We start from the raw sequence: 288,358 nt of genomic DNA, 5'->3' as shown, positions 1-288,358 counted from the left end.
TCAGAGTCTAAAACTCGACAGGTCCGATATGTTACATCCGCCCAGGACCAATTTTCTCACCCTGCAGACAGGATTATTTCACATTGGCATCTCAAACTCTAAAGGATGGATGTATGTCTTACTGCCAGGAACAATTTTCTCACCAAGCGGACTGGATTGTTTAACCTCTGAGTCTAAAACTAGACAGGCCAGATATGCAACATCCTCCCAGGACCAATTTTCTCACCCCACGGACTGAATTATTTAAACTCAGAGTCTGAAAACTCAACAGGCCGGATATGCGACATAGGTCTAGGACCAATTTTCTCACCCTGCAGAATGGATTGTTTAACTTCACTATCTAAAACTCGACATGCCAGATATGCGACATCCACTTAGGACCAATTTTCTCAACCCCTGGACTGGATTGTTTAACCTCAGGGTCTAAAAATTGACAGGCCGTATATATGCGACATCTAACCAGGACCAATTTTCTCACCCCACGGACTGGATTGTTTGACCTCAGAGTCTAAAACTTGAAAGTCGGTATCTTAAACTCTTATGGTTGGATCTATGTCTTCCAGCCAGGAACAATTTTCACACCCCGCAGACTGGATTGTTTAACCTCTGAGTCTAAAACTAGACAGGCCAGATATGCAACATCCTCCCAGGACCAATTTTCTCACCCCACGGACTGAATTATTTAAACTCAGAGGCTGAAAACTCAACAGGCCGGAAATGCGACATAGGTCTAGGACCAATTTTCTCACCCTGCAGAATGGATTGTTTAACTTCACTGTCTAAAACTCGACATGCCAGATATGCGACATCCACCTAGGACCAATTTTCTCAACCCCTGGACTGGATTGTTTAACCTAAGGGTCTAAAATTTGACAGGCCGTATATATGCGACATCTAACCAGGACCAATTTTCTCACCCCACGGACTGGATTGTTTGACCTCAGAGTCTAAAACTTGAAAGTCGGTATCTTAAACTCTTATGGTTGGATCTATGTCTTCCAGCCAGGACCAATTTTCACACCATGCAGACTGGATTGTTTAACATCAGAGTCTAAAATTCAACAGGCCGAATATATGCGACATCCACCCAGGACCAATTTTCTCAACCTTCGGACTCTATTGTCTAAATTCAGAGTTTAAAACTGGACAGGCCGGATATGTGACATCCACCAAGGACCAATTTTATTGCCCCACGGACTGGATTATTTAACTTTGGCATCTCAAACTCAAAAGGATGGATGTACATCCAGGACCAATTTTCTCTCCCCGCGGACTAGATTGTTTAACTTCGGAGTCTAAAACTAGACAGGACGGATATGTGACATCCACCCAAGACTAATTTTCTCACCTGCGGACTGGATTTTTTAACGTCTCCTTCTCAAACTCAAAAGGATGGTTGCATGTCTTATGGCCAGGAATAATTTTCTAACCTCGCGGACTAGATTGTTTAACCTCAGAGTCTAAAACTCGGCAGGCTGGACATGTGACTGGATTATTTAACTTCAGAATCTCAGACTCTAAAAGATGGATATACAGTATGTTTTACAGCCAAGACCAATTATCTCACACAAGAAACTGGATTGTTTAACCTCAGAGTGTAAAACTCGACAGGCCGGATATGCGACATCCGCCCAGGACTAATTTTCTCACCCTGCGAACTTGATTATTTAACGTCTGCATCCTAAACTCTAAAGTTTGGATGTATATCTTCCGGCCAGGACCAATTTTCTCACCCCACGGATTGTATTGTTTAACCTCAGAGTCTAAAACTCGAAAGGCCGCATATGCGCCATTCACCCAGGACCAATTTTTTCACACCCCAGACTAAACTGTTTAACCTCAGAGTGTAAAGTTTGACAGGCCAGATAACTTACACCTGCCCAAAACCAATTTTCTCACCCTGCGTTCTGGATTAAATAACGTCGGCACCGTAAACTGTAAAGGATCGATGTATGTCTACTGTCCAGGACCAATTTTCTCCCCCCCCCCATGGATTGGATTGTTTAACCTATGTGTGCCATTCGCCTAAAACTAATTTCCTCACCCCACAAACTGGATTATTTAACGTCTGCATTTTAAACTCGTACACACATATCTGGTATGTGTGGTGGTGACACCATAACACATCGGAAAGAAGAAAATTCCCTTGTTTGGAGCACTCTTTTAAAGAATATTGAAATGTTTGTTTTCAATTAAAAATTAATTTGTATTTAACAAAATTACCTATAAAATAAGTGGGAAGTAAAATTTAAGTGTGATTAGCAAGCTAATTCCCTTAGCGTTCTACTATTAGACGTGGTATTCGTCCTAGTGGTGAGAATATTGGGCAAGATTAGTCCATAATAACTGGATATTTCATCTCACGCATCGAAAAGGACAGTAATCTGTCCTGATTGCAGCAGGTAGTGGTTGTTCTTCTTTATACAAGAGCTAACAATAATCGATGTAGTGCAAGATACTGAAATAATATAGAGATCAGTGTAGCCAAGCATATAGATATCCTAATATGTTCTGTATTCTTTCTCAGACAATAGATGGTGTTTCCATTTGGCTCTAATCCTCCTTAGTCAGAACTGCAGATGTTATGTTTGCTAATGAACCATTGGACACTGCAGTTCGATACAAGGTCTCAAAAAAATATAATAAAAAATGAATGTTTCCTAATGAAACAATTCCTCTCTGATCACGGCACAGATATATACACAAGCAGAGTGATTTGTATCAGCTGTCAAAGTATCCGGTACAGGTGCCTCAGTAGAGTTAGTAACAGCTGATTTTAAACTCTAAAGGTTGGATTTATGTCTTCCAGCCAGGACCAATATTCTCACCCCACAGACTGGATTGCTTAACCTCAGAGTCTAAAACTCGACATTCCAGATATGCAACATCCACCCTGGACAATTTTTCTCACCCCACGGACTGGATTGTTTAACCTTAGTGTCTCAAACTTGACAGGTCGCATATACGACATCCACCCAGAACCAATTTTCTCACCTCATGGACTGGATTATTTAACTTTGGCATCTCATACTCAAAATGATGGTTGTATGTTTTACGGCCAGGACCAATTTTCTCACCCTGCGGTCAAGACTGTTTAATGTCGGCATTTTACCCTCCAAAGGTAGTATGTACAGTATGTCTTCCAGCCAGGACCAATTTTCTCACCCCACGGACTGGATTGTTTCATTTTAGAGTCTAAAACTCAACAAGGCCGTATATGCAACATCCACCCAGGACTAATTTTCTAACCCCACTGACTGAATTATTTAACCACCGAGTTGAAAACTCAACAGGCCATATATGCAACATTTATGATTATTATTATTGATTACCAGTTATTTATATAGCGCACACATATTCCGCAGAGCTTTACAGAGAATATTTGCTCATTCACATTAGTCCCTACCCCAGTGGAGCTTATAATCTATATTCCCTATCACACGTACACGCACACACATTCATGCCTAGGGTAATTTTGTTGGGAGACAATTGACCTACCAGTATATTTTTGGATTGTGGGAGGAAACTGGAGTACCCGGAGTAAACCCACGCAACTAAGGGGAGAATATACAAACTCCGCACAGTTAGGGCCATGGTGGGAATCCACCCAGGACCAATTTTTTCAACCCCTGGACTGGATTGTTTAACCTCAGAGTCTAAAACTTGAATGGCCGGATATGTTACATCTGCCCAGTACCAAGTTTCTCACCCTGCGTACTGGATTATTTAATGTCGGCATTTTAAACTCTAAACGTTGGATGTACTGTATGTCTTCTGGCCAGGACCAATTTTCTCAACCTGCGGAATGGATTGTTTAACCTCAGAGTCTAAAACTCGTCAAGACGGATATGCAATATTCAACCAGGTAAAATTTTCTCACCTCACCAGACTGGATTGTTAACCTCAGAGTCTAAAACTTGACATGACGGATATGGGACATCCACCGAGGACTTTTTTTCTCACCCCGTGGACTGGATTATATAATTTTGGCATTTCAAACTCTAAAAGATGGATGTATTTCTTACGGCCAGGACCAATTTTCTCACCCCGCGGACTGGATTGTTTAACCTCAGTGTCTACATTTGAAAGGCCGGATATGTTACATCTGCCCAGGACCAAATTTCTCACCCTGTGGACTGGATTATTTAATGTCGGCATTTTAAACTCTAAAGGTTGGATGTATGTCTTTTGGCCAGGACCAATTTTCTCACCCCGCAGAATGGATTGTTTAAACTCAGAGTCTAAAACTCGACAGGCCGGATAAGCGACATTCAACCAGGTCATATTTTCTCACCCCCCAGACTGGATTGTTAACCTCAGAGTCTAAAACTTGACAGGCCGGATATGGGACATCCACCGAGGACTAATTTTCTCACCCCGCGGGCTGGATTATATATATCTTTGGCATCTCAAACTTCAAAGGATGGATGTATTTCTTACAGCCAAGAACAATTTTCTCACCCCACGGACTGGATTGATTAACTTAAAAATCTAAAGCTTGACAGGACGGATATGTGACATCCACCCAGGACTAATTTTCTCACCCCGCGGACTGGATTTTTTAATGTATGCATATTAAATTCTAACTATTTATCCTCAAAGTCGAAAACTAAACAGGCCGGATATGCGACATCCACCCAGGACTAATTTTCTCACCCCGCAGACTGGATTATTTAATTTTGGCATCTCAAACTCAAAAGGATTGATTTATGTTTTAAGGCCAGGACCAATTTTCTAACCTCGCGGACTGGATTGTTTAAACTCAGAATCTAAAACTCGACAAGATGGATATGTGACATCCGACCAGGACTAATTTTCTCACCATGAGGACTGGATTGTTTAACTTTGGCATGTCAATCTCTAAAGGATGGATGTATGAGTTACGGCCAGGACCAATTTTCTCAGCCTGCGGACTGTATTATTTAACGTCTGCATCTTTAACTCTAATGGTTGGATTTACTGTATGTCTTCCAGCCAGGACCAATTTTTTTACCTCACAAACTGGATTGTTTAACCTCAGAGTCTAAAACTCGACTGGATGGATGTGTGACATACAACCAGGACTAATTTTCTCACCCTGCGAACTGGATTATTTAACGTCTGCATCTTAAACTCTAATGGTTGGATTTATGTCTTCCAGCCAGGACCAATTTTCTTACCTCACAAACTGGATTGTTTAACCTCAGAGTCTAAAACTTGACTGGATGGATGTGTGACATACAACCAGGGCTAATTTTCTCACCCTGCGAACTGGATTATTTAACGTCAGCATCTTAAACTCTAAAGATTAGATGTATGTCTTCCGGCCAGGTCTATTTTTCTCACCCCGCAGACTGGATTATTTAAATTTAAAGTCTAAAACTTGACAGTCCATATATATGCGACATCCACCCATGACCAATTTTATCACCCCCGGACTGGATTGTTAAACCTCAGAGTCTAAAACTTGACATGCCAGATATGTTACTTCTGCCCAGGACCAATTTTCTCACCCTGCGGACTGGATTATTTAACCTCAGAGTCGAAAATCTCGATAGACCGGATATATCACATCTGGCCAGGCTATACAGGCCGGCTATGTTACATCTGCCCAGGACCAATTTTCACACCCCGCGGACTGGATTACTTAATGTTGGCATCTTAATCTGTAAAGGTTGGATGTATGTTTTCCGGTCAGGACCAATTTTCTCAACCCACGGACTGGATTGTTTAACCTCAGAGTCTAAAAACCGACATGCTGGATATGCAACATCCACCCTGGACCAATATTCTCATCCCACGGACTGGATTGTTTAACTTCAGAGTCTAAAACTCGACAGGCCAGATATGGTACTTCTACCCAGGACCAAATTTCTCACCCTGTGCACTGGATTATTTAACGTCGCCATCTCAAACTCTAAATTATGAATGTGTGTTTTACGGCCAGCACCAATTTTCTCATCCCGCGCACTGGACTGTTTAACCTCAGAGTCTAAAACTCAACAGGACGGATATGTGACATCTGCCCAGGACTAATTTTCTCAACCTGCGGACTGGATTATTTAACGTCTGCATCTTAAAATCTAAAGGTTGGATGTATGTGTTCTGGCCAGGACCAATTTTCTCTCACCGCAGACTGGATTTAACCTCAGAGTCTAAAACTCGACATTCCCAGATATGCAGCATCCGCTCTGGACCAGTTTTCTCACCCCACGGACTGGATTGTTTAACCTCAGAGTCTAAAACTCAACATGCCAGATATGCAACATCCACCCTTTACCAATTTTCTCAACCCACAGACTGAATTGTTTAACTTCATAGTCTAAAACTCGACAGGATGGATATGCGGCATCTGCCTAGGACCATTTTTCTCACCCCCCTGAATGGATTGTTTTACCTCATAGTCTAAAACTTGACAGGCTGGATTAGATTTTTTAACCTTGCCATTTTAAATTCTAAAGGATGGATGTGTCTTCCTCCCAGGACCAATTTTCTCACCCCGCGGACTAGATTATTTAACATTGGCATCTTAAATTCTACTTATTGGATGTATGTCTTCCAGCCAGGACCAATTTTTCTCATCCCATGGACTGGATTGATTAACCTCAGAGACTAAATCATCCAGCTACCTCGGTGCAACCTTTTGGCCTTAACTGGATGTAAACAATATTGTGAGCTGTGAGGTGTTCAGAATTGACTGGAAATGAGTGGAAGTGAATGTTATTGATGTTAATAATATGGTAGGAACAAAAACACCCCCAAATTCTGTGATTTTACCTGTTTTTATGATTAAAAACAAAACCCACAAGGGTGGTTTTGGCAAAACCAATACAGATCCAAACACACAAAGGAGATACAGATCCAAAAGCAAAACACACCCCTATTAAAGACACCGCTGAATGTTGGGTCTTGGAATTGAACCAAGTCCAGGCTCTGGTCACTTTGGGTTATGAGCAGCGGTGACTCCTACCTTGTTTGGGTAGGGGGGCTGCCACTATCCATGACAGAGAGGAGAGAGCCAGCCCTGGACAGCCGTATCCCGGTTTCTGCGTGTGGATCTGCAGGTGCCAGAACCGACTCTTGCACACAAGTGGAGGCTTGATTGTGCATATGCAAAAACCTGGCTTCTATGGACTGCATTGGCTGCAGTTCATAGAAGATGGATTGGGCTGATGATCAGGAAACCAGCTATCGGGTAATCGCAGCCTGGTCTGGCAGTAAGAAAGCAACTTCCAATGGGACTGCCTGTCCTACAGGTGACTGGCTGGTAGGACTTCCAATAGGAAGTCACTTCTAGTCACAGTGAAGCCACTAAGCCAGTGCAGTCAAACAGACTGCAACTGGCTCAGCTGAGCTCAATGAAATGGCAGATTATACTTGCGTAGATAAAAAAAAATAATATATAAAATTACTCCATTAGAGAGCGCTTGATAAATTTTTATTATTCAACATTAATAAAATATATTTTGTCCAGCCAGGACACACCAATAAAATGCAGTATCAAACAACTGTTTAGTAAAAAACAGCAAATTCTCTTTATCCCACTCCAGCTAATACTGGGCTCCGATTCTTTGTAACATGGGCCCTCATTCCGAGTTGTTCGCTCGCTAGCTGCTTTTAGCAGCATTGCACACGCTAAGCCGCCGCCTACTGGGAGTGAATCTTAGCTTTGCAGAATTGCGAACGAAAGATTTGCATAATTGCGAATAGAAATTTCTTTGCAGTTTCTGAGTAGCTCGGGACTTACTCTGCCACTGCGATCAGTTCAGTCAGTTTCGTTCCTGGTTTGACGTCACAAACACACCCAGCGTTCGCCCAGACACTCCCCCGTTTCTCCAGCCACTCCCACGTTTTTCCCAGAAACGGCAGCGTTTTTCCGCACACACCCATAAAATGGCCAGTTTCCGCCCAGAAACACCTACTTCCTGTCAATCACACTCCGATCACCAGAACGATGAAAAATCCTCGTTATGCCGTGAGTAAAATACCTAACTTTTGTGTAAAATAACTAAGCGCATGCGCTCTGCGAACCTTGCGCATGCGCAGTAAGCGACTAATCGCAATATAGCGAAACTCGGCAACGAGCGAACAACTCGGAATGAGGGCCATGGATCAATATCCTAACAGACTTTTAAAGTGTGTTGGTCACAGAGTCCTGCAGCCTGCGATATGCTACTACCCTTCTGCTTTCAGCAAGTTTTAATCTCACCAGTTCCATTCACAGCCATCCCAAAAGTGCAGTCTAATGTCTAATGCACAGTGCCAGAGTCTTTGCTTTCAATGTGCGGCAGCCATCTTCCCGATGTTGTCACTGGCAAGATGGCACCACCCAGCACCACCAGGAGTAAGTATATTTAGGAAGGGGAAGGCAGACTTCCCTGTTGGGATCCTCCAGCAGCCTGAGACCGAGTAAATAATACCCGATCCCCAACCTCTCGTCACTACTAAATGTGGCTAAATACTAGTTTTAATTATATAAATTTCTCATACGTCCTAGAGGATGCTGGGGTCACCATTAGAACCATGGGGTATAGACGGGATCCGCAGGAGACATGGGCACTTTAAGACTTTCAAAGGGTGTGAACTGGCTCCTCCCTCTATGCCCCTCCTCCAGACTCCAGTTTTAGAATTGTGCCCAGGCAGACTGGAGGCACTACAGGGGAGCTCTACAGAGTTTCTCTGAAAAAAACTTTTGTTAGGTTTTTTATTTTCAGGGAGACTGCTGGCAACAGTCTCCCTGCTTCGTGGGACTTAGGGGAGAGAAGTATGACCAACTTCTAGTGAGTTTAATGGCTCTGCGTCTGGCTACAGGACACCATTAGCTCCTGAGGGTTTGATCGCTGGGTACGCCCAGATGCTCGCTCCCACAGCCGGCCGTCACCCCGCTTACAGAACCAGAAGTCAGAAGACAGGTGAGTAGCTGAAGAAAAGAAGACTTCAGTGAGGGCATTTATGAGGTACCGCACAGCGAACGGACTCTGCGCGCCATGCTCCCACACAACACAGCACTACAGGGTGCAGGACGTGGGGGGGGGCGCCCTGGGCAGCAAATAAAGCCTCAATGTACCACTGTCCTAACCCCCACCAGTATAAATACTTATTGAAAATTGCGGGAGAAGCGTGCCATTACGGGGCGGAGCTTCTTCCTCACAGCTCAACACAGGCTGTAGAAACACTGGCCTTCCTCACACTGCCGACAGGGGCAGGGTGCAGGGCACGGGGGGGGGGGTGCCCTGGGCAGCATACAATTCTCATTTCAACCTGGAAAAAAAGGGACATTAGTGCATGGCCACTGTCCTACCCCCGCCATTATAATTCATTATTTATTTAAGAGCGGGAGAAGCTCGCCATTACGGGGGCGGGGCTTCTTCCTCACTAAGCCAGCACACTACTCAGCGCCATTTACTCAAGAAAAACGCTGGTCCTCCCTTCACTACTGACGTATCAGGGTGCTAAAACGGGGGGGGGGGGGGGGCGTTGTATATGGTGCTAGTATTATATTATAAAGCGCTGCAGGTCTGTTTTCAATGTTATAGTTCACGGGCTTTGTGTCTTTTTTGCGCTGGGGAGTGAGCTGGCAAAATCCTATCTGTGTCCCTCTGACAGGTCTGTCTCCTGTAAGCCCGTGTGTCTGTGGGTGTTGTGGTACACGTGTGTGGACATGTTTGAGGCTAAAGGCTCGTACAGAGCACACTATATTAGGGACGCAACCGTGTGATGGGGCCCTGTCGGCACCATCCATACCTGACTGGGTGAAAAAAGTTTGGATAAGCCTGAGTCTCAGACTCAGAAGTGAATGTAATGTTTTAAATTATCTCTTATTCCTTAGCAGACCCATTGAGGTCACAGAAGCGTTATTTTGCCCAGTTGCTACAGGATACCGACATGGACACTGATTCCAGTGTCGACTATAATGATTCCAACATAGATCCAAATGTGGCAAAGAGTATTCAGTACATGATTGGGGCTACTATGGACGTCTTAAATGTCACGGGCGACCCTACTGTTCCTGACAAGAGGATATACCTATATAAAGAAAGTTGAGGTACTTTTGTTCCCCCTCTCATGAACTGAACACTCTATTTGAAAAAGTCTGGGAAAGCCCTGACAGAAAGTTTCAGATTCCCAAAAGGATTTGGTGGCTTATCTGTTTCCCTCTGAGGATAGGGAAAAGTGGGAGTCACCCCCATTGTAGACAGACCGGTCATTGCCTCAGCGGGCGTGAGTAGTGCTATCAAAAAGTGGGCAGATAACTTGTCATCTGATATAGATACCCTAGATAGGGATAGCATCCTCTTGACTCTGGGTTATATCAAGGATGCTGCAGCTTACCTAAAGGGAACTGCGAGAGATATTGGCCTTTTGGGATCAAAGGCCAATGCCATGGCGGTCTCAGCTAGGCGAGCATTGTGGATTCACCAATGGAATGCTGATGCTGACTCCAAGAAAAATATGGAATCTCTGCCATATAAAGGTGGTGCCTTGTTTGGTGACGGCCTCGCTGTTTTGGTATCTACGGCTACCGCGGGTAAGTCATCCTTTTGGCCTTATGTTCCTCCACAACAAAAGAAAACACACCACTATCAAATGCAGTCCTTTCGGCCCAATAAATACAGAAAAGGGCGAGGTTCTTCCTTCCTTGCTACTAGAGGAGGGGGAAAAGGTAAAATATCACCAGCCTTGTCGGGTCCCCAGGAGCAGAAGTCCTCCCCTACTCCTGCCTAATCCACCGCATGACACTGGGACTTCTCTGCGGGAGTCCGCACCGGTGGGGGCACGTCTCAAAACTCTTCAGTCAGTTCTGGTTTCGTTCGGATCTGGACCCATGGGTTTTACAAATAGTATCCCAAGGGTACAACCTGGAGTTTCAAGACGTTTCCCCTCGCCGATTTTTAAATCGGCCTTACCAGCTTCTCTTCCGGACAGGGAGGTAGTATGCGACGCAATCCAAAAGTTGTGTCTAAATCAGGTCATTGTCATGGTTCCCCCATCACAACAGGGAGAAGGCTTTTATTCAAGCCTGTTTGTGGTCCCGAAGCCGGACGGCTCGGTCAGACCAATTCTAAACCTGAAATCCCTGAATTTCGACCTAAAAAAAAATAAAATCAAAACTCAACATTGCCGTTTGGTCGGTCTACGGCTCCAAGGATTTTCACCAAGGTGATGGTGGAAATTATGGTTCTCCTTCGCAAGCAACGAGTCACGATTATCCCGTACTTGGACGATCTCCTGATAAAGGCGAGATCCAGGGACCAGTTGGTGCAAAACATTGCACTCTCCCTGACAGTTCTTCAACAACATGGTTGGCTCCTAAACTTGCCAAAATCACAGTTGATTCCGACGACGTGGTTGTCGTTTTTGGGAATGATACTGGACACAGAACTACAGAGAGTTTTTCTTCCAGTGGTAAAGGCTCTGGAACTTCAGAGTCTGGTCAGACAAATTCTGAAACCAGCAAAAGTGTCAATCCATCAATGCACTCGGTTGATGGGGAAGATGGTTGCGGCCTACGGGGCCATTAAGTTTGGCAGATTCCATGCCAGAGTGTTTTAGTGGGACCTGTTGGACAATGGATCCAGATCCCACCTGCAGATGCACCGAGGGTTAATCCTGTCTTCCAAGACCAGAATCTCACTCCTGTGGTGGCTGCACAGCTCTCACCTCCTAGAACGCAGGTTCGGGATCCAGGACTGGATCCTACTAACCACGAATGCAAGTCTCCGAGGCTGGGGAGCAGTCACACAGGGGGAAAACTTCCAAGGAAACTTGTCTCCTCATAAACGTTCTGGAGTTAAGGGCCATTTACAACGGCCTTCTACAAGCGGAACATCTTCGCAATCTGCCCGTACTGATCCAGTCAGACAATGAAACAGCAGTAGCGTACATAAACCGCCAGGGCCGAACAAAAAGCAGAGCGGCAATGGCAGAAACCACAAAGGTTCCCCGCGGGGCGGAAAAGCATACAAGCGCTCTGTCAGCGATCTTCATTCCAGGAGTGGACAACTGGGAAGCAGACTTCCTCAGCAGACACGATCTCCATCAGGAGAGGGGGGCCTTCATCAAGAGGTCTTCACAGAAGTGACAAGTCATTGGGGAATTCTTCAAATAGACATGATGGCATCTCGTCTCAACAAGAAGCTTCAGAGATATTGTTCCAGGTCGAGGGACCCTCAAGCAATAGCAGTGGATGCACTGGTGACACCATGGGTGTTTCAGTCGGTATATGTATTCCCTCCATTTCCTCTCATTCCAAAAGTTCTAAATATCATAAGAAGAACAAAGGTTCAAGCGATCCTCATTGTTCCAGACTGGCCAAGGAGGGCTTGGTATCCAGAGCTTCAGTAATTACTCACTGGAGATCCCTGGCCTCTTCCTCTACGCGAGGACCTGTTACAGCAGGGGCCGTGCGTGTATCAAGACTTACCATGGCTACGTTTGATGGCATGGCGGTTGAACACCAGATGCTAGCCCGAAAGGGTATTCCCAGTGCAGTCATTCCCACACTTCTTCAGGCCAGGAAAGGAATAACGTCTAAACATTACAACCGTATTTGGAGAAAATATGTTTCTTGGTGTGAATCCAAGAAGGCTCCTACGGTAGAATTTCAGCTAGGACGTTTTCTCAATTTTTCTTCAAGCAGGTGTGGATGTGGGCCTAACGTTGGGCTCCATTAAGGTACAGATTTCAGCCTTATCGGTTTTCTTTCAAAAACAATTGGTCTCCCTTCCAGAAGTTCAGACTTTCGTGAAAGGTGTGTTGCACATCCAACCTCCATTTGTGCCCCAGTGGCACCATGGGATCTTAAGTGGTGTTGCAGTTCATTCAATCACATTGGTTTGAACCTTTACAGAAGGTGGAGTTGAAATACATCACTTTGAAAGTGGTTATTCTGTTGGCCTTGGCATACCGCTAGGCAGGTGTCTGATTTAGAGGCCTGGTCTCGCAATAGCCCTTATTTGATCTTCCATGCAGATGGAGCAGAGTTGAGGACTAGTCAGCAACTTCTGCCGAAGGTGGCTTCATCTTTCCGCATGAACCAACCTATTGTGGTGCCAATGGTTACTGACGCCTTAGTGGAGTCTAAGTCTCTGGGTGTGGTTAGAGCTTTGAAAATGTATGTCGCCAGAACGACTCAGGTTAGGAAAACGGAGGCTCTGTTTGTCCTGTATGCTCCCAACAAGATTGGGTGTCCTGCTTCCAAGCAGATCATTGCATGCTGGATCTGTAATTCGATTCAGCATGCTCATTCCATGGCTGGATTGCTGTTACCGAAATCGGCGAAGGCCCATTCTACTAGAAAGGTGGGCTCGTCCTGGGCGGCTGCCCGGGGGGTCTCGGCATTGCAGCTTTGCCGAGTATCTACTTGGTTGGGTTCAAACACTTTTGCAAAGTGTTACTAGTTTGCTACCCTGGCCGATGATGGCCTCAAATTTGATCAATTGGTGCTGCAGAGTCATCCGCACTCTTCCGCCCGTTCTAGAGCTTTGGTATAACCCCGTGGTTCTAATGGTGACCCCAGCATCCTCTAGGACGTATGAGAAAATAGGATTTTAATACCTACTGGTAAATCCTTTTCTCTTAGTCCATAGAGGATGCTGGGGCGCCCGTCCCAGTGCGTACTGTATCTGCAGTATTAGTTGTGGTTACGCACATGTTGTGTAACGTTTATAGTCAGTCTGTTGCTGAAATTGTTCATGCTGTTGGCTTGTGTTCTGTTGAATGCCAAGTTGTGCGGCATGCTTGAGGTGTGAGCTGGTTTGAATCTCACCTTAGTTAACAATAAATCCTTTCCTCGAAATGTCCGTCTCCCTGGGCACAGTTCCTATAACTGGAGTCTGGAGGAGGGGCATAGAGGGAGGAGCCAGTTCACACCCTTTGAAAGTCTTAAAGTGCCCATGTCTGCTGCGGATCCCGTCTATACCCCATGGTTCTAATGGTGACCCCAGCATCCTCTAAGGACTAATCTCCCAACAAAAACAATGGGCAAGGGGTCATTAGTATTTATTTATTTATTTATACTGCATATAGATGAGCTGCAGCACCAGCACCTATCTCCGTGCTCCCCCCTCCCTTCCTCTGCCCGGGGCTAACATCAGCGGGGTAGGTACAGGGGCAGATTGGGAACTAAAAGTGGCCCTGAAAAAATTTCATGAAGTGGCCTCATGTGGGTGGCATCAAATCAATGATAGGCGAACCAACACCAAAGTAGGCAGGATTAGTACACATGGCCATAACTAGAGGGGTGTGATACGTGCCGTCGTGAAGGGTCCTGTGACAATGATATGCACCATGCATATCACTGTCACCTGCCATTAATCCAACCCTGAAATGGTCAGCATTACGGTCGTGGGTGCAGTGAATGGGGAGGGGGTTGTGAGGGGAGAGAATGCAGGAGACGGTAGCATGTGTGTGCAGTGCTGTCATCAGAAATTGTGGGGCCCGGGACTGAAAACATAGACAAGGCCCCCCTGTAGTCAGCCCATCTGATTATGAATACTGTCTCAATACAAAGCTTTTTCAGTGAATACATGATAACTAACTAGGAATAATAGCAAGTCACGCTGTGATATTAAACACTGGGCTCAATGTCAGAACATGGGAGCCCTGGCCTGGGCTAGCAGTTTTACTATCCACGTGGACATCTATGGGGAATAGTAACCTGTGGTGAGCAGAGCAAGCCCGCGAGGGTACATGTTGTAATGTTCTGGACAAGTTTAATGATGTTTTGAAGCAACTTAGTTGTGCTAATCTAGGGAGTCCCATGTTCTGTACCTGAACCCAAACACTGTCCTACCACACAGTGTATTCAGTGACTGCACACTACTGTGATGTCAACCAGTGACAAGCAGAGCCCAGAGTGAAAATTTCCTTGGCATCGCCTCTACAAAAAATCTAACATACAGTATATCCATGTAAGCATAATGATACGTGGCGCAACACATGGCACATATCGAATCTCTAACCTTTTGCTTTTTTTACCCAGATTGTGTACTTAATTCAATAACAGTGTGATAAATACTTGGGATTAGTATTTTTACTGACCCCTCTACACCCTAGACTACATAAATGACCCTTCTATACCCTCCACCGCTACATTACTGACCCTTCTACACCCTATACTGTTAGCACTGGGAGGCGTGTGTCCCAGCCATTGTCTAGGAACCGGAAAGCCGTGCCTCCCGCTGACCCCTGCCCAGCGCCTAGCAACAGGCAGACGCTGGGTGCATGGTCTCCTGGTCCCCACCCGGCGCCTAGTGACAGGCTGACGCTGGGCGCTGGTAGCCGCCGGACTCCTAGCAACAGGGACGCTGCAGGCAGATGGCATTCTCCGTTGCATAGGAGATAGATACAAGCAGCAGGCCAGCTGCACTTACTTAGTCATTAGGATCCTGATTGGGGGTAGCCTGTATTTATGCACTTCCTGCTGACTCCCAAATTGCTGATGATAGTTCCTGCTCTTGTGAGAACCTGTCTAGCCTGTGATTCTCAGACCTGCCCTGACTGACTTCCTGATCTTATCTAGTGAGCCTTGCATTCACGTTTTGGTGTGGAGTTTCCACACAGGCCCAGACTTGCCTGCATTTCTTTATAATATTCATCTTGTGCATTGTTGCATATATTTACAGTCTTTTTGCTTATAACATCTTTGGGCATTGTTGCTTTAATATTTAGTAAATTGCTTATTACATCTTATGCATTGTTGCATGTGTATAGTGATTTATATTGTTTATATTCCAACCTATGTATTGTTGCACGTACGTGCAATTCTCATATATCCCTCAGTCTGTGTCTTAGTACAGTAGTAAGGTTGTGTCAGTTGACATCTCACCGTACTGCATTAACCCCTGCCCAGCCTCCGATAGTCACCTTGTATATACATAAAACCTGGGAGCATCTGAGTATGGGGAGGACCTAATCCACCCTGGAAAGGCGGCTGCTATAGGTAAAGCCTTTGGCTGCAGGAGACTAACAGACTGCTGGGCAGTAGGTAATTGCGTAAGTGTCATAAGGCATCACCTGTAAACCTACCGAACTGAGTGTCAACATAACAGTATCAACAACCCGAAACTGTAACTCTGGGTCGGTTGTTTCCAGATGGACCCAGCACAAAATCCAGCCCAGATTCTGGTGGGCCAGATCCAGGGTTTGACCCAGCAGCCACGGGACCTTACCCTTCATGTGGACACTCAGGAGGAAAATTGTATGACCCAGATCGTCTCGTCACCTGCTCCGAGAGAACCTAAACTAAACCTCCCAGATCTCTGGGGACCATAAACAGTTTGTGAACTTCCTGGAAAGTTGTAAGCTGTATTTCAAGCTCAGGCCTTACTCTTCAGGTTCTAAAACCGAGCGAGTGGGAATCATAATTTCCCTGTTGCAAGGTGACCCACAATCTTGGGCCTTTGGCCTTTCACCAGATCACCCCAGCCTGCATTCCGTGGATTCCTTCTTTAAAGCCTTGGGAGTCCCCTATTATGACCCAGATCGGGCAGCATCCGCGGAGGCCCATCTTCGTTTCCTTAAGCAAGGGAGAAATTTTGCAGCGGTTTATTGTACCAAATTTCGCCGATGGGCCAATGACTGTGGTTGGAATGACCCGGCACTTTGGAGTCAGTTCCAGGTTAGGACTTACAGAGCAAATTAAGGATTTTCTTATCCAATATCCTTCCCAGCCACTCTGGATGCACTTATGGAGTTAGGCGTCAAAGTAGATAGGCGGATCCGGGAACGGAGAATGGAGAAAGAGGTTCCCATACCTACATCTCGAACCAATGCAAATCGGGCTTTTTCGCTTAACGCCTCAAGAAAAGGAGAGACATTGCAGTTTGGGACTGTGTGTTTATTGCAAGACGAAGGGGCATCAGGTGAACACTTGTCCACAGAAGGCGGAAAACTAGTAGACCCAAGAAATTTAGGGAGAGTTTTTTCAGGTCTCTGTCCAAATAATTCTTTATTATTACCTATTAGGTTAACTACCCCTTCTGGTCCAAGTGAGGTAACTGCTTTTGTTGACTCCGGTGGTTCCTGGAAAGTTTATGGATTTGGAATTTGCTCGTGCCTGAGGAATTCCTATGGAGACTCTTTGCCCACCAATTTCTGTCTGTGGATTAGATGGCAATCCTCTTCAAAACGGTTGGGTGAGCACCCGGACTTCAGCCCTCTAGTTTTGTGTCGGAATATTCCATAATGAAGAGTTGTCTTTTTTTCCTTGTACATTGTCCTCTAACTCCAGTAGTTCTGGGCCTGCCCTGGCTAAAAGCTCATAGCCCGGTATTCAACTGGAGTACAAGAGATCTTATTTCCTGCTGCACGGAATGTGCAGCCAAATGCCTGACCATGCCAGTCTGCTCAGCACTTCCAGTCCCTGAAGGGTTGCCAACCCAGTACATGTCTTTCATGGATGTTTTTTCCAAACAACAAGCTGAATCTTTGCCTCCTCACCATCCTTATGATTGTGCAATCAATATTATAACTGGAGCTAGATTCCCTAAAGGCCGCCTCTACGCTCTGGAGGAATACATCCGGGAACAGGCTTTTTCAGGCCTTCTAAGTCACCGGCGGGAGCTGGGTTTTTCTTTGTGGGGAAAAAGGACAGCTCATTATGGCCATGTATCGATTACAGGGGACTGAATAAAATTACGATCAAAAATTCATATCCATTACCTCTGATCTCCATCTTATTTGATCTGCTCAGAAATGCTACAGTTTTTTCTAAGATTGATTTGCGAGGAGCATACAATCTCATTTGGATCCAGCAGGGGGGCGAGTGGAAAACCGCATTCAATACCCACTCAGGCCACTACGAGTATTTGGTAATGCCTTTTGGACTCTCCAACGCCCCTGCCGTCTTTCAAGATCTTATAAATGTCGTTATTCAAGAAGTCCTTTGAAGATTCATGGTCGTCTATCTTGATGATATTTTGATCTACTCCGCCTCACTCAAAGAACACAGAGCTCATGTAAAAGCAGTCCTCACCAAGCTCCGGGAGAATCATCTCTATGCAAAATTAGAAAACAGTGAATTTGAGGTTGAGAAGGTGGCCTTCCTAGGATACATCATCACCTCTAAAGGATTTTCTATGGATCCTAAGGAACTTCAGGCAATTGTGGAATGGGTTCGTTCCTCAAATCTAAAAGCTACACAATGTTTCCTTGGTTTTGCAAACTACTACAGAAGATTTATCGATTCATTTTTTTTAAATTGTAGCTCTAATTGTGAGTCTAACCAAGAAAGGTGCGGATCCTGTTCATGGGTCACCACAGGCGCTAAAGGCCTTTGAGGACCTAAAGAAAGCATTTATCTCTGCTCCTGTTCTCTGGCATCCTGATCCAGATCTGCCTTTTATTGTAGAAGTGGATGCCTCCAAAGTAGGTGTTGGAGCTATTCTTTCACAAGAGGGTCCAGTCAGTCATAACCTCCACCCCTGTGCCTTTTTCTCTCTGAAATTTTCCCCTACTGAAGTCAACTATGACGTAGGAAATCGTGAGCTCCTAGCAGTCAAATGCTCTTTAGAGGAATGGAGGCACTGGCTGGAGGGAGTAAGGCATACAGTAACCGTATTCACAGACCACAAAAATCTAGTCTATCTTGAATCTGCTAAAAGATTGAACTCCCGACAAGCCAGATGGGCATTGTTTATTGCTAGGTTCAATTTTGTAATTACCTATAGGCCCAGCTCCAAAAACCTCAAAGCTGACGCTTTATCCCGCAGTTTTCTGTCTAACCATGACGACCCTTAGCTTCCGGAGCTGATTCTTACCCCAGGATGCAGTCTTGCTGGTCTAACCATAAATCTTGCCTCTCAAGTCCAGTCGGCACAGACACAGGCCCCATCTGAGACTCCTGCAGGACTTCTATACATTCCAGAGAAACTCAGATCAGCTGTGTTATCCGAATTCCATGACAACAAGACCTCAGGACATCCAGGGGTTAATAAAACTTTACACCTTCTCTCTCGCTCAGTATGGTGGCCAACTATCACATCAAATGTTCAGGAGTTTGTTAAAGCCTGTCATGTCTGTGCTAAAAACAAGTCTTCTCGTGTTCTTCCTTCTAGACAACTACATCCTCTGCCTGTACCCTCCAAGCCATGGACTCATTTGTCAGTGGCCGAAGGCCGTTGTACCCTAGCTTTTGCCTCTGCATGATTGACAGGCAGAGGCGGTCGCTGGGTGGGAGGGGGCTGGACGGCGGCGTTAAGCCGCCATTTAGGGGGCGTGGTCTGGCCAACGCAGGCATGGCCGGACCGTTGGGGGGGCAGGCCGTGGTGGCTGCGTGATGTCACACGCAGCCACTGCAACCCAGGCAGCAAGGAGGTTCTCCCAGCCAGCCACAGGAGCTGCGCTGGCCGGAATCTACTCCTCACATGCAAAAGCGTCGCTGCTGTGCAATGCTTTTGCATTTCTGCGGGGGGAGGTGGCCAGCACTGACATGCGGGGCAGACTAGCCCTGTGCTGGGCGTCCCCCCGCATGTCTGAGTGCCTGATCGTAGCTGTGCTAAATTTAGCACAGCTACGATCAACTCGGAATGACCCCCATTGTTCCTTATTTAAGCCGGCATTTGTTTCTAAGAAATTTAAAGTAAGAGGTTTCAGGAGACCATCTCCAGTCATGATTCGGGTACGTCAAGAATTTGTTGTTGAGAGAATCCTGGATTCCAAGTTTGTGCGGGGTCAAATATATTATTTAGTTCATTGGAAAGGCTATGGTCCTGAGGCGAGAGCCTGGGTGCCTGGGAAGTTCCTCCATGCTCCCAAATTAATGAAAGAATTCTTCAAGAAATATTCCCAGAAACTTGGTTCTAGGGGTTTCTTAACCCCTCTTCAGGGGTACTGTTAGCGCCAGGAAGCACGTGTCCCAGCCGTTGCCTAGGAGCCGGGATGCTACACCTCTCGCTGACCCCCGCTCGGTGCCTAGCAACAGACAGATGCTGGGCGCAAGGTCCCCTGGTCCCGCCCAGCACCTAGCAACAGGTTAACACTGGGATCCCCCGGACTCCTAACAACGGAGACACCGCTGGTAATAGTCCCTGCTCTTGTGAGAACCTGTCAGCTCCTGTGAGAACCTGTATAGCCTGTGATTCCAAGACCCTCCCTGACTGACTTCCTGATCTTATCTAGCGAGCCTTGCATTCAGGTTTTGGTGTGGAGTTTCCACATAGGCCCAGACTTGCCTGCATTTCTTTAGAATATCCATATTGTGCATTGTTGCATGTATTTACAGTCTTGTTGCTTATAACATCTTTGGGCATTGTTGCTTTAATATTTAGTAAGTTGCTTATTACATCTTATGCATTGTTGCATGTGTATAGTAATTTATATTGTTTATATTCCAACCTGTGCATTGTTACACGTACATGCATTTCTCATATATCCCTCAGTCTGTGTCTTATCACAGTAGTAAGGTTGTGTCAGGTGACATCTCACCATACTGCATTTACCCCTGCCCAGGCTCCGATAGTCACCTTGTATATACATAAAACCTGGGGGCATCTGAGTACAGGGAGGACCTAATCCACCCTGGAAAGGTGGCTGCTATAGGTGAAGTCTTTGGCTGCAGGAGACTAAAAGAATGCTTGGCAGTAGGTAATTGCTTGAGCATCATAAGGCACCACCTGTAAACCTATGGAACTGAGTGTCAACATAACATTTACTGACTCTTCTATACTACATCACTGACCCCTCTGTACCCTACACTACATCACTGACTCTTCTACACCCTATACTACATTAATGTCCCCTCTACACCCTACACTACATTACTGAGCCCTCTACAACCTACACTACATTACTGACTCTTCTACACTACATCACTGACCCCTCTACACTTTACACTACATTACCGACCCCTCTACACCCTACACTACTGACCCCTATATACCCTACACTACTGATCCCTCTGTACCCTACACTACTGACCCGTCTATACCCTACTGACCCATCTATACCCTACATTACTGACCCTTCTATACCATACTGACCCCTCTATACCCTACAGTACTGATCCCTCTATACCGTACATTAATGACCCCTCTATACCCTACACTACTGACCCTTCTATATTCTATTGACCCCTCTATACCCTACAATACTGACACCTCTATTCCCTACACTACTGACCTCACTATACCCTACAATACTAACCCTTCTATATTCTACTGACCCCTCTATACCCTACACTACTGACCCCTCTATACCGTACTGACCCCTCTATACCCTACACTACTGACCCTTCTATACCATACACTACTGACCCTTCTACAGGCTACACTACATCACTGACCCCTCTACACTACATTACTGACTCTCCTACACCCTACACTACATTACTGACCCTCTACACCCTACACTACATTACTGACCCCTCTACACCTTACACTACGTTACTGACCCCTCTACACCCTACACTTCTGACCCTTCTATGCCCTACACTACTGACCCCTCTATACCATACACTACTGACCCCTCTATACCCTACACTACTGACCCCTCTATACCCTAAACTACTGACCCTTCCATACCCTACTGACCCCTCTATACCCTACACTACTGATGCTTCTATAACTTACTGACTCCTATATACCCTACAGTGCTGACCCTTCTATACCCTACTGACCCCTATATACCCTACACTACTTACCCTTCTATACCCTACTGACCCCTCTATACCCTACACTACTGAACCTTCTATACCCTACTGACCCCTCTGTACCCTACACTACTGACCCCTCTATACCCTACATTACTGACCCCTCTATACCCTTCTGACTCCTCTATACCCTAAACTACTGACTCCTTTATACCCTACACTACTAACCCTTCTATACCCTACTGAACTTTCTATACCCTACACTACTGATCCCTATATACCGTACAATACTGACCCCTCTATACTATACTGACCCACCTATACCTTACACTATTGAGCCTTCTACACCCTACACTACATCACTGAACCCTCTACACTACATTACTGACTCTACTACACCCTACACTACATTACTGACCCTTCTACCCCCTACACTACATTACTGACCACTCTAAACTACATCACTGACCCCTCTACACCTTACACTAAGTTACTGACCCCTCTACACCCTACACTACTGACCCTCCATACCCTACACTACTGACCCTTCTATACCCTACTGACCCCTCTATACCCTACACTACTGACCCTTCTATACCATACACATTCATGTTCATCTTATCATCTACAGGTAATCGAACTACTGCTCCCAGCAGACACTGATACATTTGGCTTAGTTAATATTACTGCATTCTCAGGTAATTTGAAATAATTTTAAAAATAGTCTGATCTGTTAGTGTTTTGTGCTTCTGTGATGGCATCTCTTCCCCCTCAGCATCTGTTTGTTTGAAATGTATTACTCTCACTACCCCTGTTAGGTTCCTGGTGCTCAGAACAAGGGAGATGTTGCGTAGTGAGTCCTGAGCACCAGAACGTGACGCTGAAACAAGGTGTGGTGTGGAAATAGCCCCTAGCACCCTACCTCCGTTGTTTTACCCGTGTGGTCAGTTCACTCCTGCATGACTATGGTTTCTTGGGCCCATGGCAGCCGCGTTTGAAGGGCGGATTAGGTCTGCCCAACTCCAATGCCCCCGCAGGTCTTAAAGGGAGACAAAGCGTGAACTGAGACAGGGTAATAACAAGGGAACCTCTAACTGAAACAACCAAAGCCAGGGGCTACTGACTAAATGTATGTGCGGCTTGCCGCCAAAGGAAAAGAACAACCAAAGGAAATGCTGTCCACACGCCGACACAATACTTTTGTGTACCGGCGGTGACAGCATAAGCAGAACCCTCTGCAAAACACCAGTAACTAAATATAACAAAGGAATACAGCGGCCTAGGCCGACGGACGCGGCAAAGCCGCTACTCACAGAACCGGTACAAATACTGGCAAACGGACAGGAACCTCCAATGCTGCCGACACAGACTCTCAGAACTGGAGGACAGGCAGAATCCCAAACGACAGACCGGTGGACACCAAGAAGCCAGAAACTCGACCAGGCACAGGCAAAGCCACAGGACTTCTGGACAGGAATGCTTCACGGCAGGACACGGAATCAGACACAGGAACTGACACAAGAATCGACACAGGAACCGACACCGGAAGCAGCTAGACAGACACTGCTAGACAGGAGCTCAGGCACTGGCAGGGACTAGCTCAGAACGCAAGAACTCTGGAACCCAGGAAATATCACCAGCGTCTGTGAATTGCACTGAGCCAGCATATAACAGAGAGGCCTAATTAATTATGTCGTGCAGCTGCCCTGTTGCATGACTCCAAACTGACAAGATGCAATTAGCAGACAGGTGAGGCCAACCACATGGAAACAGGCTGCAATTACACAGACTCACCACTGACAGAAAACAATAATCTACTAAACCAGAGCAAAGGGAAATCCTGGCCTGCAAGAGAACTAAAAACATAAAATAGGAATGAACCACTACCTGTGGTTCATAACAGTATCCTCTCCTTAAGGGTGAGCTCCGAGCACCCCATGACACCCACGGGGAATATAACAGAAGTATAACATAAAATACATAACCAAAATGCAAAACAGGAATGAGCCACAGCCGTGGCTCATAACACTCCTCTGTGTGTGATGGGTAGTGAGGTGTGGCCTTAATCAGGGAAAATTCAAACACTTGGTATCTGGTCTACATATAAAGGGATGCAAGGCTGACATAGCCTGGATGACATTGGCAGGGTGTAGAAATCAAAGTGTAGAATGTAAGTGTTTTTCAGCCTGTACTTACGAAAACTGAAAGGAAACATTTGTAGTTGTTTTAGGAAGCACCTAAAACAACTACAAATTAACTTCTTTGCAACTTCAAATGTATCTATATATTACTTGGCAACCCTCACTTTGTGATCACTATGCAAACAATCTATGCTTAGCAACTTTTTCTCTATCATAATTTGAATGCACTTATAATACTTGTACTTCTAATTTTACTTAGTAATCCATACTTAATGAAGGTCTATATGGCTTTTGTTTGCCTAGTCCAATACAGTGTAATCTATCGTCTTTCGTCAACATCCCATTTTTCTCTTTGGTAGCCTGTATCAATCAGCCATAGTATTCATTAAATGCAATCTAGGGGCAGCTGTGCTGGTCAACATGCATTCACATTCATAAGGTGTTTGTAAATGAACAGCTGAACAACACCAGTAATCAAGTATTTGAATTTTCAGCTTAAAAACTTGCACATACATTCATGCTTTAGCCTAAATACACATCTTGCACCTTAAAATTGTTGTACTTCATTACACTCCATGGTATTCTCTTCAAAGCACATCATTGTCTACTCTCCCTGCAACTCACCCTTCTGTATACATTGCCGACTCAATTATCCACACACCTCTTATTAACACTCATGAGCTTTACTCATCTTTGTACTTTAAAAATAACATCCACAACTGGACACCATAAAAAACATTCACAAACCTCATACAACTATATTTACTTCTGTCTCTTACTGCTATTAGCTGGTGACATTTCACCTAATGCAGGCCCCAAACACCTGCCCCACTCACATTCACCTGATTCACAGCAATATAGAAATACAGCTAACCTCATAAACATCACATGTCTCCCATCACCCTCCAAATCACTAAAATGTGGCTTATGGAATGCACACTCTGTTTGTAACAAACTAACATCTGTTCACAACCTCTTCATATCTAACAACTTCAACCTGCTGGCTATTACAGAAACATGGCTCACACAACCAGATACAGCCTCCCTGCGGGACTGTCACATGGTGGTTTCCACTTCACACACACACCCCCAGGCCTGGTAACTGTAAAGGTGGTAGGGTTGGATTATTACTATCCCAATGTTTCGCACACACAGTTCTACAACAGGTTCCATCACTCACACTTACATCATTTGAAGTACATTCTATCAGAATTTACACTCCTTTTTATCTGCATGTTGCAGCTATCTATAGCCCACCTGGGCCTCCCAAACAATTTCTAGATGATTTTTCTGCCTGGCTCCCTCACTTCTTATCCTCTGACATCTCCACCATTATCATGGGAGATTTCAATATTGTTATTGATAGTCCAAAATCCGCTGCTCATAGCTCCAATCTACTCTCTCTAACCTTCTCTCTCGGCTTATCACAATGGACTGACTCTAATCATCAGGAGGGCCACTGTCTTGATATAGTATTCACCAGATTATGCTGAGTTTCTGAATTCACTAACATGCCTTTCCCTCTCTCAGATCACAACCTTATCACCTGTATGCTCTCCTCTAATACTTCAAACTCAGTGTCACTGACATCCTCCAATCCTCCGCAAACCCACAGAAATGTAAAGCAATTAATCTTCAAGAATTTTCCACCTCACTGCAACAACTGCTTTCACCTATTTCTGCATTCACTTCTCCTGAGATGGCTGTATCACACCTAAACCAGACTCTAGAGATAGCCCTTGACGAAGTGGCTCCTGCTACCCATCACACTCCACGTAGGCCTAGATGTCAACCGAGGCACTCTAAAGTAACAAGACACTTACAAAAACTGTCACGTAAAGGTGAACACCAGTGGTGTACATCTCGTATTCCAAGTGACTTCCTCACATATAAGACTGTCTAAGACTCTTATCGTAATGTCCTGGACACTGCCAAACAAACATATTTCCAAACTCTCATCTCTGCTCAAGCCTCTAAGCCCAAACAACTTTTTAATACATTTCAATCACTTCTCAACCCTCCTTCACCCAACCCGCCAGCCACTATCAAGGCGCAAGATATTGCTTCCTACTTCAAGGACAAGATTGACAAGATCCAAGATGAAATGGTATGCTCTTCCTCAACCAGTGACCTACTCAATTCCCTACCTTAACCCTCTGGCACTTTCTCTTCATTTGATCCCACAAATGTAGATAAAGTATCAACACTCTTCTCCTCCTACTACTCTACCTCTCCTCTTGATCCTATACCCTCACAAATAAGTAAAGCTATGTCTCCTGTGCTCATCCCAACCTTAACTAACATATGTAATCTCTCTCTACTGGTATCTTTCCTTCACTGTTCAAGCATGCAATGATTACTCCCATTCTGAAAAAACAAAATCCTGACCCTAACTCTCTCTCAAACTACCGTCCCACCTCTCAGCTCCCATGTCTCTCCAAGCTAATTGAGAAACTAGCCTACACTTGCCTCACACACTTACTTAACTCATACAACTTATTGGACCCACAGCAATAAGGCTTTTGCTCCCAACACTCCACAGAGACAGCACTGACTAAAGTAGTGAATGATCTGGTCACTGCGAAGTCTAAAGGCCACTACTCACTACTTATTCTTCTAGATCTCTCTGCTGCTTTTGACACTGTTGACCACTGTCTTCTCATACAAACACTGCAATCCCTAGGTCTTCAGTACACGGCCCTCTCTTGGTTCCTATCCTACCTATCTAATCGCTCTTTCAGTGTCCGATTCTCATAATCTTCCTCCTTTTCGTTACCTCTTTCAGTTGGAGTACCGCATCGCTCAGTCTTAGGTCCTCTGCTTTTCTCAATCTATACCTTATCTCTTGGGAAACTAATCAGCTATTTTGGATTTTATTATCACCTGTAAGCAGATGATACTCAAATCTACCTATCCTCCCCTGATTTGAATCTATCTGTATTGGGCCGGGTCACTGAATGCCTTTCTGCTGTTTCATCTTGGATGTCATCTCACCTCAAACTTAATATTTCTAACACATAGTTAATTATATTTCCACCGGCCAATAGCAGTTACCAACCTGATATTTCTATCACTGTTGAGAACTCTACAATCAACCCTACACCACAAGATCGATGCCTAGGTGTCATACTTGACTCAGAACTGTCCTTTGCTACCCACATTCAATCTGTCTCAAAATCATGTTACATGCATCTAAGAAACATATCCAAAATATGATCATACCTTACACAAGACACTGCTAAAACTCTAATCCAAGCTCTCATTATTTCCTGCATTGATAATTGCAATAATCTTCTTACTGTTCTTACTAAGAAGAGACTCTCACCATTACAAACCATTCTGAATGCAGCTACGAGGCTAATATTCCTCGTTAGAAGTTCATTGTCTGCAGACCCACTATGGCAGTCCCTCCATTAGCTACCTGTATTCTACCGTATTCAATATAAAATTCTGTTACTTAAACATAAGGCTATTAACCATACTACACCAACATACATCTCTTCGCTTATCTCAAAATATCTCCCAACCTGGCCCCTTCGCTCTTCACAAGATCTATGTCTCTCATCCACACTCATTACTTACTCCCATGTACGATTACAGGACTTTCTTCCGGCTGTACCCACTCTGTGGAATGCCCTAGCATGAACAGTAAGACTCTCCTCTAGTATTTAAACCTTAAAGCGTTCCCTGAAAACTCACCTATTCAGACAAGCTTATCAAATTCCAGAACCGCTCACATAACCTTCATAGCTTTCCTATACAATTACATCCCCACAGCACAGTCCACACATGTCCCCCACATATTTAATTCATCACTCTCCCTTCCTCCTGACCCTGATTCATCACTGTTGTAATGTGATATCATGCAGCCCACCAATAACCTCTGCAATCTAGTGGACAACTATGCAATAGATAGCACCTATCCTTGTGTATCAATGCCTATTTCCCCATAGACTGTAAGCTTGCGAGCAGGACCCTCCTACCTCTATGACTGTTTTTACCCAGTTTTGTTTTCTAATTGTGTCCAATTGTAAAGCGCAATGGAATGCACTATATAAGAAACTGTTAATAATAAATAAATAATAATATACCCTACACTACTGACCCCTCTACCGTACACTACTGACCCCTCTATACCCTACACTACTGACCCTCTGTACCCTACACTACTGACCCCTCTATACCCTACGCTACTGACCCTTCTATACCCTACTGACCTCTCTATACCCTACGCTACTGACCCTTTTATACTCTACTGGCCCCTCTGTACCCTACACTACTGACCCCTCTATACCCTATGCTTCTGACCCCTCTATTCCCTACACTACTGACCCCTCTAGTCTATACCCTACACTACTGACCCCTCTATACCCTACACTACTGACCCCTCTATACCCTACTGATCCCTCTATACCCTACGCTACTGACCCTTCTCTACCCTACTGACCCCTCTACACCCTACACTATAGCTGCCACTAGTACTGCCAGGGCTGTTTCTAGCCAATTTGGCTCCCAGTGCGAGATTTAAAAATGCACGCATCCCCCCCAAACACACAGACACATTGACATTAATAAAAATGCGCTCCCCAGATATAAAAAACCTATGACGCGCACGCTCCCGAAAAGGAGCATGGCCTCATTAAAATGGCTGTGGCCCCATTAAAATGGGCGTGGCCTCATCTGAAAAGACTACCTTACACCCCATTTTTTGACTCTGCACCAACAGATCATGGCCACTACAGGAAAAAAAAATCTACCATATTAAGCCCCACATCGTAATGCCCCCTGCACCATATTATGCCCTTGATACATTAAATCCCCATTTTACACATTACGGCAGGCAGGTGTCCTCATTTTACACATTATAGCAGGCAGGTGTCCCCATTTTACACATTACGGCAGGCAAGTGTCCCTATTTTACACATTAGGCAAGTGTCCCCATGTTACACATTACGACAGGCAAGTGTCCCCATTTTACACATTACGGCAGGCAAGAGTCCCCATTTTACACATTACGGCAGGCAGGTGTCCCCATTTTACAAATTACAGCAGGCAGGAGTCTCCATTTTACACATTACGGCAGGCAAGATTCCCCATTCTACACATTACGGCAGGCAAGAGTCCCCATTTTACAAATTACAGCAGGCAAGAGTCTCCATTTTACACATTACGGCAGGCAAGAGTCCCCATTTTACACATTATAGCAGGCAGAGACCCTTCAACTAAAAGAGACAGAGAGAAAATTAAAAAAACTATACTTACATTTGCACTGCAGCGGCATCTGCCGGCCAGAGATCTTCTTCCATCCCACTTCACGCTCTTTGTTCATCCCCCGTCATTGGTACTGCGCTCGGGGACGGAGTTTTGTGCAATGACGCGCTTGTGTTGTGACGGCACGACTCAAACGTGTCATTGCACAAAACCGCAGCCCCTAGGTGGAATATAATGATGTGGAGGAGGATGAGCCAAAGAGAGCAACTTAGAGCACTGGCGAGCGCCCCATGCGAATGCACACCTCACCTGCCGCAAGAAACGGTACTGCCCATCAAAAACATTGATAAATTATTGCCATTGTGTGCTCCAAAGCAGGTATTATAGTAAGGTACCACCTCTGTTGGGGATCATTGCATCCATCATGTAACCCCACCACCAACACCTATCCCCATTATATCCCAGACCACACATAACCATTCAGGCATGGTGGAATTTGTGGCTGTAAAGCAGAGGCACAACAAGCTCCAGCATTCTGTACTTGTGTGGTGCCACTATGTTAATATCACAATGCTTACATAGGACAAGGGCTCATTGCAACAGTACACCTGCAATAGGCTTGTCACTATATGCACCCAATACTACAGATATAAAAAAAAAAGCCCCCATTGTCTCTGTACCCCCATACATGGCAGCGGGGACTCACCCTGCTCCTGCTGCTGCTGTACAGATGATGGAAGTTGTACGTAAGCCTGTTGCATGTAAGTAGAGAGAGAATCGTTTTTCATCAAACTTTGACAGGTAACACGCCTCCTTTAATAGCCTCGCCTACTTTTAATTGTGTTTGATATTAAACTGATATCATATGATATAAAACTGATATCAAAAGATCATTGATTTGCTATTGAGAAAAAAATTCAGCCCTTAGACAATCAGCGCATAAATTAAATGGCTAACCAAAAAAAGCTGCTGAAAAAAGCATATTACGCGGTGTTAAACCCCGGAAGTTATTGCGGCGTTGATAAAAATTATAAGGCGAATAAATATGTGTTTAAAAGAAGCGATGTTAAAAAATGGTTACAACAAGAAGATGTTTATATGCTGCATAAGCCGGCGCGAAAAACCTATAAAAGGAACATGATAGGCGTATCGGATATAAATCAGCAGTGGCAATGCGATTTGGTCTCGCTCATAGACCTCGCGAAGTACAATGACGGCTTTAAATATATATTAACCATTATTGATATTTTCAGTAAGAGAGCATTGGTTTAACAGCCAAGAATACTACAACAGTCGCTAGCGCTTTTGAAAAAATATTCCAACAGGGTTGCGTACCAAAGAAGTTGCAAACTGATCGCAGTAAAGAGTTTCTAAACAAAATCCTAAAAAAAGTGTTTGAAAAATACAACATACAACATTTCACAACCAATAACGATGTGAAAGCGGCTGTTATAGAACGCTTCAATAGGACTTTAAAAACACGAATGTGGCGCTATTTCTAGAGATGAGCGGATTCGGTTTTACTCGGATTTACTCGGTTCTCAAAACGGCATCTGATTGGCTTTTCAAAACACGTGACATCCGTGAGCCAATAAGATGCCGTTTTGAGAACCGAGTAAATCCGAGTAAAACCGAATCCGCTCATCTCTAGCTATTTCACAGCACAGAACACTTACAGATATATAGATGTTTTACAAGATTTCATATACAGCTATAATAACACATACCATAGAATGATTAAGTGCTCTCCGTGCGAAGTGAACCTCTCTAACGCTTTGAGAATCTTCAAGACGATGTATGGAGAATACTTTAAGACTAAAAAAAACCACATCACATATACTCTCTTACAGCATTACCGTGTTCAAAGTCCGGTTGAAATGGTTTTGCAGGGTGCGGCGTACCATCCAGATAAAGGGATGCAAAGCTTACATTTTTATGTTCAAAACAAAGGGAGTTCCGATTAAGGGTTCCTGAAAATGCTTTGTTGTCCACAAAGCCGGCTATGACCGTTCTCGACACTTGACCTAAAAATTGATTTTCTAGATGAAATACTCTACTGCCTGCGGGTACACTGTAGATTTTCATCCCAACGCGGTCAATCGCATATTTTGCCATGCCATTTAGCAGGTCCTGCGTGTGCCCAATCCGCACGGCCAGTGATACCTGTACTCTTTTCACAAACAGGGACGCGGCGGTGATCTGTATTTTAAAGGCATCCGCTTCAGCTGACATTAAGCAGAATGAGTCTTTGTTTCTGGTGAGCTTAATCTTCAGGTCAACTGCATTTAAAATTAGTTTATGTTGGTGGAAAAGTGAAGCGGTCCTAGCAATTCAACCGTGCAACTCTGCGCTGTTGCTCCTGCTCGTTTTATGAACCCCGTATTCGGGCCGTCCAGCGCCCTGTTATGTTCTCCAGCCACATCTTTGTAAAATAATCCTGTGGTCTGTTTTGTTGACAAAGCGTCCGAGCTATAATTCAATATAGTCTCAATGTACGTACGGTAAGCGTAAAGGTTGTTGGATTGTGATATGAGCCTGTCGCTCAAAGTTACATCAACTTGGCTGAATAAAGTCGCTATGGGGTAATTAATAAGGTTGACCCGAGCCCCTTGGCCCATCTGTGTGTTATCGGTTTGAACGATCTTGCATGTCATGTACAGCAGAGTGTTGTTCAGATCATAGTAGTGTTCGCCGCTGGCCGCTATATAAAATTCAAACGGCGCTGTGTCGGATAATGCCGCTAAAGGTTAAACTTCGATGTATAGACTTTTTTTTACGCTAGTTTGTGTCGGTGGCACGTCAAAAAGATCCAGCTCTGTTTTTGCGTATTCAACGGACTCGGCGTGTATGAGACATGTTGATTAAAAAATATCACCAACGGTGCGCTTTGGTTTTCTCTTCTTCTTTAAGTTGCGTCATCTCTGGTTTTTATTTAAAAAGATTATGTCCCAAGGCGGAAGCGTATCATACGCTTCTGCAGAGCCGGCCATTATCAATATGATGCCCTAGGCAAGATTTTGGCTGGTGCCCCCTAGCACCGCCGCTAGTTCTGCAGGAGATGCCTGGCATGAGTCAGCTGACAGATCTGCTAACGTCGGGTGCCTTTTGTTTATGAAAATGCATCATAATATTTGCATTACTATGTGGCTAGGATGCACAAGCAGCTTCGGCTGATTAAAATGATATGCGGCATGCCTATATTCTGTGTGTGACTGCGGCTGTATATGCATACGAAATGCTACATTACAGTGATTTCCAGGAATACACTGCAACGTAGCATTTCGTATGCAGATACGGCCGCAGTCACACACAGAATATAGGCATGCTGCATATCATTTTAATCAGCAGAAGCTGCTGGTGCCCCTAAGCATACCAAATGCCCTAGGCATTTGCCTAGTTTGCCTATGCCTAAGGCCGGCTCTGCGCTTCTGTTTTCTTTTAGACACGCCTTTTATTGTATATATTATGCCTGAACCAGCTTGTTTTGGTTAGTTCGCCTCGTGTATTTTATTCACCATGGTCATTGTGGCTTGTCCAATAACGTCTTTCGCGATATTACACGCCGCGGTCTTCATGTGCGGTTTACCTAGCTCTAAACCTCTCTGGAAAAGAGGGACAGCTTTTCTGAACATTCTTCGAAATATACCGCCTAAACCACATCCGTACATGTACGCGCTGCCGTGAAAACCGGTTAATCCATTACCGGCTTGCAATTTATAATATTGCGCGTAGAGAGCCGGATCGCCATCATTTTTAACAGCAACCATTCTGTTTAGTTAATTAAAATCAATTTTGCGACGTCTAAAGTGTGTTTTCACGATCACTTTCCCAAACTTAAATGCGATGTTCTCATTCTGGTCGTTCTTTATCTCTATGGATATGGTGTCAAAATGGTCTTTGCACAAAGGTACGTAATCAGGCTTCTCATACCATATTGTGATCACCTCATTGTTATAGCCCTTAATTTCAACAGTGCGAAGTAGCGGTACATAACTATCCCCAACCCTCTGGTGTTCGATAATGTCTGTGTACACATACAGCGTATATTGGTGTCGGCGCATGGTTTAGAAATCTTAGTTTTAGGTTGTAAACCAAGGATCCTTGTCAGTTTATCACCGGCTGTAAGTTGATACATCTGCTTACTGGCGCAAGTTACAACGCGTTCAAGCGGATCGTACGTTAGTCTTAATCCACCAACCAGTTTATGCCGCCCAATTTCTGCGTTGATTACGTCCAGTAGCACATCGATTGTTTTATAAAAACCGGGTTTAACGCACCCGGTTGTGAAATCCACAACTAGCTTGGAAAGCATGCCATCCTGTGTTATTTGTAACCTACAATCTTGTATATCCAAAGTATTCCAAGTGTGCGGGTATTGTATCTCTGTAAAAGCGACTTCCTACCCACCGTTTAAGTCTACCTCCTTTGCAAGTTTTGTTGTGTAGTTAGAAATCTTATTTAGCGGAAATGTTTTCGCTGCGGCGTTACTCGGCAAGGTTATGTAGAACGATTTGTCAGCCATCGCTCACCTTTGTTTAGAGCACATCGCGTTTTATATATCTTTTATCTCGGATGCGTCTACCAAACTGTTAAATTTTACAGGGTACCCGTGCCACTTGACTAACGCGTATTTTCGAGCTCTGACCATTTTAATTTTTAAAATGTTTTCCACTTTGTAAATTCTATTATAGTTTTTGGGGATGCTTTGAAGTTCTTTGGGGTAAAAACGACCTGTAATGGTTTCACCGTAGATATCCACCAACGTGTAGAGCGGCTTAAGCCCTTTAGTGTACATGTCCTGTATTGCAAATGTTTCCTCAGAAAAATTCTGTTCATACCCTCTCTGAAATATATCCTTATATTTGGAAATGCGTAAATATTCACCAATGGCCAAACGCGGTGTGTTTTTTATAGTCTTAAAGTATTTTCCGTACGTTGTCTTGAAGATTCTCAAAGCGTTAGAGAGGTTCACTTCGCATGGAGAGCACTTATTCGTTCTATGGTATGTGTTATTATAGCTGTATATGAAATCTTGTAATACATCTATATATCTGTAAGTGTTCTGTGCTGTGAAATAGCGCCACATCTGTGTTTTTAAAGTCCTATTGAAGCATTCTATAATAGCCGCTTTCACATTGTTATTGGTTGTGAAATGTTGTATGTCATATTTTTCTAACACTTTTCTTAGGATTTTGTTTAGAAACTCTTTACCACGATCAGTTTGCAACTTCTTTGGTACGCAACCCTGTTGGAATATTTTTCCAAAGGCGTTGGCGACTGTTGTAGCATTCTTGGTTGATAGACCGACAGCCCACGCTCTCTTACTGAAAATATCGACAATGGTTAATATATATTTTAAAACCTTTGTTGTACTTCACGAGGTCTATGAGCGAGACCAGATCGCATTGCCACTACGCATATCATGTTCCTGTTATAGGTTTTTCGCGCTGGCTTATGCAGCGTATAAACATCTTCTTGTTGTAACCATTTTTTAACATTGCTTCTTTTAAACACGTCTTTATTCATCTTATAATATTTATCAGTGCCGCAATAACTTCCGGGGTTTTAACACCGCGTAATATGCTTTTTTCAGCAGCTTTTTTCGCGCCGGCTTATGCAGCGTATAAACATCTTCTTGTTGTAACCATTTTTTAACATCGCTTCTTTTAAACACGTCTTTATTCACCTTATAATATTTATCAGTGCCGCAATAACTTCCGGGGTTTAACACCGCGTAATATGCTTTTTTCAGCAGCTTTTTTCGGTTAGCCATTTAATTTATGTGCTGATTGTCTAAGGGCTGAAATTTTTTCTCAATAGCAAATCAATGATCTTTTGATATCAGTTTTATATCATATGATATCAGTTTAATATCAAACACAATTAAAAGGGGGCGAGGCTATAAAAGGAGGCGTGGTACCTGTCAAAATTTGATGAAAAGCGGTTCTCTCTCTACTCATGTAGCAGCAGTGAGTTCCTCCTATACAGCGTTCTCTCAGTGCTGCTCCAATTCAGGGTGGAAGCAGCCAGCAGGAACGAGGCTCTCCCGCCGAACCACTTTCAACTTACATTGAAGTCAGAATGCAGCGGTGGTTGATGGAAACACGTTGGACGCCAAGGTGAGGGGAGAGATACCGGAGAGGGTAGCCAGTGGGGGGAGGGGAGGTTGCGGGTGTCATGAATGGGGAGAGGGTTTGGAGCTGCGAGGAGAACCTGTGGGAAGGGGCGTCGCGGAACGTTTGGTGCAGTGGGAGGTAGGGAAGAGAGCAGAGCAAGAAAGAAGAATTAAGGGTGGAGAGGAGAGGAAACAAGAGGACCTGGACGAGAGTGACAGGAAGGAGAGAGGGCGGCCACTCACTGCATGGCCATGTGTCAGTCTTTGCTGCACTGTTCTGTCTGGGCGGGTGCCGGCTGGGGACTGGAGGAGGTCTGTCTCCAGTGTCTTACGGCTGCAGAATCACAGAGCTCCTCCAAGCTGCTGTCTCTGACATGTCCCAACAGGCTGCCTGCCTATGACTGTCGGGAATTATAGCGAGTGTAGTTCACGATCCACTGGGGGCAGGGCCACATGCTGCATTCGGCCCCACGCTCCAGCCGGCATCTCGGGAAACTTCCCTGTGGCTTTATGGGCCAATCCGGCCCCACCCTGACCCCTCTCTTCTTCTCACCATGTGTGCCTATATAGTGCCTGCCTTCTCTCTCCTCTCCCCCTGTGTGCCCATATAGTACATGACCTCTTTCCAATGTCAACCTGTGTGCCCATGTATTGCCTGACCCCTCTCCCTTTTCATTGAGTATCCATATAGTATCTAAATCCTCTCTCCTATCAACCTTTGTGCCGATAAAGTATCTGACCCCTCTCTCCTGTCACATTGCACCTATATATTGTAGTACCTGAGCCCTCTACCCTATCACTCTATACGCCCATATAGTACGTGATCCCTCTCCCCTGTCACCCTGGAAACCCACCATTGGCATTTCTATAATGGGTACAATGGGTGTGGTGTATACAGGCCCCTGGGTCCAGGGGTGGCCCACACCGCACCCATTGCACCAATGTTAATACTTACCTTTCCGGAGTCCAGCACCGGGAGCTGTGATCGCAATGGAAATCATAGCCAAAATGGCCACTGCGCATGTGCAGTAGCCAAATTGGTCTCCGAATCATGGCCAGCGCCATGTTTTCGGAGATCTGCGCATGCACAGTAGACTCCGGCACAATGCCAGAGTCTACAGTGCTGTGCAGAGGAGGGGGCCCACCCGGAGGTGCACACGGGGCCCCCTCCTCTGTAGAAACGCCCCTGGCACCCACGTAGTAACTTACCTCTCTACAATACAATGCAATGCAACAAAGCAATGAGAAAGGCAAGTCAGATGCTTGGTTGCATAGGGAGAGGAATCAGTAGCAGGAAAAAAGAAGTGATAATGCCACTGTATAGGTCATTGGTACGGCCCCATCTGGAATACTGTGTCTAGTTCTGGAGACCCTATCTCCAGAAGGATATAAATACATTAGAGAGTGTACAAAGAAGGGCAACTAAAATGGTGCATGGCCTACATCACAAAACTTACCCGGAAAGGCTAAAAGATCTTAACATGTATAGTTTGGAGGAGAGAAGGGAAAGGGGGGACATGATAGAAACTTTCAAATATATCAAGAGTCTTAACAAAGTTCAGGAGGGAAACATTCTTCAAAGGAAAAGAAGTATTAGAACTCGAGGGCATACATTGAGACTGGAGGGGGGGAGGTTCAGGAGAAATTTAAGGAAAAATTACTTCACAGAAAGGGTAGTGGATAAGTGGAATAGCCTCCCATCAGAGGTGGTAGAGGCTAAGACTGTAGGGCAATTTAAACATGCTTGGGACAGGCATATGAATATCCTTACAAAGAATTAAGGTTAAAAAAGGGTTGAGATTGCCTAAAGGATAAAATAAAAAAGGGGCAGACTAGATGGGCCAAGTGGTTCTTATCTGCCGTCAAATTCTATGTTTCTATGTTTCTATGTTACCCTGTCACCTTATGTGCCCATATAGTACATGACACTACATGAAGTCACCTATGTGTCCATATAGCACCTTACATTCTGTAAGCACATGTAGTGTTTGACACCCTGTATCAGGGCTGTAACTAGGTGTGTGCGGAGGGTGTGCAGAGTAGATGGCACTGTTGGCGGCACTTGTCAATTATCTGTTATTAATTACTTTCACTTGGAGCTTCCCCCTTTTTGAAGACCAGCAACTCCTGAGCAACCCTGTCTTCTACCCCAACCCCTTCTTTTGCTAATAACTATACAAAATTCATGAACTTTACTTGAGAGCTCATTGTTATTCAGTCACACTGTCCTTTATTACATTTCAAGATGCTGACATACCCGGGATTCCAACCCATTGCATGTGGCATTGCAGTCAGACAATGTATTCATTGAGATAACTGCCCTTGCATAGAAATGTAGATAAATCTAAGCTAGAGAATACTAACTATTTGAAGCTAACCTTGTACTTTGTGAAAAAATGATCAGCGTTGCGGCTGAACAGATCTATGTAGTGTGCGGCTGCAAGAGATTGGATGTGTGCCTGCACACTTAATAGATCTGCTCAATTGCAATGCTGATTATTATTTTTTTTACAAAGTACCAGTAGCTTCATATAGTGTTCATAGTTTTTATGCAGGATCAAATAGCTCAATGAGTAGGGTGTTTGATTAATGTTGTTGTAACTAAATAACAACAAGCTTTCAAGTTAAGTGCAGGAATCTGGTATAAAGAAGATTTGTGTCAATATCTATTATCTTGCAGTGGTCTATAAATGTGTGTATTATATATAAATATATATATATATATATATATATATATATATATATACAGTTGTGCTCATAAGTTTACATGCCCTAGCAGAATTTGTGATTTTCTGGCCATTTGTAAGATAATATGAATGATAACTCACAAACTTTTCTTTCACTCATGGTTAGTGGTTAGGTGATGCCATTTATTGTCAAACAACTGTGTTTACTCTTTTTAAATCATAATGACAAAAGAAACTATCCAAATGACCCTGATCAAAAGTTTACATACCCTGGAGATTTTGGCCTGATAACATGCACACAAGTTGACACAAACGGGTTTGAATGGCTACTAAAGTTAATCATCCTCACCTGTGATCTGTTTGCTTGTAATCAGTGTGTGTGTATAAAAGGTCAGTGAGTTTCTGGACTCCTGAAAGACCCTTGCATCTTTCATCCAGTGCTGCACTGACGTGTCTGGATTCTGAGTCACGGGGAAAGCAAAAGAATTGTCAAAGGATCTGCGGGAAAAGGTAATTGAACTGTATAAAACAGGAAAGGTATATAAAAAGATATCCAAGCAATTGAGAATGCCAATCAGCAGTGTTCAAACTCTAATTAAGAAGTGGAAAATGAGGGATTCTGTGGAAACCAAGTCACGGTCAGGTAGACCAACAAAAATTTCAGCCACAACTGCCAGGAAAATTATTCGGGATGCAAAGAAAAATCCACAAATAACTTCAGGTGAAACACAGGACTCTCTGAAAAAAAGTGGTGTGGTTGTTTCAAGATGCACAATAAGGAGGCATTTGAAGAAAAATGGGCTGCATGGCCGAGTCGCCAGAAGAAAGCCATTACTACGCAAATGCCACAAAGCATCCCGCTTACAATGCTCCAAACAGCACAGAGACTCAAAACTTCTGGAACAAAGTCATTTGGAGTGATGAGACCAAAATTTAACTTTTGTGGCCACAGCCATAAACGTTACATTTGGAGAGGAGTCAACAAGGCCTATGATGAAAGGTACACCATTCCTACTGTGAAACACGGAGGTGGATCGATGATGTTTTGGGGATGTGTGAGATACAAAGGCACTAGAAACATGGTCAAAATTGATGGCAAGATGAATGCAGCATGTTATCAGAAAATACTGGAGGAAAATTTGCACTCATCAGCCCGGAAGCTGCGCATAGGACGTACTTGGACATTCCAACATGACAATGATCCGAAACACAAGGCCCAGTCGACCTGTCATTGGCTACAGCAGAATAAAGTGAAGGTTCTGGAGTGGCCATCTCAGTCTCCTGACCTCAATATCATTGAGCCACTCTGGGGAGATCTCAAACGTGCAGTTCATGCAAAACAGCTTAAGAATTAAAAGGAACTGGAGGCTTTTTGCCAAGAAGAATGGGCAGCTTTACCATCTGAGAAAATAAAGAGCCTCATCCACAACTACCACAAAAGACTTCAAGCTGTCATTGATGTTAAAGGGGGCAACACACGGTATTAAGAACTGGGGTATGTAAACTTTTGATCAGGATCATTTGGGTAGTTTCTGTTGTCATTATGATTTAAAAAGAGTAAACACAGTTGTTTGACAATAAATGGCTTCACCCAACCACTAACCATGAGTGAAAGAAAAGTTTGTGAGTTATCGTTCATATTCTCTGACAAATGGCCAGAAAATCACAAATTCTGCTAGGGTATGTAAACTTATGAGCACACTATATGCTGACGGTCTGAATAAATTGCCTTGATCTATTTGAAGACTGGTGAGTGCTCCCTTAATTTGGAAATATATATATATATATATATAGAAAAAAAGTGAAATCAGCGCCTGCTGGTATAGTATATAAGGATCCTTTAGATGAAAACTTTCACCAATTTAGTAACACCCTTGTAATGCACAAGTATTATCACAAGTGGACAAATCCACTTTTTTAAATCGCACACAATCCAAATGGGATTCACAGTCTGAATGGGTTTCACATTCAATTCCAAAACCTCATAGATCTTCTAGTACTCGGTGATCCCATATAAAAATAGGAAAGAAGTTAGCCAAAATAGTGATATAGTTTAACACAAATTTAATGGTTTACAAACATATCAAATGCCCGTACATTAAAATGATATAAAGGTAGCTTATCTGGTATGTAGTGGATAAGGTCTGGTCAATAGTCCTCAACGCGTTTTGTCCTTCTGGCATCTCAGGCCTGGACTTCATCAGGAGTACTCCGTTCAGACTGTGAATCCCATCTAGATTGTGTGCGATTTAAATAAGTGGATTTGTCCACTTGTGATGGTACTTGTGCATTACAAGGGTGTTACTAAATTGGTGAAGGTTTTCATATAATGGATCCTTATATACTACACTAGTAGTCGCTGTTTTCACTTTTTTTCTAGATCCAATAAGACAGACCAACTGAACACTGGTCACCTGAATTACGGCTGCCACCCTTTAATAGGGAGTGTGGATTGGAGACATAGAGTTGGACACTACCGTTTTCTCTGGACTAAGACTCTTCTCAATTTACTTAGATGGTGTAGCGCTGAGTACCACCTGTTTACCGATATATACACTGCTCAAAAAATAAAGGGAACACTTAAACAACACATCATAGATCTGAATGAATGAAATATTCTTATTAAATACTTTGTTCTTTACATAGTTGAATGTGCTGACAACAAAATCACACTGTCACTGGCCTAGACTGAGGGTGTTGTGAACTCGGGGATTCTTCCGATGGTTGGGAAGAGGAACCACAACTGAGCTGGAAAAGGGGAGGCCTAATATAGGATTTCCTCATACAGGACGCTGACAGTGGAGTTTGATGAAATATTAAAGAGCTTTATTGCAGAGGAAAACAACTACAAAAGTCAAATGCCAAAAAGGAATAAATGAGGGAAATGTCCAGACCCACTGAAGGGTTTTGTGAGCAGTATTAGAGATGCTGGTAATTGAAGAAACTGTGGGTGATGTTTAAAAGTCACTGATAACTTGTGGAACTTATAAATGATGATTAATAGCTCAGATGGTTGAAGAACTTGTTAGCGGTGACAGAGACGCTGGTGATGTGAGGAACTGAAGTGCAGGGGTTTTTGACGCTGTTGATTTGTAGAACTTGAGAACGGAGACTGAGACGCTGATGATATGAGGAATTGAAGTGCAGGGGTTTAAGACGCTGTTGATTCGCAGAACTTGAGAACGGTGATTTAGGCCCGTAGCCACGCTGATTCCTAGGAGCACTGGTGACTGGAACGCAGAGAGATATACCGGCCGCTGAATACACTGGAACCGGTGCAGCGAACTGGCAGCTGGAAATGCCGGAGACACTGGAGTACAACTGCAGAGATCCTTGCCGGGAACAAGAGCGCTGGCATCTACGTCAGGGAAAGACGATACTCAGGCACTGAAGCTCTGTCCGGCGTCTGACTTTGAATCTCCTGCCAGCGCTGGATTGGTGGAGCAGTCTGATGACGTCACCTGCCCCCCGTCCACGTGATGCCGGGTGTCATGGCGGCACCCATGCGCCGGAGAACCGCCGGGAGCCGCGCCAGCCAGATGCCGGAGCCCGTGGCCCACCGAAGGCAAAAGGCCGCAACACTGACCAGCAGACACGCAGGGGTAAGCGTGGTGAACGCCGCCTCTGATGTGTGACACACACAAAAATTATCAATGGAAATCAAATTTATTAACCCATGGAGGTCTGGATTTGGAGTCACACTCAAAATTAAAGTGGAAAAACACACTACAGGCTGATCCAACTTTGATGTAATGTCCTTAAAACAAGTCAAAATGAGGCTCAGTTGTTAGGTGCCGCGGTCCGCGGCGCCGCTCGGTCTGCTTCCGAGCGACGCTCACGGCCACCGCACCTCCCTCCCTGCCCGCCCGGCGCCTAGCAATGCCAGGACGCCATGCGTACTGTAGCTGCCGGGTCCCTGGCAACGCTAGGACGCCGGGCGTCCTCAGCCGCTGGGTCCATAGCAACGGGGACGCCATTGGCGGACCGCGTTCCCTGTTGCCAGATAGGATTGATTAGTTGCTCGTGCAGCAGGGCAGCTGCACGGCAACTAGTAATTAGGGTCTGGGGGCTGGTCTTGCTGGCCCTCCTGTCATTGGCCAGCAGGGTCTTTTTATGGGAGCCAGCACACTGCAGCCTCGCCAGTGATAGCTTCCTGTATGCTGTTCCTGCCTTGCAACGTCTGTTCCTGGTCAGCTGTATCTGGTCGATCCTGCTCCCTGTGATCCTGAGTTCTGGAATTCTGAAGCCGGTCCTGGGAATCCTTCCTGTCCAAGTGAACCTATTGCGGTCATCTGGGGGTTCTCGCTTGTTGGGGTTCTCTCCCGGTTTCGTGAGTAGCGGCATCTGCCGCGTGTTGCGGCCTAGGCCGCTTAGTCCTTGTTTTACTTTTGTATTGGTGGTTTTTGCGGAGGTTTCCGCTTTTCACTGTCCTCCCCGGAACTCGGCGGTGCCGTGTGGTGGAGTGGACAGTGGTATCTTTTGTTGTTCTTTTCCTTTGGCGGCGTGCCGCACATATATTTAGTTTTAGGGTAGTTAGTAGCCCCTAGCTTCTGTTTGCTTTAGTTAGAGGTCCCCTTGTTATTATCCTGTCTCGGTTCACGCCTTGTCTCACTGTAAGACCTGGGGGCATCGGAGTTGGGCAGACCTAATCCGCCCTTCAAACGCGGCTGCCGTGGGCCCAAGAAACCATAGTCACTCAGGCGTGAACTGACCACACGGGTAAAACAACGGAGGTAGGGTGCTAGGGGCTATTCCCGTACCATCCCTTATTTCAGCGTCACGTCCTGGTGCTCTGGACTCTCTACACAACATCTCTCTAGTTCTGAGCATCAGGAACGTAACATTATCACCGGCCCAAAAACAAAACAAAAAAAAAGAATAATATTAAGAGTTATTTGTTTTTGGTGGGCCTTGAAATTCGGCCTCATGAATCCGGCAGTATTAGGACCGAATCCCAGCCAGCTTTTGGCCAACCAGATTCAGGAACTAACTCAGATGGTTCAGGATCTTACTCTTCGGGTGAGATCGCAGGAAGATCTTTTGCGAGCCTCCCCGAGTATGATTTCAGAACCAAAGATGCACCTTCCTGACCGTTTTTTAGGTAACCAAAAGGATTTTTTTAATTTCAAGGAAGCTTGTAAGCTTTATTTTCGTTTAAGGCCCCGATCCTCTGGTACTGAGTCTCAACGGGTCGGGATTGTGATGTCTTTACTAAAAGGCGATCCGCAAACCTGGGCTTTTGGGTTAAAAGCTGATGATGCTGCCTTGCTATCTGTAGATGCCTTTTTTAAGTCTCTAGGCCTTTTGTACGATGACCCTGATAGAGAAGCGTCGGCTGAGAGCCACCTGCGTGCACTTAAGCAAGGGAAAAATCCAGCAGAGGCGTATTGTACCGAGTTTCGCCGTTGGTCGAACGACTGTGGCTGGAATGACCCGGCCCTGCGCAGTCAGTTTCGCCTCGGTTTGTCTGAAGTTATTAAAGACAGTCTCCTGCAGTACCCTGCTCCAGAGACTTTAGACAAACTCATGGAGCTTGCTATTAAAATTTATCGTCGTCTTCGGGAGCGGAGGACTGAAAGAGGAGCTAGTTTCAGGCCTAGTCCATGTGTGTATACTTTCCCTGAGGACGTCGAGGAGCCCATGCAAATGGGTCTCTCCCGGCTGTCCCCAGAGGAAAGAACCAGAAGGCTAAATTCTGGTCTTTGCTTGTATTGTGGTGGCAAGGGACATATCGCACGTAATTGCCCGAATAAGCAGGGAAACGCTCTGACCCAGTGAATTGTGAGGGGGTTCACTTGGGTCTGCAGTTGATCTCCTCTAATGATTCCTTATTAGTTCCTGTAAAAATTTCCTTTGGCAGCCTCAGTTCGTTGGTGTCGGCCTTCGTCGACAGTGGAGCTGCGGGAAATTTCATGGATCTTGGTTGGGCTCAGGCTTTGGGCGTTCCACAGATACCTTTGGAAAAACGTATCACCATGTACGGCTTGGATGGTGGTCCGCTTTCTAATGGGGTAATCACTCACCGCACACCTCCAGTACAACTGACAGTGGGGGCCCTACATTCGGAGAAAATCGAATTTTACCTTACCCATTGTCCGGCTGTCCCCGTAGTTTTGGGTCACCCCTGGCTTGCCTTTCATAATCCCACCATAGATTTGCGGTCTGGGGAGATTTCCCGATGGGGTCCCTTTTGTGTTAAGGAATGTATTTCCCATCCAGTCCGGGTTGCGGAAGTCACCCCAGAACTTATTCCTTTGGAATATCAGGACTTTGCCGACGTTTTCTCCAAGGGTGATGCGGATATTCTGCCTCCTCATCGGTCCTATCACTGCGCTATAGACTTAGTTCCCGGTGCCTCTTTGCCTAAGGGGAGACTATATGCCCTGTCTGGGCCGGAAACTACGGCAATGAATGATTATGTACAGGAGAGCCTAAAAAAAGGCTTCATTAGGCCCTCGAAATCTCCATTGAGTGCAGGGTTCTTTTTTGTTGAGAAAAAAGATGGGTCGCTCAGACCATGTATTGATTATCGGGCTCTGAATAAAATTTCTGTTAAAAACACCTACCCCTTGCCACTGATTTCAGTACTGTTTGATCAGCTCCGGACTGCCGTTATCTTTTCCAAGATCGATCTTAGAGGGGCTTACAATCTCATCCCAATAAAATCTGGGGATGAGTGGAAGATGGCTTTCAGCACACAGTCGGGACATTATGAATACCTGGTGATGCCGTTTGGGCTGTCTAATGCTCCTGCTGTATTTCAAGATCTCATTAACGACGTCCTTCGCGACTTTCTAGGAAAGTTCGTAGTCGTTTATTTAGACGACATTTTGATTTATTCTGAGTCTTTTGAACAACATATTACCCATGTGCGACTGGTCCTTCAGAAGTTACGGGAAAATCATTTATACGCCAAACTGGAGAAATGTGATTTCCACATCACAGAAGTGTCCTTCCTGGGGTATATTATTTCTCCTAAGGGGTTTTTCATGGAACCAAAAAAACTCCAGGCCATCCTAAATTGGGCACAACCCACGAACTTAAAAGCAATTCAGCGCTTTTTAGGGTTTGCAAATTACTACAGGTTGAGTCTCCCTTATCCAAAATGCCTGGGACAAGACGTATTTTGGATATCGGATTTTTCCGTATTTTGGAATAATTGCATACCATAATGAGATATCATGGCGATGGGACCCAAGTCTAAGCACAGAATGCATTTATGTTTCATATGCACCTTATACACAAAGCCTGTAGGTAATTTTAGCCAATATTTTTAATAAATTTGTGTATTAAACAAAGTGTGTCTACATTCACACAATTCATTTATGTTTCATATACACCTTATGCACACAGCCTGAAGGTCATTTAATACAATATTTGTAATAACTTTGTGTATTAAACAAAGTTTGTGTACATTGAGCCATCAGAAAACAAAGTTTTCATTATCTCAGTCTCACTCCAAAAATTCCGTATTTCGGAATATTTGGATATGGGATACTCAACCTGTATAGGCGTTTTATTCATACCTTCTCAGATTTGGTTGCTCCTATTGTGGCATTGACTAAAAAAGGAGCGGACCCTTCCAATTGGTCGCTTGAAGCCAAGTCTGCCTTTCTGGCCTTAAAGCAGGCCTTTGTCTCAGCTCCAGTACTCAGACACCCTAACCCGGATCTCCCCTTTATTGTCGAGGTAGATGCCTCAGAGGTTGGAGTGGGGGCTATCCTTTCTCAGGAAGACCCGGAGTCTCAGGAATTACACCCATGTGCCTTCATGTCCAGAAAATTCTCCTCCGCAGAATCCAACTATGATGTTGGTAATCGAGAATTGTTGGCAGTTAAATGGGCTTTCGAGGAGTGGAGGCACTGGCTGGAAGGAGCAAGGCATACCATTACGGTGTTTACTGACCACAAGAACCTGCAGTATATTGAGTCAGCTAAACGGCTTAATGCTCGACAGGCACGTTGGGCGCTGTTTTTTACTCGTTTCAGGTTTATTATCACCTTCAGGCCCGGTTCCAAGAATACAAAAGCCGATGCCCTGTCACGTTGTTTTCTTCCGGTTCACAATAACCACCCGGCTACTACCCCCATAGTCCCATCGTCTGTCATCCGGGCAGGCCTCACACAGAATTTATTTACACAGCTAGTCCAGCTTCAGCAGCAGGCTCCCAAAGTCACTCCTGCAGATCGTCTCTTCGTCCCTGAATTTCTGAGAGGCACTGTTCTAGCTGAGTTTCATGATAATAAGGTTTCTGGTCATCCGGGTATCACTAAGACCTTGGAGTTAATCTCTCGCTCAGTGTGGTGGCCTAATCTTTCTAAAGATGTAAGGGAATTTGTCCGTTCCTGTCAGGTTTGTGCTCAGTACAAGGTATCTCGATCGTTGCCGGTCGGGCAACTCATGCCTTTAGCCGTTCCTCTCAGGCCATGGTCACATATATCCATGGATTTCGTGGTGGACCTTCCTCTTTCAGCTGGATTTCTAGTCATTTGGGTGGTAGTAGACCGTTTTAGTAAGATGGCCCACTTCATTGCTCTCCCCCGATTACCCTCTGCTCAAGGGTTGGCAGTTTTATTTCTCCGCCATATGTTCAGGCTCCATGGTTTACCCAGGGATATTGTCTCTGATCGGGGACCGCAATTCATCGCCCATTTCTGGAAACGTTTTTGTGCCTCATTAAATATGAAACTCTCTTTAACATCTTGGTACCATCCACAGTCTAACGGACAAACTGAACGTGTTAATCAGTCGTTAAAACAGTATTTACGGCTATATTCGGCCAAACTTCAGAATGATTGGTCTGAATTTCTTCCTTTGGCCGAGTTTGCCTATAATAACTCTTGTCATTCTTCCACCAAGGAGTCCACATTCTTTTCGGTCTTGGGCTTTCATCCTAGAGCCAATTCTTTTTACCCTCATTTTCCAGTCTCCTCCTTGACCTTAACTTCCCGTCTCAGAATGATTTGGGAAAAAGGTGCACATTGCCCTTAAGAAGGCTGCCTTCCGAGAAAAAAACATTTCTGATAGGTTCCGACGCCCATGCACTTTTAAGGTGGGAGATAAGGTGTGGTTGTCAACCCGCAACATCAAGCTCCGACAACCCTCAGCTAGATTGGGACCCAAATTTATTGGACCGTTCCTTATCGTTAAGAAGGTCAACCCAGTTGCTTTTCGGCTACACTTGCCTAAATCACTCAAAATTGGCAATACTTTTCACTGTTCCCTTCTGAAGCAGTATTTTTCTTCCAGGAGATTCCCTCGGAAGACTTCCCAGGGTAGACCTCCGGTGGATGTTCAGGGGCAACAAGAGTTCTTGGTGGAGAAGGTTTTAGATTCCAAAGTTTCTCGGGGCCGGCTTTATTTTTTGGTTCACTGGTAAAGGCTATGGCCCGGAAGAAAGGTCTTGGGTCCTGGATAACGATTTACATGCCCCTAAACTTAAGAGATTATTCTTTCAGGAATTTCCTCAGAAACCCGGCTTTAGGGGTTTTTTAACCCCTCCTCAAGGGGAAGGTACTGTTAGGTGCCGCGGTCCGCGGCGCCGCTCGGTCTGCTTCCGAGCGACTCTCACGGCCGCCGCACCTCCCTCCCTGTCCGCCCAGCGCCTAGCAACGCCAGGACACCATGCGTACTGTAGCCGCCGGGTCCCTGTCAACGCTAGGACGCCGGGCGTCCTCATCCGCTGGGTCCATAGCAACGGGGACGCCATTGGCGGACCGCATTCCCCGTTGCCAGATAGGATTGATTAGTTGCTCGTGCAGCAGGGAAGCTGCACGGCAACTAGTAATTAGGGTCTGGGGGCTGGTCTTGCTGGCCTTCCTGTCATTGGCCAGCAGGGTCTTTTTATGGGAGCCAGCACACTGCAGCCTCGCCGGTGATAGCTTCCTGTATGCTGTTCCTGCCTTGCAACGTCTGTTCCTGGTCAGCTGTATCTGGTCGATCCTGCTCCCTGTGCTCCTGAGTTCTGGAGTTCTGAAGCCGGTCCTGGGAATCCTTCCTGTCCAAGTGAACCTGTTGCGGTCATCTGGGGGTTCTCGCTTGTTGGGGTTCTCTCCCGGTTTCGTGAGTAGCGGCTTCTGCCGCGTGTTGCGGCCTAGGCCGCTTAGTCCTTGTTTTACTTTTGTATTGGTGGTTTTTGCGGAGGTTTCCGCTTTTCACTGTCCTCCCCGGAACTCGGCGGTGCCGTGTGGGGGAGTGGACAGTGGTATCTTTTGTTGTTCTTTTCCTTTGGCGGCGTGCCGCACATATATTTAGTTTTAGGGTAGTTAGTAGCCCCTAGCTTCTGTTTGCTTTAGTTAGAGGTCCCCTTGTTATTATCCTGTCTTGGTTCACGCCTTGTCTCACTGTAAGACCTGGGGGCATCGAGTTGGGCAGACCTAATCCGCCCTTCAAACGCGGCTGCCGTGGGCCCAAGAAACCATAGTCACTCAGGCGTGAACTGACCACACGGGTAAAACAACGGAGGTAGGGTGCTAGGGGCTATTCCCGTACCATCCCTTATTTCAGCGTCACGTCCTGGTGCTCTGGACTCTCTACACAACATCTCTCTAGTTCTGAGCATCAGGAACGTAACATCAGTAGTGTGTCTGGCCTCCACGTGTCTGTATGACCTCCCTACAATGCCTGGGCATGCTCCTGATGAGGTTGCGGATGGTCTCCTGAGGGATCTCCTCCCAGACCTAGATTAAAGCATCCGCCAACTCCTGGACAGTCTGTGGTGCAACGTGGGGTTGGTGGATGGAGCGAGACATGATGTCCCAGATGTGCTCAATTAGATTCAGGTCTGGGGAACGGGCGGGCCACTCCATAGCATCAATGCCTTCGTCTTGCAGGAACTGCTGACACACTCCAGCCACATGAGGTCTAGCATTGTCTTGCATTAGGAGGAACCCAGGGCCAATCGCACCAGCATATGGTCTCACAAGGGGTCTGAAGATCTCATCTCGGTACCTAATGGCAGTCAGGCTACCTCTGGTGAGCACATGGAGGGCTGTGCGGCCCCCCATAGAAATGCCACCCCACACCATTACTGACCCACTGCCAAACTGGTCATGCTGGAGGATGTTGCAGGCAGCAGAATGTTCTCCTTGGCGTCTCCAGACTCTGTCACGTCTGTCACATGTGCTCAGTGAGAACCTGCTTTCATCTGTGAAGAGCACAGGACGCCAGTGGCGAATTTGCCAATCTTGGTGTTCTCTGGCAAATGCCAAACGTCCTGCACGGTGTTGGGCTTTAAGCACAACCCCCACCTGTGGACGTCGGGCCCTCATACCACCCTCATGGAGTCTGTTTCTGATCATTTGAGTAGACACATGCACATTTGTGGCTTGCTGGAGGTCATTTTGCAGGGCTCTGGCAGTGCTCCTCCTGTTCCTCCTTGCACAAAGGCGGAGGTAGCGGTCCTGCTGCTGGGTTGTTGCCCTCCTACGGCCTCCTCCACATCTGCTGATGTACTGGCCTGTCTCCTGGTAGTGCCTCCATGCTCTGGACACTACGCTGACAGACACAGCAAACCTTCTTGCCACAGCTCGCATTGATGTGCCATCCTGGATGAGCTGCACTACCTGAGCCACTTGTGTGGGTTGTAGACCCCGTCTCATGCTACCACTAGAGTGAAAGCACCGCCAGCTTTCAAAAGTGACCAAAACATCAGCCAGAAAGCATAGGAGCTGAGAAGTGGTCTGTGGTCATCACCTGCAGAACAACTCCTTTATTGGGGGTGTCGTGCTAATTGCCTATAATTTCCACCTGTTGTCTATTCCATTTGCACAACAGCATGTGAAATTGATTGTCAATCAGTGTTGCTTACTAAGTGGACGGTTTGATTTCACAGAAGTGTGATTGACTTGGAGTTACATTGTGTTGTTTAAGTGTTCCCTTTATTTTTTTGAGCAGTGTATATATACAGTTGTGCTCATAAGTTTATATAACCTAGCAGAATTTGTGATTTTCTGGCCATTTGTCAGAGAATATGAATGATAACTCACAAACTTTTCTTTCACTCATGGTTAGTGGTTGGGTGAAGCCATTTATTGTCAAACAACTGTGGTTACTCTTTTTAATTCATAATGACAACAGAAACTACCCAAATGACCCTGATCAAAAGTTTCCATACCTCAGTTAATACCGTGTATTGCCCCCTTTAACATCAATGACAGAATGAAGTCTTTTGTGGTAGTTGTGGATGAGGCTCTTTATTTTCTCAGATGGTAAAGCTGCCCATTCTTCTTGGCAAAAAGCCTCCAGTTCCTGTAAATTCTTGGGCTGTCTTGCATGAACTGCACATTTGAGATCTCCCCAGAGTGGCTCAATGATATTGAGGTCAGGAGACTGAGATGGCCACTCCAGAACCTTCACTTTATTCTGCTGTAGCCAATGACAGGTCAACTTGGCCTTGTGTTTTGGATCATTGTCATGTTGGAACGTCCAAGTACGTCCCAAGCGCAGCTTCCGGGCTGATGAGTGCAAATTTTCCTCCAGTATTTTCTGATAACATGCTGCATTCATCTTACCATCAGTTTTGACCAAGTTTCCAGTGCCTTTGTAGCTCACACATCCCCAAAACATCAGCGATCCACCTCCTTGTTTCACAGTAGGAATGGTGTACCTTTCATCATAGGCCTTGTTGACTCCTCTCCAAATGTAACGTTTATGGTTGTGGCCAAAAAGTTCAATTTTGGTCTCATCACTCCAAATGACTTTGTTCCAGAAGTTTTGAGGCTTGTCTCTGTGCTGTTTGGAGTATTGTAAGCGGGATGCTTTGTGGCATTTGCGTAGTAATGGCTTTCTTCTGGCGACTCGACCATGCAGGCCATTTTTCTTCAAATGCCTCCTTATTGCGCATCTTGAAACAACTACACCACTTTTTTTCAGAGAGTCCTGTATTTCAGCTGAAGTTATTTGTGGATTTTTCTTTGCATCCCGGACAATTTTCCTGGCAATTGTGGCTGAAATTTTTGTTGGTCTACCTGACCGTGATTTGGTTTCCACAGAATCCCTAATTTTCCACTTCTTAATTAGAGTTTGAACACTGCTGATTGGAATTCTCAATTGCTTGGATATCTTTTTATATCCCTTTCCTGTTTTATACAGTTCAATTACCTTTCCTGCAGATCCTTTGACAATTCTTTTGCTTTCCCCATGACTCAGAATCCAGACACGTCAGTGCAGCACTGGATGAAAGATGCAAGGGTATTTCAGGAGTCCAGAAACTCACTGACCTTTTATACACACACACTGATTACAAGCAAACAGATCACAGGTGAGGATGGTTACCTTTAGTAGCCATTCAAACCCGTTTGTGTCAACTTGTGTGCATGTTATCAGGCCAAAATCTCCAGGGTATGTAATCTTTTGATCAGGGTCATTTGGGTAGTTTCTGTTCACATTATGATTTAAAAAGAGTAAACACATTTGTTTGACAATAAATGGCTTCACCCAACCACTAACCATGAGTGAAAGAAAAGTTTGTGAGTTATCATTCATAATCTTTGACAAACGGACAGAAAATCACAAATTCTGCTAGGGTATGTAAACTTATGAGCACAAGTGTGTGTGTGTGTGTGTGTGTGTGTGTGTGTGTGTGTGTGTGTGTGTGTGTGTGTGTGTGTATATATATATATATATACACAGTCACACACACACACACACACACACACACACACACAGGTTGAGTATCCCATATCCAAATATTCCGAAATACGGAATATTCCAAAATACAGAATTTTTTGAGTGAGACTGAGATAGTGAAACCTTTGTTTTCTGATGGCTCAATGTACATAAACTTTGTTTAATACAAAAAATTATTACAAATATTGTATTAAATGACCTTCAGGCTGTGTGTATAAGGTGTGTATGAAACATAAATGAATTGTGTGTATGTACACAAACTTTGTTTAATGCACAAAGTTATTAAAACTATTGTCTAGAATGACCTTCAGGCTGTGTGTATAAGGTGTATATGAAACATAAATGCATTCTGTGCTTAGACTTAGGTCCCATAGCCATGATATCTCATTATGGGATGCAATTATTCCAAAATACGGAAAAATCCGATATCCAAAAAACTTCTGGTCCCAAGCATATTGGATAATGGATACTCAACCTGTATATATTCTATCCTCACCACATACGCCAATATACCTGACACCACCTCATGTCACCTGGGAACACATGACATCCCCTCTCCTGTTACCCTGTGCATCCATATAACACATTACATTCTGTAAGTGTTTGACACTCTATATAGTCATATATTCCCTCACAGTGCTCTGCTGTCAACATGTGTTTTATTATATTTTATACAGTTTAAAAATAAGTTTATGATGTGTGTATATTATAGTGACGCCTTAGGTGTGTTCTGTGTATCTCTATGGTGGGTCCCGATACTGTTTTACAGTGTGTTGGGGGGAGTAAGAGAGAGTGGAGACAGTGCCCCTCTTCACAGCTTATTAGTGGCAGTGGCTCCAGCGAATCCTCTGTGACCTGAGAGACTCAGCAGAGTAATGTACCTGAAAACCATAGTAACATTATTTTTAACTGTATGGGGTATATTCATCATGAAATAATTGTGCAATGAGAATTTTTAGTTTTCAATTCTCATTGTATTATCTCACAATTTTTTCAGTAATCGTTATGCTCCCATGAGAAAATTATCACTTCCGAAAAACTGGTTTTTTTGAGACGTCAGTTTTTCGGATAGTGATAATTTTCCCATCTTCAGCACACTTATCTGCCCTGTGGTCTTCACCCCTCTTTGCTGCACAAACTGCCGTGTAAACGGCAACTCTTGTAGAGATTCAGGGGCTGTTGATCATCTCAGGATGGCGAACAAATTCTCAATCAAACTCTGAAAAAAATGCTTTTTCTGAGTTTGATAAATGTCACAGTTTCTACATCCCATTGGAAGTGTAGAAATTGTGACATTTTAAGGATGATGACTATGTCCCTATAAAACTACTTTTTCCGCTGCGGGGTACACTGGGCTCCACAAGTCTGGACAATGTGGTGTAGAGTAGGATCTTGATCCGAGGCACCAACAGACTCAAAGCTTTGACTGTTCACCGGAATGCACAGCGCCGCCTCCTATATCACCCCGCCTCCCAGCAGAGGAGCTCAGTTTTTTTAGTTGGTGCTGCAGTAAGCAGGCACTTAACAGAGGGGCTGCTCCAGGCAGCCCTAAGAAAGGCTTTTTTTCTGAAGAAAAAGTGAAGACTTCATGGCAGCAGCAGTGGTAAATGTCTTCTGACATTCTCTGCTGCGGCTCCAGCTCTCCCCAGCGGCGCTGTACACTCCCGAGCCCTGGTTGCCGGGTACCTACAGCGGAGGCTCCTGTTTACTTCACGTTAGGCACACACGGCTGGGGCTCTCCAGGATCGCGTGGCCGCACTTTGGGAGGTGGTAAGTGGGTCCTGCTCACGGGACCCGGTCTTTATCGCGATACGGCGCGGTCAGTGGAAGGCGGACCGCACGCGCTGGTGGTGGATACTGTGGATACAGGCGATCCCACTAGATCACCAGGGCATGGGCGCAGGTCAGGTTTTCTCTCAAAACCGAATTTAATATCGCCCACAGTACCCGGTGATTTTACCAGCAAGGGGGATAAGGCTTAGACCTGTAGCCCCTCCCCCAGCCCCAGGGCGCCATTTCCAGCAAGTGTTCCCGCCCTGGAGCTGCATCTCTGTCTTTTCCCCACTCCCTGTCAGTGTCTGCGGTGCCATTACTCCTCAGTTCACTGTTCCTGGGACTGCTTGGGCAAATCCTCCTAAGCCACCTGGTTGTCAGCGCTGTGCCTTTACATGACACTTAAGTATTCTGCCTGCCTTTTTAGTCAGTGCTAGTTAAGAAAGAGTGCATTTAGTCAGGGGTTTATAGTACAATTACCCTGTGATATACATCCAGTTCTTACTGTGTAGTGTTATATCTATTGACTATGGGAGTAATTCTGAGTTGATCGCAGCAGGATTTTTGTTAGCAGTTGGGCAAAACCATGTGCACTGCAGGGGAGGCAGAAATAACATGTGCAGAGAGAGTTAGATTTGGGTGTGGTGTGTTCAATCTGCAATCTAAATTGCAGTGTAAAAATAAAACAGCCAGTATTTACCCTGCACAGAAACAAAATAACCCACCCAAATCTAACTCTCTCTGCACATGTTATATCTGCCTCTCCTGCAGTGCACATGGTTTTGCCCAACTGCTAAAAAAATTTCTGCTGCGATCAACTCAGAATTACCCCCTATATAGCTGTGTAAGCTAGTCCAGTGCAGTATTATTGTCTGTAATAACCTCTGCATTGTACAAACTGTGACTATTTGTGTGTGCATTTGATAGCTGAGTGGTGTCCATTTCGTGTCTTTCACTCAACTTGCTAATCCCTATATTCTATAACCTGAGGGGGCTTGGTGCGTCAGGTGTTATTTGATATAGGATTTTCACAAAGATATACTGTATTACGTATTTTTCTCTGTGATTTAGTCACCATATCTCTCCTTTATCTCTGCTGGTGCTGACTACACTGCGCAGGGGTTTGGGTTTAGGGATATAGTGCTGCTAATAATTGTACTGTGTTACCTCATACTGCAAGTTATATCATGTCTGCTTCTGAGGGTAATGGTTCTGGGGCTGAACACACTGCCGGTGTTGCTGCAGTCACAGACCCATATGAGGAGAATATAGCAGCTGTGGGCTCTGGTTCTGGGGGCTCTTTGCCCCCCAGTGGTACTGTTGCAATGGAGGCACATACTGACCCTCCGTGGGCCGCTTTTTCCACGCTTCTACATACGCTAGTTCACAAACTAACACCCCCTATGGGACCCCCAATGCCGGTACAACCGTATGTGGTCCCTGCAGCTAACCCGCCATGGGCGGATGATTTATCTGCTCAATTAAAGAAGTTGAACCAGTCCCTGACTACTAAAAAGTCTGACCAACGCTCGCCTAAATCCAAGAGGTCCTCTAAGCGAGCGCTCGTCTCCTCACAATCCACTGCTGTCACTGACACCTCGTCTGATGAAGACAGCACATACACTGACCCCACAGGTTCTGACTCAGATACGGCTGATGGGGAGGGTAGTTCACATGTGGATGTTCCTGATCTTTTGGAGGCTATTAAGTTAATCCTGCAGATTACGGATGATCCCGAGCCATCCGTTCCTCCTAAGAAACCAGATAGGTTCAAGCGTCAGAAGATGGTTAAGCAGGTTTTACCTCACTCTGACCACCTAGTGGATAACATCAGGAACCCTGGGAAAGCCCAGGTACGAAGTTTGTGCCTCAAAAGAAGATGCTGGCTCGCTATCCCCTCGCGCCAGAGCTGTCTAAGAATTGGGAAACGCCTGTAGGCTCACATGTGGCTAGGATGGTGGTTTCCTCAGCTCTACCTGTCACTACCGTCACGTCTCTAAAAGAGCCTACGGATAAACGTGTCGAGGGTTGTCTGAAAGTGATTCACACCCTCACGGGTGCTGCACAAAGGCCCACCATTGCAGCTACATGGGCTGCAGAGGCTATTGAAGCATGGGCCTTGGAGTTAGAAGCTGAAATCTCCTCTGACCATGCTAGACAATGCTTGTCATATATTGTCACAGCTTCTCACTATATTAAAGAGGCGGCTTCTGATGCCGGTATCCTAGCAGCCAAGGACTCTACTACGTCAGTCCTGGCTCGCAGGATATTGTGGCTGAGATCCTGGTCTGTGGATCTGGACTCTAGAGAAACCCTGGAGGTACTCCCTTTCAAGGGGGATATTCTGTTTGGGGAGGACTTAAATAAGATAGTGGCTGACTTGGCTACTGCCAAAACTGTCTGTCTGCCTAATACAGCTACTTCTGTGTCGAAGGCCAAAGGCACGTCCTTTCGCCCCTTTCGTCCTTCAGGTAAAGCAAAAGGTCAGGCGTACCATAAGCAGGCCCGCCCTTCCAAACCTGGTAAGCCGAAGCCCAAAAGAGCCTGGGCTGCCCGTCAGCAAGCTGCCAATACTGATAAGCCGGCCGCATGACGGGGGCGGGCCTCCCCCTGGGGGATCCCAGGGTGGGGGGCCGGCTTCTAGGGTATACCCAGGAATGGTTGAAGACCACTTCAGATGCCTGGGTACGGGAAGTCGTCACTCGAGGTCTCCCTGGACATACAGGATGCTTACCTGCATATTCCTATAGCAGTGTCACATCAACAATACCTGAGGTTCGCTATTGGCAACCTACATTACCAGTTTCGGGTGTTACCTTTTGGTTTAACAACGGCTCCGCGAGTCTTCACCAAAGTTATGGCGGTGATGACGGTGGTACTCCGCCGTCAAGGGGTCAGGATACTGCCGTATCTGGATGACTTGTTAATCCTGGCAAATTCCCCAGATCTTCTCCTGCGTCATCTGGACATGACGGTCCAGTTTCTACAAGCCCACGGGTGGCTCATCAACTGGAAGAAATCCTCCCTGGTCCCTGCTCAGATCATGGTGCACCTGCGAGCGCTGTTGGACACTCACAACCAGAGGTTATTCTTGTCTCAGGAGAAAGTCCTGAAGCTTCAGGACAGGATTCGTTGCTTCCTTTCTCGTCCACAAGTGTCGATACATTCGGCAATGCAGGTGCTGGGCCTCATGGTCTCGGCATTCGACATGGTGGAGTATGCTCAATTCCATTCTCGCCCCCTCCAGAGGCTGATCTTAGCCAAGTGGGACGGCCTGCCTCACCGGATCAGGTCTCATATGATCTCTTTGACTCCGGAGGTCCATCTGTCGCTGCTTTGGTGGCTTCAGGACCAACAATTGTGCAGGGGTCGTCCCTTCTGGATATCCAACTGGGTACTGTTGACGACAGATGCCAGTCTAAGAGGTTGGGGCGCGGTGCTGGAGCGGCACTCCTTGCAGGGTTGGTGGACCAAGGAGGAATCTCTCCTCTCGATCAACATTCTGGAATTGCGGGCGGTCTTCAATGCAATGAACCTAGCCCAGCATTTGTTTCAGAACCGTCCTGTTCAAGTACAGTCGAACAACGCCACCACAGTGGCTTACATAAATAATCAAGGCGGCACTCAAAGCCGCCTGGCAATGAAGGAAGTCTCATGGATTCTACGTTGAGCAGAACGCCATCTACCGGCAATATCGGCAATATTCATTCCGGGAGTCCTGAATTGGGAAGCGGACTTTCTCAGTCGACAGGACGTACATCCCGGCGTCCAAAGGAAGCATCCTGGGAAGCGGCAGTATCGAAGGCATAGAACCTTATGAACGTGTTCCCGGAGGACCACGTAGCCGCCTTGCACAATTGATCAAGGGTCGCACCACGTTCGGCTGCCCAAGAAGGTCCAACAGACCAAGTAGAATGGGCCGTAATATGAACAGGAGCTGACAGACCAGCCTTCACATAAGCATGCGCAATCACCATTCTAATCCACCTGGCCAGGGTCTGCTTGTGAGCAGGCCAGCCACGTTTGTGAAATCCAAACAAAACAAAGAGAATCAGACTTTCGAATGGAAGCAGTTCTCTTCACATAGATACGGAGAGCCCGTACCACATCCAAAGACCGCTCTTTGGGAGACAAATCAGGAGAGACAGAAGCTGGAACCACAATCTCCTGATTAAGGTGGAACGAAGAAACCACCTTTAGGTAAATATTCGGGACGAGTCCTAAGAACCGCCCGGTCACGGTGAAAAATCAGATATGGGGAACTACAAGACAAGGTACCCAGATCCGACACCCTTCTAGCAGAGGCAATAGCCAGCAAGAACACCACCTTAAGGGAAAGCCACTTAAGGTCAGCTGAACCAAGAGGTTCGAATGGAGGCTCCTGCAACGCCTCCAAAACCACCGACAAGTCCCAAGGAGCCACAGGCGGGACATAGGGAGGTTGGATACGCAACACACCCTGCGTGAAAGTATGCACATCAGGTAAAGTCACAATTTTTCTCTGAAACCACACCGACAAGGCAGAAATATGAACCTTGAGGGAGGTCAGACGCAGGCCTAAATCTAGGCCCTGCTGTAGAAAAGCCAAAAGTTTGGCTGTACTAAACTTGGAAGCGTCATAATGGTTAGATGCGCACCAAACAAAGTAGGAATGCCAGACCCGATGGTAAATCCGAGCAGAGGCCGGTTTCCGGGCCCGCAACATAGTTTTAATGACCTCTTCAGAAAAACCCTTAGCTCTTAAGACGGAAGCTTCAAGAGCCACGCCTTCAAAGACAGCCGGGATAGGTCCTGGTAGACACAGGGGCCCTGAACGAGGAGGTCTGGGCGTTGTGGAAGTAGAAGTGGACGCTCTGATGATAGGCCTTGTAGGTCTGAGAACCAGTGCCGTCTGGGCCGGAGCTATGAGAAGCAGATTTCCTTTTTCTTGCTTGAACTTCCGAATTACCCTGGGCAGGAGTGACACCGGAGGGAACACATACGGCAGCCGAAACCTCCACGGCACTGCCAGCGCATCCACGAATTCTGCTTGAGGATCCCTTGTCCTTGGTCTGAAGACCGGAACCTTGTGATTGTGTCGAGACGCCATCAGATCCACATCTGGAAGACCCCACCTTTCCACGAGGAGTTGAAACACTTCTGGATGGAGGCCCCACTCGCCGGCATGCACGTCCTGACGACTGAGAAAGTCTGCTTCCCAATTCAGGACTCCCGGAATGAATATTGCCGATATTGCCGGTAGATGGCGTTCTGCCCAACGTAGAATCCGTGAGGCTTCCTTCATTGCCAAACGGCTTCGAGTGCTGCCTTGCTGATTTATGTAAGCCACTGTGGTGGCTTTGTCCGACTGTACTTGAACAGGACGGTTCTGAATCAAATGCTGGGCTAGGTTCAACGCATTGAAGACCGCCCGCAATTCCAGAATGTTGATCGAGAGGAGATATTCCTCCTTGGTCCACCGACTCTGCAAGGAGTGCTGCTCCAGCACCGCGCCCCAACCTCTTAGACTGGCATCTGTCATCAACAGGACCCTGTTGGAGATCCAGAAGGGACGGCCTCTGCACAATTGTTGGTCCTGGAGCCACCAGAGCAGCGACAGATGGACCTCCGGAGTCAAAGAGATCATAGGAGACCTGATCCGGTGAGGTAGGCCGTCCCACTTGGCTAGAATCAGCTTCTGGAGGGGGCGAGAATGGAATTGAGCATACTCCACCATGTCGAATGCTGATACCATGAGGCCCAGCACCTGCATTGCCGAATGTATCGACACTTGCGGACGAGAAAGGAAGCAACGAATCCTGTCCTGAAGTTTCAGGACTTTCTCCTGAGACAAGAACAACCTCTGGTTGTGAGTGTCCAACAGCGCTCCCAGATGCACCATGGTCTGAGCAGGGACAAGGGAGGATTTCTTCCAGTTGATGAGCCACCCATGGGCTTGTAGAAACCGGACCGTCATATCCAGATGATGCAGGAGAAGATCTGGGGAATTTGCCAGGATTAACAAGTCGTCCAGATACGGCAGTATCCTGACCCCTTGACGGCGGAGTACCACCGTCATCACGACCATAACTTCGGTGAAGACTCGCGGAGCTGTTGTTAAACCAAAAGGTAATGCCCGAAACTGGTAATGGAGGTTGCCAATAGCGAACCTCAGGTATTGTTGATGTGACACTGCTATAGGAATATGCAGGTAAGCATCCTGTATGTCCAGGGAGACCATGTAGTCCCCAGGTTCCAAGGCCAGAACTATAGAGCGAAGGGTTTCCATACGGAACTTGGAAACCTTCACAAACTTGTTCAGTGCCTTGAGGTTGAGAATGGGCCGGGAGGACCCATTCGGTTTCGGAACTAGAAACAGCGGAGAATAGTACCCCCGGCCCCTCTGAGCAAGAGGCACCTGTACTACGACACCTGTATCCAGGAGGGTCTGTACCACCGAATGCAGAGTGTTTGCCTTTGTCTGGTCCGACGGGACGTCTGTCTGGCAAAATCGATGAGGGGGTCGGTTTTTGAAGGCTATGGCGTAACCTCGAGTGACGACTTCCCGTACCCAGGCATCTGAAGTGGTCTTCAACCATTCCTGGGTATACCCTAGAAGCCGGCCCCCCACCCTGGGATCCCGCCCCGTCATGCAGCAGGCTTATCGGTCTTGGCTGCTGGCTGACGGGCAGCCCAGGCTCTTTTGGGCTTCGGCTTACCAGGTTTGGAAGAGCGGGCCTGCTTATGGTACGCCTGACCTTTTGCTTTACCTGAAGGACGAAAGGGGCGAAAGGACGTGCCTTTGGCCTTCGACACAGAAGGAGCTGTATTAGGCAGACAGGCAGTTTTGGCAGTAGCAAAGTCAGCCACTATCTTATTTAACTCCTCCCCAAACAGAATATCCCCCTTGAAAGGGAGTACCTCCAGGGTTTTTCTAGAGTCCAGATCCACAGACCAGGATCTCAGCCACAATATCCTGCGAGCCAGGACTGACGTAGTAGAGTCCTTGGCTGCTAGGATACCGGCATCAGAAGCCGCCTCTTTAATATAGTGAGAAGCTGTGACAATATATGACAAGTATTGTCTAGCATGGTCAGAGGAGATTTCAGCTTCTAACTCCAAGGCCCATGCTTCAATAGCCTCTGCCGCCCATGTAGCTGCAATAGTGGGCCTTTGTGCAGCACCCGTGAGGGTGTAAATTAGAGATGAGCGCCTGAAATTTTTCGGGTTTTGTGTTTTGGTTTTGGGTTCGGTTCCGCGGCCGTGTTTTGGGTTCGAACGCGTTTTGGCAAAACCTCACCGAATTTTTTTTGTCGGATTCGGGTGTGTTTTGGATTCGGGTGTTTTTTTCAAAAAACACTAAAAAACAGCTTAAATCATAGAATTTGGGGGTCATTTTGATCCCAAAGTATTATTAACCTCAAAAACCATAATTTACACTCATTTTCAGTCTATTCTGAATACCTCACACCTCACAATATTATTTTTAGTCCTAAAATTTGCACCGAGGTCGCTGTGTGAGTAAGATAAGCGACCCTAGTGGCCGACACAAACACCGGGCCCATCTAGGAGTGGCACTGCAGTGTCACGCAGGATGTCCCTTCCAAAAAACCCTCCCCAAACAGCACATGACGCAAAGAAAAAAAGAGGCGCAATGAGGTAGCTGTGTGAGTAAGATTAGCGACCCTAGTGGCCGACACAAACACCGGGCCCATCTAGGAGTGGCACTGCAGTGTCACGCAGGATGGCCCTTCCAAAAAACCCTCCCCAAACAGCACATGACGCAAAGAAAAAAAGAGGCGCAATGAGGTAGCTGTGTGAGTAAGATTAGCGACCCTAGTGGCCGACACAAACACCGGGCCCATCTAGGAGTGGCACTGCAGTGTCACGCAGGATGTCCCTTCCAAAAAACCCTCCCCAAACAGCACATGACGCAAAGAAAAAAAGAGGCGCAATGAGGTAGCTGTGTAAGTAAGATTAGCGACCCTAGTGGCCGACACAAACACCGGGCCCATCTAGGAGTGGCACTGCAGTGTCACGCAGGATGTCCCTTCCAAAAAACCCTCCCCAAACAGCACATGACGCAAAGAAAAAAAGAGGCGCAATGAGGTAGCTGACTGTGTGAGTAAGATTAGCGACCCTAGTGGCCGACACAAACACCGGGCCCATTTAGGAGTGGCACTGCAGTGTCACGCAGGATGTCCCTTCCAAAAAACCCTCCCCAATCAGCACATGATGCAAAGAAAAAGAAAAGAAAAAAGAGGTGCAAGATGGAATTGTCCTTGGGCCCTCCCACCCACCCTTATGTTGTATAAACAAAACAGGACATGCACACTTTAACCAACCCATCATTTCAGTGACAGGGTCTGCCACACGACTGTGACTGATATGACGGGTTGGTTTGGACCCCCCCCAAAAAAGAAGCAATTAATCTCTCCTTGCACAAACTGGCTCTACAGAGGCAAGATGTCCACCTCATCTTCACCCTCCGATATATCACCGTGTACATCCCCCTCCTCACAGATTATCAATTCGTCCCCACTGGAATCCACCATCTCAGCTCCCTGTGTACTTTGTGGAGGCAATTGCTGCTGGTCAATGTCTCCGCGGAGGAATTGATTATAATTCATTTTAATGAACATCATCTTCTCCACATTTTCTGGATGTAACCTCGTACGCCGATTGCTGACAAGGTGAGCGGCGGCACTAAACACTCTTTCGGAGTACACACTTGTGGGAGGGCAACTTAGGTAGAATAAAGCCAGTTTGTGCAAGGGCCTCCAAATTGCCTCTTTTTCCTGCCAGTATAAGTACGGACTGTGTGACGTGCCTACTTGGATGCGGTCACTCATATAATCCTCCACCATTCTATCAATGTTGAGAGAATCATATGCAGTGACAGTAGACGACATGTCCGTAATCGTTGTCAGGTCCTTCAGTCCGGACCAGATGTCAGCATCAGCAGTCGCTCCAGACTGCCCTGCATCACCGCCAGCGGGTGGGCTCGGAATTCTGAGCCTTTTCCTCGCACCCCCAGTTGCGGGAGAATGTGAAGGAGGAGATGTTGACAGGTCGCGTTCCGCTTGACTTGACAATTTTGTCACCAGCAGGTCTTTCAACCCCAGCAGACCTGTGTCTGCCGGAAAGAGAGATCCAAGGTAGGCTTTAAATCTAGGATCGAGCACGGTGGCCAAAATGTAGTGCTCTGATTTCAACAGATTGACCACCCGTGAATCCTTGTTAAGCGAATTAAGGGCTCCATCCACAAGTCCCACATGCCTAGCGGAATCGCTCCGTGTTAGCTCCTCCTTCAATGTCTCCAGCTTCTTCTGCAAAAGCCTGATGAGGGGAATGACCTGACTCAGGCTGGCAGTGTCTGAACTGACTTCACGTGTGGCAAGTTCAAAGGGCATCAGAACCTTGCACAACGTTGAAATCATTCTCCACTGCGCTTGAGACAGGTGCATTCCACCTACTATATCGTGCTCAATTGTATAGGCTTGAATGGCCTTTTGCTGCTCCTCCAACCTCTGAAGCATATAGAGGGTTGAATTCCACCTCGTTACCACTTCTTGCTTCAGATGATGGCAGGGCAGGTTCAGTAGTTTTTGGTGGTGCTCCAGTCTTCTGTACGTGGTGCCTGTACGCCGAAAGTGTCCCGCAATTCTTCTGGCCACCGACAGCATCTCTTGCACGCCCCTGTCGTTTTTTAAAAAATTCTGCACCACCAAATTCAAGGTATGTGCAAAACATGGGACGTGCTGGAATTTGCCCATATTTAATGCACACACAATATTGCTGGCGTTGTCCGATGACACAAATCCACAGGAGAGTCCAATTGGGGTAAGCCATTCCGCGATGATCTTCCTCAGTTGCCGTAAGAGGTTTTCAGCTGTGTGCGTATTCTGGAAACCGGTGATACAAAGCGTAGCCTGCCTAGGAAAGAGTTGGCGTTTGCGAGATGCTGCTACTGGTGCCGCCGCTGCTGTTCTTGCGGCGGGAGTCCATACATCTACCCAGTGGGCTGTCACAGTCATATAGTCCTGACCCTGCCCTGCTCCACTTGTCCACATGTCCGTGGTTAAGTGGACATTGGGTACAGCTGCATTTTTTAGGACACTGGTGACTCTTTTTCTGAGGTCTGTGTACATTTTCGGTATCGCCTGCCTAGAGAAATGGAACCTAGATGGTATTTGGTACCGGGGACACAGTACCTCCAACAAGTCTCTAGTTGGCTCTGCAGTAATGATGGATACCGGAACCACGTTTCTCACCACCCAGGATGCCAAGGCCTCAGTTATCCGCTTTGCAGTAGGATGACTGCTGTGATATTTCATCTTCCTCGCAAAGGACTGTTGAACAGTCAATTGCTTACTGGAAGTAGTACAAGTGGGCTTACGACTTCCCCTCTGGGATGACCATCGACTCCCAGCGGCAACAACAGCAGCGCCAGCAGCAGTAGGCGTTACACGCAAGGATGCATCGGAGGAATCCCAGGCAGGAGAGGACTCGTCAGAATTGCCAGTGACATGGCCTGCAGGACTATTGGCATTCCTGGGGAAGGAGGAAATTGACACTGAGGGAGTTGGTGGGGTGGTTTGCGTGAGCTTGGTTACAAGAGGAAGGGATTTACTGGTCAGTGGACTGCTTCCGCTGTCACCCAAAGTTTTTGAACTTGTCACTGACTTATTATGAATGCGCTGCAGGTGACGTATAAGGGAGGATGTTCCGAGGTGGTTAACGTCCTTACCCCTACTTATTACAGCTTGACAAAGGGAACACACGGCTTGACACCTGTTGTCCGCATTTCTGGTGAAATACCTCCACACCAAAGAGCTGATTTTTTTGGTATTTTCACCTGGCATGTCAACGGCCATATTCCTCCCACGGACAACAGGTGTCTCCCCGGGTGCCTGACTTAAACAAACCACCTCACCATCAGAATCCTCCTGGTCAATTTCCTCCCCAGCGCCAGCAACACCCATATCCTCCTCATCCTGGTGTACTTCAACACTGACATCTTCAATCTGACTATCAGGAACTGGACTGCGGGTGCTCCTTCCAGCACTTGCAGGGGGCGTGCAAATGGTGGAAGGCGCATGCTCTTCACGTCCAGTGTTGGGAAGGTTAGGCATCGCAACCGACACAATTGGACTCTCCTTGTGGATTTGGGATTTCGAAGAATGCACAGTTCTTTGCTGTGCTGCTTTTGCCAGCTTGAGTCTTTTCATTTTTCTAGCGAGAGGCTGAGTGCTTCCATCCTCATGTGAAGCTGAACCACTAGCCATGAACATAGGCCAGGGCCTCAGCCGTTCCTTGCCACTCCGTGTCGTAAATGGCATATTGGCAAGTTTACGCTTCTCCTCCGACAATTTTATTTTAGGTTTTGGAGTCCTTTTTTTTCTGATATTTGGTGTTTTGGATTTGACATGCTCTGTACTATGACATTGGGCATCGGCCTTGGCAGACGACGTTGCTGGCATTTCATCGTCTCGGCCATGACTAGTGGCAGCAGCTTCAGCACGAGGTGGAAGTGGATCTTGATCTTTCCCTAATTTTGGAACCTCAACATTTTTGTTCTCCATATTTTAATAGGCACAACTAAAAGGCACCTCAGGTAAACAATGGAGATGGATACTAGTATACAATTATGGACTGCCTGCCGAGTGCAGACACAGAGGTAGCCACAGCCGTGAACTACCGTACTGTACTGTGTCTGCTGCTAATATAGACTGGTTGATAAAGAGATGTCTATGTAACTATGTATGTATAAAGAAGAAAGAAAAAAAAACCACGGTTAGGTGGTATACAATTATGGACGGACTGCCTGCCGAGTGCAGACACAGAGGTAGCCACAGCCGTGAACTACCGTACTGTACTGTGTCTGCTGCTAATATAGACTGGTTGATAAAGAGATGTCTATGTAACTATGTATGTATAAAGAAGAAAGAAAAAAAAACCACGGTTAGGTGGTATACAATTATGGACGGACTGCCTGCCGAGTGCAGACACAGAGGTAGCCACAGCCGTGAACTACTGTACTGTACTGTGTCTGCTGCTAATATAGACTGGTTGATAAAGAGATGTCTATGTAACTATGTATGTATAAAGAAGAAAGAAAAAAAAACCACGGTTAGGTGGTATACAATTATGGACGGACTGCCTGCCGAGTGCAGACACAGAGGTAGCCACAGCCGTGAACTACCGTACTGTACTGTGTCTGCTGCTAATATAGACTGGTTGATAAAGAGATGTCTATGTAACTATGTATGTATAAAGAAGAAAGAAAAAAAAACCACGGTTAGGTGGTATACAATTATGGACGGACTGCCTGCCGAGTGCAGACACAGAGGTAGCCACAGCCGTGAACTACCGTACTGTACTGTGTCTGCTGCTAATATAGACTGGTTGATAAAGAGATGTCTATGTAACTATGTATGTATAAAGAAGAAAGAAAAAAAAACCACGGTTAGGTGGTATACAATTATGGACGGACTTCCTGCCGAGTGCAGACACAGAGGTAGCCACAGCCGTGAACTACCGTACTGTACTGTGTCTGCTGCTAATATAGACTGGTTGATAAAGAGATGTCTATGTAACTATGTATGTATAAAGAAGAAAGAAAAAAAAACCACGGTTAGGTGGTATACAATTATGGACGGACTGCCTGCCGAGTGCAGACACAGAGGTAGCCACAGCCGTGAACTACCGTACTGTGTCTGCTGCGACTGGATAAATGATATAAAAAATATATATATATCACTACTGCAGCCGGACAGGTATATATTATATATTATATAATGACGGACCTGCTGGACACTGTCTGTCAGCAGAATGAGTTTTATTTTTATAGAATAAAAAAAACAACAACACACAAGTGAAGTCACACGACGAGTGTTTAACTTTTTCAGGCAATCACAATATAAGTATACTACTAACTATACTGGTGGTCAGTGTGGTCAGGTCACTGGTCAGTCACACTGGCAGTGGCACTCCTGCAGCAAAAGTGTGCACTGTTTAATTTTAATATAATATTATGTACTCCTGGCTCCTGCTATAACCTATAACTGGCACTGCAGTGCTCCCCAGTCTCCCCCACAATTATAAGCTGTGTGAGCTGAGCAGTCAGACAGATATATAATATATATAGATGATGCAGCACACTGGGCTGAGCCTGAGCAGTGCACACAGATATGGTATGTGACTGAGTCACTGTGTGTATCGCTTTTTTCAGGCAGAGAACGGATATATTAAATAAACTGCACTGTCTGGTGGTCACTCACTATATAATATTATGTACTCCTGGCTCCTGCTATAACCTATAACTGGCACTGCAGTGCTCCCCAGTCTCCCCCACAATTATAAGCTGTGTGAGCTGAGCAGTCAGACAGATATATAATATATATAGATGATGCAGCACACTGGGCTGAGCCTGAGCAGTGCACACAGATATGGTATGTGACTGAGTCACTGTGTGTATCGCTTTTTTCAGGCAGAGAACGGATATATTAAATAAACTGCACTGTCTGGTGGTCACTCACTATATAATATTATGTACTCCTGGCTCCTGCTATAACCTATAACTGGCACTGCAGTGCTCCCCAGTCTCCCCCACAATTATAAGCTGTGTGAGCTGAGCAGTCAGACAGATATATAATATATATAGATGATGCAGCACACTGGGCTGAGCCTGAGCAGTGCACACAGATATGGTATGTGACTGAGTCACTGTGTGTATCGCTTTTTTCAGGCAGAGAACGGATATATTAAATAAACTGCACTGTCTGGTGGTCACTCACTAGTAAACTCTCTGCACTCTCTACACTTCTACAGTACTCCTCCTAGTCCTAAGCTCCAGTAAATCTCTCTCTCTTATAATCTAAATGGAGAGGACGCCAGCCACGTCCTCTCCCTATCAATCTCAATGCACGTGTGAAAATGGCGGCGACGCGCGGCTCCTTATATAGAATCCGAGTCTCGCGATAGAATCCGAGCCTCGCGAGAATCCGACAGCGTCATGATGACGTTCGGGCGCGCTCGGGTTAACCGAGCAAGGCGGGAAGATCCGAGTCGCTCGGACCCGTGAAAAAAAACATGAAGTTCGTGCGGGTTCGGATTCAGAGAAACCGAACCCGCTCATCTCTAGTGTAAATCGCTTTTAGACAACTCTCGACACGTTTATCCGTAGGCTCTTCTAGAGACGTGACGGTAGTGACAGGTAGAGCTGAGGAAACCACCATCCTAGCCACATGTGAGTCTACTGGAGGAGGCGTTTCCCAATTAATAGACAGCTCTGGCGCGAGGGGATAGCGAGCCAGCATCTTCTTTTGAGGCACAAACTTCGTACCTGGGCTTTCCCAGGGTTCCTGATGTATATCCACTAGGTGGTCAGAGTGAGGTAAAACCTGCTTAACCACCTTCTGACGCTTGAACCAGAGCCCACAGCTGCTATATTCTCCTCATATGGGTCTGTGACTGCAGCAACACCGGCAGTGTGTTCAGCCCCAGAACCGTTACCCTCAGAAGCAGACTTGATATAACTTGCAGTATGAGGTAACACAGTACAATTATTAGCAGCACTATATCCCTAAACCCAAACCCCTGCGCAGTGCAGTCAGCACCAGCAGAGATAAAGGAGAGATATGGTGACTAAATCACAGAGAAAAATACGTAATACAGTATATCTTTGTGAAAATCCTATATTAAATAACACCTGACGCACCAAGCCCCCTCAGGTTATAAAATATAGGGATAGCAAGTTGAGTGAAAGACACGAGATGGACACCACTCAGCTATCAATGCACACACAAATAGTCACAGTTTGTACAATGCAGAGGTTATTACAGACAATAATACTGCACTGAATAGCTTACACAATCATATAGTCAATAGATATAACACTACACAGTAAGAAACTGGATGTATATCACAGGGTAATTGTACTATAAACCCCTGACTAAATGCACTCTTTCTTACTAACACTGACTAAAAAGGCAAGTAGAATACTTAAGTGTCATGTAAAGGCACAGCGCTGACAACCAGGCGGCTTTACATAGGAGGATTTGCCCAAGCAGTCCCAGGAACAGTGAGCTGAGGAGTAATGGCGCCGCAGACACTGACAGGGAGTGAGGAAAAGACAGAGATGCAGCTCCAGGGCGGGAACACTTGCTGGAAATGGTGCCCTGGGGCTGGGGGAGGGGCTTCAGGTCTAAGCCTTATACCCCCCTTGCTGGCAAAACCACCGGGTACTGTGGGCGATATTAAAATCGCTTTTAAGAGAAAACCTGACCTGCGTCCATGCCCTGGTGATCTAGTGGGATCGCCTGTATCCACAGTGTCCACCGCCAGCGCGCGCGGCCCGCCTCCCACTGACCACGCCGGATCGCGATAAAGACCGGGTCCCGCGAGCGGGACCCACTTACCACCTCCCGAAGCGCGGCCACACAATCCTGGAGAGCCCCAGCCGTGTGTGTCTAACATGAAGAAAACCGGAGCCTCCGCTGTAGGTACCCGGCAACCAGGGCTCGGGAGTGTACAGCGCCGCTGGGGAGAGCTGGAGCTGCAGCAGTGAATGTCACAAGACATTTAACACTGCAGCTGCCCTTGAAGTCTTCACTTTTTACCTCATAAAAAGCTTTTCTCAGGGCTGCTTGGAGCAGCCCCTCTGTTAAGTGCCTGCTTACTGCAGCACCAACTGACAAACTGAGCTCCTGTGCTGGGAGGCGGGGTGATATAGGAGGCGGCGCTGTGCATTCTGGGAACAGTCAAAGCTTTGAGCCTGTTGGTGCCTTGGATCAAGATCCTACTCTACACCCCATTGTCCAGACTTGTGGAGCCCAGTGTACCCCGCAGCAGAAATAAGAAATTCCTGTGCGAAGAACACGTAAAACAGCTACTTCAATAAAATGTATTAACTAATCTGCAGATTTATTAGGAAAATTATCTTGAATCGGGCCCAAATAGTAACTATTTACATAATCTGATCTGAGAAATTAACAATTTGAGGGGCATTTTTTGGAAAAATGTTAGCCAGTTATGTGCTTAATAGTGCAATCAGTTTAAAAGGACACATTTACTGCACAAACAAATATTTATTTAAAACATGAAGTAGGCAGACATGGGGGGGGCATTGAATTTCTTTACTCCCGTAAATACAATGATTGTTCCGTTTGTGCTCACACATTTCAGCTCGCATCCTCCTGAGGTGCCCATATAGTACCTGACCCCTGCCACCCCTTTCCATGGTTTGGGCACTGAAAGGGAAGCTTGAGCACTCTAATCAGGATTTTAGATGGGTTTTACCACTACTGTGGCTAAACTCCATCTATTTGAGTGCATTTAAAGTGATGGGCGCCCAATTGGGGCCACGACCAGATTCAGAGGGGGGGGGGGGGAACAGGGCAATCGCCCCCCATAACACAGGCCTGATCATGGTTAAAACCAGCAGCAGTGGAGCCCACCGCGGGTCTGCAGCCGTCTGCCCGAAAATTGCCCGCCCAGCATACTATTCTCAGGCATCGCTGCTGCAAGCCCATTTGTTGGGTGCCTGCTGCGATGTCCCTGGCCTAGCTCCTGTTCTTGCACTCTGTAATATCTCCTTGTGCGAGCACAGCAGAGAGTACAGGGGTCAACGTCAGAAGAAGAAGCCGAGCCGGGGGCACTGCAGCGGGTGCCCGGCAAATGTGCTTGAAGCAGGAATACCTAAGAATAGTGTGCTGCCATTATACCATTATACTTTTATACTTTTCTTGTATGACTAGAATGCTGCACCACTTTGGATCTTTAACGAGTGCGGGCATCTAGCTTGATGTATTATATATATATATATATATATACCAGCAATTTTGACCGGCACTCCATAAAACAGTAACAGATAGTACCTGGGTGCCCCCTCCGAACCTCTAGGGCGCAATGTACAGCAACACAATTTTTGAGAGGCACTCCTCGGCTTTGTAAATAATTTCCACAGCTACAACTGCATGCTTTCAACGTTTCAGGTGCACTTTATTAGCACCTTTTTATTAGCACCCTTCGTCGTGACAAAAGGTGCTAATAAAGTGCACCTGAAACGTTGAAAGCATGCAGTTGTAGCTGTGGAAATTATTTACAAAGCCGAGGAGTGCCTCTCAAAAATTGTTTTGCTATATATATATATATATATATATATATATATATATAATGGGAGAAGTCAGGACTAGAAGGGGGGGAGAAATAAATAGGGAGGGGAGGAGTCAAGATTCATTTTGAAACCGCCATCCCCCTATAAGAAAAACTGAATTGATCCAACAAACAGCCATTACTTTGGGTACCCATTAAAACATTTGTATTGCCCCCTGTGCGCCTACTTCTGTGACATCACAAGTTGGAGGTAAGCTGGCTGGTTGAATGGTCTGATAAAAATGTTGGTTAGGTGTGTAGACAGACAAGTTGGAAAGTTTGTGAGTTAGATGGTTGGAGGAATGTTGGTCTGGTAGTATATGACTGCACACAAAGGAAAATGTATCAAAACTTCTAAAGAGGACAAGTGGCACCTACAACCAACCAGCTCCTGACTGACATTTTTCAAATACAGCCTGTAACATGGCATCTAAGAGCTGATTGGCTGGTACTTTATCTCTGTCTACTTTATCTCTCCCCAGGGCTCAGTAAATAGACACCTAATGCCAGAGTCTGAGCATCCTTGAGCAGCAAGCTGGGCACCCACTTATTTATCACCAACTGAGCTTCAGCTACTCGTCCATGACACTCCCATGATATAGATCTGTTGCGTGTTGCCAACCAGTTTCCACCCATTTCATGCAAAGCGTGATCCGCCAGAGATCCGTCCGACTTGAATCGATCATAAGTATGCAGAAATGCGTAACTCGCTGCTGCGCAATCACTGTATTTTAGCGATTGCTATTTCCATCCATGAGGGGAGTCCCTCTGACTCAGAATCAGGTCCTGTATGTGCTGCTTCTGCACCTGAGCTGTATGAGATGCCATGGATCCAGGAATTGGGAATGTTTTGCTACTCACAGTAAGATTGGTACATATAAGCCCCTATTTACATCCAGGGCATACTTGCCTACTTTCGAAAAAGCATTTCAGGGAGATTGTGAAAGTAACACCTATCAGCGCAGACGTGTACTGCTACATCTGAGAGGCGTGTCATGAAAATGACATCCAAATGTAAATGAGCTCCAAAGTTAGTAAGATCTACTTGTTAAAAAAAAAGACACTGATATTTTTCAGGATTTGTTCGTGTATTCTGTTTTACAAGAGGTTCCATATATTGTAGGTGGCCACGAGAAACCTTATTTCAAATGCAGGGATCATTGTGCCTAATAACCAATGCAGGGAAATGGCACTGATGATCCCATTTGAATGTATGTATGTCCGATTTCTCTTTTTTCCCCAAGAATGTAACAGCTACATAGTAGGGATAAGGGCCCTCATTCCGAGTTGATCACTCGCTAGCTACTTTTTGCAGCCGTGCAAACATATAGTCGCCGCCCTCGGGGGAGTGTGTTTTCGCTTTGCAAGTGTGCAATCGCATGTGCAGCCGAGCGGGACAAAAACGTTTTTTTGCAGTTTCTGAACTTACTCAGCCCTTGCAATAACTTCAGCCTGTCCGGTCCCGGAATAGACGTCAGACACCCGCCCTGCAAACGCTTGGACACGCCTGCATTTTCCCTACCACCCCCAGAAAATGGTCAGTTGACACCCATAGACGCCCTCTTTCTGTCAATCTCCTTGCGAACAGCTGTGCAAATGGAATTGTCGCTAGTAGCATTGCACAGCAACAATGCTGTTTGTACCCGTACGACGCGGTGCATACGCATGCGCAGTAGTAACCTGATCGCTGCGCTGCGAAAATTGGCAGCGTGCGATCAACTCAGAATGACCCCCAAGGTGCAATCAGGGAGATTGATGGACTATTCAGGGAGTCAGGGAGATTGTTACTATTTCAGGGAGTCTCCTGCAGAATGAGGGAGGGTGGGCAACTATGATCCAGGGCCAGATTAACAATGGGGCGGATAGACCTACAGCTCCAGGCACCAGATAAAAATAGGCCCATCACCATGACAGCATGACGATGATTAACTGCACAGCTGGTCCTATGGCTGCAATAAATTATAAGAATTACAATAATATTCTAATTTCCTCAAAAAGTTATGCAATTTTTCTACTTTTATCTATTTTGGGAGACATTGGGGCTTATAGTGTAGGGAGTGTACATGCCCATATGTCAATGGCCACACCTACACAACATTAGCCACACCTCCTCAACTTCTCACAATAGGCCCTTGATAATTTTCAGCCCTAGACCCATGTGGACCTTAATCCGGCCCTGTTCACGTCTCATCTGGTACACAGCAATTTATTACCCCATTTCACTGTGCATCGTAATAGCAGGTCGATACTGGGTTATTTGTGCAGTGTGAACAGGGTATTTATGGTCCGCAGTTAGGGCAAGCTTTACATGTAAATTAATCCAGCTAATGGATGAATAGTTACATTTGAACAAACCAAATTGCAGTGCTAAGGGCGCAGATGCAATTTATTTGTTTTGCCTGTAGGAGAAAAAAGACAGAAGAAAATGAAATCTCACGAATCACCTTGAAGCTTGCTGCTGATATATTGTATATTCACTATTGTTTTTTATTTATTAACCACTAATTTATGCATATTTTTAATTAGACCCAAGGATATTGCATTTTCTTGCAGTAGACAAACGGCGTGCTTTTGCATGCAGCAATCAAATATGGGGCAGATTTATATTTAACATTACAATTTAGAGTTGAACTATAATGCGCTTCCCTTCATAATTATAATTATTATGTTTACTGATATCGGATAAAACTAGAAAGTTCTCTGACTGGTTAGGCCAATACTTTTTAATGCTATCACAATGTCTGCATGTGGCCTTGTTTCTTTCTCCTGCCTGCACATTGCGTCAGCAAGAGGCAATGTGCAATTTCCTCCCATGTTATTGTGGTTGGTTCACTCCATAACAGTTTTATTAATAATAAAAAAAAGCTGTCAAAAAATACTTTTTTTTTTATTTACTGTCAGTATAACTTCTGTGTTTCTGTCATTGTGCATGCTACAAATGACTGCACTGTACTGTATGCAGGCACTTTGTTTATTACTGAGCCATCAGGTGGCCTTTCTTGTGCTCTACTAAAGAGAAAGATCACACTACCATCATGGCCAAGGTACAGGATGGATCCTTTAATGTTTGCAAGCCTATAGATTACTTCTTTAAGATACTAGTGATTGGAGAGACAGGGGTTGGCAAAACATGTATCATCAAACGTTATGTGCAACAGCTGTTTACTGAGCACTACAGAGCTACAATAGGCATGGATTACGCTCTCAAAATGATTCACTGGAACAGTGGTACAGTGATCAGACTGCAACTCTGGGACATTGCAGGTAAGACTTGTATTAAGTGTGCTGTCTTATTTCATATGAAATTTGGTGCAAACCTTTGCCCACATGTCAATATATACCTGTATTTTACTTGGCATGGGGACTCCAACAGCAGGGTGTACCTTGTCAAAGAGGATGTGAGCATCATGAGATCTCACATACTACATCGGCAAGGTACAACCCATTGATGTCCCCTCCTCAATGTATTAATGTTTATACTCGTGTGCTTCTCTACTGATTAAATATAGAAAAAACAATAATTTCATATTGATATACAATATATATATATATATATATATAATATGATAGTAGAAAATCCGGCACTCTGGAGTAAGTCTATAAATCGCCCGGGTGCCCTCCCGAAAAACGCCTTGCAGCGAATTCAATGTAGTCTCTGTAGAGGGCGGCACTCCTGGGTCTTGCATACAATCGGTACAAGCAGGCGACCAGCACCATATACAGGTTAACGTTTCATTTTATTTTCAAAACTTTCGTCAGAACAAAGAAACAAAGCAAATGTTCTTACCTTTAAAGGAAGCACCCTGTGACCAAGTGAGGTGTCAGATCCATGCTAGACGCCGGGCTGGTGACGTCACAAGGCTGCGGCGTGCACCTCACAGCGCTACTTCCGGTCGCGGCATTGCCTAGCAACCAACAAAACAATAATAAAGAAAAAAGTACCATCACTACAATAGCAGCCAACACAGACTGCGTGCATCAGGTTATCAGTGGCAGCTAATCATAAAAACAGCTAATGTAAATATAAAGCCAGGAAGTGTGTACATAACACAAAAGGCTGGACACCATGTGACTAAATGAGCCAGTGCAGGGCCGTAACTAGGGGGGGGCTAAGGGGGCATGCGCCCCGGGTGCAGGATTTGAGGGGGTGCCAAGGAGTTACAGAGGAGCAGGTGTTTTTTGTTTGTTTTTTAACCAGCAGTGCTGTGCTGCTCCAGTGAGACAGCAGACAGCTCCCAGGGCAATGTTTCTGACCCACCTGTCTGCCCGCAGCTGGCTCCAGTGCTGTGCGGGTGAGCTCCAGTTCCTGGGATCTCTGCTATGCCGGTTACTGTCTTAAACTCTCTTCTTTGCCATGCAGTGCTGCGACTAGCGTGCGGTGCTCTGTACAAGCTATAGAAGCGCACTGTGCTCCCAGTTAGCAGTATCAAGCTCCGCTTTGTCTCCCAGATGGGGAGGATTTGGGGTAGCTTATAGGGTATGTAGTGTAGTAATGTATTGCAGTATATAGGGGCATGTAGTGCACTGATGTGGTGTAGCGTATAAGGGGATGTAGTGTAGTGATGTAGTGTAGCATATAGGGTATGTAGTGTAGTAATGTATTGCAGTATATAGGGGCATGTAGTGCACTGATGTGGTGTAGCATATAAGGGGATGTAGTATAGTGACGTAGTGCAGTGGATAGGGGAATGTAGTGTAGTGATGTAGTTCAGCGTGTAGGGGATGTAGTATAGTGATGTAGTTCAGCGTGTAGGGGATGTAGTATAGTGATGTAGTGCAGTGGATAGGGGAATGTAGTGTAGTGATGTAGTTCAGCGTGTAGGGGATGTAGTATAGTGATGTAGTTCAGCGTGTAGGGGATGTAGTATAGTGATGTAGTGCAGTGGATAGGGGAATGTAATGATGTAGTTCAGCGTGTAGGGGATGTAGTATAGTGATGTAGTTCAGCGTGTAGGGGATGTAGTATAGTGATGTAGTGCAGTGGATAGGGGAATGTAGTGTAGTGATGTAGTTCAGCGTGTAGGGGATATAGTATAGTGATGTAGTTCAGCGTGTAGGGGATGTAGTATAGTGATGTAGTGCAGTGGATAGGGGAATGTAGTGTAGTGATGTAGTTCAGCGTGTAGGGGATGTAGTATAGTGATGTAGTGCAGTGGATAGGGGAATGTAGTGTAGTGATGTAGTTCAGCGTGTAGGGGATGTAGTATAGTGATGTAGTTCAGCGTGTAGGGGATGTAGTATAGTGATGTAGTGCAGTGGATAGGGGAATGTAGTGTAGTGATGTAGTTCAGCGTGTAGGGGATGTAGTATAGTGATGTAGTTGAGCGTGTAGGGGATGTAGTATAGTGATGTAGTGCAGTGGATAGGGGAATGTAGTGTAGTGATGTAGTTCAGTGTGTAGGGGATGTAGTATAGTGATGTAGTTCAGCGTGTAGGGGATGTAGTATAGTGATGTAGTGCAGTGGATAGAGGAATGTAGTGTAGTGATGTAGTTCAGCGTGTAGGGGATGTAGTATAGGGATGTAGTTCAGCGTGTAGGGGATGTAGTATAGTGATGTAGTGCAGTGGATAGGGGAGTGTAGTGATGTAGTTCAGCGTGTAGGGGATGTAGTATAGTGATGTAGTGCAGTGGATAGGGGAGTGTAGTGATGTAGTTCAGCGTGTAGGGGGTGTAGTATAGTAATGTAGTGCAGTGGATAGGGGAGTGTAGTGATGTAGTTCAGCGTGTAGGGGATGTAGTATAGTGATGTAGTGCAGTGGATAGGGGAGTGTAGTGATGTAGTTCAGCGTGTAGGGGATGTAGTATAGTGATGTAGTGCAGTGGAGACGGGAATGTAGTGTAGTGATGTAGTGCAGTGTGTAGGGGAATGCAGTGCAGTGATGTAATGCAGTGTGTAGGGGAATGCAGTGCAGTGATGAAGTGTTATGATATATTGCAATGTATGGGGACACACAAAGGAGCATGTAGTTGAACACACTGGCAGGGCATGTGACGCTTAGGGTATTTGAGGCACATAGGGGAATATTGTCCAATAGCATTCTCTTTTTTTTCGCATTTTTTGATAATATGATTATTTTAATCTGACAGAGTTTGTTTTTTTTTGGGAGGGGGGGCGCCAATTTTCTGCCTTGCCCCAGGTGATGAAAATCCTAGTTTCGGCCCTGGCCAGTGGCTAGATAAGGTAGCTGGAAAGAAAGACCTACTGCTTTCCATCACACAAAGGTTACATGGAAATTGCATAGTTAAAACTGCTACATAAGTAAATGTTTCAAGAAACATAGGGGGCAGATTTATTAAGCCTGGTGAAATGATAAAGTGGAAGGTGATAAGGTACCAGCCAATCAGATCCTAACTTCCATGTTACAGGCTGGGTTTGAAAAATGACAGTTAGGAGCTGACTGGCTGGTCCTTTATCACCTTCCACTTTATCACTTCACCAGGATTAATAAATCTGCCCCAGAATTAGTACAAATATGGTAACTAAATGTAAACTGCAGCAAGGAATCAGAGGAAACAGTTCCAATTCAATTGCTCATTCAGTCCCATCGGGACTAAAGAGAAATATCACACTATCATCATGGCCAAGGTACAGGATGGATCCTTTAATGTTTGCAAGCATACAGATTACTTCTTTAAGATAATGGTGATTGGAAAGACAGGGCTTGGCAAAACATGTATCATCAAACGTTATTGAGCGGGTTCGGATCCCTGGGATCCGATCACTACCGAATCTCCCTACCCGAGTCCTGATCCGAGTCAGGCTCGGGTTTTCCCGCCTGACTCAAAAACCAGAACGAGGCAAAACGTCATCATCCCGCTGTCGTATTCTCGCGAGATTTGGATTCCATATAAGGAGCCACGCGTCCCTGACATTTTCACTCCGGCATTGGAGAGTGTACAGAGAGGACATGTCTCCGTTCTCTCAGTGTCCTCAGTGTCCGTGTCTTGTGCTGCATCTGTCCAGTCACAGTGGTTGTGTCCTCTTGCTGCCATATGTCCACTGCTGCTGTATAGGGTGCTGTGTTGTGCTGCATCAGTTCAGTGGTGGTGTATTGTGCTGCATCAGTCCAGTCACAGTGGTGGTGTCCTTTGCTGCCATATGTCCAGTGCTGTTGTATAGGGTGCTGTGTTGTGCTGCATCAGTTCAGTGGTGGTGTATTGTGCTGCATCAGTCCAGTGGTAGTGTCCTGTGCATCAGCCATCAGTCATTCCAGTGACCAGTCACAGTGGTGTCCTCTGCTGCCATGTGTCCAGTGCTGCTGTATAATAATAACAAGTCCCTTACAGTGTTGCTGTGTTGTCCTGCATCAGACCAGTGGTAGTGTCCTGTGCATCAGTCAGTCCAGTGACCAGTCACAGTGGTGTCCTCTGCTGCCATATGTCTAGTGGTACTGTCGTATAAATCCAGTGATCCTGCCATATAATTCCAGTGATCCTGCCGTATAATCCCAGTGATCCTGCCGTATATGTCCAGTGATCCTGCCGTATATGTCCATTGATCCTGCCGTATATGTCCAGTGATCCTGCCGTATATGTGTCAGGAACTGGTGCAGAATCCGGAATTCGGGATCAGGTACCAAGTGGTTGACGTTACCCAGAACAGAGGCGCGGAGTCTAACACGCCGGAAGGTTTTCACCAGGGAACCCCGCAAGGGGATATGGGCTTCGCGGCTTCCGACGTGCAGGTCGCGGCCCCCTGTCTGGGTCACTTGATACCTGAACTGGACTGGAGTTATGGTAGAGGTGTTGTATATGACCAACCGCAGGGATACACAGGAGCAAACAGGAACTGGAGAAGGTGGCAGGGTGCACACGGCCAGATGGTACGCTGGGGCCGTGGAGATGGAACAGCAGCAGGCACTCCAGGGGTGACACAGGAGGTAGCGGCAGTCGGCAGACTAAAGTCGTCAGCAAGATGTTGAAGCTGGAATTCAATACTGGAACTAGGCAATACCCACTGGACAGATGAACTGAGACCAGAGAGGAACCAGGAAGCAGAACACCACATGGAGTAGTTATAACTGGCAAAGCCTCTTGGGATTGAGAGGCTTAAAAGAACAGGCTGGACCAATCAGTTGTGAGCACCAGACAGGCCCCCAGTAATTGATATAACATGCAGCTGCAGTGCAGACTGAGCAGGCTGACAAGCTGAATAGTAGTTTCCAGGTAACGAGCTGTAATTACAGAATCCAGACACCTGTGAAGTCAGTTGCTGAGTGCAGGAGCAAAGGCACTGGGAGACAACTATGCAGGAGCTAGCTGTGACCTGTAGTTCCACAAACTGAAGCAAAGGTAATTTATAACAAAAACAAAACATGAGTGCTCAGGATTGTAACAGTACCCCCCCCCCCCCCCCATCCCCTTGAAGAGGGGTTAAGAACCCCTAGAACCAGGCTTATCCGGAAATTCACAGAAGAAAGACCTCTTAAGTCTGGGTGCATGAAGAAACCGCTCTGGTACCCAGGTTCTCTCTTCCGGACCGTAACCCTTCCAATGCACGAGGAAATGAACTTGACCCCTCCTGAACTTGGAATCCAGAATCTTCTCCACAACAAACTCCTTGTGACCTTGAACTAACACAGCGGCAGGCCTTCTGGAAGGAGATCTTCTAAATCTCTGGGACACAAATGCTGGTTTCAACAAGGAACAGTGGAAAGTGTTATTGATCTTAAGTGATTTTGGTAAAAGGAGTCGAAAGGCTACTGGATTAATCTGTCTAATAATCCGGAATGGACCAATGAACCTAGGCCCAAATTTTTGAGAGGGCTGGCGTAACTTGATATTTCGAGTGGACAGCCACACCATGTCACCCACTTTAAGAGTACAAGGTCTTCGTCGTCTGTCAGCAAATTGTTTGGAACGAACAGAGACTTGGTTGAGTGCCAGACGTACTCTCCTCCAAATTTTCCTCAGACGAGCTACAGGATCAAGGGAAGAAATCTGTTGCTGCAGGATGTCAAAAGCGTTAGACCTAGGATGGAACCCAGAGAGACAAAAGAAGGGTGACATGGATGAAAAAGAGTGACTGGAATTATTATATGCAAATTCAGCAAATGCCAGATGGTCCACCCAATCGTTATGGTACTTGGAAACATAACAACGGAGATACTGTTCAAGAGACTGGTTCACTCGCTCAGTCTGTCCATTGGATTGCGGATGATAACCAGAGGACAGACTAAGATTAATATCCAAGGCTGAACAGAAAGCTCGCCAGAATTGAGCAATAAACTGAGTTCCTCTGTCGGAGACGATGTCCTGTGGTAATCCATGTAATTTAAAGATATGTTGGATAAACAAGGTTGCCAATTCCCTGGCACTGGGGAGCTTGCGAAGAGGAACAAAGTGAGCCATCTTACTGAACCGGTCTACCACAACCCAAATGGTATTGTACCCCGATGACTTGGGAAGATCAACCACAAAGTCCATAGAAATATGGGACCAAGGTCTTGAGGGAACCGTAAGAGGCGTAAGATGTCCCATGGTAGCTTTACAAGGAGTTTTATGTTGAGCACAGATCTCACAAGCAAGAATGAACTCTCTAACATCTTGATACATAGAAGGCCACCAAACTGAGCGAGACAATAAATCCAGAGTCTTAGAAATCCCTGGATGCCCAGAGACTCTTTTTACATGAAATTCAGATAAAACTGCTTTCCTGTACTCTTTAGGGACAAAGAGGAGTCTTGAGGGAGTCCCCATGGGTGCAAGAGACTGTTTGGCTTGAATCTGGGAGACTAAATCTTGAGCAAGACCAGCATGGATATTGGAAACAGGAATAATTGGTTCAGAAGAGCAGGATGAATTTTGAATTGGAAGGAAGCTTCGTGACAAGGCATCTGCTTTAAGATTCTTCGATCCTGGCCGATAGGAGATCACATAGTTGAATCTAGTGAAGAATAATGCCCATCGTGCCTGTCTTGGATTCAGTCTCTTGGCTGACTCAATATAGGATAAGTTTTTATGGTCAGTGAGGATTGTAATCACATGTCTCGCCCCTTCCAACCAATGCCTCCATTCTTCTAGAGCCCACTTGATAGCAAGCAGTTCACGATTTCCAACATCATTGGCCCTCATTCCGAGTCGTTCGCTCGGTAAATTTCATCGCATCGCAGTGATTTTCCGCTTAGTGCGCATGCGTAATGTCCGCACTGCGACTGCACCAAGTAATTTTGCAATGAAGATAGTATTTTTACTCACGGCTTTTTCTTCGCTCCGGCGATCGTAATGTGATTGACAGGAAATGGGTGTTACTGGGCGGAAACAGGCCGTTTTATGGGCGTGTGGGGAAAAACGCTACCGTTTCCGGAAAAAACGCGGGAGTGGCTGGAGAAACGGAGGAGTGTCTGGGCGAACGCTGGGAGTGTTTGTGACGTCAACCCAGGAACGACAAGCACTGAACTGATCGCAGATGCCGAGTAAGTCTGAAGCTACTCTGAAACTGCTAAGAAGTTTGTAATCGCAATATTGCGAATACATCGTTCGCAATTTTAAGAAGCTAAGATTCACTCCCAGTAGGCGGCGGCTTAGCGTGTGCAATACTGCTAAAATCGCCTTGCGAGCGAACAACTCGGAATGACCTCCATAGTTGGCTCAACAGGAGAGAACTTTCTGGACAGAAAAGAGCACGGGTGTAGTTTAGAATCCACAGGATCTTTCTGTGATAGGACTGCTCCCACTCCCACTTCAGAAGCATCCACTTCCATAACAAAAGGCAGGTCAGGATTTGGATAACTAAGAACAGGTGCAGATATAAAGGCTTTTTTTAACTTGAGAAAAGCTTGTAGAGCTGAAGGTGACCAATGTGATGGATCCGCACCTTTCTTGGTCAAAGCAACAATAGGTGCAACAATGTCTGAAAATGAACGAATAAATCTCCTGTAATAATTAGCGAACCCAAGAAAGCGTTGTATAGCTTTAAGGTTAGTAGGTTGTGCCCAATCTTGAATTGCTTGAAGCTTACTGGGATCCATGGAGAACCCCTTGGGAGAGATGACATATACTAAGAAAGCGACTTCCTTCACTTCGAATTCACATTTTTCTAAATTGGCGTATAGATGGTGCTCCCGGAGCTTTTGCAACACCATCTGGACATGGACTCGATGCTGCTCAAGTGACCGTGAATATATCAGGATGTCGTCCAAGTAGACCACAACAAATTTTCCCAGGAATTCTCGGAGCACATCATTGATAAAATCTTGGAAGACGGCAGGAGCATTTGACAATCCAAATGGCATAACAAGATATTCATAATGCCCAGAATGAGTGTTGAAGGCGGTCTTCCACTCGTCACCGGCCTTAATTCGTATGAGGTTATATGCCCCCCGAAGATCAATTTTAGAGAAGATTTCCACCATCCGGAGTTGATCAAACAACACGGAAATCAAAGGCAAAGGATAAGAATTCTTAACCGTGATTTTGTTGAGTCCTCTATAATCAATGCATGGACGTAAGGAGCCGTCCTTTTTTGCCACAAAGAAGAATCCTGCTCCTACTGGTGATTTTGAGGGACGAATAAACCCTTTGCTTAGGTTCTCCTGAATATAGTCTTCCATGGCTTTAGTTTCTGGCAAAGAAAGAGCATATAATCTACCCTTAGGTAATTTATCTTCGGATACCAGACTGATGGCACAGTCGTAAGGTCGATGGGGGGGAAGAGTATCCGCCTCTTTCTTGGAGAAGACATCCGCAAATGAATGATATGGAGTCGGTAGCCCCTCTGGTATAACTTGAGAGCATCGCACTGGCAAGGACAGAAATCTTCCTGTACATTCTGTTCCCCACTGTAAGAGTTCTCCTGTCTTCCAGCAGATGGATGGATTATGGGATTTCAAGCATGGAAGCCCTAGGACTATGGAGGCCATGGGGCAATTGACAAGGAGGAAAATAATCTTCTCCGAATGCAGAAGACCAGTAGTTAAATGAACAGGAGGAGTTTGCTGAGACACTTGCCCACTGAGGAGGGGGTTACCGTCAAGGCCACAAATAGTCACAGAAGGCTTCATCTTTAGTATAGGAATGTTCCAGGACCGGGCGAAAGAGATATCCATAAAGTTGGCAGCTGCACCACAATCAACAAAAGCCTTGACTGCAACTTGCTGAGTAGGTAGACTAATTTGAACTGGAAGCAAGACTGAATTTTTTGGAGAGATTCCAGCCAGACCCAGGAGTAACTCCCCTTTTACCCCTGGGTCTTGTCTTTTCCCGACTTCAGGGTGCAAACATTAGCAAAATGACCCTTTGCTCCACAATATAAGCATAGGCCCATCGATCGTCTACGAGATTTTTCCTGAGCAGAAAGACGAAAGGCCCCAATCTGCATGGGTTCACTGGAATCTTCGGATTCTTCCAAGGCTACTGCTGAGGGAGATGGTGACCCTCCACCTTTCTCCATCCTCCGTTCCCTGATCCGACGATCTACTCGAATTGCTAACTGCATGAGCTTGTCCAGGGTTTCAGGAGTAGGATACTGGACAAGGTAATCTTTAATTTGCTCAGTGAGGCCTAAGCGGAACTGACTTCGGAGGGCTGGGTCATTCCAACCACTATCACCTGCCCATCTGCGAAACTCAGTGCAGTATACCTCGGCCGTGTTTTTCCCTTGTCTCAGGGCTCGTAAGTGAGCCTCTGCAGAAGCTGCTCGGTCCGGGTCATCATAAAGAATTCCTAGGGCGCTAAAAAAGGCATCCACTGTGTGCAAGGCGGGATTCTCCGTTTTTAATCCGAACGCCCAGGACTGGGGTTCCCCCTGCAGGAGGGAGATGATGATACCTACTCGCTGAGCCTCAGAACCAGACGATAATGGTCGGAGTCTGAAATATAGCTTGCAGCTATCACGGAAATTCTGGAACTGTTTCCGGTCACCTGTAAACCGATCTGGAAGATGCAGCTTTGGTTCAGGCCCAGGAGCTCTGGTTACAACCAATGACCTGCTAGTTTCTTCCTGGGTGGAAACTCGGAGCTTTAGATCTTGCAGTTGCTGCGTCAAATTTTGTATTTGACCAGCCAAGATTTGAGCCGGATTTTGCTGTGACGGGTCCATGCCCAGGAAGTGGTGGGCCAGTTATAATGTCAGGAACTGGTGCAGAATCCGGAATTCGGGATCAGGTACCAAGTGGTTGACGTTACCCAGAACAGAGGCGCGGAGTCTAACACGCCGGAAGGTTTTCACCAGGGAACCCCGCAAGGGGATATGGGCTTCGCGGCTTCCGACGTGCAGGTCGCGGCCCCCTGTCTGGGTCACTTGATACCTGAACTGGACTGGAGTTATGGTAGAGGTGTTGTATATGACCAACCGCAGGGATACACAGGAACAAACAGGAACTGGAGAAGGTGGCAGGGTGCACACGGCCAGATGGTACGCTGGGGCTGTGGAGATGGAACAGTAGCAGGCACTCCAGGGGTGACACAGGAGGTAGCGGCAGTCGGCAGACTAAAGTCGTCAGCAAGATGTTGAAGCTGGAATTCAATACTGGAACAAGGCAATACCCACTGGACAGATGAACTGAGACCAGAGAGGAACCAGGAAGCAGAACACCACATGGAGTAGTTATAACTGGCAAAGCCTCTTGGGATTGAGAGACTTAAAAGAACAGGCTGGACCAATCAGTTGTGAGCACCAGACAGGCCCCCAGTAATTGATATAACATGCAGCTGCAGTGCAGACTGAGCAGGCTGACAAGCTGAATAGTAGTTTCCAGGTAACGAGCTGTAATTACAGAATCTAGACACCTGTGAAGTCAGTTGCTGAGTGCAGGAGCAAAGGCACTGGGAGACAACTATGCAGGAGCTAGCTGTGACCTGTAGTTCCACAAACTGAAGCAAAGGTAATTTATAACAAAAACAAAACATGAGTGCTCAGGATTGTAACAATATGTCCATTGATACTGCCGTATATGTCCAGCGGTACTGCCGTATATGTCCAGCGGTACTGCCGTAGACGTACAGCGGTACTGCCGTATAAATCCAGTGATCCTGCCGTATAATTACAGTGGTACTGGTGTATAAGTCCAGTGATCCTGCTGTATATTTACAGTGGTACTGGTGTATAAGTCCAGTGATCCTGCTGTATAATTCCAGTGATCCGGACGTATATTTCCATATAAGTCCATATAATTCCGTATAAGTCCAGTCCAGTGGTGCTGCCATATAAGTTCAGTGGTGCTGTCCTGTGTTGTATATTATTTACTCCAAATAAAGGGTTTATTAATATTTAATCCAAATAATTTTTAAAGGGTTTGCCCTGTGAGGTGTAGGGGTACGCTCGCCTGTGCTGCATATTATTATAATAGCTTCAAATAAAAGGGTTATTATTATCCAAATTAATTTGACAGGCTTTGCCGTGTGTGTGTTTGTTTTAGGGGTACGCTATCCTGTGCCACCAATATTGTGCATGTATTATATCTGGGCAAATTCCAGCACGTCCCATGTTGTTTGTGCCGCACACTTGTGTCGCTTAGCTTAGTCATACAGCCACCTCATTGCACCTCTTTTTCATCTTTGCATGATGTGCTGTTTGGGGGCCTAGTTTTTTAAAGTGCCATCCTGTCTGACACTGCAGTGACACTCCTAGATGGGCCAAGTGTTTGTGCCGCACACTTGTGTCTCTTAGCTTAGTCATCCAGCTACCTCATTGCACCTCTTTTTCTTCTTTGCATCATGTGCTGTGTGGGGCCTATTTTTTAAATCTGTCATCCTGTCTGACACTGCAGTGCCACTCCTAGATGGGCCAGGTATTTGTGCCGCACTCTTGTGTCGCTCTTGTGTCACTTAGCTTTGTCATACAGCCACCTCAGTGCAACTATTAGGCCTAAAAACAATATTGTGAGGTGTTCAGAATAGACTGGAAATGAGTGGAAATGAATGTTATTGAGGTTAATAATTCTGTAGGAGCAAAATTACCCCCAAATTCTGTGATTTTAGCTGTTTTTCTGGGGGGGGGTTTCAAAAAATCATCCAGATCCAAAACCAAAACACGAAAGGGTGGTTTTGGCAAAACCAAGCCAAAACCAAAACACAAGCGTGGAATTACAACCAAAACCAAAACACAAAACATGAAAAGTGCCAGCCGCACATCTCTAGTTATGTGCAACAGCTGTTTACTGAGCACTACAGAGCTACAATATGCATGGATTACGCTCCCAAAATGATTCACTGGAACAGTGGTACAGTGATCAGACTGCATCTCTGGGACATTGCAGGTAAGACTTGTATTAAGTGTGCTGTCTTCTTTCATATGAAATTTGGTGCAAACCTTTGCCCACATGTCTATATATACCTGTATTTTTACTTGGCATGGTCACTCCAACAGCAGGGTGTACCTTGTCAAAGAGGATGTGAGCATCATGGGATCTCACATACTACATCGGCAAGGTACAACCCATTGATGTCCCCTCCTCAACGTATTAATGTTTATACTCGTGTACTTCTCTACTGGTTAAATATAGAAAAAAAACAATCATTTCATATCGATATATGTGTGTATAAAGTGCAAATAGCTAACCTTATATTCAAAAGAACTCAAGTGTTATTAATAACCATTAATACCTCGTTGCTAAATTAAACATAAAAACTCTCCAAATATATACAGTGGCAGCAGCCAGATTTCAAATGAGTCCAATTTCTACTAAGACAAGTATTAATTATTTTGGATGGTAAATCAGCTGCGACTTCAGTGTTCAAAATCAAATCTATTCAAAGTATCCTTAAATAGCAACCAAATATGCGTACCAGAATCAACTGGAAATAAAGGCTTGTAAGAGATACTGTATCTTTAAAGCAGTTTTTTTCTCATCAGTGTTCTCCTTCTCTTATAGTCATCAAACGTTACGTGACGTTACACATATGTGAAGGATGGAGAAAAATGTATCAATAAAGTGCACTATTCGTAATTTAAAGTGACACTGTGCTTACATGCAAAAAGTGCAAAAAAATCTGTGGAAAAAAAAAGGGGGGGGGCCTAGGGTTGTATCCCTCCCAGTAATGTGCTTATTTGCCAAAAAAAAAAGGGAGTGCAGCACCGGGTATGGTTTTATTAATGAAACTCTGAAGCAGCACTCACATTTTTCAAAGTGCAGTATAACCAGATGGAATCCATAACACCCTCCATCGGACCAGAGTACCTTAAAACCAAAACGTTCCCAAGGGGGAATAAAACTTCTGATAGTGTAAGAACGTTTTTACACATTTAATGAGACATAGAACAAATACAGAGTGGACTCGTACAATTTGATAAAAATATATATGCTTATCTGAATCACATGGGAGAGCGGAGAACCAGTGATTTTATCAACGCGTTTCGTCCCTTAAAGATGCTGGGACTTCCTCAGGGGTCATGGGTCATCTATGGAGATCCTGAATACATCTTGCTGACATATCACGTATAAAGAAACTGCCTTACGACTGGGAGCATCTTATATCTCCGGATAAGGCTTGTGGAAAGGGTTTGGAAGCACCAGAGCCGGGAGTGAAAAGTAATCATAGCCCAGGAGGAGGATGTGGTAATATCTGCACACTAAAAAGTGACTAACATGGCCATGTATAATTAGCTAATTGCTTTGCATGAATAACTTTGCTCTATTTACTTAAAACCGCTTTGGAGTCCTGCATGCACACTAACATAGGAATTGTCATAAAAAGTGTGCCCTAGTCATTACAGAAGCTATATAGACTGATTAAAACACAGCAAATAGCTGGATAAAGAGATTCTGTCATAACAGCTTGCTGAAACCACTAACAAATTAACATCTGGTGTTTGTGCATATAAGGATACAAAGTACACATTGGAGCATGGCAATATTATAGCACTGAACAAGATCAAATGAAACAAATGTTTCTGTTTATGTTATATCTGTGATGAATTGTTACATATAGATTACCATGTTATAAGAAAGCAACAAGTTGTTATAAATGTATGTGGAACTTAGCATTGAGGTTTACAAATGGAATACCAAGCTATTTTATGATTTGAGAAAAAAATAAAACTTTTTCATTATAATCTGCCAGCGCTGTCTGTGTTTTGTATGGGTTTTTGGTTCACTGAGCCTTTTTATAGCGCCAGGGGGTACTTTGTTGTTGTTTTTTGGTATATATTTAAGAACCTTACATTCAATAGAATTATGCACAGGAAAATACCTATTTCCACAGCTAACTGTCGGGGAGTCTGACACGCAAATCCATAGCACAGTACTGTACTGTACTGTTTAATCTACATTCACCCTGGCCCTCTCTAGTACTTTGTTGTTGTTTTTTGGTATATATTTAAGAACCTTACATTCAATAGAATTATCCACAGGAAAATACCTATTTCCACAGCTAACTGTCGGGGAGTCTGACACGCAAATCCATAGCACAGTACTGTACTGTTTAATCTACATTCACCCTGGCCCTCTCTAGTCCTTTCCCCCAACCAAAGTGACTGTAGTATCTTCATTTACATAGTAGCCCTTCATTTACATACAGTACTGTGTTGGCAATTTATTGACTATAAACTAGCCTCTTTGTCTGAAAAGATCAGTCTCTCAGGGGAGGAGGAAAGGTGAGGGAGGAGGTGGGGATTACCCAGCGGAGTTTAGAGAGACGCTGTCGAAAATATTAATTCTCTTTCGAGACCCAAAAAAAGAAGCCAATAAATCAATAAATAAAAATAGTGTATACAGACGCAAACGAATGTGTTAAAGCAATGGTCCATTGAGGTTCGGTTTATTTGATCTATTAAATGAAATTCAATTAAAATGGGCTTAAAGTTAAATATCTCCGATTCTGGGGGTCCAATCAGCTCAGAACTGTGTTGGTATAGAAGAATGGCCGATTAGCTACCAGAAGATACTGACCCGGAAGTTTCTGTGACCCCCACAAGTTTAACGGCAAGCGTCGGAACCCATGGTGGTTCTGAATTAATGGGCTCATTATAGTCTATGGGAAAATGGGTCCAATTTGTGTCCTGATATATCCGGTTCTGGGTGTCCCAGAGACTCGAGATCGTTACCATACAAAAGAGGAGACTCTTGGCATTCGGGGCAGACCAACCACTAGTTTATGTGACACCGCAAAGGGAAATGGAGAGCAACTGTGTGTCAGGTCCCTTCCAATTATCCGCCCAGCTTGCATGGATTGCGGGGTTTCTGGCTAGATAGAAAATACTTTACAGAGATACTAAGCACTGTGTTTTGGCATCAAGAAACTTAGGGAGGAGCTTTTATCTCTCCCCATTATTCTTAGAAAGATAACACTTGCTGCTGTAGCCTTTAGAGCGGAGTACTTTACAAGCTGTTCGTGCTATTTAGTACTCAAATAGAAAATACTGTACAGAGATGCTAAGCACAGTGATTTGGCATCCAGGCACTTATGGAGGAGCTTTTATCTCTCCTCATTGGGGGTCATTCCGAGTTGTTCGCTCGCAAGCTGCTTTTAGCAGCTTTGCACACGCTAAGCCGCCGCGTACTGGGAGTGAATCTTAGCTTATCAAAATTGCGAACGAAAGATTAGCAGAATTGCGAATAGACACTTCTTAGCAGTTTCTGAGTAGCTCCAGACTTACTCGGCATCTGCGATCAGTTCAGTGCTTGTCGTTCCTGGTTTGACGTCACAAACACACCCAGCGTTCGCCCAGACACTCCTCCGTTTCTCCAGCCACTCCCGCGTTTTTCCCAGAAACGGTAGCGTTTTTTCGCACACACCCATAAAACGGCCAGTTTCCGCCCAGAAACACCCACTTCCTGTCAATCACACTCCGATCACCAGAACGAAGAAAAAACCTCGTAATGCCGTGAGTAAAATACCTAACTGCATAGCAAATTTACTTGGCGCAGTCGCACTGCGGACATTGCGCATGCGCATTAGCGACTAATCGCTCCATTGCGAGAAAAAAATAACGAGCGAACAACTCGGAATGACCCCCATTATACGTAGAAGGATAACACTTGCTGCTGTAGCCTTTAGAGCATAGGGGGTAATTCCAAGTTGATCGCAGCAGGAATTTAGTTAGCAATTGGGCAAAACCATGTGCACTGCAGGGAAGGCAGATATAACATGTGCAGAGAGAGTTAGATTTGGGTGTGGTGAGTTCAATCTGCAATCTAATTTGCAGTGTAAAAATAAAGCAGCCAGTATTTACCCTGCACAGAAACAAAATAACCCACCCAAATCTAACTCTCTCTGCACATGTTAAATCTGCCTCCCCTGCAGTGCACATGGGCCCTCATTCCGAGTTGTTCGCTCGCAAGGCGATTTTAGCAGTATTGCACACGCTAAGCCGCCGCCTACTGGGAGTGAATCTTAGCTTCTTAAAATTGCGAACGAAAGATTCGCAATATTGCGATTACACATCTCGTAGCAGTTTCAGAGTAGCTTCAGACTTACTCGGCATCTGCGATCAGTTCAGTGCTTATCGTTCCTGGTTTGACGTCACAAACACACCCAGCGTTCGCCCAGACACTCCTCCGTTTCTCCAGCCACTCCAGCGTTTTTTCCGGAAACGGTAGCGTTTTTTCCCACACGCCCATAAAACGGCCTGTTTCCGCCCAGTAACACCCATTTCCTGTCAATCACACTACGATCGCCTGAGCGAAGAAAAAGCCGTGAGTAAAAATCCAAACTTCATAGCAAATTTACTTGGCGCAGTCGCAGTGCGGACATTGCGCATGCGCACTAAGCGGAAAAACGCTGCGATGCGAAGAAATTTTCCGAGCGAACGACTCGGAATGACCTCCATGGTTTTGCCCAATTGCTAACTAAATTCCTGCTGCGATCAACTTGGAATTACCCCCATGGTACGTTACAAGCTGTTCATGCTTTTTAGTACTCAAATAGAAAATACTGTACAGAGATGCTAAGCACAGTGATGTGGCATCCAGGAATTTAGGGAGGAGCTTTTATCTCTCCCCATTATACTTATTACTACAGGATTTGGATGCTCACATATCCCTAACATCAATAGACCATACATGTATCACGTTCGTTTGCATCTGTATACACTACTATTTTTATTTGTTGATTTGTCTGCGTGAATTGGATGCTCACATATTCCTAATGTAAATGAACTATACTGTGGCTTTATCACGTTCGTTTGCATCAGTATATACTGTACTGTTTGCATCTGTACTTTATTTACTGTAATATACTGTATTACATACTGTAGCATATTGTAGCGTAAGTAAAGTAGTTCTTACGCTGTAGTTCAGTATTGTATTTTAATGAAGACCACAAACATGCGCAATGGTGATTTTAAAAAGTGACATCTGGTGGATGATTTCAGATATTACACTTAAATGTAACGCCAAACGCTCTGTGTGTCTCCCTACGACTAGGCAAGCCTCCTTGCGCCCAGGCATGCTGCGTATGCCTGATCGCGACTAACGCCTTAGCCAGCAAAGATAACGGAGGCTCCATCTGTAAATTGTCGCTGGCCTTATTGACATATCTGTTGTGTCACCTGTTGAACAGACGGGTTCAGTATGTTTAACCGCCGTACGGGATGCCCGCAGTCACAACACCTCCACTGCCATCTCGATGTTTGAAATCCCGACAGGGGCAAGGTAAGTATGTTAAGCCCTCTCCCCTACCCCCCTTCCCTTAGTGCCTAACCTTCCCCAGTTGTGCCTAACTCTAACCCCCTCTCCTCGCAGCCTACCCCTAACCCACCCGGGAGGCGCCTCAACACAACCTCCCTTACCCTAACCCTAACACTCCCGCTATGCTTACAGTCAGGATGCCAGCTGTCAGTCTCCTAACCCTGTCAGGATTCCAGCGTCAACATTCTGACGGGTTCCCTATCATTCTGTTTGACTACCTACAACTGGTAACATACCTGGTCAATTTACCAACAGTCCATCTTATGTGTCGCAACTGGGCTGGCATTTAAATGTGGCCGCCCAGTAATGATGTCAGTCACTGGCAGTCCCAGCAGCAAGCGTATGGGCAACCAGATGTAGGGATATACTGTATATGTATGGGTTGGTTTCAGGATTCCGGCGGTCAGGATCCTGGCATCAGCATGAGTGCAGTTACTACATTCTATTGGTGTTTGCTCGCAAATGCCAAAACAAACTGGTAGAGTGTCGACTTTTGACAAGATCCCGGATTGTCCAGCTTTCCCAAGTCAGTACTTTGGGCCTAATTCAGCATGAGTTGTAGTTTTGCGCAAAATCGCAAAACTACAACTCCTTTCTCTAGCATGTGGGGGGCCGCCCAGCAGACGGCAAGGCTGCCCCGCATGAGGGGTACCCCCGTGCTGAAATGCACTTGCATATTAAGGGTTGCCCCCTAGGCAGTCACTGGGCCGCCATGTTTTTGGTCGCAGCGGCGGAATGTGACATCAAGCAGCCACCGTGGCCTGCCCTGCAAACAGTCTGGACACACCTCCGTTGTACGGACAGCACCCCCTCCAATTGCAGCATTGTCGCCCCCACCGGGAATTAGATTGCGATCATGTGCGATTGCAATCTAAGTCGTCGCATATGCGCACAGTGGCGTGCGTGCATGCGCAGAAATGTGGAAATCGCCGAATAGCGATTTCTGCACTTCCATGTTCCATACTGAATCGGACCCTTTGTCCCTACTGCTAGGATAGTATGTAATGTGAGCAGAGGCCAATGTTGCATGCTGCTCTTGTAAATGGTTTTAAGGGAAGGAGTGTTGAGGACGATTTGGAATTTTCTCCCTATTGAAAAAGATGAAAGTTGTATAGTTGTTCAATTTTGAAAAATAGGGACATTTTATGTCATTGTACGTGATATAACTATTGAATACTATGAAGACCTTGGTAAAATACTACTGTAGTTTGGACCCCCTAAGCACAATTTTTAATTACTACTGTCATATATAATGGGAGTTTTATATATATATATATATATATATATATATATATATAATAAAACACAATTCCCAAGTGCGCTATATTCGTTGAATATTTATTCATAGATTCTTCCAAGATGAACCCAATAGGTATAGACTGCACATTGGAGAATTCTTTAAGATAGTGGTTTTCGGGGTCCTGAAACAGATATCCCCTCACCAGAGAATCACCCAGACAAGAGGCCCAATGCCAATTAGTACCAATTTAATGGTTTATTAACACAAGTTTTTAAACATACACATAAAAAAAGTTGTACAGAGATAAAATTTGTATATCAGTGAGAAATGTCCAGAATATGATGATGGCAAGTTAGATCCTCCCTCACCTTAACAAGGTGTGAGCTCAAAAGGGAGAATCTTCACAAACTGGATTGATAACTCGTGGCTGATAAACCCTACGTGTTTCGTCTATTCGACTTCATCAGGGGTAGTTCAGTAGTAAAGCCAGGACCAAATATGAGGTTGGAATTGTATATGCAGGGCCGTTTCTTGGGACAGGCGAGCAGTGCAACCGCACTGGGCGCCCGCCGCGGCACTAACTGTGGCTCCCTGCTTCCCCCTCCTATTTCTCCCCGAGTAACCTGCTCGGGGGGCGGAGTTTCACGGAATGACGCGGTTGCGTCGTTACGTCACGACGCCACCCCGTCACTCTGTGAAACTCCCCCCCAGCGGAGTACAGAGGGGGATCCAAGTTAGGAAGAGGGAAAGGCCGGTGCGAGGAGCGACTGGTGAGGCGGGCCGTAGAGCGGTAATAACCTCTGTAAGTATTCTCTCTCTCTCTCTCTCAATGTGTAAAATGGGGACACCTGCCGTAATGTGTGAAATGGGGACTCTTGCCTGCCGTAGTGTGGGGATTTAATGTTTCAAGGGCATTGCGGTGTGTGGCATAATATGGTGCAGGGGGCATTACTGTGTGGGGCTTAATATGGTAGAATTTTTTTTCCTGTGGTGGTCATGATCTGTTGGAGCAGGGTCAAAAACTGGATTGTGAGGTAGTCTTTTCAGACGAGGCCATGCCCATTTAAATAAGGCCACACTTATTTAGATGAGGCCACGCCCCCTTGCCGTGCGCACGCAAGTTTTTTTTTTAAATCTAGGTGTGTGTGTGTGTGTGTGGGGGGGGGGGGGGGGTGGCACATTTTTTATGTCATGGGGGGGCGCATTTTTAAATCTCACACTGGGAGCCAAATTGGCTAGAAACAGCCCTGTGTATATGCAAATGGTCATGCAACAACCTGAATACACTAGAAAGCTTTTACATTCAAATAGCTTTAGCAGAACTTGTAAAAATTAATCATAATGGTAAAAACAGGAGCTAAAACAATCTTTGGCAATGAAAACCTCCAGAGTAGGATTCACAAAAGGATCAAAAGTGCTTGTGCAGCAGACAACCGTGTGAAGGTTTCAGAGAGAGAAAGAGAGAGAGATATATACCCACATGTACAGTATATTTTTATTTTATAGATCTGTGCATAACTATCTAATGTCATGATATTTTTCTTTAGCATGTACAGTGTTTGGTGTTTGCATAATGCTCTGATCATCACCGCGCCCACTGCCCTCCCACCCCAGCCGCAGGCAGTGATCACAGCAGTTTCCTGTCCTATGACTGGCGATCAGATGGTTGGCTCTCAGTCACTGGGAGGGGAGAATGCAGGAAAAAGTTTAGAAGAAAGTATTATACTTTCCCACAGCGGTGCAGACATGCCTCATTGCTTCTTATGGGGGAAATAATGGGAATGTAGTGCAAGTCCACATAAAGCAGCCTGTCTGTGAGTAGCAGGAGATTAAAGAGACGCTGCAGTCTATTTATTGGTGTTGCCGGCGGGTTGGTGACCAGTCTTCCAGCATTACTGCGTGTGCCCCTCTGAAACTCGATGGCTGGGGAAGCGGAGAGTGTGGAAGCGGGCGTCCCCGCAGGAGTCCCGGAGCGCAGGGAATACCTCTTCAAGGTGCTGGTCATCGGGGAACTGGGGGTCGGCAAAACCAGCATCATCAAGCGCTACGTGCACCAGCTGTTCTCCCAGCACTACCGGGCCACCATCGGTGTGGATTTTGCTCTCAAAGTTATAAACTGGGACACCAAGACTCTGGTCAGACTGCAGCTATGGGACATTGCAGGCAAGTAGCAACCTTACAACTTGGGAACCATAAGTCAGTGTTACGACCAATACTACTATTACAGTATATATTGTTTATTGGTTGCAATTGGGGATTTAAATCATGTCATGAAATAGAACCCTAAATGGCTTGTTCACGTTTTCAGAAAACAATATAGCTTCCATATTATTTTTTAATACTGCAAACTAATACTCCCATGAAAGCACCCATTTGGCAGCTGACTGTATATATGTTGAATGCAGCCTGTTTGTGATGTGATTGATAGTGATTTGATGTTAGCATGCTGTGTGTTTTGATTTTGCTTACAAAGGGGCTGATGTAGAATAATATTTACACATATCATTTGCATGAATTTGTAGTGTGTTAAATGTATTTGCACTTACAATTAGCATATTGGAATAGGACAGTGTTCTTATGTAAGCAAACCGCAACCAGTCAGATTGAAGTTAGCAGCCTGTTAGCCTAAAGCTGGGTACACACTGGCAGATATATCTGGAGATGGTGGTTGTTCATACACACAGAAAGATGCACCAATATATCTTAGTGTGTGTACACACGGTGAGATCCTTGCTATGGCCGATTTTCACTTGCGATTTTCTCTTGAACTCCCTGGAGCCCAGATAGCACAGATTTTGACTAAAGGTGGGTACACACTAGTAGATATATCTGCAGATCAATTGATCTGCAGATATATCTATGGACGGATCGGGCAGTGTGTTGAGCATACACACTGCCCGATCCGTCGAGGACTGACGTCATGAACTGGGCGAGCGTGTACACACGCCCGCCCAGTTCAGCTGTCAATCATCGCCGGCCGCCGCAGCATGTGTACGGGCAGTCGGCTGACCACAGTACACACACAGCGACGCGCCGATATATCGGTAGATATATTGCCCGTCGGCTGTGCTGTAGGGCCGACGCGATACGTCTGTGAACAACGGAGTTCACAGACGTATCGGCCCTACACACTGGCCGACGGACCCGCGATATATCGTCCGTTCAAGAGAACGGACGATATATCGGCCAGTGTGTGCGGGCCTTAACTTTTTTTTTTTGAGATATGGACTATGTGTGCTTACTATTTTGGCTTATGTGAGATGTCATTGACATGTGAGATGAACTAGATAGTACACCGATCTAGCAAGGATTGACTTGCCTGCACAGTCTATCTTTTCTTGCGATGCTGACCTGGCGGGACCGCGCATCGGGATCGCAAGGCGACTTTCACCTTGCGATCTGCACTGACTTTTCTTGCGATTTTGACTATAGTCAAAATCAAAAGAAAATATCTCACCATGTGTACACACCCTTAAAGCTATATCTGCTGTTCAATCTATCTGCAGCTATATATGCATATGGGGGATTGTTCATACACACTGAAAGATGCACTAATATATCTGCAGATATATTGGTCCACACAGCAGATGCAATATATCTGTGAAATGGTGCCCATACACTTGTGAGATAATCAGTGCTAACCTTCGATTTAGACCGCATCTGTGAGAGAAATCGAAGGATAGTATGCACATTTTAGGTACCTTTCGGCGCGATGCACGGGCACGCCGGTCAAATCTCATGTCTCAAGATAGTATGTGCTGCACTTAATATTTATCGAATCGCCGTGCGATCGCATGTGTTTTTAAAAACACATGCTATATAGTGTTCATTCTAGCACCCTGCACCTTTCAAAATCCGTGCAGTTCCTCTTTCCTGCCTGGGGTGTCGCTCTCTGCTGTGGTGCTTCTCAGCACACTCTGATCTATTACTCAATGCTGTGATACAGACCTGTGTGTGCCGAGAAGCACCAGAGCAGAGAGCGACACCCCAGGAAGGGAAGAGGAACTGCACTGGATTTGAAAGGTGCAGGGTGCTAGAATGAACACTAGCTATATATCGCACTGCAATGTGCGATGGGAACCCGCCGGGAGTGGTCAGAGGCCGCTCCCACTCGGCGGTGACGTGCCCATCACGTGATTACCATGCGATCTATCGCATGGTAATCACTGTTGCAGTTCAGGTGCGATTTTCATCGCACCTGAACTGCCAGTGTGATGCCCCGCGATGTTGTGTCGCGGGGCATCGCACAAGTGTATGGGCACCAAAAGACGTCTTTCACAGACACATTGCTTGTACACACCTGCAGATCAGCAAAAGATATATTGGACAACCAACTGATAATAACTAGTGAAAGCTTATTGGTTGCTGTGGACAACTCATCCACTTTTCCACTCCTTGTATAGGGCAGGTGTAAGTATAACTGATGTTGTTTTACAGTTAACAACGCATGGTTTATGGGGGTTTTTCATGTACAACCAGTTTACTTCCTTGAAATGCTTGACCCCATCTTAATAATAAATTAAAGGTCATCACAACTAAAACCTAAAATTGAAATGACAATTAATGAGGCATGGAGGTAAAATCTATTGTTCACTTTCACCCGGACTTTTCACCATAACTTCATTATAACGACTATTTCCTCCCCTAATGACACTTATAGCCCCATTGAGCTTTTATAATGGCACAGATTATTTTGAAATACCCTGTCAAGTCTTCATTCCTTGGAAGGGTCAGCCCTGCTCAACTGAGCTGAGTGGAATCATTCTCTGATAATCTATTAAATATTAGAAGACAAAATGGATTTAATTATCCTGCGGTGTCCGGTCTCCTGATTTTAATTTTTATTTGGTCCCACAAGGGGGTTCAGAGGAAGAAACTCTACTTTAAGCAGGCAGGACATAAAAAGAAGTTTCCCATAAATGGGATATATCTTTAAATACTAAAACATATCATGTTATGTATGCTTTCTGTGACAACGGTGGCAGTGTCCTTTTTTATGAATCCGCTACTTTGAAATCTGTACAACATTCATGTTATTTACAGTATGTCCGCTATTGCTAAGCCGTCACACAAGCTCTTCCTCTGACAGATAAAACATATCATATTGGGCACATTCAGTTAACAGTAAGTGCATGGGTTTCTGCTAGAATCTAAAGCTGGGTACACTTTGAGTGATATATATTCCGTTCAATCAAACAGCCTATATATCACTAGCCGGTCTGCGGGTGTGCATCCCCAATATGTCTGAATGACATCGTTCACAGACATATTGCGTCGGTCCTGCAGCACAGCCACGTTGGGTATGGTATGCCGGCGGTTGGAATCCCGGCGATCAGCATACTGACATCGGGATCCCGGCTGCTAGAATGCCGGCGGGGGCAAGCACAACCTGCCACTCAGATATAGATATATCTAGATAGATAGCTATATCTATTAGTGTGTACCCAGCTTAAGGGTGCTAAGGTTTCCTCACTGTCCATCACCAAGTGTGTACGAGCGATATATCTGCTGCATATTCAATCTAGTCCAACCCAGCAGGTGTGGCTGGGATCACCCAGGATCGCCCAAGATACATTGTATGCAAAAGGACAGCATACAATGTATCGTGGCCGATCCTGCCCCCCAGGAGGCTGCCGGGGGTGATCGCCCATGACATGTCCATCTGACATGTCGCGGTAGTGTATGGTGCCCTTTAGTCCCAGGTCATTTTGTCTTTCCACTGACCAAAATCCTGGGTTTCGCGCATTCATGTGCAAAAACCTGGGATTTTGAATTTGTCAAAAGGGAAATTAGTGTTCTTTCTAGCACCCTGCATGTGTCGCATCACGTGCTGTTCCTCTTTCCTGCGTGGGGGTGTTGTGCTCTACTCTGGTGTTTCTAGCACACACTGGTCTGTATCTCAGCACTGAGATACAAACCAGAGTCAGCTAGAAGCACCTGAGCAGAGATGACACCGCAGGAAGGGAAGAGCATGGGTAGTAACAGGTGCAGGGTGCTAAAATGAACACTAATTACTCTAAATCTTAGTAATTGATTTAAATCAATTTATTCACTGAAAAGACACCTACAGTATATGTTAAGATGCATACACACGGAGAGATTTTAACTGTGAGAGATTTTGACTGGACGTTTTCCCTTGACCTGGCAGTAGGAGATTTTGACTAACTTTTCCAGCGATTTTGGCTATGGGCGATTTTGGCTAACTCATTTAAACAAGGGAATGCTTTTTCTTTTACAGCGACCTAGCCAAAATTGACTTGCCTGCACAGTCTTATTTTTAGCAGCGATAGCGACCTGGCGGGACTCGCATCGCTATCGCTGGCTGTGTACACACAGAGCGATATGCACTAACTTTCTGAGCGATTTTGACTATATAGTCAAAATCGCTCAGTTGTATCGCTCCGTGTGTATGGACCTTAACAACATATTGCCAGACATTTTAATCAACCTCTAACACACATGATAACAGATAAGTAAAAGACCTTGGTCTGCTAGTTAAGTTTGCATTATAAATGTTAATAAAATAATTTAATAACTTCCACAATCTTATGTTGAGATTTCAGGACCCTATGAGCAAGGCATCTGAAACACAAACTTTTACATATGTTAGTGGAGACTTATCAGACATTTTAAAGAGGACAAGTGGAGGTGTTGTCCATGGCAGCCAATTAGATTCTAGTTATCATTGATCCAGTACATTCTACTAGAATCAGATTGTTTCATATGGGTAATACCTCCACTTGCTCTCTTTAGAAGTCTGATAAATCTCCCCCATTATGTGTGTGGGTGTGAAGGACTTTTCTATAAGTCCGTGTATGTTTTTGGTTTAGTGGCCTTGTTAAAATAACAAATGGCTCAGACAAGACTGTCACGTGTCGGTGATCTATGATGGGTAATGTAGCCCTATACACTTGTGCGATAGGGCATACAATCCATCGATTTCGACAGCATCTGTGAGAGAAATAGGATTGTATGCACATTTAAGGTACCATGTGACGCGATGCGCAGGTACGCCACTCGAATATCGTGTATCATGATAGTATGTGCTGCCCTTAATATTTCTCGTATTGCAGTGCGATCGCAAAAACACATGCAATATATATCGCACAGGCTGCTCCCACTCAGCGATGACGTGCCCATCACGTGATTACCATGCGATCTATCACTTTGGCAGTTCAGGTGGATCTCATCGCACCTGAACTGCCGGTGCGATGTCCCGCGATGTCGCGGAGCATCGCACAAGTGTATGGGCACCATTAGACAACTGTTGCTTGAATAAGGCTAGTTACTGTAGAAGGTTTATGGGTCTGTTTAATTAAAAAACTGGGTTTCTTCAGCAGTTTAGTTGAAGATAGCCTTGCTTTTGTTTTCTCTGTATTAAATGAAGTTTTTATGTCTCTGAACACATTTCTGCAAGCCATCTCTTTTTCTCTAACGTCCTAAGTGGATGCTGGGACTCCGTAAGGACCATGGGGAATAGCGGCTCCGCAGGAGACTGGGCACAAAAGTAAAAGCTTGAACTAGCTGGTGTGCACTGGCTCCTCCCCCCTATGACCCTCCTACAAGCCTCAGTTAGATTCTTGTGCCCGAACGAGAAGGGTGCATGCTAGGTGGCTCTCCTGAGCTGCTTAGAGTAAAAGTTTATTTTAGGTTTTTTATTTTCAGTGAGTCCTGCTGGCAACAGGCTCACTGCATCGTGGGACTAAGGGGAGAAGAAGCGAACTCACCTGCGTGCAGAGTGGATTGGGCTTCTTAGGCTACTGGACATTAGCTCCAGAGGGACGATCACAGGTTCAGCCTGGATGGGTCCCGGAGCCGCGCCGCCGGCCCCCTTACAGAGCCAGAAGAACGAAGAGGTCCGGTGAAATCGGCGGCAGAAGACGTTCCTGTCTTCAACTAAGGTAGCGCACAGCACTGCAGCTGTGCGCCATTGCTCTCAGCACACTTCACACTCCGGTCACTGAGGGTGCAGGGCGCTGGGGGGGAGCGCCCTGAGACGCAATAAAAACTGAAATACCTTAGGATGGCAAAAGAAATACATCACATATAGCTCCTGGGCTATATGGATGTATTTAACCCCTGCCAGTTTTCCAGAAAAAAGCGGGAGATAAGGCCGTCGTGAAGGGGCGGAGCCTATCTCCTCAGCACACAAGCGCCATTTTCCCTCACAGTTCCGCTGGAAGGACGGCTCCCTGACTCTCCCCTGCAGTCCCTACAGAATCAGGGTAAAAACGAGAGAGGGGGGGCACTATTGGCAGCTAAATTATAAACAGCAGCTATAAAAGGGAGTAACACTTATATAAGGTTATCCCTATATATATATATATATATATAATATAGCGCTCTGGTGTGTGCTGGCAAACTCTCCCTCTGTCTCCCCAAAGGGCTAGTGGGGTCCTGTCCTCTATCAGAGCATTCCCTGTGTGTGTGCTGGGTGTCGGTACGATTGTGTCGACATGTATGAGGAGGAAAATGATGTGGAAGCAGAGCAATTGCCTGTGTTAGTGATGTCACCCCCTAGGGAGTCGACACCTGACTGGATGGTTGTATTTAAAGAACTACGTGACAATGTCAGCACTTCACAAAAAACTGTTGACGACATGAGACAGCCGACAAATCAATTAGTGCCTGTCCAGGCGTCTCAGACACCGTCAGGGGCGATAAAACGCCCGTTACCTCAGTGGGTCGACACAGACCCAGACACAGATACTGAGTCCAGTGTCGACGGTGAGGAGACAAACGTAATGTCCAGTAGGGCCACACGTTACATGATCACGGCAATGAAGGAGGCATTGAACATTTCTGACACTACAAGTACCACAAAGAAGGGTATTATGTGGGGAGTAAAAAAAACTACCTGTAGCTTTTCCTGAGTCAGATGAATTAAATGAGGTGTGTGATAAAGCGTGGGTTTCCCCCGATTAAAAAAGTGCTAATTTCTAATAAATTATTGGCACTATACCCTTTCCCGCCAGAGGTTAGGGCGCGTTGGGAAACACCCCCTAGAGTAGATAAAGCGCTCACACGTTTATCTAAACAAGTAGCGTTACCGTCTCCTGATACGGCCGCCCTCAAAGAACCAGCGGATAGAAGGCTGGAAAATATCCTGAAGGGTATATACACACATACTGGTGTTATACTGCGACCAGCAATCGCCTCAGCCTGGATGTGCAGTGCTGGAGTGGCGTGGTCGGATTCCCTGACTGAAAATATTGATACCCTGGATAGGGACAGTATATTACTAACTATAGAGCATTTGAAGGATGCATTACTATATATGCGTGATGCACAGAGGGATATTTGCACCCTGGCATCAAGAGTGAGTGCTATGTCCATTTCTGCCAGAAGAGCGTTATGGACGCGACAGTGGTCAGGGGATGCGGATTCCAAACGACATATGGAAGTATTGCCGTATAAAGGGGAGGAGTTATTTGGGGCCGGTCTATCGGACCTGGTGGCCACGGCAACGGCCGGAAAGTCCACCTTTTTACCCCAGGTCACCTCTCAGCAGAAAAAGACACCGTCTTTTCAAACTCAGTCCTTTCGTTCCCATAAGTACAAGCGGGCAAAAGGCCACTCATTTCTGCCCCGGGGCAGAGGAAGAGGAAAAAGACTGCACCAGGCAGCCTCTTCCCAGGAGCAGAAGCCCTCCTCTGCTTCTGCCAAGTCTTCAGCATGACGCTGGGGCTTTACAAGCGGACTCGGACACGGTGGGGGCCCGTCTCAAAAATTTCAACGCGCAGTGGGCACACTAGCAAGTGGACCCCTGGATTCTGCAGGTAGTATCACAGGGGTACAAACTGGAATTCGAGACGTCTCCCCCTCGCCGGTTCCTGAAGTCTGCTCTACCAAAGTCTCCCTCCGACAGGGAGGCAGTTTTGGAAGCCATTCACAAGCTGTATTCCCAGCAGGTGATAATCAAGGTATTTCTCCTACAACAGGGAAAGGGGTATTATTCCACGCTGTTTGTGGTACCGAAGCCGGACGGCTCGGTGAGACCAATTTTAAATCTAAAATCCTTGAACACTTACATAAAGAGGTTCAAATTCAAGATGGAGTCACTCAGAGCAGTGATAGCAAACCTGGAAGAAGGGGACTATATGGTGTCTCTGGACATCAAAGATGCTTATCTCCACGTCCCAATCTACCCTTCTCACCAAGGGTACCTCAGGTTTGTAGTACAAAACTGTCATTATCAGTTTCAGACGCTGCCGTTTGGGTTGTCCACGGCACCTCGGGTCTTTACCAAGGTAATGGCCGAAATGATGATTCTTCTTCGAAGAAAAGGCGTTTTAATTATCCCTTACTTGGACGATCTCCTGATAAGGGCAAGGTCCAGGGAACAGTTAGAAGTCGGAGTAGCACTATCTCAGTTAGTGTTACGTCAGCACGGGTGGATTCTAAATATTCCAAAATCGCAGCTGATTCCAACAACACGTCTCCTGTTCCTAGGAATGATTCTGGACACAGTCCAGAAAAAGGTGTTTCTCCCAGAGGAGAAGGCCAGGGAGTTATCCGAGCTAGTCAGGAATCTCCTAAAACCAGGCCAGGTGTCAGTGCATCAGTGCACGAGGGTCCTGGGAAAAATGGTGGCTTCTTACGAAGCGATTCCATTCGGAAGATTCCATGCAAGAACGTTTCAGTGGGATCTTCTGGACAAATGGTCCGGATCGCATATTCAGATGCATCAGCGGATAACCCTGTCGCCAAGGACAAGGGTGTCTCTTCTGTGGTGGCTGCAGAGTGCTCATCTACTAGAGGGCCGCAGATTCGGCATTCAGGATTGGATCCTGGTGACCACGGATGCCAGCCTGAGAGGCTGGGGAGCAGTCACACAGGGACGAAATTTCCAGGGCTTGTGGTCAAGCATGGAAACATCTCTTCATACAAACATTCTGGAACTAAGGGCCATTTACAATGCCCTAAGTCAAGCAAAACCCCTGCTTCAGGGTCAGGCGGTATTGTTCCAATCGGACAACATCACGTCAGTCGCCCACGTAAACAGACAGGGCGGCACGAGAAGCAGGAGGGCGATGGCAGAAGCTGCAAGGATTCTTCGCTGGGCGGAGAATCATGTGATAGCACTGTCAGCAGTGTTCATTCCGGGAGTGGACAACTGGGAAGCGGACTTCCTTAGCAGACACGACCTTCACCCGGGGGAGTGGGGATTTCATCCAGAAGTCTTCCAAGAGATGGTAAACCGTTGGGAAAAACCAAAGGTGGACATGATGGCGTCCCGTCTCAACAAAAAACTAGACAGATATTGCGCCAGGTCAAGGGACCCTCAGGCAATAGCGGTGGACGCTCTGGTAACACCATGGGTGTACCAGTCAGTGTATGTGTTCCCTCCTCTGCCTCTCATACCAAAAGTACTGAGAATCATAAAAAGGAGAGGAGTAAGAACTATACTCGTGGTTCCGGATTGGCCAAGAAGGACTTGGTACCCGGAACTTCAAGAGATGCTCACGGAGGAACCGTGGCCTCTACCTCTAAGAAAGGACCTGCTCCAGCAGGGGCCTTGTCTGTTCCAAGACTTACCGCGGCTGCGTTTGACGGCATGGCGGTTGAACGCCGGATCCTGAAGGAAAAAGGCATTCCAGAAGAAGTCATCCCTACCCTGATAAAGGCCAGGAAGGATGTAACCGCAAAACATTATCACTGCATTTGGCGAAAATATGTTGCGTGGTGTGAGGCCAAAGAGGCCCCTACAGAGGAATTTCAACTGGGTCGCTTCCTACATTTCCTGCAAACAGGACTGTCTATGGGCCTAAAATTAGGGTCCATTAAGGTTCAAATTTCGGCCCTGTCGATTTTCTTCCAAAAAGAGCTGGCTTCAGTGCCTGAAGTCCAGACGTTTGTCAAAGGGGTACTGCATATGCAGCCTCCTTTTGTGCCCCCGGTGGCACCTTGGGATCTCAATGTGGTTTTGGGGTTCCTAAAATCACATTGGTTTGAACCACTCACCACTGTGGAATTAAAATATCTCACATGGAAGGTGGTAATGCTGTTAGCCCTGGCTTCAGCCAGGCGTGTCTCAGAATTGGCGGCTTTATCTTATAAAAGCCCTTACCTGATTTTTCACACGGATAGGGCAGAATTGAGGACTCGTCCTCAATTTCTCCCAAAGGTGGTTTCAGCGTTTCACGTGAACCAGCCTATTGTGGTGCCTGCGGCTACTAGGGACTTGGAGGACTCCAAGTTACTGCACGTAGTCAGGGCCCTGAAAATATATATTTCCAGGACGGCTGGAGTCAGGAAATCTGACTCTCTGTTTATCCTGTATGCACCCAACAAGCTGGGTGCTCCTGCTTCTAAGCAGACGATTGCTCGTTGGATTTGTAGTACAATTCAGCTTGCACATTCTGTGGCAGGCCTGCCACAGCCAAAATCTGTAAAAGCCCATTCCACAAGGAAGGTGGGCTCATCTTGGGCGGCTGCCCGAGGGGTCTCGGCTTTACAACTTTGCCGAGCAGCTACTTGGTCAGGGGCAAACACGTTTGCTAAATTCTACAAATTTGATACCCTGGCTGAGGAGGACCTGGAGTTCTCTCATTCGGTGCTGCAGAGTCATCCGCACTCTCCCGCCCGTTTGGGAGCTTTGGTATAATCCCCATGGTCCTTACGGAGTCCCAGCATCCACTTAGGACGTTAGAGAAAATAAGAATTTACTTACCGATAATTCTATTTCTCATAGTCCGTAGTGGATGCTGGGCGCCCATCCCAAGTGCGGATTGTCTGCAATACTTGTATATAGTTATTGTTACAAAATTCGGGTTATTATTGTTGTGAGCCATCTTTTCAGAGGCTCCTTCGTTTATCATACTGTTAACTGGGTTCAGATCACAGGTTGAACGGTGTGATTGGTGTGGCTGGTATGAGTCTTACCCGGGATTCAAGATCCTTCCTTATTATGTACGCTCGTCCGGGCACAGTATCCTAACTGAGGCTTGGAGGAGGGTCATAGGGGGAGGAGCCAGTGCACACCAGCTAGTTCAAGCTTTTACTTTTGTGCCCAGTCTCCTGCGGAGCCGCTATTCCCCATGGTCCTTACGGAGTCCCAGCATCCACTACGGACTATGAGAAATAGAATTGTCGGTAAGTAAATTCTTATTTTTATTTTTTTTTTCCTTAAGTGGCATAACCCCATCTCTAGATGGCGCAGGGACGTGCAGTCGGGAGGCAGTGCCTCCCCTGTCATAATGATTAAAATAATATAAAGAAGATGCAAATAACACATTCTACTTTGTATTATTTTAATCTTTTTTTACCTGACAATCCAGCTAAATCTGTATGGGAGGCAGCGCTCTCGCTGCCTCCCAGTGACAATGATAAAGTGTCTGAAGAGGGGGGCGGGCAGGGGGCGGAGGCAAGTCACGGGCTGGAAAAGGCCATTGAAAAATGACGGGACAGCGGCACCAGCACAGTTGCCTCATTGGCAGGGGGGCTGTGCCTTCAGGCCACATGAAGGCACACCCCTGGCAATCATTGGACAGCACCAGGGGGTGGGCTGGGACGGACGGGCAGGGAGCCAGATGCCTCCATTCCGTTTGGCCGCATGTCCATGTCCCCGCTGCTCACAGCCGCTTCTCGATTACCAAGATCCGACAAGCGGGAGCTTCTGTGTGCTGCGCTCCCGCGCCGCCGCCTCTCAGCCCCGGCCCTCTGTCTTGGTCCCCCCTGTGCTGGACAGTCTGACTTCTCTCCTGGCTGGCCCCCGTGCTGACTGGTGAGCTGATCTCCAGCGACATCCATCCCCCCCGCTCCTCTTGGCCTGCAGTCACAGTGTAAAGACATGGAGCGCCGGGTCAGGAGCCTGCAGCAGCGGCGGAAGATGGAATCATGTAAGTGGCTGCACTACACTACACTACACTACAGTACACTATACTACACTACATTACACTACAGTACACTATACTACACTACATTACACTACAGTACACTATGCTACACTACATTACACTACAGTACACTATGCTACACTACATTACACTACAGTACACCCTAAGGGTAGAGGGGGGATGTAAAGTGCTCTACCTGCCGTTATGTGTAAAAAAGGGACACAGGCTGCCGTAATGTGTAAAAAGGGGGAATCTGTCCGCCGTAGTGTGTAAAAAGGGGACGCAGGCTGCCGTAATGTGTAAAAAGGGGGAATCTGTCCGCTGTAGTGTGTAAAAAGGGGACGCTGTCCACCGTAATGTGTAAAAAGGGGACGCTGTCCACCGTAATGTGTAAAAAGGGGACGCTGTCCACCGTAATGTGTAAAATGGGGACGCTGTCTGCCGTAATGTGTAAAAAGGGGGGCGCTGTCTGTCACAATGTGTAAAAAAGGGGACACTGTGTGCCGTAATGTGCAAAATGGGGACGCTGTCTGCCGGAATGTGTAAAAAGGGGACACAGGCTGCCGTAATGTGTAAAAAGGGGGAATCTGTCCGCCGTAGTGTGTAAAAAGGGGACGCTGTCCACCGTAATGTGTAAAAAGGGGACGCAGGCTGCCGTAATGTGTAAAAAGGGGGAATCTGTCCGCTGTAGTGTGTAAAAAGGGGACGCTGTCCACCGTAATGTGTAAAAAGGGGACGCTGTCCACCGTAATGTGTAAAAAGGGGACGCTGTCCACCGTAATGTGTAAAATGGGGACGCTGTCTGCCGTAATGTGTAAAAAGGGGGGCGCTGTCTGTCACAATGTGTAAAAAAGGGGACACTGTGTGCCGTAATGTGCAAAATGGGGACGCTGTCTGCCGTAATGTGTAAAAAGGGGACGCTGTCCACCGTAATGTGTAAAAAGGGGACGCAGGCTGCCGTAATGTGTAAAAAGGGGACGCTGTCCACCGTAATGTGTAAAAAGGGGACGCAGGCTGCCGTAATGTGTAAAAAGGGGGAATCTGTCCGCTGTAGTGTGTAAAAAGGGGACGCTGTCCACCGTAATGTGTAAAAAGGGGACGCTGTCCACCGTAATGTGTAAAAAGGGGACGCTGGCTGCCGTAATGTGTAAAATGGGGACGCTGTCTGCCGTAATGTGTAAAAAGGGGGGCGCTGTCTGTCACAATGTGTAAAAAAGGGGACACTGTGTGCCGTAATGTGCAAAATGGGGACGCTGTCTGCCGTAATGTGTAAAAAGGGGACGCTGTGCCGTGGAGTGTAAAAAGGGTACGCTGTCTGCCATGATGTTTAAAAAAGGGGTCGCTGCCTGCCGTAATGTGTAAAAAAGGGGAATCTGTCCACCGTAATGTGTAATAAGGGGGACGCTGTCTGCCGCAATGTGTAAAAAGGGGGATGCTGTCTGCCGTAATGTTTAAAAAGGGATCTCTACCTGCCGTAATGTGTAATAGGAGGCTGTACCTGCCGTAATGTGTAAAAGGGAGCTCTGCCTGGCGTAATTTGTCTAAGTGGCGCTACTGTGCAGCGTAATTTGACTAATGGAAGCCCTGGACAACAAAATTGCATTCATGTCCTCCTCCCAGTCCCAAACAATTTTTATAATTTTTTTTCTATAAAAATGTACAATATATCCCAAGTATGATGAGCAGGCAGCGGGCATTGGCGGCAGTGGCGGCATCAGACTGAGATGCAAATTAGTGGCGGAGGACTGGGTCAGTTGATGGTGGGCGAGTTTGTAAGCCATTGGCGGTGGCAGCGGGCATTGGCTCTGCGGCGGTAGGGGTCATCGTCCGGATTCGGCGGACATTATGGATGTAGTGCCTCACCAGCCACTGACCCCACCGCACGCCACTGAGATGGCGTTGTATGCCTTTTTAGCTGCACAAATGGAGGAAAGCAGGAAAGAGGCATTCTCTCACTGCTTTGTCCACTGTCCTGGTCGACACGTGACCTTATATAGTTGTAAATTTGCAAAATTGCAGATCGTCCGATTATCAGCCATCTGCGCATGTGCTGTGAACACATTCTTCTGTGATCTCATCTTAGCGGGATGCGATTGCAGGTTGATTGACAGGCAGCGGATGTGTGTGGGCATACACATGGCGTTTGCGAGGAGTGGTTGAGAAAACACAGGCGTCATGGCCGGTTTCGGGGCGTGCATCTGAAGTCAGCTGCGACTTAAAACTTGGCTCCCAGTGTGACTGCATTCTCATTGTTCTGAGTAGCCTGGGTCAACCGCAACTATGGATAGTGCTCGAGTTTTGCGATGCATTCTCAATTCTGTGGTTGCATTCGCATAATTGCGAACGCATTGGTGGGCGGCTTGTTCTGTGCTGGGCAGACTTTTAGCATGCTGGTCGCCTCTTGCTGTGCGAATCTCAGGAGTTGCAGTTCTGCTATAGTCGCAGAACTGAAGCAGAATAAGGTCCTCAGTTGTGCTCGCCTGGCGGCTCCTGCGCTCTTGGACAGCTTTTTCTGCAACGGGGTACACCGTTTTCCACAGGGAAACATCTGGGGGTATAGTGGATCTTGATCCAGAGGCACCAACAGACTAAAGCTTTAGCTGTCCCAGGATGCATAGGGGTCTCCTCTATAACCCTGCCTCCATGTACTGAGAGCTCAGTTTAGAGTTGGTGCCTGCAGCAACAGGTCACCTAACAGGAGGGGGGCAGCACTGGGCAGCCCTGAAAAGCTGTCAGCGCTGCATGTCAGAGTGGCATTCAGCGCTGCAGCTCCATCACCTCCCAAACCGTGTTGCATACTCCCGCTGGCCTGGTTCCTGGGTACTTGCAACTCAGACGTCGCGGCTTAGGGACAGAGTCGCAGACTACTCTACTTGTTCGTGCGGCTGCTACGGGGAGGAGGTAAGAGGGACCTGCCATTAAATCGCGATCCATCTGCTGTCTGGGGAGACGGACCGCGGCGCTGGCATGGACACTCACTGGGCAGGGACCCCACTAGACCACCAGGGCATTGAAGCGCAGGTTGGGTGTACTAACACCCCATTTAATAAGGCTCTGTAGTACCTGGGGTGGAAGTCTAGCATAGGGGAGGTGGTGCTTGACCTGTAGCGCCTCCCCCTGCCCAGGGCGCTATCTCCACGAAGATTTCCCGCCCTGGAGCTGCCTCACACTCTCCCTCACTCCCTGACTGAGACGCTAGGCGCCATCTTCACTGCATAGCCGCTGCAGTTCTCCTGGATTGCAGGGCACGGTCTCCCTTGTAGAGCCACCTGTATACAGCGCTGAGACTTTACAAACACTTAAGTATCCTACATATTTTGAGACAGCGTTAGCTGAGAAAAGGTGTACCGCTGTGATATATACATATATATACTAGTCCAGTGCAGCTTTACTGTGATAATAACTTCTGCATTGCCTGTGACTGTGTGCCTGCATCTGCTGTGTAGTTTCACTCTGTGTTTCCCAGATATAACTATCACTATATACTTTACCCTGGGCTAGGTGTGTCTGGGTCTTATAACATAGTTTTGCACAGTATTTATCTATTAAGTATATTCTACTGTGTTAGTCACGTAATACCAGGTTTTATCTACAGGTATTTTGTCTGGCTTAATCGCACTATAATAGCCCTGTTGTTGCCTATATATCATAATGTCTAACAGAAAGGGCAGTAAATCTGTGGAAGCTCCTACATCATGCAGAGCATGCGCCAAGGATTTGTCAGAGGGGAAAGTGTTGTATGATGGTCTGTGTAATACTTGTCATGCACCTCCCAGTCAGTCCGCAGCTCCTGCACCTACTCAGGAGCCACCCTGGGCTGTGTTCACTAACCTGCTGGGTACTCTGGTGGAACGCCTTGCGCCCCCTCTGGGACCACCTGTGCCATTACCACCACAAATGGTCCATATGGTTAATCTGCCTTGGGCGGAAAAATTTGTCTAACAAACTGCAACAAATAAATCAGTCTCTGGTTAGACAGAATCTACCCCAGGTCACTCCCGTATCCCTGGGCCCTGTAAGTAGGCTGCTTCCTCGTCACAATCTACAAATCTCTCTGTTTCATCTGAAGAGGAGGCGGAGATACGGTCCTGTCAGACACTGAATCCTGTGTTACTGATGAGTATTCTCCCTTGCAAATTGATATCCCTGCCTTGGTGGTTGCTCTTAAGTATATCCTACAAATCTCTGATGATGAGGATTCCACTACTGTGGCAAAGAAAACTGATACAGTTTTAACCACCTTCTGCTGTTTACTTATTACCCCATTCTGATCATCTGGTGGACATTAGGCAGGAACCCTGGTCTAATCCAGGGAAGAAATTCCCTCTGCCTAAACGGGCCTTGGCTCGCTATCCTCTCCCTGCAGAGTTGTGTAACAAATGGGAGACTCCACTGCCGGTGGATTCCCATGTCACCCGCCTTGTGGTGTCGTCCACTCTGCCTGTCACCACTTCACCTCGCTGAAGGAGCCAACAGATAAGCGTGTGGAGGGATGCCTGAAATCTATATACTCCCTTACAGGGGCTGTTCATAGACCCACTATTGCCGCATCTTGGGCAGCGAAAGGTTTTGAGGCGTGTGTTCAGGCGTTAGAGGAAGAGCTGGCCAAGAATATTTCTGACAATGCCAGACAATACCTGTCTCGCATTACCACTGCTTCCTATTACATTGAGGAGGAGTCCTCTGAGGCAGCCAAGGCATCGACTACATCTGTCCTTGCTCGCCGCATTCTGTGGTTGAGGTCATGGAAGGTGAACCTGGACTCCACAAAGACTTTGGAGGTACACCCAAAAAGACTTTGGAGATACTCCCCTTCACTGAGGATATTTTGTTTGGGAAGACCTTAATAAAATTGTATCTGAACTGGCAGCTGCTAAGACAGCTTTTCTCCCAACTACTAATCCTTCTGCACAGAAGGCTAAAGGTACCACTTTTCGTTCCTTTCGACCTCAAGGGAAAGCAAAGAGTCTTGGGTATGACTGACCATCTCATGCTTCTGCCACCAAGCCCAAAGCGAAACAGTCCTGGGCAGCCCGTCAGCCAGCAGCACAACATAACAAGCCTGCTGCATGACTGGGCGGGCCTCCCTCTGGGGGACCCCAGGGTGGAAGGCTGACTTTAACAGTTCGCCCAGGTCTAGTTAAAGACCACTTCAGACGCATGGGTACTGGAAGTTGTCTCTCACAGGTACGCTGTCTGCTTCAAAGACGACCCTCACGCCAGTTCTACACAATGGCTCTCCATTCAGATCTGTTAGAGGTGCAAGCTCTACAAATGGTTGTGGGCTCTCTCCTGAGTACAGGAGTGGTTGTGCCAGTACCTCAGTCCCAGTGGAGCAGAGGTTACTACTCGACCCTGGTTCTGGTCCTGAAACCCAATGGGTCTTTCCAGCCTATACTCAACCTCCAATCTCTACACAAGTTTGTAAGAGGTTTCATATGGATATGCTGCGCTCAATTGTGCTGGCTATGGAACCCGGAGACTATATGGTATCCCTAGATATACAGCATGCATATCTGCATAATTCCTATTGCCATGTCGCATCAGCAGTTTCTGCGGTTTGCTATTGGCAACCTTCATTACCAATGCCGGGCTCTGCCATTTGGTCGGATTACAGCTCCTCGGATCTTTGGCCCATCTCCGTCGCCAGGGATTCAGAATCCTCCCGTACCTGGATGACCTGCTGATTGTATCAAACTCCCACGAAGTCCTCCTCAGTCATTTGTACTTGACGGTGGATTTTCTGCAAACCCATGGATGTCTAATAAATTGGAAAAAGTCCTCGCTGGTCACGGCTCAGAGCATGGTGCACCTAGGGGAACTCTTTGACACAGAGACTGTTCCTGTCTCCAGGCAAACATTTAACATCTATTGTAGCTCATTACCAGGGAAATATACTACACTATATTTTATACAGTATATACCAACATCCCCAATAAAAATTTTTTTTTTTTTTAATCTTAAACTGTATTTAAGCTTACACCACTTACCAGAGTCCTAAACCAGCTGACAACTTAAGTCGCTATATATCCTTGTTATTTCTCCCTTGTATATTTATTTTTTCATCTCATAAGTTACTAATTTTTTGATTTATATATTCTACTATTTTTTAATTCTTCTTTTTTTTTTATTTTTTATTCACCTTTAATACACATGCAGTTCTGTTCCACAATATGGCCAAATAGAAGCCATACAAATAACTGAGAAGCTTCTAATTTGATGATTAGGCTTAAGAGCTGCCAATCAATATGGTTCCACCAATCGTAAGAGATACAGCTCCAAACACACTGATAGGCTCAGAGCCTATCTTTCATAATTAGGCCACCAATCAAGGACCTACATCCCTGTTATCAGCTCAACCTACTCTTCAAACTGCATGACGCCCTGTGGTCAAGCTAATTTTGCGAAACGTACGTCAGGCACAATCAAGACGGTCACATGGTGCGCATACACTATATGTTTAAAGAGCATGCCGCACTCTGTGTGACTTACACTGTATAAGCCATGTAATGCATAAGTAACAGGACTGTTTGTGCCACACACTTGGCAGCTCTAGCTTTAATTTTCTCTAATCTGTTGTTGACGGGGAAAAAAAATTCTGAGTGCACACATACTCTGACACTTCTTGCTGCTTATTGGTAATACTGGCGGACTAACCATATTCTCCGGCAGGGTCCACAGGTTATCCACAGGATAACAATGGGATATGATGAAGCGCCAGCGGATTTGCACCAGTCGGTCAAAGCTCTCCGGCCTCCCAGCATGCAATGGGCCCGTCCATATATCCCAGCCTCCTGGCTCAGGCAAATCAGTTTTTTGTTTGGTGCAGCAGGGGCCGGACCATGGTCAGTGGACTGCTGGTTTTTAGCAGTCCTAAGCTTTCTTATTTTATTTTTATAGTCTTACTATTTTTTTATGAGCAATCTTTCTAAACAGCTTCTTATACGTACCTTAGAAAGAGCCGCTCCAACAACTCTCCGCCAGGTCGCGACAACGCTTACCCACGAGTACAGTGCTGTTTCGGCGGGCGTCTGTGTCGGATATACTAGCAGGTTCAGCAGACGTTACCAGGCTGTGGCCGGAGCACGGGGAGAAGGTAAGGCATCGGTTCCGCCTAGAAGGGTAATACGGACACAGCTGCACTGTTTTGGGAGGAGACTACAAAACGGACGCTGACGCGGCTGTCACCTCGGGTGCACCAGCGCTAGGCCTTAGGGATCATAGGCTCCAGGAATAGTATGAGGCCGCGATCCCTAGGGTTGACGTCGGCAGCGGGGAGTCGGACGCTCTCCTGGTCGTCCCTCCCCCCGGTTCATGACCAGTTTCCTCCGAGTCTCCCGCAGTGAACTGTTTCCCGCTTCAGTCTCAGACGCTGTACACGAAGGGGACCCAGTTGCAGCATAGGCGGCTGTGTGACTGGTGCGTCTGTGTTCACGGAGTGTCTGTTTTCACTATAGGTTCATAGAGCGGCAGTGTACACTAGTAGCATCTGGAATTTATTCAGCGTTCACTAACGTATTGATCGGTCCTGGAAGGCTCTACCTCTTTGAGTATGAATAGTTAGATAAGTGCCTATTGCATATGAGTCTGCATACATTTACTGTGGTTTCTTTTGCAATGAGTCTGAATATGGTAGATCTGTTTAAACATGATTCAGTAATATGTTCTCCTACATACTTCAAATGTAGTTGATGATGTGCTCATACTGCTTATTATACTAATGTATAACATGTGACTGACTGCTAGTGTGATTGACTTTACTATATTCTGTCAGTTTTGTTCTATTGTGATCCTTAATGCTGGTGTATGGGTAGGATCGGACTATATGTCACTTTAGAAAGCTTAAAGTGATTACAGTCACAAATTCTGTAGCACGCTGTGGAAGTGTTGATTATTTATCGTGTCTAAAGGGCCCTACACATTTAACGATTGGGCACCGCTGAGCTGCCCGACGGCGTATACGGCCGATGGGCGACCCGGTGTCAGGGGGAGTGAAGTTTCCTCATTCCCCCCCGTCACACGACTCCATACAAGTGCAGGTAAATATGGACAAGATCGTCCATATTGGCCTGCATGCACAGCTGACGGGGCACCAGCGATGAACGAGTGCGGGCCCGCGCATCTTTCATCGCTGGAGCCCCCACACTCAAAGATATGAACGGTATCTCATTCATTAATGAACGAAATCGTTCATATCTTTGACTTTTATCGCCCAGTGTGTAGGGCCTATAAGAGCGGCAAAGGTGAGGAAGATACACTCATATCATGTTTGTCTTGCAAAGCTGTGTTATCCTCTCAGGATCTGGTTCAGGATGGTTTATGTGCAAATTGTTTTAGCTTTCACCAGGGGTTCTTGAAAAATAAAAGGCAGATTGAGGTGCAGGTTGATCTACCTTGGGCTATGTTTGCACAGACTTTATCCAGTATAGCTGGACGGATAATTCCTCCAACTCCCGTACCGGGGATAGGTTACACGATTAACCCTTACGTGCAGCTTCCCACCTGTGGTTTATCACTTCCAGCAGCAGCCTCTCAAAAGAAACAGGCTGATTAGCCGGTGGTAAGTAAATCTTCATCCTCACAGGCTACACATGGTTCAGATGAGGATTCATCGGAGGATGAAAGCTCAATTCTACTTCGGCATAGAAGAGGAGGAGGAAGGTCTCAGCTCAGTGGATATAGATGAGTTAATTAAAGCAATAAAATCCATTCTTTCCTTAGAGGATTCAGCGGACCCTGTGTTAAAAACCAAGGCACCTGTATTTAATCGTCCCAAAACAGTTAAGACTGAGTTTCCAGGGTCAGAGCAGCTGTCGGAAATCATGGAAGAGGCTTGGGCTACGCCTAATAAGTTTAGAATTCCTAAGAAATTGAATTCTAATTATCCTGTTCCAGCTGGAGATTGTTTAAAAAGGGAGGTGGCTCCTAAAGTAGATACGCATGTGATTCTATTAGTGCGAAAATCTACACTACCTTTGTCTTCAACATCATTAAATGAAGTCACGGATAGGAGAGTGGATGGTTTTCTAAAAAAAAACTTTTTCCCTGTCTGGGGCAGTCATAAGGCCAGCCATGGCTTCAACTTGGATGGCAAAAGCAGTGGCTGCCTGGGCTGATGCACTGGAGGGGGATTTTTCTATAGCATCTAGAGAGCAAAAATCCCATATAGCACATATAAAACAGACTGTAATGTTCTTGGAAGAAGTAGCATTGGATATGGGTGCTATTGCCTCCAGGGTATCCGCTTCAACAATAGCTGCTCGCAGAGCAGTTTGGCTACGTATGTGGAAAGCTGATTGAGAATTTAAGAAGGTTTGGGAATCTTTGCCCTTTTCTGGAGATATTCTTTTTGGTAAAGAATTGACAGATATTTTGGAGTCAGAAGCAGACTACAAGAAAGTCAGGTTTCCTTCCACATACAATTTCAAACCTAAAGTTCCGGCTTTTCGGCTCTTTCAGTCTCAAAGAAAAGCTAAAGGTAAAAGTGATAGCAGGCAGTCCCAATACAACAAGTCTGGTAGGACTAAAAAGCAGTGGGCTACCAGAGGACCGGTTGGTAAAACAGATAATAAGCCATCAGCCTGATGGTGCGGGCCTCCACCTGGGGAACCCCAGGGTGGGGAGCCAACTTCAGTTTGCACAGATCTGGCAGCAGTCTACAACAGATGCCTGGGTGCAGGAAGCAGTATCTCTAGGTTATGCTTTCACCTTCAATTAGCACCCTCCTCGAAGGTTTTTCTGTACCAGCCCGTCTCGGGTGGAGATGAAAGCCAGGGCTTTGCAAGACGCAGTTCAGAAATTGCTTCAGTCAGGAGTAGTCATTCCAGTTCCTCCTGCACAACGAGGACAGGGTTTTAACACCCTGTTTTTAGTTCAGAAGCCAAATGGGTCATTTCGGCCCATTCTCAATCTCAAAGTGCTGAACAAATACATTTGGGTACCTCTGTTTCACATGGAGACTTTACGTTCCATCATTTTGGCCATGGAGCCAGGGGATTATATGGTATCCCTGGATATACAGGATGCTTACCTACATGTGCCTATAGCACTGTCCCATCAGTGCTATCTCAGGTTCGCTATCCTCCAACAGCATTTTCAGTTCCAGGCCCTACCTTTTAAGTTAGCCACAGCCCCCAGATTATTTACCAAGATTATGGTGGTAATGACAGCTTATCTCCGCCAGCAGGGGATAAGAATTTTTCCATACCTCAACGATCTTTTAATCCGGGCACAGTCTCAGGAATTGCTCCTATGTCATCTGCAACAGACAATAACGTGTCTGCAGAACCACGTGGCTCATAAATCGGGCAAAATCGTGTCTGGTTCCGTCACAGCGAATGACTCACTTGGGGGCTGTACTGGATTCAATTCTTCAGAGAGTAATGTTACCTCTGAACAAGATATCCAAGGTTCAGTTAAGGATTCAGGACTTGCTACACAGTCAAAAGGTATCCATTCGTGCAGCAATGCAAGTGATTGGTTTGATGGTGTCAACATTCGACATGGTGGAGTATGCACAATTCCACTCTAGGCGCCTAATTCTTGCCAAATGGAATGGGTTGCATCAGACGATAAAACCACAGACTATGGTTTAACGATAGAAGTAAGAAGGTCATTAACCTGGTGGCTACAGACATCCCATCTGGACAAGGGGGAGACCCTTTTGGATATCAGATTGGGAAGTTCTGATGACAGATGCCAGTCTCCAGGGCTGGGGAGCAGTGTCAGGAAGGTTGTGTTTCCAGGGATAATGGACCAAGGAAGAAGGTTGCCTGCCAATAAATATATTGGAACTACGGGCCACATACATGGCACTGATTCAGGCAAAGGATATTCTTCAGGGAAAACTGGTCCAGATCCGCTCGGACAATTCGATGGCAGTAGCGTACCTCAACCATCAGGGTGGAACTTGCAGCCGAAAAGCGATGGACGTAAGTCACATACTGAAGTGGGCAGAACTTCATTATCCAGCCTTGTCCGCAGTGTTTGTTCCGGGAGTCCTATACTGGGAAGCGAATTTTTTCAGTCAACACGCAATTCAGCGAATGGGTTCTACATCCGGAGGTCTTCCAGCCTCTAGTAGACAAGTGGGGGTTGCCAGAGATAGATCTCACGGCGTCCCGTCTGAACAAAAATAGTGCTCGCATATGGGTCAAGAACAAAGGATCCCAGAGCGATCTTTTGTGGATGCCCTGTTGGCGAGATGGGACTTTAATCTGGTTTATGTGTTTCCTCCAATTACCCTATTACCCAGAGTGGTGAGAAAGATAAAGCAAGGGAAATGTGTCTTGATACTAATAGAGCCGGCTTGGCCCAGAAGGCATTGGTACACAGATCTGCAGAGAATCTCAATGGATGCTCCATTTCTGCTCCCTCAACGTCCAGGTCTACTGATGCAGGGTCCTTGTTATCGCAGACATCTGGATCAACTGTATTTGACGGCATGGCTCTTGAAACCTCTGTCATGAACTCAGGAGGATTCTCACAACAGGTAATTCAAACTATGCTCAGAGCAAGGAAACATTCCTCAGCTCGCATTTATCATCGAATATGTCAAACCTATGTTCATTGGTTCAGTGAACGAAAAATGGACCCTAAGTCATTCAGTGTTTCTTTAGCATTCCTTCAGGCAGTAATGGATAAAGGTTTGAAGGTGGCTTCCTTGAGAGTGCAAGTGTCTGCATTGACTGTTTGGTTCCAAAAGAAAATTGCCAACTTACAGCTTGTGCATACTTTTTTCTAGGGAATGCTGCACATTCAACCTCCTTTTGTTCCTCCTACAGTGCCTTGGGATTTAAGTCTAGTCCTGAAAGCCCTTCAAGTTGCCCCATTTGAACCACTTAATAAAGTGGATCTTAAATGGTTGACAGCTAAAGTTCTCTTTCTACTGGCTATGGCGTCAGATAGAAGAGTATCAGATTTAGGGGCTTTACTGATTTTTTTTTTTTTTATCATCCAGATAAAGCAGTTCTAAGAACTAAATCTGGGTATCTTCCGAAGGTGGTGTCTAAATTCCACCTTAATGAAGAAATTGTAGTCCCGGCTTTCCAGGTACCGGACCTTTCTGCGGGAGATGCATCGCTAGACATGGTCCGTGCCTTAAGGATCTACGTGGATCGTACCAGTGCCATCAGAAAGACCGATTCTCTTTTCATTCTCTAAGGATTTCACAAGAGAAGATGGCCAGCTGATAAGCAGACACTGGCAAGATGGCTTTGGATGACTATTTCAGAAGCATATTCTCAAGCTGATCTCCATGTTCCAGCTAATGTCTCTGCTCACTCTACTCGTAAGGTAGGTCCATCATGGACAGCACAACGTGGTGCTTCAGCAGAACAGATATGTAAGGTAGCCACATGGTCTTCCATGAACACACCACTAAATTGCTTTGGGAAATCCCATTGTTATCCTGTGGATAACCTGTGATCTCTGCCGGAGAAATATACGTTATGGTAAGAACTTACCGTTGATAACGGTATTTCTCCTAAATTTTTCGCGCCAATCGGGCGAAAATTGCTGTGCAAACGGCTTTTTGAGGTCATGTGCGCTCCCGTTTTTCGACCTGTTTAATTCCAAACGGGTTTCACGTGAAAATTGTTGCAGTGAAAAGTGTAGGTGAAAATGGGGAAAACAGCCTGTACCCCCAAAAATGCTAAACTAACATAGGAAAACATAAGAGAACTGTATTAGAGATCACATTAGAGAGTTTTTAGGGACTTAAATTGTGTGAAATGGCTGTTATATGCATTTTTTGAAAATTCAAGAAAATGCTAGAAAGCAAGTTTTTTTTTTTTTTTTTGTGCAAAATAAATGCTCTCATTAAATTTGGAGTACATGAAAATGGGTATAAGTATATATTTGGGTCATTTTAGGGTACTTTAAAGAAAAAAAGTGGAAACAGACCGATTACTCCCACCTGCAAGCCTAAAAACACCTGTCCCACTCATAAAGCATCCCAATATACCTTTCCCATACCTTGAACCCCAATTTCCATCACTTTATACTTTTTCACCCCAAAAATGACATGTCGTTATTGGCCAATTCAAAAGAATTAAAAACTTAAACGTGCCTGATTAAGCGGGGTGTTTCAGGAGTTCTGTACCATATCCAAACATTTTTACCTTAAAATAGTGACTTTTTTCCCAAATTTTCACCTGCTCAGAGTAGGTGAAGTGAAATTAGTGAAAAAATTATCACCGATAAATTTTCCTGGAAAATTAAATAGGCTGTAATTGCGTTTCGCTGGAAAAGTCCGGTTTTTCACGCGAAAAGTCCGTTATCACTGCTACTTGAATATCCCCCTTTATCTCTTTGGACTTGTCAGCCAAAGAACGTTATTTGGACGTGGTAAGGGCTCTCCGTATCTGCATGGAGAGGACTGCTTCTATTAGTCGGTCGGATGCTCTCTTTGTCCAGTTTGGTTTCCACAAGCGTGGCTGGCTTGAGAACAAGCAAACCTTGGCCAGATGGATTAGAATGGTGATTGCACAAGTTTATGCGCAGGCTGGACTCCCAGCTACTGCTGAGATTAAGACCCATTCTATTCGGTCTGTTGGACCTTCTTAATCAGCCCGCCATGGTGCGTCCGCAGAACGATTGTGCAAGGCAGCTACGTGGTTCTCAGTGAACACGTTTCTGAGGTTCTATGGCTTTGATACCTTCGCCTCCCAGTATGCTTCCTTTGGACGCCGTCTTCTCACATCCGCTAAGGCACGTCCCCTCCCTTGAGGAACTGCTTTAGGACACCCCCAATGTTTTCCTGTGGAAACCTGCGTACCCTGCTGCAGAAAAGAAGTGTTATGTGTTATGGTAGACTTACCATTGTTAACACTTTTTCTGGGAAGTACACAGGGTTCCACAGGGCGCCCACCCTGACGCACCTTGCTTCTTTCGGTTGTATGGCATTAGCCGCTGGTACCTTCTCCTGTCATAAGAATGTGGTTCTATGTGACTAACATCTGCCTTCTCTCTTGCCTGCTCCTGCATTGGACTGGTTATCGAAACTGAGCTCTCAGTGCCTGGGGGCAGGGTTATAGAGGAGGCCCCTATGCATCCTGGGACAGCTAAAGCTTTAGCCTGTTGGTGCCTCAGGATTACGATCCACTCTACACCCCGATGTTTCCCTGTGAAACCCAGTGTACTTCGCAGAAAAAATGTTAACAATGGTAAGTCTACCATAACACATCTTTTCTTCTCTGCTCTCTCTGGCTACTTCTCTGATCAGCATCAGTATGACATCACAAATGCCGATCAGCGCATGTGCAGACCATGCAACTGAAATGTGCAAAAAGTGACCCATTTGGCATTTTTCACGTTGTGCCCAATAGTCCAGTCTAATGGGTGCAACTGTTTAATCGCTGTGTGTGCGATACAAACCCCCATTAAATTTCACTTTAGACGAGAAATTGGGCGTGATTAAAACAAATGAATCTCCGTTTGTGTTACTCCTATATTTATAGGCACAATTTGTACTGTAGATTTTAAACTGGCAGAGGTATTTTCATTAGGTTCTATTCAAAGAAGTTTACTATTTGACTAAAACTGTTTCGTATAATTGTAACAAAACCTACGTTTTATATTCAACCAGATGGCAATTCATTTTGTTCTAATGATTTCCATCCTGAAGAATGCCTTATAGAAAAATTTTGTCACTAGAATGTGACTAACTGAATGACTTGCACGTGAATTTTGCATCTGATTTGTTTTGGGAAATATGTCAGGTGGTTCTGTAAACCACTCCTGATCTTGGTGTAGTAGTATCACTGGTGACTTTGCTCATACCGTTATACTGTGAAATAAGGCCGTCCTGCTGTATTTAAGGAACTGATGAGAAATCCTGATTAGTAAAACAGAAATTGACTTATGTTAGGTGAATGCTGGATTTTAAGTTATAAGTAGTCCCTTGTTGTCATAATTGGTGGGTGATTGTTTATATTGGCTATTTGTACTGAGAGCTTCTGTAACCACTTGGTAAGTTCTAATAATAGCATGAGGCAATACAAAAGAGTATTGTTACTGTTAAGTTCTAGAAGTTAGACATACAGATACACTGACTAAAAATACAAAATGGCTACTTTCAGATATCAATTTTCCTTTGTCTCGCGATGTGACTTTGGGTTATCTCAAGTTGAAGTTATTTTATACAGTTTAATTACCCTAACAATGGAGTTAATGTCATAATTTTCAAGATCAGTTTACAAATTCCAGGGATACAGCTGCATGAAACATTTTTTTTTTTAATTAACTTATGCCTGGACTTGCTATAGATACAGTATATAAACAACTATATAGAGCAAATCTACTTAATTCCAAACCCCAGTTGATACATTTGCAAACATTCCACATTTTAATATATGCAGATACATCATGATCCTAATTGGGGTGACAGGAATTTAAATGCCTTTTTTAAAGGTGCAGCTTAATTTAGTGCTTTGTATTTCTGTAGAGAAGAGAGCCATATCTGGAATCACCTGATGATCGTACTTTGCTAGAATCCACCATTGCTTTGAAAATTAAGGCCATGTTTGTCTGACCAATTCCATGGATTGGTATCCCAAAATGTGAAATAAGTTTTTGTAGAAACTGTGGCTTTTTATCACAGGTCAGTGACACGCAGTTACTTAGGGCTGAATCAATATTGCGTGATTCAGAGGCGTACTAATTGTCGGTAGTATGCAGTGGAGCAATTTTTGCCCACTGCCCATGCTTCACAGCTGCACTGCACATGTATGGCGATTTGATTAGCGATGAGATACGCAGTGAGGCTTTATTTACAAAGCGACAGGTAGTGACTGTTTGGGAGATGTAATAGTGTGGCATGTCGCAGGCATGTCCATACCATTTTTTGGAGGTATCCTAGTTGGCCAATGCAAATAAGTTAGCAATTGGGTTGGTCCCGGTGTGTTAGGCGAGACAGTCTGAAAAACTTAGGGTTGCTCAGAAATTCGAATGTGTAACCGGTTTTTGATGTGTCTTTTGTATGTAAGTGACGGATCTGAGAGGTATGCAGCGGGCGACTCTGTGTACAACACCAGAGATGAGTCATTAGCATACGAGGAGTGTGCAATAAGTTTTCAGATGCACAAAAAGTATTTGCAAACAAAGTGAAATTACATTTATCAAAGTATTCGCTAAAGGAGTCTATGCAAAGTTGCTTGCGCTCAAACCACTTGGTGAAGCAGCTGGAGCAGTCCGAAGCAGGTGTGTTTTCTACATGCAGGTCTTCATTGCACCTTCTGGAGACTCAAAATGAGTCCCATGCATCTTGCACTTGTATTGTGGGAGTACGAAGAAGTTGCAGGAGACCAGGTCTGGACTGTATGGCGGATAACCAAGCTCCTAGATGCATTCATGGACCAGAAAATCCACCAGCTTCCTGGACTTGTGGGCAGATGCATTGTTGTGATGGAAAAGTTTCTGGACGGTGCCTGAAAATGGCTTCCAGCACTTGCAGCAGGATTGGTTGGCATACCAGTCCCCAGTGATGGTGTACTGCTGCATGAGTGGTACTATAGCTGCATGATCAGTCTTGGCCAAACCTAAAAACAGCCACCATCTGCTTGGCCACGCTGTGCCCACTTCGGAACTTCTGTGGTTGCTCACCTCCAAGTGGGGTCCACTGGGCTGACTGTTTGGTCTCGGGGTCAAAACTGTAGATCAGAGATTCATTGCCACTGATGATCTCCCAGATAGAGTTTGAGTTACCACCATCAAACCTGGCCGACATGTCCGGCACCAAGTCACCCGAGCCTCCTCCTCTCGAGTCAGCTGATGGGACACCCAGCATGCAGAAACCTTGCTCAGGCCAAGGTTTTTGTGGAGTATTAAGCGGATGGATCCTGATGAGATGCCTATTTCCTTCTCTAGCTCGGTGATTGTCCACTGGACATTCACAGCACTCCTAGTTTTCCAGGGACCATCTCCCACACTGAAATTCAGCAAACTGCTCAAACACCGTAGTTCAGGACGGTGCTTCCTCCCCAAAAGCAGCTCGGTCAAAAGTGTCCTGCTGTCAAGAGGCCACTCTTGTAGTAGTAGATCATCTCTCTCCAGTGGCCACTACTGAGCTTCATAACGAGTTTCTGAGTTTTTTTGTAAACTGTGAGCTGCTAGCCCGAGTTCTGGATAATGGGTCAACAGTCAATAGGTCGACTCCATATGGTTGATGTGTTTACATGGTCGACATGCTCAAAAGGTCAACAAGTTCAAATGGACACGCACATAGCTGACACAAGTTTTGTTTTTCTTTTTCAGTTTTTTTCCATCATGTAGCATCCATGTGGACTCTGATTGGAAATAGTAGCCTATGCCGAGCGCAGCGGTGCGAGGCATCTTGCTCAAAGCTTGCCTGCGAGAGTACATGTTTCCACTAATTTGGCTTGTATGTGGTTAAACATACAAAGCGACACACACAAAAAAAAAAACTTGTGATTATCTTTTGTACCTGTTCACTTTTTGTGGTGTCTACCTTTCTCGTGTCGACCTATTGACCCTGTCAACATTTTCACCTAGTCGACTGAGTGCATGCTGACCCTATGGGGTCGACCTGTTTCTGGTTTACCTTATGATCCACACCCACTAGCCTCCCCTAGTCCAGTTGTCCCTGTGTATGAGCTGTACTTAATCATCCAAAAGTTATGTTTTGTTTATTTCTCCTTTTGCTTTCTAAAGTTCTACTCATATGTAACTGTATGCAGAAATCATCTCTTTTTAGAGATATACTTGGTAAAATTAATATATCTGTGTACCTTTTTCAGGAATATTTTTCTATCAACTAATACTGTCCAGTGCCAGCGTCCATAGATTTAAATTCCGAAAAAATGCCTGCTGTTTGTGATAGGCCTATACAGTACATAAAAGCATGAAAGTTTGTTGGAGAAATGAATATCTTTTCACTAATATGCTCATAGGTATTGGGCTTCTTTCCGCATTGTTCCCAATAGGATTCCTCCCAGTGTCCCCTGTGGCTCGCGCGTTGGCCAGCGCATGCGCTGAAGGACTCCCAGGTCATAAACCCTGAAGTTCTATCATTGCAAAAAAAACAGGATTTTGGTACTTACCAATAAATCCCTTTCTCTGAGTCCATAGGGGACACTGGAGTTCAGTACCATGGGTATAGATGGGGTGACTAGGCGAGCCGGCACGTTACTTTTTTTTTAAGGTGTGTGACTGGCTCCTCCCCCTTTATTCCCCTCCCCAGACCAGTCAAGAAACTGTACCCAAGGAGAGACTGCAACCCGACCAACAGAGGAGGAGGTAAGCAAGACAGCCAAGAGAAACCGTAAAACAGGACATCAGAAACACACATATATAGATATACAGAAACACAAGGAAAACCTGCAACCAGGTTCTAAGGATACCCAGCCCATCGGAAGCACAGGGGCAATTAGGTATATAACCACACCGCCGGAAGAGAGTAGCGCAGGGTGGGCGTCCAGCGTCCCCTATGGACTCAGAGAAAGGGATTTATCGGTAAGTACCAAAATCCTGTTTTCTCTATCATCCATTGGGGACGTTGGAGTTCAGTACCATGGGGACATCCCAGAGCTTCCCAAATGGGCGGGAGAGCGCTGAGAATTCCGGAAAACTGCACAGACAAGCCGTGCCGCCAGGCCACAACCGAGAGAACTGTGGAGCATGACAAAAGACTGTCAGTCAACCAAAGATGCAGTATGACCCAGAGGCAACTGATACAGAGACCCACCAAGACAACTGTAATACATATCTCACATAGGATACAGTAAACGTACCAACAGCCCTGCCAGTGAACTATACAGCATGCCGAGTCTAGTCAGGCAGTTATCGAAAACCAAGGTGGAGCCATCATGGTTACGAAAGACTAAAGCCACAATTGGGCCCTGAAAGACATATAAGACTGCAGAGGCTAGTCAGACAGATTGCAACACTGCAATATCAATTGAGATCCGAAGGTCTAATGCAGAACGTTGAAGGCCAACATTGCCCTGAGCCAACATAGAGAGGAGCAACAAACGAGTCTTTTCCTTAAAGAAGTGCAGCACAGACCTGCTATGCACCTCAGGCATCATACGCCATCCGATAGGATAGGAATGCATGCATGCAGTCACAGATATGGTAGAGTAAGTCGCGTAAAATAAGGGATCGAACATGCGGAGCCATCAGAGTTCCCCACATTCAGCTGGGCGGAGAAAACAGACTTGACCGTCGTCAAATGGACACTCAGATGCCTGTATTGTAGGAATCTGTGGGAAATAAAGGTCATTATAGATGGTACAGACTGGAACACACCTTAGTGAATGTTCCCAGGTACAACATAAAACCTGCTGTGTTTGCAATAAGAATCATAGGGGTATATGCAATTGCGGTCGAATTCCCGAAAATGTCGAAAAACTGGACATTTTCGCCCAAAAAAAAAAATTTGACAATGCAATTCAGTACTTTTCTTCAAAAAAACGGACTTTCCAAATTCGACATTTGTCAAATTCGACATTTGTCAAATTCGACATTTCTGCAATGGTACAAATGCGGCAATTCGACAAAAGTATATTCTATTGAAGATTGTAAATTCGACAACCGTGCTTTTAGACAGTAAATTCGTCATTTTCAATCCGCCACACTTTGCTGGCGGAATCTAATAAAATAAATTTAAAAACATGTTTTTTTATTGGTAATAGCATATCTATTTATATTGGAAGGGATTAGGTACTTGGTTTGTCTATTTAGGAGGCACAAGTATTATTTATATATTTAAAAAAAATGTTGTTGTTTTTTTGTTTGTTTTTTATGGAATGGGGTAAAATTCAGAAAAAAAAATGCGTGGTGTCCCCCCTCCTAAGCATAACCAGCCTCGGGCTCTTTGAGCCGGTCCTGGTTGCCAAAATACGGGGAAAAAAATGACAGGGGATCCCCCGTATTTTAACAACCAGCACCGGGCTCTGCGCCTGGTCCTGGTGCAAAAAATACGGGGGACAAAAAGAGTAGGGGTCCCCCGTATTTTTTGTACCAGCACCGGGCTCCACTAGCTGGACAGATAATGCCACAGCCGGGGGTCACTTTTATACAGCGCCCTGCGGCCGTGGCATTAAATATCCAACTAGTCACCCCTGGCCGGGGCACCCTGGAGGAGTGGGGACCCCTTCAATCAAGAGGTCCCCGCCCCAGCCACCCATGGGCCAGGGGTGAAGCCCGAGGCTGTGTCCCCCCCCCCCATCCAAGGGCTGCGGATGGGGGGCTGATAGCCTTGTGTAAAAATGAAAGAATATTGTGTTTGGCAGAAGAACTACAAGTCCCAGCAAGCCTCCCCCGCAAGCTGGTACCTGTAGTTCTACTGCAAAAAAATACACAAATAAAAACAGGACACACACACCTTGAAAGTAAAACTTTATTACATACATGCCGATACATACATACTTTCCTATGTTGACACGCCGACTCACCTGATCCAGTGTCCGGTTCTTTTATTGTAATCCACGTACTTGGCAAAACAAAAAAACACATACCCGCTCCACACGGACTGAAAGGGGTCCCATGTTTACACATGGGACCCCTTTCCCCGAATGCTGAGACCCCCTGTGACTCCTGTCACAGAGAGTCCCTTCAGGTAATCAGGTAGCGCCACGTCCTGGCACTCTCCTGATTCCCTATGCGCATCTGAGCTGGCAGACAGCGCATCGCACAGCACCTCCATTAGTTTCAATGGTGGGAACTTTGCGGTCAGCGGTGGGGTCACCCGCGGTCAGCCGCTGACCTGTAGAACTACAGGTACCAGCGGGCTCGTTTCCCCCCCGTATGCTGGTACTTGTGGTTCTCCAAGTACCTGCTTGCGGGGGAGGCTTGCTGGGACTTGTAGTTCTTCTGCAAAAAAAAAATATTCTTACATTTTACTCAAGGCTATCAGCCCCCCATCCGCAGCCCTTGGATGGGGGGGGACAGCCTCGGGCTTCACCCCTGGCCCTTGGGTGGCTGGGGGGGGACCCCTTGATTGAAGGGGTCCCCACTCCTCCAGGGTGCCCCGGCCAGGGGTGACTAGTTGGATATTTAATGCCACGGCCGCAGGGCGCTGTATAAAAGTGACCCCCGGCTGTGGCATTATCTGTCCAGCTAGTGGAGCCCGGTGCTGGTACAAAAAATACGGGGGACCCCTACTCTTTTTGTCCCCCGTATTTTTTACACCAGGACCAGGCGCAGAGCCCGGTGCTGGTTGTTAAAATACGGGGGATCCCCTGTCATTTCCCCCCCCCGTATTTTGACAACCAGGACCGGCTCAAAGAGGCCGAGGCTGGTTATGCTTAGGAGGGGGGACCCCACGCAATTTTTTTTCGGGTTTTTTAAAAATCTAATCAAAATCCGTCAAATCGGCCGTTTTTCGACAGCGGGGCTGTCGAATCCGTTTTTTTATTGAATATGTCGAATTCCGGAACCCACCTGCCGGAATTCGACGGTCGAATTGTGTCGAATTAAAAAACGGGCGAAAAATTGCCGCAATTCGCCCGGAATTGCATACACCCCATAGAGTTTTATAAAACCCAAATCTGAGGCTATATGACGTGTTTATAGACGTGTTGGATTCAAATGACAGTTATACCGGTGGAAGCGTAAGACAAGGTCAATGCGTAGAGTGGACAGAGCAAACGTCCTGTGGATAAAAAGTCGAAGGTATAGCACCATATGATGACTCCTTACAGTTATAAATATGCTACAATAGAAGAGTAGAGCATAATCTGTGTATTCTTACTCCTAAGTGTATGCAACAGTAGTGTAGTCTGACCGGACTTAAGTAACCCACTCCCAAAGGGAGAAGAGATGTGATCCAACACCGTTCAAATAGTCCCAGGTCATTGATCTGTAGTGCAGAATTCTAAGGGAATACCTACACTGGTCTGGAAAGACAATTTTTGTTATATGGGAAAGTCCTATTTAAGGCCAAACAACGCTCCCTGATGGAGGGAACACTGACTGAGACGAGGACCCAGCAAGAGAAATCTATATGCTCTCGTAGAGAATCCAATGGAGACTAGACTTGTGGACTAAAGTCTCTGCATTTACTGAGACTCGAGGAAGTCGTCCCTCACATACAGTATACTGATGTAAACCGAAGCATTAATCAAATCTCTCTCCAGAATATGGCTGGAATAATAGATTATCCTGGTAAGGGATGAAGCCTATAAGTCGAGTCACAAATGAGCTGCTATTGTGACCATAAATAACGCAACCTGAGCCACAGGTGTCAAGGGGAAAACATATATTTAAAATCAGGAAGATGACCGGAGGACTACAACTCAAGTTACTGAAGAAGAATCTGTCAGAAAGGAACAAGGAGGAAAATCCAATGACATTTAGGAAATCTTTCTACCCAAGTCCAAACTGGTATATAAACCTTCAGTTCCAGAAGAGACTGTGACCTAAATACAGGACTCAATATCGCTTACTGTTCCCAATAAGGTTATCCTGAACTGTAAACAAAACAATCGGTATGTTAGCTGAAGGCTTGGATTCTGAATAAGTGCCTTAAGGCCCCATTACATCAACCGACTGGAAAGCTGGTGCTGAGAGAGGCCAGGTAGCTGAAAACTGACTATCCCTTGCCTGAAAACAACTGAGATATATGACCCATAAATGTGTAGGCCTTCCCAACTGCGCTCTTTCACAGTTGAGATGGGAGTTAACCCTATTTGCTGATTGAATCTACGTAGAGAAGCCAACTGTAACCACCTGTACATGTACATTTATTTAAACCCTAACACTACCACTGTCTCTGATAATATTAGCGGACCAAAGTTTCAGAGCAGTGTCACTGTGCACGAGCAACCTTAAGCCACGCATGTGCACTGGTAGGGCCGGAGGAGGTGGAGGGATCCGAATGTAACCCACATCGCAACGAGGAGCTCCTTCCAACAAGAAGCAGGTGGCCTATAGATATATACATACCGAACACATCTGCACATAAATATGCTTATCCAGATTTTGAAAAAAAAGAAAAAGGCGGTCTAGATTAAATTCCTTGCTGGACAGAAGACTGAATACTACCAGAGCGTAGTGTTCCATCCATAAATAGGGGAGAAGACAGAAAATCATCAATGGGTTGTGGAGCGCTGCCAGACGTTTGCTAACATTCTCTAATCTGTAGGAATAGGAGATAAACATATACAGTGTACTGACTTATACAGACCTGTAATGTATATACTTGAAATCATTGGAAGGCACTAGCAGGACATATAATGGCAAAGTGTAAATGTCTCTCTCCCGATACTCCGCAGTCTTACCAGCAAACCAGCTACTGGGTACAAAAAATAAACTGCACTTCACAGCTCTCCGAGGTTCCGTGTGCAGATCCGTTGTAAGGTACACTCAAAACACTGTACGTGTTTGAGTAGAAAACTCCCACCATTACGCCTGTAATCGAAAGATCGAGCTCCGGAAGCGTAACAGGAAACTACTTACATGCGTCTATTTGTGCTGTACAGAAACAGAATTTTGCGAAAACTGGAAAAGAAGAGAAGGGATGGAACATACCTTGAATTATCTTCTATTGTCTAATCAGGTTTTGATGAGCCTCAAATACTTCCTGTTCATTATAGCCAAAATCAGCTGGGCGGAGAAAACAGACTTGACCATAGTCAAATGGACACTCGGATGCCTGTATTGTAGGAATCTGTGGGAAATAAAGGTCATTATAGACGGTACAGACTGGAACACACCTTAGTGAATGTTCCCAGGTACAACCTAAAACCTGCTGTGTTCGCAATAAGAATCATAGTTTTATAAAACCCAAATCTGAGGCTACATGACGTCTTTATAGACGTGTTGGATTCATATGACAGTTATACCGGTGGAAGCGTAAGACCATGTCAATGCGTAGAGTGGACAGAGCAATCCCTTCTTCTATCTCCTTTCTAAAATCCATTCAATACATTATATACTGTGTATGTATATGTATGTATGTATGTATGATATAGATATAGAGCAGGGGTGGGGAACCTCAGGACCGAGGGCCGTATAAGGCCCTCAAAGCCACTTGATCCGGCCCGGCCAGGCTCTCCTAAACGAGAGGAGATGCCGAGCGCCCGCTGAGATTTTACCACCAGCGGGCGCCCGGCTCCTCAGCAGCAGCCGGAGGCAGGCGCTCACTCCTGAGCTCCAGCTTCTGGCTCAGGCAGTTACATGTGTGGCTGTGCCGCGCTATGGGAGAGACGTCATGACATCTCCAATAGTTTCGAGGAGAGGGAGGGCAGCGGTCCAGAAGCAGAAGCAGGAGCAGGGCTGGTGAGCATTGTGGTTTTTTTTTCTTTCTTTTAATGTGTGTGTGTGTGTGTGTGTGTGTGTGTGTAAGCGGCACTACTAGGTAACATATTTAATGGGGCATAACTACAGGGGGCATATCTAATGGGGCATAACTATAGGGGGCATATCTAATGGGGCATAACTACAGGGGGCATAACAACTGACGTGGCATATCTAATGGGCCAAAACAACTGACAGTGGGCATATCTAATGGGGCATAACTGACTGGGGGCATAACTACTGACTGTAATTTATATATCTATATATACAGATATATATACAGATATATATATATATATATATATATTACACATATATAAATCTTGTATATAGAAAGGGAGAACATAAGAACATACAAACTCCACACTACCATAGCCAAAGTGTGAGCAACACCATATTTAATTGTAGCGGGAAGCAATAATAACCAGTAATGCAAGACGGAGCTGTTGCTAATAAGAACTGCATCTATATGGATATATCTAAACATAAATAAAACATATTATACACACATATGGATATACATATTTGAGTGCCAGTTTATGTAACGCAGCCCCCAGCGCTATATAAAATTAAGTGGTCTGAGCTGGGTTTGAACTAGGGACTCTGAGCATGGCATGCCAGAGCTCTAACCACTGGGACATCTGGCCACTGTGGGCAGGGAACTTAACATTTTGGTTACAGAGCCGGCCTTTCATCAAACTTTTTTACAGTTGAGAGAGAACCTGCCCAGACCAGGTCCCCGATCCTATCCCGAGCCCAAATGTTGTGGAGAGACTAGATTATTGTCATGTTAAAATGAAAACACCTGCCCCTTATGGGTCTAGAACCTGGTTACTGGTTGTTGTTTTTTTACACTGAAGACTGGTGCTTAAACTACTAAGGTTCGTGCACTTGTCTCTACGGAGCTTAGCTCCGCCCCCACCCGCATTGCGCCTAATTTTAAAAATGCTTTTCTGTAATTGTCGCGCATCACTGTTTAACTGTAGAGTAAGTAGGCTAGCATCCATATCCTGTGCGCTGGAGTACCTAGAGAGGGTATTATGCACCGTAGTCAGCCGCTCCACCTGAGGTGGAGCCCCGGAGCGCATAGTGCAGGAGTGACAAGTGTCACACAGACATTACAGGTTTGCAGGCAGAGCTGATGTAATCTACATCCCGCACAGTCCCAGGAGGGGCTGCCGCTCTCCCCCGTCGCAAGTATCGCTGCTGGGGCTTACATAGTAGCTGTTAAATATGAAATTATCTGCGCACTGGGATCTAATGTGCGGACGAGCTGCTACACTTTCAGGTGACTAACCTGATGCAAGCTACAGAAATGGTGGAAATAGTGTTGCGCTCAATCCAATTTCCTTAATTGATTAATTACCTTAATGAACCCTTAATCTAAGTAAAGTATGGGTGTAGTGGATAAAATGTATGGAGCAAGTGGACAATTTGTGGTCCTGTGTTGGACAAATGCAATGATATCGAGACAAAATGTACTTATACTGTAAAAGGTACTGCTGTACCACTTTATTATGATCATACTTTACTTAGATTAAGGGTTCATTAAGGTAATTAATCAATTAAGGCAATTGGATTGAGCGCAACACTATTTCCACCATTTACATAGTAGCTGTGACTTCCATCCCCAGGGCTGCTCACTGCTGGCGTGGGAGGCGGAGGGGCCAACTCCCGGTGCGCGGCATCAGTCCTGGTGGCTCCTTTACTAGCCGCCGTTTGCTATGTCGCGGCCGTAACAAGTTTTTGCCAGATGCTCTGTATGTGCACAGCCACCCCCAGCAAGCAGACGTGTTTTATCAATGCGAGCTGCTGCCACTGGGATGGGGCCGCCGCCCACCTATCTGATGTGACGGCGGCTAACAGTATCTAAAGGGGGTTACCCATTACTGCTGAGCACGGCCTCTGCTCCACTGCGGCTCCCACTGCTGGCTCCTACCTGCCGCCTTTTATACAGTAGCGGTTGTGCCGCACTTCATTGTAGTGCCGCTCCCAGCTGGGAGCTGATGCACGGGCCAGTATTGTGGCGGGTAAGTGCATAATATAGCCGCCAATTACGACCCAGGAATCCCGCTAATCGGACCCCCGGGCTAATACTCGCGTAAGGGCTGTAACACACACTCCGGTTTTTCCCGGATGGCAAAAAGCCGGACAAACTTTGTCCGGCTTTTTGCCATCCGGGAGAAACCGGCAGAGTCGCTCACACAGGACGGCTTTGAGCCGTGTGTGATGCTGTGCGCATGCGCAGCATCAGACACGGCTTCAGAAAAAACCGTTGTGTGTGAAAGCTCCCCTTCACACACACGGTTTACTGGCTCCAAAGACGGGCCGGCGGCCGCCGGACCTTCCAGTGGTGAGACCCGGCTGCAACCCGGCAGCCGGGCCGGGGCCGTGCAGTGTGAAGGGACCCTAGCCCTCACACTGTTAACTACAATGCCGGCACGGGAAAAAGCCGGACGGCTTTTTCCCGGCCGGCAAAAGCCGGGTAGTGTGTTTCAGCACTTACTCTGCCTTCAGCCATTCTGCCGGTGGCGGCGGGCTGCTGGGGTTCCATGTCATCAGTGAACTGCTGGATGCAAGACACCCAGGGACTGATGTCCCTGCAGCCGGAGACGTAGCAGGCTGGCAGGGGCAAACTGCCAGACTGTTGCAGCTTCTTGAAAAATAAAAACAATTTAAAGAAATCTCTGGAGCTCCAGAGGAAGTGACTGGCTCTCCAGGGCACATTTCTAAAAACTGGTCTGGGGAGGGTTATAGAGGGGGAGGAGCCAGTCACACACATTAAAAAAATTAAAGTGCCGGCTCGCATAATCACCCCATCTATACCCATGGTACTGAACTCCAGCGTCCCCTCTGGATGATGGAGAAACATCTCTTATTGGAAAATCTGTCCTCTTGCATTTGTACATGTATACTGGCATTATTGATGCAGCTGTTTATGCGATGAGTGACAGGATGTATCTCATTCAAAATTGATGTGTGATACATCCTGCCTTTAGACAGTGGGGCAAGGGCAGCAGAGGGAGTGGTAAGAGGATTAAGCGGGCAGTGGTGTTGAGAATGGACTGAAGATGGGCATGGTGGCAGATATGGAATACTTCAAAAAATAAGTGTGTAAATCGGCGGTTTACTGTACCTTTTATTTTCACATATTCCAGTCTATAAAATCCTATCTATCTATCTATCTATCTATCTATCTATCTATCTATCTATCTATCTATCTATCTATCTATCTCATGATCATTGATTTTCTTAATCAAATTCCCCATAATCACTAGAAAGATGCAGACACCTAGCAAGTGTTGGCTCTAACATCCAGCAGCGAGGTGCTGCATTGCTATGATAAGATGGACTTTGCTCCACCCACTTATGCCTATGCAATTGTAGCCATGCTTAATGATTAATATTGTTCTGCAGTGCGCACGCGTGACGTACTATTACAATGAACCTTGTAGTTTCACATCGGGTCTAGTGATGCTTTTCAGTCGCACTGACTGCCGCAGAGTGATTGACATGAAGTGGGCGTTTCTGGGTGTCAACTGACCGTTTTCAGGGAGTGTACGGAAAAACGCAGGCGTGCAAAAAAAGACGCAGGCGTGGCTGGGCGAAAGCAGGGCGTGTTTGTGACGTCAGAACAAGAACCGAATGGTCTAAAGTGATCGCAAGCGCTGAGTAGGTTTTGAGCTACTCTGAAACTGCACAAAAAACGTTTGTAGCCGCTATATATATATATATATATATAATGTTACAAAGAAGAGGCGGCACTCAGAGACTATAGTGGTCAAAATTGTATTCCACAAAAACGATCCAACGTTTCGGGGGTACTTACGCCCCCTTTGTCAAGGTGAACAATAAATATTGTTCACCTTGACAAAGGGGGCGTAAGTACCCCCGGAACGTTGGATCGTTTTTGTGGAATACAATTTTGACCACTATAGTCTCTGAGTGCCGCCTCTTCTTTGTAACATTGTTTTACCTGCATTGGGAAGGCACCGGAGCAACGCTGTTTTTTGAGGAGGGAGTGCCAGTCCGCAGTAACTATATATATATATATATATATATATATATATATATATATATATATATATATATACATACATACATACATACATACATACATACATACATACATACATACATGTGATGAGACTACCTCATCTACAGAGCAGTAAATTGGAGTAGCCTTCAATTGGTACAAGGATCTATATAGAGACACGTTGTATACAACGAGGAGGCTATATAACGAGATGGCGAATCATCTTCAAGATTGGCTTACTGAGTTTCAAAGCACTACATGACCAGGCCCAAGGTACCTGAAGCAGCTACTGACCCCATACTGCCCCACTAGATTACTGCGATCTGTAGATGAAGGACTTTTAGCAGTACCTAGAATCTCCCGTAATTCATCTGGAGGTCGAGCTTTTAGTCATGCGGCTCCGACTCTATGGAACTCACTTCCCCGCACAGTGCGAGAGGCCCCAACTATAGAATCCTTCAAAAGTAGACTCAAGACTTTTCTGTTTACTCAAGCATTTCCATAATGTCCCTTTTAGTATCTTCATGCTTCTGTATTTTATGAAAAGCTGTTCTGTACTTCATTATTTTCTGTACTATATTATAGCGCCTTGAGTCCTATTGGAGAAAGAGCGCTATATAAATAAAATTATTATTATTATTAATATATATATGTGTGTGTGTGTATGTGTATATATATATATATATATATATATATATATATATATATATATATATATATATATATATATATATATATATATATAAATAAATAAAACACATCTTCATTCAGTGGCGTAACTAGAAATTTTTCCCCCAAGCCAAAACATTCTCTGGCACCCCCCATGATTGGCACTAGAAAGCTTTGGACCTTTTCACGCCTTTGGCGCGCGCCGCAAAAGAAGGGGTGTGGCCTTGCTGCAATGGGCGTTGTTTTGCTGGAAAAGGCTACCTTATACCCCAGTTTTGCAACCTGCACGCCCAGACGTTGGCCAACACAGGCAATAAAAATAATCATGATTCCTGGCCCATACATTATTTGTCATTTTTCCTCCGTATAGTAATGCCCAGTTTACATTAGGCCACATACTGCAATGGCCCTTAGACATTATGCCACACACAATAATGCCCCCGACACATTATGCCACACACCGTAAAGCCTGTGACACATTATGACAGGCATCGCAATGCCAGTTATTTATTATGCTACACACTGCAATGCCCGATTCATTATATCACATACAATGCCTGTTACACATTATGCCACACACTGCAATGTCCGTGACATATTATGCCACACACTGCAATGACCCTGAGACATTATACCACATACCACAATGCCCGTGATATAGTATACCACACATACCGCAATGCCCGTTACACCCTATGCCACACGCTGCAATGCCCCTGAGACATTATACCACAATGCCCGTGATATAGTATGCCCCACACACACCGTAATGCCTGTGACACATAGCGCAATGGCCGTTATACCCTATGCCACACTCTGCAATGCCCCTGAGACATTATACCACAATCCCCGTGATATAGTATGCCACACACACCGTAATGCCTGTGACACATAGCGCAATGGCCGTTATACCCTATGCCACACACCACATTACCCGTTATACATTATGCCACACACTGCAATGCCCCTGAGACATTATACCACAATGCCTGTGATATAGTATGCCACACACCGTAATGCCTGTGACACATTATGACACACACCGCAATGTCCGTGATACATTATGCCACACACCACAATTCCCATTACACATTGAGTCCTACAGTAAGGCTTCTAATTACTTTTAAATTACCTGCTCGTTGCCAGAGGTTTTATGCTCTTGGTTCCATGCACGTTGCCAGGGGTTTTCATGCTCAGGTTGTCATGCTCGTTGTCAGGGGTTTCATGCGGTAGGTGTTATGCTTGCTGCCAGTGGTATCATGTGCTGGGTTTCAAGCTTGTTGCCAGGTGGTAATGTTCGTTGCCAGGGGTTTCATGCACTGGGTGTCATGCTCGTTGCTAGGGGGTAATGCTTGTTGCCAGGGATTTCATGGGCTGGGTGTTGTGCTTGTAACCAGGGAGTAATGCTGCTTGTTAGGGTTGTGCTCCCAGTGCCACATATGCCCCCCAGTGCCAGATATTCCCCCACAGTGCCAGGTACACATATGCCCCCAGTGTCAAATATGCTCACCCAGGGCCAAATATTAAGTGCTGGATTGTCAGAGCTTATTAACCCTAAGGGCCCCAACTTGCGCACAACAAATTTTAATAAGTACCCGGGTAACTCACTATAGATGGTGATAAGGTTTTTTGTATTGCATGCAGAATAGTATATGTATAGGCCTAGTGGGAAAATACAGTGAATGCATGTATAACTGTCTTAAGTGAGATTAAATCTATTAATGTATAAATTCAAAGTGGTGTTGTTGAATTAAATTACAACACTTACTATTGTACGTGTGGCTTGAATTCAATCCGGGGAATCTGGAGGAAGAAGACAGGTATAATATAAATGGTAATGTGTAATTGACTTGAAATACGTACATACTTATCCTAGGGGAGGCTTACCCAGGCAAGCCTAAGTAAGTATTTAGCTTGGGTGGAGGCACAACTATTGGGTAATCATCCCTTAGTACCATACTTAAATAGCTTCCTGCTTATAGTATTAAGGGAAGGGTTATACAATAAAGTGTTTTTCCTAACACTCTCTGACTATTGCGATTAAAAATCATCACACACAACGTGACATACTGTATAGTAGAGTTTCCTGATTTTCGTTCACTATCATGATTAATGTAATACTCAAAGGAGCTTAGAACCGCATTTCAGGCTGTAAAAGTTTTAATGTATGATCCAAGATGGTAGTAGATGGGACTTTGATGTGATGCTTTTTGCTGTCTATGGTCTGTGTATTAGAACATCCGCTTAACAGGAAAACCTAGGTACAGATTTCTTTTATGGGGCTTTTTCTGAGGAATCTGAAGTGATTAGAGGAGAAGTAGTGCGAATGCACATAAACATATTGCAGGTTTTGTGGTTAGTAAATGTTTTATTTCTACAATAAGTCATGCATTTGTTTGGCTGGTTCTAGCAAATAAACTGCAAACTGTCAATTAGATATGGCTGATTCAGTGTTCACCTCTTTACAACATTGAATATATATGTATATATAAATATTTTTGAACAAATTCTTTTTGTAAGATAATCTAAAAGTCAAAAAAGAACATCATCAACATTTGTATTGGCAAGTATTTACTAGCTGACCATGGGGGATATGCAGTCAGCTCCGATCATTTCACAGCTAATGAATTTATCCCACTGAGTATTCAATTAGGGCTGTTTTCAACCGTTTTGAAAGCATTTTCGCCCATGCCTTTTCACCTCAAAATCGGCGAAAATGGCCCGTGTTTTTAACGAAAATACTGGATTCGCCAGTTCACGTGTTTTCCGCCCCTGACGCATGTGTTTTGCCTAGGCGAAAATCCGGCCCTGCTATTGAATAGGGCGAATCCCCATTTGCCCTAACAATAGCGAAAAGCTCAGTTTTTTCGCCTAGGCAAAAATAACGTAGCTAATTGCATACCCCTCCATATGTCCTTTTTAAATTACTTTATCCTGCAAACTGAAGTGTCGCTGTTGCATATGGATACATACATTCATATGCCTCACCTGCACTCATTAAACAAGACCCCATCCCTCTCACTCCTCCCCTGCAGATGCCACTTATCTGCAGTTTTGGATATTCCTTTCATTGTAATGTTATGGTGACCATTTATTTTCTTCTGACTTGCTCTGTATTGTTACGGAATGGGCAAATTAACCTGATAATTCTTTACCCAGCAATTTATTTAAATTTTTGTCATTTGACATTCTAGTAAGCGAGTTATTAAAATTATACGTTGTGTAGTTAAACAAATTAACTTGGAACCTTTTTATAAATCGTGTCTGAAATGAAAATACATTTCTGTTGACAGTAAATGGGCACAAAGGGTATGGCAAGCAACGCAAATTGGCTGTGATTTAAGCTTTTACGGTTTATTGCTTCTATTCCAAGACAATCTGTAATTGCTGGTTTGCTGTGATACTGTGTGCAATTTAATAATTGACCTGAATGGCTGATGTGCATACAACAGAATGTAGTTAACTTTAACGTCTCTATGAAAACTTTAAATGTACAACAATCTGATATTTGCGTAGAGAAATCTCTAATGGTGCCCATACACTTGTGAGATAATCGGTGCTAACCTTCGATTTCGACCGCATCTGTGAGAGAAATCGAAGGATAGTATGCACATTTTAGGTACCTTTCGACGTGATGCGCGGGCACGCCGGTCGAATCTTACTTATCAAGATAGTATGTGCTGCACTTAATATTTATCGAATCGCAGCGCGATCGCATGTGTTTTTAAAAACACATTATCCGCCGGGAGCGGCAGAGGCCGATCCCACTCGGCGGTGACGTGCCCATCAAGTGATTACCATGCGATCTATCGCATGATCGCATGGTAACCACTTTGGCAGTTCATGTGCAATTTCATCGCACCTGAACTGCCGGTGCGATGCCCTGCGATGTTGCATCGCACCAGTGTATGGGCACCATAAGTCTTATTTACAAAGGGTGTCAACTGGCATGTGCCTACTTGAGTGCTTGGAGGAGAATTTTGCTAATTCTCCTATTGGTCTTTAGTACATTCTGGTGATACTAAAATAATGTGAAAAGGGTGTGAAAAAAACCTTTTCTCTGACGTCCTAGTGGATGCTGGGAACTCCGTAAGGACCATGGGGAATAGACGGCTCCGCAGGAGACTGGGCACATCTAAAGAAAGAATTAGGACTATCTGGTGTGCACTGGCTCCTCCCCCTATGACCCTCCTCCAAGCCTCAGTTAGATTTCTGTGCCCGGCCGAGCTGGATGCACACTAGGGGCTCTCCTGAGCTCCTAGAAAGAAAGTATAGTTTAGGTTTTTTATTTTACAGTGAGACCTGCTGGCAACAGGCTCACTGCAGCGAGGGACTAAGGGGAGAAGAAGCGAACCTACCTAAGTGGTGGTAGCTTGGGCTTCTTAGGCTACTGGACACCATTAGCTCCAGAGGGATCGCACACAGGACCCGACCTCGTCGTCCGTTCCCGGAGCCGCGCCGCCGTCCCCCTTACAGAGCCAGAAGCAAGAAGGTCCGGAAAATCGGCGGCTGAAGACTTCTGTCTACTCCAAGGTAGCGCACAGCACTGCAGCTGTGCGCCATTGCTCCTCATGCACACCACACACTTCGGTCACTGATGGGTGCAGGGTGCTGGGGGGGGGGGGGGGGCGGGGGGCCTGAGCAGCAATATTAACACCTTGGCTGGCAAAACTGACACCATATATAGCCCCAGAGGCTATATAGGTGTAAATTACCCCTGCCAGAATAACACAAAAAGCGGGAGAAAGCCCGCCGAAAAAGGGGCGGAGCCATCTCCCTCAGCACACTGGCGCCATTTTCCCTCACAGCTCCGCTGGAAGGATCGCTCCCTGGCTCTCCCCTGCAGTCCTGCACTACAGAAAGGGTAAAAAAGAGAGGGGGGGCACTAAATTTAGGCGCAATACTTATATAATAAGCAGCTATAGGGGAAAACACTCTGTATAGTGATATCCCTCTGTTATATAGCGCTCTGGTGTGTGCTGGCATACTCTCCCTCTGTCTCCCCAAAGGGCTTTGTGGGGTCCTGTCCTCTGTCAGAGCATTCCCTGTGTGTGTGCTGTGTGTCGGTACGGCTGTGTCGACATGTATGATGAGGAAAATGATGTGGAGGCAGAGCAAATGCCTGTAAATGTGTTGTCACCCCCTGAGGGGTCGACACCTGTGTGGATGTACTTATGGAAGGAATTACGTGACAGTGTCAGCTCCTTACATAAGAGGTTTGACGACATAGGACAGCCGGCTACTCAGCTTGTGACTGTTCCAGCGTCTCAAATGTCATCAGGGGCTTTAAAACGCCCGCTACCTCAGATGGCAGACACAGATGTCGACACGGATACTGACTCCAGTGTCGACGACGATGAGACTAGTGTACCCTCCAATAAGGCCACCCGTTACATGATTGAGGCAATGAAAAATGTATTACACATTTCTGATAGTACCCCAGGTACCACAAAAAAGGGTATCATGTTCGGTGAGAAAAAACTTCCAGTAGTTTTTCCTTCATCTGAGGAATTAAATGAGGTGTGTGAGGAAGCCTGGACTTCCCCCGATAAGAAATTGATAATTTCTAAACGGTTATTGGCAGCGTACCCTTTCCCGCCAGAGGATAGGTCACGTTGGGAAACATCCCCTAAGGTAGATAAAGCGCTTACACGTTTATCAAAACAGGTGGCACTACCGTCTCAGGATACGGCCGCCCTAAAGGATCCTGCTGATAGAAAGCAGGAGGCTACCCTAAAAGCTATATATACACACACGGGCATTATATTGCGACCAGCGATTGCATCAGCATGGATGTGCAGTGCTGCTGCTGCGTGGTCAGATTCCCTGTCGGATAATATTGATACCCTGGATAGGGACAATATTTTGCTGACAGTGGAGCATATAAAAGACGCTGTCTTATACATGCGCGATGCACAGAGGGATATTTGCCGGCTGACATCAAAAATAAGTGCAATGTCCATTGCCGCCAGAAGGGGGTTATGGACTCGGCAGTGGTCAGGTGATGCCGATTCAAAAAGGCACATGGAAGTTTTGCCTTATAAGGGGGTGGAACTGTTTGGGGATGGTCTTTCAGACCTCGTTTCCACAGCTACGGCTGGGAAATCGACATTTTTGCCACAGGCTACCCCACAGCAAAAGAAAGCACCGTATTATCAAGTACAGTCCTTTCGGCCCCACAAACACAAGAGGGCTCGAGGCGCATCCTTTATGCCGAGAGGCAAAGGTAGAGGGAAAAAGCTGCAGCATACAGCCAGTTCCCAAGACCAAAAGTCCTCCCCCGCGTCCGGTAAGTCCACAGCATGACGCTGGGGCTTCACAGGCGGACCCGGGTACGGTGGGGGCCCGTCTCAGAAGTTTCAGCACACAGTGGGCTCTCTCACATGTGGATCCCTGGATCCTTCAAGTAGTATCTCAGAGGTACAGGCTGGAATTCGAGACGCCCCCCCCCCCCCCCCGCCGTTTTCTAAAATCTGCCTTACCAACAACTCCCTCTGCCAGGGAGGCAGTGTTGGTGGCTATCCAAAAACTGTATTCACAGCAAGTGGTTGTCAAGGTACCCCTCCTTCAGCAGGGAAAGGGTTACTATTCCACAATGTTTGTGGTACCGAAACCGGACGGTTCGGTGAGACCCATCTTAAATTTAAAATCCTTGAACACGTATATCAGCAAGTTCAAGTTCAAGATGGAATCGCTCAGGGCGGTTATTGCGAGCCTGGACGAGGGGGATTACATGGTCTCTCTGGACATCAAGGATGCATACCTGCATGTCCCCATTTACCCTCCTCACCAGGAGTACCTCAGATTTGTGGTACAGGACTGTCACTATCAGTTCCAGACGCTGCCGTTTGGGTTATCCACGGCACCGAGGGTCTTTACCAAGGTAATGGCCGAAATGATGATACTCCTTCGCAAGAAGGGAGTTTTAATTATCCCGTACTTGGACGATCTCCTGATAAAGGCGGGGTCCAAGGAACAGTTGGTAGTGGGGGTAGCACTTTCTCGGGAAGTGCTGCAACAGCACGGCTGGATTCTCAATATTCCAAAGTCACAGCTGGTCCCGACGACACGTCTTCTGTTCCTGGGAATGATTCTGGACACAGACCAGAAAAAAGTGTTTCTTCCAGTGGAAAAAGCCGAGGAGTTGTCATCTCTAGTCAGAGACCTCCTAAAACCGGGACAGGTGTCGGTACATCAATGCACACGAGTCCTGGGAAAAATGGTAGCTTCGTACGAAGCAATTCCATTCGGAAGGTTCCACGCAAGGACTTTCCAGTGGGACCTGTTGGACAAATGGTCCGGGTCCCATCTCCAGATGCAACAGCGGATAACCCTGTCGGCAAGGACCAGGGTGTCGCTGCTGTGGTGGCTGCAGAGGGCTCATCTACTAGAGGGCCGCAGATTCGGAATACAGGACTGGGTCCTGGTGACGACGGATGCCAGCCTTCGGGGCTGGGGTGCAGTCACAAAGGGAAGAAATTTCCAAGGACTGTGGTCAAATCAGGAGATTTCGCTTCACATAAATATTCTGGAGCTAAGGGCCATTTACAATGCCCTAAGCCAGGCAAGGCCCCTGCTTCAGAACCAGCCGGTACTGATCCAATCAGACCACATCACAGCGGTCGCCCATGTAAACAGACAGGGCGACACAAGAAGCAGGAGGGCAATGGCAGAAGCCACAAGGATTCTCCGATGGGCGGAAAATCACGTGTTAGCACTGACAGCAGTGTTCATTCCGGGAGTGGACAACTGGGAAGCAGACTTCCTCAGCAGGCACGACCTCCACCCGGGAGAATGGGGACTTCATCCAGAAGTCTTCCAAATGCTGGTAAACCGTTGGAAAAGACCACAGGTGGACATGATAGCGTCCCGCCTCAACAAAAAGCTAAAAAGACATTGCGCCAGATCAAGGGACCCTTAGGCGATCGCTGTGGACGCTCTAGTAACACCGTGGGTGTACCAGTCGGTTTATGTGTTTCCTCCTCTGCCTCTCATTCCCAAGGTACTGAGAATAATACGAAGGCGAAGAGTGAAAACTATACTCGTGGTTCCGGACTGGCCAAGAAGAGCTTGGTACCCGGAACTTCAAGAAATGCTTTCAGAGGACCCTTGGCCTCTGCCGCTCAGACAAGACCTGCTGCAGCAGGGGCCCTGTCTGTTCCAAGACTTACCGCGGCTACGTTTGACGGCATGGCGGTTGAACACCGGATCCTGAAGGAAAAGGGCATTCCGGAGGAAGTCATCCCTACCCTGATCAAAGCCAGGAAGGATGTCACCGCAAAACATTATCACCGCATTTGGCGGAAATATGTTGCTTGGTGTGAGGCCAGGAAGGCCCCAACGGAGGAATTTCAACTGGGTCGATTCCTGCATTTCCTGCAAGCAGGGGTGACGTTGGGCCTCAAATTGGGGTCCATTAAGGTCCAGATTTCGGCCCTGTCGATTTTCTTCCAGAAAGAACTGGCTTCACTGCCTGAAGTTCAGACTTTTGTCAAAGGAGTGCTGCATATTCAGCCTCCTTTTGTGCCCCCAGTGGCACCTTGGGATCTCAATGTGGTTTTGGAGTTCCTGAAATCACATTGGTTTGAACCACTTAAGACTGTGGATTTGAAATATCTCACGTGGAAAGTGGTCATGCTGTTGGCCCTGGCTTCGGCCAGGCGTGTGTCAGAATTGGCGGCTTTGTCCTATAAAAGCCCTTATCTGATTTTCCATATGGATAGGGCAGAGTTGAGGACTCGTCCTCAGTTTCTCCCAAAGGTGGTATCAGCGTTTCACTTGAACCAGCCTATTGTGGTGCCTGCGGCTACTAGGGACTTGGAGGATTCCAAGTTACTGGACGTAGTCAGGGCCCTGAAAATTTGTTTCCAGGACGGCTGGAGTCAGGAAAACTGACTCGCTGTTTATCCTGTATGCACCCAACAAACTGGGTGCTCCTGCTTCTAAGCAGACTATCGCGCGCTGGATTTGTAGCACTATTCAGCTGGCGCATTCTGCGGTGGGACTACCGCAGCCTAAATCTGTAAAAGCCCATTCCACAAGGAAGGTGGGCTCATCTTGGGCGGCTGCCCGAGGGGTCTTGGCTTTACAACTTTGCCGAGCTGCTACTTGGTCAGGGGCAAACACGTTTGCAAAATTCTATAAATTTGATACCCTGGCTGAGGAGGACCTGGAGTTCTCTCATTCGGTGCTGCAGAGTCATCCGCACTCTCCCGCCCGTTTGGGAGCTTTGGTATAATCCCCATGGTCCTTACGGAGTTCCCAGCATCCACTAGGACGTCAGAGAAAATAAGAATTTACTCACCGGTAATTCTATTTCTCGTAGTCCGTAGTGGATGCTGAGCGCCCATCCCAAGTGCGGATTGTCTGCAATACTTGTAAATAGTTATTGTTACACAAATCGGGTTGTTATTGCGAGCCATCTGTTCAGAGGCTCTTTTTGTTATCATACTGTTAACCGGGGTTCCTATCACGAGTTATACGGTGTGATTGGTGTGGCTGGTATGAGTCTTACCCGGGATTCAAAATCCTTCCTTATTGTGCCAGCTCTTCCGGGCACAGTGTCCTAACTGAGGCTTGGAGGAGGGTCATAGGGGGAGGAGCCAGTGCACACCAGATAGTCCTAATTCTTTCTTTAGATGTGCCCAGTCTCCTGCGGAGCCGTCTATTCCCCATGGTCCTTACGGAGTTCCCAGCATCCACTACGGACTACGAGAAATAGAATTACCGGTGAGTTTATTCTTATTTTCACTATATTTTTTTCCCCAAACATTTCTTTTATTTGAAGCATGACACATGATTCAGAGTTGATCGCTAGCTGCTTTTGTTCGCTGCGCTACGATCAGGCAAAAAAACTGCACTTCTGCGTATGCGGCGCAATGTACTTTTACAACGGCCAATGTAGTTTCACACAGGGTCTATCGAAGCTTTTCAGTCGCACTGCTAACCGCAGAGTGATTGACGTGAAGGGGGCGTTTCAGGGTGTAAACTGACCGTTTTCAGGGAGTGTTCGAAAAAACGCAGGTGTGCCAGGAAAAACGCAGGCGTGGCTGGGCGAACGTAGGGCGTGTTCGTGACGTCAAAACAGCAACTGAATAGTCTGAAGTGATCGCAAGTGCTGAGTAGGTCTGAAGCTACTCTGAAACTGCACAAATTTATTTTGTAGCTTCTCTGCGATCCTTTCGTTCGCACTTCTGCTAAGCTTTAATACACTCCCAGTGGGAGGCGGCATAGCGTTTGCACGGCTGCTAAAAACTGCTAGCAAGCGAACAACTCGTAATGACCAAAATAGTTTCATTCAATATACATCCTTGTGTACATCCAATTTGACATTTATCATGAACAATTATTTATTGTACGATAAACTTATTTCTACAACCTTTTCTAGTTTGTTGTCCAGTTTACTATGCAAATTGTACACATTTTCATAAAGGAGAGAAAGAGATCTTCATATATATGTAAAACAAACAAGGCGAGCCCGAATCTATACCCAAACTTCACCTCCACCATTCCTCTCTAAAGCAAAGATTTTGTATCTCCCCTAAGACAGTGTTTGGTCTTAAATCATTCATTTTCAAAAGAGATTGGGGGATCTTGCTCATAGATTCGTGTTTCATATACCATAATGTATTTCTGCTGCGGGGTACACTGGGCTCCACAAGGATTCACATCGGGGGGTGTAGAGTAGGATCTTGATCCGAGGCACCAACAGGCTCAAAGCTTTTGACTGTTCCCAAGATGCACAGCGCGCCTCCTCTATAACCCCGCCTCCATGCCAGTGAGCTTAGTTTGTTAGTTGGTGCCTTGCAGTATGCAGGCACTTTAGGGGAGGCTGCCTTAAGCAGCCTTTTCAGAGCTTCATTTTACAAAGACTGACAGAAGAATCTGTAAGAAGACTACAAGGGCTGCTGCAGGCAAAGTCTCAGAGACTTTCCTGTGTGCAGCTCCATCACCCCCAGCGGCACTGTATACTCCCGCGCCGGGGTTGCCGGGTCACTGCAGCGGAGGCATCGGCTTCTTCCTAAAGTGAGTCACACACACGCCGCCGTCTCCCGGATCACGGGGCCGCAGACAAGGGGCAGGTAAGGGGCTCCTGTGCCGCACTTTACCGCGATCCAGTGCGGCCGTAGGAGGCGGCCCGCGCGCTGACGTGGACACTGAGTACTGGGCAGCTTGCTCCACTAGCCACCAGGGTCATATTTTGGGCACAGGTCAGGGGGATTTTGTACCAAGTTCCCCCGTTTTGTTTTCTGCCCGCACACCCGGTAGGGTTGCCAGCAGTGGGAGCAGGCCGGACCTGAGGCCCCAGCCCCAGGGTGCCATTTTTACAATGTTCCCGCCCTGGAGCTGCTTCCTTCTCCCTCACTCCCGGTCATCAGCCATTACACATAGGTGGTCATTTCGAGTTGTTCGCTAGCTGTTTTCGGTCGCTGTGCAGCGATCAGGCAAAAAAAAAAGGCAAATCTGCACATGCGGCGCAATGCGCACGCGCGACATACTTTCGCAACAGCCGATGCAGTTTCACACAAGGTCTAGCGACGCTTTTCAATCGCACTGCTGGCCGCAGAGTGATTGACAGGAAGTGGGTGTTTCTGGGAGGTAACTGGCTGTTTTTGTGGAGTGTGTGTAAAAACGCTGGCGTGACACATACAAACGCAGGCGTGCCTAGGGAACCGCAGGCGTGGCTGACCAAATGCCGGGCATGTTCGTAACATCAAATAAGGAACTAAACAGTCTGAAGTGATCGCAAGCTAGGAGTAGGTCTGGAGCTGCTCAGAAACGGCACAATCTTTTTTTGTAGCAGCGCTGCGATCCTTTCGATCGCACTTCTGCTAAGATACACTCCCAGAGGGCGGCGGCTTAGCGTTTGCACGGCTGCTAAAATCAGCTAGCGAGCGAACAACTCGGAATGAGGGCCATAGAGCCTTGCTGTTTCTGGGATTGCTGGGGCAAATCCTCCTCTGTGAAACCGCCTGACTGCCAGTGCTGTGCTTCCTACAGGACACTTGAGTATTCTACCTGTCACTGGGACTGTGTTAGTTAAGAAAGAGTGCATACTGTCAGGGTTGTGTGGTACAAACACCCTGTGATATACATCCAGTGCTTACTGTGTTTGTTATATCTATAGTTATCACATCTAGCCATACTGAGTATTACTTTGAATTGTTAGACCAGTGCAGTTTATGGTACATCATTTCTGCATGGTACGCTTGTGACTATATATGTGTGTGTGCATGTAGCTGCTGCATGGTTGCCTTATTGCAGGGTATTTCACTCAGCGTGCTATTCCTATATTGCTATACCTGAGGGGGCTAAGTGCTTCAGGTTTTTCCATAATTAATATAGGATTGTGTCACAAGATATACTGACGGGGTATTTTTACTTGTGATTTGTTGTCACCATATATTCTATGGGGTATATGCAATTGCGGTCGAATTCCCGAAAATGTCGAAAAACGGGACATTTTCGCCCCCAAAAATTTTTTGACAATGCAATTCAGTACTTTCCGTCAAAAAAACGTACTTTCTCTGACGTCCTAGTGGATGCTGGGAACTCCGTAAGGACCATGGGGAATAGCGGCTCCGCAGGAGTCTGGGCACATCTAAAGAAAGCTTTAGGATCACCTGGTGTGCACTGGCTCCTCCCCCTATGACCCTCCTCCAAGCCTCAGTTAGATTTCTGTGCCCGACGAGAAGGGTGCACACTAGGGGCTCTCCTGAGCTCTTTGTGAAAGTTTTAGTTTAGGTTTATTATTTTCAGTGAGACCTGCTGGCAACAGGCTCACTGCATCGTGGGACTAAGGGGAGAAGAAACGGACTCACCTGCGTGCAGAGTGGATCGGGTTTCTTAGGCTACTGGACATTAGCTCCAGAGGGACGATCACAGGTTCAGCCTGGATGGGTCCCGGAGCCGCGCCGCCGGCCCCCTTACAGAGCCAGAAGAGCGAAGAGGTCCGGTGAAATCGGCGGCAGAAGACGATCCTGTCTTCAGATAAGGTAGCGCACAGCACCGCAGCTGTGCGCCATTGCTCTCAGCACACTTCACACTCCGGTCACTGAGGGTGCAGGGCGCTGGGGGGGCAGCGCCCTGAGACGCAATAAATCGATAAAAACCTTATATGGCTAAAATAAATGCATCACATATAACTCCTGGGCTATATGGATGCATTTAACCCCTGCCAAAACATACAGAAAAACGGATGATAAGGACGCCGAGAAAGGGGCGGAGCCTATCTCCTCAGCACACTGGCGCCATTTTCCCTCACAGCTCAGTTGGAGGGAAGCTCCCTGGCTCTCCCCTGCAGTCACTACACTACAGAAAGGGGTTAAAAAAGAGAGGGGGGCACAAATTAGGCGCAGTATAAACAATACAGCAGCTATAAAGGGAAAAACACTTATATAAGGTTATCCCTATATATATATAGCGCTCTGGTGTGTGCTGGCAAACTCTCCCTCTGTCTCCCCAAAGGGCTAGTGGGTCCTGTCCTCTATCGGAGCATTCCCTGTGTGTGTGCTGTGTGTCGGTACGTTTGTGTCGACATGTATGAGGAGAAAAATGATGTGGAGACGGAGTAGAATGTCTGTAATAGTGTTATCACCCCCTAGGGGGTCGACACCTGAGTGGATGTACTGTTGAAATTGCGTGACAGTGTCAGCTTTGTATAAAAGACAGTGGTTGACATGAGACAGCCGGCTACTCAGCTTGTGCATGTCCAGACGTCTCATACAGGGGCTCTAAAGCGCCCGTTACCTCAGATACAGATGCCGACACGGATACTGACTCCTGTGTCGACGGTGAAGAGACAACCGTGATTTCCAATAGGGCCACTCATTGCATGATTAATGCAATGGAAAATGTTTACACTTTTCTGATAATATGAATACCACCAAAAAAAGGGGTATTATGTTTGGTGAGGAAAAACTTCCTGTAGTTTTCCTAAATCTGAAAAATAAAATGAGGTGTGTGATGATGCGTGGGTTTCCCCCCGATAACAATTGATAATTCTAAAAAGTTATTGGCAGTATACCTTTTCCCGCCAGAGGTTAGGGTGCGTTGGGAAACACCCCCTACAGGGGATAAGGCGCTCACACGCTTGTAAGAACAAGGGCTCTACCCTCTCTTGAGATGGCCGCCCTTAAGGATCCTGCTGATAAAAAGCAGGAGGGTATCCTAAAATGTATTTACACACATACTAGTGTTATACTGCGACCAGCAATCGCCTCCGCCTGGATGTGCAGTGCTGGGTTGGCGTGGTCGGATTCCCTGACTGGAAATATTGATATCCTAGATAAGGACAGTATATTATTGGCTATAGAGCAATTAAAAGATGCATTTCTATATATGCATGATGCACAGCGGAATATTTGCCGACTGGCATCAAGTATAAGTGCGTTGTATTCTACCAGTAAAGTGGTCAGGGATTCCAAACGGCATTTGGAAGTATTGCCTTAAAAAAAAGGGGATGTACCCTAGGTCGCCTCTCAAAATAAGACGCCGTATTATCAGGCGCAGTCCTGGTTGGCAAGCGGACAAAAGGGTTCCTCTTTTCTGCTCGTGACAGAGGGAGAGGAAAATGGCTGCAGAGATCAGCCAGTTCCCAGGAACAGAAACCCTTTTCTGCCTCTGCCAAGCCCTCAGTATGACGCTAGGGCTTTACAAGTTCAGGCACGGTGGGGGCCCGTTCTCTGTGAATTTCAGTGCGCAGTGGGCTCACTCGCAAGTAGACCCCGGGATCCTTCAGGTGTTATCTCAGGGGTACAAAATTGGAATTCGAGACGTATTCCCCTCGCCGTTTCCAAAAAGTCTGTTTTACCGACGTCTCCCGCTGACAGGGAGGCAGTTTTGGAAGCCATTCACATGCTGTATTCCCAGCAGGTGATAATTAAGGTACCCCTCCTGCAACAGGGAACGGGGTATTATTCCACACTATTGTGGTACCGAAGCCAGACGGCTCGGTGAGACCGATTTTAAAATCTAAAATCTTTGAACACTTACATACAGAGGTTCAAATTCAAAATTGAGTCACTCAGAGCAGTGATTGCAAACCTGGAAGAAGGGGACTACATGATGTCTCGGGACATCAAGGATGCTTACCTTCATGTCAAAATTTACCCTTCTCACCAAGGGTATCTCAGGTTATGGTACAGAACTGTCATTATCAGTTCAGACGCTGCCGTAGGGAGGGTCCACGGCACCCCGGGTCTTTACTGAAGTAATGACCGAAATGATGATATTCCTTCAAAGGAAGGGAATTTTTAGTTATCCTTTACTTGGACGATTCCCTGATAAGGGTAAGATCCAGGGAACAGTTGGAGATCGGTGTAGCACTATCTCAGGTAGTGTTGCGGCAGCACGATTGGATTCTCAATATTCCAGATTCGCAGCTGGTTCCGACGACGTGTCTTCTGTTCCTAGGGATGATCCTGGACACAGTCCAGAAAGAAGGTGTTTCTCCCGGAGGAAAAAGCCAGGGAGTTATCCGAGCTAGTCAGGAACCTCCTAAAACCAAACCAAGTCTCAGTGCATCAATGCACAAGGGTTCTGGGTAAAAATGGTGGCTTCCTACGAAGCAATCCCATTCGGCAGATTCCACGCAAGACTTTCCAGTGGAACCTACTGGACAAATGGTCCGGGTCGCATCTTCAGATGCATCAGCGGATAACCCTGTCACCAGGGACAAGGGTATCCCTCCTGTGGTGGTTGCAGAGTGCTCATCTTCTAGAGGGCCGCAGATTCGGCATTCAGGACTGGATCCTGGTGACCACGGATGCCAGCCTGCGAGGCTGGGGAGCAGTCACACAGGGAAGGAATATCCAGGGCTTATGGTCAAGCCTGGAGACATCACTTCACATAAATATCCTGAAGCTAAGGGCCATTTACAATGCTCTAAGCTTAGCAAGACCTCTGCTTCAAGGTCAGCCGGTGTTGTTCCAGTCGGACAACATTACGGCAGTCACCCACGTAAACAGACAGGGTGCCACAAGAAGCAGGAGGGCAATGGTAGAAGCTGCAAGGATTCTTCGCTGGGCGAAAAACCATGTGATAGCACTGTCAGCAGTTTTCATTCCGGGAGTGGACAACTGGGAAGCAGATTTCCTCAGCACGACCTCCACCCGGGAGAGTAGGGACTTCACCCAGAAGTCTTCCACATGATTATAAACCGTTGGGAAAAACTCGACAGGTATTGCGCCAGGTCAAGGGACCCTCAGGCAATAGCTGTAGATGCTCTGGTAACACCGTGGGTGTACCAATCAGTGTATGGGTTCCCTCCTCTGCCTCTCATACCCAAGGTACTGAGATTGATAAGATGGAGAGGAGTAAGCACTATATTAGTGGCTCCGGATTGGCCAAGAAGGACTTGGTAACCGGAACTTCAAGAGATGCTCACGGAGGATCCGTGGCCTCTACCTCTAAGAAGGGACCTGCTTCAGCGGGGACCTTGTCTGTTCCAAGACTTGCCGCGGCTGCGTTGACGGCATGGCGGTTGAACGCCGGATCCTGAAGAAAAAAGGCATTCCGGATGAAGTCATCCCTATCCTGATCAAGGCCGGGAAGGATGTAACCGAAAAACATTATCACCGCATTTGGCGAAAATATGTTGCGTGGTGCGAGGCCAGTAAGGCTCGACGGAGGAAATTCAACTGGGTCGATTCCTACATTTCCTGCAAACAGGAGTATCTATGGGCCTGAAATTGGGGTCCATTAAGGTTCAAATTTCGGCTCTGTCGATTTTCTTCCAAAAAAGAACTAGCTTCAGTCCCTGAAGTTCAGACGTTTTGTTAAAGGGGTACTGCATATACAGACTCCTTTTGTGCCTTCAGTGGCACTTTGGGATCTCAAGGTGGTTTTTGGGTTCCAAAAGTCACATTGGTTTGACCCACTTAAATCTGTGGAGTTAAAATATCTCACAGAAAAAGTGGTCATGCTGTTGGCTATGGCCTGGGCCAGGCGCGTGTCAGAATTGGTGGCTTTATCCTGTAAAAGCCCTTATCTGAGTTTCCATTCGGACAGGGCGGAATTGAGGACTCGTCCTCAGTTTCTCCCTAAGGTGGTTTCAGCGTTCACCTGAACCAAACCTATTGTGGTGCCTGCGGCTACTAGGGACTTGGGGGACTCCAAGTTGCTAGACGTTGTCAGGACCCGGAAAATATATGTTTCCAGGACGGCTGGAGTCAGGAAATCTGACTTGCTGTTTATCCTGTATGCACCCAACTAGCTGGGTGCTCCTGCTTCTAAGCAGACTATTGCTCGTTGGATTTGTAGTACAATTCAGCTTGCACATTCTGTGGCAGGCCTGCCACAGCCAAAAATCTGTAAATGCCCACTCCACAAGGAAGGTGGGCTCATCTTGGGCAGCTGCCAAGGGGTCTCGGCTTTACAACTTTGCCGAGCAGTTACTTGGTCAGGAGCAAATACGTTTGTAAAATTCTACAAATTTGATACCCTGGCTGAGGAGGACCGGGAGTTCTCTCATTGGGTGCTGCAGAGTCATCCGCACTCTCCCGCCCGTTTTGGGAGCTTTGGTATAATCCCCATGGTCCTTACGGAGTTCCCAGCATCCACTAGGACGTCAGAGAAAATAAGAATTTACTTACCGATAATTCTATTTCTCGTAGTCCGTAGTGGATGCTGGGCGCCCATCCCAAGTGCGGATTGTCTGCAATACTGGTACATAATTATTGTTACCAAAAAAATTCGGGTTATTGCTGTAGTGAGCCATCTTTTCTAGAGGCTCCTCTATTATCATGCTGTTAACTGGGTTCAGATCACAAGTTGTACAGTGTGATTGGTGTGGCTGGTATGAGTCTTACCCGGGATTCAAAATCCTTCCTTATTGTGTACGCTCGTCCGGGCACAGTATCCTAACTGAGGCTTGGAGGAGGGTCATAGGGGGAGGAGCCAGTGCACACCAGGTGATCCTAAAGCTTTCTTTAGATGTGCCCAGACTCCTGCGGAGCCGCTATTCCCCATGGTCCTTACGGAGTTCCCAGCATCCACTACGGACTACGAGAAATAGAATTATCGGTAAGTAAATTCTTATTTTCCAAATTTGACTTTTTGAAATTCGACATTTGTCAAATTCGACATTTCTGCAATGGTACAAATGCGGCAATTCGACAAAAGTATATTCAATTGAAGTTTGGAAATTCGACAACAGCCTCACGCTCTTCGACCCGGTCCTGGTTCTAAAAATCCGGGGGGGGGGAATGACAGGGGATCCCCCGTATTTTTAAAACCAGCACCGGGCTCTGCGCCTGGTGCTGGTGCAAAAAATACGGGGGACAAAAAGAGTAGGGGTCCCCCGTATTCTTTACACCAGCATCGGGCTCCACTAGCTGGACAGATAATGCCACAGCCGGGGGTCACTTTTATACAGCGCCCTGCGGCCGTGGCATTAAATATCCAACTAGTCACCCCTGGCCGGGGTACCCTGGGGGAGTGGGGACCCCTTCAATCAAGGGGTCCCCCAGCCACCCAAGGGCCAGGGGTGAAGCCCGAGGCTGTCTCCCCCCCCCCCCCCCCCCCCCCTCCAATCCAAGGGCTGCGGATGGGGAGCTGACAGCCTTGAGAAAATTGAAAGAATATTGTTTTTCCAGTAGTACTACAAGTCCCAGCAAGCCTCCCCCGCAAGCTGGTACTTGGAGAACCACAAGTACCAGCATGCGGGAGAAAAACGGGCCCGCTGGTACCTGTAGTTCTACTGGGAAAAAATACCCAAATAAAAACAGGACACGCACACTGTGATAGTAAAACTTTATTTAACACATGTCGACACATACATACTTACCTATGTTCACACGCCGACCTCTGTCCACTTGTCCAAGTAGAATCCACGTGTACCTGTGAATAAAATTATACTTACCTGATCCAGTGTCCAGATTAAAATCCACGTGCTTGGCAAAAAAAAAAAACGAACACCCGGACCAAACGGACTGAATGCCGAGACCCCACGTGACTGCTGTCACAGAAAGGTCTCTTCAGCCAATCAGCGAGCGCAACGTCCTGGCACTCTGCTGATTGGCTATGCGCGTCTGAGCTGTCAGCGCATCGCAACGCCTCTCCATTATATTCAATGGTGGGAACTTTGCGGTCAGCGGTGAGGTCACCCGCGGTCAGCGGCTGACCGCGGGTAACCCCACCGCTGACGGCAAAGTTCCCACCATTGAAACTAATGGAGGGAGCTGTGCGATGCGCTGTCTGCCAGCAGACGCACATACAGCCAATCAGGTGAGTGCCACGAAGTAGCGATTCCTGATTGGCTGAAGGCACCTTTCTGTGACAGCAGTCACGTGGGGTCCCGGCATTCGTTGAAAGGGGTCCCATGTGTAAACATGGGACCCCTTTCAGTCCGGGTGTTCGTTTTTTTTTTTTTTGCCAAGTACGAGGATTATTTTAAAAGATCCGGACACTGGATTGAGGTGAGTATAATTTTATTCACAGGTACACGTGGCTTCTACTTGGACAAGTGGACCGAACGTCGTGTCAACATAGGTAAGTATGTATGTGTGTGTGTGTCGACATGTGTGAAATAAAGTTGTACTTTCAAGGTGTGCGTGTCCTGTTTTTATTTGGGTATTTTTTTCCCAGTAGAACTACAGGTACCAGCGGGCCCGTTTTTCTCCCGCATGCTGGTACTTGTGGTTCTCCAAGTACCAGCTTGCGGGGAGGCTTGCTGGGACTTGTAGTACTACTGGAAAAAACAATATTCTTGCAATTTTCTCAAGGCTATCAGCCCCCCATCCGCAGCCCTTGGATGGGGTGGACAGCCTCGGGCTTCACCCCTGGCTGGGGGGGGACCCCTTGATTGAAGGGGTCCCCACTCCCCCAGGGTACCCCGGCCAGGGGTGACTAGTTGGATATTTAATGCCACGGCCGGGGGATCCTCTGTCATTTTTCCCCCCGGATTTTTAGAACCAGGACCGGCTCGAAGAGCCCGAGGCTGGTTATGCTTTGGAGGGGGGACCCCACGCAGTTTTTTTGGGGTTTTTTTTACCGTTTTTTCCATTTTTTTAAAAATCGGATCAAAATCCGTCAAATCGGCCGTTTTTCGACAGCGGGACTGTCGAATCCGTTTTTTATTGAATATGTTGAATTCCGGCACCCACTTGCCGGAATTCGACGGTCGAAATTGTGTCGAATTAAAAAACGGGCGAAAAATTGCTGCGATTCGCCGCTAATTGCATATACCCCTATATCTATTGAACTCCCGGTCTGTGCCATCTTAGGCTTCTGTTCTGAGAGTTCCTGCTAGGTATAGTGCTGCTACACCTTGTACAGGGTTGCCCATTGTGCACATAGTTATGTCTGCTAAACGTGGCAAGGACATTGGGGCCTCTCCCACATTGCGTGGTAGTGAGGCCGCAGACGTAATGGAGGATAATTTAGCAGCTGAGAGTTCAGGTTCAGGGGGTTCCTTACACCCCAGTGGGTCGGTAGCGCTTGGGGCATCACAGGACCCACCTTGGGCTACATTCTCCACATTGTTAAACGCGCTTGTGACTAAATTGACGCCCCCTGTGGGACCACCTGTGCCACTGCAACAGTTTATGGTCCCTGCTGTGAACCCGCCATGGGCGGATCAACTTTCCACTCAGTTACAGCATTTGAACCGATCTATGACTAAATCTAAGTGTCACTCTCGCCCGCCTAAGACTAAGTCATTTTCTAAACGGGCCATTACCACCTCCCAATCCACGGCTTTAACAGACACGTCCTCTGAGGAGGATGGTGCATATACTGACCCCTCTGACACTGACGCTGCTGTTTCAGATGGGGAAGGGAAGTCATCCGTGGATGTCTTGGATTTGATTGAGGCGATACGGCTCATTCTTCAAGTGTCTGATGATTCTGAGCCTGAAACTGTCTCCAAGAAACCGGATAGGTTTAAGCGTAAGAAGGTGGTTAAACAAGTTTTACCCTACTCTAAACACCTGGTTGACATACGTCAGGAATCCTGGGACAAAATTTACACTGAATAAGAGACTGTTGGCTCGCTATCCTCTCTCTGCGGAGGTGTGTAAAAATTGGGAAACCCCACCGCCTGTAGATTCTCATGTGGCGCACATGGTGGTTTCCTCTGCTCTGCCAGTAACTACCGTCACCTCTCTGAAGGAACCGACGAATCGTTGTGTGGAGGGCTGTTTAAAAGCAATTTATACCCTTATGGGGGCTGTACAAAGGCCAACTATTGCAGTGACTTGGGCTGCTGAAGCTTTTGAGGCGTGGGCTCAGGAACTCGAGGCGGAACTGCCTTCGGACGCGTCTGAGCATGCTCGACAATGTCTCTCGTATATTGCCACGGCTTCTCTGTAACTTAAGGAGGCGGCCTCCGATGCCGGGGTGCTCACGGCCAAGGCTGCTACTGCATCCGTCTTGGCCAGACGTATCCTTTGGTTGAGATTCTGGTCAGTGGATTTGGATTCCAAGAAAACCCTGGAGGTGCTTCCTTTCAAAGGAGACATTCTCTTTTGCGAAGACCTCAATAAGATTGTGGCTAATCTGGCTACTGCTAAAAGAGATTGCCTACCTAGTACGGCTCCTTCCGCACAGAAGGCTAAAAGTACTTTCCCTCTGCCCTTTTCGTACTCCAGGTAAAGCAAAAGTTCAGGCGTACCCAAAGCAAGCTCGTGCTTCCAGACCTGCCAAGCCCTGACCGAAGCATGCCTTGGCCACCCGTCAGCCAGCTTCCAAAACTGACAAGCCGGCCGCATGACGGGGCGGGCCTCCCTCTGGGGGATCCCAGGGTGGGGGGCCGAATTCTAGGTTTCGCCCAGGAATGGTTGAAGACCACTTCAGATACCTGGGTGAGGGAAGTCAATGCTCGAGGTTACGCCATACCCTTCAAGAATCTCCCCCCTCATCGATTTTGCCTGACAGATGTGCCTCTGGATCCGGCAAAAGCAAACACGTTGCACTCTGTGGTACTGTACATTCCCTCCTGATCACAGGAGTGGTGGTACAGGTTCCTTTGGCTCAGAGAGGCAAGGTATACTATTCACCGCTGTTTCTAGTCCAGAAACCGAACGGGTCCTCGCGGCCCATTCTCAATCTGAAGTCCTTTGACAAGCATGTGCGGTCTCCAAGTTTTGTATAGAAACTCAGCGCTCTATTGTTCTGGCCATGGAGCCTGGGGACTATATGGTCTCCCTGGACATACAGGATGCCTACCTGCATATTCCTATTGCGGTATCTCATCAACAGTACCTTCGGTTTGCGGTGGGCAACCTTCATTACCAATTTCAGGCGTTACCCTTTGGTTTGACAACGGCTCCCCGAGTTTTCACCAAAGTAATGGCGGTCATGACGGCTCCGCTCCGCCGTCAAGGGGTCAGGATCTTGCCGTATTTGGACGATTTGTTGATCCTGTCAAATTCCCCAGAACTTCTACTGTGTCATCTCGATCTGGCGGTCCAGTGCATGACAGCCCACGGGTGGCTGATAATCTGGAAGAAATCCTCCCTGGATCCTGCTCGGAGCATGTTACACCTGGGAGCGTTATTGGACACTCACAACCAACGGTTGTCCCTGTCTCAGGAGAAAGTCTTGAAGATTCAGGACAGGATTCAATGCTTCCTATCTTGTCCGCAAGTGTCGATACATTCGGCAATGCAAGTGCTAGGTCTCATGGTGTCGGCTTTCGACATGGTGGCGTATGCTCAGTTCCACTCTCGCCCTCTGCAGATGTTAATTCTGACCAAGTGGGGCGGCCTGCCTCACCGGAAAAGAGCTCACGTGATCTCATTGTCTTCGGAGGTCCGCTTGTCACTGAGCTGGTGGCTGCAGGACCATCAATTGAGCAGGGGCCGTCCATTCTGGATATGTCCGACTGGGTCCTCCTGACAATGGATGCCAGTCTGAGAGGTTGGGGCGCGGTGTTGGAACAACACTCTCCTCAGGGTCGGTGGACCAAGGAGGAGTCTCTACTCCCGATAAACATTCTGGAACTGTGGGCAGTGTTCAATACATTAACAATGGCCCAGCATCTCATACAGACCAGACCTGTTCAAGTACAATCGGACAACGCCACCACGGTGGCGTACATCAATCATCAAGGCGGCAATCGAAGCCTCATGGCACTGAAGGAAGTATCATGGTTTCTTCAGTGGGCAGAACGCCATCTGCCGGCCATATCCGCATTGTTCATACCAGGTGTCCTGAACTGGGAAGCGGACTATCTCTCAGTCGTCAGGACGTACACGCATGACAGTGGAGCCTCCATCCGGAGGCGTTTCAACTTCTCGTGGACACGTGGGGCCTTCCAGATGTGGATCTGATGGTGTCTCGACACAATCACAAGGTTCCAGTCTTCAGAGCAAGGACAAGGGATCCTTAAGCTGCGTTCGTCTACTCTCTGGTGATTCCATGGAACTTTCAGCTACCGTACGTGTTCCCTCCGGTGTCGCTCCTGCCCAGGGTAAAAACGGAAGTTCAAGCAAGAAGGAGGAAACCTGCTTCTGGTCGCTCCAGCGTGGCCCAGATGGCACTGGTTCGCCGATCTACTGGGTCTCTCCTGGGATCGTCCCCTTCTACTTCCACAACAACCAGACCTCCTCGTTCAGGGCCCTTGTGTTTACCAGGATTTGGCCCGTCTGGGTTTGACGGCATGGCCCTTGAGGCTTTACTTGGTGTGCGTCTCACAATCATGACATTGTCAAGTTTAGTACGGCCAAACTGTTGGCCTTTCTACAACAGGGCCTGGACTTAGGCCTGCGTATGGCCTCCCTCAAGGTTCACATCTCTGCCTTGTTGGTTTGGTTTCAGAGAAAATTTGCTACCCTACCTGATGTCCATACATTCACTCAGGGTGTGTTGAGGATTCAGCCTCCTTATGTGCCACCTGCGGCCCCTTGGAATCTGTCGGTGGTGTTGGAGGCCTTACAGGAGTCTCCGTTTGAGCATTCACCCTCTGCTGACCTTAAGTGGCTTTCCCTTAATATGTTATTCTTGCTGGCTATTGCTCCGGCTAGAAGGGGGTCTGTCTTGGGTGCCTTATCCTATAAGTCTCCCTATTTGATTTTTCACCGTGACCGGGCGGTGCTTCGTACACGCCCGGGTTATTTACCCAAGGTGGTGTCTTCCTTCCACCTTAACCAGGAGATTGTGGTTCCGGCCTTTAATTCTCCTGAGTTGTCTTCCAAAGTGCGATCTTTGGATGTGGTACGAGCTCTCCGTATGGGTGGTATTCATGTGACCGGCGGTCTGCTGACCGACAGTCACATGACCTCCTCCACCATCCCGCCGGCTCAGTATCCCGATAGTCGGCATGCCGACCAACAGGGACTATTTCCACTCGTGCTTGTCCACTACACCCATAGAGTGGGAATAGAACCCGTGGCGACCGTAGGTCGCCACCGAGCCTGCAGCGTGGCGAGCGCAGCGAGCCCGCAAGGGGCTTGCTGCACTCGCCCCTCCCCGCCGGGATCCCGGCGTCTGTATGCTGCCGGGATCCCGGCGTCGGTTAGCTGACCGGCGGTCAGGAGACCGCTGGTCAGCCATACTACACCCCTCCGTATCTATGTGAAGAGAACTTCCTCCATTAGGCAATCCGATTCTCTGTTTGTGTTTGGTTTTCACAAACGTGTCTGGCCTGCTTCGAAGCAGACTCTGGCCAGATGGATTATAATGGTGATTGCACATGCTTATGTACAGGCTGGTCATCCGGTTCCTGCTACCATCAAATCACATTTTACTCGGTCAGTTAGACCTTCTTGGGTGGCCCACCGTGGTGCGACCCTTGAACAATTGTGCAAGGCGGCTACGTTGTCCTCAGGGAACACGTTCATTAGGTTCTATGCCTTTGATACAGCCGCTTCCCAGGATGCTTCCTTTGGACGCCGGGTTTTTGTGCCCGCTACAGTGCATCCCCTCCCGTAAGGAACTGCTTTAGGACATCCCCGATGTGGAGCCCAGTGTACCCCGCAGCAGAAAACAAGATTTATGGTAAGAACTTACCGTTGTTAAATCTCTTTCTGCGAGGTACACTGGGCTCCACAAGGCGCCCACCCTGACGCACTTGGCTTCTTTGGGTTGGTATTTGGCATAGCCACTGACACCCTCTCCTGTGGTGAGTGTGTGGTGTAATTGGCTACGAGCGGTTGTCGTCTCTGGTACCTGCTACTGCATTGGGCTGGTTAATGAAACTGAGCTCACTGGCATGGAGGCGGGGTTATTGAGGGGGCGGCACTGTGCATCTTGGGAACAGTCAAAAGCTTTGAGCCTGTTGGTGCCTCGGATCAAGATCCTACTCTACACCCCCCGATGTGAATCCTTGTGGAGCCCAGTGTACCTCGCAGAAAGAGATTTAACAACGGCAAGTTCTTACCATAAATCTCGTTACTTTTAAAACCTTTCCACACCTGCTCTTTTAGTGGGTGGGATAGGGTTTCTATGTAACTTTTCCACATCTCAAATAAATAATTTTTCAGTAAACTTTTCTTTCTGTAATAAACCCTCCAGCCATTCCATTCTAAAAATGTTAAAAAGTTTTCCAAGAAAAGCAACAATAGGGGGGCTATCTTTTCACATTATTTTAGTAAAAATAATTTTGGTGGCATCATTTCTTGAACTGTATTTATGACTTATAGATTTTAACTGCAGATAGGTTGATGCAATTGTACTCTCAAATGATCGCTCCTTGTTCATTTTACAATCATATACAGTTTCTTTGTATAGATCATCCCTTTACCTTCTGCTATTCCTTTATCTTTATCTAACCCCTATTTTGTCTGTAATAATCATTCTGTTTTAAAATATTGAACTTCAGTATTGTTACACTACTCCAAATAAAAATTTTTTTGAAAAAAAGAAAATAATAATTTTGGTAAATATGGCCATTTAAGATAGCATGTCGTAGTGTACAACACTTTATAAAAGATACATGCTATTTTTCAGTCAATACTCTATAGAGTATTTTGCTCATACAGTGTCTACAATGAAAAGATTCTTTTTTTTCACAATTGTATGAAGTATCTTTCCCTGTGCTGTTTTAACTGTAACTTATTTAGAGCAGCACATGTAGACCAAGATTCCAGCTATCCATTTAGGACCCTTACCTATCACACTGTTTACTTACAATTTCATACCTCCCAACTGTCCCGATTTTAGCGGGACAGTCCCGTTTTTTGGGGTCTTTCCTGCTGTCCCACCTGTGGGCTGCAGTATCCCACGGGAGGGGGGGGAGGGGGGGATCAGTTAGGAGGCTCCTGTCACTCACTGAGCATCGGTGAGTCTATTCACAAGGGAGAGGGGGCATGCCATCAGCTCACAGAGCGCTGGGCATGCCCCCTTTAGTGACAGACAAGGGAGGTGTGGCTTTCAATTGCAGCATCACCGCGAAGCCACGCCCCATTTTTGAGACCATGCCCTTTTATTGGAAACGCACGCAGCTATTCCACGCGTGTGTCATAGAGGAAGAAAGTTGGGAGGTATGGAATTTTGTGTATGCTCCCAATAAACATAGAGCAAGTAACTTTGCACGGTAAAACAATGCTGCGCAGCAGATGGGACAGATTTAAAATGTGCCCCCCCCCCCAAAAAAAAGCTATAAAGTCCGTCCCATTTTTAACATCTGAAAACCACAGGAGGGCATTACTACTGGGGGTATAACTACAGGGGCATTACTGGGGGCATAACTACAGGTGCATTACTACTTGGGGGCTAAACTACAAGGCGGCAAACTACATGGGGTGCTAACTACTGGGGACATTACTAATGGGGGCTGACTACTGGGGGAATTACTAACGGGGGCTGACTACTGGGGGAATTACTAACGGGGGCTGACTACTGGGGGAATTACTAACGGGGGCTGACTACTGGGGGCATTACTAACTGGGGCTGACTACTGGAGGGCATTACTACAGGGTGGCTAAACTACTGGGGGCATTACTACAGAGGTTAAACTACTGGGGGCATTACTACTTTGGGGCAATACTACTGGGGGCATAACTACAAGGGGCAAACTAAAAGGGGGCATAACTACAGAGGTTAAACTACTGGGGGCATAACTACAAGGGGTGAACTACAAGGGGGCCAACTACAGGGGGCATTACTACTGGGTGCTAATCTACAAGTGGGCAAACTACAAGGGAGCATTACTAACGGGGGCAAACTACAGGAGGGCATTACTACTGGGGGCAAACTACAGGAGGGCATTACTACTGGGGGTAAACTACAGGAGGGCATTACTACTGGGGGTAAACTACAGGAGGGCATTACTACAGGGTGGCTAAACTACTGGGGGCATTACTACTTTGGGGCAATACTACTGGGGGCATAACTACAGGGGTTAAACTACTGGGGGCATAACTACAGGGGTTAAACTACTGGGGGCATAACTACGGGGGCTAAACTACAAGGGGGCAAACTAAAAGGGGGCATAACTACAGAAGTTAAACTACTGGGGGCATAACTACAAGGGGGCCAACTACAGGGGGCTTTACTACTGGGTGCTAAACTACAAGTGGGCAAACTACAAGGTGGCATTACTAGCGGGGGCAAACTACAGGAGGGCATTACTACTGGCGGTATAACTACAGGGGCATTACTGGGGGCATAACTACAGGTGCATTACTACTTGGGGGCTAAACTACAAGGCGGCAAACTACATGGGGTGCTAACTACTGGGGACACTACTAATGGGTGCTAACTACTGGGGACATTACTAATGGGTGCTAACTACTGGGGACATTACTAATGGGGGCTGACTACTGGGGGAATTACTAACGGGGGCTGACTACTGGGGGCATTACTAACTGGGGCTGACTACTGGGGGCAAACTACAGGAGGGCATTACTACTGGGGGCAAACTACAGCAGGGCATTACCACTGGGGGCATTACTACAGGGTGGCTAAACTACTGGGGGCATTACTACAGGGTGGCTAAACTACTGGGGGCATTACTACAAGGGGGCATTACTACTGGGTGCTAAACTACAAGTGGGCAAACTACTGGGGGCATTACTAACGGGCAAACTACATGGGGGCTAAACTACTGGGGTCATAACTGCAGGGGCATTACCACTGGGGGCATAACTACTGGGGCTAAACTACATGGAGCTAAATGACTGGGGGCATTACTAAAGGCAACATTCCTACTGGGGGCAATACTACACAGGGGAATTACCATTAAGAGCATTACTACTGGGGGCACTACTAATGAGGGCATTGTAAATGGGGAACTTCATAAGGGGCATCACTCCTGGGGACATAAGGGGCACTACTATTGCGGGCATTGCAAAGGGGCACCACTACTATGGGCTCTATATAAGGGCCACTACAACTGTGGGCACTACCAGTACAGTGGACATTGCATAAGGAGCACTACTACTGTGGGCATTGTATAAGGGGCGCTATTGCTGTGGGCATTATGTGTATTACGGGGTGCTACTACTGTGGGAATTATTACTATTGTGTGACCATGCCCCTTTCTTTCTGAGACCACGCCCCTTTTTTTGCGGCGTGCGCGTTGCATTTTCTCCTTGGGGAGCGGTGGTGAGTTCCACCACCTCTCTAGGACCACTTTAAGCACTGGACACGTATGCAATGGTTTTCAGTTCACATACTTGCTAATTGCATGCTCTGTGCATCCATTAAAAACCCATGTTGGATTCAGCAGTTAAGCTCAATTGGTAAAGTGCAGTTATGAATACTCTATAGAATGTGAAATAAGAATCCCTAAGGAAACTATGCATCATTTATTTTAAAAGGGGTTAACAAACCAAATATAATTTAGTATAAATAGGTAAAAGCAAGTGAATTTATAAATGTGAATGTTTGATCTATAGGTACAGGTTGAGTAGCCCATATCCAAATATTCCGAAATACGGACTTTTTTGAGTGAGAGTGTGATAGTGAAACCTTTGTTTTTTGATGGCTCAATGTACACAAACTTTGTTTAATACACAAAGTTATTAAAAATATTGTATTAAATGACATTCAGGCTGTGTGTATAAGGTGTATATGAAACATAAATGAATTGTGTGAATGTAGACACTTTGTTTAATGCACAAAGTTATAAAAAATATTGGCTAAAATGACCTTCAGGCTGTGTGTATAAGGTGTATATGAAACTAAGCACAGAATGCATTTATGACTTGGGTCCCATCACCATGATATCTCATTATGGTATGCAATTATTCCAAAATACGGAAAAATACGATATCCAAAATACCTCTTGTCCCAAGCATTTTGGATAAGGGATACTCAACCTGTATTGTAACGTAAGAAGCATAGCATGTGTGCTCAAATCACTTCTTTTCAAGGTTCTCACTCACATTTTTTAATTGCAATATACTGGGTACTTGGTAACTTCTGTTAACAAATGGCTTTAAGGGCTCCTGTGATTAGTCCTCATTTTTAATAATCTTCAAAGCGTGATGTGTATTTAGTGGGCGCTCCATGATAAGACACAATCATATTGTACCGTGCATTAATGCTGCAAGAGATATTGGTGTCGGCCAGTGAGCAATTGTTAGAAACTATCGGCATTAAATTACTTCTAGTAGGTTTAAGAAGTGTGTGTAATCTTAATGTCTGTATGTACAGTAAGTGCCCTAATGCCAAATGATTCACCCAACCCAGGTAGTTATTGTTAGAAAAAGAGTATGGAAGGATGAAGTAGCACCTTCTATTATAGCTGGGTTGGCAGGTATGTAAGAGGCTAAGCAATACCTTTTAGTTTGGCTGCCTGGGAAGGGAGTTTAAGGTGTGCTAATGTGTTTGTTTACACTTGTCCTTACCTAAGGGCCCTGATGAATCATACACCTGTACAGTATGTGAAATAGTTGGGTGTGTTAACCTGATACTTTGATTTTGCTCAAAATCAAATTTGACGATTGTCTAAAGTGCAACAACTTGACTTGAAATCACTGTCTGAGGACGCAGTATATGGCCATTAGTAGCCATTTGACCATTAATTTGGCTTTAAACTGCCTTTTCAGTCTTTGCAAATATTTGATAAGTTACAAAAAAGTCACCCCAAAGTTATGCCTATATGCCATCCTTTCCTACTCTACCAGAATGGCCGGGAGGCTCCCGAAAATCTGGTGGCTCTCCCGGCCCCCCGGAAGAACAGGTAAGTCTCCCAATTTTGTAAGTCGAAAGTACCCCCCCCCCCACCCTGACGCCCACTTAGTGAGTAAAGTGGGCATTCTGGGCAGTTCTTGACACGGCCCCCGCAGTATAATGTCGGTAATCTCTGCATTACGGGGGGAGGCGACTACAATGAATCAATCGCAGCAACCACACTCGCATATTGCCTCCTCCCGCTCCATCGTATCATAACTCCAACCCCTGCTGAGCCGACCTGGCTGCTCTCTCCCACAGATAGCAGCCAGGATGTCTGTAACTGTGCTATATACTTAAAATGATTGCACATGTATGCAATCCGTTTCACAGATCTTAATAGTCATGGCCTCTTGTGAAATATTGTAATAGTGTGTATGCACCCAAAATCAGGTTTTATCTCCAGAAAACTGGTCTCATCTGATATGAGATGGTACAGTACAATAACTGGCAAACCTGTCAGCAAGCAGTACTAACTAGGGTGGCAAATCCCGGGCAATTTTTTCAATCCCGGGAATCGGGATTGAAAAATGATCAATCCTGGGATTCCTGGGATACCGGGATTAACTGCTTTTCAATGTGTCCCACCCCCCTCCCCTGACCAGCCCAGATAACTCACCCTAATGTGGATGGGAGGGTGGTGGGCAATTGCTGTGAGGTCCGGCGGGCAGTGCAGGGAGGCAGTGAGGTCCGGCGGCTGAGCGGGCGGCTGACTGCGCAACGTGACCTCTGACTTCACGTCACGCTGTGCAGTGCACCCAGCCAGAGCGAGGGGAAGCTGAGCAGGGGGAGCCGGGCAGCATCTGAGCCTCCAGAGGAGGCTCAACGCTTCCCGGCATTGAAACAACAAAGGGAACTTCCAATCCCGAAATCCCTTTTATTTTCTTAAGGCAATTTTGCTTGTGTGACCCTCTGGTTTCTAAACAAACTGATTTGTCTGCAAATAATTATACAGTAATGAGACTAGCATCATGTGTATTTACATTAGTGGATACTGTTTGCATATATCAATAAATGTACACTATGGTTTAACAACTGTATCACTGAAAGTAGTGGCTGAGATGGGTCCATGGGCCTAATTCAGACCTAATCGCAGCAAATTTGTTAACAAATGGACAAAACCATGTTCAATGCAGGTGGGGCAGCTGTAACATGTGCAGAGAGTTAGATTTTGGTGGGTATATTGTTTTTGTGCAGGGTAAATACTGCAGTGATCACAACAACACACCATAGCGCGTATTTTACGCAATATTGTGGACCAGGGACTCACTTTTTCTGTATGAATGTGTCCCCGGGGATGTGCTCCCCTGGGATTGGCAATAGGTTCAGTGATTGATGTCTCACTTACCCAGCTGCAGAGAGGACTGAAAAAGTGGAGGTGGTGCCAGCTGGACAAGGGAGACATCAATCGCTAAACCTCTTGCCAATCCCAATGGAGTGCTTCACGGGGGACCCACCCATAGGGGCTGGGGATGGTCGCATGCTTGCAGAGCTCCTATCCTCGACACCCCCTCCTGCCATTCTCCGCAGACCCGCCACCATGAGGAACCCATCGGGCGCCTAGAGACGCCTGCCAGTTGCAGCAATGTGTCTTGCTGCTTCAGGGCCCAGGAGCTGCACTGCGTCCCCCGCCACCTCCCAGCGATCACCAGCCCTGCATCGCCTGCACACTCCCACCCCCTGGTCTCCTCCTCTTGAGATCCTCGTTTCAGCGGCTGACTTTCCACCAGCAGTGTGTCAGTGTACTGTCGTCCCCTCCCTCCCCTCCCATGTGTCAGTGTACTGCCCCCTCCCCTTCCTTCAATGTGTCAGTGTACTGCCCCCTCGCCATCCCTCCCATGTGTCAGTGTACTGCCCCCTCGCCTTCCCTCCCATGTGTCAGTGTACTGTCCCACCCCCTCCCTCCCATGTGTCAGTGTACTGTCCCACCCCCTCCCTCCCATGTGTCAGTGTACTGTCCCACCCCCTCCCTCCCATGTGTCAGTGTACTGTCCCACCCCCTCCCTCCAATGTGTCAGTGTACTGTCCCACCCCCTCCCTCCAATGTGTCAGTGTACTGTCCCACCCCCTCCCTCCCCTGTGTCAGTGTACTGTCGTCGCCCCCCCTCTCTCCCTCCCATGTGTCAGTGTACTGTCCCACCCCCTCCCTCCCCTGTGTCAGTGTACTGTCCCACCCCCTCCCTCCCATGTGTCAGTGTACTGTCCCACCCCCTCCCTCCCATGTGTCAGTGTACTGTCCCACCCCCTCCCTCCCATGTGTCAGTGTACTGCCCCCTCGCCTTCCCTCCCATGTGTCAGTGTACTGCCCCCTCGCCTTCCCTCCCATGTGTCAGTGTACTGCCCCCTCGCCTTCCCTCCCATGTGTCAGTGTACTGCCCCCTCGCCTTCCCTCCCATGTGTCAGTGTACTGCCCCCTCGCCTTCCCTCCCATGTGTCAGTGTACTGCCCCCTCGCCTTCCCTCCCATGTGTCAGTGTACTGCCCCCTCGCCTTCCCTCCCATGTGTCAGTGTACTGCCCCCTCGCCTTCCCTCCCATGTGTCAGTGTACTGCCCCACCCCCTCCCTCCAATGTGTCCGTGTACTGCCCCCTCGCCTTCCCTCCCATGTGTCAGTGTACTGCCCCCTCGCCTTCCCTCCCATGTGTCAGTGTACTGTCCCACCCCCTCCCTCCCATGTGTCAGTGTACTGTCCCACCCCCTCCCTCCAATGTGTCAGTGTACTGTCCCACCCCCTCCCTCCCCTGTGTCTGTGTACTGTCGTCGCCCCCCCTCTCTCCCTCCCATGTGTCAGTGTACTGTCCCACCCCCTCCCTCCCCTGTGTCAGTGTACTGTCCCACCCCCTCCCTCCCATGTGTCAGTGTACTGTCCCACCCCCTCCCTCCCATGTGTCAGTGTACTGCCCCCTCGCCTTCCCTCCCATGTGTCAGTGTACTGCCCCCTCGCCTTCCCTCCCATGTGTCAGTGTACTGTCCCACCCCCTCCCTCCAATGTGTCAGTGTACTGCCCCCTCGCCTTCCCTCCCATGTGTCAGTGTACTGCCCCCTCGCCTTCCCTCCCATGTGTCAGTGTACTGTCCCACCCCCTCCCTCCCATGTGTCAGTGTACTGTCCCACCCCCTCCCTCCCATGTGTCAGTGTACTGTCCCACCCCCTCCCTCCCGTGTGTCAGTGTACTGTCCCACCCCCTCCCTCCCCTGTGTCAGTGTACTGTCGTCGCCCCCCCTCTCTCCCTCCCATGTGTCTTGCTGCTTCGGGGGCCCCCGCCACCGCTGTGGCCTGGCCCGATCCTCTGAGCTTCCAGAGACCCCTGCACTGCTGAGGAGATCTGGCCGGAGAGGAGTATCTTCGGGACCATGACCCATGCCACTGAGCGAGGACCACAGGACCTGCCCATCAAGGTGAGTGGTGCTGTGAGGGGGGAGATTGCAGGGACCACATGCCAGCATCAATCTTACTGCATGCACGCTTACCAGCTGCACCTCTGGGGGGGTGGTTAGGGTCAGGCACTAAGGGGCGATGTCAGGTTTAGCTTGCCGGAACAGGGTGTTAGGGGGTAGGGAAGGGGAGCGAACACCCCACACTCACCCCTATTGCTCATACCATAATGGGTATCTCGGCATCTGTATTAATGACCGCCGGGATACCCAGCGCCGACATTTCATACTGGATCCGGGAACAGCTCCTGGATGCTGAGCGGGATTGAATTGCTTTAGAACAAGGTACCCCACAGAGGGTATCGCCCTGCCCTTCCTGTCTGATATCATTCAATTCCTTCTATCAACTGTCACCCACTATCTGCCAGTCACCCCCAGTACTGCCCTAGCTCCTGTCTGCACTTACCCCTCCCTGCCCCCAGCACTGCCTGCCCTTACCCACAGCTCTTCCCCAACTTCTCCCTGACTCTTCCCCCCCATGATATGTGATGGGACCCAGAATCCGTGGAGTAGGACCCACAATTTTTTTTGCTCAGCGCGATCACTGTACTGGCTGCTTTATTTTTACACTGCAATTTAGATTTCAGTTTGAACACACCCCACCCAAATCTAACTCTCTCTGCACATGTTATATCTGTCCCCCCTGCAGTGTACATGGTTTTGCCCATTAACTAACAAATTTACTGCTGCGATCAAGTCTGAATTAGGCCCCAAAATTGTATTGCGGTCGGATCCCTATTTGTTACTACCAAAATAGTTTATCTGCAGCAGTGTCATGTGAATTAAGCTAGGAAGGTCACATGCTGCATTTCATACATTTCTAGCACAAGACACAGAGACCTGGTTTAGCCTCCTACACAAATATGCTGTTTCCTTTATGTATAAAATACTGACACTGAGTTACTCTAGGAACTAGTAACTGCTTAGACACAAAATACACATTAAATATGTACAGGCATGTAGTATATTTTGTATAAAATTGTGCATGCATACTCATCGCTGCTAGCATATGGTATGGAAGTGAAAAAGGAAGTCATCCCCTAAACAAGTTTCTGTTCCTTTTCCTCTTTTAAACATTCACTAGTTTTTCTCCTGTTTTATGTTTAGAAGTTTCACTTTTTCTTTTAAATGTATTTTATTTGTAACCTAAATACAGGTTGAGTATCCCATATCCAAATATCCGAAATACGGAATATTCCGAAATACGGACTTTTTTGAGCGAGAGTGAGATAGTGAAACTTTTGTTTTCTGATGGCTCAATGTACACAAACTTTGTTTAATACACACAGTTATTAAAAATATTGTATTAAATGACCTTCAGACTGTGTATATAAGGTGTATATGAAACATAAATGAATTGTGTGAATGTAGACACACTTTGTTTAATGCACAAAGTTATAAAAAATATTGGCTAAAATGACCTTCAGGCTGTGTGTATAAGGTGCATATAAAACATGAATGCATTCTGTGTTTAGATTTAGGTCCCATTGCCATGATATCTCATTATGGTATGCAATTATTCCAAAATACGGAAAAATCCGATATCCAAAATACCTCTGGTCCCAAGCATTTTGGATAAGGGATACTCAACCTGTACATTAAACTGCTGACTGGAAGAATAGTTTCCCCACCTTCCTGCACAAGCAATAAATTCCTAAGGCATTGAGACCCCAGTGAAGAGCTCTAACATGGGTGGGTTTCAAGGACAGTGAAAATAGATTTTTGGAAAGGCTGTACCCATGCTGTTGCTTTTTTTCACTTGTTGATTTGTACACACAGTGCGTAGCATTGCGTTATCTTCACTGCCTACTGCTTTTTCTTTTCTTTTTCTTTTTTTTCTTGGTATGTTTAATTCTAACCATTTGTGCACACTTTGTCAAGGAGCAATGGGACTAGGCCGTATTTGTTTTTACATACAATAAGAGCATCAGTCACCTCTTGTATAGTTTGCCTATGAGCAATTTGTTTATTGTTTAGGGAGGACCTAAATGTTAACTATATGATACCAACTCTTTAGGCTGGTTACACATCCGAACAATGCCAAAATGACTCAATGGTCAGTCCAAATTCCTTTCAACCCAGGTCAAATTATATTGTGCGTACACACTGTGCAATCCTTCAAGCGTGATGTCTTCAGAGACCAAGTTAGAAGGACATATCCCCTGGTCATCTGGTTGACAGTACACACTACACAATGTGCACCACATCACTCGTATCATGTTCTGATTGACTGTGCAGCATGGCCAACCAGTTGATGTCATATACGACGCACGATAACACGCAAATAAGCATAAACACTGTGCGATGTGGACGATATGTTATTCCAATTTGCCTCAACACAAAACATTGTGCCGATATCACTCTATTGTGTACTTGGGTCTTGGTTGAAATTGTGCTCTTTACATGTTTGTAAATCCTATTGGCAGAGTTTTTGTCACAGTAGAAAGTGCACGTTGAGAAGTCCACTACCTACTTCCTCTGCATCTGTACATGAGGAGGGTGCAGGTTGAAATCTCCCTTCTCAATACTTAATGTTTAGGCCCGTATTCATGGCAGATGTGGGGAGAGATGTGTGCACACACACACACATCTTTGCCTCAATACGTCATGCAGCAGGAAATGCCTGTCGCTGTCATGAGCTTACAGGTCACATGCAATCTGTTAGCGTTGGGCATCTTTCTTTGCTGAAAATGCATTTAATTGGAATGCAAATAGGGCGCACAAGACTCTGCTGATTAAAATGATATGCGGCATGCCTATATTCTGTGTGCAGATACAGCCTCGATCGCACACAGACTATAGGCATGCCACATATCATTTTAATCAGCATAAGCTTGTGCGTTCTATTCGCATTGTTTTGCGAATCAGAAGCATTTAAAAGGAAATAGTCGCACAAAAAAATGCTCAATGCCATGTGGCGTGACTAGAAGGGCTGTTTAATGTGACAGGAGGCTAGATGTATGTGACCACATACACTGATACATGATAATGACGTTCTTTTTGGGGCCGATTCAATTGTTTTGGCCATCTAAAAATCCAGTCTAAACGTGACTTTTTAGACCCCCAAACAATAGTCACAATTCAATTGTGTTGGTGCCAGGGCCGTAACTACGTGTGTGCCAAGTGGGCTTGGCACACAGCGCAGTTGCCCTGAGGGCGCACGGCCAGCGGCATGTAATGAGTCAAATTGACTCATTTACATGCCGACTGTTTTGTGCTGTGCGCCGCCGCGCTGTGGAGGGAGAAGAGAGCAGCGCCGGGCAGGTGAGAAGGAGGAGGAGGGAGGGGGACTGGAGCCGCAGCAGCGCTATTTCATTGGTAGTAAGCGCCGCTGCAGCAGCCCCCTCTTCTTCCGTACTGGCTACCTAGCGCCAATGTCATTTCTTGCACACAGCGCTAAAATGCCTAGTTACGGCACTGGTTGGTGCACCCACATGACATCACACATGTCACACCCAAATAGACTGGGTTTAGACACCTAAAACCGCTAAACCCGTCTAAACGTCCTGCTTTGGGAGTCCAAACTCCTGTTTGGACGCCTAAAGTGCCAAGTTTACGCACACTTTTTCTCTAACGTCCTAAGTGGATGCTGGGGACTCCGTAAGGACCATGGGGAATAGCGGCTCCGCAGGAGACTGGGCACATCTAAAGAAAGCTTTAGGACTATCTGGTGTGCACTGGCTCCTCCCCCTATGACCCTCCTCCAAGCCTCAGTTAGATCATTGTGCCCGAACGAGAAGGGTGCACACTAGGGGCTCTCCTGAGCTTCTTAGTGAAAGTTTTAGTTTAGGTTTTTTATTTTCAGTGAGACCTGCTGGCAACAGGCTCACTGCATCGAGGGACTAAGGGGAGAAGAAGCGAACTCACCTGTGTGCAGAGTGGATTGGGCTTCTTAGGCTACTGGACATTAGCTCCAGAGGGACGATCACAGGCCCAGCCATGGATGGGTCCCAGAGCCGCGCCGCCGTCCCCCTTACAGAGCCAGAAGAGCAGAAGAGGTCCGGAAAATCGGCGGCAGAAGACGTCCTGTCTTCAATAAGGTAGCGCACAGCACCGCAGCTGTGCGCCATTGCTCTCAGCACACTTCACACTCCGGTCACTGAGGGTGCAGGGCGCTGGGGGGGGGCGCCCTGAGACGCAATAAAAATACCTTAGATGGCAAAAAATACATCACATATAGCTCCTGGGCTATATGGATGCATTTAACCCCTGCCAGAATACATAGAAAAACGGGAGATAAGGCCGCCGATAAGGGGGCGGAGCCTACCTCCTCAGCACACTGGCGCCATTTTCCCTCACAGCTCCGTTGGAGGGAAGCTCCCTGGCTCTCCCCTGCAGTCACTACACTACAGAAAGGGTTAAAAAAGAGAGGGGGGGCACTAATTACGCGCAGTATTAAAGATACAGCAGCTATAAGGGGAAAAACACTTATATAAGGTTATCCCTGTATATATATAGCGCTCTGGTGTGTGCTGGCAAACTCTCCCTCTGTCTCCCCAAAGGGCTAGTGGGGTCCTGTCCTCTATCAGAGCATTCCCTGTGTGTGTGCTGTATGTCTGTACGTTTGTGTCGACATGTATGAGGAGAAAAATGATGTGGAGACGGAGCAGATTGCCTGTAATAGTGATGTCACCCCCTAGGGGGTCGACACCTGAGTGGATGAACTGTTGGAAGGAATTACGTGACAGTGTCAGCTCTGTATAAAAGACAGTGGTTGACATGAGACAGCCGGCTACTCAGCTTGTGCCTGTCCAGACGTCTCATAGGCCGTCAGGGGCTCTAAAGCGCCCGTTACCTCAGATGGCAGATATAGACGCCGACACGGATACTGACTCCAGTGTCGACGGTGAAGAGACAAATGTGACTTCCAGTAGGGCCACACGTTACATGATTGAGGCAATGAAAAATGTTTTACACATTTCTGATAATACGAGTACCACCAAAAAGGGGTATTATGTTCGGTGAGGAAAAACTACCTGTAGTTTTCCTGAATCTGAGAAATTAAATGAGGTGTGTGATGATGCGTGGTTTTCCCCCGATGATAACTGATAATTTCTAAAATGTTATTGGCATTATATCCTTTCCCGCCAGAGGTTAGGGTGCGTTGGGAAACACCCCCTAGGGTGGATAAAGCGCTCACACGCTTGTAAGGGCTCTACCCTCTCCTGAGATGGCCGCCCTTAAGGATCCTGCTGATAGAAAGCAGGAGGGTATCCTAAAATGTATTTACACACATACTGGTGTTATACTGCGACCAGCAATCGCCTCAGCCTGGATGGTGCAGTGCTGGGTTGGCGTGGTCGGATTCCCTGACTGAAAATATTGATACCCTAGATAGGGACAGTATATTTTTGCCTATAGAGCATTTAAAAGATGCATTTCTATAATATATGCGTGATGCACAGCGGAATATTTGCCGACTGGCATCAAGTCTAAGTGCGTTGTCCATTTCTACCAGTAGAGGGTTATGGACACGTCAGTGGTCAGGTGATGCGTATTCCAAACGGCATTTGGAAGTATTGCCTTATTAAGGGGAGGAGTTATTTGGGGTCGGTCTTTCAGACCTGGTGGCCACGGCAACAGCTGGGAAATCCACGTTTGTACCCCAGGTCGCCTCTCAACATGAGAAGACGCCGTATTATCAGGCGCAGTCTTCTCGTGGACAAGCGGGCAAAAGGTTCCTCATTTCTGCCCCGTGACAGAGGGAGAGGAAAAAGGCTGCAGAAATCAGCCAGTTCCCAGGAACAGAAACCCTCTCCCGCCTCTGCCAAGCCCTCAGTATGACGCTGGGGCTTTACAAGCAGAATCAGGCACGGTGGGGGGCCCGTCTCAATGAATTTCAGCGCGCAGTGGGTTCACTCGCAAGTAGACCCCTGGATCCTTCAGGTGATATCTCAGGGGTACAAATTAGAATTCGAGACGTCTCCCCCTCGCCGTTTCCTAAAGTCGGCTTTACCGATGTCTCCTTCTGACAGGGAGACAGTTTTGGAAGCCATTCACAAGCTGTATTCCCAGCAGGTGATAATCAAGGTACCCCTCCTGCAACAGGGAACGGGGTATTATTCCACACTGTTGTGGTACCGAAGCCGGACGGCTCGGTGAGACCGATTCTAAATCTAAAATCTTTGAACACTTACAGAGGTTCAAATTCAAGATTGAGTCACTCAGAGCAGTGATTGCGAACCTGGAAGAAGGGGACTACATGATGTCTCGGGACATCAAGGATGCTTACCTTCATGTCAAAATTTACCCTTCTCACCAAGGGTACCTCAGGTTTATGGTACAGAACTGTCACTATCAGTTCAGACGCTGCCGTAAGGATGGTCCACGGCACCCCGGGTCTTTACCAAGGTAATGGCCGAAATGATGATATTCCTTCGAAGGAAGGGAATTTTAGTTATCCCTTACTTGGACAATTCCCTGTTAAGGGTAAGATCCAGGGAACAGTTGGAGGTCGGTGTAGCACTATCTCAGGTAGAGTTGCGGCAGCACGATTGGATTCTCAATATTCCAAAATCGCAGCTGGTTCCGATGACTTGTCTTCTGTTCCTAGGGATGATCCTGGACACAGTCCAGAAAAAGGTGTTTCTCCCGGAGGAGAAAGCCAGGGAGTTATCCGAGCTAGTCAGGAACCTCCTAAAACCGAGCCAAGTCTCAGTGCATCAATGCACAAGGGTTCTGGGTAAAATGGTGGCTTCCTACGAAGCAATCCCATTCGGCAGATTCCACGCAAGAACTTTCCAGTGGGACCTGCTGGACAAATGGTCCGGGTCGCATCTTCAGATGCATCAGCGGATAACCCTGTCACCAAGGACAAGGGTGTCCCTCCTGTGGTGGTTGCAGAGTGCTCATCTTCTAGAGGGCCGCAGATTCGGCATTCAGGACTGGGTCCTGGTGACCACGAATGCCAGCCTGCGAGGCTGGGGAGCAGTCACACAGGGAAAAAATTGGAGACATCACTTCACATAAATGTCCTGAAGCTAAGGGCCATTTACAATGCTCTAAGCTTAGCAAGACCTCTGCTTCAAGGTCAGCCGGTGTTGATCCAGTCGGACAACATCACGGCAGTCACCCACGTAAACAGACAGGGTGGCACAAGAAGCAGGAGGGCAATGGCAGAAGCTGCAAGGATTCTTCGCTGGGCGGAAAATCATGTGATAGCACTGTCAGCAGTATTCATTCTGGGAGTGGACAACTGGGAAGCAGACTTCCTCAGCACGACCTCCACCCGGGAGAGTGGGGACTTCACCCAGAAGTCTTCCACATAATTATAAACCGTTGGGAAAAACTCGACAGGTATTGCGCCAGGTCAAGGGACCCTCAGGCAATAGCTGTAGACGCTCTGGTAACACCGTGGGTGTACCAGTCAGTGTATGTGTTCCCTCCTCTGCCTCTCATACCCAAGGTACTGAGATTGATAAGATGGAGAGGAGTAAGCACTATATTCGTGGCTCCGGATTGGCCAAGAAGGACTTGGTAACCGGAACTTCAAGAGATGCTCACGGAGGATCCGTGGCCTCTACCTCTAAGAAGGGACCTGCTCCAGCAAGGACCCTGTCTGTTCCAAGACTTACCGCGGCTGCGTTTGACGGCATGGCGGTTGAACGCCGGATCCTGAAGGGAAAAAAAGCATTCCAGATGAAGTCATCCCTATCCTGATCAAAGCCAGGAAGGATGTAACCGCAAAACATTATCACCGCATTTGGCGAAAATATGTTGCGTGGTGCGAGGCCAGTAAGGCCCGACGGAGGAAATTCAACTGGGTCGATTCCTACATTTCCTGCAAACAGGAGTGTCTATGGGCCTGAAATTGGGGTCCATTAAGGTTCAAATTTCGGCCCTGTCAATTTTCTTCCAAAAAGAACTAGCTTCAGTCCCTGAAGTTCAGACGTTTGTAAAAGGGGTACTGCATATACAGCCTCCTTTTGTGCCTCCAGTGGCACTTTGGGATCTCAATGGGATCTGAGCTGTCAGCGCATCGCAACGCCTCTCCATTATATTCAATGGTGGGAACTTTGCGGTCAGCGGTGAGGTCACCCGCGGTCAGCGGCTGACCGCGGGTAACCCCACCGCTGACGGCAAAGTTCCCACCATTGAAACTAATGGAGGGAGCTGTGCGATGCGCTGTCTGCCAGCAGACGCACATACAGCCAATCAGGTGAGTGCCACGAAGTAGCGATTCCTGATTGGCTGAAGGCACCTTTCTGTGACAGCAGTCACGTGGGGTCCCGGCATTCGTTGAAAGGGGTCCCATGTGTAAACATGGGACCCCTTTCAGTCCGGGTGTTCGTTTTTTTTTTTTTTGCCAAGTACGAGGATTATTTTAAAAGATCCGGACACTGGATTGAGGTGAGTATAATTTTATTCACAGGTACACGTGGCTTCTACTTGGACAAGTGGACCGAACGTCGTGTCAACATAGGTAAGTATGTGTGTGTGTGTCGACATGTGTGAAATAAAGTTGTACTTTCAAGGTGTGCGTGTCCTGTTTTTATTTGGGTATTTTTTTCCCAGTAGAACTACAGGTACCAGCGGGCCCGTTTTTCTCCCGCATGCTGGTACTTGTGGTTCTCCAAGTACCAGCTTGCGGGGAGGCTTGCTGGGACTTGTAGTACTACTGGAAAAAACAATATTCTTGCAATTTTCTCAAGGCTATCAGCCCCCCATCCGCAGCCCTTGGATGGGGTGGACAGCCTCGGGCTTCACCCCTGGCTGGGGGGGGACCCCTTGATTGAAGGGGTCCCCACTCCCCCAGGGTACCCCGGCCAGGGGTGACTAGTTGGATATTTAATGCCACGGCCGGGGGATCCTCTGTCATTTTTCCCCCCGGATTTTTAGAACCAGGACCGGCTCGAAGAGCCCGAGGCTGGTTATGCTTTGGAGGGGGGACCCCACGCAGTTTTTTTGGGGTTTTTTTTACCGTTTTTTCCATTTTTTTAAAAATCGGATCAAAATCCGTCAAATCGGCCGTTTTTCGACAGCGGGACTGTCGAATCCGTTTTTTATTGAATATGTTGAATTCCGGCACCCACTTGCCGGAATTCGACGGTCGAAATTGTGTCGAATTAAAAAACGGGCGAAAAATTGCTGCGATTCGCCGCTAATTGCATATACCCCTATATCTATTGAACTCCCGGTCTGTGCCATCTTAGGCTTCTGTTCTGAGAGTTCCTGCTAGGTATAGTGCTGCTACACCTTGTACAGGGTTGCCCATTGTGCACATAGTTATGTCTGCTAAACGTGGCAAGGACATTGGGGCCTCTCCCACATTGCGTGGTAGTGAGGCCGCAGACGTAATGGAGGATAATTTAGCAGCTGAGAGTTCAGGTTCAGGGGGTTCCTTACACCCCAGTGGGTCGGTAGCGCTTGGGGCATCACAGGACCCACCTTGGGCTACATTCTCCACATTGTTAAACGCGCTTGTGACTAAATTGACGCCCCCTGTGGGACCACCTGTGCCACTGCAACAGTTTATGGTCCCTGCTGTGAACCCGCCATGGGCGGATCAACTTTCCACTCAGTTACAGCATTTGAACCGATCTATGACTAAATCTAAGTGTCACTCTCGCCCGCCTAAGACTAAGTCATTTTCTAAACGGGCCATTACCACCTCCCAATCCACGGCTTTAACAGACACGTCCTCTGAGGAGGATGGTGCATATACTGACCCCTCTGACACTGACGCTGCTGTTTCAGATGGGGAAGGGAAGTCATCCGTGGATGTCTTGGATTTGATTGAGGCGATACGGCTCATTCTTCAAGTGTCTGATGATTCTGAGCCTGAAACTGTCTCCAAGAAACCGGATAGGTTTAAGCGTAAGAAGGTGGTTAAACAAGTTTTACCCTACTCTAAACACCTGGTTGACATACGTCAGGAATCCTGGGACAAAATTTACACTGAATAAGAGACTGTTGGCTCGCTATCCTCTCTCTGCGGAGGTGTGTAAAAATTGGGAAACCCCACCGCCTGTAGATTCTCATGTGGCGCACATGGTGGTTTCCTCTGCTCTGCCAGTAACTACCATCACCTCTCTGAAGGAACCGACGAATCGTTGTGTGGAGGGCTGTTTAAAAGCAATTTATACCCTTATGGGGGCTGTACAAAGGCCAACTATTGCAGTGACTTGGGCTGCTGAAGCTTTTGAGGCGTGGGCTCAGGAACTCGAGGCGGAACTGCCTTCGGACGCGTCTGAGCATGCTCGACAATGTCTCTCGTATATTGCCACGGCTTCTCTGTAACTTAAGGAGGCGGCCTCCGATGCCGGGGTGCTCACGGCCAAGGCTGCTACTGCATCCGTCTTGGCCAGACGTATCCTTTGGTTGAGATTCTGGTCAGTGGATTTGGATTCCAAGAAAACCCTGGAGGTGCTTCCTTTCAAAGGAGACATTCTCTTTTGCGAAGACCTCAATAAGATTGTGGCTAATCTGGCTACTGCTAAAAGAGATTGCCTACCTAGTACGGCTCCTTCCGCACAGAAGGCTAAAAGTACTTTCCCTCTGCCCTTTTCGTACTCCAGGTAAAGCAAAAGTTCAGGCGTACCCAAAGCAAGCTCGTGCTTCCAGACCTGCCAAGCCCTGACCGAAGCATGCCTTGGCCACCCGTCAGCCAGCTTCCAAAACTGACAAGCCGGCCGCATGACGGGGCGGGCCTCCCTCTGGGGGATCCCAGGGTGGGGGGCCGAATTCTAGGTTTCGCCCAGGAATGGTTGAAGACCACTTCAGATACCTGGGTGAGGGAAGTCAATGCTCGAGGTTACGCCATACCCTTCAAGAATCGCCCCCCTCATCGATTTTGCCTGACAGATGTGCCTCTGGATCCGGCAAAAGCAAACACGTTGCACTCTGTGGTACTGTACATTCCCTCCTGATCACAGGAGTGGTGGTACAGGTTCCTTTGGCTCAGAGAGGCAAGGTATACTATTCACCGCTGTTTCTAGTCCAGAAACCGAACGGGTCCTCGCGGCCCATTCTCAATCTGAAGTCCTTTGACAAGCATGTGCGGTCTCCAAGTTTTGTTTAGAAACTCAGCGCTCTATTGTTCTGGCCATGGAGCCTGGGGACTATATGGTCTCCCTGGACATACAGGATGCCTACCTGCATATTCCTATTGCGGTATCTCATCAACAGTACCTTCGGTTTGCGGTGGGCAACCTTCATTACCAATTTCAGGCGTTACCCTTTGGTTTGACAACGGCTCCCCGAGTTTTCACCAAAGTAATGGCGGTCATGACGGCTCCGCTCCGTCGTCAAGGGGTCAGGATCTTGCCGTATTTGGACGATTTGTTGATCCTGTCAAATTCCCCAGAACTTCTACTGTGTCATCTCGATCTGGCGGTCCAGTGCATGACAGCCCACGGGTGGCTGATAATCTGGAAGAAATCCTCCCTGGATCCTGCTCGGAGCATGTTACACCTGGGAGCGTTATTGGACACTCACAACCAACGGTTGTCCCTGTCTCAGGAGAAAGTCTTGAAGATTCAGGACAGGATTCAATGCTTCCTATCTTGTCCGCAAGTGTCGATACATTCGGCAATGCAAGTGCTAGGTCTCATGGTGTCGGCTTTCGACATGGTGGCGTATGCTCAGTTCCACTCTCGCCCTCTGCAGATGTTAATTCTGACCAAGTGGGGCGGCCTGCCTCACCGGAAAAGAGCTCACGTGATCTCATTGTCTTCGGAGGTCCGCTTGTCACTGAGCTGGTGGCTGCAGGACCATCAATTGAGCAGGGGCCGTCCATTCTGGATATGTCCGACTGGGTCCTCCTGACAATGGATGCCAGTCTGAGAGGTTGGGGCGCGGTGTTGGAACAACACTCTCCTCAGGGTCGGTGGACCAAGGAGGAGTCTCTACTCCCGATAAACATTCTGGAACTGTGGGCAGTGTTCAATACATTAACAATGGCCCAGCATCTCATACAGACCAGACCTGTTCAAGTACAATCGGACAACGCCACCACGGTGGCGTACATCAATCATCAAGGCGGCAATCGAAGCCTCATGGCACTGAAGGAAGTATCATGGTTTCTTTAGTGGGCAGAACGCCATCTGCCGGCCATATCCGCATTGTTCATACCAGGTGTCCTGAACTGGGAAGCGGACTATCTCTCAGTCGTCAGGACGTACACGCATGACAGTGGAGCCTCCATCCGGAGGCGTTTCAACTTCTCGTGGACACGTGGGGCCTTCCAGATGTGGATCTGATGGTGTCTCGACACAATCACAAGGTTCCAGTCTTCAGAGCAAGGACAAGGGATCCTTAAGCTGCGTTCGTCTACTCTCTGGTGATTCCATGGAACTTTCAGCTACCGTACGTGTTCCCTCCGGTGTCGCTCCTGCCCAGGGTAAAAACGGAAGTTCAAGCAAGAAGGAGGAAACCTGCTTCTGGTCGCTCCAGCGTGGCCCAGATGGCACTGGTTCGCCGATCTACTGGGTCTCTCCTGGGATCGTCCCCTTCTACTTCCACAACAACCAGACCTCCTCGTTCAGGGCCCTTGTGTTTACCAGGATTTGGCCCGTCTGGCTTTGACGGCATGGCCCTTGAGGCTTTACTTGGTGTGCGTCTCACAATCATGACATTGTCAAGTTTAGTACGGCCAAACTGTTGGCCTTTCTACAACAGGGCCTGGACTTAGGCCTGCGTATGGCCTCCCTCAAGGTTCACATCTCTGCCTTGTTGGTTTGGTTTCAGAGAAAATTTGCTACCCTACCTGATGTCCATACATTCACTCAGGGTGTGTTGAGGATTCAGCCTCCTTATGTGCCACCTGCGGCCCCTTGGAATCTGTCGGTGGTGTTGGAGGCCTTACAGGAGTCTCCGTTTGAGCATTCACCCTCTGCTGACCTTAAGTGGCTTTCCCTTAATATGTTATTCTTGCTGGCTATTGCTCCGGCTAGAAGGGGGTCTGTCTTGGGTGCCTTATCCTATAAGTCTCCCTATTTGATTTTTCACCGTGACCGGGCGGTGCTTCGTACACGCCCGGGTTATTTACCCAAGGTGGTGTCTTCCTTCCACCTTAACCAGGAGATTGTGGTTCCGGCCTTTAATTCTCCTGAGTTGTCTTCCAAAGTGCGATCTTTGGATGTGGTACGAGCTCTCCGTATGGGTGGTATTCATGTGACCGGCGGTCTGCTGACCGACAGTCACATGACCTCCTCCACCATCCCGCCGGCTCAGTATCCCGATAGTCGGCATGCCGACCAACAGGGACTATTTCCACTCGTGCTTGTCCACTACACCCATAGAGTGGGAATAGAACCCGTGGCGACCGTAGGTCGCCACCGAGCCTGCAGCGTGGCGAGCGCAGCGAGCCCGCAAGGGGCTTGCTGCACTCGCCCCTCCCCGCCGGGATCCCGGCGTCTGTATGCTGCCGGGATCCCGGCGTCGGTTAGCTGACCGGCGGTCAGGAGACCGCTGGTCAGCCATACTACACCCCTCCGTATCTATGTGAAGAGAACTTCCTCCATTAGGCAATCCGATTCTCTGTTTGTGTTTGGTTTTCACAAACGTGTCTGGCCTGCTTCGAAGCAGACTCTGGCCAGATGGATTATAATGGTGATTGCACATGCTTATGTACAGGCTGGTCATCCGGTTCCTGCTACCATCAAATCACATTTTACTCGGTCAGTTAGACCTTCTTGGGTGGCCCACCGTGGTGCGACCCTTGAACAATTGTGCAAGGCGGCTACGTTGTCCTCAGGGAACACGTTCATTAGGTTCTATGCCTTTGATACAGCCGCTTCCCAGGATGCTTCCTTTGGACGCCGGGTTTTTGTGCCCGCTACAGTGCATCCCCTCCCGTAAGGAACTGCTTTAGGACATCCCCGATGTGGAGCCCAGTGTACCCCGCAGCAGAAAACAAGATTTATGGTAAGAACTTACCGTTGTTAAATCTCTTTCTGCGAGGTACACTGGGCTCCACAAGGCGCCCACCCTGACGCACTTGGCTTCTTTGGGTTGGTATTTGGCATAGCCACTGACACCCTCTCCTGTGGTGAGTGTGTGGTGTAATTGGCTACGAGCGGTTGTCGTCTCTGGTACCTGCTACTGCATTGGGCTGGTTAATGAAACTGAGCTCACTGGCATGGAGGCGGGGTTATTGAGGGGGCGGCACTGTGCATCTTGGGAACAGTCAAAAGCTTTGAGCCTGTTGGTGCCTCGGATCAAGATCCTACTCTACACCCCCCGATGTGAATCCTTGTGGAGCCCAGTGTACCTCGCAGAAAGAGATTTAACAACGGCAAGTTCTTACCATAAATCTCGTTACTTTTAAAACCTTTCCACACCTGCTCTTTTAGTGGGTGGGATAGGGTTTCTATGTAACTTTTCCACATCTCAAATAAATAATTTTTCAGTAAACTTTTCTTTCTGTAATAAACCCTCCAGCCATTCCATTCTAAAAATGTTAAAAAGTTTTCCAAGAAAAGCAACAATAGGGGGGCTATCTTTTCACATTATTTTAGTAAAAATAATTTTGGTGGCATCATTTCTTGAACTGTATTTATGACTTATAGATTTTAACTGCAGATAGGTTGATGCAATTGTACTCTCAAATGATCGCTCCTTGTTCATTTTACAATCATATACAGTTTCTTTGTATAGATCATCCCTTTACCTTCTGCTATTCCTTTATCTTTATCTAACCCCTATTTTGTCTGTAATAATCATTCTGTTTTAAAATATTGAACTTCAGTATTGTTACACTACTCCAAATAAAAAATTTTTTGAAAAAAAGAAAATAATAATTTTGGTAAATATGGCCATTTAAGATAGCATGTCGTAGTGTACAACACTTTATAAAAGATACATGCTATTTTTCAGTCAATACTCTATAGAGTATTTTGCTCATACAGTGTCTACAATGAAAAGATTCTTTTTTTTCACAATTGTATGAAGTATCTTTCCCTGTGCTGTTTTAACTGTAACTTATTTAGAGCAGCACATGTAGACCAAGATTCCAGCTATCCATTTAGGACCCTTACCTATCACACTGTTTACTTACAATTTCATACCTCCCAACTGTCCCGATTTTAGCGGGACAGTCCCGTTTTTTGGGGTCTTTCCTGCTGTCCCACCTGTGGGCTGCAGTATCCCACGGGAGGGGGGGATCAGTTAGGAGGCTCCTGTCACTCACTGAGCATCGGTGAGTCTATTCACAAGGGAGAGGGGGCATGCCATCAGCTCACAGAGCGCTGGGCATGCCCCCTTTAGTGACAGACAAGGGAGGTGTGGCTTTCAATTGCAGCATCACCGCGAAGCCACGCCCCATTTTTGAGACCATGCCCTTTTATTGGAAACGCACGCAGCTATTCCACGCGTGTGTCATAGAGGAAGAAAGTTGGGAGGTATGGAATTTTGTGTATGCTCCCAATAAACATAGAGCAAGTAACTTTGCACGGTAAAACAATGCTGCGCAGCAGATGGGACAGATTTAAAATGTGCCCCCCCCCCAAAAAAAAAGCTATAAAGTCCGTCCCATTTTTAACATCTGAAAACCACAGGAGGGCATTACTACTGAGGGTATAACTACAGGGGCATTACTGGGGGCATAACTACAGGTGCATTACTACTTGGGGGCTAAACTACATGGGGTGCTAACTACTGGGGACATTACTAATGGGGGCTGACTACTGGGGGAATTACTAACGGGGGCTGACTACTGGGGGAATTACTAACGGGGGCTGACTACTGGGGGCATTACTAACTGGGGCTGACTACTGGAGGGCATTACTACAGGGTGGCTAAACTACTGGGGGCATTACTACAGAGGTTAAACTACTGGGGGCATTACTACTTTGGGGCAATACTACTGGGGGCATAACTACAAGGGGCAAACTAAAAGGGGGCATAACTACAGAGGTTAAACTACTGGGGGCATAACTACAAGGGGTGAACTACAAGGGGGCCAACTACAGGGGGCATTACTACTGGGTGCTAATCTACAAGTGGGCAAACTACAAGGGAGCATTACTAACGGGGGCAAACTACAGGAGGGCATTACTACTGGGGGCAAACTACAGGAGGGCATTACTACTGGGGGTAAACTACAGGAGGGCATTACTACTGGGGGTAAACTACAGGAGGGCATTACTACAGGGTGGCTAAACTACAGGAGGGCATTACTACAGGGTGGCTAAACTACTGGGGGCATTACTACTTTGGGGCAATACTACTGGGGGCATAACTACAGGGGTTAAACTACTGGGGGCATAACTACAGGGGTTAAACTACTGGGGGCATAACTACGGGGGCTAAACTACAAGGGGGCAAACTAAAAGGGGGCATAACTACAGAAGTTAAACTACTGGGGGCATAACTACAAGGGGGCCAACTACAGGGGGCTTTACTACTGGGTGCTAAACTACAAGTGGGCAAACTACAAGGTGGCATTACTAGCGGGGGCAAACTACAGGAGGGCATTACTACTGGCGGTATAACTACAGGGGCATTACTGGGGGCATAACTACAGGTGCATTACTACTTGGGGGCTAAACTACAAGGCGGCAAACTACATGGGGTGCTAACTACTGGGGACACTACTAATGGGTGCTAACTACTGGGGACATTACTAATGGGTGCTAACTACTGGGGACATTACTAATGGGGGCTGACTACTGGGGGAATTACTAACGGGGGCTGACTACTGGGGGCATTACTAACTGGGGCTGACTACTGGGGGCAAACTACAGGAGGGCATTACTACTGGGGGCAAACTACAGCAGGGCATTACCACTGGGGGCATTACTACAGGGTGGCTAAACTACTGGGGGCATTACTACAGGGTGGCTAAACTACTGGGGGCATTACTACAGGGTGGCTAAACTACTGGGGGCATTACTACAAGGGGGCATTACTACTGGGTGCTAAACTACAAGTGGGCAAACTACTGGGGGCATTACTAACGGGCAAACTACATGGGGGCTAAACTACTGGGGTCATAACTGCAGGGGCATTACCACTGGGGGCATAACTACTGGGGCTAAACTACATGGAGCTAAATGACTGGGGGCATTACTAAAGGCAACATTCCTACTGGGGGCAATACTACACAGGGGAATTACCATTAAGAGCATTACTACTGGGGGCACTACTAATGAGGGCATTGTAAATGGGGAACTTCATAAGGGGCATCACTCCTGGGGACATAAGGGGCACTACTATTGCGGGCATTGCAAAGGGGCACCACTACTATGGGCTCTATATAAGGGCCACTACAACTGTGGGCACTACCAGTACAGTGGACATTGCATAAGGAGCACTACTACTGTGGGCATTGTATAAGGGGCGCTATTGCTGTGGGCATTATGTGTATTACGGGGTGCTACTACTGTGGGAATTATTACTATTGTGTGACCATGCCCCTTTCTTTCTGAGACCACGCCCCTTTTTTGCGGCGTGCGCGTTGCATTTTCTCCTTGGGGAGCGGTGGTGAGTTCCACCACCTCTCTAGGACCACTTTAAGCACTGGACACGTATGCAATGGTTTTCAGTTCACATACTTGCTAATTGCATGCTCTGTGCATCCATTAAAAACCCATGTTGGATTCAGCAGTTAAGCTCAATTGGTAAAGTGCAGTTATGAATACTCTATAGAATGTGAAATAAGAATCCCTAAGGAAACTATGCATCATTTATTTTAAAAGGGGTTAACAAACCAAATATAATTTAGTATAAATAGGTAAAAGCAAGTGAATTTATAAATGTGAATGTTTGATCTATAGGTACAGGTTGAGTAGCCCATATCCAAATATTCCGAAATACGGACTTTTTTGAGTGAGAGTGTGATAGTGAAACCTTTTGTTTTTTGATGGCTCAATGTACACAAACTTTGTTTAATACACAAAGTTATTAAAAATATTGTATTAAATGACATTCAGGCTGTGTGTATAAGGTGTATATGAAACATAAATGAATTGTGTGAATGTAGACACTTTGTTTAATGCACAAAGTTATAAAAAATATTGGCTAAAATGACCTTCAGGCTGTGTGTATAAGGTGTATATGAAACTAAGCACAGAATGCATTTATGACTTGGGTCCCATCACCATGATATCTCATTATGGTATGCAATTATTCCAAAATACGGAAAAATACGATATCCAAAATACCTCTTGTCCCAAGCATTTTGGATAAGGGATACTCAACCTGTATTGTAACGTAAGAAGCATAGCATGTGTGCTCAAATCACTTCTTTTCAAGGTTCTCACTCACATTTTTTAATTGCAATATACTGGGTACTTGGTAACTTCTGTTAACAAATGGCTTTAAGGGCTCCTGTGATTAGTCCTCATTTTTAATAATCTTCAAAGCGTGATGTGTATTTAGTGGGCGCTCCATGATAAGACACAATCATATTGTACCGTGCATTAATGCTGCAAGAGATATTGGTGTCGGCCAGTGAGCAATTGTTAGAAACTATCGGCATTAAATTACTTCTAGTAGGTTTAAGAAGTGTGTGTAATCTTAATGTCTGTATGTACAGTAAGTGCCCTAATGCCAAATGATTCACCCAACCCAGGTAGTTATTGTTAGAAAAAGAGTATGGAAGGATGAAGTAGCACCTTCTATTATAGCTGGGTTGGCAGGTATGTAAGAGGCTAAGCAATACCTTTTAGTTTGGCTGCCTGGGAAGGGAGTTTAAGGTGTGCTAATGTGTTTGTTTACACTTGTCCTTACCTAAGGGCCCTGATGAATCATACACCTGTACAGTATGTGAAATAGTTGGGTGTGTTAACCTGATACTTTGATTTTGCTCAAAATCAAATTTGACGATTGTCTAAAGTGCAACAACTTGACTTGAAATCACTGTCTGAGGACGCAGTATATGGCCATTAGTAGCCATTTGACCATTAATTTGGCTTTAAACTGCCTTTTCAGTCTTTGCAAATATTTGATAAGTTACAAAAAAGTCACCCCAAAGTTATGCCTATATGCCATCCTTTCCTACTCTCCCAGAATGGCCGGGAGGCTCCCGAAAATCTGGTGGCTCTCCCGGCCCCCCGGAAGAACAGGTAAGTCTCCCAATTTTGTAAGTCGAAAGTACCCCCCCCCCCACCCTGACGCCCACTTAGTGAGTAAAGTGGGCATTCTGGGCAGTTCTTGACACGGCCCCCGCAGTATAATGTCGGTAATCTCTGCATTACGGGGGGGGGGGGGGGGGAGGCGACTACAATGAATCAATCGCAGCAACCACACTCGCATATTGCCTCCTCCCGCTCCATCGTATCATAACTCCAACCCCTGCTGAGCCGACCTGGCTGCTCTCTCCCACAGATAGCAGCCAGGATGTCTGTAACTGTGCTATATACTTAAAATGATTGCACATGTATGCAATCCGTTTCACAGATCTTAATAGTCATGGCCTCTTGTGAAATATTGTAATAGTGTGTATGCACCCAAAATCAGGTTTTATCTCCAGAAAACTGGTCTCATCTGATATGAGATGGTACAGTACAATAACTGGCAAACCTGTCAGCAAGCAGTACTAACTAGGGTGGCAAATCCCGGGCAATTTTTTCAATCCCGGGAATCGGGATTGAAAAATGATCAATCCTGGGATTCCTGGGATACCGGGATTAACTGCTTTTCAATGTGTCCCACCCCCCTCCCCTGACCAGCCCAGATAACTCACCCTAATGTGGATGGGAGGGTGGTGGGCAATTGCTGTGAGGTCCGGCGGGCAGTGCAGGGAGGCAGTGAGGTCCGGCGGCTGAGCGGGCGGCTGACTGCGCAACGTGACCTCTGACTTCACGTCACGCTGTGCAGTGCACCCAGCCAGAGCGAGGGGAAGCTGAGCAGGGGGAGCCGGGCAGCATCTGAGCCTCCAGAGGAGGCTCAACGCTTCCCGGCATTGAAACAACAAAGGGAACTTCCAATCCCGAAATCCCTTTTAGTTTCTTAAGGCAATTTTGCTTGTGTGACCCTCTGGTTTCTAAACAAACTGATTTGTCTGCAAATAATTATACAGTAACGAGACTAGCATCATGTGTATTTACATTAGTGGATACTGTTTGCATATATCAATAAATGTACACTATGGTTTAACAACTGTATCACTGAAAGTAGTGGCTGAGATGGGTCCATGGGCCTAATTCAGACCTAATCGCAGCAAATTTGTTAACAAATGGACAAAACCATGTTCAATGCAGGTGGGGCAGATGTAACATGTGCAGAGAGTTAGATTTTGGTGGGTATATTGTTTTTGTGCAGGGTAAATACTGCAGTGATCACAACAACACACCATAGCGCGTATTTTACGCAATATTGTGGACCAGGGACTCACTTTTTCTGTATGAATGTGTCCCCGGGGATGTGCTCCCCTGGGATTGGCAATAGGTTCAGTGATTGATGTCTCACTTACCCAGCTGCAGAGAGGACTGAAAAAGTGGAGGTGGTGCCAGCTGGACAAGGGAGACATCAATCGCTAAACCTCTTGCCAATCCCAATGGAGTGCTTCACGGGGGACCCACCCATAGGGGCTGGGGATGGTCGCATGCTTGCAGAGCTCCTATCCTCGACACCCCCTCCTGCCATTCTCCGCAGACCCGCCACCATGAGGAACCCATCGGGCGCCTAGAGACGCCTGCCAGTTGCAGCAATGTGTCTTGCTGCTTCAGGGCCCAGGAGCTGCACTGCGTCCCCCGCCACCTCCCAGCGATCACCAGCCCTGCATCACCTGCACACTCCCACCCCCTGGTCTCCTCCTCTTGAGATCCTCGTTTCAGCGGCTGACTTTCCACCAGCAGTGTGTCAGTGTACTGTCGTCCCCTCCCTCCCCTCCCATGTGTCAGTGTACTGCCCCCTCCCCTTCCTTCAATGTGTCAGTGTACTGCCCCCTCGCCATCCCTCCCATGTGTCAGTGTACTGCCCCCTCGCCTTCCCTCCCATGTGTCAGTGTACTGTTCCACCCCCTCCCTCCCATGTGTCAGTGTACTGTCCCACCCCCTCCCTCCCATGTGTCAGTGTACTGTCGTCGCCCCCCCTCTCTCCCTCCCATGTGTCTTGCTGCTTCGGGGGCCCCCGCCACCGCTGTGGCCTGGCCCGATCCTCTGAGCTTCCAGAGACCCCTGCACTGCTGAGGAGATCTGGCCGGAGAGGAGTATCTTCGGGACCATGACCCATGCCACTGAGCGAGGACCACAGGACCTGCCCATCAAGGTGAGTGGTGCTGTGAGGGGGGAGATTGCAGGGACCACATGCCAGCATCAATCTTACTGCATGCACGCTTACCAGCTGCACCTCTGGGGGGGGGGGTTAGGGTCAGGCACTAAGGGGCGATGTCAGGTTTAGCTTGCCGGAACAGGGTGTTAGGGGGTAGGGAAGGGGAGCGAACACCCCACACTCACCCCTATTGCTCATACCATAATGGGTATCTCGGCATCTGTATTAATGACCGCCGGGATACCCAGCGCCGACATTTCATACTGGATCCGGGAACAGCTCCTGGATGCTGAGCGGGATTGAATTGCTTTAGAACAAGGTACCCCACAGAGGGTATCGCCCTGCCCTTCCTGTCTGATATCATTCAATTCCTTCTATCAACTGTCACCCACTATCTGCCAGTCACCCCCAGTACTGCCCTAGCTCCTGTCTGCACTTACCCCTCCCTGCCCCCAGCACTGCCTGCCCTTACCCACAGCTCTTCCCCAACTTCTCCCTGACTCTTCCCCCCCCATGATATGTGATGGGACCCAGAATCCGTGGAGTAGGACCCACAATTTTTTTTGCTCAGCGCGATCACTGTACTGGCTGCTTTATTTTTACACTGCAATTTAGATTTCAGTTTGAACACACCCCACCCAAATCTAACTCTATCTGCACATGTTATATCTGTCCCCCCTGCAGTGTACATGGTTTTGCCCATTAACTAACAAATTTACTGCTGCGATCAAGTCTGAATTAGGCCCCAAAATTGTATTGCGGTCGGATCCCTATTTGTTACTACCAAAATAGTTTATCTGCAGCAGTGTCATGTGAATTAAGCTAGGAAGGTCACATGCTGCATTTCATACATTTCTAGCACAAGACACAGAGACCTGGTTTAGCCTCCTACACAAATATGCTGTTTCCTTTATGTATAAAATACTGACACTGAGTTACTCTAGGAACTAGTAACTGCTTAGACACAAAATACACATTAAATATGTACAGGCATGTAGTATATTTTGTATAAAATTGTGCATGCATACTCATCGCTGCTAGCATATGGTATGGAAGTGAAAAAGGAAGTCATCCCCTAAACAAGTTTCTGTTCCTTTTCCTCTTTTAAACATTCACTAGTTTTTCTCCTGTTTATGTTTAGAAGTTTCACTTTTTCTTTTAAATATATTTTATTTGTAACCTAAATACATTAAACTGCTGACTGGAAGAATAGTTTCCCCACCTTCCTGCACAAGCAATAAATTCCTAAGGCATTGAGACCCCAGTGAAGAGCTCTAACATGGGTGGGTTTCAAGGACAGTGAAAATAGATTTTTGGAAAGGCTGTACCCATGCTGTTGCTTTTTTTCACTTGTTGATTTGTACACACAGTGCGTAGCATTGCGTTATCTTCACTGCCTACTGCTTTTTCTTTTCTTTTCTTTTTTTTTCTTGGTATGTTTAATTCTAACCATTTGTGCACACTTTGTCAAGGAGCAATGGGACTAGGCCGTATTTGTTTTTACATACAATAAGAGCATCAGTCACCTCTTGTATAGTTTGCCTATGAGCAATTTGTTTATTGTTTAGGGAGGACCTAAATGTTAACTATATGATACCAACTCTTTAGGCTGGTTACACATCCGAACAATGCCAAAATGACTCAATGGTCAGTCCAAATTCCTTTCAACCCAGGTCAAATTATATTGTGCGTACACACTGTGCAATCCTTCAAGCGTGATGTCTTCAGAGACCAAGTTAGAAGGACATATCCCCTGGTCATCTGGTTGACAGTACACACTACACAATGTGCACCACATCACTCGTATCATGTTCTGATTGACTGTGCAGCATGGCCAACCAGTTGATGTCATATACGACGCACGATAACACGCAAATAAGCATAAACACTGTGCGATGTGGACGATATGTTATTCCAATTTGCCTCAACACAAAACATTGTGCCGATATCACTCTATTGTGTACTTGGGTCTTGGTTGAAATTGTGCTCTTTACATGTTTGTAAATCCTATTGGCAGAGTTTTTGTCACAGTAGAAAGTGCACGTTGAGAAGTCCACTACCTACTTCCTCTGCATCTGTACATGAGGAGGGTGCAGGTTGAAATCTCCCTTCTCAATACTTAATGTTTAGGCCCGTATTCATGGCAGATGTGGGGAGAGATGTGTGCACACACACACACATCTTTGCCTCAATACGTCATGCAGCAGGAAATGCCTGTCGCTGTCATGAGCTTACAGGTCACATGCAATCTGTTAGCGTTGGGCATCTTTCTTTGCTGAAAATGCATTTAATTGGAATGCAAATAGGGCGCACAAGACTCTGCTGATTAAAATGATATGCGGCATGCCTATATTCTGTGTGCAGATACAGCCTCGATCGCACACAGACTATAGGCATGCCACATATCATTTTAATCAGCATAAGCTTGTGCGTTCTATTCGCATTGTTTTGCGAATCAGAAGCATTTAAAAGGAAATAGTCGCACAAAAAAATGCTCAATGCCATGTGGCGTGACTAGAAGGGCTGTTTAATGTGACAGGAGGCTAGATGTATGTGACCACATACACTGATACATGATAATGACGTTCTTTTTGGGGCCGATTCAATTGTTTTGGCCATCTAAAAATCCAGTCTAAACGTGACTTTTTAGACCCCCAAGCAATAGTCACAATTCAATTGTGTTGGTGCCAGGGCCGTAACTACGTGTGTGCCAAGTGGGCTTGGCACACAGCGCAGTTGCCCTGAGGGCGCACGGCCAGCGGCATGTAATGAGTCAAATTGACTCATTTACATGCCGACTGTTTTGTGCTGTGCGCCGCCGCGCTGTGGAGGGAGAAGAGAGCAGCGCCGGGCAGGTGAGAAGGAGGAGGAGGGAGGGGGACTGGAGCCGCAGCAGCGCTATTTCATTGGTAGTAAGCGCCGCTGCAGCAGCCCCCTCTTCTTCCGTACTGGCTACCTGGCGCCAATGTCATTTCTTGCCCACAGCGCTAAAATGCCTAGTTACGGCACTGGTTGGTGCACCCACATGACATCACACATGTCACACCCAAATAGACTGGGTTTAGACACCTAAAACCGCTAAACCCGTCTAAACGTCCTGCTTTGGGAGTCCAAACTCCTGTTTGGACGCCTAAAGTGCCAAGTTTACGCACACTTTTTCTCTAACGTCCTAAGTGGATGCTGGGGACTCCGTAAGGACCATGGGGAATAGCGGCTCCGCAGGAGACTGGGCACATCTAAAGAAAGCTTTAGGACTATCTGGTGTGCACTGGCTCCTCCCCCTATGACCCTCCTCCAAGCCTCAGTTAGATCTTTGTGCCCGAACGAGAAGGGTGCACACTAGGGGCTCTCCTGAGCTTCTTAGTGAAAGTTTTAGTTTAGGTTTTTTATTTTCAGTGAGACCTGCTGGCAACAGGCTCACTGCATCGAGGGACTAAGGGGAGAAGAAGCGAACTCACCTGTGTGCAGAGTGGATTGGGCTTCTTAGGCTACTGGACATTAGCTCCAGAGCGACAATCACAGGCCCAGCCATGGATGGGTCCCAGAGCCGCGCCGCCGTCCCCCTTACAGAGCCAGAAGAGCAGAAGAGGTCCGGAAAATCGGCGGCAGAAGACGTCCTGTCTTCAATAAGGTAGCGCACAGCACCGCAGCTGTGCGCCATTGCTCTCAGCACACTTCACACTCCGGTCACTGAGGGTGCAGGGCGCTGGGGGGGGGGGCGCCCTGAGACGCAATAAAAATACCTTAGATGGCAAAAAATACATCACATATAGCTCCTGGGCTATATGGATGCATTTAACCCCTGCCAGAATACATAGAAAAACGGGAGATAAGGCCGCCGATAAGGGGGCGGAGCCTACCTCCTCAGCACACTGGCGCCATTTTCCCTCACAGCTCCGTTGGAGGGAAGCTCCCTGGCTCTCCCCTGCAGTCACTACACTACAGAAAGGGTTAAAAAAGAGAGGGGGGGCACTAATTACGCGCAGTATTAAAGATACAGCAGCTATAAGGGGAAAAACACTTATATAAGGTTATCCCTGTATATATATAGCGCTCTGGTGTGTGCTGGCAAACTCTCCCTCTGTCTCCCCAAAGGGCTAGTGGGGTCCTGTCCTCTATCAGAGCATTCCCTGTGTGTGTGCTGTATGTCTGTACGTTTGTGTCGACATGTATGAGGAGAAAAATGATGTGGAGACGGAGCAGATTGCCTGTAATAGTGATGTCACCCCCTAGGGGGTCGACACCTGAGTGGATGAACTGTTGGAAGGAATTACGTGACAGTGTCAGCTCTGTATAAAAGACAGTGGTTGACATGAGACAGCCGGCTACTCAGCTTGTGCCTGTCCAGACGTCTCATAGGCCGTCAGGGGCTCTAAAGCGCCCGTTACCTCAGATGGCAGATATAGACGCCGACACGGATACTGACTCCAGTGTCGACGGTGAAGAGACAAATGTGACTTCCAGTAGGGCCACACGTTACATGATTGAGGCAATGAAAAATGTTTTACACATTTCTGATAATACGAGTACCACCAAAAAGGGGTATTATGTTCGGTGAGGAAAAACTACCTGTAGTTTTCCTGAATCTGAGAAATTAAATGAGGTGTGTGATGATGCGTGGTTTTCCCCCGATGATAACTGATAATTTCTAAAATGTTATTGGCATTATATCCTTTCCCGCCAGAGGTTAGGGTGCGTTGGGAAACACCCCCTAGGGTGGATAAAGCGCTCACACGCTTGTAAGGGCTCTACCCTCTCCTGAGATGGCCGCCCTTAAGGATCCTGCTGATAGAAAGCAGGAGGGTATCCTAAAATGTATTTACACACATACTGGTGTTATACTGCGACCAGCAATCGCCTCAGCCTGGATGGTGCAGTGCTGGGTTGGCGTGGTCGGATTCCCTGACTGAAAATATTGATACCCTAGATAGGGACAGTATATTTTTGCCTATAGAGCATTTAAAAGATGCATTTCTATAATATATGCGTGATGCACAGCGGAATATTTGCCGACTGGCATCAAGTCTAAGTGCGTTGTCCATTTCTACCAGTAGAGGGTTATGGACACGTCAGTGGTCAGGTGATGCGTATTCCAAACGGCATTTGGAAGTATTGCCTTATTAAGGGGAGGAGTTATTTGGGGTCGGTCTTTCAGACCTGGTGGCCACGGCAACAGCTGGGAAATCCACGTTTGTACCCCAGGTCGCCTCTCAACATGAGAAGACGCCGTATTATCAGGCGCAGTCTTTTCGTGGACAAGCGGGCAAAAGGTTCCTCATTTCTGCCCCGTGACAGAGGGAGAGGAAAAAGGCTGCAGAAATCAGCCAGTTCCCAGGAACAGAAACCCTCTCCCGCCTCTGCCAAGCCCTCAGTATGACGCTGGGGCTTTACAAGCAGAATCAGGCACGGTGGGGGCCCGTCTCAATGAATTTCAGCGCGCAGTGGGTTCACTCGCAAGTAGACCCCTGGATCCTTCAGGTGATATCTCAGGGGTACAAATTAGAATTCGAGACGTCTCCCCCTCGCCGTTTCCTAAAGTCGGCTTTACCGATGTCTCCTTCTGACAGGGAGACAGTTTTGGAAGCCATTCACAAGCTGTATTCCCAGCAGGTGATAATCAAGGTACCCCTCCTGCAACAGGGAACGGGGTATTATTCCACACTGTTGTGGTACCGAAGCCGGACGGCTCGGTGAGACCGATTCTAAATCTAAAATCTTTGAACACTTACATACAGAGGTTCAAATTCAAGATTGAGTCACTCAGAGCAGTGATTGCGAACCTGGAAGAAGGGGACTACATGATGTCTCGGGACATCAAGGATGCTTACCTTCATGTCAAAATTTACCCTTCTCACCAAGGGTACCTCAGGTTTATGGTACAGAACTGTCACTATCAGTTCAGACGCTGCCGTATGGATGGTCCACGGCACCCCGGGTCTTTACCAAGGTAATGGCCGAAATGATGATATTCCTTCGAAGGAAGGGAATTTTAGTTATCCCTTACTTGGACAATTCCCTGTTAAGGGTAAGATCCAGGGAACAGTTGGAGGTCGGTGTAGCACTATCTCAGGTAGTGTTGCGGCAGCACGATTGGATTCTCAATATTCCAAAATCGCAGCTGGTTCCGACGACTTGTCTTCTGTTCCTAGGGATGATCCTGGACACAGTCCAGAAAAAGGTGTTTCTCCCGGAGGAGAAAGCCAGGGAGTTATCCGAGCTAGTCAGGAACCTCCTAAAACCGAGCCAAGTCTCAGTGCATCAATGCACAAGGGTTCTGGGTAAAATGGTGGCTTCCTACGAAGCAATCCCATTCGGCAGATTCCACGCAAGAACTTTCCAGTGGGACCTGCTGGACAAATGGTCCGGGTCGCATCTTCAGATGCATCAGCGGATAACCCTGTCACCAAGGACAAGGGTGTCCCTCCTGTGGTGGTTGCAGAGTGCTCATCTTCTAGAGGGCCGCAGATTCGGCATTCAGGACTGGGTCCTGGTGACCACGAATGCCAGCCTGCGAGGCTGGGGAGCAGTCACACAGGGAAGAAATATCCAGGGCTTATGGTCAAGCCTGGAGACATCACTTCACATAAATGTCCTGAAGCTAAGGGCCATTTACAATGCTCTAAGCTTAGCAAGACCTCTGCTTCAAGGTCAGCCGGTGTTGATCCAGTCGGACAACATCACGGCAGTCACCCACGTAAACAGACAGGGTGGCACAAGAAGCAGGAGGGCAATGGCAGAAGCTGCAAGGATTCTTCGCTGGGCGGAAAATCATGTGATAGCACTGTCAGCAGTATTCATTCCGGGAGTGGACAACTGGGAAGCAGACTTCCTCAGCACGACCTCCACCCGGGAGAGTGGGGACTTCACCCAGAAGTCTTCCACATGATTATAAACCGTTGGGAAAAACTCGACAGGTATTGCGCCAGGTCAAGGGACCCTCAGGCAATAGCTGTAGACGCTCTGGTAACACCGTGGGTGTACCAGTCAGTGTATGTGTTCCCTCCTCTGCCTCTCATACCCAAGGTACTGAGATTGATAAGATGGAGAGGAGTAAGCACTATATTCGTGGCTCCGGATTGGCCAAGAAGGACTTGGTAACCGGAACTTCAAGAGATGCTCACGGAGGATCCGTGGCCTCTACCTCTAAGAAGGGACCTGCTCCAGCAAGGACCCTGTCTGTTCCAAGACTTACCGCGGCTGCGTTTGACGGCATGGCGGTTGAACGCCGGATCCTGAAGGAAAAAAGGCATTCCAGATGAAGTCATCCCTATCCTGATCAAAGCCAGGAAGGATGTAACCGCAAAACATTATCACCGCATTTGGCGAAAATATGTTGCGTGGTGCGAGGCCAGTAAGGCCCGACGGAGGAAATTCAACTGGGTCGATTCCTACATTTCCTGCAAACAGGAGTGTCTATGGGCCTGAAATTGGGGTCCATTAAGGTTCAAATTTCGGCCCTGTCAATTTTCTTCCAAAAAGAACTAGCTTCAGTCCCTGAAGTTCAGACGTTTGTAAAAGGGGTACTGCATATATACAGCCTCCTTTTGTGCCTCCAGTGGCACTTTGGGATCTCAATGTAGTTTTTGGGTTCCAAAAGTCACATTGGTTTGAACCACTTAAATCTGTGGAGTTAAAATATCTCACATGGAAAGTGGTCATGCTGTTGGCCCTGGCCTGGGTCAGGCGCGTGTCAGAATTGGCGGCTTTATCCTGTAAAAGCCCTTATCTGATTTTCCATTCGGACAGGGCGGAATTGAGGACTCGTCCTCAGTTTCTCCCTAAGGTGGTTTCAGCGTTTCACCTGAACCAACCTATTGTGGTGCCTACGGCTACTAGGGACTTGGAGGACTCCAAGTTGCTAGACGTTGTCAGGGCCCTGAAAATATATGTTTCCAGGACGACTGGAGTCAGGAAATCTGACTCGCTGTTTATCCTGTATGCACCCAACAAGCTGGGTGCTCCTGCTTCTAAGCAGACTATTGCTCGTTGGATTTGTAGTACAATTCAGCTTGCACATTCTGTGGCAGGCCTGCCACAGCCAAAAATCTGTAAATGCCCACTCCACAAGGAAGGTGGGCTCATCTTGGGCGGCTGCCCGAGGGGTCTCGGCTTTACAACTTTGCCGAGCAGCTACTTGGTCAGCAGCAAATACGTTTGTAAAATTCTACAAAATTGATACCCTGGCTGAGGAGGACCTGGAGTTCTCTCATTTGGTGCTGCAGAGTCATCCGCACTCTCCCGCCCGTTTGGGAGCTTTGGTATAATCCCCATGGTCCTTACGGAGTCCCCAGCATCCACTTAGGACGTTAGAGAAAATAAGAATTTACTTACCGATAATTCTATTTCTCGTAGTCCGTAGTGGATGCTGGGCGCCCATCCCAAGTGCGGATTGTCTGCAATACTGGTACATAGTTATTGTTACCAAAAAAAAAAAAAATCGGGTTATTGCTGTAGTGAGCCATCTTTTCTAGAGGCTCCTCTGTTATCATGCTGTTAACTGGGTTCAGATCACAAGTTGTACGGTGTGATTGGTGTGGCTGGTATGAGTCTTACCCGGGATTCAAAATCCTTCCTTATTGTGTACGCTCGTCCGGGCACAGTATCCTAACTGAGGCTTGGAGGAGGGTCATAGGGGGAGGAGCCAGTGCACACCAGATAGTCCTAAAGCTTTCTTTAGATGTGCCCAGTCTCCTGCGGAGCCGCTATTCCCCATGGTCCTTACGGAGTCCCCAGCATCCACTACGGACTACGAGAAATAGAATTATCGGTAAGTAAATTCTTTTTTTTTTTTCTCTTTTCCCCGGGCCGCATCTCAGGAGGCTGTGAGGAAAAAAATGTGTTCTCAGCGGCAGCTGGGCGCCTAAACGGCAGAACGTTTGAATTGCTGATGTTGGGTGCAATCTAGTGGTGTCCGCTGGAAAATAAAAATGAATCTGCCCCTTAGTGTCCTAATAAAGATTATTCTGTGCTCTGTGGGGTGCAGAGACACGTGTGGCAGAAAAACCGGCAGCTTCAGATGGCTCCTGGTGTGGAATGCCCCAGGAAAAATTATATCACAGACACCATCATGAAAACAGAAGTGAGGAGGCGGTTGGCTTCTAAAATCCCATGGAAATTGATGAAGTGGGCTTTTCTACAAAATTATTCCCAACTGATTCTTTCACTGTTGTCATAATGTCCTCCAATTGTTTTTGTTTTCTCTTGCATCCTATAGGATGCTGGGGACTCCGTAAGGACCATGGGGTATAGACGGGCTCCGCAGGAGACATGGGCACTCTAAAGACTTTAGATGGGTGTGCACTGGCTCCTCCCTCTATGCCCCTCCTCCAGACCTCAGTTAGATCCTGTGCCCAGAGGAGACTGGGTGCACTGCAGGGGAGCTCTACTGAGTTTCTCTGTAAAAGACTTTTGTTAGGTTTTTTATTTTCAGGGAGCCCTGCTGGCAACAGACTTCCTGCATCATGGGACTGAGGAGAGAGAAGCAGACCTACTTAAATGATAGGCTCTGCTTCTTAGGCTACTGGACACCATTAGCTCCAGAGGGTCGGAACGCAGGTCTCACCCTCGCCGTTCGTCCCGGAGCCGGAAGATAGAACCTGGTGAGTATGAGAAGAAAGAAGACTTCAAAGGAGGTAGGAGACTTCAGATCTTCATTGAGGTACCGCGCAGCGGTAACGCTGCGCGCCATTGCTCCCGCATTTACACACACACTGGTGGCACTGTATGGGTGCAGGGGGGGCGCCCTGGGCAGCAATTATGAAACCTCTAGGGACACTGGCATAGGTATATACTGCGGAGGCTGTATATTGCAAAAAACCCTGCCAGGATAAGTATTTGAGCTGGACCGAAGCCTGCCGTTGAGGGGGTGGAGCTTGATCCCTCAGCACTAACCACCGCCATTTTCTCCACAGCATGCTGCAGAGAAGCTGGCTGCAGAGAAGCTGGCTCCCCCCTGCTAAACACATGTACAGAGGGCAAAAAAGAGGGGGGGGGGACTATATTTATATAAAAGCGCTGTACTGACTGGGATTTCATTCCAGTGTCCGGTGGCGCTGGGTGTGTGCTGGCATACTCTCTCTCTGTCTCTCCTAAGGGCCTTATTGGGGGACTGTCTCTCTCTCTATGTATGTATGTATGTATGTATGTGTGTATATATATATATATATATATATATCCCTGAGTGTGTGGGGGTGTCGGTACGTGTGTGTCGGCATGTCTGAAGCGGAAGGCTCATCTAAGGAGGAGGTAGAGCAGATGATTGTGGTGTCTCCGTCGGCGAGCCCTGTGGACCCGCTAATGGACGGGTGATGCCGATTCAAAGAGACATATGGAAGTTTTGCCTTACAAGGGTGAGGTTTTCTTTGGGGAGTGTCTCGCGGACCTGGTTTCCACAGCTACCGCGGATAAATCTATTTTTTTACCTTATGTTCCCCCACAGCAAAAGAAAACACCACAATATCAGATGCAGTCCTTTCGGTCGCATAAGTTCAGAAGAGGTCGGGGCTCTTCCTTCCTCGCCAGAGGTAAAGGTAGAGGGAAACGAGTGCCTGCTACGGCTAGTTCCCAGGAGCAGAAGTCCTCCCCGGCTTCTACTAAATCCACCGCGTGACGCTGGGGCTCAGCTGCGGGAGTCCGCGCCGGTTGGGGCACGTCTTCGACTCTTCAGCCAGGTCTGGATTCAGTCAGACGTGGATCCTTGGGCGATGGAAATTGTATCCCAAGGCTACAAGCTGAAATTCGAAGAGGTGCCTCCTCTCCGATTTTTCAAATCTGCTTTACTAGCTTCTCCCCCAGAGAGGGAAATAGTTTTAGCTGCAATTCAAAAACTGTCAACAGCAAGTGATTATCAAGGTTCCCCTAGTCCAACAGGGGAAGGGGTACTATTCAACTCTGTTTGTGGTCCCGAAACCGGATGGCTCGGTCAGACCCATTCTGAATCTGAAATCCCTAAACCTGTACTTGAAAAAGTTCAAATTCAAGATGAAATCGCTTCGGGCAGTTATCTACAGCCTGGAAGGGGGGGATTTTATGGTGTCTCTAGACATAAAGAATGCATACCTTCATGTCCCCATATATCCCCCTCATCAGGCGTACCTGAGATTCCCTGTACAGGACTGTCATTACCAGTTTCAGACGTTGCCGTTTGGGCTTTCCACGGCCCCGAGGATTTTCACCAAGGTAATGGTGGAAATGATGGTGCTCCTGCGCAGGCAGGGAGTCACAATTATCCCGTACTTGGACGATCTCCTGATAAAAGCGAGATCGAGAGATCAGTTGCTGAAAAGCGTGTTGCTCTCCCTGAGAGTGCTGCAGCAGCATGGCTGGATTCTAAATCTACCAAAGTCACAGTTGATTCCAACGACTCTGCTATCTTTCTTAGGCATGATTCTGGACACGGAACAGAAGAGGGTTTTTCTCCCAATGGAAAAAGCCCAGGAACTCCAGAACATGGTCAGGGACCTGCTAAAACCAAAAAGAGTGTCAGTCCATCAATGCACTCGAGTACTGGGAAAAATGGTGGCGACCTATGAGGCCATCCCCTTCGGCAGGTTCCATGCGAGGACGTTTCAGTGGGACCTTCTGGGCAAGTGGTTGGGGTCCCATCTACAAATACATCAGAAAATAAGCCTGTCCCCCAGGGCCAGGGTGTCTCTCCTGTGGTGGCTGCAGAGTACTCACCTTCTCGAGGGTTGCAGGTTCGGCATTCAAGACTGGGTTCTGGTGACCACGGACGCGAGCCTCCGTGGTTGGGGAGCAGTCGCACAAGGAAGAAATTTTCAGGGACTATGGTCAAGCCAGGAGGCTTGTCTACACATCAACGTACTGGAATTGAGGGCCATATACAACGACCTATGACAAGCGGTGAATCTTCTTCGCGGCCTACCGGTGCTGATTCAGTCAGACAACGTCACAGCCGTGGCTCATGTAAACCGCCAAGGCGGGACAAGGAGCATAGTGGCAATGGCGGAAGCAACCAGGATTCTTTGCTGGGCGGAAAATCGCGTAAGCGCTCTGTCAGCAGTCTTCATTCCGGGAGTGTACAACTGGGAAGCAGACTTCCTCAGCAGACACGATCTCCATCCAGGAGAGTGGGGACTTCATCAAGAAGTTTTTGCAGAGATAACAAGTCGTTGAGGACTTCCTCAAATAGACATGATGGCGTCACGCCTCAACAAGAAGCTTCGGAGATATTGTGCCGGGTCAAGGGACCCTCAGGCTGTAGCGGTAGACGCCCTGGTGACACCATGGGTGTTCCAGTCGGTCTATGTGTTCCCTCCTCTTCCTCTCATCTCAAAAATATTGGGAATCATAAGACGAAAAAGAGTGCAGACAATACTCATTGTTCCAGATTGGCCTCGAAGGGCCTGGTATTCAGATCTTCAGGACATGCTCACATAAGATCCGTGGCCTCTTCCTCTCAGGGAGGACCTGTTGCAGCAGGGGCCCTGCATGTTCTAAGACTTACCGCGGTTACGTTTGACGACATGGCGGTTGAACACCGAATCCTAGCTGGGAAAGGTATTCCGGAGGAAGTCATCCCTACTCTGATAAATTCTAGGAAGGAGGTGACGGCGAAACACTACCACCGTATCTGGAGGAAGTATGTATCTTGGTGTGAAGCCAAGAATGCTCCTACGGAAGATTTCCACCTGGGCCGTTTTCTCAACTTTCTACAAACAGGAGTGGATATGGGCCTAAAGTTAGGCTCCATTAAGGTACAGATTTCGGCCCTATCAATATTCTTTCAGAAGGAATTGGCTTCTCTCCTGGAAGTCCAAACTTTTGTGAAGAGAGTACTGCACATCCACCTTAACGTGGTGTTACAGTTCCTAAAATCACACTGGTTTGAACCTTTTCAAACGGTTGAATTAAAATTTCTCACTTGGAAAGTGGTCATGTTGCTGGCCTTGGCATCTGCAAGGCGGGTGTCCGAATTGGCGGCTTTGTCTCACAAGAGCCCCTATCTGATTTTCCATGTGGATCGAGCAGAGTTGAGAACTCGTCCTCAATTTCTGCCTAAGGTGGTTTCATAATTTCATATGAACCAACCTATTGTGGTGCCTGTAGCCACGTGGGAACTTAGAGGATTCCAAGTCCCTTGATGTAGTCAGGGCCTTAAAAATTTATGTAGCCAGGACGGCTCGAGTTCGGAAAACAGAGGCACTGTTTGTCCTGTATGCGGCCAACAAAGTTGGCGCTCCTGCTTCTAAGCAGACTATTGCTCGCTGGATCTGTAACACGATCCAGCAGGCTCATTCTACGGCTGGATTGCCGGTACCAAATTCGGTAAAGGCCCATTCCACTAGGAAAGTGGGCTCTTCTTGGGCGGCTGCCCGAGGTGTCTCGGCATTGCAACTTTGCCGAGCGGCTACTTGGTCGGGGTTCAAACACTTTTGCAAAATTCTACAGGTTTGATACCTTGGCTGAGGAGGACCTCATGTTTGCTCAATCGGTGCTGCAGAGTCATCCGCACTCTCCCACCCGGTCTGGAGCTTTGGTATAATCCCCATGGTCCTTCCGGAGTCCCCACCATCCTCTACGGACTAGGAGAAAAAGATTTACCGGTAGGTTTAAAAATCTTATTTTTTCTGTGATATGTTCCATTTACAAAAGGGAAAGACTTACTGTGATGAAACATATTCTACAAGGTCTCAAGGTTTGTATAATGCTGCATTCATATAATACTATGGAGTAAAGAGTATTAGAGCTGTGTGATCCATCCCATTCCTCTCAATCTGCGAGGAGCTGTATTATGCCTCTTGGGCCAAGTACTGTAAATCTTAGTAGTTACATATAAATAACTTACTTTTCTCATATAAATTAAATGTAATTCTGGCATTACACCATGTCTAATGTTGTGGACAAAAATTTATTTTTGGAGTTTTTTTCTTGGTAAAATTATATGTCCTGCTACAAATGTAACTATATCTGCTTTCTGCAAGTCCCATGGCACTATGCCAGAAGATACCATGTGAACTTCCTGATTAAACCTTATGGGCAAAACACGTGCTTGATTGAGTTATACTTGTGTCTTGCCAACGCAACTTCTCTTATCATGTGTTTAGCTACACATGTAAACTCTTGTTTCTTTGAGATTACTGCTTTTTGATACTAGAGGGTATATTTACTAAAGAGCGTGTTTTCAGAAGTGGGGATGTTGCCCCGTAGCAATCAATCAGATTTTACTTATTTATCTAGCACCTTCTAGAAGATAAAAGCTAGAATCTGATTGGTCACTATGGACAAGATTTATAATTCTAAAAACCTGGACTTTAGTAAATATACCCCTATCAGTCCTATTTATTATAGGGAGAAAATCCTCTATCTCAGAGGTTTCCAAGCTCTATCCTTAAGGCATCCTAATAGTCCAGGTTTTGATAGCCGTGCTTGCGCACAGGGGGTCATTCAGATCTGATCACTGCTGTGCATTTTCGTACAGCAGGCGATCAGATCTGTACTGCGTATGCACCACATTACGCCGGTGTGTCGCACAGCTACAACGGGCTTTGCCAGTCAGCGGCGGGATGGTGCGAAGGATCCATTTGCACGGGGCGTTCGCAAGGAGATTGACAGGAAGAGGCCGTTCGTGAGTGTCAACTGACTGACTGTTTTTAGGGAGTGTCCAGAAAAACGCAGGTGGGCTCGAGCATTTTCAGGAAGGGTGTCCGACGTTGGCTCCGGTCCCGATCATCAGGATTCTATCGCACAGGAAGAGTAAGTCCTGGGCTGCGCAGAGACTTTGTGCAGCTCTGCTACACATGCGATCGCACACTTGCACAGCAATAAAACATTACCCCTGTAGGTGGCGACTATCTGATCGCAGGGCAGCAAAAAACGCAGCCCAGCGATCAGATCTGAATTAGGCCCACAGTTCACTTAATTAGTTACTCAGTCGTTTTGAGTTAACCTTCTGTGCTGAGCCATGAATATCCTTTAAAACTTGGACTTGAGGTCCGAGGGAGTGATTCAGACCTGATCGCTGACCTGCCAACTTTGCTTTCCTGCGATCAGATAGTCGCTGCCCCCAGGGGAAGTGTAAATTTGCAGTGCAAGTGTGCGATCCCATGTGTAAGCCGAGCTGCAGAAATACACTGTGTGAAGTCTCTGCGCTGATCGGGGCTGGAGCTGACGTCACACACCCTCCCTGAAAACGCTTGGGCACGCCTGCGTTTTTCCGGATACTCCCTATAAACGCTTAGTAACCACGCACAAATTGCCTCTTCCTGTCAACCACCTTGCGAACGCCCATGCGAGCGTATTTTTCGCACCATCCTGTCGCTGACCGGCGATGCCCGTTTTGTTGTCTGGCGCGCGTGCGCCTTACGGTGCATACACATGCATAGTGGACGATCAGGTCTGAATTACACCCCCCCCCCCCCCCCCCCCCCCCCCCGTGGTTCCCAAACTGCTCTATCTAATAAAGAACTCAAGTTAACAAGAAAAAAAATGTGATGGTAGAAGTACCGCCACTGTCATTTTATCACTGTCTCTATGAACATATTACAATAATAAGACTGCGTGTATAAACCAGTGTTCATGCATATGCAATGTATGCAGGACTGGCTGTGAGTGGGGAGGCCTATCTTATCACTTTATGCTTAACAGATTTGTGGCAAGACCATATTGGGTGCTAATATAGCAGCCCCTGCCTGATCAGTAGATGGACATGTTAACGTGCACTTGAATGCTGCATTTGTCAGAAAGCTGAAGTTTCCACTCATTGGGGCATATTTATCAAGTCTGTCTTTTCATAAATGTATGCAGAAACTACAGTTTTTGTGTATCGCTGCTCTTTACCAATAGCCTAATGCAGGAGATTTCAAAGAAATCCAGAAGTCTTCTACAAAAGGCTAACTAGCGCTGCAGACCACAGTCCCGTTATCAATGGGCACGGCTATCTGACCCTTTATGACTAAAGCTCCAAAAAGCAGGGCAGCAGCAGGGGGGGTGCTAAGGGCATAGCTGTCCCTGGGCCCAGTCTCTCTAACATAGAAGGGAGGGCCAGAGCTGCTCATACTTCCATCCGCCCTGCCGTCCCCGTCCGCAGCACTGTATTGAAAATGTCCCTTCTAAAAGGGGCAGTGGTGTTGGATTCTCAGTTTCAGGGAAGGTGGTCGACACAAGAAAGCAGGTTACTTATAAACGTCCTGGAGCTCAGAGCGATTTTCAATGTTCTGAGGGAGGCATGTCACCTGCTCCGGTCCCATCCTGTTCGAATTCAGTCGAACAATGCAACAGCGGTGGCGTATATCAACAGGCAGGGCGGAACTCGCAGTCACTTGGCGATGCGAAAGGTCTCTCAAATACTGCGGTGGTCAGAGAGAAATCGGGTGATTCTGACTGCAGTATTTATCCCAGGAGTAGAAAATTGGGAGGCGGACTACCTCAGTCACCAAGATATTCACCCAGGAGAGTGGGCTCTCCACCAGGAGGTGTTCTAGGCCCTAATTCACAGATGGCGCTGTCCACAGATCGATCTCATTGCGTCAAAACTAAATAACAAGTTGCCAAGATACATGTCAAGAACAAGGGATCCAGCTCTCACAACTCCCTGGAATTACTTGGCCAACATTTCTGGGTGATCATATCATACAACCCATTAAGAACCTAGCAATCTGATGGAACATTATGCAATAGGTAGCATCAATCCTTGTGTATCAATGCCTATTTCTCTTACGTCCTAGAGGATGCTGGGGACTCCGTAAGGACCATGGGGTATAGACGGGCTCCACAGGAGACATGGGCACCTATAAAGAACTTTTAGTATGGGTGTGCACTGGCTCCTCCCTCTATGCCCCTCCTCCAGACCTCAGTTAGATCTTGTGCCCAGAGGAGATAGGGTGCATTACAGGGAGCTCTCCTGAGTTTCCTGTGTAAAATAATTTTGTTAGGTTTTTTATTTTCAGGGAGCACTGCTGGCAACAGACTCCCTGCTTCGTGGGACTGAGGAGAGAGAAGCAGACCTACTTAAATGATAGGATCTGCTTCTTAGGCTACTGGACACCATTAGCTCCAGAGGGAGTCGGAACACAGGTCTCACCCTGGGGTTCGTCCCGGAGCCGCGCCGCCGTCCTCCTCGCAGAGCCGGAAGATGGAAGCCGGGTGTGTATGAGAAGAAAAGAAGACTTCAAGGTGGCAGAAGACTTCAGATCTTCATGAGGTAAGCGCGCAGCGGTAACGCTGCGCGCCATTGCTCCCACACAACACACACAGGCACAGATGGGTGCAGGGCGCAGGGGGGGCGCCCTGGGCAGCAATAAACCTCGTTTTTGGCACAAATATATATATTAGGCTGCGGAGGCAGCAAATAGACGATCCCCCGCCATTTTTATGAAATTGAAGCGGGACTGAAGCCCGCCACTGGAGGGGGCGGAGCTTGATCCCTCAGCACTAACCAGCGCCATTTTCTCCACAGAAGCTGCAGAGAATGCTGGCTCCCAGGACTCTCCCCTGCTGAACGCATCAGAGGGCTGAAAAAAAAGAGGTGGGGGGCACATTTCAAACGCAGTGAGTGGGAATAGCATTGGCATTATATATAAAAGCGCTATCTGGGTTTTCCAGTGTCAGTTTGGCGCTGGGTGTGTGCTGGCATACTCTCTCTCTGTCTTTCCAAAGGGCCTGGTTGGGGAATTGTCCCCGTATAGTTATATCCCTGTGTGTGTGTGTGTGTGGGGAAGAGGGGGGGGGGGGGGTGGGTCGGTACGTGCGTTTCGGCATGTCTGAAGCGGAAGGCTTATCAAAGGAGGAGGTGGAGGAGATGAGTGGTGTGTCCCCGTCTGTAGTGCCGACTCGGGAATGGATGGATATGTGGCATATGTTAAATGCAAGTGTAGCATCATTGCATAAGAGGCTAGACAAAGCAGAATCCAGGGTGACAGCGGGGGGTCAATCCACGGATTGGACCGACTCACAGGGCCCGTCAGTGTCTCAAAAGCGTCCCTTGTCACAAATTGTGGACACAGATACCGACACGGACTCTGATTCCAGTGTCAACTATGATGATGCTAGATTGCACCCTAGGGTGGCAAAAACTATTCAGTATATGATTATTGCAATAAAATATGTTTTGCATATCACAGACGACCCCTCTGTTCCCGACACGAGGGTGCGCATGTATAAGGAAACGAAACCTGTGGTAAACTTTCCTCCATCTCATGAACTTAATGAGTTATTTGAAAAAGCTTGGGAATCTCCAGATAAGAGACTGCAGATTCCCAAACGGGTTCTTATGGCGTACCCTTTCCCCACACAGGACAGGGCACGTTGGGAATCCTCTCCCATAGTGGACAAGGCTCTAACACGCCTGTCCAAGAAGGTGGCGCTGCCGTCTCCAGATACAGCGGCCCTCAAGGACCCTGCGGACCGCAGGCAGGAGACTACATTAAAGTCTCTTTATACACATACTGGTACTCTACTTAGACCGGCAATTGCGTCGGCATGGGTATGTAGTGCAGTTGCAGCTTGGACAGATACACTGTCAGCTGACCTTGATACCCTAGATAGGGATACTATTTTGCTAACTTTAGCACATATTAAAGACGCAGTCTTATATATGAGAGACGCTCAAAGAGACATTGGATTGTTGAGTTCCAGAGCCAATGCCATGGCGATTTCAGCGAGACGATCTTATGGACCCGCCAATGGACGGGTGATGCGGATTCAAAAAAGCATATGGAGGTTTTACCCTATAAGGGTGATGTGGTGTTTGGGGATGGGCTCGCGGACCTGGTTTCCACAGCTACCGCAGGTAAATCTACCTTTTTACCTTTTGTTCCCCAACAGCAAAAGAAAACTCCACAGTATCAGATGCAGTCCTTTCGGTCGCAAAAGCCCAGAAGAGGTCGGGGCTCCTCCTTCCTTGCCAGAGGTAAGGGTAGAGGGAAAAGAGCACCTGCCGCGGCGGGTTCCCAGGAACAGAAGTCCTCCCCGGCTTCTACAAAATCCACCGCATGACGCTGGGGCTCCCCTGCGGGAGTCCGCGCCGGTGGGGGCACGCCTTCGACTTTTCAGCCAGGTCTGGGTTCGGTCAGACGTAGATCCTTGGGTGATGGAGATAGTTTCCCAAGGCTACAAGCTGGAATTCGAAGAGGTGCCCCCACGCCGATTTTTCAAGTCGGCCTTACCAGCTTCTACCCCAGAGCGGGAAGTAGTGTTAGCTGCAATTCAAACGCTGTGTCAACAGCAAGTGATTATCGGGGTTCCCCTGAGCCAACAGGGAAAAGGGTACTATTCAACCCTCTTTGTGGTCCCGAAGCAGGATGGTTCAGTCAGGCCCATTTTAAATCTAAAATCCCTAAATCTGTACTTGAAACGTTTCAAATTCCGGATGGAATCGCTCTGAGCTGTAATAGCCAGCCTGGATGGGGGGGCGGGGGATTTTTGGTGTCACTGGACATAAGGGATGCTTACCTTCATGTCCCCATATATCCCGCTCATCAGGAGTACCTGAGATTTGCGGTACAGGATTGTCATTTCCAGTTTCAGACGTTGCCGTTTGGGCTTTCAACGGCCCCGAGGATTTTCACCAAGATAATGGCGGAAATTATGGTGATCCTGCGCAGGCAAGCAGTCACAATTATCCCATACTTGGACGATCTCCTGATAAAGGCGAGATCAAAAGATCAATTACTGAACGACGTGTCACTCTCTCTGGGAGTGCTCCAGCAACACGGTTGGATTCTCAATCTGCCAAAGTCACAGTTGGTTCCAACAACTCGACTATCGTTCCTAGGCATGATACTAGACACGGAACGAAAGAAGGTTTTTCTCCCGTTGTAAAAAGCCCAGGACCTCCAGAACATGGTCAGAGACCTGCTAAAGCCAAAAAGAGTGTCAGTTCATCAATGCACTCGAGTTCTGGGGAAAATGGTGGCAGCCTACGAGGCCATTCCCTTCGGCAGGTTCCATGCGAGGACGTTTCAATGGGACCTTCTGGACAAGTGGTCCGGGTCCCATCTACAAATACATCAGAAAATAACACTGTCCCCCAGGGCCAGGGTGTCTCTCCTATGGTGGCTGCAAAGTGCTCACCTTCTAGAGCAGGTATTCCCAACCACGGTCCTCAAGGCACACTAACAGTGCAGGTTTTAGTGATATCCAGGCTTCAGCACAGGTGACTTAATTAGTAGCTCAGTTATTTTGATTTAACCATCTGTGCTGCAGCCTGGATATCACTAAAACCTGCACTGTTGGTGTGCCTTGAGGACCGCGGTTGGGAATGCCTGTTCTAGAGGGTCGCAGGTTCGGCATTCAGGACTAGGTTCTGGTAACCACGGACGCGAGCCTCAGAGGATGGGGAGCAGTCACCCAAGGAAGAAACTTTCAAGGACTATGGTCAAGCCAGGAGTCCTGTCTGCACATCAACGTGCTGGAATTAAGGGCCCTATACAACAGCCTTCGGCAAGCGGAGGGTCTGCTTCGCAACCTACCGGTTCTGATTCAATCGGACAATGTCACAGCCGTGGCTCATGTGAACCGCCAAGGTGGGACAAGGAGCAGAGTCGCGATGGCGGAAGCCACCAGGATTCTTCGCTGGGCGGAAAATCACGTAAGCGTTCTGTCAGCTGTCTTCATTCCGGGAGTGGACAACTGGGAAGCAGACTTCCTCAGCAGACACGATCTCCATCCAGGAGAGTGGGGACTTCATCAAGAAGTCTTTGCAGAGATAACGGGTCTCTGGGTAGTTCCTCAAATAGACATGATGGCGTCACGTCTCAACAAGAAGCTTCGGAGGTACTGTGCCAGGTCCCGGGACCCTCAGGCAATAGCAGTAGACGCTCTGGTAACGCCATGGGTGTTCCAGTCGTCTGTGTTTCCTCCTCTGCCTCTCATCACAAAGGTGTTGAGGATCATAAGACGGACAAGAGTGCAGACAATACTCATTATTCCAGACTGGCCTCGAAGGGCCTGGTACTCAGATCTTAAGGAGATGCTCGCAGAAGATCCTTGGCCTCTTCCACTGAGGGAGGACCTGTTACAGCAGGGACCCTGCACGTTCCAAGACTTACCGCGATTACGTTTGACGGCATGGCAGTTGAACGCCGGATCCTAGCTGAGAAGGGTATTCCGGAGGAGGTCATACCTACTCTAATAAAGGCTAGGAAGGAGGTGACAGCGAAACATCACTGTATCTGGAGGAAGTATGTATCTTGGTGTGAAGCCAGGAATGCTCCTACGGAAGATTTCCATCTGGGCCGTTTTTTCCACTTTCTACAGACAGGAGTGGATATGGGCCTGAAGTTAGGCTCTGTTAAGGTACAGATTTCGGCCTTATCGATATTCTTTCAGAAGGAATTGGCTTCTCTTCCAGAAGTCCAGACTTTTGTGAAGGGAGTGCTACACATCCAGCCTCCTTTTGTGGCCCCAGTGGCGCCATGGGACCTAAACATGGTGTTACAGTTCCTTAAGTCACACTGGTTTGAACCCCTTAAAACGGTTGAGTTGAAATTTCTCACCTGGAAGGTGGTCATGTTATTGGCCTTGGCTTCGGCAAGGCGGGTGTCTGAATTTTTCATGTGGATAGAGCAGACTTGAGGACTCGTCCTCAATTTTTACCTAAGGTGGTGTCTTCATTTCATATGAACCAACCTATTGTGGTGCCTGTGGCTACGAGTGACTTGGAGGATTCCATGTCCCTGGATGTAGTCAGGGCCTTAAAGATTTATGTTGCCAGGATGGCTAGAATTAGGATAACAGAGGCTCTGTTTGTCCTGTATGCAGCCAACAAGATTGGCGCGCCTGCTTCAAAGCAGACTATTGCTCGCTGGATCTGTAACATGATTCAGCGGGTTTATGTTACTGCTGGATTGCCGTTACCGCATTCTGTAAAGGCCCATTCCACTAGGAAGGTGGGCTCTTCTTGGGCGGCTGCCCGAGGCATTTCGGCATTACAGCTTTGCCGAGCGGCGACTTGGTCGTGTTCAAACACTTTTGCTAAATTCTACAAGTTTGATACCCTGGCTGATGAGGACCTAGCATTTGCTCAGTCGGTGCTACAGAGTCATCCGCACTCTCCCGCCCGATTGGGAGCTTTGGTATAAACCCCATGGTCCTTATGGAGTCCCCAGCATCCTCTAGGACGTAAGAGAAAATAAGATTTTAAACCTACCGGTAAATCTTTTTCTCCTAGTTCGTAGAGGATGCTGGGCGCCCGTCCCAGTGCGGAAAATCTGCAAGACTTGTATATAGTTATTGTTTCCATAAGGGTTATGTTGCAGTTGGAATCAGTCTTGGACCGATGCTGTTTGTTCATACTGTTAACTGGTTTTGGGTATTCCAGGTTATATGGTATGATTGGTGTGGGCTGGTATGAATCTTGCCCTTAGAATAACAAAATCCTTTCCTCGTATTGTCCATCTCCTCTGGGCACAATTCTCTAACTGAGTTCTGGAGGAGGGGCATAAAGGGAGGAGCCAGTGCACACCCATACTAAAAGTTCTTTATAGGTGCCCATGTCTCCTGCGGAGCCCATCTATACCCCATGGTCCTTACGGAGTCCCCAGCATCCTCTACGGACTAGGAGAAAAAGATTTACCGGTAGGTTTAAAATCTTATTTTCCCTATAGATTGTAAGCTTGCGGGCAGGGCCTTCCTACCTCTCTGTCTGTCTGTCTGTCTGTCTGTTGTTCCCCAGTTTTGTCCTATTACTGTTCTATTACTGTTGTTCTAATTGTAAAGCGCAACGGAATATGCTGTGCTATATAAGAAACTGTTAATAAATAAATAAATTACGATCTTGTATACCTATTTCTACCTCTTACACTACTGCCTCGGGTCTTAAAAGGGATAAAATGCGAGTCGACCACAGTGATTCTAGTTGCGCCAAACTGGCCTCGAAGTTTGTTCTCGGACCTTCAACTTCTTCTAGCGGACGAACCTTGGACTCTACCTCTTCGACTAGCTCTTCTTCAACAAAGTCCGTTTCTCCACCCCAGTTTGACACAGCTGCGTTTGACGGGGTGTCTGTTGAGACTGCTATCCTACAGGATAGGGGGATTTCGGATTCTGTCATGCCTACAATGTTGAGAGCTAGGAAACCAGTGACATCTGTCCACTATCACCGTATCTGGCATTCCAATGTGACTTGGTGTCAGGGTCGTCAACTTTCTTCTAAGTCTTTTCATCTCTCCAGATTACTATTATTTCTGCAGCAGGGTTCGGACGGAGGTTTGCGGGTAGCGTCTTTAAAAGTTCAAATTGCGTTGCTCTCCATTTTTTTTTCTTCAAAAAACGTTTGGCCATGTTACCAGCAATACAGACTTTCCTTCAGGGTGCGCTTCGCCTTCAGCCTTCCTTTATTCCCACTACATCCCCTTGGGACTTAAATTTGGTACTGTCTTTCCTTCAATCGACTCAGCGAGTTTTGGATTTAGTGGCTCTTTTGTTTAAACCGCCGTATTTGATCTTCCACGATGACAGAGCAGAGCTTCGTACTCTACAGTCTTTTCTTCCAAAGGTGGTATCTGCGTTTCATATAAATCAGCCGATTTGTTGTTCCAGCCTTCCGGGATCCATCCGGATGTTCATCTACTCTGGACGTAGTAAGGGCCTTATGTGTCTGTCGTCAGGACGGCTTCGATAAGGAAACCGGACATGTTGTTTGTGTTGTATGATGCTAACCGCAGAGGATGCCCGGCTTCCAAGCAGTGTCTGGCTCGTTGGATTCGTCTAACCATTCTCAAGCTTATATCAATAAGCGACTACAGCCTCCAGCTTCTCTTGGAGCGCATTCCACTAGGTCGGTGAGTACATCCTGGGCAGCGCAACTTTGCCGGGCTGCCACTTAGTCATCGGCAAACACTTTTGTTAAGTTCTATCATTTTCGGCCTCCATTTTCGGTAAGTTGGTCTTACAGGTACCTCGGAGCTCTCCCGCCCAGGGAGGAAACTTTGGGACGTCCCCAGCGTAAACTCCAGTGGCCCCTAGTGGAGTGAAAGAGAAAATTAGGATTTTGGTATTTACTGGTAAATCTGTTTCTCTGATTCCACAGGGGACACTGGACGCTCACCTCAGCTCTGATTATCTGCTTTTTGATTATAGTTTTTGAGTATGACCTGTTAGTTATGTTCTTTGTGTATGTGTTATATATATATATATATATATATATGTATATGTATGTATGTATGTATGTAGATTATCTGGCAATACAAAATAAGTAAGTAAACCAATATTGTATACACTTTATAGAAACTTGGCAATGTTGCTGTAAATATTACCTTTTGTACATTTAACTTCAGAAGATTATCACTTAATTAAAATAGCCTCTGTTATTAACTATACTTGGAGTGGGAGAAGATGAGGAGGGAATCAGAGAAATGATGAGTCATTTTGATGTAATAATTTCAGCTGCCATCTAATCAATAATAGAATACTCTGCATAATTACATGGTGCTTACTGACTGAATGAGGGCCAGAAACATGTCTTGCATGCAGCACTGAACCATGTAGTTAGGAAAGAAAGCAAGAATGTTTCAGACCTTTTCAGCATTGTACAGTAGTGTAGTATAGTACAGAGAAGGAAATGGCTTTCAAGGACATGCTGAGTTGCATTGTATTCCTTGTATAGATACATGTGTCTCAACAGGCCTTTGTTTTGAAATTTTAATAAGTACTTGTTTTGAGGAAGAAATACGATTTCTCTGTATAGTCCTATTTTTGGATGGTGCCACCACTGAAGTGCATAGGAACCTGTGAACTATTTCTATGCAATTTGAGACATTGTTTTATTAGAGCCCTACTGTAATTTATATTGTACAATCCCCTTTTTGAAATACAGTAGTTTTTCAAAGTTAAATGTAACCTTTGCAAAGTATAAAAGCAGCTGAAGAGGAAAAACTCTACACCTAAATGAACAGTTCTTCTGATATAGGTTAAGGCCCATACACACTAGACGAAAAAATGAAAGATCTCACTCAGAAGGGCCTATCTGAGCGAGATCTTTCACAATCTCGTCCAGTGTGTACACTAAATGTCGTTAACGATGTGCGCTCCCGTGCATCGTTAACGACCCCTTCCCTCGTCTGAACATGTACAGATGAGGAAGGTCTTCGTTAACGACAGTCCCCCACCGTTGCTGCCTGTCTTGGCCGCTTTGGCGGGGATCGGGTAATGTGTATGGGGCTTAGGGTGTGGATCATCAACTCGACAGTGTCTAGGTCGACAATGTTTAGGTCAACCACTATAGGTCGACGGGGTTTCTAGGTCGACGTGCTAGGTCGACATGAGTTTTTCATGTGTGTTTTTTTTTTAGTGTAGTTTTCTCCGTACAGTGACCGGGAAGCCCAATGAGTGCACCGTGTCCCCTTGCATGGCGAGTGAGCTTCGGGCAAGGTGCCTCGCTCCACTACCGCTTCGCTCGGCACAGATTACCGTTCCAATCGTAGTCCACGTGGATCGTTAAGTATGAAAAAGGTTAAAACTTTTTTTAAACTAATATCGATTTTTTTACCTGTCGACCTTGCACATGTCGACCTAGAAACCCTGTCGACCTTCAGTCCCTGTTGTCCTAGTGACTGTCGACCTTAAATGTATTCTATTGGTAATCTGTATGTTAGGTACAATCTTATTTTACAATCCATATTTCTCTTACATCCTAGAGGATGCTGGAGTCCACATTAGTACCATGGGGTATAGACGGGTCCACTAGGAGCCATTGGCACTTTAAGAGTTTGAGAATGTGGGCTGGCTCCTCCCTCTATGCCCCTCCTACCATACTCCGTTTAGATAATGTGCCCGGAGGAGCCAGTCACAGCTAGGGGAGCTCTACAGAGCTTCTTTAGTAAAAGTTTATTTTAGAGTTTTTTATTTTACAGGGAGGCTGCTGGCAACAGCCTCCCTGCTTCTTGGGACTAAGGGGGGGAGTAGTGTCTGCCCTGTGGGGTCTGTGCCACTATCTCCGCTAACAGAACACTGAGCTCCTGAGGGGATAGAACGTTCCCCGCCATAGGGGATCGCTCACCCCGGCAGCATGCCGCCACCCCCTTACAGAGCCAGAAGATCGGTGGCGAGTTAGTCACTGGCCCCCCTAGCAAGCGGGGAGCCGGTGTGAAGATGGCGGCAACAAGGTATGGAGCGCAGTACTAACTGCGCTCCGGGGCTCAGCGGTACATAGTGCAGCGCTGTGAGGGGCGCCCTGAGCCAGCGCCTACACCCTACACTGACCTCTCAAGCCTGTCAGGGTCCCAGGATCTCTGCCAGCATAAATCCTCAGGCTAGTATAATCCTATGAAGAGCGGGAAGACATCGCCATTAAGGGGGGCGGAGCTTCTCAGAGCGGACCCAGCAGCGTTCAGCGCCATTTTCCTGCCTGCAGAAACGCTGTTAGTGATGTGCAGTCCCTCCAGAGCAACTCCAGCTATCTCTTACGGTACTAGGGGGTTGTAGAAAGGGGAAAGGCTGTGTAAAGACTGTGTAACCTATTAAGGTACACAGTCAGCGCTGGTTTAGGGTCTCCTTATACCTGGAAAGCACTGTGTGTGGGTTGGCTCCAATCTCTGTGTCTCTCTTGCCATTCTTGGGGGTGAAACTCTGTCTGTACTCCCCTGTGTGGGTGGGTGGGTGGAGTGTCTGTGGTCTCCATTAAGCTATGTCCAGGGACTCTGTGTCATATGCTGCAGAGGATATGTCCTCTCAGGATGATCCCATTCCATGTAATCAGGATTGCACTGTTTTAGCACAGATACCTGCAAGGGAGCCTGAATGGTTATCCTCTATAAATCCATGATTTCCCAGATTTCTACTAAGGTTCCACAGAATGAATCTGCAACTCCGGTTTTACAGAACTCTATGGCGGTTTGGTTCGGTTCTGTTACCTCAGGGCTCCCCTCAGGAGGTTCCCATAAACGTGCTCTTGCACAGATTATGCAGGATGACATGGATACCGACTCTGACACGGCAGACAGTGATGGGGATGTGCTTAGGGGAGCTGCATCTCTTGCTAAAGAGGTGCAGTTGATGATAGAGGCTATAAGACAGAGGTTCTCAAACTCGGTCCTCGGGGGCACACACAGTGCATGTTTTGCAGGTAACCCAGCAGGTGCACAGGTGTATTAATTACTCACTGACACATTTTAAAAGGTCCACAGGTGGAGCTAATTATTTCACTTGCGATTCTGTGAGGAGACCTGCAAAACATGCACTGTGTGTGCCCCCGAGGACCGAGTTTGAGAACCTCTGCTATAAGGGATGTGTTGAATATTGCAGATACAACACCGGAGCAGGTCGAGGAGGCTTATTTCACGGACAATAAGAAAGCCTCGCTAACCTTCCCTGCGTCCAAATAATTAAATGCTATATTTGAGAAAGCATGGGAAAACCCGGAGAAAAAATTCCAGATCCCTAGAAGGGTTCTGGTTGCTTTTCCCTTCCCTGAGGAGGATAAGAAAAAATGGGAAAACCCACCCATAGTGGACGCGTCTGTATCCAGACTCTCAAAAAAGGTGGTTTTACCTGTTCCAGGATCTACCGCCTTAAAGGAGCCTGCTGATCTCAAAATTGATACTACGCTCAAATCCATATACACGGCTTCAGGGGCGATACTACGGCCTACTATTGCCTGGATTTCCAAAGCTATAGTTAAGTGGTTAGGCACGTTACTTGAGGATTTGGATACTATGGATAAACGTGACGTAGAATTGTTTTTACGTAACATTCAGGATTCTGCAGGATTTGTGGTGGAATCCATGAAGGATCTAGGTTCAATGGCTGCAGGAATTTCTTCCATGTCTGTCTCAGCTCGTCAAAGACTGTGGCTGCGCCAGTGGTCTGCCGATGCGGAATCCAGGAGAGGTGCGGAGACCCTACCCTACACAGGTCAGGCTCTCTTTGGGGAAGCGTTGGATGCGTAGATCTCCATGGCTACAGCAGGTAAGTCACCTTTTCTTCCCTCAGCTGCACCTGCTGTGAAGAAACCTTTTTCTTCAGCGACTTCACAGTCCTTTCCAATCCAAGAAACCTGCTGCTGCAGGTTCCCAGGAACAGAAACCTGCTTCTGGTATACCATTGTCCTCAGCATGATGGTGGACAGCGCGGCCTGGAGGTAAGGCCGGTGTGGGCGAGACTCGGACATTTAAGTCATGTCTGGGTGTTGTCCGGCCTGGATCCCTGGGTACTAGATATTGTGTCCCAGGGGTACCAGCTGGAATTTCAAGATCTCCCTCCTCACCGGTTCTTCAAATCAGGCTTGCCAGCTTTGCCAGCAGACAGGGCTACCCTACAGGGAGCCATCCAGAATCTGGTGGAGGCACAGGTTATCGTACCAGTTCCTTCCCAGATGCAAAACAAAGGTTACTGTTCAAACCTTTTCATGGTACCGAAACCGGATGGATCGGTCAGGTCCATTCTGAACTTAAAATCACTAAACCCTTTTCTGAGGGAGTTCAAGTTCAAAATGGAGTCTCTAAGGGCAGTGATATCAGGTCTGGAGGAGGGGGAATTCTTGGTATCCCTGGATATTAAGGATGCGTACCTCCACATTCCGATTTGGCTGCCGCATCAAGCTTATCTTCGATTTGCGCTGTTGGACTGTCATTTTCAGTTCCAAGCCCTGCCATTCGGCCTCTCCACAGCACCGAAGGTATTCACCAAGGTGATGCGGAAATGATGGTTCTCCTCCGCAGACGGGGTGAACATAATTCCATATCTGGACGATCTGCTGATAAAAGCATGGTCCAAAGAGAAGCTGTTATGGTCCATAGCGCTCACGACCCAGCTTCTCAGGGAACATGGTTGGATCCTGAATCTTCCAAAATCACGTTTGGAACCAACCAGGAGGTTGTCCTTTCTGGGAATGATCCTTGACACGGAAGTGCAGAGGGTGTTTCTTCCAGAGGAAAAAGCGTTGGTGATACAATCAATGGTCCGGGATGTCCTGAAGCCAACCCGGATGTCTGTTTATCAGTGCATTCGCCTTCTGGGGAAGATGGTGGCCTCTTACGAGGCTCTGCAGTACAGGAGGTTTCATGCTCGGTCTTTCTAACTGGTTCTCCTGGACAAGTGGTCAGGATCCCATCTACACATGCACCAGAGAATTTGTACGTCGCCAAAGGCCAGGATTTCACTCCTCTGGTGGCTGCAATTACCTCACTTTCTGGAGGGCCACAGATTCGGGATTCAGGACTGGATCCTTCTAACCACAGATGCAAGTCTCCGGGGCTGGGGCGCAGTCACTCAAGGGGAAACCTTCCAAGGAAGGTGGTCAAGTCTGGAAGCCGGCCTGACGATAAACATTCTGGAACTAAGAGCCACCTACATCGGTCTTCTCCAAGCAGCCCATCTTCTGAGAAATTGGACCATTCAAGTGCAGTCAGACAATGTAACGACAGTGGCGTACATAAACCAACAGGGCGGAACGAAGAGCAGAGCTGCAATGTCAGAGGTAACAAGAATCATCCTCTGGGCGGAAAAACACACGTTAGCGCTGTCAGCAATCTTCATTCCGGGAGCAGACAACTCGGAAGCGGACTTCCTCAGCAGACACGATCTCCATCCAGGGGAGTGGGGTCTCCATCCGGTGTTCGAGGAAACAGATCTTTGGGGTGTACCCCAAATCGACATGATGGCCTCTCATCTCAACAAGAAGCTCCAGCGGTGTTGTTCCAGGTCGAGGGACCCGCAAGCAGTGGTGGTGGACTCCCTAGTGACTCCGTGGGTGTTCCAGTCGGTGTACGTGTTTCATCCACTTCCACTCATTCCAAGAGTTCTCAAACTCATAGGGAGAACAAGCGTTCAGGCAATCCTCCTTGCTCTAGACTGGCCTAGAAGGGCTTGGTACGCAGATCTTCTGGATCTACTGCTAGAAGAGCCAAGGCCTCTTTCTCTTCGGGAGGACCTGCTGCAGCAGGGGTCGTTCGCCTATCAAGACTTACCACGGCTACGTTTGAAGGCATGGAGGTTGAACGCCAGATACTAGCTTGGAAGGGCATTCAGAACAAGGTTATTCCTACCCTGATACAGGCTAGGAAAGGAATATCGTCAAAATATTACCATCGTATTTGGAAAAAATATGTATCTTGGTGTGAGTCCAAGAAGTTTCCTGTGGTGGAGTTTCAACTGGGACGTTTTCTCCTCTTCCTGCAAACAGGTGTGGATATGGGCCTGAGGTTAGGATCCATAAAGGTCCAAATTTTGGCCCTATCCATTTTCTTCCAGAAACAGTTGGCTGCACTCCCTGAGGTTCAGATTTTTTTGAAGGGAGTTCTGCACATCCAACTTCCCTTTGTACCGCCTACGGCGCCCTGGGATCTTAACGTGGTGTTGCAGTTCCTCCAGTCGGACTGGTTTGAGCCTCTGCAGGAGGTTGAGGTCAAGTTTCTCAGTGGAAGGCTGTCCCTTTGTTGGCCTTAGCTTCTGCTAGATGTGTGTCGGAGTTGGGGGCTTTGTCATGTAAAAGCCTATACTTGATCTTCCATGAAAACCGAGCTGAGCTTCAAACACTTCAACAGTTTCTTCTGAAGGTTGTGTCGGCATTTCATATCAACCAAACTATTGTGGTGCCAGTTGGATTGACTCCTCAATTTCAGCAAAGTCCTTAGATGATGTAAGGGCTCTAAAAATCTGTGTGAGGACGGCTCGGCACAGAAAATCAGACTCTCTGTCCTGTATGATTCCAAGAAAATTGGGTGTCCTGCTTCTAAGCAGACGATCTCTCGCTGGATCATGTTTACTATCCAGCATGCGTATGGGCAAATAAATTACAATTAAAACGGGAGTATATAGACAAGTTTAATTGATTCTGTGAGGTAGAGAGGTGGATCAAAACAGGTGTATTTTATCTGTTGGACAAATGCACCAATGGTTTTGAGTGCTAACATGTAAAAAGGTCACAGGGTATGATTATGTCATTCTTTGAAAAAGCTCCAGCAGGAGCAAAACGCGTCACAGGTTACATATTTGGGACCCTAAATTTGGATTCTTATGTGTCGCTATAAGCGCTACAAAGCCGCGAGGGCATGCATCAACAAAGTGCAGGCGTGAGATCTATCGAGGTGGAGGATGATACACACAGCACTAATAAGACGGGAGCTCATACAGCTACAGGTACCTGCGGTGTGCTGAGTCCCGCTGCTGGATTAAACCCTCCAAGGTCTGAGGACACCTCTTTCCCTCCTCTAGATACATTACCTTGCTGGGAATACTCATAATGCTCCCGTAGTGGAGGACCTTTATTTCTATTGCAAAGTGCTGCTTGACTGTATGTAATCCTTGCACAGGTATAAATCCTAATTTAACACTGCCGGTGACAACTAATAAATTGGGAGTAATCCATATATATTGCAACTTCAGCTACCAGCAAAGTCTTATATGGACAGCTATTTTTATCTTTTATTAAGTTTTAAATTTTTGATATATGATCCACCTCTATTGACTTTTTAAATAAATGTATGACTAGTCATTATTGATTAAAATTAATTACTCTATTATACAAGTGTGTGAGTCAAGTGAAATCATGCCCTACTGCTTCATATAGATTAACAGCGCAGGGAGAAAGGTTTGTTTTTTCATGTTGTACAAACCCCTGGAGGTGGCAAGCTGAAATTCACGAAAAGTGACCTGTTTGGGTGTCCAGACTAGATTTTTCGCGATCGTGCTCAAAGGTTTCTGCTTTGTTTTACTATATGGAGACAGTCCTGCCTGTTTACTCAGCGAGCTTACAAGCAATATACCAGGCATTTTTGGAACAATTCCCATGTAATGAAAATTAGCATTTTCTCCAGCAGAGTCCATAGGTAATCCACAGGATAACAATGGGATATGATTAAGCGACAGCGGATTTGCACCAATCGGTCAAACCTTTCCGGCTTCCCAGCATGCAACGAGCCCGTCTATATATCCTCGCCTCCTGGCTCGGGCAAATCATTTTTTTTGTTCGGTGTGGCAGGAGCCGGACCATGGTCAGAGGGCCGCTGGTTTTTAGCAGCCCTAAGCTTTCTTATTTTATTTTTATAGTCTTACTATTTTTCTGAGCAACCTTTCCAAATAGCGTCTTATACGTACCTTAGAAAGAGTCTCTCCAACAACTCACTGCTGGGTCGCGACAACGCTTAACCACAAGTTCAGAGCTGTTTCAGCGGTAGTCTGTGTCTGATATACTAGCAGGTCCAGCAGACGTTACCAGGCTGTGGCCAGAGCACGGGGAGACGGTAAGGCATCGGTTCCGCTTAGAAGGGGAATACGGACACAGCCGCACTGTTTTGGGAGCAGACAACCAAACAGTCAGCTGACCTCGGGTGCACCAGTGCTAGGCCTTAGGGATCATAGGCTCCAGGAATAGTATGAGCCCGCGATCCCTAGAGTTGATGTCAGCAGTGGGGAGTCAGACACTCTCCTGGTCGCCCCTCCCCCTGGTTCATGACCAGTTTCCTCCGAGTTTCCCGCAATTAACTGTTTCCCGCTTCCGTCTCAGACGCTGTACACGAAGGGGACCCAGTCGCAGCATAGGCGGCTGTGTGACTGGTGCGTCTGTGTTCACTATAAGTTCATAGAGCGGCAGTGTACACTAGTAGCATCTGGATCCACTCAGCGTTCGCTAACGGTCCTGGAAGCGAGGTGAGTCTCCCTGTATCCCACTCTACTGAGTACGGGTAATACAGCACTAAGTCTCTATCTACCTTTTTTAGTATGAATAGTTAGATAAGTGCCTATTGCATACGAGTCTATACATTTACTGTTTCTTTTGCAATGCGTCTGCATATGGTAGATCTGTTTAAACATGATGCAGTAATATGTTCTTCTACATACTTGAAAATTAGTTGATGATGCGCTCATATTGCTTATTATACTAATGTATAACATGTGACTGACTGCTAGTGTGATTGCTGACTTTACCATATTCTGTCAGTTTTGTTCTATTCCGATCCTCAATGCTGGTGCATAGGTAGGGTTGGATTGTATGGCTGGGCGCCATCTTGAAAATGTTATGGGTGCTAGGCACCATGTGTTTAAAATGTATTTGTGTGTGCTGCGGTCCCGGACCTCTCCGGTGACCGTGGCAGTGAGGGCAGCCCTTGGCGCACTGAGCTGTGTGCGCGTGCCAGGAGAGAGGAGAGCCGCTGCAGCTGGGAGATCAGCTCCCGCTGCAGCACTCTGTGTGTGTGCCACCGCTGGGGGCCGTAAGCTCCGCTCCCTGCGCCTAAGCGCTACGGAGGTGGCCAGCCGCGGCTGCCGGGACAAGGGTCCCGGGCTGCTGCGCTGCTGGGGTGTGCGCTGCTCACAGGGGACCAGGCTAGCCAGCCCCCTGTGGAGAGGAGGTGCGTGTAGGTAACTGGACGCTGGGTACCGGGAGCTATGTTCTTGGCACCTCAGCGCTCCAGAGACAGAGCCACAGCAGCCGGGACAAGCATCCCGGGCTGCCAGGCTTCAGAAGGGGGGTGCGCCGCAGCCTTGGATCTGGAGGCTGCGGTGAGGCAACAGGTTTCTGCCACACTGGGGGATGGAGTGCAGCAGCGGGGCATGCCCCCCCAGTGTGCCCTACTGCCCCTGGGGAGAGCCCAGCATTCCCCCGGCTGCAGGGCTAAGGGAGCCCAGCGCTGAGTGCTGGGCACAGTACAAGCCACAAAGCAATGTTTTAGAATGAAATAAAAATATATTGTGTTATGAGGCACTGCAGTGCCTGGGTATGTGGAGCCTGTATTTTTAAAGAGAAATGTGCAGAGTATCTAAATGTATTTTAAGGTAAAATGCACTTACCGGTTGTTGTGTCCCAGGAGGGGAGAATCCATGGCTGTGCAGGCTGTTGGATTCCTCCAGACTTTTCCCCAAAAACGGAATGCTTTCTCCTCCAGCCTCAAACTTAAAAGTACCATGGGGAGAGAGAGGAGAATCTCAGCTGGGTCCCAGGCAGATTCCTGGAAGTAAGTTTCGGTGGGAAAACTTCCCCCAGTGCAGACTGAACGTCACCGGGACGGATCCAGATCCTCCAGGATGGGACGGTCAAAGGAGGGAGACCACTCCACTCCCCACTGTCCATAGAGAACAATGGTAGCTGTGCCTGTGACCAAGGCATGCACAGCCCATGGGTAAACATTTATCGGTTGTAAACCAAAGGGCAGACTAACCCCCTGTGGTATTGTGTATTTGAGCAGGATAAAACGAGAGCAGTTGCCCCATGAAAAGTGTGTTATACCATTTTCACTCTGCTGTAACATCTTACTGTATTGCTGTTGCCCCTAGCAATAGGGAAGAGTCTTTTTTAATTCTGTTTGAGCAAATAAACAGCATCTGCCTCAAGACGACCGCTTTATCTTGTGACCTGCAGGGCTAGGCGAAACCTAGCTCCGTTTTCCGGCTGTCCAGGATGTATCCAGCGTCTCCAAGTTCCGCCTTCCTCCAGCTACCGGCAGAGGCCTAGTCAAGCGACTAGTGGGGATTCGTCAGCACCACACAGGTGTGGTAAGACGGCGTGTCGATGCATACAGAGCAGAACCGTGGTACTAGACGCCACGGCAGGTTAGGAGTTTGGCAGCGCAGAACCTGCCCACTGCGCAGTGGGTGGAGTCAGTAACAGGCGGTTACTGATGGTAAGTGGGAATCCCCTATGAGGCCAGGTCCCGTGTGACCTAAACAACCATTTTGTGTACTGCGGACGCGAAAGCGGTGAGGGCTTTCGTCTGGTCACACCTGAATATACAGGATGCTTACCTACATGTTCCTATAGCACTGTCCCATCAGTGCTATTTCAGGTTCGCTATCCTCCAACAGCATTTTCAGTTCCAGGCCCTACCTTTTGGGTTAGCCACAGCCCCCAGAGTATTTACCAAGATTATGGTGGTAATAGCAGCTTATCTCTGCCAGCAGGGGATAAGAATCTTTCCATACCTCGACGATCTTTTAATCCTGGCACACTCGCAGGAATTGCTCCTATGTCATCTGCAACAGACAATAACGTGTCTGCAGAAGCACGGGTGGCTCATAAATTGGACAAAATCGTCTCTGGTTTCGTCACAGCGGATGACTCACTTAGGGGCTGTACTGGATTCAAGTCTTCAGAGAGTAATGTTACCTCTGAACAAGATATTCGAGGTTCAGTCAAGGATTCAGGACTTGCTACACAGTCAAAAGGTATCCATTCACGCAGCAATGCGTGTGATGGGTTTGATGGTGTCAACATTCGACATGGTGGAGTATGCACAAGAGGCCTCTGCAGCGTCTGATTCTTGCCAAATGGAATGAGTTGCATCAGACGATAAAACACAGCCTATTGTTCTTACGATAGAAGTAAGAAGGTCATTAGCCTTGTGGCTACAGACATCCCATCTGGACGAGGGGAGACCCTTTTGGATATTAGATTGGGAAATTCTGATGACAGATGCCAGTCTCCAGGGCTGGGGAGCAGTGTCAGGAAGGTTGCGTTTCCAGGGGCAATGGACCAAGGAAGAAGGTTGGCTGCCAATAAATATATTGGAACTTCGAGCCATATAGATGGCACTGATTCAGGCAAAGGATGTTCTTCGGGGAAAACCAGTCCAGATCTGCTTGGACAATGTGACAGCAGTAGCGTACCTCAACCATCAGGGAGGAACTCGCAGCCGAAAAGGGATGGAGGTAAGTCACATACTGAAGTGGGCAGAACTTCATCATCTAGCCTTGTCCGCAGTGTTCGTTCCGGACGTCCTAAACTGGAAAGCAGACTTTCTCAGTCGGCACGCCATTCAGGCAAGCGAATGGGCTCTACAACCGGAGGTTTTCCAGACTCTAGTAGACAAGTGGGGGTTGCCAGAGATAGATCTCATGGCGTCCCGTCTGAACAACAAAGTTCTCGCATACGGGTCAAGAACAAAGGATCCCAGAGCGATCTTTGTGGATGCCCTTTCAGTGAGATGGGACTTTAATCTGGCTTATGTGTTTTCTCCAATCACCCTATTACCCAGGGTGGTGTGAAAGATAAAGCAAAGGAAAGGTGCTGTGATACTAATGGCTCCGGCTTGGCCCAGAAGGCATTGGCACACAGATCTGCAGAGAATGTCGATGGATGCTCCACTTCTGCTCCCTCAACGTCCAGATCTACTGATCACAGACATCTGGATCGACTGTCTTTGACAGCGTGGCTCTTGAAACCTCTATCATGAAGTCAAGAGGATTCTCACAACAGGTAATTCAAACTATGCTCAGAGCATGGAAACCTTACTCAGCTCGCATTTATTACCGAATATGGCAAACCTATATTCATTGGTGCAGTGAACGGAAAATGGACCCTAAGTCTTTCAGAGTTTCCAGGGTCTTAGCATTCCTTCAGGCAGGAATGGATAAAGGTTTGAAGGTGGCTTCCTTGAGAGTGCAAGTGTCAGCGTTGACTGTATGATTCCAAAAGAAAATTGGCAACTTACAAGTATGTACATACTTTTTTCCAGGGAATGCTGCGCATTCAACCTCGTTTTGCTTCTCTTACAGTTCCTTGGGACTTAAGTCTAGTCCTGAAAGCCCTTCAAGTTGCCCCATTTGAACCAGTTAATAAAGTGGATCTTAAATGGTTGACAGCTAAAGTTCTCTTTCTACTGGCTATGGTGTCAGCTAGAAGAGTATCAGATTAAGGGGCATTATCATGTCGTTCCCCATTTCTGATTTTTTTTTTTTTATCCAGATAAAGCAGTTCTCAGAACTAGACCTGGGTATCTTCCGAAGGTGGTGTCTAAATTCCGCCTTAATGAAGAAATTGTAGTCCCGGCTTTCCAGGTACCGGACCGTTCTGCGGGAGATGCATCGCGGGACGTGGTCCGTGCATTAAGGATCTACGTGGATCGTACCAGTGCCATCAGAAAGACAGATTCTCTTTTCATTCTCTACGGATTTCACAAGAGAGGATGGCCTGCTGATAAGCAGACACTGGCAAGATGGCTTCGGATGACTATTTCAGAAGCATATTCTCAAGCTGATCTCCCTGTTCTGGCTAATGTCTCTGCTCACTGTACTCGTAAGGTAGGTCCATCATGGGCAGCACAACGTGGTGCTTCAGCAGAACAGATATGTAAGGCAGCCACATGGTCTTCCATTAACATTCATTAGACATTATGCCATGGATACCTTTGCCTCTCATGATGCTGAATTTGGGCGAAGGATTCTCCTGTCCAGTCAGGAGCGTACCCACCACTAAATTGCTTTGGGAAATCCCATTGTTATTCTGTGGATAACCTGTGGACCCTGCCGAAGAAATATACGTTATGGTAAGAACTTACCGTTGATAACGGTATTTCTCCTAAGTCCACAGGGATCCCACCCTAACGCACCTGATTTGAGGATCCTTTTACTCACTAACCTCTTCCTTCTTGTACGGAAGGGTGTGCATGTGTGTTCTTATTGCCTGATTAGAGCTAACTATGATGCTCCTACCTTGAGCTTTGGAATACAACTGATTTGCCTGAGCCAGGAGGCGGGGGATATATGGACGGGTCCGTTGCATGCTGGGAAGCCGGAAAGCTTTGACCGATTGTTGCAAATTCGCTGTTGCTTCATCATATCCCATTGTTATCCTGTGGATACCATAACGTGTATATATATATATATATTGTAAGTACTGAATCAAAATAGAAGACAAATGTTTAATTTAGCAAAATAACTATTTTTAACGAAAGGGTCTCTTGCTATATTGAAGTTAATAAACTAGATTGATGTTTTGCTTCTAATGATTTAGTTTACCTCGATCTGTACAAAAATGTATGTATTCCACTTTAATGTCTGCAAATATTTTAGATGGATTTCTTTTGTAACTTATGTGACCTTAAAATTCACAGTAAGAACTTTAATACGTAAGTTTACACACACACACCATGGCTAAAAGTATTTCGGCACACAATATCACATCATTAGTAATATAGAGCTGGCCTTGTTTTCAACCACAGTCCTCAGGGCACATTAACAATCCAGGTTTTAAGGATAGCCATACTTGAGCACAGGTGACTTAATTAGTACCTTAGTTATTTTGATTTAGCTATCTGTGCTTAACTATGGAAATCACTAAAATAAGAATTTACTTACCGATAATTCTATTTCTCGGAGTCCGTAGTGGATGCTGGGGTTCCTGAAAGGACCATGGGGAATAGCGGCTCCGCAGGAGACAGGGCACAAAAGTAAAGCTTTTACAGGTCAGGTGGTGTGTACTGGCTCCTCCCCCTATGACCCTCCTCCAGACTCCAGTTAGGTACTGTGCCCGGACGAGCGTACACAATAAGGGAGGATTTTGAATCCCGGGTAAGACTCATACCAGCCACACCAATCACACCGTACAACTTGTGATCTAAACCCAGTTAACAGTATGATAACAGAGGAGCCTCTGAAAGATGGCTTCCTAAACAATAACCCGAATTAGTTAACAATAACTATGTACAAGTATTGCAGATAATCCGCACTTGGGATGGGCGCCCAGCATCCACTACGGACTCCGAGAAATAGAATTATCGGTAAGTAAATTCTTATTTTCTCTATCGTCCTAAGTGGATGCTGGGGTTCCTGAAAGGACCATGGGGATTATACCAAAGCTCCCAAACGGGCGGGAGAGTGCGGATGACTCTGCAGCACCGAATGAGAGAACTCCAGGTCCTCCTTTGCCAGGGTATCAAATTTGCAAAAATTTACAAACGTGTTCTCCCCTGACCACGTAGCTGCTCGGCAGAGTTGTAATGCCGAGACCCCTCGGGCAGCCGCCCAAGATGAGCCCACCTTCCTTGCGGAATGGGCCTTAACAGATTTAGGCTGTGGCAGGCCTGCCACAGAATGTACAAGTTGAATTTTGTTACAAATCCAACGAGCAATCGACTGCTTAGAAGCAGGTGCACCCAACTTGTTGGGTGCATACAGTATAAACAGCGAGTCAGATTTTCTGACTCCAGCCGTCCTTTAAATGTATATTTTTAAGGCTCTGACAACGTCCAACAACTTGGAGTCCTTCAAGTCGTCTGTAGCCGCAGGCACTACAATAGGCTGGTTCAGGTGAAACGCTGATACCACCTTAGGGAGAAAATGCGGACGCGTCCGCAGCTCTGCCCTATGTCGAATGGAAAATTAAATAAGTGCTTTTATAAAACAAAGCCGCCAGTTCAGATACTCTCCCGGCCGAAGCCAGGGCCAGTAACATAGTCACTTTCCATGTGAGATATTTCAAATCCACATTCTTTAGTGGTTCAAACCAATTGGATTTGAGGAAATCTAAAACTACATTTAGATCCCACGGTGCCACCTTAGGCACCACAGGAGGCTGTATATGCAGTACTCCTTTGATAAAAATCTGGACCTCAGGGACCGAGGCCAATTCTTTTTGGAAGAATATTGATAGGGCCGAAATTTGAACCTTAATAGATCCCAATTTGAGACCCAAAGACAATCCTGATTGCAGGAAATGTAGGAAAACGACTCAGTTGAAATTCCTCCATCGGAGCACTCCGCTGCTCGCACCACGCAACATATTTTCGCCCAATACGGCGATAAAGCTTCGCGGTGACTTCCTACCTTGCCTTTATCAAGGTAGGAATGACTTCTTCTGGAATGCCTTTTCCTTTTAGGATCTGGCATTCAAACGCCATGCCGTCAAACGCAGCCGCGGTAAGTCTTGAAAAAGACAAGGACCCTGCTGAAGCAGGTCCCTTCTCAGAAGTAGAGGCCACGGATCGTCCGTGACCATCTCTTGAAGTTCCGGGTACCAAGTCCTTCTTGGCCAATCCGGAGCCACTAGTCTTACTCCTCTTTGCCGTATAATCCTCAATACCTTTGGTATGAGAGGCAGAGGAGGAAACACATATACCGACTGGTACACCCAAGGTGTTACCAGCGCGTCCACAGCTATTGCCTGCGGATCTCTTGACCTGGCGCAATACCTGTCCAGTGTTTTGTTGAGGCGAGACGCCATCATGTCCACCATTGGTTTTACCCAACGGTTTAATAGCATGTGGAAAACTTCTGGATGAAGTCCCCACTCTCCCGGGTGAAGGTCGTGTCTGCTGAGGAAGTCTGCTTCCCAGTTGTCCACGCCCGGGATGAATACTGCTGACAGTGCTATCACGTGATTCTCCGCCCAGCGAAGGATCCTGGCAGCTTCTGCCATTGCCCTCCTGCTTCTTGTGCCGCCCTGTCTGTTTACATGGGCGACTGCCGTGATGTTGTCCGACTGGATCAACACCGGTCTTCCTTGAAGCAGAGGTTCCGCCTGGCTTAGAGCATTGTAGATTGCTCTTAGTTCCAGAATGCTTATGTGAAGAGACTTTTTCAGGCTCGACCACACTCCCTGGAAATTTTTTCCCTGTGTGACTGCTCCCCAGCCTCTCAGGCTGGCATCCGTGGTCACCAGGATCCAATCCTGCATGCCGAATCTGCGGCCCTCCAATAGATGAGCCTCCTGCAACCACCACAGAAGGGATACCCTTGTCCTCGGGACAGGGTTATCCGCAGGTGCATCTGAAGATGCGACCCTGACCATTTGTCCAGCAGCTCCCTTTGCATGGAATCTGCCGAAAGGGATTGCTTCGTAAGAAGCTACCATTTTTTCCCAGGACTCTTGTGCATTGATGTACAGACACCTTTCCTGGTTTTAGGAGGTTCCTGACCAGGTCAGATAACTCCTTGGCTTTTTCTTCGGGAAGAAAAACCTTTTTCTGAACTGTGTCCAGAATCATCCCCAGGAACAGCAGACGAGTTGTCGGCATTAATTGGGATTTTGGAATATTCAGAATCCATCCGTGCTGCTTTAGCACCTCTTGAGATAGTGCTAAACCCATCTCTAGCTGTTCTCTGGACCTTGCCCTTATTAGGAGATCGTCCAAGTATGGGATAATTAATACGCCTTTTCTTCGAAGAAGAAATATTATCTCGGCCATTACCTTTGTAAAGACCCGAGGTGCCGTGGACAAACCAAACGGCAGCGTCTGAAACTGATAGTGACAGTTTTGTACAACGAACCTGAGGTACCCCTGGTGTGAGGGGTAATTGGAACGTGGAGATACGCATCCTTGATGTCCAAGGATACCATAAAGTCCCCTTCTTCCAGGTTCGCTATCACTGCTCTGAGTGACTCCATCTTGAACTTGAACTTCTTTATGTACAGGTTCAAGGACTTCAGATTTAGAATAGGCCTTACCGAGCCATCCGGCTTCGGTACCACAAAAAGAGTGGAATAATACCCCTTCCCTTGTTGTAGAAGAGGTACCTTGACTATCACCTGCTGAGAATACAGCTTGTGAATGGCTTCCAAAACCGTCTCCCTTTCTGAGGGGGACGTTGGTAAAGCAGACTTCAGGAAACGGCGAGGTGGCTCTGTCTCTAATTTCAACCTGTACCCCTGAGATATTATCTGCAGGATCCAGGGATTTACCTGCGAGTGAGCCCACTGCGCGCTGTAATTTTTGAGACGACCGCCTACCGCCCCCGAGTCCGCTTGCGAAGCCCCAGCGTCATGCTGAGGCTTTTGTAGAAGCCGGGGAGGGCTTCTGTTCCTGGGAAGGAGCTGCCTGTTGCTGTCTCTTCCCTCGTCCTCTGCCTCGTGGCAGATATGAATAGCCCTTTGCTCTCTTATTTTTAAAGGAACGAAAGGACTGCGGTTGAAAGGTCGGTGCCTTTTTCTGTTGGAGAGTGACTTGAGGTAGCAAGGTGGATTTCCCGGCCGTAGCCGTGGCCACCAAATCCGATAGACCGACCCCAAATAACTCCTCTACGCATCGCCTGTCCACTGTCGTGTCCATAAAGCTCTTCTGGCCGAAATGGACATAGCACTTACCCGTGATGCCAGTGTGCAGATATCTCTCTGTGCATCACGCATATAAAGAAATGCATCCTTTATTTGTTCTAACGACAGTAAAATATTGTCCCTGTCCAGGGTATCAATATTTTCGATCAGGGACTCTGACCAAACTACCCCAGCACTGCACATCCAGGCAGTCGCAATAGCTGGTCGTAGTATAACACCTGCATGTGTGTATATACCTTTTTGGATATTTTCCATCCTCCTATCTGATGGATCTTTAAGTGCGGCCGTCTCAGGAGAGGGTAACGCCACTTGTTTTGATAAGCGTGTTAGCGCTTTGTCCACCCTAGGAGGTGTTTCCCAGCGCTCCCTAACCTCTGGCGGGAAAGGGTATAAAGCCAATAACTTCTTTGAAATTAGCAGTTTTTTATCGGGGCACCCCACGCTTCATCACACACGTCATTTAATTCTTCTGATTCGGTAAAAACTACTGGTAGTTTTTTCACACCCCACATAATACCCTGTTTAGTGGTACCTGTAGTATCAGCTAAATGTAACATCTCCTTTATTGCCAAAATCATATAACGTGTGGCCCTACTGGAAAATACGGTTGATTCGTCACCTTCACCACCGGAATCAGTGCCTGTGTCTGGGTCTGTGTCGACCGACTGAGGCAAGGGGCGTTTTACAGCCCCTGACGGTGTTTGAGGCGCCTGGACAGGCACTAATTGAGTGTCCGGCCGCCTCATGTCGGCAAACGACTGCTTAAGCGAGTTGACGCTATCCCGTAATTCCACAAATAAAGGCATCCATTCTGGTGTCGACCCCCTAGGAGGTGACATCCTCATATTTGGCAATTGCTCCGCCTCCACACCAATAACGTCCTCATACATGTCGACACACACGTACCGACACACAGCAGACACACAGGGAATGCTCTATACGAAGACAGGACCCACTAGCCCTTTGGGGAGACAGAGGGAGAGTCTGCCAGCACACACCAAAAAGCGCTATATATGACAGGGATAGCCTTATGATTAAGTGCTCCCTTATAGCTGCTTTTATATTAATATATATATAGCCATTTATTTTGCCCCCCCTCTCTGTTATACCCTGTTTCTGTAGTGCAGTGCAGGGGAGAGACCTGGGAGCCTTCCTGACCAGCGGAGCTGTGACAGAAAATGGCGCCGTGTGCTGAGGAGATAGGCCCCGCCCCTTTTCCGGCGGGCTCGTCTCCCGCTATTTAGTACATTTAGGCAGGGGTAAATATCTCCATATAGCCTCTGGGGCTATATGTGAGGTATTTTTAGCCTTTTTAAAGGTTTTCATTTGCCTCCCAGGGCGCTCCCCCCCCCAGCGCCCTGCACCCTCAGTGACTGCCGTGTGAAGTGTGCTGAGAGGAAAATGGCGCACAGCTGCAGTGCTGTGCGCTACCTTAAGAAGACTGCAGGAGTCTTCAGCCGCCGATTCTGGACCTCTTCTTGCTTCAGCATCTGTGAGGGGGCCGGCGGCGTGGCTCCGGTGACCATCCAGGCTGTACCTGTGATCGTCCCTCTGGAGCTTCATGTCCAGTAGCCAAGAAGCCAATCCATCCTGCACGCAGGTGAGTTCACTGCTTCTCCCCTCTGTCCCTCGTTGCAGTGATCCTGTTGCCAGCAGGAATCACTGTAAAATAAAAAACCTAAGCTAAACTCTCTAAGCAGCTCTTTATGAGAGCCACCTAGAATTGCACCCTTCTCGGCCGGGCACAAAAATCTAACTGGAGTCTGGAGGAGGGTCATAGGGGGAGGAGCCAGTACACACCACCTGACCTGTAAAAGCTTTACTTTTGTGCCCTGTCTCCTGCGGAGCCGCTATTCCCCATGGTCCTTTCAGGAACCCCAGCATCCACTTAGGACGATAGAGAAAACCAGGATTGTTAGTGTGCCTTAAGATCCTGTCTTGGTAAACACTGCTATATATTTTAGAAACATGGCTGCAGGGATTTGCATCCATTCAGCCACAAAAGCATATGGGTGAGAGATACTAAGCCTTGTGGGTTTACGGAAGTGATGATACTCATAGCAATTAATCAGATTCTATTTATCTTTTGTCTAGCAACTTCTAGATGTTAATAGCTACAATTTGGTTGCTATGGGCAACATTTCCACTTCTGTAAACCTGCATTTAGTAATATACCCCTTGGAGAGTAATAAAGTGGAGAGAGATAATGTACCAACCAGTATGAAGCAGCCAAACCTGACTAAGCTAGTGGGTGCGATAGGAAAAGTCCCATTTGGGCGCCCAAACTGGTCACTTTTCACGCATTGCAGCTCGCCACCCACGTAACAGAGCTACAATTGAATAGCTCCATTTGGGCGCCATCTAGTGGGTGCCGGCGGGAAAAAAACAATTGAGTCCCGCCCTGTAATGTTAATGATGCTTTAACATTTTTAGCATGCAACACCTAATTCAAATGCATTAAATCCTGCTACCAGTACAATAGTAGAAACATTACTCTGAGTATAATGTTTTAAAAAATAAATGTTTCAAAACGCAACACTAAAATGCATGGTTTTACATTTTTTTTTGTCTTTTGTGATCAGCACATACATGTGATCAAACTGTAAGTACAGTAGCTGGTGAAGCTTTTCTTATTGAAATTTGCTTGTGTTAATGAACAACAATATAGCTATAAACTGTCAAATTGAATACACATTTGAAATGCATGTAATTCTGCGTGTGGAATACTGGTTTACTTGATTTATATAAAGTGTAATTTTAAAATACATTTCTGAGAAGTTGCAGAGATATAAAATGTTGCTAAGTTACGCCACGGTAACAGACAAAGATGCTGTATTTCTCAGGGAAATTATTCCAGTAAATGGATGCTGCAAGCTATTCAGGTGTTACCACGAGATGCAGTTAAAATGCTGGCCCTCGGAATCCCTGCATTTGGAATCCCGACAGCCAGTGGAATACAGATAGCCTAAAACCCGAACGCTGCCCATTATACCCACTTGGTTGGTGGGTCCACATCACCATCCGAGTGGGAATTGAACCTGAGGTGAGCGAAGCAAGCCACCAAGCCCGAGGCATGGCAAGCGCAGCTAGGGGTGGTGGTGCTGGGATTCCGGCAGACGGGGTGCCGCTGTTGGTATACTGACAGCTAGCTTCCCGTCTGCGGGTAAATCATACCGAACCCGTTACTACTTCTCTATTTATATTTATGGATGTTACTAAATTTTGAGCATGTCTCATAATATGAAAAGAAACATTTAATCAATAATATTGCTCACCATAATGGAGTTAAATGACGAACAAACCCCTTAGTTGACAGAGTTTGAGCCATGTAGATAAAAAAAACAAAAAAAACCCTTGTCCATTGTTAAGCTGACTCCGTTCTGCAGGGCTGTTAAAGATTAAAGTATTAAGGGGAAAATTTATTGGGGAGAGAAAATCCCTGCCAGCACCACAGAACATCAGCCTAGTGCTGTTGCGCTGTGTCCTACCTCCCGGTCAGCCCCACTGCACATGTGCGACATCTCGCAAACTTCACGATCTCCCATGTGCAGCCAAACACCAAAGAAACCACTGCTGGTTAGTATACATACCGGTAGGTGATCCTGTCAATATGGTAACAAGCCATAAAGCAAATCTTTGTTAATACATCTGAATGGTTTTTAGTCACCATACAATAGTATGGCAATATAATTTAATGTTTGCAGATAACATAGAAAAAAAAACAGTTTTCTCTACGTTATCTGCTTTCGTAAGTACAGAGGTCCATTGTAATTGTCAAATTGTATAGGAGAGCAGCAGCGGGATGCTGGGAGAGCCAGCCAGAGGTCGGGATAAGTGCCCGGATTGTGGGGCTTTCCCGGGCTCAGCATCCACTTGGGTCGTATATTCGTGTGGGTTCAGTGGGCAGTTGCCCAAGGGCTCCAGGAGTACAAGGGCATTAGGCTGTTAGCTGAGGGTCCACTTTTTCCAAGGGTTCTGAATTTTTGAAAATCAGATCTGAGGAACCGGAGGTATCCAGTTCTGTCTGACTTAAGAGTTTTTTCTGCGTGTATATCCAAAAGCTGCGACTCTTTTGGTGAACACTGGCAGCTTGTCTCTACAATGCCCAGAACCAGAGATATCCACCTTCCAGCAGCTGGTCCCTGCTCCAGCTCCACATGCCTGGTATGCAGTATTATATTTTTGTTGGTGGATTGCACTGGCTCCTGAACTCTGATCCCCAGTGCCTCCTTTTTTTATCCCATTGAAAGCTAATAAATCTATTTCCAGGAACTGGAGATATCTGCAGTCAAGCAAGCTGCACTCCTACCGGAAAATTAAGAACATTGAGCCCACTGCACTATCTACCCCTCCCCTGCGTATAAAACACCCCTTACCATACTGGAAGTCATGTACCATGGCCCCTTCATTCAGCCCAATGCCCACTTTTACAGTTGAGTGTTCTCCCACCCCATTTCCCACCATCTGTGCAGTAAAGGAGTAATTAGCAGAAATTACTGCTCCAGGTCCTACATGCTGAGTGAAAGATAGAACAACACCTAGCACCAGCGGGACATCAAAGCTGCCACTGATAGCAACCCCTACCGCTGGAGGATGGGTAGGGGCCCCAGTGTATTGCTTTGGCAGAGGCTTACACTGCTGTTAAGACAGCCCTGGCATCCACCACCACCAACACCATCATCCCCCTGTCACCGCGGCGTCTGCAGCACTGCATATAAATGACACATGCTCTGCACACATGGCATACACATGTGACACATGCATGACCTACATACAGGACAATGGCCGCTTGCCTGACACAGCCGCCAACAGGCACCTATATACCTGGCATCATAGCCCTGCCACTCCCCGGTGTGTGTCCCAGTGATGAGGCAGACACACACACAAAAGTCATACATAGTACCTTTGTGTCTCATGTATATCCTGCCCTGTGTGTTACTGACACACACTCAAAAATAGACTGTGCAGTACATAGTAACCCACACATTGTGGCTTATCTCACGCAATGTACCCTTTGTTAAGGCCCTTACACGCTGGGTGATTTTGAGCTCAAAGTAGCTCACTTTTGGCATTTTGAGCTCAAACTCGTCCAGTGTGTATGGTCGGGTGATGAGCGCTGATGCACGTACCCGCATCATCACTAGCCGCCGACCGTCGGACTGTTTGAACAGCTGAGTGAAGCACTTTCCACACTCTCCTGCTGAATTCTCTCCCCTAAATCTCCATTCCCCTATAGGCAGGTTCTTCGAACGTCTTTAGGTCACTATCCTTATGGGAACTCATATAGGTCATATTCAGCTGAGATACTGTGACATTGCCGGCCATGTCCCTTTTGTATGAACCTACCAATCCACATAGTGCATTTCTCATGGTTGCTGACATTCTAGCTGCCCACTCCGAGAGGCAGCTATAAAGGTGCAGACAGTGGAGATGGGCAGAGCCATGAATTGTCTTCTCAAGCTGCCCAGGTCACCCACTTCACTTGGGAAGAACGGACATGCTGCCGGATGACTTGCCTACTTATCTTAGCATCCAGGAGAACCACCCAAGATTCGGGAGCCTCCCAGATATTCCAGGAGAGTAGACAAGTATGACATTTCTGAACAGCAAGCCTGTGAAGATCCATCAATCAAACAGTCTCAAACAATCGCTTTACTAGGCCTCTCAAGAGGAACACAGTTCTGCACCAGTAGCATCCCGGTCAGGTGTATGTCAGGCACATATCACATACTTATACGCAACCAGGTCGTAAATATAAGTAAAGTGTTTTAACATTTGGTATGATACTAGCTTTGAGTAAATGAAAGCAAAAAATCCCCCGTAATAATACAGTCCGTATAAACTTCCTTCCCGAATGAAAGTAGGAAACATTATTCTAAAATACATCTACAGTTTGTTCCTATACTATAGTATTCTGTCAGCTTCAGAGATCAATCCACCTATTGTGTGCTGGCGACAGTCATCAGTGTATTTGCACCAACCCTCAGGGAACTGCAGGGGTTAATTGACAATCTCTGCCTGTGCAGTTCTACCCCAGTTCTTCATTTGGCAAACTCACCCTTGTTATTATTATTTTCTCTAACGTCCTAGTGGATGCTGGGGACTCCGTAAGGACCATGGGGAATAGACGGGCTCCGCAGGAGACAGGGCACTTTAAGAAAGAATTAGGACTACTGGTGTGCACTGGCTCCTCCCTCTATGCCCCTCCTCCAGATCTCAGTTAGAATCTGTGCCCGGCCGAGCTGGGTGCACTTTAGTGAGCTCTCCTGAGCTTGCTAATAAAGTATTTTGTTAGGATTTTTTATTTTCAGAGAGATCTGCTGGCAACAGGCTCTCTGCTACGTGGGACTGAGGGGAGAGAAGCAGACCTACTAACTGCGGATAGGTCATGCTTCTTAGGCTACTGGACACCGTTAGCTCCAGAGGGATCGAACACAGGAACACACCCTTGGTCTCTCCGATCCCGGAGCTGCGCCGCCATCCCCCTCGCAGAGCCAGAAGCCGGCGCGTGAAGCAAGAAGACGTCAAAAGCGGCGGCAGAAGACTTCAGTCTTCATATGAGGTAGTGCACAGCACTGCAGCTGTGCGCCATTGCTCCCACATCAAACCCACACACTCCGGTCACTGTAGGGTGCAGGGCGCAGGAGGGGGGCGCCCTGGGCAGCAATTAAGTACCTCTGTATATATGCATGAGCCCCCGCCATTATTTTACACAAAATCGCGGGACAGAAGCCCGCCGCTGAGGGGGGCGGGGCTTCTTCCTCAGCACTCACCAGCGCCATTTTCTCTCCACAGCATCCGCTGAGAGGAAGCTCCCCAGGCTCTCCCCTGCAGATTCACGGTAGAAAGAGGGTAAAAAGAGAGGGGGGGCACATCAATTTAGCGCAATATCAGTAATACAGCAGCTACTGGGTAAACACTAAGTTACTGTGTAATTCCTGGGTCATATAGCGCTGGGGTATGTGCTGGCATACTTTCTCTCTGTCTCTCCAAAAGGCCTTGTGGGGGTTCTGTCCTCAAATAGAGCATCCCCTGTCTGTGTGGTGTGTCTGTACGCTTGTCCGCTTGTGTCGACATGTTTGACGAGGAAGGCTATGTGGAAGCAAAGCAGGTGCAGATGAATGTGGTGTCGCTGCCGACGGCGCCGACACCTGATTGGATGGATATGTGGAAGGTATTAAATGATAATGTAAACTCCTTGCATAAAAGGTTGGATAAAGCTGATGCCTTGGGACAGTCGGGGTCCCAACCCATGCCTGATCCTACAGCGCAGAGGCCGTCAGGGTCTCAGAAGTGCCCACTATCCCAAATTGTTGACACGGATATCGACACGGATTCTGACTCCAGTGTCGATGGCGATGATGCAAAGTTGCAGCCTAAAATGGCTAAAGCCATCCGCTACATGATTATAGCAATGAAGGATGTATTGCACATCTCAGAGGAAAACCCTGTCCCTGCCAAGAGGGTTTATATGTTTGGGGAGAAAAGGCAAGAAGTGACTTTTCCCCCTTCACATGAGTTAAATGAGTTTTGTGAAAAAGCTTGGGATTCTCCTGATAGGAAAATGCAGATTTCCAAACGGTTACTTATGGCGTATCCTTTCCAACCAACGGACAGGTTACGCTGGGAATCCTCCCCTAGGGTAGACAAAGCTTTGACACGCTTTTCTAAGAAGGTAGCCCTGCCGTCACAGGATACGGCGGCCCTAAAAGATCCTGCGGATAGAAAGCAGGAAGGTATCCTGAAGTTCGTTTATACACATTCAGGTACCCTACTAAGGCCGGCAATTGTGTCGGCCTGGATGTGTAGTGCTGTAGCAGCATGGACAGATACTCTGTCTGAGGAGCTTGATACCTTGGACAAGGATACTATATTGCTGACCCTGGGGCATATAAAAGACGCTGTCCTATACATGAGGGATGCCCAGAGAGACATTTGCCTACTGGGCTCTAGAATAAATGCAATGTCAATTTCTGCCAGAAGGGTCCTGTGGACTCGGCAATGGACAGGTGATGCCGACTCAAAAAAGCACATGGAGGTTTTACCTTATAAGGGTGAGGAATTGTTTGGGGACGGTCTCTCGGACCTAGTTTCCACAGCTACGGCTGGGAAGTCAAATTTTTTGCAATATATTCCCTCACAGCCTCAGAAAGCACCGTATTACCAAATGCAGTCCTTTCGATCACAAAGAGGCAAGAAAGTCAGAGGTGCATCCTTTCTTGCCAGAGGCAGGGGTAGAGGAAAGAAGCTGCACAATGCAGCTAGTTCCCAGGAATAGAAGTCCTCCCCGGCTTCCACTAAATCCACCGCATGACGCTGGGGCTCCACAGGTGGAGCCAGGAGCGGTGGGGGCGCGTCTCCGAAATTTCAGCCACCAGTGGGTTCGCTCACGGGTGAATCCCTGGGCTATACAGATTGTGTCTCAGGGATACAAGCTGGAATTCGAAGTGATGCCCCCTCACCGTTACCTCAAATCGGCCCTGCCAGCTTCCCCCATAGAAAGGGAAGTAGTGTTAGCGGCAATTCACAAATTATATCTCCAGCAGGTGGTGGTAAAGGTTCCCCTCCCTCAACAGGGAAGGGGTTACTATTCCACAATGTTTGTGGTTCCGAAACCAGACGGTTCGGTCAGACCCATATTGAATTTAAAATCCCTGAACATTTACCTGAAAAGGTTCAAGTTCAAGATGGAATCGCTCAGGGCGGTCATTGCAAGCCTGGAAGAGGGGGATTTTATGGTGTCTCTGGACATAAAGGATGCTTACCTGCATGTCCCCATTTATCCACCTCATCAGGAGTACCTCAGATTTGTGGTACAGGACTGTCATTACCAATTCCAGACGTTGCCGTTTGGTCTGTCCACGGCACCGAGAATATTTACCAAGGTAATGGCAGAAATGATGGTGCTTCTGCGAAAGCAAGGAGTTACAATTATCCCATACTTGGACGATCTCCTCATAAAGGCGAGGTCCAGAGAGCAGTTGCTGATCAGCGTAGCACACTCTCGGGAGGTGTTACAACAGCACGGCTGGATTCTGAATATTCCAAAGTCGCAGCTGATTCCTACGACGAGTCTGCCCTTCCTGGGCATGATTCTGGACACAGACCAGAAGAAGGTGTTTCTCTCGGAGGAGAAGGCCCAGGAGCTCGTGACTCTGGTCAGAGACCTCTTAAAACCAAAACAGGTGTCGGTGCATCTATGCACGCGAGTCCTGGGAAAGATGGTGGCATCATACGAAGCCATTCCCTTCGGCAGGTTCCATGCGAGGACCTTTCAGTGGGATCTGTTGGACAAGTGGTCCGGATCGCATCTTCAGATGCATTGGCTGATCACCCTATCCCCCAGGGCCAGGGTGTCTCTTCTGTGGTGGCTGCAGAGTGCTCACCTTCTCGAGGGCCGCAGGTTCGGCATACAGGACTGGGACCTGGTGACCACGGATGCAAGCCTCCGAGGGTGGGGGGCAGTCACTCAGGGAAGAAACTTCCAGGGGCTGTGGTCAAGTCAAGAGACTTGTCTGCACATCAATATCCTGGAACTAAGGGCCATATACAACGCCCTGAGTCAAGCGGAGCCTCCTGCTTCGCAACCAACCAGTGCTGATTCAGTCAGACAACATCACCGCAGTGGCTCATGTAAACCGCCAGGGCGGCACAAGAAGCAGGGTGGCAATGGCAGAAGCCACTAGAATTTTTCGCTGGGCGGAGAATCACGTGCAAGCACTGTCAGCAGTGTTCATTCCGGGAGTGGACAACTGGGAAGCAGACTTCCTCAGCAGGCACGACCTCCACCCGGGAGAGTGGGGACTTCATCAAGAAGTCTTCACACAGATTACAAATCGATGGGAACTGCCACAGGTGGACATGATGGCATCCCGCCTCAACAAAAAGCTACAAAGGTATTGCGCCAGGTCAAGAGACCCTCAGGCGATAGCTGTGGACGCACTAGTGACACCGTGGGTGTTCCAGTCGGTTTATGTGTTTCCTCCTCTTCCTCTCATACACAAGGTGCTGAGAATCGTAAGAAAAAGAGGAGTGAGAACAATACTCATTGTTCCGGATTGGCCAAGAAGGGCTTGGTATCCGGAACTGCTAGAAATGCTCACAGAGGACCCATGGCCTCTGCCTCTCAGACAGGATCTGTTGCAACAGGGGCCCTGTCTGTTCCAAGACTTACCGCGGCTGCATTTGACGGCATGGCAGTTGAACGCCGGATCCTAGCGGAAAAAAGCATTCCGGTTGAGGTTATTCCTACGCTGATAAAGGCTAGGAAGGACGTGACAGCAAAACATTATCATCGTATATGGCGAAAATATGTTGCTTGGTGTGAGGCCAGGAAGGCCCCTACAGAGGAATTCCAACTGGGCCGTTTTCTTCACTTTCTACAGGCGGGAGTGACTATGGGCTTAAAATTAGGGTTCATAAAGGTCCAGATTTCGGCCCTATCCATTTTCTTTCAAAAGGAACTAGCTTCTCTTCCTGAAGTTCAGACGTTTGTAAAGGGAGTTCTGCCTATTCAGCCCCCTTTTGTGCCACCAGTGGCACCTTGGGATCTTAACGTGGTGTTGAGTTTCCTGAAATCTCACTGGTTTGAGCCACTTAAGACCGTGGAGTTAAAATATCTCACGTGGAAAGTGGTCATGCTATTGGCCTTAGCTTCGGCTAGGCGTGTGTCTGAATTGGCGGCTTTGTCATGTAAAAGCCCCTATCTGGTTTTCCATATGGACAGGGCAGAGTTACGAACTCGTCCGCAATTTCTGCCGAAGGTGGTGTCATCCTTTCATTTGAACCAACCTATTGTGGTGCCTGCGGCTACTTGTGACTTGGAGGATTCCAAGTTACTAGATGTAGTCAGGGCTTTGAAGATTTATGTAGCCAGAACGGCTGGAGTCAGGAAAACTGACTCGCTGTTTACCCTGTATGCATCCAACAAGCTGGGTGCTCCTGCTTCAAAGCAGACTATTGCTCGCTGGATCTGTAACACGATTCAGCAGGCTCATTCTGCGGCTGGATTGCCGCATCCAAAATCAGTAAAAGCCCATTCCACAAGGAAGGTGGGCTCTTCTTGGGCGGCTGCCCGAGGGGTCTCGACATTACAGCTTTGCCGAGCAGCTACTTGGTCGGGTTCAAACACCTTTGCAAAGTTCTACAAGTTTGATACCCTGGCTGAGGAGGACCTTGAGTTTGCTCATTCGGTGCTGCAGAGTCATCCGCACTCTCCCGCCCGTTTGGGTGCTTTGGTATAATCCCCATGGTCCTTACGGAGTCCCCAGCATCCACTAGGACGTTAGAGAAAATAAGATTTTACTTACCGGTAAATCTATTTCTCGTAGTCCGTAGTGGATGCTGGGCGCCCGTCCCAAGTGTGGACTTCTCCTGCAATACTTGTATATAGTTATTGCTTAAATAAATGTTATGTTATGGTTGCATCAGGTTTGTCTGATGCTCTGTTGTTGTTCATACTGTTAACTGGGTAAGTTTATCACGAGTTATACGGTGTGATTGGTGTGGCTGGTATGAGTCTTACCCTGGATTCCAAAATCCTTTCCTTGTAATGTTAGCTCTTCCGGGCACAGTTTCCTTAACTGAGGTCTGGAGAAGGGGCATAGAGGGAGGAGCCAGTGCACACCGGTAGTCCTAATTCTTTCTTAAAGTGCCCTGTCTCCTGCGGAGCCCGTCTATTCCCCATGGTCCTTACAGAGTCCCCAGCATCCACTACGGACTACGAGAAATAGATTTACTGGTAAGTAAAATCTTATTATCCTCCACAAGATGTATGCAGTGTCATACAAGAGTTATACCTAAAAACAAATACAGTAACCTCTATAAATACAATGTACAACAGTGAACCATTGCGGGAGTGCAAGGCATAAATACAAGCACTGCAGTAAAACGACAGGCAAGGACTTGTACAGTAAGTGCATGGGGAAAGGGTAGGGTACCTGCACTGTGCTTGCATGCTAATTTCCTGTCCTGTGCTGCCTCTACAAGTGTTAAGACAAGGTGCAGGTGTCAGAACTGTTTACTTAAATAGGTTACATGTTTTACACAAAGCAAATTGCCATAAGTCTAACTACGCATGAGTTTCTTTGTCTACAGATCAAAACTAGGCCTACAATTATTCATGTACTCATCACAACTTTTTACACACTACAGAAACTATAAGACTTTACATTTCTATCAGGAATGTATCTGTCCACATCGATTTGCTCTTCACAAGTATCTGTTTGCAATTATATCCCTGTTTGACCTTTGTTTTATTGATTTTTTTTATGGCACAGTGGCTAGTATTGCTGATGCATATTGCTGTGCTGTCTGCTCAGGTTTCCTCCTAAACACCAAAAGCACATACTGTATCTGTAAATGAAGTTGCTCCTGACAACAGCATTGACAACAAAAGGTTCATTTTGATTGCTTTTTATCATGTTCATATTGATTTGTTTCAGGGGGTAAAACGCACATTTGCTAACAGATTATTTTTTAGATTAATGTTTAAATGTTTGTAAATGTCTGTTTTAGCCCTGGAAACATAACTTTGATTAAGATCGAGCTTCATTGATTTGTAAACGGGGAAAGATGATGATAAAATAGATTAATATTGACTTTTAGTAAATATACACCTTAGTGTGTCTGTGTAGTAGGCAGTCTAGATTTTAAGCTCCATTGGCGCAGAAACTGATGTGAATGATTAAATATTCTCTGTAAAGAACAATAATATTTATATAGCACTTTAGTAAAGGATAATATTTGTCAAGAAAAATACACAATGAATGGTGGAATCTCACATAAATTATCCTCAAGATGACTCTCCCTTGCATGCTCAAAAGGGCCGCACTTTCCACTTAATCTCCATAATAAGTTGAAATGTTTATTCAAATAAAGACACACCTGTCTGTAATAATATATCCCCAGCCATTTTACAGCGTTACAGTATAGCAAAGAAATTTGACAATAAAGTAGTTCCTGGAATCCGCAGTTGATGGGTCAGAGGACCTCCAGTTTCTCCTCACTGCCTTATATAGAAAGTAAGTTTACTACAATATTGTCCCCTGATCCCCTCACACTGGGGCCCATGCACAGTTGAACGAACCTATGCTGCCTGTTTGTATAATGTGTCTTGTGTGTTTTCACACTCCGCATGCACCACAACTGCACACGTGCAGAAATGGGATACGGAGTTATATTCACTTTGATTGAGTCTACATGTAATATTTCTGACTGAGGAGACTTAACAGGGTGTTCTCACATAGGCAAAGATTAATGAGAGAACTGCAGACCACACCGAGTTAAGGGTAAGTGCATCTTTTGCACCCAGTATAGGGTAGGTGCAAATGTGCCTTTAATGAATGCTAGCAGCAAACCAAGCATGTACGTAGAGTGCAGGGGCACTACAATATGTATTCCTCTCTGCATACAGCAAAATATGCACATTTCACATACTCTGTTCGGGAGCAACGTATGTCCAATTTCTGTCCAGCTGAACATCAGTACATAATGTGCAGTTTGAGATCTGCCATGTATTTCAACATAATGTGTGTCATTTGTGTTATCAATCACTGTACTAATATTATTGTGAAAACTAGGTACATTAGTCTTAAGGTGCATACACACTGGGCATTTTTGCCCAGCGTGTATGCACAGCGATGATCGCTGACATCGCTGGGCTGAAAATCGCTCAGTACATACACACACAGCTATTTTCACCCCTGCCCAGCGATGTCAGTGGGGGTGAATGGCTTTCCATAACAGGAAAGCCGTCCACCCCGCCGTTCATCTGCTGGTGAAACCAGTAGATGAATGGCTGACACCGGCGATGAAGCGGGGGCGCACATCAGCGTTCATCGTCGGGGCATACACACTGGGCGGTTTTGAGATGAAAGCAGCTCAAAACACCAAAAGTGAGCTGCTTTCAGCTCAAAATCGCCCAGTGTGTATGGGCCTTTACACTAGCTTGGTAAATAGAACCCATACAACAAACAGGACACTACCAAATATTCTATTACTTATTGCTCACCCTTCACCCATGGGCTTTGGGTAATGGAGTGACGGCCACAAATAATACATGTATATGAAAACTAGTGATATAATTATATGCTTGCTTTATTACATTGTGGAACAACACTTTAGAAATAAAAAGGGAGTTTGGAGTAATATGAAAGGATTTGACATACAAGTCACTTCACATGGATTAACATTTTGCTATGCATCTTGTGACATACTTGTGAACAAAGTGCTGAAAGTGCATCTAAGGGTTATAAGGCTTTGGTCTGTTATTGCATTGTAAATGGGTGTCTGTTCTATACCATGGTGATCATGTGTTGGTGTTTTATAATATAATTTTACATTTATTTGAAACATTGTTTTATGTAAATAAAGTGGGTGGGGCCACAGACTACATAAAGACAGAATTAAACAAGGATAGTAAACATTACTTTTTGATGGAATTGCTCTTTCCTGCTCATTTTCAAAGATTCAGTGAAATACATCCTCCAGAACGGAATAGTTTTAAGTAGAGCAGAATAAGTCAAAACTGAACGTTACTTATCTTGTGTACAAAACTCCTCATAATATATTGGGTACTTGTTCCTGCTTTGATTGGACCATCTTTCACACAGTGTGATGTAATTACCCCTCCTCTGTGGCCTTCGCTTTTACATTAATTATTTGAATTAGAAAAGTTTCAAGAGTGAAGAGTCGGTCTTGGGACCATTACAGATAGTGGGGGAACCAAACCATTGGGAGGAAAGCTGGATTTGTTAATATGCAGGTAATGGGTGAACCTTTAGGAGCAAAGCTGGACTTGGTAATATGCAGGCAGTGGGGGAACCTTCGGTAGGAAAGCTGGACTTATTAATATGTAGGCAGTGGGGTAACCTTCGGGAGGAAAGCTGGACCTGGTAATATGTAGGCAGTGGGGGAACCTTTGGGAGGAAAGCTGGATTTATTAATATGCAGGCAGTGGGGGAACCTTCAGGAAGAAAGCTGGACCTGGTAATATGCAGGCAGTGGGGGAACCTTTGGGAGGAAAGCTGGACCTGGTAATATGCAGGCAGTGGGGGAATCTTCGGGAGGAAAGCTGGATTTATTAATATGCAGGAAGTGGGGGGAACCTTCAGGAGGAAAGCTGGACTTAGTAATTTGCCACTTTACAATAGCAGCACTTGCAATTGACTAGGGCAGGTTTAGCAGGGCAGAAATATGATGAACAGGCTTGTCGGAAAGGTTGCATTCTATGAGAGGAAATGTTGAAAGTCACTGGGCTCTTTAATAAGATTATTTTAGCCAGTGCTTGAATATGGCTATTGCATGCCTTCATGCAAAATTTTATGCACTTTAGGCATGATACTAATTTGTATGTAAACCCAAGGATTTACATACAAATCCAATGGTGGATACACTGTGCAGGACTCATTCTGCGCATGTGCAGAACAGGTACTGCGTGATCACTTGCAGTGGGGGTGGTTACCAGGACCTTTCTACAAAATGCATTGTCAGGTCTACATCATCGGATGGAAACTCCCTGAACCTGGCAGAGAAGTTCCCACTACCAATCTGAGTAAGGTTAGTCTTGTGCAGATGGGCGAGGGCTACAGCTGATGGTCGGAATGATGATCCAATGCTGTATCTTTGGACGCAACACTGGCATCACAGATGCTGGCAGGAGGGTATTTTTTCCTGTTGCATTAGCATTTTAGTTTTGCGGTATTGCACAGCCACTTCCCTGCACATGCTCAATACCGAATGCTCAATACCGAATCGGAATCGGGCCCTTTGTTAGCAATGGTTGTGGCTGAAACGGTTTTTCACATTTCTTTTTAATTTTTTTTGAACTTTTTCATGCTTTACGATCCACGTGGACTACAATTAGGAACGATAACCTGTGCCAAGCGCAGCGGAGCAAGGCACCATGCCCAAAGCATGGCGGGCAAAGCGGTGCACTAATTGGGGTTCTTGGTCACTGTACGGAGAAAACGACACCAATTTTTTTATTTATTTTTTAAACTCATTTCGACCTTTTGTAGAGACCATGTCGACCTACTTACTGTCGACAAATAGTGGTCGACCTAGACACTGTTGACCTAAGTGTGGTCGACCCTGTGATCCACACCCGGCTGAAGTGCACTAATTAGAAGTGGCCTTGTAGTGTGTATTCACAGGCCACTGACTACACACAAGCAGTATACCAGGAGATGAGTGTGCTGTCTAAAGTGACCCGTCTAATTATCTGGCTACAAATCATTCTATCAAACTTGGCCTAATCAGGAGAAAATTGTAACAAACAATTTGCTCAAATTCAAACTTAAGCTTTCTTTTAGGTTGGGACTGCAGAATTTATGGAATCTAAAGGGCCCCATGCATTAGAACGATAATGCCCGATTTCATTTGATTTCGACCTTTCGGGCCGATAAATCGGATGAAAAGTGGCAAATCTGATGTGTTTTACATCCGATCAGATGCGCGGTCCCGTGATCATGGGATCGGAGCCCCTAGGTCGTAATTGCTGCACTTATGATATCTCGGATACCACAGGCATGGCTGGAATTGCATACGATGCATCGTATGCAAAAGGTCCGCATACGATGTATCGTATGCGATCCTGCCACCCGGGAAGCTGCCGGGCGATTCAAGGGAAATCTTATGCGACATGAGGGTCCTACATGTTGCTGTAGTGTATGGGGCCCTTTAGACTACACAGTAAATATGAATGATTACAATTTTAATATAAGCTCTTTCGTGTCACATACCTTTCTATTTTTTTTTAGTTTTGTAACTGTTTGTATTTTCTCTTACGTCCTAGAGGATACTGGGGTTCCATTTAGTACCATGCGGTATAGACAGGTCCACTAGGAGCCATGGGCACTTTAAGAATTTGATAGTGTGGGCTGGCTCCTCCCTCTATGCCCCTCCTCCTAGACTCAGTTTAGAAAATGTGCCCGGAGGAGCCGGTCACGCTTATGGAAGCTCCTGAAGAGTTTTCTGCATTTATTTTATATGTTTGCTATTTTCAGGCAGGGCTGGGTGGCAGCAGCCTGCCTGCTTCGTGGGACTTAGGAGGGAAGGGGGGGGGGCCCCAACCTCTTGAAGGGTTAATGGTCCCGTTCCCCGCTGACAGGACACTGAGCTCTTGAGGGAACTATTCGCAAGCCCCACCACGGCGAGCGTACATTGCCGCAGCACGCCGCCACCCCTAACAGAGTCAGAAGAATGAAGAGTGGTGAGTACTAAGTCGGCATCCTGGTTAGCGGGGTGCTGGCCATTATGGCGGTGTGAGGGTATGGAGACGCACAGCTTCTAACCGGGGTGGAATGCGTCTCCAGACACAGTACACAGCTGCATCTCAGTACACTATACGCAGTACCCACACTGGCAAAAACAGGCTTAAAACAGTTTTCTCCATTTTCAGCACCAGATTACCCCAGCCATAAAAAAGCGAGAAGACCGTGCTCCATTTAAGGGGCGGGGCCTTCACTATGAGCAGATCCAGCAGTTCACCAGCGCCATTTTCCCTCTGCAGGGTACTTAGTCTGCGATTGTGTGTGCTGTCACATTTACATTATGTCAGGCAAAGAGTGTGTTTCTTGTACAGCGGAGTGTTCCTCTTCACCAGGGGGCTCACTACTGGGTACTCAGGGCAGTGCACCTTCCCAGAATAGCGGGGCTGAACCGGAGTGGGTTAATTCCATTAAAGGAATGATCTCCAATATTTCTACGAAATTATCCCGCAATGAGAAAAAGACGCAATACTTAAGACAAATTGTGGATGAGTTTATGAATAGAGACTCTGTCCCCAAACCAGTGTCTCAATCCCCTCCCATTTGTCCGCAAAAATGATCTCTTGCCCATATCCTGCAGTCTGACTGATGGGTTAGACATGGAGGAGGGCGAGGTGGATTTGGAGGGGGAATGCTACACTGTCACAGGGAATATAGGCTCTTATAGAGGCTATCAGACATGTTCTGCAAATTCCTGATAAGGTGTCATAGGAGTGTGAGGAATCTTATTTTAATGTAAAAAAAGAAGTCCTCAGTCACTTTTCCTGCGTCAAAGGAATTGAATACCCTGTTTGAAGAACTGTGGGGTAATCCTGATAAGAAATTTCAAATCCCTAAAAGGCTGCTCTCATCTTTTCCTTTTCCTCTGGAGGATAGGAATAAATGGGAAAATCCACCAATAGTGGACGCATCAGTCTCTAGGCTGTCAGGAAATATTGTATTGCCTGTCCCTGGTGCAGCCTCCGTAAAAGACACGGCTGATCGTAAAATTGAGACTACACACAAATCATTGTACACAGCTGCTGGGGTGGCCCAGAGACCCACTATTGCATGTGCATGGATCACAAAAGCCATTGCTAAATGGTCAGGTAACCTAATTGAGGGGTTAGATTCCTTGTCTAGGGAGGATGTTGTTTTACTCCTGCAGCATATACAGGACTCTGCGAACTTTATGGTGGAAGCCATAAAAGAGAGAGACATTGGCATTTCTATAATGGGTGCAGTGAGTGCAGTGCACACGGGCCCCTGGGTCCAGGGGGGGCCTACACTGCATCCATTTTAATACTTACCTTTCCGGAGTCCAGCGTCGGGAGCTTTGATTGCACCAGAAATCGCAGCCAAAATGGCTGCCGCACATGCGCGGTAGCCAAATTGGTCTCCGGATCATGGCAGGCGCCACGTTTCTGGAGACCTGCACATGCACAGTAGACTCCGGCACAATGCCGTGCAGAGGAGGGGCCCCCTCCTGTAGAAACGCCCCTGGAGAGAGGCTTGCTTAATGCACTCACCACTACTATGGCAGTGTCGGCATGCAGGGGCTTGTGGCTACGCCAGTGGACTGCTGATGCGGACTCCAGGAAAGGCGTGGAAGGCCTACCATTCACAGGAGAGGCCTTGTTTGGAGATGAACTAGACAAATGGATCTCCAAAGCTACTGCAGGTAAGTCTACGTATCTTCCTTGCGCAGCTCCCCCGGCCAGGAAAGCTTATTCAGCTTCAAATTTACAGTCCTTTCGGACAGCCAAGTTTAAGGGCAAATCCAGAGGTGCTTCTACGGACTCCAGAGGCGCAATAGGTAAACCACGCACACCAGCAAGTGCAGGTGCTCAGGAACAGAGCTCAAGATCTGCTTCCTCAAAGCCTTCAGCATGACGGTGGACCGCGATGCCTGGAGGGCTTTCAGGTTGGAGCCCGACTATAAAATTCTTCAGTCACATCTGGTCAAATTTGTGCCGGGATCCCTGGGGCATAGATCTTATATCCCAGGGCTACATACTGGAGTTCCAAGAGCTCCCGCCTCACAGATTCTTCAAATCAGGCTTACCAGTTTCACAAGAGGCATGCCATACAAAAACTGGTACAGACTCAAGTAATTGTTCCAGTTCCACCTCATCTGCACAACAAGGGGTACTATTCCAACTTGTTTGTAGTACCGAAGCTGGACGGTTCGGTACGGCCGTTCCTGAACCTCAAGTCCTTGAACCCGTTCTTAAGAGTGTTCAAGTTCAATATGGAGTCTCTGAGAGCAGTAATCTCAGGTCTGGAGGAAGGGGAATTCCTAGTGTCTCTGGATAACAAGGATGCGTACCTTCACATTCCAATCTGGCCGCTTCATCAGGCTTATCTACGGTTTGCATTGCAGGACTGGCACTACCAGTTCCAGGACCTGCCATTTGGTCTCTCCATGGCACCGAGGGTATTAACCAAAGTGATGGCAGAGAGTATGTTTATACTCCGTAAACAGGGAGTGAATATAATTCCGTACCTGGATGATCTTCTGATAAAGGCGCCGTCCAGGGAGAGGTTGCTGGACAGCCTTGGTCTCTCAACCAAACTTCCCCAGGATTACGGGTGGATTCTGAACCTCCCGAAATCTCACCTAGAGCCCACACGGATGCTTCTATTCCTGGGAATGATACTGGACACAGAGTCGCAGAGAGTGTTCCTTCCGTTGGAAAAAGCAATGGTGATCCAGTCGATGGTTCGGAATGTCCTCAAGCCAACTCTGATATCTGTGCATCTATGCATTCGCCTTCTGGGGAAAATGGTGGCCTCTTACGAGACGCTTCAGTACGGAAGATTTCACGCAAGACCCGTCCAGCTCGATCTGTTGGACAAATGGCCCGGATCACATCTTCACATGCACCAAAGGATCCGTCTGTCGCCAAAAGCCAGGGTCTCCCTTCTCCCTCGTTGAGCGTCGGAGGTTCGGGATTCAGGACTGGATCCTGTTAACCACGGACGCAAGCCTCAGAGGTTGGGGAGCAGTCACCCAGGGGGTGCAGTTTCAAGGAAGATGGTCAAGTCAGGAAGTCATCCATCCAATCAACATTCTGGAACTCAGGGCCATATACAACGCCCTTCTGCAGGCCTCACATCATCTTCAAAATCAGGCCATTCAGGTCCAGTTGGACAATGTGATGGCAGTGACATACATAAACAGACGGGGCGGAACGAAAAGCAGAGCAGCAATGTCAGAGGTGTCAAGAATTTTCCTCTGGGCAGAAAAAAACACTGGCGTTGTCAGCGGTCTTCATTCCGGGAGTAGACAACTGGAAAGCAGACTTCCTCAGCAGACAGGACCTGCACCCGGTGGAGTGGTGCCTTCACCCTGAAGTGTTCAAGTGCTTCACACATCGATGGGGATATCCACAAATCAACATGATGGCCTCTCGTCTCAACAATAAGCTCAAGCGGTATTGTTCCAGATCGAGACCCACAGGCAGTGGCGGTAGACACTCTGACGACTCCATGGGTCTATCAGATGGTGTATGTGTTTCCTCCACTTCCTCTGATCCCAAGAATTCTAAAAAGAATAAAAAGGAAAAAGGTTCAGGCAATACTCATTGCTCCAGACTGGCCAAGAAGGGCCTGGTACGCGGACCTTCTGGAGATGCTCCTCGAAGATCCGTGGCCTCTACCTCCTTCGTGAGGATCTTCTGCAACAGGGCCTGTTCATCTATCAGGACTTACCGCGGGTACGTTTGATGGCATGGAAGTTTAACGGCTGATTCTAGCCAGGAGAGATCCCTAACAAAGTTATCCCGACTATGATCCAAGCCAGGAAGGGGGTAACGTTTAAACATTACCACCGTATTTGGAAGAAATACGTCTCTTGGTGTGAGTGCAGAAATTATTCTGTGGCGGAATTTCACTTGGGACGTTTCCTGTTTTTCTGCAGGCAGGTGTGGGTGTGAGCCTACGTTTGGGCTCCATAAAAGTCTAGATTTCAGCCTTCTCTCCGTTTTCTTTCAAAAATAATTGGCTTCTCTCCCTGAGGTCCAGATGTTCTTGAAAGGTGTTCTGCACATCCAACCTCCCTTTGTGCCTCCCACGGCACCTTGGGATCTAAATTTGGTGCTACAGTTCCTCCAATCGTAGTGGACGTAAAATATCTTACGTGGAAGACCATCACACTGTTGGCGTGGCTTCAGCAAGACGTGTGTCTGAGCTGGGGGCTTTGTCTCACAAAAGCCCCTATTTAATTTTCCATGAGGACAGAGCTGAACCCAGAACTCATCAGCAATTTCTTCCTAAAGTTGTGTCTGCGTTTCACATCAACCAACCTATTGTGGTTCTGGTTGTCACCAACACCTCTGCTACTTCAAAGTCTTTGGATGTTGTAAGGGCTTTGAAGGTATACGTAAAGAGGACTGATCGTCACAAGAAATCCATCTCGCTGTTCGTTCTCTATGATCCCAATAAAATTGTCAGATCAAAGCAGACAATTGCACGATGGATCAGGCTCACTATCCAGCATGTTTATTCCACGGCAGGTTTGCCGGTTCCAAAATCTGTACAGGCCCACTCTACGAGGTCGGAGGGTTTCTCCTGGCCGGCTGCCCGGGGTGTCTCGGCTTTACAGCTCTGCCGAGCGGCTACTTGGTCTGGTTCGAACACGTTTGCTAAGTTCTACAAGTTCAAATACTTTGGCCTCTGAGGACCTTCAGTTTGGTCAATCAGTTCTGCAGGAACCTCAGCACTCTCCCACCTGGTTTGGGAGCTTTGGTACATCCCCATGGTACTAAATGGAACCCCAGTATCCTCTAGGACGTAAGAGAAAATAGGATTTTAAAATTACCTACCGATAAATACTTTTCTCATAGTACGTAGAAGATACTGGGCGCCCACCCGGTGCTTCGTTCTTCCTGCACTGTTACTTGGTTAAGTATTGTTGGTTCAGATGTTGCTGTTCCTGTTTTCAGTTGGGTTAGCATAGCTTTCCTCTGGTTTGTGTGTGCTGGTTCGGAATCTCACCACTCTCCTTCATATCATTCTCTCAAAGTATGTCCGTCACCTCGGGCACAGTTTCCTAGGCTGAGTCTGGTAGGAGGGGCATAGAGGTAGGAGCCAGCCCACACTATCAAATTCTTAGTGTCCATGGCTCCTAGTGGACCCGTCTATACCCCATGGTACTAAATGGAACCCCAGTATCCTCTATGGAATACGAGAAAAGGATTTACAGGTAGGCAATAAAAATCCTATTTTTGTTTAGATGTACTCAGCCATGTGTTAATCAATGAACCAAATTTAACAAGACCTTTTGAAATAAGGATTTGACAATGGAATTGTGTTGAATTGACCCATTTTAACCTCTAGTGTAATCGGCAGTCCCAAGCCATGTGCTAATTGGATTAAACCGTTTTTCTTGATTTAAAAGAAATGTCCTGAAGAAGTTACAAACATTTTTTAAATATTTCTCTACCGATTTAATGCATCAAAGAATGTTTACATGTTTGTTGTATTGGTCTTGTCCACTTATGTTTCCTATAAAAATTACGTTTCTTTTTGGCATAACTCTCCAGGAAGGTCAAAAGAAAAATCTCCTATGTATCTTTTTAGATTACCCCACTTGTTTTTATTTTTTATTTTTTTACAAGATTAGAATTTGGCAGGCAGCCACAATTGTTTTGTTCTTATTTGTTGCAACAATGCTGTTGCTCTGTATACATTTGTTTCACACCTAAAACAGCAACAGAATGCAAAACATAATTGTGGAGCAGCCTATTATGAATCGGTAGTCTTGAAGCATGTAAATACTTTCTGCTGATATACAGTCGGGATCTGGTCTTTAGGTCGACATGCGTTAGGTCGACTTGGTCACTAGAACGACATGGAAAAATGTCGACATGAGTTCTTCACACACACACAAATTTCTTTCATTTTTTTTTGAACTTTTTCATACTTTACCATCCACCATGGACTACGATTGGGAATAGTACCATGTGCTGAGCGCAGCAGTAGCGGAGCGAGGCACCTTGCCCGAAGCATGGCAAGCGAATACAGTGCACGAATTGTGGTTCCCGGTCACTTAACGAAGAAAACACAAAAGAAAAGAAAAAAACCTTATGTTGACCTTTTTCAGTGTCGACCTAATGACTGTGTCGACCTAATCAGTCGACCTAGTTATTGTTGACTCTATGATCCACACCCATATAGTCGCCAGTGCCATTCCTCAATCATATAAAATCCCAATCACTACATCCCATTTCTGTCTCTGCTGCTAGGTGGGAGGCCTGGGAAACGGCCTAGGGGCATTAAACCTGTGCAGGCTGCTACCACTCAGGGGATGTTGTCTGCTCTGCCTGTATCTCCAGCAGGGAGCACGCAGCTCTTCTCACTCACTGTAGTGGAGGTGCAGTGGTGTAGCAGTGGCTTGAAGACTCCAAACTGTGGTCTAGACAGCGGGACGCATTGGAGCAGGTGGAGGGCTGAACTTGGCCAGTGGGTTTTAATTTGGACTCCCCTGGTCTACAGTTATAGCTTGCATGTTTTAAAGAGTACACCTCAGATACTAAGGGTGATTTAGAATTGCTGTACTGAGGGCTGTATGACCAGTGCCGCTGCCCAATGCGCAAATCTGATGGACTGCACAGTTGCTAAACTGATGGAACCCTGGATTCATCCTGCCACAATCTTTCGAAGTGCCTTAGGATGGGTCTGGCATCTTCCTGTTCCTGGAACTATCTCAGCGCTGCTTGTGTGATGTCACATGCACCAGGGTCTGGACATGCTGGCGCAGAAACACCCTGCTACTGTATTGAGATACAGTAACCAATACAATTCAACTTTTTTATTTTGTGGCAAGCAGCATCGTCTAAGGTTATGTGAGCATGGATCAGTGAGGGAAAAAAACATCAAAGCGCAACAGTACATACTTGAGGAATTTGGTACCCATGCATTAAATCAAGGACATGGCATACAAGCGGCCAAAAGACTATTGCAACCTGTGGAGCAAGCAGTTTAATCTGAAGTGGAACTGTGCAAGACATCAGTTGGGTTGCAGTGTATTACACTGTTTATCAGTCCTGGCACTGCATATTCTCAAGTCCAGCAGTGCAGAGAGCACAAGCATAGGATGAGGGGTGGTGTTCACACACAAATTATACATGTTCTTGACAAATTGCTGAGCGTATGTGTGACACCAGCCTAAAGTATCAGAGTGCTTGTTTTCAGCAGTTAAAGGTTCTGGTGAGGTGACATTTTCTGGTGGATTCTGATAGCTGTACTTCACTTTAGAAGGCAAGGTATACTCCAACTTTAAGTGAGTTATCTACCGTGTCAAATATAAATTACTTTTACTTACATACAAGGCTATTACACAAACTGCACCATCATACTACATCTCACTCATCTCAAAATATCTCCCTACCAGACCCCTCCGCTCTGCACAAGATCTGCGTCTCTCATCCAGATGTATTACCTGTTCCCACTCAAAATTACAGGACTTTACCCGGGCTTCACCCACTCTGTGGAATGCCCTCCCACGCACAATAAGACTCTCCACTAGTCTCCAAACCTTTAAACGTTCCCTGAAAACTCATCTCTTCAGACAAGCCTATCAAATTCCTGACCCACACCCACATAACCTTCAATGCTTCCCTATCCAGTTACATCCCCTCTGCACAGTCCACATAACCTCACATTTTGTCTTCCAACATTGCTGGGTGATCATATCATACAACCCACTAAGAACCTAGCAATCTGGGGAAACATTATGTAACAGGTTGCATCTATCCTTGTGTATCAATGCCTATTTCCCTATAGATTGTAAGCTTGCGAGCAGAGCCTTCCTATCGCTATGTCTGTCTTTGCCCTGTTTTGTTCTATAACTGTTGTTCTAATTGTAAAGCGCAACGGAATATGCTGCGCTATATAAGAAACTGCTAATAAATAAATAATAATAATGGAACTACACATCACAACATGCACTGCCACAGTGTTAGCATGCCCTAATAGCAGAGTTTGCTGCGATGTGCAATTACACAGCAGCTGTAGGGCCAAATGTTGAATAACCTTGCTCTAGGGTGACAATGTCCCCATCCACAAACACTGTGCTTGCTCGGTGGTTTGACAAGCATGATACTGATGCCATCCATGTGCCATGTTTATTTTCCTCTGTCAGCAGACCAGAATCCAATCAATATGATTTTCTAGAGTAACATAAGATACCTTGTTTTCGTCCAGATGCACAATTCCATCCACTGGTAGACATCCTGCCATGGTGTATACAGGTTGTACTTGTCACACACAATGCTCAGTCTCACATAGTGGTCCACCACATTATAAAATACAGTCAGTGTTACAGCTGTACAGGCTATGATTAGTTGTGATCTGGTGGTCCAGTAACTGATGTTGACATAATTGCAATATTTATGCAATGGTTGTTGGTTGGTCAGACATAATCAAAGGTGGCTCCAGCTGCAGCACAGTCAGAGGCGGAACTACCATTGGGGCAGCAGGGGCATTGCACCAGGCCCCTGAGGACTAAGGACTAACTCAAGCCCAAACAAGCAATAAATTATGCCATGCCTCCCCCTCCCCCACAGGGCATTTTGAGCAATATCAGATGAATGGCCTTGTGCAGAGAGCAGGATGGGCCCTACTACCTGAGGGACCTGACCCTTACCTTTGGTAGGAAGGGCTGTCCTAGTGTGTGCCTGACTGATAGGAGTACTGCCTCTAATTAACAGACAGCTGTACATTTTATTTTTCTGATTCACTACGGTCTGTGAATTAAAGGTGTAACTGACACTGTCAGAGTCTTCCTGACCCAGTGCCAAACTGAGGAGAACACAAGGGTGGGGGCCCGTGTCACAGGCAGAGCAGAGGCTGTTGTGTTCCTGCCCCCACCAAGGTACATGCCCCATGTTCTACACACCACACAGGACATTGTGCTTGTTCCCCTGTCACCCACTGACTCCTAATGTCACCCTCTGCATCCCCTGAATTCAACAGTCACCCACTCCCTCCCCTTGCCTTCCGTTGTCACCCTCTGCCTCTCTTTGTCAACCTCTGCCTCTCCCTGCCTTACGCTGTCACCCTCCGCAAAGGAAAATGCAGAGGGGGTTTCCAGTTGCCCAGAAACCCCCTCCTCTTGGCAGGCTGCTGAAATTATGTCAACAATAGCAATAGTATATAATACAATTACTTGGGCTGCCACCACAACATGTAGTTTAAGGAACAGAGCAGAGCTGCTGCACATGACCAATGATAGCAGCAGCTTCTTCCAGTTTTTCTGTGTGCGTGGATCTGAGCCCTCAATCAGTGCACAGGACCAGAGAGTAGCTGTCAGTAAAAAGAAACAGGTCCCTCACCATGAGTTGGGAGAATGTGTTTAGAAAGTGCATTTCTGTCTCCTACTGGTTCTTTTATATGTTAGTATTTATTTATTTCTTATGGGCTGTTTAACCTTTTCCTGACTTTTTACTTATATTATTTAAATATGTTTGATACAGCGTATACTATAGCCCATCTATAGTGTTAAATATTAACTGTATTCCATACAGTATCCTGTGTATAAAAAGATTAATGTGTACATTAATGTCCAAAGTTGGTACTAGGTTCTTCTACACTCCTGCACTTGCTCCACTATTCCGCAGAGTGGGAGATTGTGGATTGTATTTGGAAACCCCCCTCTAGAAATCTTATGTTTGCCCCTGCTTTGCCTCTTCCTGTTGCCCACTGCAGTGGCATCTTAACTTGGGTTGGGGTGGAGGATGGGGGCCCAAATTTAATTTTTGCACCTGGGCTCACCACTTACAAGTTCCGCCACTGAGCACAGTCCATAATTCAGTTGGAGGAGCCACATAAACTGCCCTCCAATTGCAGTCAAACATCGCCAACCAGGACTCACTGGCAGTTGGTGTGGCTCCCCTATCTGAATTTTGGACTGCGCTGCAGCCCCATCTCTGGAGCCGCCACTGGACACAGTATAAATTGGGAATATTCATAGCATGCCGATCAGGCATTTACAACAGTGCAACCTCACATGGCACCAGTTTATTCTTTATATCCCTATGAGGCAATATACAAATCTTAAAGTAAAGGGTTTTTGCAGTTGTGTTTTGCAGAAAACTTATACAGTATGGTTTTCCTTACAAAGTTACGAAGTGTAATTGTGTTTTCTTGTTTTAGAAAATGTCTTGTTTACAGAGGTTTTCAAGGCTGTTTTTGTCCCCAAAGTTCCATAACGAGACACGTTCGAGCAATCTCCTGACATGTAGTGAAACTCTTTTGGTCTGCAGCCTAATTAGTATAGAAATATAAGCCTAATTAGAGTTTATAAAACAATCTACCAAAGATATCCCAGAAGGAATAATCACAGAAACCAGTTCTGTGTGAAATCTGAGTTTTATCTTGCTATAGTACTGTATGTATCCTATGTATGTACTAAAAACTCTGACCTCCTCTTTTCTCAGAACAGACATATACTTAGATTACATAGAATTAAAACTTCAATCTCTTAGTCCATGTTAACCCTGCTTGTATGATCTTATCGTATGTATTTTACAGGACAAGAGCGGTTTGGGAACATGACAAGAGTATATTACAAGGAGGCAGTGGGGGCCATGGTTGTGTTTGATGTGACAAGAGGGTCAACCTTTGAAGCGATCACCAAGTGGAAATCTGATCTGGATAGCAAAGTCTACCTTCCCAGTGGTGGTCCCATACCAGCCATTCTTCTTGCCAACAAATGTGATCAAAAAAAGGAGAATAACCTGCAAAGTCCTTCTCAGATGGATCACTTCTGTAAAGAAAATGGTTTTGTTTCATGGTTTGAAACCTCTGCAAAGGTAAGTGGTCTGCTCATACATAACATGTAGTCTTAGGATTAAAGATTTATATTGAATCCTTAAAAGAAGTAATTGAATTCATATTTTATGTTCTCTCCATTGGTTTGGTATGGTATGTCACCAGTCATAATGTAGATATTCATCATGTAAGGGGGGTACTCACGGAGCGATCGCTGCTTAAAATCTAAGCAATCTGACTAGATTGCTTAGATTTTAAGCAGCGGTCACTCCGTGTGTACCCCTCATCGCTATCGCTGGTGCTAGATTGGCCTGCATGCAGGCCAATCTAGCAGGTCGCTCACTTCACCCGCTGGGTGAAATGAGCGCCCCGCACACTCAGCACACATCGGGCTGTGCTGAGCGGGGGGAGAGATGTGTGCTGAACGGTTCGCTCAGCTCACATCTCTCATAAGATCTGCCCGTGAATACGGGCCTGTAGTCAGTGATGAAATGTCAACATGTTAGAATGTCTCTATACAGAATCAGCCCTGGTGGCCCAGGAGTAACTTACTTGCTCACAACAGCGGCTCCAGTAGAGTCTTTCAGGCCCCGGCAGTCATGTGACTGTAACTTCTGGGACAGACCTCCTATTCGCCGACGTTCCAGAGAGTATTTCTCCCCCAACCTTAATCCCTATCCCTGATCCTCCCTCTAGTGCCTAACCCTAATGCTTCCCATCGCAGCCTAACCCTAATATTAGCATTATGACCATGTTGACATTTCTCCTGTTGACATTCTGAGAATGTTGACACATTGCCTAGCGACATTTTAACAATGTCGACATAACTGATATTGTGGTGTCGACATTGTCTTTTTAACAATATCCGTTCCTAAGCTCAGCGGTTACTTTGTGCAACCATCTTGCGTGCACTACAGTAGTTAGTGGGTTAATGGAAAAAATAAAATACAATTTTGATTCATGTTCACCCTACCAAAGGCAGCCATCTTGGGCACACTACATATGTTGCAGTAGGTGCAAACTGTGAAATATAATTTACAGTACAATAACTAGTTCAATTAATCTGTCCTCCCACCAACAAAAGTACCATGCGAGGCAGACATATTAGGCTCACTACTCAGGTGACAATGGTCTTAAACCATATATGCCCATGTGATCAATAATGGAGAAATACAGAATACAAAAAGCATCACATGAAATCCCCAGAAGTATCAGTTGCACGTGTTCTCGTCCTACCCAAGGGCAATTCATAGACGTGGAGCACAGTGATGGACAAACAAACCTACAGATGTGTCCTCCTACATTGTTACTGGAGTCACATTAAACAGCCCTTCTAGTTGCACTGAGTCGTGAGTGTGTTTGCGAATGCCGGGCATCTTTTATGTGTTTTCTCCCGAAAATGCATCTTATTCACATCTTTACGCGAAATAGACGCACAAGCAGACTCTGCTGATTAAAATGATATGCTGCATGCCTATATTCTGTGCGCTACCGTATCTGATACAAAATGCTACATTACAGTGATATCCTGGAAAACACTAACGTAGCATTCGTATGCAGATAGAGCCGCAGTTGAACACAGAATCTATGCATGCTGCATATCATTTCATTCAGCATAAACTGCTTGGATATCATATAGCAATGCGAATAAGGAGCCGTTTTAGCAAAATAAAAAGATGCCCGACGTTAGCAGGGCTACCTGGGAGTGGATGGCTCACTCGCGCCAGGCATCTCATGGTGCATGGCGTATTGAGGCTAGATGTATGAGGACACATCTGTATATGATGCATGGAAGCAGTGGAGAGGATGGCTGAGGAGTCCCAAGTTGCAGTAAGGTAGATTATATTAGTCATACTAGGCAACAGAGTGCTTGGGGCAGTGGTGGTAGGGTAGCAGTCCAAAGGTTTGCTTTCATTTTTGTGCAGGCCATAATGCAGAACCCTAGAAAGTGTGAAAAAGGCAGGGCCGGATTAAAGGAGGGGCGACAGGGGCGGTCGTCCCGGGACCCCCACATACTGTCCCTCAAATCGGACATTGCCACTATTACAGCGGAACACAGCAGTTAGCCGTGTCTCCATTCTCCCCTCTGTGTGGCCGCCGAGGAGCTGCTCATTGCTGTGCACACAGTGCACAGTCAGTCTAGCAGGAAGTCAAATTCCGCGACACACTCACAGTACTCACTGCCACAGATCCGTCTGCAGCCACTGGGATGATAATGTGACAGCTGAGTGAGCGAAGCACCATTTCACTCACAGCTCTGACTTTAGCAGCCCCAGCTGACGGGTGGTGGCGGGTGGCTTTGTATTGGTCGGCTACACCGGACCCACCTATCCCTTGTGGTGCAATACTGCATGGACCAGGAAGGATGACAGGGCACAGGAAAGTAGTAAACCGTGTTTTTATATAGTAGTTCTGCTGCCTCTCTAGTCTGTAATATTGCAATATTTTTCCTAAATATGTAAAAAAATAATAATAATAATTAATAATCATCATCTTATTAATTGTGGTTAATGCATATGCAGTAATAAAGCCTACTGTAGTTTAAGCAGTAAAATCACAATTATTATTGAATCAGTCATTCTTTCTAAGAGGTTATTACTAATAACCCTTTAGGAAGAATGACTGACTGATTCAATAATAATTATGATTTTACAGTATAAACTAGGATTAATTAGTGCATATGCACATAACAACTAATAAATATATATATTATTATTATTTTTTTACATATATAAGAAAATGATTGCTATTTTCAATACTTGTTATGTTGTTAATCGCCACTATATCGCTTTCATTGATAGGGGCCTCCACAAGTATGTTGCCCAGGGGCCCCCACAGACCTTAATCCGGCCCTGGACAAAGGTGAAGCCCGGGCCTTGCTGGTTTGCGTAAAGCCAGATTGGGTAGACCCCAATGTAATTGGGGTAAGGGTGGATTATGTGGCCTGAACAGTAAGCAGGATCATGGACTCATCTCAGCGGTTATAAGGGTTAAGGTAAAGAATGTAGAGAACAGTGGTAGATAAACGGTGTAGAGTCAGGGATGAGGTATGAATGACCACAGAATAAATGAGCCAGTAAATTGTATTGCATAATGCTTGAATCTTTCAGAAAGAATTATATACAAGTTTCAAGTAAAAAATACATTATCCATACAATTATAGGTTGTTTATTTTGATTGAAGTACACACCCTGTCTTGATATTCACTAATGGTGAAAAAAGGCTAAAGGAGTACATAAAGACTCCAACAATCTCTCTACACCACAGGTTCTCAAACTCAGTCCTCAGGACCCCACACAGTGCATGTTTTGCAGGTCTCCTCACAGAATCACAAGTGAAATAATTAGCTCCACCTATGGACCTTTTAAAATGTCAGTGAGTAATTAATACACCTGTGCACCTGCTGGGTGACCTGGAAAACATGTACTGTGTGGGGTCCTGAGGACCGAGTTTGAGAACCTTAACCTTATAACTCTGTATAATTACAGAGCAAGTAGTGGTGCGTAGAGCGGCCATACCTCCTGACATTCATCTGTTAAGAGATAAATGTCTTTGGAGTCTTTCCTGATGCCTAATTTCTATAGATATTTTCACTATTTAGAAAATAATAAAATTTATGCTAGATTTACCATACAATGCAGTATTAACTTTTTTTTATATGGAGCATAATGCCTAGTACATTTTTTAAAATTAATTATTAAAAGTTACCTTTTAAAAATTAACTTGCAGGTGTGCCCTGGCGTGGGCTTGTGGCCCCTTTTTGTTTGCATCTTTGTGGAAACCTTTTCTCCACTAAACTAAACTACACACATCCAATTGATAAGTTCTAACTGATAGTGTGATTTAAATAAGATATTCTATCTCACTGTAGGAATCCATACTATATATCAGCGGTGGGGAACCTTCGGTCCTCCAGCTGTTGTTGAACTATACATACCAGCATGCCTTGCTACAGGTTTGCTATTTGGCCATGCTAAAACTGTTGCAGGGCATGCTGGGATGTGTAGTTCAACAACAGCTGGAGCGCCGAAGGTTCCCCATCCCTGCTTTATATGGTCAGTGATCATACTTTCTCTAACGTCCTTGAGGATGCTGGGACTCCGTAAGGACCATGGGGAATAGACTGGCTCCGCAGGAGATAGGGCACTTTAAGAAAGCTTTGGACTCTGGGTGTGCACTGGCTCCTCCCTCTATGCCCCTCCTCCAGACCTCAGTTTTACACTGTGCCCAGAGCAAGATGGGTGCACTGCAGAGAGCTCTCCAGAGTTCTCTGCCTAGAAGCATTTTTGTTTGGATTTTTTTTTCTACCTTTTACTACTTTTTCACAGGGAGCACTGCTGGCAACAGGCTCCCTGCATCGAGGGACTGAGGAGAGAGGAGCAGACCTTCTTGTCAAAGATAGGCTCTGCTTCCTCGGCTACTGGACACCATTAGCTCCAGAGGGGGTGAACGCAGGTTCTTACTGGGCATCCACCCCCGGAGCCGCGCCGCCGTTCTCCTCACAGAGCTAGAAGTACAGAAGTCGTCAGGCGGCAGAAGCATTCAGCTTCACTGAGGTAACGCACAGCACTGCAGCTGTGCGTCATTGCTCCCATACACCTTACATACTCCGGTCACTGTAATAGTGTTCACTCTAGGAGTGAAAAGGGGCAGGGCGCCGGACTCCTGGAGCACATGTGCGCACGCGCGGCCAAAACGGGGGCACGGCCACGCAAATTAGGGGGCGTGACCACGCCTACGTCATTTTAGGGGGCGGGGCGGCCCACAGACGCTACTATAGAGAGCGTCTGTGGTCGGCGACGTCACTGTTGGGGGCGTGCCCAGCACCTCCGTCGGTGCTGGACTTCCCCCAGCCCTCTCCCAATGCGTGAATGGATGCCGTGCGCATGCGCACGGCATCTATACACGCCGGGAGGGCAGGCAGCGGGCGGCTGTTCTAGCAGGGCGCCGCAAAAGGGGCAGGGCGGGTTTTGCCTGCTAAAAAACGGGCAGGGCGCGGCGCCCTGCTAAAACAGCCTAGAGTGAACACTATGTAAGGGTGCAGGGCGCAGGGGGGGGGCGCCCTGGGCAGCAATATAAACCTCTGCATGGCAAAAAGACTATATACATGTACAGGTGGGCTCTGTACATGTATATAAAAGAGCCCCCGCCATAATTTATTACGTTTGAGCGGGACAGAAGCCTGCCGCCGAGGGGGCGGGGCTTCTCCCTCAGCACTCACCAGCGCCATTTTCTCTCCACAGCACTGCTGAGAGGAAGCTCCCCGGACTCTCCCCTGCTTACACACGGTGAAAGGGTGCTTAAAAGAGAGGGGGGGCACATAATTGGCGGTTTACATATTATACAGCGCTGCTGGGGGAAAATATTTTGTGCTGGTCTCCAGGGTTATTGCGCTGGGGTGTGTGCTGGCATACTCTCTGTCTCTCCAAAGGGCCTTGACAGGGATACTGTCTTCAGGGAAGGGGTTCCCTGTGTGTGGGTGTGAAGTGTGTTGGTACGCGTGTGTCGACATGTTTGACGAGGAAGGCTCGCTTAATGTGGAGGGGGAGTGCTTGAATGTCAGGTCGCCGTCGGCAACGCCGACACCGGAATGGGTGGATATGCTGAATGTCTTGAATGCAAATGTCAATCTATTGCATAAAAGATTAGACAAGGCAGAAGCTAGGGATCAGTCAGGTAGCCAGTCCATGCCTGTCCCTGGGGCGCCAGGTCCTTCGGGGTCTCAGAAGCGCACCATATCCCAGATCGATGACACAGATACCGACACAGATACTGACTCTAGTGTCGACTATGAAGATGCAAAATTACAGCCGAAGGTGGCTAAAGGTATACGGTACATGATTATTGCCATTAAAGAGGTTATGCATATTACTGAGGAACCCCCTGTCCCTGACACGAGGGTACACATGTATAAAGGGAAAAAGCCTGAAGTCACTTTTCCATCCTCATTTGAATTAAGTGACTTGTGCGAAAAGGCTTGGGAATCTCCGGATAGGAGACTACAAGTTCCCAAAAGGATTCTCATGGCGTATCCTTTTCCACAAACTGATAGTATACGCTGGGAATCTTCGCCAAAAGTTGACAAGGCGCTGACACGTTTGTCCAAAAAGGTGGCACTGCCTTCTCAGGATACGGCTTCCCTCAAGGAACCTGCTGATCGCAGGCAGGAAATGACCTTAAAGCACATTTACAATCACTCCGGTACTATTGCTCGAACGGCTATGGCGTTGGCCTGGGTTTGTAGTGCGGTTGTGGCATGGGCAGATTCCTTATCTATGGAAATTGACACCTTAGATAGGGACGCCATTCAAATGACCATAGAGCATATCAGAGATGCTGCCTTGTATATGAGGGATGCTCAGAGAGACATTTGTTTATTAAGCTCCAGAATAAATGCTATGTCTATTTCTGCTAGGCGGCTCTTGTGGACCCGACAGTGGACGGGAGTTGCGGATTCAAAGCGGCATATGGAGTCCTTGCCTTACAAAGGGGTGGAGGAGTTTGGAGACGGCCTCTCGGATCTTGTCTCTACGGCTACGGCTGGTAAGTCAAATTTCTTACCTTATGTCCCCCCGCAGCATGCAAAAAAGGCACCTCATTATCAAATGCAGTCCTTTCGTTCCAATAAAAACAAGAAGGTACGTGGATCATGCTTTGTTGCCAGAGGGAAAGGCAGGGGAAAAAAGCTGCACACAGCTAGTTCCCAAGAGCAGAAGTCCTCGCCTGCGTCTGCAAAGTCCACCGCATGACGCTGGGGCTTTCCGAGGGGAGGCAGATCTGGTGGGGGCTCGTCTTCGGTTTTTCAGCCACGTCTGGGTTCACTCGTAGGTGGATCCCTGGGCATTAGAGATTGTTTCTCAGGGATACAGGCTGGAATTCGAAGACTTGCCTCCTCGCCGATTTTTCAAATTGGCTCTGCCGGCTTCCCCGTCAGAGAGGGAGCTAGTGTTGGCAGCAATCCAAAAATTGTATATTCAACAGGTGATTGTCACAGTTCCTCATCTCCAGCAAGGAGAGGGATATTACTCAACCCTGTTTGTGGTCCCGAAACCGGACGGTTCGGTCAGACCCATTTAAACCTGAAATCTCTGAACCTGTACTTGAAGAGGTTCAAGTTCAAAATGGAATCACTCAGGGCGGTCATCGCCAGCCTGGAGGGGGGGGATTGGATGGTGTCCCTGGACATTAGGGATGCTTACCTTCATGTTCCGATATTCCCCCCGCATCAGGCGTTCCTGAGATTTGCAGTGCAGGACTGTCACTACCAATTTCAGACGTTGCCGTTTGGGCTTTCCACGGCCCCGAGAATTTTCACCAAGGTAATGGCGGAAATGATGGTGCTCCTGCGCAGGCAGGGGGTCACAATTATCCCATACTTGGATGATCTCCTCATAAAGGCGAGATCTCGGGAGAGGTTGCTGGACAGCGTGTCTCTGTCCATGAAGACGTTGCAGATACACGGCTGGATTCTCAATATACCGAAGTCCCAGCTAGTCCCTACAATGCGTCTGACCTTTTTGGGGCTGATTCTAGACACAGACCAGAAAAAGGTTTTTCTTCCGATCGAAAAGGTTCAGGAACTCATAGCCATGGTCAGGAACCTATTAAAACCAAAAAAGGTTTCAGTGCATCATTGCACGCGGGTCCTGGGGCAGGTTCCATGCGAGGACTTTTCAATGGGACCTCTTGGACAAGTGGTCCGGGTCCCATTTACAAATGCATCAAAGGATCACCCTGTCTCCCAGGACCAGGGTAACTCTCCTGTGGTGGCTGAACAGTACTCACCTACTAGAAGGTCGCAGGTTCGGCATTCAGGACTGGGTCCTGGTGACCATGGACGCAAGCCTCCGAGGCTGGGGAGCAGTGACACTGGGAAGAAATTTCCAAGGTCTCTGGTCAAGCCTAGAGTCTTGTCTCCACATCAACATCCTGGAGTTGAGGGCCATATACAACGCCCTGCGTCAAGCGGAGGAATTGCTTCGGAGAAAACCGGTTCTGATTTAGTCAGACAATGTCACGGCAGTGGCTCATATAAACCGCCAAGGCGGAACAAGGAGCAGAAGCGACCAGGATTCTACGCCGGGCGGAAGGCCATGTAAGCGTCCTGTCAGCGGTGTTCATCCCGGGGGTGGACAGCTGGGAGGCGGACTTCCTCAGCAGGCATGACCTGCATCCGGTAGAGTGGGGACTTCATCAAGAAGTCTTCGCACAGATCACGGATCGTTGGGGACTGCCTCAAATCGACATGATGGCATCCCGTCTCAACAAAAAGCTAAAGCGGTATTGTGCCAGGTCAAGGGATCCTCAGGCGGTAGCAGTAGACGCTCTGGTGACACCTTGGGTGTTCAGATCGGTCTATGTGTTTCCTCCTCTTCCTCTCATACCCAAGGTGTTGAGAATAATACAAAGAAGCAGGGTCAGAACAATACTCATTGTTCCGGATTGGCCACGGAGGACTTGGTATCCGGAGCTGCAAGAGTTGCATAGTTGGAACAGACAGGGCCCCTGCCGCAGCCTCTTCCTCTAAGGCAGGACCTGCTGCGGCAGGAGCCCTGTCTGTTCCAAGACTTACCGCGGCTGCGTTTGACGGCATGGCGGTTGAACGCCGGATCCTAGCGGAAAAAGGGATTCCTGAGGAAGTCATTCCTACCCTGATCAAGGCTAGGAAAGACGTGACGTTAAAACATTATCACCGTATATGGCGGAAATATGTTTCTTGGTGTGAGGCCAGAGCTGCTCCTACGGAGGAGTTCCATTTGGGCCGTCTACTTCACTTCCTTCAAACAGGAGTGACTTTGGGCCTAAAATTAGGGTCCATAAAGGTCCAGATTTCGGCCTTATCCATTTTCTTTCAAAGAGAATTGGCCTCTATTCCTGAAGTACAGACCTTTGTGAAGGGAGTGCTGCATATTCAGCCTAAATGTGTGCCTCCGGTGGCGCCTTGGGATCTTAGCGTGGTGTTATGTTTCCTCAAGTCACCTTGGTTTGAACCACTCAAAACTGTGGAGTTGAAATACCTTACGTGGAAAGTGGTCATGTTGTTGGCGTTAGCTTCGGCAAGACGTGTTTCCGAATTGGCGGCTTTATCACATAAAAGCCCATACTTGGTTTTTCACGTGGATAGGGCAGAGTTGAGGACTCGCCCTCACTTTCTGCCAAAAGTGGTCTCATCTTTTCATGTGAACCAACCTATTGTCGTGCCTGTGGCTACACGGGACTTGGAGGATTCCGAGTCCCTGGATGTAGTCAGGGCTTTGAAGATTTATGTGACCAGAACGGCTAGAATCAGGAAGACTGAAGCTTTGTTCGTTCTGTATGCAGCCAACAAGGTTGGCGCTCCTGCTTCAAATCAGACTATTGCTCGCTGGATCTGTAACACGATTCAGCAGGCGCATTCTACGGCAGGATTGCCGTTACCGAAATCGGTTAAGGCCCACTCCACTAGGAAAGTGGGCTCTTCTTGGGCGGCTGCCCGAGGGGTCTCGGCATTACAGTTGTGCCGAGCAGCTACTTGGTCGGGGACAAACACCTTTGCAAAGTTCTATAAGTTTGATACCCTGGCTGAGGAGGACCTCCTGTTTGCTCAATCGGTGCTGCAGAGTCATCCGCACTCTCCCGCCCGTTTGGGAGCTTTGGTATAATCCCCATGGTCCTTACGGAGTCCCAGCATACTCAAGGACGTTAGAGAAAATAAGATTTTACTTACCGGTGAATCTATTTCTCGTAGTCCGTAGAGGATGCTGGGCGCCCGTCCCAAGTGCGGACTTCTTCTGCAAGACTTATATATAGTTATTGCTTACATAAGGGTTATGTTATAGTTTTTCGGTGGAACCGTGGCTATGTTGTTGTTCATACTGTTAACTGGGTAAGTTTATCACAAGTTATACGGTGTGATTGGTGTGGCTGGTATGAATCTCGCCCTTAGATTTACAAAAATCCTTCCTCGTACTGTCCATCTCCTCTGGGCACAGTTTCCCTAACTGAGGTCTGGAGGAGGGCCATAGAGGGAGGAGCCAGTGCACACCCAGAGTCCAAAGCTTTCTTAAAGTGCCCTATCTCCTGCGGAGCCCGTCTATTCCCCATGGTCCTTACGGAGTCCCAGCATCCTCTACGGACTACGAGAAATAGATTTACCGGTAAGTAAAATCTTATTTTGTTAGTGTACTAGCTACCATTACTCCTCTTGGTAACTCCCCTTTGACTCTTAGCAACCAGTACACACTCAATTCTACTGGCAGAAGGAAATTTGAATCCCATGTGGGATTTCCCAACACTCTTTCCAATTAATCAATCGGTACAGGTATATAAGAGCACTTGCCCTCACTACACCTATCTGGGTGAAACACATGTCCCTCTTTTGGGGGTCTAGAACCTTATGCACAGGACCTGACTCCAGGAACATCGGCAACTGGATGAGTATCATACATTTAATAATAAATAAATGCTTAATCTCTCTCGCTCTCTCTCGCTCTCTCTCTCTCTCTCTCTCTCTCTCTCTCTCTCTCTCTCTCTCTCTCTCTCTCTCTCTCTCTCTCTATATATATATATATATATATATATATATATATATGTGTATATATATATATATATATACTGTATATGTATATATATGTATGTATATGTATATATATGTATATATATGTATATATATATATATATATATATATATATATATATATATATATAACAAAATTTTATAGCTCAGTTCGGTAGTCCCGTGTGTAAATCACCGGGTATCCGAATTCAAACTCGCTATATACCAATTCACAGTGAATTATTTAGTATCCAAACTAATTAGTCCTCTGTGTACACCCTCCACTCTTCTTGGCTGCAGCTCAGTTCTTCAGACGTGACATGGGTACATTTAGCCACAAATTTCTGCGAAAGTAGAGGAGAAGAACAAGTGCCTTATGGTGGTGTATATTATTAAAAGGTGTGCTATAGACACGCATACAAGAAATTGCGTACCACGAAGTAGCTTGTATCAAGGCCTATCCACTTCCTTTCCAGTAGTTTCTCACCACCTATATGTCAGGAGACAGAAATAATCGCCACATAGTGTAGTAATTCAATACATCAGCTAGGGGTCCCTTACCCTACATAGCTTGCGTACCAAATAAATGATATAACCGTGCACATCAGATAAACCTTATCCAAGTGTCCAAATAATGCCCCGTGTGGTTTTGGCGACTCACACAATGTCACCACTCCTTGTCTCGTAGTACCGTGCTGATTCGTATTAATCTATCCTACCTCTCTGAGCACGGTACTACGAGACAAGGAGTGGTGACATTGTGTGAGCCGCCTACTGGAAAGGAGGTTGATAGGCCTTGACACAAGCTACTTCGTGGTACGCAATTTCTTGTATGCGTGTCTATAGCACACCTTTTAATAATCTACTACACCATAAGGCGCTTGTTCTTCTCCTCTACTTTCGCATATATAATATATAGATAGAGATATAGATAGATAGATATATATATATATATGGATTAGTATTTAAATGTATGCTGTTCTGTCTTATATGCAGATGATGGCTATATCAGGGTGTGTCTTGGTAACACACTTGTGAGATACCAGAGCTTACTGTTTACAAACCACTATTATTTAAACTGTCTGAATTTTCTGCTGCTAGAGGTTATCTTTATTGACAGTATATATCCAATTCTCCCATTCACCACCTAACTCGGAGGGACTCTCACTGTGTGGTACCCATTTGACTCCCCTGCGCTGGTTACTTACCAACAGAAGTATCAGTGCTGGCCACCCCACAGCAGTAGATCCGTCCCCTGTTCTATACTCTCTCACCTCTGGCATATCTTGCCACGCTCTCATCCTCATGTTCACTGTTCTTTAGGACATACAGGAGGACAGTGGAAGTAGGGGTGGTCCATATGAGTCTTTGCCTCCTCCTCCATACATAAATATATCTACAGTACATTAATCCTAAAACACACCACCAGTGATTATTTAATTTGCTGTATGCTCCACAACACTTGGACAAATTGTAATACTGTACTTATATTATCTGTGTATGCCTATACACTGTTAATTATGTGATACCTGAAAATTGTTTATTCTTTTTGCCTATATGTATTTATATTGTTACCATTGTCCTAAGTCTATATTTTCGCCTACAATTACTAGCACTACTTTGATGTTATGTTCAAAAATATAGCCATATGCAATACGTGATTAACAGGACGAATTTATTCCCCAAAAATTGGAAATCACTATTTACATTGGCTGGCATTTCTATATATTTTGTCTATGAATATACGTCCACATGTGCTACTTACTGTATGTGCCTTACTAAACATAGCACACTTATCTGTACTGCTGTATGTTCACCAATCTTTGCCAGAAAATGAAATAAAATATCTCCCAGCGCTAATGTTTCTCAAGTGAATCAGTATTTCTCTGACGTCCTAGTGGATGCTGGGGACTCCGTAAGGACCATGGGGAATAGACGGCTCCGCAGGAGACTGGGCACATCTAAGAAAGATTTAGGACTATCTGGTGTGCACTGGCTCCTCCCCCTATGACCCTCCTCCAAGCCTCAGTTAGATTTCTGTGCCCGGCTGAGCTGGATGCACACTAGGGGCTCTCCTAGAAGAAAGTATAGTTTAGGTTTTTTATTTTCAGTGAGATCTGCTGGCAACAGGCTCACTGCAACGAGGGACTAAGGGGAGAAGAAGCGAACCTACCTAAGTGGTGGTAGCTTGGGCTTCTTAGGCTACTGGACACCATTAGCTCCAGAGGGATCGAACACAGGACCCGACCTCGTCGTCCGTTCCCGGAGCCGCGCCGCCGTCCCCCTTACAGAGCCAGAAACAAGAAGGTGGTCCGGAAAATCGGCGGCTGAAGACTTCTGTCTTCTCCAAGGTAGCGCACAGCACTGCAGCTGTGCGCCATTGCTCCTCATGCACACCACACACTGCGGTCACTGATGGGTGCAGGGCGCTGGGGGGGGGGGGGGCCGCCCTGAGCAGCAATAATAACACCTTGGCTTGCAAAACTAACACCATATATAGCCTCAGAGGCTATATAGGTGTATATTAACCCCTGCCAGAAACTATAAAATAGCGGGAGAAAGCCCGCCGAAAAAGGGGCGGAGCCAACTCCCTCAGCACACTGGCGCCATTATTCCCTCACAGCTTCGCTGGAAGGAAGCTCCCTGGCTCTCCCCTGCAGTCCTGCACTACAGAAAGGGTAAAAAAGAGAGGGGGGGGCACAATTTAGGCGCAATATATATATATTATAGGCAGCTATAGGGGAAAACACTCTGTATAGTGATATCCCTGTTATATAGCGCCCTGGTGTGTGCTGGCATACTCTCCCTCTGTCTCCCCAAAGGGCTTTGTGGGGTCCTGTCCTCTGTAAGAGCATTCCCTGTGTGTCTGCTGTGTGTCGGTACTGCTGTGTCGACATGTATGATGAGGATAATGATGTGGAGGCGGAGCAAATGCCTGTGAATGTGATGTCACCCCCTGCGGGGTCCACACCAGTGTGGATGGACTTATGGAAGGAATTACGTGACAGTGTCAGCTCCTTACATAAAAGGTTTGACGACATAGGACAGCCGGCTACTCAGCTTGTGCCTGTCCAAGCGTCTCAAATGTCATCAGGGGCTATAAAACGCCCGCTACCTCAGATGACAGATACAGATGTCGACACGGATACCGACTCCAGTGTCGACGATGATGAGACGAGTGTACCCTCCAATAGATCAACCCGTTATATGATTGAGGCTATGAAAAATGTTTTACACATTTCTGATGATACCCCAGGTACCACAAAAAAGGGTATTATGTTTGGTGAGAAAAAACTACCAGTAGTTTTTCCTGCATCTGACGAATTAAATGAGGTGTGTGAGGAAGCGTGGACTTCCCCAGATAAGAAATTGATCATTTCTAAACGGTTAATGGCTGCGTACCCTTTCCCGCCAGAGCATAGGTCACGCTGGGAAACACCCCCTAGGGTAGATAAAGCATTGACACGCTTATCAAAGAAGGTGGCACTACCGTCTCCGGATACGGCCGCCCTAAAAGAACCTGCTGATAGAAAGCTGGAAAGTACCCTAAAAGCTATATACACACACACTGGCATTATATTGAGACCCGCTATTGCATCAGCTTGGATGTGCAGTGCTGCTGCTGCGTGGTCAGACTCCCTGTCGGAAAACATTGATACCATGGATAGGGACAATATTTTGCTAACGATTGACCATATAAAAGACGCGGTCTTATACATGCGTGATGCACAGAGGGATATTTGCCGGCTGGCATCAAAAATAAGCGCTATGTCCATTGCCGCCAGACGGGGGTTATGGACTAGGCAATGGTCAGGTGATGCCGACTCCAAGCGGCACATGGAAGTTTTACCCTATAAAGGGGCGGATTTTTTTGGGAAGGTCTTTCAGACCTCGTTTCCACAGCTACTGCTGGGAAATCGACTTTTTTGCCACAGGCTACCCCACAGCAAAAGAAAGCACCGTATTATCAGGTACAGTCCTTTCGGCCCCAGAAAAATAAGCGGGCTAGAGGCTCATCCTTTCTGCCGAGGGGCAGAGGAAGGGGGAAAAAGCTGCAGCACACAGCTAGTTCCCAGGAGCAGAAGTCCTCCCCTGCGTCCGGTAAGTCCACAGCATGACGCTGGGGCTGCTCAGGCGGAATCGGGAACGGTGGGGGCACGTCTCAGGTTTTTCAGCACACAGTGGGCTCTCTCACAAGTGGATCCCTGGGTCCTTCAAGTAGTATCTCAGGGGTACAGGCTGGAATTCGAGACGTCTCCCCCCCGCCGTTTCCTAAAATCTGCCTTGCCGGCAACTCCCTCTGCCAGGGAGGCAGTGTTGGTGGCTATTCAAAAACTGTATTCACAGAAAGTGATCGTCAAGGTACCCCTCCTTCAGCAAGGAAAGGGTTACTACTCCACAATGTTTGTGGTACCAAAACCGGACGGTTCGGTGAGACCCATCTTAAATTTAAAAACCTTGAACACTTATATCAAAAGGTTCAAGTTCAAGATGGAATCGCTCAGGGCGGTTATTGCGAGCCTGGAGGGGGGGGATTACATGGTATCCCTGGACATCAAGGATGCGTACTTGCATGTCCCCATTTACCCTCCGCACCAGGAGTACCTCAGATTTGTGGTACAGGACTGTCACTATCAGTTCCAGACGCTGCCGTTCGGGATTATCCACGGCACCAAGGGTCTTTACCAAGGTAATGGCCGAAATGATGATACTCCTTCGCAAGAAGGGAGTTTTAATTATCCCGTACTTGGACGATCTCCTGATAAAGGCGAGGTCCAAAGAACAGTTGATAGTGGGGGTGGCACTTTCTCAGGAAGTGCTACAACAGCACGGCTGGATTCTAAACATTCCAAAGTCACAGCTGGTCCCAACGACACGTCTTCTGTTCCTGGGAATGATTCTGGACACAGACCAGAAAAGAGTGTTTCTTCCACTGGAAAAAGCCGAGGAATTGTCATCTCTGGTCAGAGACATTCTAAAACCAGGAAAAGTGTCGGTACATCAATGCACACGAGTCCTGGGAAAAATGGTAGCTTCGTACGAAGCAATTCCATTCGGAAGGTTCCACGCAAGGACGTTCCAGTGGGACCTGTTGGACAAATGGTCCGGGTCCCATCTCCAGATGCAACAGCGGATAACCCTATCGGCCAGAACCAGGGTGTCGCTGCTGTGGTGGCTGCAGAGGGCTCTTCTACTAGAGGGCCGCAGATTCGGAATACAGGACTGGGTCCTGGTGACCACGGTTGCCAGCCTTCGGGGCTGGGGAGCAGTCACAAAGGGAAGAAATTTCCAAGGACTGTGGTCAAATCAGGAGATTTCTCTTCACGTAAATATCCTGGAGCTAAGGGCCATTTACAATGCCCTAAGCCAGGCAAGACCCCTGCTTCAAAACCAGCCGGTACTGATCCAGTCAGACAACATCACGGCGGTCGCCCATGTAAACAGACAGGGCGGCACGAGAAGCGGGATGGCGATGGCAGAAGCCACAAGGATTCTCAGATGGGCAGAGAATCATGTGTTAGCACTGACGGCAGTGTTCATTCCGGGAGTGGACAACTGGGAAGCAGACTTCCTCAGCAGGCACGACCTCCACCCGGGAGAATGGGGACTTCATCCAGAAGTCTTCCAAATGCTGGTCAACCGGTGGGAAAAACCACAGGTAGACATGATGGCGTCCCGCCTCAACAAGAAGTTGAAAAGATATTGCGCCCGGTCAAGAGACCCTCAGGCGATTAGCGGTGGACGCTCTAGTGACATCATGGGTGTACCAGTCGGTTTATGTGTTTCCTCCTCTACCTCTCATACCCAAGGTACTGAGAATAATAAGAAGGCGAGGAGTGAAATCCATACTCGTGGTTCCGGATTGGCCAAGAAGAGCTTGGTACCCGGAACTTCAAGAGATGCTTACAGAGGACCCTTGGCCTCTGCCGCTCAGACAAGACCTGCTGCAGCAGGGACCCTGTCTGTTCCAAGACTTACCGCGGCTGCGTTTGACGGCATGGCGGTTGAACACCGGATCCTGAAGGAAAAGGGTATTCCGGAGGAAGTCATCCCTACCCTGATCAAAGCCAGGAAGGATGTCACCGCAAGACATTATCACCGCATTTGGCGAAAATATGTTGCTTGGTGTGAGGCCCTGAAGGCCCCGACGGAGGAATTTCAACTGGGTCGATTCCTGCACTTCCTGCAAGCAGGGGTGACGTTGGGCCTCAAAGTGGGGTCCATAAAGGTCCAGATTTCGGCTCTGTCGATTTTCTTCCAAAAAGAACTGGCTTCACTGCCCGAAGTTCAGACTTTTGTCAAAGGAGTACTGCATATTCAGCCTCCTTTTGTGCCCCCAGTGGCACCTTGGGATCTCAATGTGGTTTTGGCATTCCTGAAATCACATTGGTTCGAACCACTTAAGACTGTGATTTAAAATATCTCACGTGGAAAGTGGTCATGCTGTTGGCCTTGGCGTCTGCCAGGCAGGTTTCAGAATTGGCGGCTTTGTCTTGTAAAAGCCCTTATCTGATTTTCCATATGGATAGGGCAGAATTGAGGACTCGTCCTCAGTTTCTCCCAAAGGTGGTCTCAGCTTTTCACTTGAACCAACCTATTGTGGTGCCTGCGGCTACTAGGGACTTGGAGGATTCCAAGTTGCTGGACGTAGTCAGGTCCCTAAAAATTTATATTTCCAGGACGGCTGGAGTCAGAAAGACTGACTCGCTGTTTATCCTGTATGCACCCACCAAGCTGGGTGCTCCTGCTTCTAAGCAGTCTATTGCGCGCTGGATTTGTAGCACTATTCAGCTGGCGCATTCTGCGGTAGGCTTACCGCAGCCTAAATCTGTAAAAGCCCATTCCACACGGAAGGTGGGCTCATCTTGGGCGGCTGCCCGAGGGGTCTCGGCTTTACAACTTTGCCGAGCAGCTACTTGGTCGGGGGCAAACACGTTTGCAAAATTCTACAAATTTGATACCCTGGCTGAGGAGGACCTGGAATTCTCTCATTCGGTGCTGCAGAGTCATCCGCACTCTCCCGCCCGTTTGGGAGCTTTGGTATAATCCCCATGGTCCTTACGGAGTCCCCAGCATCCACTAGGACGTCGGAGAAAATAAGATTTTACTCACCGGTAAATCTATTTCTCGTAGTCCGTAGTGGATGCTGGGCGCCCATCCCAAGTGCGGATTGTCTGCAATACCTGTACATAGTTATTGTTACAAAAATCGTGTTTTGTTGTGAGCCATCTCTTCAGAGGCTCCATTTGTTATCATACTGTTAACCGGGGTTCCTATCACGTGTTATATGGTGTGATTGGTGTGGCTGGTATGAGTCTTACCCGGGATTCAAAAATCCTTCCTTATTGTGTCAGCTCTTCCGGGCACAGTTCCTAACTAAGGCTTGGAGGAGGGTCATAGGGGGAGGAGCCAGTGCACACCAGATAGTCCTAAATCTTTCTTAGATGTGCCCAGTCTCCTGCGGAGCTGTCTATTCCCCATGGTCCTTACGGAGTCCCCAGCATCCACTACGGACTACGAGAAATAGAGTTACCGGTGAGTAAAATCTTATTATTTCCCACTACAATTATCAGGGTATCCAAGTTTATAAGTAAATCCAATAAAAATATTTAAATAAATATATTTTCTTTATTCAGAGTATAGTATTTACAACACATCATAAAAGAAATTTTATCTGACTCTTCTTCTAAATAAAATCAATTTAATTGTGAATCCTAATACCGGTATACTTTAGACAAAAACGAACCAACATATAACATATACTGTTAGTGATACGTTTATTTCAGCGATTTACTCACTTAAAAGTCCACAGTTGCAATCTCCACGCAAGTTCTCATTCCTAGCAGGAGAATTGAGTTTTTACTGGGGAAATAAAGTCCTGTATCTTCAGAAGTGGGCAGTGCCCAACCAGACCAGATAGCTCTGCTCACCGCAATATTTAGTTCTTGAATAGCATAAGCATTTTCTTATGATCAAAACAGCATTCTTAATCAGAAGTGTGCCATGCATAGACTTACTTTAATGCCACAGGTCCAGAAAGGTACGGGTGTCTGCCGGCAGACAGTTGTTAGTGCCTCTGCAATCGACTAGTTTCGCCTGTCTAAGCAGGCTTCCTCAGGATCTTTGGACCGATTTATTATTTCTTAAACACAGCTCTTTGGCTACTTGAAATTACTGATTGGGATTGCATTTTTTCTAATTATTGTTAAATGTTTGTATTGCCTGTGAATCAAAATGGGACACCTAAATCCCCCTTTTTTAATGCATATCAACAAAATATAATTTCTCTAACGTCCTAGTGGATGCTGGGGACTCCGTAAGGACCATGGGGATAGACGGGCTCCGCAGGAGACATGGGCACTTTAAGAAAGAATTTAGGTTCTGGTGTGCTCTGGCTCCTCCCTCTATGTCCCTCCTCCAGTTTGATACTGTGCCCGGACGAGCTGGGTGCTTTTCAGTGAGCTCTCCTGAGCTTGCTGTGAGAAAGTATTTTGTTAGGTTTTTTATTTTCAGGGAGCTCTGCTGGCAACAGACTCCCTGCATCGTGGGACAGAGGGGAGAGAAGCAGCCCTACTCTCTGAAGCTAGGTCCTGCTTCTTAGGCTACTGGATACCATTAGCTCCAGAGGGATCGTACACAGGATCTCACCCTCGTCGTACGATCCCAGAGCCGCGCCGCCGTCCCCCTCGCAGAGCCGGAAGACAGAAGCCGGGTGAGTATGAGAAGCAAGAAGACTTCGAAATCAGCGGCAGAAGACTCCGTTCTTCACTGAGGTAACACACAGCACTGCAGCTGTGCGCCATTGCTCCCACACACCTCACATACTCCGGTCACTGTAAGGGTGCAGGGCGGGGCGCCCTGGACAGCATATGGACCTCTTTTGGCAAAAGTACACATATGTACAGTTGGGCACTGTATATATGTATGAGCCCCCGCCAAGAAAATGTATATTTAAGCGGGACAGAAGCCCGCCGTCGAGGGGGCGGGGCTTCTTCCTCAGCACTCACCTGCACCATTTTTTCTCCACAGCTCCGCTGAGAGGAAGCTCCCCAGACTCTCCCCTGCAGATACACGGTAGTAGAGGGTAAAAAGAGAGGGGGGGCAAATAATTAGGCGCAAAAATCAATATAAACAGCAGCTACTGGGTTAACATTAAGTTACTGTGTTATTCCTGGGTTTATAGCGCTGGGGTGTGTGCTGGCATACTCTCTCTCTGTCTCTCCAAAGGGCCTTGTGGGGGAATTGTCTTCAGATGAGCATTCCCTGAGTGTGTGGTGTGTCGGTACGTGTGTGTCGACATGTCTGAGGTAAAAGGCTCCCCTAAGGAGGAGATGGAGCAAATGTGTGTGTGAGTGGTGTCTCCGTCGACAACGCCGACACCTGTTTGGATATGTGAAATTAAGTGCTATGGTAAATTTATTGCACAAAAGATTAGAGAACAGACAGGGAATCTACCCATGTCTGTTCCTATGTCGCAGAGACCTTCAGAGTCTCTCAATGCTCACTATCCAAAACAATAGACACTGATATCGACACGGAGTCTGACTCCAGTGTCGACTACGATAATGCAAAGTTACAGCCAAAATGGCAGGAAAGTATTCAATATATGATTATTGTAATAAAAAATGTTTTGCATATCACTGATGACTCATCTGTCGCTGACACAAGGGTACACATGTTTAAGGGGAAGAAAGCTGAGGTAAATTTCCCTCCTCTCAGGAAGAAAAAGAGCGGGAATCTCCAGACAAGAGACTGCAGTTTCCCACAAAGAATTCTCAGGGAGTATCCTTTCCCTACTAGGGCCAAGATATGATGGGAATCTTCCCCTAGGGTGTCACGTTTGCCCAAAAGGTAGCGCTGACTTAACAGCTATCCTCAGGGATCCTGCAGATAGCATGCAGTAAAAGTACTTTGAAGTCCATTTACACACATTCTGGTACACTACTCAGACCGGCGATTGTGTCGGCATGGGTTTATAGCGCTGTAGCAGCGTGGACAGATAACTTATCAACAGAGATTGAGACCCTAGTATGTGTGTGTGTATGTATGTATGTATGTATATATATATATATATATATATATATATATATATATATATATGTGTGTGTGTATATAGATAGATATAGATAGATATAGATAGATAGATAGAGATATATATATATATATATATATATAGAGATAGATATATATATAGAGATAGATATAGAGATAGATATATATATATAGAGATATAGAGATAGATATATATATATATAGAGATATAGAGATAGATATATATATAGATATAAAAGATGCTGTATTAGATATATATATAAAACATGCCCAAAGAGACATTAGTCTACTGGGTTCTAGAGTCAACGCTATGTCGATTTCTGCTTGACGTGTCCTGTGGAACATGCAATGGACAGGTGATGCCGACTTAAGAGGCATATGGAAGGTTTACCTTACAAGGCTGAGGATTGTGTGGAGAAGGGATCTCGGACCTGGTCTCCACAGCTATAGCTGGTAATTCTGATCTTTTGCCTTATATTCCCGCACAGCCTAGGAAAGCACGACATTATCAAATGCAGTCCTTTCGATCACAAAGAAACAAGAAAGTCCGAGGTGCGTCCTTTCTTGCCAGAGGCAGGGGCAGAGGAAAGAAGCTGCACAACACAGCTAGTTCCCAGGAACAGAAGTCCTCCCCGGCCTCTACAAAATCCACCGCATGTCGCTGGGGCTCCACAGGCGGAGCTAGGCCCGGTGGGGGTACGTCTTAGAAATTTCAGCCACAAGTGGGTTCACTCCCTGTTGGATCCCTGGGCAATAGATATTGTGTCTCAGGGATACAAGCTGGACTTCGAGGAGATGCTCCCTCACTGACGGCCCTGCCGGCTTCCCCCCACAAGAGGGAAATAGTGTTAACTGCAATTCACAAATTGTATCTTAAACAGGTGGTGGTCAAGGTTCCCCTCTTTCAACAAGGAGGGGGTTATTATGCGACCATGTTGTAGTCCCGAAACCGGACGGTTCGGTCAGACCCATATTGAATTTAAAATCCCTGAACATATACCTGAAAAGGTTCAAGATGGAATCACTGAGAGCGGTTGTCGCAAGCCTGGAAGGGGGGGATTTTATGGTGTCTCTGGACATAAAGGATGCATACCTTCATGTCCCCATTTATCCACCTCATCAGGCGTACCTCAGATTTGTGGTACAGGATTGTCATTACCAATTTCAGACGTTGCCGTTTGGTCTCTCCACGGCACCGAGAATATTTACCAAGGTAATGGCGGAAATGATGGTACTCCTGCGGAAGCAAGGGGTCGCAATTATCCCATACTTGGACGATCTCCTCATAAAAGCGGGATCAAGAGAGCAGTTGCTGATCAGCGTAGCACTTTCTCTGGAAGTGTAACGGCAACACGGCTGGATTCTAAATATTCCAAAGTCGCAGTTGGTTCCTACGGCTCGTCTGCCTTTCCTAGGCATGATTCTAGACACAGACCAGAAAAAGGTTTATCTCCCGATAGAGAGAGCTCAGGAGCTCATGACACTGGTCAGGAACCTATTAAAACCAAAACAGGTGTCAGTGCATCACTGCACTCGAGTCCTGGGAAGGATGGTGGCATCATACGAGACTATTCCCTTCGGCAGGTTCCATGCGAGGACCTTTCAATGGGACTTACTGGACAAGTGGTCCGGATCACATCTTCAGATGCATCGGTTAATCACCCTATCCCCCAGGGCCAGGGTGTCTCTCCTGTGGTGGCTGCAGAGTGCTCACCTTCTCGAGGGCCGCAGATTCGGCATTCAGGACTGGGTCCTGGTGACCACGGATGCAAGCCTCCAAAGGTGGGGAGCAGTCACACAGGGAAGAAATTTCCAAGGTCTGTGGTCAAGTCAGGAGACTTGCCTTCACATCAACATCCTGGAACTAAGGGCCATATACAACGCCCTACGTCAAGCGGAGACCCTGCTTCGCGACCAACCGGTTCTGATTCAGTCAGATACCATCACCGCAGTGGCTTATGTAAACCGACAAGGTGGCACAAGGAGCAGGGTAGCGATGGCGGAAGCCACCAGAATTCTTCGCTGGGCGGAAAATAACGTAAGCGCACTGTCAGCAGTGTTCATCCCGGGAGTGGACAACTGGGAAGCAGACTTCCTCAGCAGACACGACCTACACCCGGGAGAGTGGGGACTTCATCAGGAAGTCTTCGCACAGATTGCGAGTCGGTGGGAACTGCCACAAGGGGACATGGTGGCATCCCGCCTCAACAAAAACCTACAGAGGTATTGCGCAAGGTCAAGAGAACCTCAGGCGATAGCTGTAGACGCCCTGGTGACACCGTGGGTGTTCCAGTCGGTCTATGTATTTCCTCCTCTTCCTCTCATACCCAAGGTGCTGAGAATCATAAGGAAAAGAGGAGCGAGAACAATACTCATTGTTCCGGATTGGCCACGAAGGACTTGGTATCCAGATCTGCAAGAAATGCTCACAGGGGACCCGTGGCCTTTTTCCCTAAGACAGGACTTGTTGCAACAGGGGCCCTGTCTGTTCCAAGACTTACCGCGGCTGCGTTTGACGGCATGGCGGTTGAACGCCGGATCCCAGCAGAGAAAGGCATTCCGGATGAGGTCATTCCTACGCTGATAAAGGCTAGGAAAGACGTGACAGCTCAACATTATCACCGTATATGGCGAAAATATGTTGCTTGGTATGAGGCCAGGATTGCCCCTACGGAGGAATTCCAGCTGGGCCGTTTCCTTCACTTCCTACAGTCAGGAGTGAATTTGGGCCTAAAATTGGGTTCCATGAAGGTCCACATTTCGGCCCTATCCATTTTCTTTCAAAAGGAGTTGACTTCTCTACCTGAAGTTCAGACGTTTGTAAAGGGAGTGCTGCATATTTAGCCCCCTTTTGTGCCTCCAGTGGCACCTTGGGATCTTAATGTGGTGTCGAGTTTCCTGAAATCCCACTGGTTTGAACAACTCACAATGGTGGAGTTGAAATATCTCACGTGGAAGGTGGTCATGCTACTAGCCTTGGCTTCGTGTCAGAGTTGGCGGCTTTGTCACATAAAAGCCCCTATCTGGTTTTCCATGCGGATAGAGCAGAATTGCGGACCCGTCCACAATTTCTGCCGAAAGTGGTTTCATCCTTTCATATAAACCAACCTATTGTGGTGCCTGTGGCTACTACTGCCTTGGAGGATTCCGAGTTCCTTGATGTGGTCAGGGCTTTGAAGGTTTATGTAGCCAGAACGGCTAGGGTCAGGAAAACAGAGTCTTTGTTTATCCTGTCTGCTTCCAACAAGCTTGGTGCTCCTGCTTCAAAGCAAACTATTGCTCGCTAGATCAGTAACACGATTCAGCAGGCTCATTCTGCGGCTGGATTGCAGCTGCCAAAATCAGTTAAGGCCCATTCCACTAGGAAGGTGGGCTCTTCGGCGGCTGCCCGAGGGGTGTCGGCATTACAGCTGTGCCGAGCGACTACTTGGTCAGGTTCAAACACTTTTGCACAGTTCTACAAGTTGATACCCTGGCTGAGGAGGACCTTGTGTTGGCTCATTCTGTGCTGCAGAGTCATCCGCACTCTCCCGCCCGTTTGGGAGCTTTGGTATAATCCCCATGGTCCTTACAGAGTCCCCAGCATCCACTAGGACGTTAGAGAAAATAAGATTTTACTTACCGGTAAATCTATTTCTCGTAGTCCGTAGTGGATGCTGGGCGCCCATCCCAAGTGCGGACGACTTCTGCAATACTTGTATATAGTTATTGCTGCAATAAGGGTTATGTTATGGTTGCATCAGGGTTGACCTGATGCTCTGTTGTTGTTCATACTCTTAACTGGGTAAGTTTATCACAGGTTATACGGTGTGATTGGTGTGGCTGGTATGAATCTTGCCCTGGATTGCCAAAATCCTTTCTTTGTACTGTCAGCTCTTCCGGGCACAGTTTCTCTAACTGAGGTCTGGAGGAGGTACATAGAGGGAGGAGCCAGAGCACACCAGAACCTAAATTCTTTCTTAAAGTGCCCTGTCTCCTGCGGAGCCCGTCTATCCCCATGGTCCTTACGGAGTCCCCAGCATCCACTACGGACTACGAGAAATAGATTTACCGGTAAGTAAAATCTTATTATTTTTAATTATAAATAAAGAGTGCCCCTGTAAAAAGAGTAGTCTTTTCTATCCTCTATTACCATTGCATAATGCTTCCAATGAAATGTGGAGGGATAGCAAAGGCTAGGGAAGAGCAGTAGATCCCTGTAGAAGGGGTGTAGTGTTTAGGACCCTGTAGAGTGGTCCACAGTACATTACAAATCCAGTGACCATGCTTCATGCTTTAGATGAAATAATATCTGTTCCAAACAGATTTTCTTGAGGTGTAAAAAGTGTAGCCAGGGGGACATGAAACCTCAGACATGCAAAACGAAGAAGGGGAGTTATCTTGTCTTTCGGTTTACTGAGCAGCTACAGTTAGGTCTGTGTATTGTGTGTGTCATGGTCCTTATATTAGGTGTGTTTCTTTTTTTATTTCAGGATAATGTTAACATTGATGAAGCTGCTCGATGTTTGGTTGAAAACATACTTGTAAACTCCAAGAATTTTCCTGTTGAGGAGAACGATGTTGGGAATGTACAGCTGGTCCAGGATGCCTTGCCGGCGGAGAGTAAATCACAATGCTGTTAACATTTGTAACGCCACAAAGGAGACTATCATTAAGACTGCTTCTAAATGCTGCTTCCACCGATGTCTATGTTCTCTCATTTACGATGATGATGGAGTTCACAGGATTGTATGTTTCTGTATGTAGAATTTAGTCATGGTGTGGTTATATTGTGAAGAACAAAGAGCCATACCCTGCGGAGACCATGTTTACAGTTACAAGCCACACACACACACACACACACACACACACAGAGACAGATCTTGATATGTAACAAAGGATGTCATTGTAATATTATGTAATATTATGTATGTCCTGTCAATTTTGCATTATCATTTTGAAGAATGGTCTACTATGTTTATATGCTTTCTCTTAATTGCATATGTATAAAACGTATATGTCTTCCAGTTGGGCATTTTATGCTGTCAATGTGTGTGCGTGTATATGGCGGCACATAGATGAAAAATCTAAAGTTTACAGTACAGTTTGCCACAATTGGATACATAGTGCTCTATTATAAACCTATACCAGGACTTGTATATGGATGTTTGCTAATCATTTATGTGAGACATTTTATAAAAGCTGCTATATAGTAAAAAGCTTCCATATCCCATAACAGCCAGTATGATTTGGGAGTATATTTACGAAGCAGCGGATTTGGCAAGGTGCTGCTTCTCTGTGGATTTGAGTTCCAGTTTAAAATTTAAAGCGGCACTAGTACGTATGGTACGCTGGGCTTACAATCCAAAAGCCATCACTTCATAAATATACCTCTTAGAGTGCCATTTTTCCGTAGAGAAGAAAACAAACCTACAGCATGTAGTCATACATTTTCTCCTTTTACTCTCTTGTCTTAAAGTACAGAATTTTCATCAGCAGTGGAGGAATGACTTTATAGTCCGATTTGCTATAGTGAAACTTTAAAAATAAATTCAAGGACTATCAATAAAACCCTACACAATGTTTATAGTATATTATCTTCCTAGCAAGTGCGGTCTTTGAGTTATTTGACTGTGCAGTGATGTCTTTTATGTGAGCTACTGTTCAAGGAATTTGCATTCTACTAATACTGAACATTCTTTTCTAATGCAGTGTTTAACTTCCATTGCTTAATAGTAACACATCCTCAATCAATTAAACACACTATAAAGTATATATGGTTAGATTTGATTTTATTTGTTTTAGGAATAGGTCAAAATTATTAATATATCGAGCAAAGTTACCTTGCTCATAATGCCTAGATTGTGTCTATATATATATATATATAGACAGACAGACAGACAGACAGACAGACAGACAGACAGACAGACAGACAGACAGACAGACAGACAGACAGACAGACAGACAGACAGACAGACAGACAGACAGACAGACAGACAGACAGACAGACAGACAGACAGACAGACAGACAGACAGACAGACAGACAGACAGACAGACAGACAGAGAAAGAAAGAAAGAAAGAAAGACAGACAGACAGACAGAGAAAGAAAGAAAGAAAGAAAGAAAGAAAGAAAGAAAGAAAGAAAGAAAGAAAGAAAGAAAGAAAGAAAGAAAGAAAGAAAGAAAGAAAGAAAGAAAGAAAGAAAGAAAGAAAGAAAGAAAGAAAGAAAGAAAGAAAGAAAACGAACCGGACAGTCCGTCAGTCCAATAGAACTGTGATCAACCGATCTGGGTGCCCTTCCAAAGCGCAATATGGAATGGGGTGTGACGGGCGGCACTCCAGCATGTAGATAAATCAAACAGAAAACCAAAGTAGTAGCCAACGTTTCGGAGCTGTGCTCCTTTATCAAGTCTTGATAAAGGAGCACAGCTCCTGCTGGAGTGCCGCCCGTCACACCCCATTCTATATATATAACACAGCTTGGTCGTGACTGGACAAAAGGTACCATTGCGAATAATGATGTGGAAACTACGGAGCACCGTGTGCCATTAATTGAGAGGTGAAGATCGACTATAAAGGTGCGTGAGGGCCGACCGACACGCTACTGTGGAGCAGCTCACCATCAAAATTAAGTGGGGGTCAGAGCAGTTACAAAATGCCTTAAAGATAGTGAGATGAAACAGGAGCTACAGGATTTCATAGTGGAGAAGGTATTATTAGTTAGAATGAGTAACTATTTTGTTTTTGATGATTTATATCTGTAAAAAATCGACATTGTGAAGGGCACTAGGTTCGCTCTTTGTTCTGCTAACATCTTTATGGGGCAATGGGAGGATACCTTTATTTGGAGTGACCATCCCCATGGAGCGAACCTGGTGTCCTGGTAGTGATATACAGATGTGTTTGTGTGGAGTGGAGAAGAATTTTCTTTAAAATAATTTCATACTTACTTTATGACAACACATCCAATATTGAGTTCACGTATAATTATAGCAATGAAATGGTCCATTTTCTGGATGTTTCCATTTATGTAGAAAATGGTGTATTACACACAAAAAAAAATAGATAAAGCCTACAGAATCACATTGCTAGATTAAGGCTGACAGCCGTTACCACACAAATTGGCATTGGGGGTAATTCTGAGTTGATCGCAGCAGCAAGTTTGTTAGCAATTGGGCAAAACCATGGGGGTCATTCCGAGTTGTTTGCTCGGTATTTTTTTCTCGCAACGGAGCGATTAGTCGCTAATGCGCATGCGCAATGTCCGCAGTGCGACTGCGCCAAGTAAATTTGCTATGCAGTTAGGAATTTTACTCACGGCATTACGAGGTTTTTTCTTCGTTCTGGTGATCGGAGTGTGATTGACAGGAAGTGGGTGTTTCTGGGCGGAAACTGGCTGTTTTATGGGAGTGTGCGAAAAAACGCTACAGTTTCCGGGGAAAACGCGGGAGTGGCTGGAGAAACGGGGGAGTGTCTGGGCGAACGCTGGGTGTGTTTGTGACGTCAAACCAGGAACGACAAGCTCTGAACTGATCGCAGATGCCGAGTAAGTTTGAAGTTACTCAGAAACTGCTAAGAAGTGTCTATTCGCAATTCTGCTAATCTTTCGTTTGCAATTTTGATATGCTAAGATTCACTCCCAGTAGGCGGCGGCTTAGCGTGTGCAAAGCTGCTAAAAGCAGCTTGCGAGCGAACAACTCAGAATGACCCCCCATGTGCACTGCAGGGAGGGGGGAGGATATAACGTTTGCAGAGAGAGTTAGATTTGGGTGGGTTATATTGTTTCTGTGCAGGGTGAATAATGGCTGCTTTATTTTTACACTGCAATTTAGATTTCAGTTTGAATATACCCCACCCAAATCTAACTCTCTCTGCACGTTATATCTGCCCCTCCTGCAGTGCACATGGGGGGGTAATTCCAAGTTGATCGCAGCAGGAAATTTTTTAGCAGTTAGGCAAAACCATATGCACTGCAAGGGAGGCAGATATAACATTTGCAGAGAGAGTTAGATTTGGGTGGGTTATTTTGTTTCTGTGCAGGGTAAATACTGGCTGCTTTATTTTTACACTGCAATTTAGATTGCAGATTGAACTCACCACACCCAAATCTATCTCTCACTGCACATGTTATATCTGCTGCCCCCCCCCCTCCCCCTGCAGTGCACATGGTTTTTCCCAACTGCTAAAAAATTTCCTGCTGCGATCAACTTGGAATTATCCCCATGGTTTGCCAACTGCTAACAAATTTGCTGCTGCGATCAACTCAGAATTAGGTCCATAGTTCAGTACCGTGTGGTCAGCTGAGAAGACTAAAGTGAAACTGTAGTAAAGAAGAAGTTTCGAAAAAAACAGTCTGACCAGATGTGTAGTAAGTTTATATCCTGTGGCTACGAATCGGCTAAAGTAAGTAAGCTAGCAGAAGAGGTAGAGAAAATTCCTAGAAAGAACTTACTAAACCAGAGAGTTCGGAAGGAGAGATGTGGCAATTCCGGTGTATATGAGTGGGTATTTATTACCATGTGCAATATACAGTACAAACAGAAAAGGCTATCAATAAATATTGGACTATTTTGCAAAAAGATCTGGTA

At 46.8% G+C, this 288,358-nt stretch overlaps 1 protein-coding gene across 1 annotated transcript; it reads left to right on the top strand.

Annotated features, from left to right (window-relative positions):
- The first annotated feature begins 93,686 nt into the window (after nt 1-93,686).
- On the top strand, nt 93,687-285,541 carry RAB32 (RAB32, member RAS oncogene family). The gene is made up of 3 exons (XM_063917882.1): nt 93,687-94,231; nt 258,963-259,243; nt 284,262-285,541. Exons 1-3 carry the CDS (start codon nt 93,988-93,990, stop codon nt 284,409-284,411), a joined length of 675 nt encoding a protein of 224 aa, XP_063773952.1. The 5' UTR covers nt 93,687-93,987; the 3' UTR covers nt 284,412-285,541.
- The last annotated feature ends 2,817 nt before the right edge of the window (nt 285,542-288,358 follow it).

Source organism: Pseudophryne corroboree, chromosome 4 (genome assembly GCF_028390025.1).
Source record: "Pseudophryne corroboree isolate aPseCor3 chromosome 4, aPseCor3.hap2, whole genome shotgun sequence".
NCBI classification, from domain to species: Eukaryota; Metazoa; Chordata; class Amphibia; order Anura; family Myobatrachidae; genus Pseudophryne; species Pseudophryne corroboree.
Note: the sequence above shows the minus strand (reverse complement) of the source record. Positions and strands in the feature narration are given on the sequence as shown.

What these genes read in the sequence shown, in the direction of transcription:
- RAB32 (XM_063917882.1), top strand. Translation starts at nt 93,988, where the DNA reads ATGGCTGGGGAAGCGGAGAGTGTGGAAGCGGGCGTCCCCGCAGGAGTC. An exon ending in GCAGCTATGGGACATTGCAG is followed by an intron (nt 94,232 to 258,962) that starts GCAAGTAGCAAC and finishes TGTATTTTACAG; the next exon opens with GACAAGAGCGGTTTGGGAAC. An exon ending in GGTTTGAAACCTCTGCAAAG is followed by an intron (nt 259,244 to 284,261) that starts GTAAGTGGTCTG and finishes TTTTTATTTCAG; the next exon opens with GATAATGTTAACATTGATGA.